Source organism: Boleophthalmus pectinirostris, unplaced genomic scaffold (genome assembly GCF_026225935.1).
Source record: "Boleophthalmus pectinirostris isolate CB_2022bp ecotype Guang Dong unplaced genomic scaffold, ASM2622593v1 HiC_scaffold_20, whole genome shotgun sequence".
Taxonomy (NCBI): Eukaryota; Metazoa; Chordata; class Actinopteri; order Gobiiformes; family Gobiidae; genus Boleophthalmus; species Boleophthalmus pectinirostris.
In genome coordinates this window covers 23,625,936-23,883,745 of record NW_026571153.1, presented here as the reverse complement: position 1 = coordinate 23,883,745, position 257,810 = coordinate 23,625,936, and the positions used below count along the sequence as shown (strand labels likewise).

Genomic DNA, 257,810 nt, shown 5'->3' with positions numbered 1-257,810 from the left:
TCACGCAGTCCACAGACGCAAGACGCACAGATGCTGTTTACGCCACCAACGTAACAGTTCTTAGCGGCTTTTTTTTTACCTATATCTTCCTCGGAGTTAGCACAAAGTTTGTTGCAATGGCAGACAAGAATCCAGGAGCAGTTAGCCGCAAAAGAAAGTCTGTTTTTGATATTGCTGAAAGAAGAAGGGGAAAAGCAGCGAAGCCAAACCAAGGTGATTCTTGAAGATTCATTCCAGCGATGGCGCAACTGAAGCAGACGCAGGGTCTAAAGACTGACGCACTGGTCCACAAATTACTCCTGGACAGGTCACTTCTGCTTATTATGAAAACGTACTTTATTTCCAAGAGCTAAACAAATGTTTTTCAGGACACGAAAGCGATTTCCTATGTCTGAAAACGTAATTTTCAAGGCAAAGAAAGAGCCCGCTTGCTGTTGCGTGTTGTAGCTAGTTCATTCGCACTGAACCTTCGCGCACCCCTCTCTGCACCCTTTCCTGCTCCTGTCCCCGCTGCCCGTTCCGCTCTTCTCCCTGCTCCTCACTTCTCGTCTGCGCACGAAATGTCCGCACACCCGCTCCCCCCTCCTCCACCTTGCCTAACCAACACTGTAGTTAGTTGTTTACAAGTCATGTGCAGCGCACCGGCTGTAAACAAACCTGTTTCTGGCGTAAGGAGGAGGCAGGAGGAGGCGTTTCTACGTAGGAGCTGTAGGGGAGGGGGGGGTGGTTTCACGCATGCGCAACATTTGAAGAAGCACAAATAGTCGCTGGATTTCTCGTTCCTTGGAAAATCCTCTATACAACTGTAACACCTGCTTAATAATATTAGGCTAGGGCTGTAGACTAGGTTCTGGAGGAGTAATATAAATGAGAGAAAATTTAAAGTTGAACAGCCGGCAGGTTTAATACAATTCAACAATGGCACAGTAAACCAGTGCAAATGACAAAGGTGTTGAGCTCTTTGAAAATAAAATAAAATAAAATAAAGTTAGGAATGCTAAATGTCTTTTGGTACTTGGTCCTGAGGTGCAAGACTTGGGATTGTTTGAAAGTGTCTTTTCCAAAATGTGATTGGTTGTTTCTTATCTGGGATCCAATGATTTAAGGGAGTGGTCAGGTCTGAAGATCTTTTCTTGAACCCAAAGCAGCTGGCCACTCTGCTCCAGGATTCTTAAGGAGTTCTCACTGGGTCTGGCTCGCCATCAACGTCAGCACCGTACTCCAAGATCAATTCCAGGACCACTAAAAAACCAGTCTGCACATACAGTACAGAACAATGAATAAAATTAATTTCAACAATAGTTTCTAAATAAAATGAGATCTCTAAAATGTTCTAAATCAATTACATCGTTGTGTTACATTGATCCCTTCAATGAATTCAAAATGAAATGCTATACAGCATTACGTAAAACCAAATTATCTGTTCATCCCTTTTTTAAGGCTTTTAAATTATTCCATGTGTTTCCTTTTATTATTATTTTTAACCTTAATTATTTCTAACAAAGGTTTACCTATGAATTTACCCATGAATTAAATGACAAAGTGCTTAATAAGCACTGCATAAAATGAAGTTTAAAATAAAAGTGCATATTCAAATTTGTATAGTGCATTTGTAAAAGTGCTTCACATATAAACCATGAATAAAAATAAAAACAGTCAGTTTAGTACTCAGTACCCTTTTTGATTCAACACTCCGACTGGTTTTAACTCGTCCAGTACATATAACACAGTAATCAACACGTGCAACTTAGCAAGAGAGAATCCTGCTATTTTGTCATAGTTTAGTAACTCACCGGAGTTTCCAAGAAAACAACCACTCTCCACTCAATCAGAATTGGGAGTAAGACACTCTAAATGCTCTGTAAAGTACACAACCTTAAATTAGAACTGGTTTAAAGTACATTTTTTACACTTTTCAGACTGTTTGACTCACTGTATATCTTGTTCACATGCTCTCTGTGTCTCACTGCCGTCTCTAGCTAGGTGCAAGCCGCATGTGCACATGATACATTCAAAGAGACTTAGGAAAAGAGTGGTGTGTTCAAGGAGCGTCCGAAATGAAAGTTTTACGCGATGAAATATTAGAAACCATATGTTTACATGGGTTACACCCTCCCCCTTTGAATAAACATGAGTCCCATCATGTACCTAAATGCTTAGTCTAAACATCATGGATCTGAGAGCTCTCATAGTCGCCAAAAGATTCAAGAGCTTGATTAAAATTGTCTAAGAATCTTTGGGCAAATGATATTAGGGGTTGGCCCAATTGTGGGTAATGAAAGCGCCCTGGGGCTCGCCTCAGTCTTTCAGACTTTCTCACAGTTGGTGTGTCAGGGATTGACTCAGTGGTTGGGTCAGTATGTTGGTCAGTGCTGTTTTGGCTCGGATCTTTATCTGCTATTGCAACATCAGGTTCACTTTGATCTTGGCTCAAATCATCTCCTCCAGTGACATTTGAATAAAACTCCTCATTATGCTGTTCATTTTGAATCCCTTGGCCATCATCAACCCCATCTGAGTTGGTTTCCACTATTTTCAACTGACTGTGGCAAGAGATCATTGAATGGGGGTGATGCATTTGAGACCTCTTTGTCTGTTGCTTCAATTTGCGCATTTGAAGTATTTTGTTCTGTGTCACATGTCTCAGTGAACGTTTGGGTTTGGATTGGAAGATATCCAGGAACGAAATCAAATTCCTCCTCAGAGTCTGACATTTCCATGTTTTGATTGTCTGGGCTTTGTCGGGTTTTAGGGCGACGTTGTGCCTGAGGTTTTATTTCATTCTCCTCTTCAATGTCTGAGAGATCCCCACAAACAAGCAAAAGGTCGCGATGGAGAGTTCTAGGGGGGCCATCACCTTTTTCTGGTTGGACAACATACACAGGTACATTTTCCATTTTCTTTGTGACATGGTACACATTGGACTCCCATTTGTCAGCGAGTTTATGCTTGTTGCGTAACCGGACATTTTTTACTAAAACTCTGTCTCCAACTTGAAGGGTGGACTCTCTGACTTTCTTATCAAATCTGCGTTTGTTTCTTTCTGCTACTTTTTTGGAGTTTTCAAGAGCTATCTGGTAGCTTTCTTCTAGCTTAGCTTTTAGATTTCGGACATACTGGGAATGGGAAGTCTGTGCATCACCTACAACTGGTAACCCAAATGCAAGGTCTATTGGTAACTTGGGTCTGCGACCAAACATTAACTCATAAGGACTAAAGCCAGTGACCTCATTTTTTGAACAGTTATAGGCATGTGTGAGAGGTTTTACGAAGTCACGCCAATGGACCTTTTGATCGTCTCTCAGGGTGCCTAGCATACTAAGTAGGGTGCGATTAAATCGCTCGACAGGGTTGCCCCGAGGGTGATATGGGCTAGTTCTAACTTTTTTGATCCCTGTCATAGCACATAGTTCCTTAATCACATGTGACTCAAAATCCCTTCCTTGGTCACTGTGGAGCCGTTCGGGGAACCCATAGTGAACCAAGAAGTTTTCCCATAGATTTTTCGCCACTGTGCTTGCCTTTTGATCTCGAGTGGGCAAGGAGACTGCATATCTTGTAAAATGGTCTGTGATGACCAACACATCTTTAGTGTTTTTACTGTCAGGCTCAATAGAAAGAAAGTCCATGCAGACCAATTCCATCGGCCGTGTAGTTTTGATATTAACTAAAGGAGCTGCCTTTTCAGGCATGGACTTTCTTCTAACACAACGGCCACAGTTTTTTATTTTGTTCTCAATAGCAATCCCCATTTTAGGCCAATAAAACCTAGAGCTCACTAGTTCATGGGTTCTCTCCCACCCCATATGACCCATATCATCATGGAGTAGCTTCAGGACAGTGGATCTGAGGGAGACAGGGAGTACAAGCTGATAAGTTAACTCTGAGTCACATTGTCTTTTCCTAAACAAGAGGCCATTCCTCATTTCCAAGCGTTTCCACTCTCTCAACATCAGTTTGATTTCCAACGTTTCTGCCCTGGAATCGCGTGGTGAATCGGTGCATGTTTCCAGTAGCTGAATGACTTGATTTATGTTTGGGTCTGCTCTTTGGTGCTCTTTGAGCTCCTGTTCAGAAAACAAGGGGGCAGCTACTTGACCAAATGTCTCTGCATCGCTGTATGCTTCAGGGATTGCATCGGCATTCATGGCCAAGGATTCAACTAGAATGACACAAGGTGAGTTTTCATTTTTATCATTTACGAGATGCTTCTGACAAACAGCTGCCACCGCATCAGGACACAAATTGTTTATGTTTCGAGGGGACCCGAGAAGACGTGAGGTGAGTTGTTGTATCCGGTTTTCCTCTTCCAGTGTCACATGATCTGCAGCCAGTGTTTGATGTGGCCTCCGTGATAAGCCATCAGCATCCTGGTTAGCCTTTCCAGCTCTGTATTTGATTTGGAAATTGAAGGTGGATAGTGCTGCTAGCCAGCGATAGCTTGCCGCATCAAGCTTTGCTGTGGTCAGAATATAGGTGAGCGGATTATTATCCGTTATAACCGTGAACTCGTTACCGTAAAGGTAATCATGAAATTTTTCAACGATGGACCATTTCAGAGCTAGGAATTCTAGCTTATGGGCTGGATATCTAGTCTCGCTTGGGGTCAGCCCTCTACTCGCATAGGCAATGACGCGCATTTTCCCATTTTGTTCCTGATACAGAGCAGCACCCAAGCCTGTAGTGCTAGCATCAGTGTGCAAAACATACTGGAGCTTAGGGTCTGCAAAACCCAGTACAGGAGAGGATGTTAGTTTCTCTTTGATGCATTCAAAGGCTGACTGACAGGACTGTGTCCATCTGTCGGCAAATGGTTCACGGGGGTTGAAATACTTGGAAGCGTCACCCTTTTTATGACCTTTCCTGAGAGGTGGATAGCCACATGTCAAATTATTTAGGGGCCGGACTATCTTTGAATAGTCTTTAACAAATCTTCGATAGTAGCCGGTGAAGCCTAAAAATGACTTCAGTTGCTTTAAGTTCTGAGGCACAGGCCAGGTCTTAATGGCTGCTACCTTTTCAGGGTCAGTTTCTACTCCATTTTTCGAGACAATATGGCCCAAATATTTTACTGACGTCTGGAAAAAGCGACATTTTGAGGGGGACAACTTTAAGCCATATTCGCGAAGACGCTCCAAAACATGTTTTAGTCTCTGTTCGTGTTGCTCTAGGGTACTTGAGAATACAATCAAATCGTCTAAGAAGACGAGCACCTCCTTGAGATTAATGTCTCCCATGCACCTCTCCATTAACCTTTGAAAGGTGCCAGGAGCATTGGTGATGCCCTGGGGCATCCGATTGAACTCATAAAACCCCAGAGGACAAACAAATGCGGTTTTGGGCTTGTCTTCCTCCTCCATCTCTATCTGGTAATAACCGGACTTTAAGTCCATGACAGAGAACCAGTTAGAACCAGATAGAGCGGAGAATGTCTCTTCTAGATTTGGTAATGCGTAAGCGTCTTTGATTGTTTGGACATTGATCTTACGATAGTCCACACAAAGGCGTACTTCGCCTGACTTTTTCTTGACTACAACAATGGGGGATGAAAAGGGAGATTCTGATGGCCTTATAACCCCAGCATCAAGAAGCATTTGGAGATGTTTTCTAACTGCTTCATAGTCATTGGGATGAATAGGTCTTGATTTTTGTTTTATTGGTGTCTCGTCCTTAAGCTTTATTTTGTGTTTTACTTTGGTGGCATGGCCAAAGTCAAGATTGTGACATGCAAAAACATCACTGTAGGCACTAAGACTTTGTGTGATCCGATTTTTCCATTCCTCAGGCAGGGGTGAGTCTCCAAAATCAAATGACAACTGCTCTTTAGTGGATGAACTGGGGGAATCTGCAGAGAGACTACAACAAGAGGCTGAGTTAGTATAGGACATGCTCTGTGTGTCATAAACTTGTTCTGCAATGTGTAGCTCAGCAAGGACGCAGTTGCCAGGGAGCATAATGTCATGATCTGTTTCATTTCTGATCCAAACAGGGTGTTTATAAGGACTTTGACTTGGTACTGTAATCAGGCAGCAATCGACAAAGATTCCACCTGGAAGGGCTGAGGTAGTTGGCTGCTCTAATACTGCCCATTTATCTGTGAGTGGGGAACTTAGGTGGGCATAGCTTTCGAGACACACCTTTTCATGAGCTGGAATAACGTGTGGTGTGTTGCCCCTCAGTGTCATTAAACCAAGCTTCCCTGTACCTTTTGTTTCGTATCTATGCTTAAGGACTCTCAAAATCTGGCTATAGCCATAAACAGTAGACAGAATAGGATTGTCTTTACAATGTTCTTCATATAGCACATCGAGGGCATTTGTACCAATTAAAACTGGCAAATCTGAACTGGATCGTAAATCTGGGACGATAAGAGCTAATGTAGAGATCTGAGGTTCTGTTTCAACAAACTCTTTAGGAAAACCAATTGAAACTTCTACATAGCCTAAATAAGGTACAGCTTGACCATTTGCACCCTCAACATCTAGGTTGCTGATAGGCTGAATAGGGAAATCAGACAGGTGTTTTTGGTAAAATGAATTTGAAATAGTTGTAACCTGTGACCCTGAGTCTAACAAGGAATTGCAACTCACACCAGCTATGTGTATATTAGCAGTGCATTTTCGGCCAATTAAACCTTTTGGAAAGCTAGAATTGCAACTACTGGCTAGTGTGTGCAAAGATGGCTTAGTTTTGGATTTCAATGTGGGACTGGTTTTACTATTGGTTCCAGTTTGTCCCTCAACTGGACCAGACACTAGTTTAAATCAGGGTTACATTGGTCCTCCCAAGCTTTTTGTCTGGCTTTAAGCTCTTTGCGCTTAGCTTCAACAGCACTAGGGTTTGGCTCACTTTCACAGGAGGGGGCTATATGGCCGTCCTCACCACAGTTGAAACAGTACCATGGGCGGGGCTTTTTGTTACTTTTGCCAAAGCCATCACTGTTTGATGAAGAGTTCTGTGTTCGTGTCTCTTTTGGCTGTTGTTTCTTTGGAGCTTTGGAGGGTTTTGCTTGGGGTTTCTTTTCACCTGATTTTTCCATTGAAGCCTTCAGGGAAGTTAACTGCTCCTGCAGTTGTGCTATTTGTTTCTGAAGTTTCTTTGTGGATGCTTGACCTGAATTATCAACAGCAGCTTGATGTTCTGTGTTTGGATAAACATTTAGGGGATTTGATAGCACCTTTATTTTTGTGAGTCCCAAGTGCTGCTTCATGCGAGTGGACTTAGCCGCCTGCTTGTCCTCCTCAGTTCTCAGTAACAGTAATAGTTCAGAGAAAGGGGGTGGGCTGGATTTCTTTTGCTCTAAATGAAGGCTTGTGATCAGCTTTTCATCCCAACAGCCCCTACAGAACTGCTTTAGAAGTTGCCGATCAAAATCACTCCCCGAAATCCCTCCCCCCTTTACAACTTTGCTTAAGGTAGCCTGGAGCCTATGTAGGTACGCAGAAGCTTTTTCGCCTGCATTCTGATTTGTACTCAGAAATTTTGCAAACAGCTCGTCAATATCGTCCACAGTTCCATAAGCTGAATCAAGAAGGCTCAAAAAATCCTTGGGGCTGGAAAGAGGGCTCAAGTGTTTGACAACATTGGCAGCTGGTGGTAAAAGGCTGTCAATGATTTTTCGTACCACTTGTCGTTCAGGGACAGAGGAATCTGCAAGATAAAAGTCCACGTGACTGCGCCAAGTCTCATAGTCTACTTCCATATTAGGGCATGGAGTTTTTCCAGAAAAGGGCCTAAACTTGGAAGAACTTGGATAGGCTTGGGACATGTCAGTACTTTTGACAATGTGCTCAACAATCACCCTTTGTACTTCGGGTGTGCTCAACAATTCAGGGCTCAAAGCAGGGGCTAGTCTATCAGTGGCAGTAGGGTGGGGAACATCTGGTCTCGGTGGGGGATTTTCACTGGGTTGTGTTACCACTGCATCAGGCACCGAAAGTGCAGCCCCATCTACAGAAACAGCCACCTCAGAGGGAGCTGTGCCCTCACTTTCAGCAGAGGTTTGAAGTTTGGTAAGTTCACTGAGTAACACTTTTTCATAATCTATCCCACTTAATCTAGCAATACCCCTTAAATCAGAGAGGTAGGCCTGGGTAAGATTACTAGTTCGTTTAGCGGAGTAAAGTGGGGATAGGAGCTGGATGTGGTGAACTATTTTTGGGTCAGTTGTACCCTTTTGACATGGTAGTTCGTCTTGTATTGCCTCAATAGCTGTACCATACGCAAACTCAACTATAGCTGTATCTTTAAAGTCTGGGTCAGAACTAGTTAGTTTGACTGTACGCGCAATAGAACCATACTGCTGTAAAAACTTAATGGCTTCTTCATCAATCTCAGTACCTGATAACCCACTGACCAATACAGCATTGGGTACTTTGATACCTTCATTTACAATGGTATCCATGTTACTAGAGTAAGAAGATTGTGCGAAATTGTATTAAAACTGCCAATGTGTATGCCAAAGAGATCATTTATATGGAAGATATAGCCAAACTCCTCCTGGCTGGCTCGCCAATTTTATGTAACACCTGCTTAATAATATTAGGCTAGGGCTGTAGACTAGGTTCTGGAGGAGTAATATAAATGAGAGAAAATTTAAAGTTGAACAGCCGGCAGGTTTAATACAATTCAACAATGGCACAGTAAACCAGTGCAAATGACAAAGGTGTTGAGCTCTTTGAAAATAAAATAAAATAAAATAAAGTTAGGAATGCTAAATGTCTTTTGGTACTTGGTCCTGAGGTGCAAGACTTGGGATTGTTTGAAAGTGTCTTTTCCAAAATGTGATTGGTTGTTTCTTATCTGGGATCCAATGATTTAAGGGAGTGGTCAGGTCTGAAGATCTTTTCTTGAACCCAAAGCAGCTGGCCACTCTGCTCCAGGATTCTTAAGGAGTTCTCACTGGGTCTGGCTCGCCATCAACGTCAGCACCGTACTCCAAGATCAATTCCAGGACCACTAAAAAAACCAGTCTGCACATACAGTACAGAACAATGAATAAAATTAATTTCAACAATAGTTTCTAAATAAAATGAGATCTCTAAAATGTTCTAAATCAATTACATCGTTGTGTTACATTGATCCCTTCAATGAATTCAAAATGAAATGCTATACAGCATTACGTAAAACCAAATTATCTGTTCATCCCTTTTTTAAGGCTTTTAAATTATTCCATGTGTTTCCTTTTATTATTATTTTTAACCTTAATTATTTCTAACAAAGGTTTACCTATGAATTTACCCATGAATTAAATGACAAAGTGCTTAATAAGCACTGCATAAAATGAAGTTTAAAATAAAAGTGCATATTCAAATTTGTATAGTGCATTTGTAAAAGTGCTTCACATATAAACCATGAATAAAAATAAAAACAGTCAGTTTAGTACTCAGTACCCTTTTTGATTCAACACTCCGACTGGTTTTAACTCGTCCAGTACATATAACACAGTAATCAACACGTGCAACTTAGCAAGAGAGAATCCTGCTATTTTGTCATAGTTTAGTAACTCACCGGAGTTTCCAAGAAAACAACCACTCTCCACTCAATCAGAATTGGGAGTAAGACACTCTAAATGCTCTGTAAAGTACACAACCTTAAATTAGAACTGGTTTAAAGTACATTTTTTACACTTTTCAGACTGTTTGACTCACTGTATATCTTGTTCACATGCTCTCTGTGTCTCACTGCCGTCTCTAGCTAGGTGCAAGCCGCATGTGCACATGATACATTCAAAGAGACTTAGGAAAAGAGTGGTGTGTTCAAGGAGCGTCCGAAATGAAAGTTTTACGCGATGAAATATTAGAAACCATATGTTTACATGGGTTACACAACCTTTAAAGCAGAACTGAACATTACCCTTGTTAACTTCTCCATTGAATGTGTGAAATAAAAGTCGAACTTATGGTTTGATATCGTGACAAAAACGAAAAGAGGAAGCCTCTTTATAGCATCAGAGGTTCGATTTTGTATTGTAAACTTACACTGGATCACCACTCCATCTTGGAATTCCTACTTAGGTGATGAACCCCCAGCTGAAAAGTTACATAGTCCACCTTTAAACATTGCTATTTTTGCATAAGAGTTTATACTTTTAAATACCTGAGTCAGTACTGATAAAACTATATTTTGGTATTGATCTGTCCATCACTAGATGGAGCTGTGTGTGTATATGCTTATTGTTGTTTTGTTTATTATTTCACTTCATGCATAAATGTAATCATCTTTAACATAGAGGCAAACCAGGGTGTGTGTGCTTTTCTCTTATGAAGTGAGTCACCAGCTCCATGTTACTGTCATCTTCTCACTTCTTCTTTCAGAGAAAAGTCTGCAACCATCCAGGAACCATACCCTCACTGGTCTTCCTGTAAGCACCATGTTATTGTACAAACCAGTGAGATATAATAAAGGGGACTAGAGGAACCGCAAAGATGGTAACTTATAGTAAAGAATGCATATCAAGTGGAAATAGTGTACTGCTACAAGTACCTTGGTGTCTATGTGAACTACAGGCTGGACTGGAGGGACAACTAATGCTGTGTACAAGAAGAGCATGAGTCTACTTTCTGATAAAGCTCAGGTCTTTCATTATGTGCAGGAAATTACTGGATATCTTTTGGTCAACAGACTAAACTCTGAAGTTTGTCCTTACCTGATGGTTTTACTCTATCTTAACAAACAGATTGGTGGCCAGTGTCGTGCACTTCGCTGTGGTGTGCTGGGGGAGCAGCACCAGTAAAAGGGACATTGGGCTAACTGACAAAGTGATCCTAAAAATGGACACATGATTGACTGTGAGCTGGAGAAATTTGTTACAGTGAGGGACAGGAGGACACTGGACAAACTGCTCTTTACCATGGACACAACTGCAGATGGACAACGACTCACCTTTATGTAACAAATAATACTCCCTATAACAGTGCAACAACTCACCCTTATGTAACAGATAATACTCCCTACAACTGTACAACAACTCACCCTTATGTAACAGATGCTATGCTAGCCCTTTGTTGACAGCGCTGCCAATCCATGGCCTTCTCTCAATGATCTTCATGATGAAGTCTTCTGAAATGGTTTTCTATTCGTCAGGGTTAAGTTCAAAGCAGTGATCAAAGCAAAGGGTGGCTATTTTCAACTAGTTTTTGAGTTTATTTTGGTTTACTATATATATATATATATACCAGTCATGAGTCTATGCTAGTGCAGCCTCTGCAGCTCAGGGAGGGAATTCTGGAGTCATGAGGCATGATGTGTTCATTTTGATACTTTGCAGTGACACCACGCTGGGGGTATTCTATAATGCAATTCTATTCTGCCCTACAAAGAACAAATAAAATTAACTACATATTTTGTCAAAAGTGAGTTAAAATACAGACTTGAAAATACAGACTCAGAAACTAAAACACTAATGATTTTGGCAGAGAAAGATTTCTCCAAATACATTACCTCAGACCACATAATTTCTGTATTTTAACTGTGTACTCAGAGGTCAAAGGTCAAATCAGTGGTGATGATTTTGAAGGATAAATACTGACTCATCATACTGTAACACAAACACATTATCATAGGTGTTCCTCTGACACACAAGAGGGACAGCGTCTAAACTTTAAAGCCATTCTTCTCGGTTTCACTGTCAGTGCAGATCTTGTGTTTTTCATTACTTTACATTAGGTTACTTTTAAAATGTATTCCCCTACAGATTACAGATTACATACCCCAAAATGTAGTTTGCAATGGAAACCATTAAGTTACTTAAAGTGAGTAACGTAATCTGAAAACTTTGGATTACTTGATTTGATGTAGAGAAGCAAAGACGAGAAAATCTTCACATAAGATGTTTTGTTTGCTAAAAGAAAATGAAAAGCCCAGACTTTACTTTATTGTATTAAAAATAGTATTGATAGAAGAGGAGACATGGTCCACGCTGCATGATTTAGTCCTGTTAAATCCTGTTTGAGACATAGTTTAGACCTGGTTTTAGTCCTGGTTTAGACCTGGTTTTAGTCCTGGTTTAGACCTGGTTTTAGTCTTGATTTAGTCTTGGTTTAGTCTTGGTTTAGTCCTGGTTTAGATCTGGTTTTAGTCCTGGTTTAGACCTGGTTTTAGACCTAGTTTAGACCTGGTTTAGTGTCGGGCAATGAGTGGAATTACTGAAGAAAAAAAAAAAGGGGATATAGCCCAAAATGTGAAAACAGGAAAATACCTCTGTGTAATCAATTTATTTCAACAAAGTAACTGTAATCTAATTACCACTCACTGAAACAGTAACTGTAACTGAATACAGTTACTCATAATTTGTACTCTGATTACGTAACTCCGGTACATGTAATCTGTTACTCCCCAACACTGTGTGCAGGGCAATATTTGTGGAATGTTCATCCGTTTCCATGGTGACAATGTAAAAAATTAGTAAAAAAAAAAAAAAAAAAGTTTTAAGATGGTCTAAAAACTCAAGAAAAAATACAAAATGGATTTAAACAACACATTTCCAGGAGCCAGGAGTGATTAAGACAGATGTTTAGATGTTTAGGATCTTGTTTAGGTGTTTGATTTTCAGCAGGAAAGTAAGTTAGGATAAGATAGCTTGAGACTGTAATTTTATGTGTGAGAGACTTGTTTAAACCCACAAATCATCTTGCCTTGCTGTAGTTCCAACGAAATCAGCTCTTTCTGGTCAGATTGTACTAAAATAAAGATCAGGTTAAGTCTATTTTGAATAACAGAACTTCTAACATTAGTGCTTTCAGTTAATATTACAGCCGCAGAGAATGTTGATGACATCAGCTGCAAAGTATCAATGCTGAGAATCTGTTGTTCCTTTTTGAAACCAGTACAAGCACAGCCATACATACCCCACCCTTAAAGGGCCCATATTACACTGTTTTTGGATCTATGCTATAATGTAGTTTCCTCATCAAAAACATACCTGGAGTTTTGTTTTGTTTCATTCACACATGTTTATTAACACACAAACCCTGCATATATATATATATATATATATATATATATATATATATATATATATATATATATATATATATATATATATATATATATATATATATATATATATACACACACAACTCTAGGTCTGTCTTTGAGGAGGTAACACATTCTGGGAAAATCAAGTACATCACCATGGAAACAATTACACCATCATTGACTTTATAAAAAATGCTTTCAGTAGAAACTGGTGACGTGAGCTGTGTGCATATAAGCAGACAGTGGTTTGGAGTTATTTACTGTTCGAGTTTGTGGGTTTTTTATTATTATTATATTATTATTATATTTGTGAAATTTTTGTTTTGTAAATTAAACCAGAGATGTTTTTAAGATCAGTAACAATAAAAAGGCATAACATAGAACTGGGTAAAGGAACTTGTTAAAGGTCCTATATTATCCAAAATTGACTCTTGTGAGATTTAAACAATGTTGTCACCTCATCAAAAACATACCCAGAGTTGTGTTTTGTTTCATTCACGCATGTTTGAGTAACTCTTTAATATTAGGCCAGTGATGTTCATTTTGTCTTCTTATCTACTTTAACTTCTTAGGTTCTTTTTAAAGACAATGCGGTAAAGTGTATTTACCTTGTTGACATGTTTCGGCTGCTAGCTGCAAGCCATCAGTTCTGAAGATGGCTTGCCGAAACATGTCAACAAGGTAAATACACTTTACTGCATTGTCTTTAAAAAGAACCTAAGAAGTTAAAGTCTTTAATATTAGTCTATCTACATCTCCAAAGCTCAAAATGCTCTGTTCCACCATGTGATGTCATGTAGTTATAGTTTTCAACCTTTTACCTTCAGTTCAGTAGAGACTGGCAATTCCAGGGCTGAAATGATCCAAATGATTCTAGTGAAGGTGTATGGAGTTTAAAAACACAACGGGGCACTTCATGTTTTATCATAAGACATCACAAGGTGGAATAGAGTGTTTTCTGTTTGAGAGAAGAACTCAGGCTAAATATGCTGGATTTGTGTGTTAAACAGGTGTGAATGAAACAAAACACAACTCCAGGTCTGTTTTTGATGAGAAAACAACATTATAACTCTATAAGAAAATAGTGTAATATGGTCCCTTTAATAGACCAGAATGCATATACTGTAACAGCGTTCACAGCCTCAGTGAAAAACTTGTCTTAGCTATGATCATGTAACAGGATGTGGCTGAATTATAGTTTGAGTTCAAGGGTTTCACATAAAGACTCTGGGCATAATTCTGAAATATTTAAGCCTATATAGGAACTCTAACCTAATCTCCTTAATATAAAGCGCTATCATGGGTTAGCAGGCGGTTTTGACACCTCCCATGTCGTATGTGGTTGATTTGCAAAGCTCTGGCTCACATAGAAGAGGAAACTGTACAGATGCAGACATGCTCGGAGTTAGGTCAGCTTATTTCATAGTTTTATTTTCCTGTAATGCTCTTCTGCTACTTGGAATCTACAGTCATGGTTAGTGCACTTTTTATGCAAATTAATATCCTTAAAAATTAATGATAAATAACGTAGTTTTTGTAGTTCTTATAGTTTGTGTAGTTTTTTCTTCTTCTTTACACCACAACAGTAGATGCAAATTGTGGTCTGAGTTGTTTTGCATGCAATTTATGCTTTTATAATGTTTAAAAAAATTAAAAATCATGTATTTAAAGTTCATTGCACTTGTATTTGTCAGCAAAAAAAGGAAAGTGTGTGTTCACTGTCTGCTCGTGCTTGCAGTTTTAGACTTCCTCTTTTGTTTAAAGGTGCACTGTGTAACTTTCCTGGAGAAAGGTCTTTCGCAAAAATGCTAAAAATACGTGTAATTTTGTAGAACTATCTAAACTAAACATGGACCTAAAAATTACTTAGTATAGCTTTAAACTGTGTCTAAATCTATTACTGTTTTACATTGACACTAGATCCTCCTAAAAACTATGCATATACTCCTCTGTCATGCAATTTTCACACTTTATTTATAAGTAGCTAAAGTGGATAGACAAAGATATAGATATAGATAAAGATAGACATAAATAGATAGAAAATTGAAAAAGAGGCACTTTAATGATATGTTCCTTATATAGATAGCGATCTTGTCAGTCACTCAGTAATATTTTTTCTTTTTGCGTTTTACTTAATGCACTATGTAACTTTTTTGTTCAAACGTCCACAGTCTGTATCTGTGGAGATGTTTCAGAGTATGGCATTAAATGTTCTGTACTACTCAAAATTGCCTATTGTGAGCTTTAAGCCTTGTTAGAATGTTGTTACATCTACAAAAACATATCTGGAGTTGTGTTTTGTTTCATTCGTTCACATTTTATGACGTTTGAGTAATCCTTTATTATTAGTCTGTCCACATCTCCAAAGATCAAAATGCTCTGTTCCACCTTGTGATGTCATGAAGCCGTAGTTAATAGCTACCCTTTACATTTTGTTCAGTAGAGATTGCCAATTCCAGAGCTGAAATCACCCAAATGATTCTAGTGAAGGTGTATGGCGTTTAAAAATATATTGGAGCTCTTCCTGTATTATCCCATGACATCACAAAGTGGAACAGAGTGTTTTCTGTTTGAGAGAAGAACTCAGCCTAAATATGCAGGGTTGTGTGTTAATTATGTGTGAATGAAACAAAACACAACTCCAGGTATGTTTGTGATGAGGAAACAACATTATAACATAGATCAAAATAGCGTACAGTAATATGGGCAATTTAAACTTGTCTATCTTCATGAAGACAAAAAGGCAGTGCCAGCAGGCTAAGGTACGGGTGAGATCTGTGGAGAGATGATCTTTGTCAGGGTATTTCCACACTGGTAGTGGTAACAATTGGAAAATATGTATGTTTAATGCCACACTGTGTAACATGTCTGACAAAGCAATAATGTCTCGATGGACCCCTTTCATCTTAACCAAGCCTATTTCAGTTTTGTAATGTTTAATGTATTTTTTGTTTCAGCTCTTGAGGTTTCCAGTTGTCAAACAGAGTATGGACGAGAGGGAGGAACTATTGTGCTGTCTCCAGAAACAATCAACGAAACAATCACTAAGGGGCAATGGAAATATAATGAAAAAAAAATTGCAGACTCAAAAGCAGATATTACTGGACATCAGTTTTCTGGCCGAGAGACAATGGACAAAACAAATTACAGTTTAACATTAAAAGAGCTGAAGACCACAGACTCTGGGGATTTTACTTTTATCTCACAGGGAACATCAAGACAAAGACCCACATACTGCATCAAACTAGTGGTACAAGGTGAGACTATAGCTTTTTATCTGCTGTACTTGAGTACTATAAACTATAATACATAAATATGCTGTTTCAGGTCTTTAGCATCAAACTATAACATATAATGGTTTAATGTTCATTGTAAACCACAATGTTGCTCTAAAACATGGCAGGAGAATCAAGTCAAAATTATTTACATGTGTGCAAAAGAGTTAGTGCATGGCTTAAAAGTAGTTAAAAGTATTGTAATAGTCACAAGTGTAATATTTTGATCTGTCTGTGTGGCCTAAATGGAGCTGCTCGTCCATATTTCCGGTTCTCTCAAAAAGTGCAGATCCAGTCCCTCTGCTCCATTCATCCTTTATGAGGATTTAGTTGAGTCTTTCTAAAATTAATGCATATTTAAATATCAGGCATGATGACAGCATGAGAAGGAAACTTGTGTGTTTAGAAAAGTACGTATTTGTGCCTTGAAGCTAATGCTAATGCTAATGCTAATCTGAATGAAGAGAAAACCTCACTGGAGGACTCTTCTGTGTTTAAAAAGGGAGTATTGATGCTAGTGCTAATGCTAATTGATGCTAGTGCTAATGCCTAATAAATACTTAAATAACAGCATATGCTGACATACTCTACACCAATAAATAATAAAGCCATGTTTTCTACAAATTTTATTTTGTTATGTTAGGTATAACATTTTAATTAAAGTTAGCATTAGCATTGAGACACAAAGTCACACATCTCTAAAACAAAAAAGGTCACGTAGCCATTTTTAACAGTAAAAATAAGTAACTGAAAAGCCACTGCATGCTATGGTGAGACTGAGATACCACTGGACAGGAAGACAATGAACCTGTTTTTTTTTTAAATTATTATTACGCTGTCTTAGATCAAGCTTGAGATTTATAAATAACTAAATGTAAAATCATTTTGAGCTCTGTTACAGTTTAATATTTAATTCATAGATAAAGCATGTCTGTTTTCTTTAAACTGGGCTGAGTCTACTGATTTATACTGATGATAAAGAGTATATTTAATCATATTGATTTTAAAGTAAAGAGCTACTTTTGCAGTTTGGTCTTAAATGAGCATTTGGATATTTTCTGTGGAGTTATGTTTTGTGGGTTTTCTGTCAGATATTGACAGAAAGGGTTGTCAGAGGTATTGAAAGTCAGACACTAATCAATAATAAATTTTGTATCAAAACTAGATATTTGAGCAGTTATTGATACTAAAAACAGTCACATTCACAGGACAGAAATGAACCTTTGCTAAACAGCTTTAGAATGATCTTGAGCTGTATCAGAACAGTATAAGGCTGCATAGACCAGTATATGCCCATGGACCATTATGAACCTACCTGGACGTCTGAAGGATTACACAGACACAGTACAAGACTGCAGAGTAGGCCTAATATAAAAGAAAGTACTATTATTTAATGCTGAAAATCACATTCTACTGTTTAAATAAAGACTCCATTCCTTAGTATTGAAACTGAGTTAGAGGTTTTAGTTTCCTAACAGCACTTTGGTCAGATAAGGACATGCAATTCTGTAGACGTGACAAAGATAAAAAGATAAAATCAAGATTGCTGTTTGAAACTAAGTAAGATCCATCTGATAAATAAACAAACATTAAAAAAAAAACATATGTAAGTTTTGAAGAGGCATGAGTGCATTTGTTATTGTCTTTGTGTGCATAATGTGTGGAACAGTGAACAGTCATCATTTCCTTTCTGTTCTTCTTTGTTTCATTTTAGGTCAGTTATTTCTGGGGGAGGTGTTTTCCATATTCTAACTTAGGGTTTATTTGTATAGCTCAGTCCATACAGAAAGTAATTCAAAGTGTTTTACAGAATAAGAAAAACATTAAAACTCAATTCAAACAAGTCAAAACCGCATACAATTTACATTAAAAGAGAAGGGCACAGAATAAAAATTTTACTGGGACTAAACTGGGACTAAACCACAACTAAACCAGGAATAAACCAGAACTAAACCTAGGACTAAACTAAAGACTAAATCAGGGACTAAACCAGGACCAAACCAGAACTAAACCTGGAGTAACCAAGGACTAAAATAAGGACTAATTCAGGACCAAATCCAGGACTAAACCAGGATTAAACCAGAACTAAACCAGGAGTAACCAAGGACTAAACCAGGAATAAACCAAGGACCAAATCAAGGACTAAACCAGGACCAAACCAGAACTAAACCAGGAGTAACCAAGGACTAAACGATGAATAAACAGCAACTAAACCAGAACTAAACCAAGGACTAAACCAAGGATTAATCCAGGATTAAACCAGAACTAAACCAGAAGTAACCAAGCACTAAACCAGGACTAAACTGGGAATAAACTAGAAGTAGCCCAGGAGTAGGTCAGTAGTAATCAAAAAACTAAATCAGGACTAAAAAAAAGACTAAACCAGAAGTAACCAAGGACTAAACCAGGACCAAACCAGGACTAAACCAAGACTATATCAGAAGCCTGGTCTCTGAGGTCCCTAGAGTGTGAGATGGTTCATATGTCACTAACATGGGGCTAGGCCATGGAGAGACTTGTACACAAAATTGAACCCCAACACAATACATACAATGCACACAATACATTTTAATACATTATTATTATCAGCCTATTATTAATGTTTTATGTATATGTATGTTGTGTGCTGCACTTTGGTTGGCTGGGTTGTTGTAGAACATGATACACCAAAAGGTCACAGAAGTTAAAACCCTGAATGTGTTTTTTTTTTTTTTTTGTCTCTGCAGAAGTCCTGACGTCGACACCCACTGTGGCTGTCATCAACACCACCCAAACCACAAACAGCTCCTGTGTAGTTCTGACACAGTGCAGCTCAGAATTTCACAAAGACGTGAGCTACAGGTGGACAGTGAACAACAGGAACTACAATGGACCCATGCTGGAGTACCCTCTTACATCACAAGATGGCACCATTACCGTTAAATGTATTGTTTCTAATAAGGTCAGTGAGGTGTCAGAGAGCAAGAGCATCAACTGCCAATCAACTAATGATAAGAAAGGTGCGTAGAGTAAAGGTCTTTTCTGTCATACAAATTATTATACTATATTTCTGTTAACAAAGATGTTCAAATAATGTTCAAAGGCCAAAGTGGGACATTCCTGGGTTGTACTTGAAACCAGACAGTTTTTGTGTCCTTAGGCAAGACACTTCACCCACCTTGCCAATATGAATGTGATATGTGTGTGAGTGTTAGTGGTGGTTTGAGTGACTGATGGTTCTTCTATCAGAGGAGCTGTGGCTACAACAGTATTTGACCAGCACTGAGTGTGGAGAGACTGCGTAATAGCACAGTGTAGCACTTTGAGAAGAGGTGGGGACTTGTAAGTAGTGATTGGACTTGAGTCAGATTCTATTCTGAGGACATGAGACTTCATAAAATAGACTCAGACTCAATTTAGATTTGAGACTTGTGATATCATCAAATGTCCTGCAGTAATATCAGGGGCTCTCGCAATTACATTCATTAGCCTAAATGCATTGTTGTGTTGCAGCAATAGTTAAAAAGCAGAGGGAATTTCCTAGACCATAGTCCTTTCATTTCAGTGCAGAGTAGACAAAACTTTTAAATCATAATTCTGACTGTAATGATTTGGACTAAGGTCTTGTCAAGACATTTAAAAAAAGAAAATGTGGATTTTCTACAACTCTCCAAAATATTGCATATATAAATGTAACAACAATATAGTTTAAAAATCATAAATTCCAAAAATACAAGCTGTATTTGGTACTTCAGTTTAAAGACTTGAAGCTCAAAGCAGAGGACTTGAACTTGACTCGGACTTGACGTCAAAGACTTGAGATTTGTTACACTACTCCTTGGTCTCACCTCTTTGAGAGGCTTTGAGAAGTTTGGCGTGGCATTATTCATATGTCTACTTAAGAGCAAAGGTGGGGATATTACTACATTATCACCAGTGAGTGAATGAATAATGTAAAATGCTTTGGGTGTCTGGGAAGGAAATATAAACCCAATAAATTATAAAGTTGGTGTGAAAATTTCCAAAGGCACAATCCAAGAATAACTATTATACTAGTACGAAACCAGGACAAAAAACAGTTAAAACAGACCTACTGAAATGCATCGTATTTGCAGGCTCACAGACATGGCAAAAGGCTGACACCCACAAATACAGGGATTATGACTATTACACTGCTCTGTTCAAAAATAGGTATTAACAGTAGGCCAGTGAGTTATTTTGGCAAACAACCAAAATTCTTTTTTATTTTTTTATTTTTTTACCATTCTACCATGATGTCTGCAATGCCTTTTAAATATTGACCTCCTTTTAAGGTTCTCCTCTTAAAGATTCATTACTGATCGTGGTGGCAGCAGGATTGGGCTGTGTTATACTTGTCAGCGCCATTGCTTCGGTGGTTTACTGTCGAAACAGGAAAAAACAAGCTGGTAAAAAAAATAATAATAGTAATAATAATTCGTTCTTCTTCTTGGCTTCCTGTGTAATTTGTCTCTCAATGTTTTTCAGAATTGGATGAAGTCACAGTATATGCAGAGATCGATGATGTTACAAGCAGTAAGGTGAGTGTTACAGTTTGCAACGATATTGTAATGATAAACAAGACCAGAATCAGTCTAAAAATCAGGACCAAAACCAGTACTAAACCAGGGCCATAACTAGTCTAAACTAGGACCAAAATCAGTAAAAAAAACTTTTAAATCTTTTTTAGATTGATTTTGGTATTAATGTAAACATGTTAAACATGTTAATGTAAAACAAAAGGGAGTAGAACACAATACATTTTTTAAACTTCAACCTACTCCTTTTGAGCACCAGCAACGATACCAACGAATGTACAAGTACATATACCTTTGTGATTTTAATGTACCTTATACAGGCATGTCATACAGGCAAACAAATAAAAATGAAATGGAATTTAAATGGTTGTGTGTAACTATTTTCTATCCCTGGTCAGGTTATGAAGCCCTGTTCACTTTATGACTCTGTGGATATGAAAATGAGCACTGCAAAACATAAAGTAAGATCTCTAATAAACCATTTATGCAACATTATAATATTTTATGACATTTAACATGTTTACTTTATTTTATTTTATTTACTCTAGCCGCAGACGGTATACGACCAGATTCAGTTCAATCGAATGCAGAAGTGAATCATTGGATCAACACAATTATAATGTTAAGTGATGATGTCACTTCCGGGTCTGACCAGAAACTTCATAGTTGATTTCTAGGTTTGTTTTTGTTTCTTATTCATCAAACAAAAGACACTTACCTTTCAAAAGTGTATGTTTAGCCACAAATTGTATCAACTGTGTAAATAATATAGTAATAATCTATACAGTATAGAAGATATTACATGTGCCCAGCCTATCTTTTTACCTCAACCTCCCTCGTACACTTTCTGTCACAGTTGTAAACAAGATCCATGCTTATAACATTGATAGCTTTAAATGACTGCAGTTTTTTTTTTTAACATGAGATGTGATGTTGCTTTAAAAAAAAAAAAAAAAAAAGTCAACATTTGTTTTCAATCTGCTGATGGACAGGAAACACACTAAACAACTCTATAGAAAATGAACTTCTTCATTCTGTTTATGGCCCAAAATGTGATGCCAAAAAGATAATTTAATATATGCATTAACACAGATGATTGTATATTATGTAAACAAGATTAAAATATTAAAAGTGTAAAGATATACTCTATGATATACTTTCAAGAACTGCATAAAATGGCTTAAAAATACTGTTTGCATTATCATATTGCACAGCAGTTTATTTTCACTGCACTCCTGTCAAAGTCATATTTTGTGCAAATTTTTGAACACCTTAGCATTGTTTTATGCAGTGATATATGATTGATACTTTGCAGAAACATCACGCAGGCGGTGTTGTACATGTGTATCTATGGTGGAATGTTTATCAGTTACTATGGTGACTCAATGCATACATTAGCAAACACAGCCAGAAAAATCTGAAGATAGTCTTAAAAATACAAGATGGATTTAAACAGCACATTTTCAGGAGCCTGTGATCAATACGAGTGTTCATGGTCATGTTAAGGAGTTTGATTTTCAACTAAAAGGTGTGAGTATCTGAGAAATTGTTGGCTAATGCAAGCTAGCTGATGTCTGTAATATTATTTGAGAGGGACTTGTTTAAGAGCACAGATCAGCTCTTCTGTTGCAGTTCCAGCAAAGTCAGCTCTTTCTGGTCAGATTGTGTTAAAATAAAGCACAGCAGTGGCTTCATTTACCACCACATGCTCAAGGGAATTTGATTACATCAGCTGTAGCAAAAGAAAAAATAAATTCTATCATCTGGACAAAAGTTTTTTATGCGAAGATGTTTTGCAGCTCATCCAAGAGGCCTCTTCAGTTCTGGTCAAATTGACAGTTTTATTTATTGTATATTTTGTATATTAAATTATGTATTTTACTGTATATTTTGTATTGTATATCAAATCAATCTATTTTTTTAACCTTATTTTAATGCATGCCTCCATTTTTATTATATCATAGTTTATAGTATTACTCTTTGCTTAATGTTGCACCTTAATGCTGCAGCAAGTTCCTAGTATGTGACTTTTTTCACTGATAAGGGCAATAAAACTTATTCTGATGTAAGGTAATCGGCCTCTATTTTACCCGTAAGTATTCACATATGCACTTTTATTCCCTTTGTGTAATTTAATACCTTATTACATTTACATTTCACTTTAACAGGAACACTTACAACATATGCTCATTTGCCCATGTTTGTATGGTTCTACAGTTGTTTATTAAAACTTTGTGTTTATTTTAAATTTGTGGTGCCTTGAATGTGTCCACGTGTGTGTATAGTTTATGTTTTTAAAGTGTGAATATGGCATGCGTGTGTATGTGGTGAATATTGTTGTGCTTTTACCATGAATCTATTAAATTAGTTTGGTTTTTACCCATATCTTTTGTCCAGGTGTCTGGCCAAAAGATTCCCAGGGCTCCGTATGAGTTCCAGTCCTGTTCTATGCATTGGACATCGGGGAGAGTAGCACTGGATTTTAACTGGGATTTAGGTTATATTTTCTTAGGTGGTTGGATTCAGATTTTATTTTTGTAATTGGTATTGGTTATTTTTGTTAGAGAAGTTTAACTAGCTAACAGCTAATGTTAATCTTGCATCCTTGGAGTTTTTAGTAGTTTTACCTAGTGGTATATATAGGGCATCATGCTTGTTCAGTGATGCACTGTTTGAAACCTCAGGAATCAGTACAGGATAGCTCTATCTGCTGGCTCTCTGCCATAACTGCATGTGATAGAAATACATTAGCACAGCCAAAACAAGGCTTCATTTGCAGAGGTCATGTGATCTGAAACAGTGCTTCTACATTTTGCAACTCTCTTAAACAATTCACTTCAAATCACTGAAGCCCATATCAAGCTGTGGATGAACTTAAGGGGCCCATATTATCTTCTTTTCTTCATCAAAAACATACCTGGAGTTGTGTTTTGTTTCATTCACACTTGTTTAACACATAAACCCTGCATATTTAGGCTGAGTCCTTCTCTCAGACTGGAAACACTCCACCTTGTGTTGTTATGCGGCAGTACAGGAAGTGCTCCACTGTGTTTTTAAACTCCACCTTCACTAAAATCATTTGAATGACTTCAGCCCTGGAGCTGCCAATCTCTGCTGAACGAAAGGTAAAAGGTAGCTGTTAACTTGAAAACTACTGCTTCATTAAATTAAAAGATCTAAGCATTTTGAGCTTTGGAGATGCAGAGAGCGATGTAGATATAAAGCGTGATTACTCAGACATGTGTGAATGAAACAAAACACAACTCCAGGCATGTTATTTGGACCGTTTAATCACCAAGCAAAACACCAGAGCGAGTAAGAGTAAGGCCTTCCTTTTGCGTTCACCTGGCGCCCCCTGGAGGCTGCTGTGATACTGCAGGACACAGAGGAGGGGCACTTCTGGCTCTTCCTCTCCTCAAACTGCCCTGACACAGATCTGCTGACCCTACCTGGCCAGTCCTCCTGTGAAACTGCACTGAGACCTTTGACTGAGAAAGGTAACTGAGATGTGCAGTGGAAATGTTGCAGTGTCTCTCTCTCTTTCTTTTCTCTCCATGCTGTTGACTTGTGGAACAAAGAGGCTGTAGCTCTGCACACAGGACATGCAGGATGTTGTGGTTTCCATAGTGACCTTTACAGCTTCCTGTTTTGCAGCTTGCAAACTGCTAACCACATAGACTAGTGAAATGTGAAAAAAATACTTAAATTGAACTTTACAATGAAATGGGGTTTCCAAAAATATCAAAAATCCGGAACTAATCAATCTTAAGACTAATATCAAAAATTTGAACCTACCTGGAAGATTGACATATTACACACATATAAGGCCACATAGTCATACAAAAAAAGTACTATTTTTAATGTTTAAAATTGCATTCTATTGTCTAATAAAGAGTGAAGGATCAGTATTGAGTGTATTCCTTAGTATCGAAATTGAGTTTTATTATCGTGACAACACTACAAAGCCCTTCACAAAGTAGGCCTATATATAGAATCAGGTTTACGCTACTTGCATCCACCCAATACTCGAAGTAAAATAAAGTTACTCAAGGAAACTTACTTTAAAATATATCTCTTCAGTAACTGTGCAGTGCAGTAGTAAAAATACAGTTCATTATAATAACATACTAGTAAATTGTTGAAAAAAAACAAAAAAAACAAAATGGATTTAAGCTACACATTTTCAGGAGGCTGTGATCAATAGCTAGCTTGTGACTGCAATGTTATGTGTGAGAGACTTGTTTAACCACACAATTCAGATCAAATGTTGTAGTTTCAAACAAGTGAGTTCAGATTGTGAATAAATGTCAGATTAAAGTCCAATCTGAGTAACAGACCTTCAGGCGGAGTAGTACATTCAGTTAGCATCACACCTCCAGGAAATTTTGATGACATTAGCTGCAAAATATCAGTTGTTGACTGTTAAAGAAAATAAGAGTTGTCCTAGCGAGAGTTGTAAAGAGTTGTACCATCAATCTGGGGCTAAAATACTCGACACTGTGCATTAGTATTGGCTGTTCAAGCCTCACTATGCTTCCACACAAGGAGGTTTAAACAGGGCAGGTTGGAGGACAGGTTGGAGACAGGCTGGAGACAGGCTGGCCGAGATAAAATGAGAAGTGCATAAGCATACTACTTTAGAGAGATGAGTTGACCAAGGAAACTGATAATTAATCGTTACATTTAAATAGCACCTTTCAAGACACCCAAATAATAATGTTAAAGACAAGACCAATTGTGTATTAGTTGGATGACACCAGAGCTAACCACAGAAAAATGTCAACAATGAGCAGGCAGTGTCCTTGCAGTGTACTATGCAGGGGATACAAAATTTCACAACATTGACCATATTGGAATCATCCAAAAATACATAAAGCAAAAACCAATATTTTATCCAACTGATCCACAAATGTGAAAAAATATAATATTTATTGATAATAAATAAACATTTCAATGTCACAGTGCTGTAAAACTTCCAATGTCTGTTGGAGAAAAAAAAATAAACATTTATATTTTCTAAATTTTTATTTTTATTTTTATTTTTTTTAGAAAAGTGGAAGTTTTTACCTTAAAGGTTACAACTTAGTATTGCTTCCTTCTGGTGAACAGGAACCCAAACGTCCTCTAAAAAGTGCACCTTGATTAGCATTGATTAGTTTGGTAACTTGATCTATGATGTGTTTAAATAGCTCATACACTATTTTGTTATAATGTTGTTCCTTCATCAGGACTTTGCATATTTAGGTCGTTTTTCTCTCAAACAGGAGACACTGTGATGCCATATGGTAATACAGAAAGCCATCAACTGTGTTTTTTTCTGTGTGTGTTGTTATGCCTTCACTAGGGGCATCATTTGATCCCTGGATTTGCCAATCTCTACTGAACAAAAAGGTAAAAGGTAGCTGCTAACTTGAAAACTACTGCTTCATGACTTCATAAAGTGAAACAGAGCATTTTGAGCTTTGGAGATATAAACAGATTAATCATAAAGATTTATTCAAACACATGTTTCTGATGAGGTAAGAACATTATAAGAGAGCTAAAAGCTCACAGAAATCAAGTTTGCACAGTACAGTCCCTTAAATATGAATGGTAAGAAGAAAGGTGTCAGTTTATACCATAGACTGTACAGGTATAACAGAACCGGATTGAGGGACGTAAGTAAGTAAGTTTTTATTTACATAGCGTTTTTCACAGACATATGTCACAAAGATGCTTTTTTACAGATCATTATTCATTCACTCTATACCCAGTGGTGGTAAGCTACTACTGTAGCCACAGCTGCCCTGGGGCAATCTCCCAATCTGTGCCATTTGCCCCTCTGACCAACACCATCACTCATGCACACAACACTTTCATACTAGGCAATGTGAGTGAAGTGCCTTGCCTAAGGACATAACAACAGTTTTTGTCACTGGCGCCCCATTGTGGCACTTGATTTTCCCAGTGATCCAAGTACTAACCAGACCCGGCCTTGCTTAGCTTCTAAGAGATCAGGCTTTGACAAGCTGGCATGGCCGCATGTGATGTCACCCAGAGCGTTCGGTTACAAAAAATGAAGCTCATTGAGGACAGCAGTTATAGCAGCTAATCTGCATGTTCTATCTTGATTAAGGACATAGGGAAAAAATTTGAAATAAAAACCCCAGGATCATGTAGGGCATGTATAAATGAACATTTTAAGACCAAAATGAGAAGTCTGACAGCGGCAGTTACAGGGAGAGAGGCCTCTATTTTTAAGTCAAGTGGAGCAGAGCTTGCTTACTTCCTATTTAGATTACCGTGTCTAGAATATTATTTACTTCCATTTTTATACAGTCTATGGTTTTGATTCACCAGATCAAGCGAACTGTATTGAAAAATTATGTCAAAGATGCACTATGTAACTTTTCTGGTGGAGGGTATGTCACCTGCATCACCTCCATGGATATTTTCTAGCTTTACCTGGAATGTTCCACAGTATGCCATTAAACCTACACATCCCCATGAAAAGAAGCAGGTGACTAACTGTTACAGGTCAGATCTGTGGAAAGGCTTTTCAAGGTATTTATAGCAACAAAATCACCAGTAACTGAATGAATGAAAGACAGAGACGTTTAAAGCCTTATATTGAAACATCCCAAGCAAAGCATTAACATCTACACATGAGCCAGAGGTGACCTCCACCAGAAATGTTACACAGTGCACCTTTAGTTCATGCAACAGTGAAAGAAACTCCTTCTCTTTCCCCAAATGCAAACCTATGTAGTATTTAGCACATCTTACCTTCGTTTAGTTACAAAAAAAAATAATGTGCACAAAATAACAAAAACTGCCACAGCATTAATTGCCAGTATATGATCTCTGATTCCTTGGGGTGTGAGAGTAGGGGAAGTAACAGTGGTGCATGGAGGAGGTGAGCCTGAAATCATAAAAAAAAACAGTTCAGTAAATGCAACAGAGAGGTGTGGAGCAGGAGCAGCTGTCTGTAGTTTTTGAATGTACAAACTGCACGTGTGTGTGTGTGGCATGTGCCCAGAGCCATTGTCCTACTTTCATTACTGCTGTAATCTTAAAATGAATCAACAGCTGAAAGACAAGTGGAACAGATCTTGTATAACTCAACTACACATCCATTATTATTATCACGCTAATATTTACTGTTTGAATTTGTTCCTGTGTTAGTTACTTTGTAACTTATTTAGTGGAGGGTCCACCACCTGCTTTCAAGATTCATAGATTAACTTTATTGTCCTTAGGCTATCCACCATGCTGCCATCAATGCTGTGCAAAAAGTATAGTTCATAAATGCAGAACATAGTAAAAGCACAAAGAGTTCATCAGTCCACAACAAAGTGCCGTGTGCAGGATCACATTCAGCAGCCTGATAGGCAATGGCACAAACAAGACTCACTTACAAGACTCGTACTCTCAGTACAGAGCAGAAGGTCAAACAGGATCAGAGTGGACTGCTTATAGATTTCATTTTATTTATTTATTTATTTATTTATTTATTTTTGTTTGTTTGTCTCCATGTAGAATGAATCTTCTTGAAAATAAGCAGGAGATGACACCAGGCCAAGTAACATGACAGATATATGGAGACATGTCCCTGCTCACAATAGCATTGTATGTTTTTCAAGGTATTCGAATTTTAATGAGTTTTAATTGAATAAATGCAAGATAAGCTTGTTTAATGCTCTACTGTGGAAAATTACAGGAAAAGTAATAACATCCATCTCCATGGAGACAAGCAGCTGGCAAACACTCCACCAGATACATTAATGTATTTACATTCATAAATATTCAGGGTGAGGGTTAGGATTTAAAATGATAAAATAAAATCCTGAAAATAAACGTGGACTAAAAGAGTACTAAACCAGGACCTTAGTCTATATCAGGACTAAATTGGGATCAAACCAGGACTACAGCAGGAAATGTGAACACAGACAAGACAAGACAAGGTCAGAGGTGGGTAGTATTAATTTACATTTACTTGAGCAACTCTTTAAAGAAATTGTACTTTTTAGGGTACTTTTCTAGCAGCAACTTTTACTCCTTCCCGAGTAATATTTTTTATTACAGTACAGTACTCTTACTTGAGTCAAAGTTTTTGTGACTCTTCCCACTGTGAGTAAGTCTACAAGTGACAAAAGCTTTATGTAACAATATGAAATGAACATTGAACATTTGTGTTTCTTGTAGCGCTCCTTCAGATATTATTTCGTTTTTTTTTCTCATTTTTGTGTGTATCCTTTAAAAAGATTTTGTACATTATTTAACCTTTTGTCTGTTAAATTACATTAATTTGAATTTATAAATCTCCTAAATACTCCTACTTGAATAGTTTTACCAAATACTTTTTTACTCTTACTGAAAGGTGCACTGAGTAACTTTTCTAGTAGAGGATCGGCTACTTGTTTGTCTCCATGGAGATGTTATTTCTTCAAATGGAATATTCCACAGTATAGCATTAAACATATCTACCTTGCATTTGTTCAACTGCAGGTGTTTTATAGCTCAAAAATACCTTAAAAAAACATGAATTTTAGCCATGTGCAGGCTTGCTTCTCCATAGATCTGACCATTAACCTGTCTCCTTTGTGATTCCCAAATTTATTTTGATATTATGGAATAATCAAGGCAAAATGGTAATATTTCCATGGATGCACCTTGAAGTAATGTCTTGGACCACTAGTTTGTACTTCTACTTGAGTAATATTATTTTGAAGTATTGCTTGTTAGCAAACTTTCTGGCTACTCTACCCACCTCTGGACAAGATTATATATACTGTAATATACCAACTTTTCTCACTGCATTTCACATGGATGGTGCGTGTATTGTTATCCATGTTTTTTGTGGCGATGCAAGTGATGTCTATGGTTCTCTGAGTATCGAGAATGGCCAGGAAAATGTTGCTATTGAATCCAGTGATCCACTCCATTTGGAGTCGAGGGTTCGATCTCCAGGACAGAGAGACCCCAGTGTTTGAAGAGGAGCAGTTCAGGGTCACTACACAGCTGTCTTTTATTGGCTTTTGAATTATTTCAATGACAGGCTCCAGCAGTTGCTCTAAGAGAGAAGAAATGACACAGAAAATTTTACTTTTACATTTCCAGACACAAGTGAAACGATAAGTTACCAAATAAGAAATCCATTTACAGTAATTCAGTGTGTTTCTTGCAGACTAAATTGTATAGAACATAATTTCTTTCTTCCTTTTTATTTTATTTTCATTTTCAAATAAGAGTAATGGATTTGATACATGTAATTTACAGTGATGCAAAATGAGTTAAAAGACACATAAAAGCAGTGTTTTGTGCGAAGCTTTTGATATCCGGAAAAAACAAAGCAGTCTTGGTTAAATGTATGCAATTTCAGCATTAAAGGAGCTCTATGTAGCCAGAGGAACTAAAGTCACAACTGAACCTGTGTTGCCAGTGCCTAAACCTGTAGATAAAGGATTAATTCTCAGTATTTAAACAGGCCTCATGTGAAAGCTCAAATGGTGTTCTCTGACTGGCTGTTGCCTCAGTGATATCGTTCTGCTTTGCCTATGTTGACTTCAGTTCAACTTCCAGCTTTATGGTGTGAGTACAGTGTCATGTGAGGCTCATTCTGCATTCTGACTGGATAAATATCTTGATGCTTGGTGTTATGGTTCTAATCATGCTATTATTATTAGACTTCCTGTTCTCATGGGGGTTATAAAAGTAACAATAATTTACAGTAAATGTGGTGAATACTTACGTTTTATGTTGAGTTTGATTTTGTTAACTTGATTACGTCCATCAGAGCTGTAGAAATCAACAGTGTATTCCAGCTCATCTGCACTGGTCACATTTTTTATCATCAAATCCCCTGAGAACAAAATTAAAAACTATTGTTGATGTCTTTATTACAACTGTGAATTTTGGTTTTAAAGCTACACTGTGTAACATTTTGGTTGGGGGTCCATCACTTGCTTGTCTCTATGGATATGTCATTGCTCTGCCTGGAATTTTCTACACCATGACATTACAGAGCTCTACCTTAAATTTGTTCACGTATGTAGTTTTAAAGCTCAAAAATACCTTGAAAAACAGGCATTCAGACTGTAAACGGGATTGCCTCCACAGATCTGACCTGTAACTTGATCTGGTTTGGTTTCCATGAGAAAGGTTAAATACCATACTGTGATTGTGACTAGGGATGGGCATTTGATTAAATTTTCTTAATCGATCGTCGGGAGAATTAACGATCAATTATCGATTAATCATTAACGTTTTTATATTAAAATGTATCATCATTATTATTACTATCTGCACTACTAATCTGCATAAATAAATTCAACTTTACGACATATAAACCGTAACCACTCTATCAGCCATTTTGAGATTATAAGATTTGCGCAATTTACGAAAACGAAACTTAACCGCATGGCTCATTTGCATAAACTAAGCGAAGGAAAAAAAAACTGCTCTTGTGCACTGATGCGGCATGACTCAGTGGAATACAGTAAAACCACAGATGTGCGGAGACACAATGCTGAGCCGCTTCTGTGTCCGCGCATGCGCAGTCTGCCAGATTCCGGCAAATCGGCTCGTGGAACAACTTCAACAGAGCGAAATCCTCACGAGAGGCGACTGGATTTCAAACAAGTTTGATTTTCTTGCGACCTACGAATGTCGATCGGGAGCTGGTCGTGAGTCATTAATCGGTTCTCTTTACCCCATGTAAACTACACGAAGCACGACACACGATGAAGCCAAAACTCGGCCCGATCCCCAAAACAATCGCACAAGCGAAAAATCGGCTCAAAAAGGGTCAAAAATCGCACAGTGTACGCCCGGCCTTTAGTGTGACCATATTTGCGTTTGTCAAAACCAGGACAGCGTACGGGGGTGGGAGGTGGAGACTCGTCATCTACATTGCGCTACTCTCACCTGGCAAAGATTTATCATGTTTTCGGTGTCCTAGTGCTTTTTCCCACTGGACACCAAAACTAATTTCTTGCTTTGTGCTCTATGCACATGGCCTCACACTTGTCCCGAACGCAACAGAAAGCATGGAATTCTTTTGTACAAATCATCGTTAAATACGCATTTGTACTTCAACACGTTGCAAACTGACCGACTGTTTGTGTCTCGCTCCTTCTGAGTGCAGAGAGCTCCATGTACGGACCCCTGTTTGGTCACCCTACGCTACACACAGCAACCTACATTCGGTTTGTCGATTAAAATGAACGTAATCAACGAAATTCTTAATGATCAATTATCGATTAATCGACTAATCAGGCCCATCCCTAATTGTGACATTCCAGACAAAGCAATTAGCAATTTTTAATCAATGGTGAGTGTAAAGACAATTTTAGACCTAACCTTTTGTCATTTCTGGATGCAGGGGATCCAGGCCTAACGCACTACCAGGTTGGCACATTACATTATAGAGCAGAAAGGAGTAGAATGGGTGGATAGATGTTCAATAATATTAAAGACCATTAATTAACCACTCTTTACCCACCAGCCAGAAAGAGAGCGGTAAAAAACATGTGACCTCCTGTCACCCATACACCCAGTACACTGGCACCTGTGTGATCATATAGGGCTTGACTCCACCCTGACCCTTTGTGGGCAAGGCAAATATAGGTCACCCTGTGCCCAGACATAAACAGTGACCCAAATTAACCCCAGGCTAAATGAAAGAAGAATGGCTTTATGGATTTATTTTAGCACAAATCAACTAATTCCCAATCACAGACTGTATATATAAATGGACATACGTAGCTATTGTGCTAGCCGCCTCTTTCGGCTCCTACTGATCCTGGCTCCCATTGACTTATATTGTTGCCCCTCTTTCTGTAACTACTGCAGTGATTCTTGTCATTTTGGTCTTAAAATGTTCATCAACATTCAAAAACATCATATTCACAATAAAGAACCTGGCTCCAAATTAGCTCCTATAACCACATGGATCCATCCATTAGCCTCGCTAGCATCATTTAAGTGGCGCTGAACGCTATGGGTGAAGTCACACTCGCTTTGTCCACTTCTTTATACAGTCTATGTTCCCAATACACAATAAACAGAACAGGAAGTGCAGTTTTTGACAGAAGTATAGTTTTCCAAGAAATTTCTCAACTAAGAGTCAAGAGCATTTGGAAAATTCCAACTCAAGTCAAGGATTAGGTAATATCTGGACGTAACTTCATCTATGACGTTAATGTAATTTGAAGCACAAAACATAAAATAATGGGCAAAATCTGATATTTTCAAAGGATAGACACAAAAAATAAAAAAAACTAAGAAGGGAGTGGTGAAAAAAAAAAAACATACACAGTGACAGTGTACCTTTAAAAAAAGTGTTGATTTATGTGTATAGTATTCTGGTTTAGTCCTGGTTTAGTTATCTGTGAGAGGGGTGAGGTGTGGGAAGAGTGTGTTTGTTTTTTGTCTATTTTTGTTAAAAAATAAAAATGTGTTGTTTTATAAGTACCTGTAGATGTGTTCAGATGAAGCCTCCCAATGTATTTATAAAATTGGTTCTGGTTAAGTCCATCGTTTGAATATGTGGCAATCCATGTGGTGTTGGGCCATATAGACCAGGTGATGTCTGTAAGTTCCCACTTTGGATCGGCACCTGAACGCAGCGTGACATTCTCCCCCACATATGCTGACACAGGGGTGAGGTCCTCAGCACGAGACACTGGAACACATGATAAAAAGTTAGAGACAGTTAGAAAAACACAGATCAGAGCTGATAGCCATTAGAAGGCGTAATGTTGTAGGGTGTTTCCACAGTTACTGTAACTGCTACTGATTTTAGTGCTGTGTAGTCTTGGAGTAGACTTTAGGTTATGTAGTCCTGGTTTAGTTCTGTTGTAGTTCTGGTTTAGGCCTGATTTAGTCCTGGTTTAATTCTGGTTTACCCCCTTTTAGTCTGGTTTAGGCCTAGTTTATTTCTTATCTAATTCTAGTTTAGTCCTGGTCTAATTCTGGTTTTGGCCTGCTTTTTAAACACAGAAGTGTCTGCTGAAGTTTTCATTTTATTTGTGTACTTTTTAACACATTGTCAGTGACATCCACCCACAGCTTAGTTTAAGTGTTTCTTTATTTTAGTAACTCTGCAGGATGTAGGACAAAACATGAAATAATGCCCCAAACCTGATCTTTTCAAAAGGATAGACACAAAATTTAGACAAAATCATATCTGATGGAGAGGAGCAAGAAACACAAATGTTCAAATCATTTCATTTTGTCGACATAAAGCTTTTGTCACTTTAGACTCTCTCACAGCGGTTACTTCAAGAGTTACTTCAATTAAAAAAATATTACTCAAAGCACGTTCATAGATGTCCCAACATGGTCAAAGTAAGAGGCAGACTAAAAACTAAAAATTGTCTTTGACCAGACAGTTTATTAAAAAAGACTTCCAGTGTAAGGTAAAGTAAATCAATAAAATGTTCTAACAAATAAATAAAAATAAATAAAATAAGTTACTTAAATTAAATCAACAGCAACAACACCCAACCCAACTGCACAGAAGTCTCTTCCTCTAATTGATGAAAATAGGCTGCTTATATACACACACTCCCCAACAGGAAGGACCTTCATCAGGTAAGTATAATTTCCTTAAACAGGTAACTTTCAAAACTCTAAAGCTAGCCTTTTCCATTTACATGGGCCTACATCCCTTTTTAAATCAATGTGTTCAACATAAACTAAACACTAAAATACTAAAATAATTTACCCAAATGCACGAAAACAATGAAACACAAAGAAACTGAAACCAATTCTCCCCTCCACATGGTCTGGCATAAAACCTCAACTAGAGGCTCCCCTAAATGTGGCTGTCCTTGGGCACACACCCTCTTTTGTCTCCACACCATGTGGAGTAATTAAATATATTTAAAGTTACAGTGTGTTATGTGATAATTTAACAAAACAAGAACCCAGAATTATGTATCAAACTGTTAGGTAGGATATGGTAACAAATAACTACTGTGAAATTAAACAAATTAATGTGAGTTTAAAATGGGACAAAGGCCCTATTTGTCATAATAGAAAAGTGAAATTTCCTGAGTACTACCCTACTATTCTGCATGTTTGTAAATCATATGATATCCTAATGACTAGTACTGGTTAAATAGTAGTATTACAGTAGTATAGCAATAGTTTAATAAAGGAGCATCTGAAAAATGAAACATGTGCTGTGAAACTAGTTTGCTTGTGACCACATCCTCACTTCTCCTTTACAGAGACACAGTGCATTTAGGTTAACAGGAGTCATCTCTTAGGGTTTTTTATTGTTTTTATGGACTTTACACCTTTTTTCTGTCATTTTTTCCTGATCAGTGAATTATTTCAGTTTGACATATCAATTCAATGTCCTTATCTATAATCGGACACAGTGGATCACCTAGTTTGTATTTTAAATGTGCACTATGTAATTTTTGAACGGGGTTCGCCTCCATCTTCTTATCGTTTCTATGGAGGTGTCATTGCTCTGCCTGTAATGTTCCATATTATGACATTAAACAGCTCTACCTTACATTTATTCAATTACAGGTGATTTTATAGTTCAAAAATACCTATAGAAAAACAGACATTCTGTTGCCTCTCCACAGATCAGTCCTGTAAATTGGTCTTGTTTGGTCTCCGTGAAGATAGAAAAGTTTAATGCTATACTGTGAAACATTCCAGACAAAGCAATAACATCACCATGGAGAAAAGCATTTGATGGAGCCTCCACCAGAAAAGTTATACAATTTACCTTTAAATAAAGTGAGACATTTCTCTTTAAATGCATTTAACTTTTAATATTTCTATGACCAGGACATTTGAAAATAAAGCTGGAGTTTTAGCGATATTTCTTATGGTTGATAGAGACAGAACTTAATAATAATAATAATAATACATTAGCCTTAAATAGCTTTTCCACTCAATGAGTTTGTCACATCCTTACTAGAAATGTGGGTGAAGTGCCTTTCCCTACTGTGACACCTGGTATTGCTGGGTTTCAAGTAACATTACAACATTCTAAAGGCCAGTTATATTTAATACAGACAGAGGAAGCCAACATTTATATTGTTAAAATGCAGGGTTTTGTGTTGTAATACAGTAATGAGTTCATTGTGAGTGAATAATTAATAGGATATTAATGACTCTTGCCCCCATACGTTTTGACAAAGATATTATAGTTCTGGAGAAAACTGGAGAAGGGAAAAGTAGCTTGTCCACTACAATCTACTTACTCAGTGACTGTAGTATTGTTCATCATATTTCTGTAGCTTTAGTTGTTTCTTTGGTAACGGACTGATTCAGAATAAGCGTTGACTGAATGCTACACAGTTACATCCTTTACTTTTCAAATTTTCAAACATTTCTATATCATTAGCTGATTAGTTCACTTATTCACCAGTGTAACAGCTACAGTTTGGACACTTTTGAACCCATCAAACTAGAAGTAACATTTGTTCTCATGTTTACACAGTTGCTATTCTATCTCAGTTTGTCAACCATGTAATCTCTCAGTTCCTCCTTTCCTTTGTTCTTGTATGCCATTGTTTACTTATTATTGATCTATCAGGATGTTTTCTAAGTTTGATGAAAATATGAAATTATTTCTTACCTTTAAACAACAGAAAACAGAGAGGCAGCAGGCGCATTGCTTTTGGCAGCTGAATAAACAGCAATATCGTTTTTCCGGGCTATGTCTACTTCCTCACTATACATTTGAATAAAGACAAGCTCGGCAAGTACAGTTAGTCACACTACTCCCACATGTAAGGTCTCACTTCAGCTTTAAACAGAAAAGAAGAACAACGAAAAAGACCTAACCATAAAAAACGCAAATGATGCGAAATGAGGGAGACTACTCCTTTTCAGAAAATACATTTCTTAGATTTAAATATTTATAAGGGATTTACATAGCACAATTTTCAGAAAAGTAACAGATCGAAATGCAATTTTAAAAGCAGACAGCTTTCACCCCCCATGGTTGCTTCAGAATATCCCTTATGGTCAGTTTCAAAGACTACGGCGGATTTGTGATACTGAGTCTAACTTTGAAAAAATGCCAAGATATGTGCTGTAGATTCAAAAACAGAGGCTACACAGACAGTACTTTGTCTTTAGCCTACAATCGAGCCAAAAGTCTTAATAGAGAAGAACTACTGACTCAGAAACCAAAGAAAAATGTGAGTACTAATCAAGTGTATTTTGTAACTGAATATGGCACTGAAGCAAACTGAATCAAACAAATAATCAAACAGAACTGGAGTATATTAAGAAGCGACAGCACCCTAAGAGACGCTCTCCCAGAGACCCCCACCATCACCTTTAGAAAAGCCCCTACGCTCAGTGATAGACTAGTGAACAGTTATCTCCCTCCTTTGAAACAAAAGACATGGTTGGACACTAAGGCTGGCTGCTACAGATGTGGTAACTGTACCTTTTGTGAACATGTACAACAGACGAACTTATTCATGGACATTAACTCAGGTCAAAGTTTTTATATTAGAACATTAATTAATTGTAACACTACCTATGTAGTATACAGACTTGACTGCCAATGTGGTCGTTTTTACGTAGGCCGAACAAAACGCAAATTGAAAAACAGACTGGCTGAGCATAAACAGGCTATAAGGACATATAACCCCCTCTATCCTATGGCCGTGCATTACAAAGAAGCCAACCATGGCAGCTGTAAAAGCCTAAAAGTTTGTGCAACTGAACATATTAAAGAAACAATAAGAGGAGGAGATAGACTGAAAAAACTATTACAAAGAGAGACCTTTTGGATCTACACTGTCAAGGCTACACAGTTTCCAGGACTCAATGGAGAGTTAGATTTCTCCCCCTTCCTTTAAAACTACAAGTTTTAAACGTGTAATCGATCCTTGTTCTATATCCCTGTCTTCTTGAAATTATTTAAGACTAGCCCTTAAATATATTATACAAACTATAGCTGAAGCACTTTTGAGTTATCGCACTATATATATCCTTACACTATGTATCTTTTTATACTATTTTATAATATTTTCATATAATGTATCTATCTATGTATTGGTTGTTGGGATTTGTACCTTGTATGTCTTGTATAATTGTATTTGAATTTGTTTAGCCTATAATTAAGGTTTGTTAGGCCTACATGTCCCATCATGTATCTAGGGGACTGTGGGCCAGCCCACTGTGAACATGTGACCTACACCTATTACTTTAAATCTGCACTGTGATAACCAACTCGAGTTTGCCCTGATGAAGGCCGAAGCGCCGAAACACGTTGGCGTATTTTAACTTTATCTGCCATGTGGTATTAAAGGCTTTTAATTATTTTGTACTTTTTGAGTGCCTCAGTTTTTTTTCCCACTTTGTATTTGAGACTGGTCCCTACACTGAAGAGCACCAAAAGGACAATTCTGCACATTTTTTGCATATCCAAGTAGCACTCCTGCTTCCAAAGCCTTGCACCAAAGTCCACTGTTTTCCTGGTCATATTGTTACTAAAGTCAGCATTATTTACCACGAAAGAAAAACCCATCTCCCTTTCCTAATGCTAACCATCACAGATAACTTGTGCCTAAGCTTAGCCAGACACAGCCAAACACATACATGGATAAAATGGCTATGGTTAAATGTATTATATTTGTGACAACATGTTTTAAACTGCTAATTTCCCTATGGAAGCAGAGAAGGGCAGAGACAATCCAAACATACTTTCAAATTAGGACAGTTTTAGAAGTGTATTGGAGATTAAGTGCAGTCTTTAAAGGGCAAATAATTGGAACTTTTTTAATAACATTTGCTGTGGAAAAAATTATATAGATCTTGAAAAAAACATTATAGATTTGCGAAGCCAATGAGTTTTTGAAATACATACAAAGAACAAGCGCAATCAGAGATAGCAACCTGGTCCCCCATGAGGCATTATGTGTGTGCCAACTTGTGTGATGATTGGGTGAATATTTTTGCCTGCAGATAGGCAGAAATTGCCTATCCTTTATAATGGTGTGACTTTTCAATTGACCCCTGTGACCTCAAATGACCTTGGATCATCATCAAGCTTTTTTTGCAGCGTCGGGCATGGGGGCTTGACCGACGTACCAAATTTGGTGACAATCGGTCCATAAATGGCAGAATTATCACGGGTGGACAGACATACAGACACAAACACACACACAGACACATAGGGTGAATACAAAACCTGGTCAACCCTTCGGGGACCAGATAATTATTCTTGTTACAGCAGATATGGACAAGGCCTAGGCCTGCACTGGTCAGACACCAGCAGTACCAGTATCAGATCAATATACTATCTCCAGTCACCCCTTCTCTCCATCTCCAGAGTATCTCCCCCAGAGATATTCAGGATTACATATATATCAATGAAGAGTGACTTTTGTTTCATAGACTTGTGATAACATTTGAGAACAACATACAGTTTCCTGAGGGTGGGGACAGTTGTGTCTGCTGAGCCTCTACACATTTTAATGACTGCTCTGGTCTCAGGTAGAAAATACATTAATTTACTCAAAGACAAATTGAAAGAAATCATTTCTTCACAATACAAATTTCCATCACAACATTTAATTGTGAACTAAGACAAAAAATGATTAATTAATTTGCTTATTAAGAGGAAACAAATGAAAATAGTGAGAGACATATGGGTGGAGGAGCATCTTGGTGGAGGTCTGCAGCCAAACTCTAAGAATGGAGAGGTTCTATATTATGTAAAATTGACTCTTGTGAGCTTTGAGCCATGTTATAATATTGTGACCTCCTCATAAACATACCTGGAGTTGAGTTTTGTTTTATTCACACACTTGAGTAATCATTTATAATTAGTCTGTCTACATCTCCAAAACTCAAAATGTTCTGTTACACCTTGTGATGTCACATGTGTGGTAGTTTTCTTGTTAACAGGTACCTTTTACCTTTAGTTCAGAAGAGATTGGCAATTCCAGGGCTGAACTCATTCAAATGAGTCCCGTGAAGGTGTATGGAGTTTAAAAACACAATAGAGCACTTCCTGTATTACCACATGACATCACAAGGTGGAACAGAGTGTTTAATACTCACTACATTTGGGAGCAGGTATCTGTGCTTTCTACTTCACTACTTTTTAGATCTGGACTGAAAAGTAAAAAGTACTTTTCTTTGACTTTTGAGATCTGCTGAAATGGCTATATTTTTTAGAACGTTTAATCTGAGTTAATGTCCCACTCTGAGCAAAACAACAAACTACTAGAAACTGCTAGAAAAAATAAGAAATCGCTTAAAATCAGCTAAATTCTTTATTAAAATCAATACATTTCATCTTTAAATTGTTCTAGAAATCTCTGAGAGCTACTTTTGTTTTTTACTGTTTAAGTACATTTTAAAACACGTACTTTAATACTTTAGTATCTAGATATCAGTCAGTTCACTATAAGTCATTCCTGTAGATACTGCCAGTTGGGTTTATTTTGGTCCTGTGACACTGAAGCACCAAGCAACCAGTCACATTTAAATGAGTCAAGAGGGTCACGTGTCTTGCTCAATGATGCATTTTGGAATGACTGTGGTAAAACCAACATGTCTGATACTGAATGAATTCTCTCAGAGATCTGAACTGAAATTTTGTCTTTAAAATGTCCAAAAAGCTGTGTTGAAATTTTAAAATATTTCTTCATAAGGGGTGGGTAGTGTAACCAAAAATAGTGTTTGAGTAACATTACTTCAGAATAGTATTACTCAAATATAAGTATAAAGCAGTGCTCAAGTAAGAGTAAAAAAAAAGTATTTGGGAAAACTACTACTCAAATAAGAGCAACTGTCAGAATGTAACATCTGATTTATAATTTGAAGTTAGTGCAATTTGAAGGACAAAACATGAAATAATGTCCCAAATTTGGTATTTTCAAAGGACAGACACAAAAATGAATATAAAAAAATATTTGCAGAATAAATATCTGAAGGAGAGGAGCTAAGAAAGGAAATGTTGACATAAAGCTTTTGTAGGAGTAAAAGTATGCTGCTAGAAAAGTAAGTAGAAAAGTAAAATAATGTACTGTGAGTATTTTAAGATGTAGCATAAGGTTTTCTGTCTGTAGTAATTTTCTTAGGCATTACAAATTTTTAAATCTGTCTAATTTTAAAAAGTATTGTATAAACCAACATAAAATAAGACCATGCATAATCCATAGGGCACAAACAGCATTTAATAAAAACAATTTCAGTGTAAATTGTATAAAACATTTCTTAAAAACAGCTTAAAAATCAGTGAACTAAATGAAAAAAAGACAACAACAGTGTAACATTCATCACGCTAAATATTACTTCTAACTGCACAATGGCAAACTGGGAGTCCAGTCTTGGCAATTTACAACCAAAATTATTCTCAAAATTTTAAACAATTAATGTACCGATGCCTTATTTTGTTTGAACATTTAAAGGTGCACTACGTAACTTTTTGGTTGAGGATCTGTCACCTGCTTGTTTCCATGAATATGCCTTTGCTCTACCTGGAATGCTTCACAGTATGACATACAGCTTTACTTTACATTTATTCAATTACAGGTGTTTTTTATAGCTCAAAGATACCTAGAAATACAGGCATTCTGACTGTGAGTGGGGTCGCCTCTCCACAGATCTGACCTGTACCTTGGTCTGGTTTGGTCTCCATGGTGATGGAAAGGTTTAATACCATACTGTAATTGTGAAACATTCCATACAAAGCTATAACATCTCCATGGAGAAAAGTATTTGACGGACCCTCCACCAGAAATGTTACAAAATGCACCTTTAAGTTATGTACAGTAAATACAATAAAACAAAGCTTATTGTGGCCGCTGTTGACCTTCATTGTCAGTTTAGCTACACAATCAAATACACTGCTGATAGTACAAGACCATAGATTTAGTGTTTCTTTGTACAGGAATTTGCTGAAACATATAAAGCCAGTAAGCAAAGTGACAAAAATGGCAAATTCTAGCCTTTAAAACTTAATGGTCTGGTGGTGGATTCTCCTCAAGAGAAGTTTTAATATTTTCATTCAGTTCATTACATGTTTCGTCATAATTTTCAAAATTCTGAAATGGTCGTGCAACTCAATATCTATGAAATCATAACAGTGAACAAAGTAGTGATTCAATAGTGGTTTGTAGTGTCCTAAACTACTGACATTTAGTAAAATAGTACAATTTTGAAACATTTTCTGTCACGTGTTCGTCTCCATGGAGATTTTATTGCTTTGCCTGTAATGTTCCACAGTATAACACTGAGCTTATCTGTCTTCATGGGGGCAAGGAGGTGACGCCATCAGACCAAGTTACAGGTCAGATCTGTGTAGAGGAGACCCTGTTCTTAGTAACAATGCATGTTTTCCAATGTACAAAAAAGATGGATAGGTTTGATATCATACTGTACAACATTCAAGGTAAAGCAATGACATTTCCATGAGACAAGGTGACAGATCTCCACTAGAAATGTGACACAGTGCAATCTTTAAGCATCAAAACATGTCTTGTGTACTGCATTGTGTTGTATTTCATTAGTAAGTTAGACTATTGATAACAAAATGGATGCAGCCCTTATAAAGTCATACAAAAGGCAGTTTAAAGTCTATTTTGTCAGTATTTTTTATATTTAGACACATTTTAAAAGGTCGTGTAGCTCAAAAAAAAAGGAACAAAAAAAATTACTGCAACATTGTACAAAAATAAGTTTGGACACCATGACTCCCCAATAGTTCTGCTTTTGGTTCATCCTACACAGATGTCTCAGACTGGAGCTTCATGACAAACTTGTGACTCTTCGGATCTACAAATTCTTCTCCCAAAGATAAAAAGGGAAGTGGAGTTACGTTCACGACCAGTGCGAAATCTGGGCGTTTTAAGGAGAAGACCAGCCCCTGACGAAGAGCGGAGGTCACCGGATCATCACTCACTAAGGTCCACTGGCGTCCTCTGCCGTGGTCCAGGTACTGCAGGGTGGGGCCCAGAGCCAGGTAGCGCTCCAAAAAGGCCTAAATTTAAACAAAATGAAGTTAGTCAAGCTGAAATTACTATTCACGATTTGATTTAAAACGTTTTGTTAAAGGTGCACTATGTAACTTTTTTGGTTGGGGGTCCGTCACCTGCTTGGTTCTATGGATATGTCATTGTTCTACCAGTATGACATTAAACAGCTCTAGCTTACTTGGTCTTGTTTGGTCTCCATGACGACAGAAAGTTTTAATGCCATACTGTGAAACATTCCAGGCAAAGCAATAACATTTCCATGGAGAAAACTATTTGATGAACTATCCACCAGGAACATTACACAATGCACCTTTAAGGGACATGTGACTTGTATAGTAGTCAATATATTTAAATTTAAAATATATCTGACACAAAAAACATGAAAAATATATTTAAAACAGGGACAGTTTTATAGTTTAAATTTTCACAAACTTGGCATCTCAATTGTAATGCTGATTAATTGTTAAAATGTGCACTGTGTAACTTTTTGGTTGGGGGTTTGTGCTTTGTGTTGCATTTTTTTTGTATGAAAAGTGCTCTATAACTAAAGTTTGATTGATTGATTGATTGATTTATGGAGGTTCTGTAGGCTAATTTTAAAGGTCCTATATTTCCCAAAATGACTCTTGTGAGCTATAAGCCATGTTATAATGCTGCTACCTCTCCAAAAAAACATACCTGAAGTTGAGTTTTGTTTAATTTACACACTTAAGTAAAACTGTTTTTTTTTAGTCTGGCTATATTTCCAAAGCTGAAAATGCTCTGTTCTTCCTTGTGATGTCATGTGGTGGCTGAAATTATCCAGAAGATTCTTATGAAGGTGTATGGAGTTTAAAAACACAGTGGAGCACTTTCTGTATTACCACATGGCATTACAAGGTGTAACAGAGTGTTTTCTGTTTGAGAGAAGAACTGTGTGTTAAACATGTGTGAATGGAGCAAAACACAACCCCAGGTGTGTTTGTGATGAGGAAACAGGCAATTCTAGTATTAAAGGGCCCTTATTACACTGTTCTCTGATCTCTGTCAGTACCTTGGGTGTCATGTTGTGGGTGATGCAGAACTGCAGGTGGTTGATGATGCTCTCCATGGTGTGGTAAGACTGCTGCCTAGTGGCTCGCAGGTACTTCTGCATGGCACGGGCCATTGGGGCGAAGATGGCTTGAGCCGCCTCTCTGGGGTCCATGACCTCACGCGGGTGTTTGGGCGAGGAGGGCGTCTGGTCGTCCTGGTGACGCTTGATGTGAGTGAACGCCTCCTCTACTGCCACCACCAGCCTGGGAGGAGGAATGACAAGGTTAGTAACAGTAAAGGAAAAATGGGCTCCAACATCTTTAAAATGGCAATCTCAATCTCAATAGATGGAAATATATTAGCTGGCAAGAACTACAAGACACATATAATCATATCATATAATTTGGGGTAATTATGGGTTGGCAAAAACATAATAAAATACATTTTAGATTTTTTCACCAGTAGATGAGATGTGAAACCTATTTTAGCATCATGACAATACTACCATAATCATTGCTGCTTTAAGCTGTAGGATCTGGCAGCATACACATTTGGAGCAGCTAATCATTTTTATTTGTTTTATTATAGAAGAATTCCAACTAAATATTTTGGTGTCTCTACAAAAAATAGCAATATTTATATCTCGTATGGCAAAATTGCACAAGCTACACTGAGGTGTTCTCTGCACATTCTAAAGACAAATACATGGATACATAAATACCTATATTACACAAAATGGGATTTCTGTCAGCTTTATGCCATGTTATCAGATCAGAAAATAGTGTAATATGGGCATTTTTAGAGCAGTTTTCCAGTAGTCCCTCACCTGGCCTTGCGTTTCCGGACCCTTCGCTCCATCTCAGCCTCTTCGTAATAATACTCATTGTGGGAATTGTCTCGTCTCCGAGCGGCAGCTGCGATCATGGCCCGAGACTGTCCTGTGGAGTTACCCGTGGTGTTTTCTGTGAATATAAAACAAAAAGTAAGTTTAGGTGAAAATGGCAAATTACAAGTGACTTTTTAGACAATTTAAAAGTAGAGTGTTCTTGTGCTTTTTTCTGCCATATACTTCTAATCTGCGACCCTCGTGGATCAATGTTTTGTAATTTGGAGATTTTAAATCACAATATAGATCTAAAATGATGGTGACTTGATGAATACAGTATGACTGTGTTTGGAATTAGTTTTATCCTTGTTTTTAGCTCAGAAAAACACTTTGTTGGTTAAAGGTAGGGCTGTAATCCCTTTGTCGTATTGTTAATTAATGGGCTGATGGAGTCTTTTATAACAGTGTTTTTTATATATATGTTATATGTTTTTTAAGTCTCAAATAAAGAGATGATGAATTTATGACTTATTTTACTTTGATTACAAGGGGAGCAGAAAGGATATGTTCATGTGGAAGCAGAAAGGAGAAGTTAGTGAGTTAGCTGAATAGTTGGTGTTTCATGGTATTTCTTTTTAAAAAGGCAGATTAAACTTTGTTTCCTAGTACTTTTTCTGCATAATTAGCTGTTTATTGCATGAGCTCTCCCTGCAGTTGTAGTGTTGTGAGTGCAGTTTGGGTCAGATGCACAGATGCATAATATTTTTGAGAGCTTTTGCCACATTCCCTTTTTAGTCTTTTAGTTTTTTTTTATGCATAGTCTCTGTGATATACCAATCTTCATCAATCAGACAGACATCAACACAACAAATTAAAATAATGGACACAACTACAGTATAAACAACAATTTCTTTAGTACTGAGTAAGTAAGCAGGATGATAGGACTATGCACATATCACAGGGACTCCACCTTCTCCGAGGCTGTAGATCTTGAAGGCAGAGGTCTTTTTGGAGAGGATGGACTTGGGCAGGTTTAACACAGCTGGATTGTGAACAGGGAAGTCACTGTAGTAATGATCCAGCACCCAGGCAGCAGCTCTCTGAATGCTGAGTCCACAGAGAGGGAACACATGGTTTGAGGTTAGACTTATCTGCACTGGCAAACACAGAGGAAGTGGTGAACGGAAGAAGTGCTGAAAGCAAAAACCCCATCTTCAACAGAAATGCAACTCAGTATTGCAATGTTTTCATGGGTTTCAAGCTATGAGTAGATCAGCATGGTTTTGTATAGTAGTAAGATAGAACTATGAAGCTGGTAATAACGAAACCACTGAATGACATTTGATAGTAACAATACAACTTCAAAATAATGTTTTTTTCTAGAGTAAAATGTGCAGTATTTTTAAATGGCACAAATAAGGAGTATTTTTAACCCTAGTAGGCCCATGTTTTCTGAACTATGTTATGTTTCCTCATCAAAAACATACCTGAAGTTAGCGCAAATCTGCAGCGCATAAGGACCTAATATAATATTATAATTTATTGATACCTAAATTTGTTTGCTCAGCACAAATGAATGTGTGGTTGTATTTTCAGTTTAATGCTATCACAATTTAAAACGAATAGTGTTTATAATGTTTCTTTTAACTGCTTGGGGAGATGGCGTTCGATTAGTTTTGTTCTGTTGTCACGTGACGCTCATAAGGGAGACCAAGACAAGATGGCAAGTCAGGCCGCAAGCGAGTTGGCCCCCCCAAAAAATACTAGTACTTCTGCAATTTGGCAGTATTTTGGCTTCAGGTGCACATTTGTTTACGTTTTACAGAAACCAAATTTAAAACCACATGGCTATTTGCATAAACTATAAAGCTCTGATAAAAACAGCTCTTCTTGTGCACTGATGCGGTTCCGCTTCTGTTGGACTAAAGGACACGGCTCTGTGGATTATATATGTTCTTTCTTCGACAGAGGATGTGTGGATGACTGAGTCTGTTTTGTGCTTCTATCACATTGGAGATGGCTCATGTGAAACTTTTCAGAGATTATAAGTCTGCAGGTCACACACATAGACCCTATAGTGGCTTCTTAGCTTACCAAAGTCGTATTAAAGCATTTTGGTAATACGGTAATACCATATACCCCAGTAAAATCCTGACAAGGTTTAACGGTATGAAAATTTGGAAACCGCCCAACCGTACCTGGAGTTGGGTTTCATTCACACATGTTTAAAAACCTGCATCCTTGTGATGTCTTGTGGTAATACAGGAAACGCTCCATTGTGTTTTTAAAGTCCATACACCTTCAATAGAATCATTTGACAACTCTGGATTCCCAATCTCTGCTGTACAAAATGTAAAAAGTAGCTGTTAACTTAACTAAAACTACACTTCATGACATCACAAGATGGAACCATGGATTTTGAGCTTTGGAGATGTAGACGGACTAATAATGAAGGGTTACTCAGACATGTGTGAATGGAACAAAACACAACTGTGGGTATGTTTCTGATGTGGTAACAATGTTGTGGTTGTGGTAACATGACCTACAGCTCAAAAGACTCAATTTTGCAGGGATTATCCTGCTTTATTATTATAGTATCAGTTTATTGTTACATTTCTCTGTGGAAATAGATTTGGTTTCAAAACTTGTTATGTGACAAGCCAATCAATATTATCATTTATTGTCTGATATTGTTGAACTAACCTGAGATGTCCCACATTGTAGAAGCGGCTGACCCCATCTGTGGACCGCACCACTTTCAGGCAGAAAGCGGCCCGTAGGTGGCGCACTTCCAGCAGCACCAACGCCAGATACTGAATAAACAGGAGTGCATCCACCAGAGAGGCAGCATATCCCACAATGCCCCTGTAGTCTGTCTCCCTGGGCTCCAATACACGCACTCCATAGAACAGCCAGTAGGAGGCGACAAAGAGAAAAACCAATGCCAGCAGCAGACATCGGTAGACGAAAAAACGTGGAAAAGAGGCACGGGGTGGTCTCAAAAACAAGGCCCAGGTCGAGATGAGGAGGATGAGGAGTTTAAAAGCCAGTGATATGTATAGCCCCTCACAAGGAGTTCCACAGGGGTCCAGGGAGTCCCGCCACAGAAGTTGGGGCAGAGCCAGGAAGGCCAGAGGGGTGACGAACGCGAACAAGCCCAAGATGGCAGCTAGCGTAAGCCCGAGGTAGCGTCGGCAATGCAGAGGAGTGGAGTCCTCTAGGTCTTTAGTGACTCGGGTCAAATCCTCCTGAGAAACACTGTCCACAGAGGTCCCCGTGACAACCGTGGTGGTCTCGCCCCAGTTATCGTCCTGAAGAGAGACAGGAAATGCATTAATAAAAAAGTATTTAAAATCAGACACTAATCAATAATAAGACTAATATATAGAAATTATATAGCAGGTATCAATACTAAAAAGTCACATTCACAAGACAGAAATGAATCTTTCCTGAATAGCTTTAGAATGATCTTGATCATCACATTCAGATGAGATTTAGATCAGAACAAGTATCAGAGCACATAAAGCTCTATACGCCCATGTACCACTATGGAACCTACCTGGGCCATAAACCCACAATTAAACCTTGATGAGACCAGGACTAGAACAGGACCAGACTACGTTCTACATCCAAATTAAACTGGGCTCAAATCACAAGTGTGAATATACCTAAAGTGAAGACTAAATGGGTGTAAACCAGTAAAAGATAATTTAAAAGCCCTGACTACACACTAAAGCACAAATACAATTGTGTGCTGACCAACACTGTGATAATTACTCATGTCAATCATACTCACAAATTAAAATAGCTTTTTAATATTTCTTCGAAAGTCTATCTGGACCCTGGTCTTTAAACAGGTTATGATCCTCAGACCCACCCTTTCATCTCCTCTGGTGGACTCCGCGTCCAACAGAGGCTCTCCTGGAGGCTGCAGACTTGACTTGTCTCGACTGCTTCCATCTCGACTTTTGGAGCTCCGATGTCTGTCCCTCCGCTCTCTGCAAAAACACAACATAAGTCTTATTATTCTGAGAGGAAAAATGGTCATAGAAGTTGATTTTTTTTTTTTTTACACAGGCAACAGGCAACAGTGGATGTGCCCCATGGAAATAGAAAGTTAAAACCATACATCAGAGTGTTCTCCATCAAGATAAATACATTATATGCCAGACTGTGGAAGATTATAGCCAAAGGAACAACATTTCCATGGAAACAAGCAGGAGATCTCCTCCAGGCCATGTAAGAGTCCGGTTTGTGGAGATGCAAGCCCGCTTATGGTAAGGACGGACATTTTGTTTGCATTTCAGTGCAATTAAAAACATGTGAACATGCTTTATTTTTAGCAAAGAAGTTAAGTGTTGGGGCTTTAAACATGTTTTAAATCCAGTCTGACCTGTGCTTCCTGGAGCTGCGTGAATGGGAGGACTTGTAGGAGTATCCGGAGTAGGTGGAGTCGTTGTCCATGTCGGAGGCAATGGGAGGGCGGGGTTTCCGGGCCCCTGATGCCCCGGAGCCCTTGTCCCAGGCCCCCACCAGCGCAGGCTTACACTGAGACAGGCTCTTGGGAGACAGGCCCAGAGGCAGCCGCAGCAACTCCACTCTGCTCCGGAGGGAATCTATCTTGGAGGCCTGAAAAACACAAAAATATCAAATGGGTACAGGATAATTTTCAATAATATTAATATTAAAAAGACCTAGATTACGCAAAATTTACTCTTGTGAGCTTTAAGCCATATTATAATGTTGTTACCTCATCAAAGACATACCTGGAGTTGTGTTTTGTTTCATTCACACGTTTGAGTAATCCTGCATTATTACACTCTCTACATCTCCAAAACTAAAAATGTTCTGTACCATCTTTTGATGTCATGAAGCTGGAATTAGGGTTCGGGTTCGATCCACTGTGTTTTAAACTCCATACGCTTCACTAGAATCATTTGGATAATTTCGGCCCTGGAATTCTACTAAGCAACACATAAAAGGTAGATGTTAACTTGAAAACTACCGCTTGAAGGCATCACAAGGTGGAACAGAGCATTTTGAGCTGTGGAGATGTAGATAAACTAATAATAAAGGATTACTCATGTGTGAATGAAACAAAACAACTCCAGGTATGTTTTTGAGGAGGTCACATTATATAACATGACTAAAAGCTCACAAGAGTCAGTTTTGTGCAATATAGGACCTTTAATGAAACAACTAATTTTAACAATTTAGTATTTTGCTTATAAATATGTCTTTAGGTATCTCCTCATTGACCTCATTGCATTCTACAATCTGAAAACAACAAGTCTTTATGTGAGAGGAGAAAAAATACAGTTTCAAAGAGCTGAAGGGGAGAATTTGGCATGAAGAAAAACGAACATCTCAGGAGGGAGCGAACTACGATGGCAGCCAGAGAAGAGAGGAGCATTGTAGAGACTTTGGCTCCAAGTGTCAGTGTGGGGGCTTAAAAAAAAAAAAAAAAAAAAAAAGATGCATTGTGTAATTTTTCTGGTGGAGGGTCCATCAAACGCTTTTCTTCATGTTGATGTTATTGCTTTGTCTGTAATGTTTCAGAGAATGTTTTTTATCTATCTTCATGGAGACCTAACCAGAACAACAAGCTACAGGTCAGATCTGTGGAGAGACGACCCTGCTCACAGTCAGAATGCACGTTTTTCTTGGTCCAATAAAGCACAATTATGGCTAGCTAACTACTATTTTGGTGCACAAGTCCCTGGAGTGTGCAGTTGTGTGGTCATGAATTACAGTACTAAGGAACAGACTTGATACTCAGTACAGATTCTGATACCACAATGATAATAAACACTCTTTAGACAATAGAATGTGATGTTCAGTATTAAATTATAACACTTTCTTTTATATTACCATGTGGTCTGTGTAATCCCTCAGTGGTCCAGGTAGGTTTCATAGTGGTCCATGGGCGTATACTAGTCTATGTACTCTTATGCTTGTTCCGATACAGCTCAAGATCATTCTAAAGCTATTCAGGAAAGGTTCATTTGACTTTTTACAGTATCAATACTTGCTCAAATGTATATATCTAGTTTAAATACAAGTTTTAGTATTGTTTTGAATCTGATTTTCAATTCTTTTGACAACCCTAATGTATAGTGGCATTTTTAAATTTTAGAAACAGTATGATACAAACATTGGATGAAGAATAGAGATGGGATGATTCACTTCAATTCAGTTTAATTAATAAAAAAAAAAATTCAGATTTTGAAAACTTTTACCATTATTTCTTAGCTTAAACAAAACAAAATCTACCATTAATATTGAGTATGTTTTACTATTGTATCTCTGACTTGTAGGGATGTAACAATAACCAAAATATTGTGATATTGTGTCATCAAAGTTCTAACAATAATATGGTGGGCCATCACAATATATCGAATTACAAGTCTCTTTGATTAAATTAAGATTTATGGGGCAGTAATAGCTAAAAAAAACAGAGGGAACTACATAGACCATGATCCTTTGCTCCATTTCAGTGCAGACTACATGAAGACATAACAGTTCTAAGCACTTTTAAGTCTTAGTTCTTTGGATTAAGTCTTGTCAAGGCATTTTAAGATGAAAAAGTAGCATATCAACAGTTTTGTTAGCTTCACAAAATATCACAATAAATATTGTACCATGAAATGTATATTGTGGAAATATTGTACCGAGAGATTTGGATATTGTTACATCCCTAATCGTGAGCCTCTCCATATGTCAATAGATATCGTACCGTGAGGTTCTTACCGTGAGTGACGTATCGTGAGACTTGATATCATTACACCCCTACTGACTTATAATAAAAATGTAAAAATTGCTTTCTGAATTAAATAAAAAATTGAACAGGTCATCAGTTCTGATAATTAAACCAAAATAAACCCAGAGCAATTGGCAACTATGAATAAATAAATATGAGAAGCTTTGCTGTGCTCCTATGTATCAACTGTAATGTAAACAAATTAAAACACAAAATATCCAGTCACTGCTAGCTTCTAAATGTTGGCATTGTAAAAAATAAAGCTATGCGGGAACATTATATTTGGAGCACTTATCGCCATACCAGGCCTGCATTCCCCAACTGTCCCCTGTCGTCTCCGGGGAAACGGGCTTTGCTGCTACAATGGTGATGAATGAGAGGCTCGGGGTGAGAAAAAAATACAGGGGAGGGGGTTGTTTCCATGGGCAACAACAAAGCTACCCCCACCGCTAACCACCCCCATCTCCTCCCCCTCTCTTCTGCTCAAGTCTTCCAACGAGTGCTTTGAATCCGGAGTTGCCAAGTCTGCTTCTTTACAGTAGGGTCAAGAGTATAAAAAATCAGTTTCTACTCTGAAACTGTATTACTGTATGACATCACAAGGTGTAACACAGTGTTTTCAGTTTGAGAGAAGAACTCAGCCTAAATATGCAGAGTTTGTGAGTGAACAGACCACAACTCCTGGTATGTTTTTAATGAAGTAACAACATTATAACAGATCAATAGCGTAATATGGAGCCTTTAATTAATTACACAATAGCTTTTTCCTATGGCCTGGTCACTTGTTGGCTTCTGAAAATCTGGCAGGCCGGTGCAAATCCTACAGAGTGGTTGAAAATCAAATACTACTCGATACTAAAACCTGTATTACCAATATACCAGATGACAGCACAAGGTTGAGCGGAGTGTTTTCGATTGTAGGGAAGAACTCAGCCTAAATATGCAGGGTTTGTGGGAAGAGATACACTGATATGATACTGGTATTGGATATCGGCGCAGATATTGAACATTTCTAATGATCTGATATTGGGTTCCAAGATATTGGTTCTGCCACGATCTTATTTTGGTTTAAAAACTGGTGTAATAAGATGATTTAATGGTCTATGCTGGTCCAAAATGCCTCGAAATATTAAACTTGTATTTTTACAAAGCTGTTCTGCAATTACTTTAAATAATAAATAAAAATTACAAAGCACTTGGGTCATTTTATCTTATGGCATTTGTGTTTGAAAATATGTATTTTCTTTATTCTGTTCTTTGGTATCGGTTGATATCTGGCACCAATATAATGATGTTTCCTCAAAAATATAACCTGGAGTTGGGTTTTGTTTAATTCACACATGTTTGAGTAATCCTTTATTATTAGTCTGTCTACATGTCCAAATCTCAAAATGCTCTGTTCCACCTTCTGATGTCACAAAGCGGTTTTCATGTTAACAACTCTTTTTTCCGTTTGCTCAGTAGAGATTGGCAATTCCAGGGCTGAAATCAAGCAGATGAATTTAGTGAAGGTGTATCAAGTTTACAAACAAAGTGGAGTACTTCCTATATTCCACATGACATCACAAGGTGGAACAGAGCGTTTTCTGTTTGAGAGAAGAACTCAGCCAAAATATGCAGGGTTTGTGTGTTAAACATGTGTGAATGAACCAAAACAACTCCAGGTTTGTTTGTGAGGAGGAAAAAACATTATAAGATAGATGAGAAAATAGTGTAATATGGGCCTTTTAATCAATTACTTATTTTTTGTTATTATTTGTGCATGTTCAGGGCTTTTTTCTATGGCTTAGTTGCTTGATGTGCACAGAAAATCTGGCATCCCCATTTGAATCCTACAGAGTGGTTCATGCCATGGTATGAAAAGGTACTTTCCACATAATGGCTCCTAATTGAATAAGTGTAGTCCGCGTGGTTTCCATTTTCCTCCATGTTTCTCTTCCACCTCCGACACTCTCCCTGACAAGATTCATGTGATTTTCTATTCAGTTGTAGTGAGGTGCAGCTAGCCTAGAGAAGAATGCTATAACTTACAATTGTATAGATTTATTTTAGTCATTTTTCAATCCCAAAACTATGGCCAGAATTGGGTAGTATTCAATTACATTTACTTGAGTAATTTTAAGGGATGTAACAATAATCGAAATATTGTGATGTCGTATCGTCAAAAGTCTCTCAATAATATCACTGGCCATCACAATATCTTTGTTCTTTCATTGTTATGGTGAAGCAATAGCTAAAAGAAACAAAGCAATTATTTTAGCAGAATTATTGTATAGTTCAATCTGTTTCAGTCCAATTGACAAGATTAAATAACTGTTATTAAGCACTTTTAAATGTTAACTCTGCTTTATGACAGAACCAAAAGCTGGTCCGGGCATTTTAAAGGAAAAAATAGTATATTCACAGTTTCTTTAGTCTCTACAAAATACCACAATAAATATTGTAGCATGAGATGCATATCATGAAAAAATTGTATAGAGAAAATTGGAAATCGTTACAGCCCCAGTAATTTTGTAAAGAAATTGTACTTTTTGAAGTAGATTTTGGATTGCATACTTTGACTCCTTCTTGAGTAATAGATTTATTGAACTAACAATAGTCTGACTCTTGAGTAAAAATTTGGGTGACTCTTCCCACTGTGACTTAGTGTACAAGTTTTATGTTACCAGTATGAAATGATTTCAACATTTGCGTTTCTTCATCGCTCCTTCAGAAAATTTTTGGTCCATCAACTGAAAATACCAGATTACCAAACAGTATATGTATTGTTCTTATTATTTGCATTAACTTAAATATTTTAAATAAGCTGTTAAATCCAGACTTAAAAAGGTGCACTGTGCAACTTTCCTGGTTGAGGTTACACTACTGTGTGTTATCACTTTGCCTGGGTTGGGCATTAAACTTTATATTAATTCAATTACATCTGTTTTAATTGCTCAAAAAACACTGAAAAATTGTGGGCTTGCCTCTTCACAGATCTGACCTATAACTTGGCCGGGTGGCATTCTTGTCTCCATGGAGATAGAAATGTTGAAGGCTGTAGAACATTCAGGCAATATAATAAAACACTTGAAGACAACCAGGTAGTGGACCCTTCGCCACACAATGCATCTTTTATTGCTTTTTACAAATGACTCAATTACTTGACTAGTGCTTTTCACAAATAAGTTTTACTCTATAGTGTAAATTCTTGGACCACTACTTTTTGTACTTCTACCTGAGTAATATTATTTTGAAGTAACATTACTCTTACTTGAGTACAATTTTTGGTTACTCTACCCACCTGAGAACACGGGTTATTTTGTTTGTCGAGTCAAAAGCATATTACAGGCTTATATAGTAGGTCCACTGTGTAAACTGACCATTCAAACAGCCAAATGGTAGGTTTTGGGGTCATTCAGACAGTATAAGGAATTGAAATTACAAATAAGAGTTTTTGCATATTTTGTAGTTTTAGAATTAATTAGATTAGAAAGAAAGAAAAAAAAAAAAGATACTGGATTAAACCATCTTTGAATCGAAGTTTGGGCCTTGGCAGATTGCATTTACATATTTCAATACAACAGTTATATGACTTTACAGTTTTACTTGTAAATAGATATACTTTTGCTTGGACAGATGATAATGTACATCTCTGTAAGTCTTGTTCCAGTAATATGGGCTAATTATTAAACGTTAAATAGGAGGCCTTGTTCTGGCTAAAAATAGACTTGAATTGACCCAAAGGCCTACATTCTCAAGTGGGATTAAAAAAATCTGGAAACTATTTTAACTCATGCTGTTTCGGACCTGCCTGAATACAGCCAGGCCAAAGCAGAATCACAATATAACAAAGCTCCCACTGTAATCAATACGCATTGATCCTTCACATGGGGGGGGGGGGGGTAGTCATTTGTGATGAGTCACACGCTGCATATGACCCAGAGACCACCAGAGCCAGTGTAAAAGCAACAGGGTCAGTGTGCTAGTAATGATGGTTTAGGAGTAGAGATAGGAGAGGTTGCACTGGTATTAGTTTGGCCTAGTTTTTGGGGAAGAGCCTCTTGGGAGATTGGCCAGCACACTTTTTAGACTGTGCTCCTTGAGTGTCTGATACAAACCAACAGTTCAAGGCTAAAGAGTTGAATGTAGCCTATGCAGACCTATAGTGAAGGAGAAGTTGAGGTCCAAATCACTCCTCGGCCATGTTGTAAATATCTACAAACACGTAAATGTTGTTTCTGTTGGCGTCGCGTCTCGTGCCTGTTCAAACAGATGTGGATTGGAGTGTGTGTGGCCCACGGTGGGGGCGGGGGGCCCGGGGGCCTCCAGGCCGGAGGGTGGCACTGGGCCAGTGAGGCGTGGCCGCTTCAGTGCGCCTGGATCTGGGCCTTTTACGATGCACAAACAAATCTCAGGTTTTACGTGCGCGCTGTAACTTCGGGTTCAGGAAAGCACTTGTATCCAAACACTTGTTCCCTGAAACAAGCGCGCTCAGTGGCGCAAACAAAGACAGGCGTGGTGCAAACAGAGTGTGACCGTGGCCAACTAAACTCACACGTGAGTGCGATCCACGGATCTATTAAAGTGTGACCTCAGAGAAACGAACAGACGCACAGCCGCGGACGGTTCCGTTTGGCACCGTGCGTAAAAGCGCAACAATTCATTCAGCTGGACTTTGACTCAACTCTGAACATGGCACAAAGAAAGCGGTCCTGAGATCACACCGCCAGTGAAATGATCACTAATCAATAACGCTGTGGCAACCGCGTGAATCCATCAAGAAAGGTTCTCACGTAAACAGACACAACACGAACCACAAAACGTAAAAGCGAAAGCAGGGAGCACAGTTCTCAAATACACACAAGTGTGTCTAAGTAACAAAGCCTGTTGCAGACGCATCTTACCTTTCTCCCCCAGTGGAAACACAACACAAAGAGCAAGCAACACTTCGCTTTCCGACCGCTGCCGCGGAGCTCAGACACTTTCCCACTTTCTCTACGCCCGTTGCGGCTCCACCCGTTTCCACCTCTCGGTCTGACTCAGCCGGGGTTGGGTCTCTTGTTTTCGGTTCAAGTTTTACACCGCTCCGGAGTCACACAAAGGACACGCGCCTGATCCGCGTCTGCTGCGCCTGAGTGAGTCGCGGTGTCCCGCAGAGGGTCGCTCTGAACCGGCTCCTGACCACACCACGGAAGAGGGGCACCCAGCTTCCGGTCTGTTGTTTCAACATAAACGCCTAACCAAGAGGTAGATTAATAAAAATCATAAACTATGCACATACAGTCTATGAGCAGAGGTGGGGAAATCACACAAGTAGGAGTAAAAAGTATTTGGGAAAACTACTTATTTAAAGAGTAAGAGAAAGAGAGTCTGGAAGTGTGGAAACATGAACTACAGCACAAAAACTGGAATTGTCAGATATCAAAGATAGACACAAAGTTAGAAAAACGAAATCATATCTGAAGGAGCGGTGCAACGGAGACACGCAGATGAAGCTATAGGCCAATTTACAAGTCCGATCTGTGGAGCGACGAGTTTTAAATTCGAATTTATGTTTTTCAAGGTAATTTTGATTAATAAAATAATGTATTGCATGCAAGACAGATATGTTTAATGCCACACTGAGGAACATTACATGCAAAGCAATAATGGAGACAAGCTGGCGGCAGAGTGGACCGTCCACCAGAAAAGTAGGCCTAAAAGCAGAATTAGGGTATGTGCCAAAGCAGAATTGAATGTGAAATGTGTAATATGTGAGTGTAGACCAAACAAACCTGTCACCTGAACCTGCCTAGTATGAATTCAGTAAGATGAACTGTAAATATGTAAATATTGTATGGATGTGGTGACTCAGACTGAATGAGACTGTAGTTTTACTTGCTGATTGACTGGATGAATTAATGCATTAATAGGCTATACATTGTATTTTAAAGGTACTACCTATCAGTGGGTTTCAGAACAATAAAGGATTAGACTATACAAATATAACACATTTGGACCGTCCATAGAAACTGAACAAAATGTGCTCTTTTTGGAATTAAGAAAAACAAACATTACAAAATATTAGGGAATGTATAAAAGCATCCTGGAGGAGATTAAAAGTTACAAACATTTGGATATGTTGTGTTTATATAGTTTAGTTCATTTCTGTGTATTTGTGACCCTGACAGCCTGTTGAATGTACTTACAGGTGTAATACCATATTCCTCCAGTAGGTGTCTGTAAAGGCGTAGTTGAGAGACACGGCCTCGGTTGAGTGAAGCCATTGCTCCTGAAGCTGTTTTACCTGTATTCACAGCCTGTGGGTTAAGCGCACGAGCATTAGACGCCAGTCTACATCATAAGAAACGCAGTTAACTGATTGATTGATTGATTGATTGGCATTATGTTTACAATATGTTTTTTTTTTTGCACTTATAAGCTGCATTATGTAACTTTTCTGATGGGGGTTCGCCACCTACCTAACCCGAGTTATGCTTAGTTTGGACTCCACAGTATATCCATCTCCATGGAAGAAAAACAAATGTTTAAATCATTTAATAGACTTGTGTTACTCACAATGCGAAGAGTAACCAAAACATTTACTTATATACTTCAATAAAATATTACTCAACTAAAAGTATGCTGCTAGAAAAGTAAATCGGAGTACTTCCCACCTCTATATACAGTCTGTGGTCCTAACTATATAAGTTTTGGCAATACCACATCTTGATAACACAAAAAGTACTTGCTTCATATCATATATGAAGTAAATATGTAAAAAATAAATGTTAGTTTTCTGATAAAAAGGGTAAATTGTGATGACATTAACATGTGTTTTGGTTCAGGAAACATCAGAACATTCCAACAGACTACAATCCTACAATTTAAAGAAATATGAACAAATAGGCGACTGTAAATTCTTCATAAAAAAGTTGAATTAAAACTTTGAAATTTCTTTAAAAACTTTAAACACTCATGAGCAAAAACAGCAATTCAATCATTTTATCCAGTTTTTTAATCTCACAAAACACACAAATTGCTGACATGAATCTTTTTCCACCTGTGTAGCTATCTCACCATTTTTAAAAACACAGGCAGAAGAAAATAATTTATACATCATTTTTTAATCATATCTACAAAAATAAAATCAAATATGAGGACTAAGGCTTTACAGAAACAAATAACATAATAAAAAAACATGTCCCATCTCTCTAAATTACACAAGTGAACAAGATTTTAAAAAGACAAAAATAAACAGTGAGATGAGTGAATGCATACAGTAGTTTGCACCGTGCAGGAAGGTTCATTTTGTGCAACATACATTTTTTTTTTTATAAAAGAAAGTAGCTTGTTTTTAGCCTTCTATGGCCACAGAGCTGATGTTTGTTAGTATAAAAAAGCTAAGGAAAAATGGTACAAACGTGTGTGAATGTAGAGGTAGGAAGTGGAAATGCAAAAAGTTTAATAATGAATGAGGAAAGATGGGAAGTGAATGTATGAAAAAATAAATTAGTTTAACCTTTAACTAATCTAAATTAGTTAAAGTTGTGAAACTTTTCAGGTTGGACAGTCGTGCTAATCATGTCTTGTTTCCATGGAGATGTTTCTTTACCTGGTATGTTGCACAGTGTAGAGTTGTTATGTCACTTTCGGGTCCATCAGCTGATTCAAAACAATGAACGTGTTCACAGTTTAATATTTAGTCACATGAAATCTCACATTAAAAATAAACGGCAGTTGCGTAAAGCTAATAATCTATGGCTATAACGGTGACAGAAAGAGATGTATGAGGGAGGCTGAGGTAAGTAATACTGCATTATGATAGATTATTACTATATTATTTATACATCTGATACAATTTCTGGTTAAATCATAGACTGTATATATAAATGGACATAGCTAACCCACTAGCTGCTCTAAATAGAGAGTGAACATGGGGGAACTTCCGGCTCCATTGACTCTGGCTCCAATTGACTTCACATAAAAAAAAAAAAAAAAAAAAAGTCATCCCTCTTTCTGTAGCTGCTGCTGTGAGCCTCGTCATTTTGGTCTTAAAATGTTCGTATTAACCCGCTCTACATGATCCTGGTGTTTTTATTTCGTTATTTTATCCATAAATAAATTCTTAATCCTAATATAAAACTCTGCTCCCAATTCCCTCCTATAACTGCAAGCCTCGTGAGCTTCATTTGACTGAAGCTGAACGTTATGGGTGACGTCACACTCGCTTAGTCCACTTCTTTATACAGTTTATGGATTAAACATACGCTTTTCAAAACAAGGCTAAAATTCAGATGTGAAGTTTCTGGTTGGACCCAGAAGTGACATCATCATATTAACAACTCCATGTCATTAAACACGCCTGTGTCCTGGAAAATCGGCCTGGTTGCATCAAAGTTCATGCCATACACTCCAGGTAAAGCAAAGACAGCTCCGTGGAAACAAGCAGGCGGCATACCCTCTACCAGAAAAGTCACACAATGTAACTTTAATCTTACACTGTAGTTTAGATGGACTTACTTATGAGACCTAGATTATTTGACTTGTTTCATATCTTTCTAATTTGAAGGGAAAAGGTGCAACATTTAGTACATTAGTTTAGTTTCTTTTTTTTGTTTCGTTTGACAAGTCAAATAATATAGGTACAACAAGTAACTTAACCATTCAAAACTACTTAAATCAACATACAATTATTTTATTGAGAAATGATTAAAAAAAAAAAGACCTTCATTTTTTGCTACATGGAAGTATTTGGATATGAGTTATGATAAAAGGCAATTCATTTTGAGTCGTGGACTGAGAAGCTTCGAAATTCTGCAGCCAAAAACAAAATAGAAAAAATAATTTTCCCTTCTGAAAATTTCACTGATAATGTTGACATTTTAGCTCATGTAACAAAGAGCAGCGCTAGTATTCAACTTCAAACCTTTTATCCTTCTTTGCCAAATACTGAAAATCTTCCAAAAAAGCAAAATAATTCCTGTAGTGGCATTTCGAATAGTGTTTACAATGTACATAGCTTCAATTTTGGTTTAGTCTTATCAGTTTTTGCTAAAGGGCCCATTTTACAGTATTTTCTGATTTATGTTATAATGTTGTTTCCTCATCACAAACACACTGCATATTTAGGCTGAGCTCTTCTCTTGAATAGAAAACTCTGTTCCATGTGATGTCACAGTCCACTGTGTTTTTAAACTCCATACACCTTCACTAAAATCATTTGGATGATTTCAGCTCTGGAATTGCCAATCTCTTCTGATATAAAGGCAAAAGGTAGCTGTCAACTTGAAAACTGTTTCATGATATCATAAGGTGGAACAGAGCATTTTGAGCTTTGGAGATGTAGACAGACTAATAATAAAGGATTACTCAAACATGTGTGAATGAAACAACTCCAGGTATGTTTTTGAGGAGGTAACATTATAACACAAGAATCCATTCTGTGTAATATAGGACCTTTAACACGTTAATTTGAAACCAGTTCACCTTGTGCAGCCCTAATCTAGAGCTAAAACTGTGGCAAAATGTGGCATTTTTTGTATTATGTATTTAAGTAAAAAGAAAAAAGTTACTTGGTTTAGAGCATTGATGCATGAAACAAGAAAGTATGCAGTCAGTTAGTGTCTATATGAACAAAATAAGTAGTATTTTCTTTGCAGTGCTAACTTATGTGCATACATTTAATGGAAAAAGCTACTTGGTTATGAATTATCCCTTCTTCTGGCCCCTTTAGGATCTTGGGGCCTGTTCACAGTACTACCATGGGTTCATCTATTTACATACAAAAACAGTGGGGTGGCTACAGGATACACAGTTGCCGATTTGTGGAAGGGTTTTGGCAGAGGTCAAATTCAAGTGTTTTTTATAATTCTTGCTGTCATAGTCAACATTTTCCCTTCAAAGTAAAGAGAAAAGTAGCAAAAGTTTGGACTCACAATCTCATTAAATGTTTTTCTATATCTTTCATACTTTTTTACATTTGATATACATATTAAAGACATAAAAAATATTAAAGGTGCACTGTGTAACTTTTCTGGTAAAGGGTCCATCAAATGCTTTTCTTCATGGCTTTGTCTGGAATGTTTCACAGTATGGCATTAAACCTTTGTGCTTACATGGAGACCAAACCAGAGCAAGTTACAGGCTAGATCTGTGAAGAGGTGACCCCGCTCACAGTCAGGATGGCTGTTTTTATAGGTATTTTTACTCTATAAAACCACCTGTAATTGAATAAATGTAAGGTAGAGCTGTTTAATGTCACACTGTGGAACATTCCAGGCAAAGCAATGACATCTCCATCAAAACAAGCAGGTGACAGACCTGCCACCAGAAAAGTTACACCTTTAAGTAAGATGTATGCAATTATGTAGTAAATAAAATAAAATTACTTATATATTTTATAATCAAATCCTCAAATTATACACATTTTGCTTTGTCAAAAAAGAGTTATTTCACATTTTTTAAATAATAATTCCATATATCTTTCTTCATATATCTGATGTCTTCTGTATGTAATTAAAATGTAGAAAGTCGTAAGAAAAACATTGAGTGTGTCCAGACTTTTGACTGGTCATGTATGTGTAAGTAGCACCAGCTGGGTAATTTGAGAAATAGGTAATAAACATATATATACAAAAACTGTTATTCGACTTTTTTTTCTTTGCTACATAATTCCGTACAGATAACTTCACATTTTTGATGTCTTCTGTGTGTATATCAAATGCTGAAAGTAGTAAAGTATAACATATAAAAAAAAATTGAAAGAGAGGGTGAGTCCAAACTTTTGAGTGGTAGTATAAATAGGTATTTGTGAATAAAACTTGTATTTCAGTAGTATTCAGCATGTAGTGTAGAATGAATGAAGGCCGTAACCGATTTTGTTCACTTATCTCCTTGACTTCTCAACTTTCAGAGGCCAGAGTGGAGTTTTGCTGTCATGGTAATGCTAACAACATCTAGCATGCTAATGGAACATCATTAAAAGTTTGAAAGCTCTGGGCCAGCTACATTCTAACTCAATGACCATAAGACCTATTATTTTATTTAAGAGTGCACTGTCTAACTTTTTGGTTGGTCCGTCACCTGTTTGTTTCTATAGATACGTCATTGCTCTGCCTGGAATGTTCCACAGTGTGAATTTAAACAGCTCTACTTTACATTTATTAAATTACAGGTAGTTTTATAGCTAAGAAAAACCTTGAAAAACAGGCATTCTGACTGTGAGCGGGGTTGTCTCTCCACAGATCTGACCTGTAAAGTGGTCTGGTTTGGTCTCGATGTAGAAGGTTTAATACCATACTGTAAAACATTCCAGACAAAGGAACAACATCTCCATGGACGGACCCTCCACCAGAAAAGTTACACAAATCTGAAACGTTAAAAAACACCAATTTATTAAACATTTTGCAGAATCTTGCGTTTTAAATGTGCCTTTTGGATGCAAAACATCAGCATTATGGATTTTAGTGAATGGAAGATGTTCTCCCACTGCAGACTTTGAACTCAAGGACTCAAGGAGGTAAGAAAACAGAAATAGGATGCAGCCAGTGTGTCAGTATGAAACTATTTTGTAGATTTCAAAATGGCCGATGTGAAGTGGTGTAGCTCTGATGACCACCCCTCATTATTATTTCCTCCCATGTTGAAAATAAAACAACTACTAAATAAGTGTTAACAAAAAACCCAGTGCAAGTAACCTGAATTTTCCAATCACAGTCCTTCGGCCGAGGGGGAACTTGGTTTGCAGTAGTGTCCAACTTGTCCCTGATGTTCGGAGGTTGCACGGTAGAGAGAGATGCATTGTGGGTAAAGTGCTGGGGTATTTATGGGTCCCTCGGATAATTCCTTTAAATTAACATTTTAACATCAGTCTGTTCCATTCATTCAACCAGCTCTTCAAAGCATACATTATCCTTCACTCTGTCCAACTTGGTCCGACTTTTTTGCACTTCGAATTGTTACATTTTAATAGTTTTCTCTTCATGACTTGTCTCGTGTTCCTTCATACTTTTCATGTATTGTCTTGACGCGCTAAAAGGTCAAAGTTCTCAGTTTATATGAGGCCCCAAAGCACCAGAGAAGGACATACGTAAGTCCTAGCAGGTATCACTCCGCGGTGTGTCATGAGGCTTCAGTCTGCTCCAAAATTTTAAAAACCTGTTGACTGGATCTTCAGTTCTGAACTTCTGTCTTTGCCTGTTCAACCAAAAGAAAAAAAATATTAGAAATTGAGTTGGGACAACCCAATTTTCAAATAATGGCAGTTTCTCAGATGGGTCACAACCATAGACTATATATACACATATAGCTAGCTCACTAACCTATATGTTCCAAACAGGAATTGAGCATGTGTGCCATTTGGTTCCTTCAAGCTCTGGTTGCTACTGACTTCACCCCTCTCTCTGTAACTGCTGCTGTCTGGCTTGTTAAAATGTTCGTATTAACCTGTTCTACCTGATCCTAGTGTTTTTATTTTGCTATTTTGTCCCTAAATTGAGATATGATCATTAATAACTTCATTAGAAATTCTGAACATTAAAAACTTAGAAATTCTTTCCTTGCCCTTTTCCCTTATTGCTAGGCACCTGCACCGTTGGTTTGGTAGAGGGCAGGCACCTTCCTCCAAAATCTGAACTTTGCCAATCTACATGCTTTTACTGACCAAGAATTTATTTAAAAAACCCAAACCATATCATATGATATCACTGACAATTAGACATGACTGATTCACAATTTTCAATAAAACGACCAGCCCTAGTCATAGCTGTCATACATGTCATATATCTGTATACTTTGCAGTTGGATGTCAAATGTTTCTTGTTACAGTTAGTGCACAGACCGTCTGCTGATCCGAGGGAGGGTGTCCGGGACACAGAGGCAGACGAGCCAGAGTCTGAGTCCTGAGTGGTGCTGGAGGTTTTGAGGGTCTGCAGCAGCTTCTGATGGGCCTCCTCCATCTCCTGCACAGACACAGCAACACTGGGTTATAACAAGCAGTTTTAAAAATAAAATAAAATTTTCTTTTCTCAATTTTGATACTAAGGAATGGACTAGATAATCAATACCATTTCTGATACCACAATGATCATAAAAACTCTCTAATTACACAATTGAATGATTGTCAATATTAAATCCTAGTACTTTCTTTTATAATGGACCATAGACTACATATAACTTGACATAGCACCACATTCCAAAGAGGAAGTGAGCATGGAGGCACTTCCAGCTCCATCGACTTAGTCTCCAATTCATTCTGTACTGAAAAATCATCACCCCTCTTTCCATAACTGCTGCTGTCAGGCTTCTCATTTTGGTTTTAAAATGTTTGTATTAACCCGCTTTACATGATCCTGGCATATTTATTTTGCTATTTGTCTGTAAATAAATTCCTGTTCCTAATGTGGAACCCGGCTCCAAAGTGGCTCCTATAACTGCTAGTCTCATGAGCTTTATTTGACTAGAGCCAAACACTATGGGTGACATCACACTCCCTTAGTCTACTTCTTTATTCTTTCTATGAGATATACACAGTATTAGGGGATTATACAGGTTTTATATCTGTGTAATCCCTCAGTAGTCCAAGTAGGTTCCATACTGATTTATAGGCATACACTAGTCTATGTGGTTGTATATTTGTTCTGATACAGCTCAAGATCATTGTAAAGTTATTCAGGAACTTTAGTACTGATACCTGCGTATCTAGTTTTGATACTAGTTTTAGGATCAATTAGTATCTGATTTTTGATCGAAGGAATAGCAGGTTGGTAGAGGAAAGACTTTGGACTTTTCACCTAAAAACTAAAAAAAAAAAATACACAGAGCCCTTTAAATATTTCATTGTAAATAAAGAAATCACCAACGCTAACCTATTCAAAATTAACTTCCAGTGGTGTGTATGGTTATTTTGTCATAGTTTCCTTTGCGTTCACTCACCCGCAGATGTCGTAGTTTACTCATTAACCCCTCGATCGTGTGGAAAATCTCATCTACATTTTTGATCACGTGATTCTGAGACGGCGCTTCTGATTGCCCAGTGTCATTTTCCTGCTCCAACGGCGGGTCTTCTGATTGGCAGCTCTCGGGGTCACATGCTGGTGCTTCCTGGTTCCTGGTTTGTGCGGTTGATGACATCACATCGTGGAGATGAGAGGGGAAGTTTGTGGCGACGGGTGTGGGCGGGTCGGTGAGGTCGTCTGTGGCGCTCTCACCATGATCAGATGGCATCACCAAATAGAAAGTGTTTCCTGAAGCAAAGATACAGAGTTAGACTTTTATAATACAGCAAATATATATTGTTAAAGAGGGGGCATTTTAGTTCTATGGGGTGTTAAAGGGCCCATATTATGCTATTTTCCGATCTATGTTATAATGTTGTTTTCAGATCAAAAACACACTTGAGCTGTGTTTTGTTTCACTCACATAAGTTTAATACACAAGCCCTGGATATTTAGGAACTCCATACACCTTCACTAGACTCATTTGGATAATTTCAGGCATGTCTTTGATGAGGAAACTTTGCAACATTGTAGTAAACTCCAGAAAGACAATTTTATTAATTATCCCCCCTTTAACAGTGAATAAAATAATCTAGAATCAAGTGTGTTTGACTGAATGTTTTCCATGGAATCTTGCAGCTGACTTTCCACCTCCAGAAAGTTACATACTATGACTATGTAGATTACTACAGCAAAGATAAAGTACATCAAACTTAGACAATTCGAATGAAAATTAATTAAGGATTTGACAACATTTTCAGTTAAGAATAAAATTGTACTTTGTTTTTGTAATAATAATGATAAGTTTAAGTTCACACTGTCCCTTTGGCTCATGAGATGGTGCAGATGTGTTGCAGAGGTCTCACCGTTCGGCTCGCTTGATTGGTCAGAGGAGAGCGTGACATCATCAGTGATGCCATCGGGGACAGAGGAAGAGAAAGAGCCCCCAACCACAGCTAGGCACAGGACAGAGCAAGTGACAAAGAAAAGGGTGATTCAAAGAGGTGTGGAAAAGGAGCATTTGGTGTAGTGAAGGACATGCAAAAAGAGGAGACATTTTAAGAAACTAATAAGACAAGGGTCAAGTAAACATGCAGACACAAGCAGCTAATTACAGCATTTTATATAGAAATCAATTGAACCTCTTCTTAAATTATAATCCAGTGATCTGCAATATTGATACTTTGCAGTGACATCTCACTGGGGGTGTTCTACATGTATGTCTTATTGTGGACAGTTTAGAAGTTACCATGGGGACACAAAGGAAACACATACGCAAACACAGCCAAAATGTTTTAAGAAAAAAATACAAAATAGATTTAAACACTACATTTTCAAGAGCCTGTGATTAATATTAACATTTTGTGTCCTGTTTAGAAGTTGACTTTCAGTTACTCTCACTCACAATTTTAGTTGGAAAAACTGTTGGGTAATGCTTGCTAGCTTATGACTGTAATGATATGTGAGCGAGATTTGTTTAGCAGCACAAATCATCTCAAAAACAGATTAAAGTCTATCTTGAGTAACAGAGCTTCATACAGAGCAGTGCCCACTGTTACCAACACACCCCCAGAGAATGTTGATGACATCAGCTGCAAAGTTCCAATAAGGAGCATTGCTTAGAGACAGTTAAAGTGGAAATAAACACTAAATCAGCCTTTTCTCACTATTAAACAGTGTATATGGTATTTCATTAGCATTATCTATTGTGCTCACACATTTTTGGCAATTTCAAGTAGTTGGTGACATAACACAAGACTGCCCTGAATACATCTGGTTACAAACATTTGGCTGCAGGGGCGAAGCTTGAAGTGTGGATACCTGTACAACCAATCACAGTGTTCCTTATACCTTCAGACCCCTTACTCCCCCGTTTAGTCCTCCAGGTACCGGGCATAATGTAGTTGTTTAGTCCCACTTTAATTTAGATGTAGCAATTACATTATAGAAAAGGCAGATGTATTGCTGTACCCATTTCCAACATCTGTCCATACAGGTATTTTAAGGGTGCAATATGTAACTTTTTGGTTGGGGGTCCGTCACCTGCTTGTTTCTATGTATATGTAATTGCTCTGCCCGGAATGTTCCACAGTATGACATTAAACAGCTCTACGTTACATTTATTCAATTTTATAGCTCAAAAATACCTAATACCTGTGCCTCTCCACAGATCTGACCTGTAACTTGGTCTGGTTTGACCTCAATGAAGATAGAAAAGGTTTAATGCCATACTGTGAAACATTCCAGACAAAGCAATCTCCATGGAAAAAAGCATCTGACAGACCCTCCACAATAAAAGTTGTGAAGAAAACAATTCACCTTTATAGGACTTCTCCAAAGTGAATTATCAATAGTAAAATGTTTTCCTCCTTCCAGCTAAGTTAAATATAACATACTGCTATTGTTGTGAGTTGCTTTTATGAATGAAAACATGCTAGCATCCAAAAGTCTCCTCCTGAAATTCTATACCTTTCCTCACAACTCTGGGCTGTTCCGTGGTTTCATTCACAGTTTCAGGTGGAGCTTCAGGTTCTTCTTGTTCTTCGTTGGTGGAGAAGTTGAGGACAGTCTCCAGGGACTCGGGCCGTTGTTTCTCGGTGAATGAACCCTCCGTGGCAGTTTCGTTTGTGGGTGTGTCATCTGAGTCCTGGCTCCACCTGTCCTCCTCCAGATCCCGTAATATGAGCTGCCTCAGTGTTTCAACTGTGACGCAAAAAGGGGTTCATTTCACTAGAAATTCTTCACAAGCTTCCTATGTAATAAACCGTTTTTTAAATGGACTTCTTGAGCCGATATGGATATCCAATACTAGCCAGTACTAGAGCAAGATTAAAATGCAGCTGAGAAGTTAGCAGGTCCTATATTACAAAAAATGCACTTGTGAGCTTTAAGCCATGTTATAAAGCTGCTACATCCTCAAAAACAAAACTGGAGTGATGTTTTGGTTCATTCACACATGTTTGAGTAACCCTTTATTATCAGTCTGTCTACATCTTAAAACTCAAAATGCTCAGTTCCACCTTGTGATGTAAGGTAGTGGTAATTTTCAAGTTAAAGGCTCCTTTTACCTTTAGTTCAGGAGAGATCGGCAATATCACGGGCTGAAATTATCCAAATGATTCTAGTGAAGGCTTAAAAACACAGTGGAGCACTTCCTGTATTACCACATGGCATCACAAAGTGGACCAGTGTGTTTTCACTTTGATAGAAGAGCTCACCCAAAATATGCAGAGTTTGTGTGTTAAACATGATAAAACACAACAGGTACAGTATGTTTGTGATGCTTGTGACATGAAAAAGAGAAAAGAAAAGAGAGTAATATAGGCCCTTTAAGACTACTTATTTCTCTAAAACAGTTAACATTTTTAAAAATGCCCAGTCTTCTCTAGTTTTGTAATTTTGGTGAAGATTATAATTTTATTTCCTGGCTGGACATGAGCAACAGATATGACATAATAATTTAGACAACACTTTTACATTTTGTTAAATCAATGCTGTCAGAAAAATGTCTTCCTTGTGGGTAAATTGTCTCATTTGGATGGAACTGATAACAAATGATGACAAAGATAGAGGGTTTCTAGTTTCTTGCTTGTTTGTTTGTTTGTTTTGATGCGTGTGTATTTACCGTCATGTAAAGCGGCCTCAGCTACGCCCCCTTCTGGTCTCTCGCTGCAGAAGAACTCATCTCGTTCTGAGTTGGTGTCAACTGAGAGCTCCGTGTGATTGGACGAGTGGTTTCCTCTGGAGTCCTGCCCTTCCAACAGAGAGATGTCTGAGGAGAAAATCAATATCTTAATATGAGTGGCCATGAAAATAATTACCTAAGATTTTATAATAACTACATTTAAAGGTGCACAGTGTAACTTTTCTGGATCCAGTTTGTCTGAATGGAGATGATAATAGGCCTTTAAGCTTTAGGACATGTTATAATGTTGCCTCATCAATAACATGCCTGGAATTGTGTTTTGTTTCACACATGTTAGTAACCCTTTATTATTGTGATGTCATGTAGTGGTAATTTTCAAGGTAATAACTACCTTTTATTTTTATTACAGTAAAGACTGGCAATCCCAGGGGGTTTGTGTGTTATACATGTGCAATTTGCAATGAAACAAAACACAACTCCAGGTATGTTTGTGATGAGGTAACAGCATTACAACATAGATCAGAACATAATACAGTATATGGTTTAAATTGTCCACAGTATGGCATTAAACAAATCAATATGAATGGTCATAATAATTATTATTTTACATAATAATAATTATTTAACATTTTTATAATTACACTTTAAAGGTCCATTTGTGTAACTTTTCTGGAACCAGTTTGTCTCCATGGAGATGTTAATGCTCTAGTTTAAATTGTACATAGTATAAATTATCTTCAAAAACATAAATTCTGACTGTGAGGGGGGTCGCTTCACACAAACCTAACCTGTAATTTGTAATATTTGACAGTTTATGGCAATATGGAACCCTCCAACAGACAAGTTACACAGTGCACCTTTAATAAAGACTTAATTCATAGTAGTTCATTAAAGAGAAGATATTACACTTCTCTGGGGTATTAACTGCTAACACATAACATATTTAGATCGCCAGGTTACCTTTTATTGTTTTGAAGACACTATATTCGCATAATAAGTTTCACATTTGTTTTGGATGGTCTGAGTCCCCCCTTCCTTTGTTCGCTGTGGTAAGTCACTCCCCCCCAGAGTGCTATCATAACACAGTGTGTATCCCGCTAATGAAAATACTGCACATCGAATCAAGTTTGTGAAACTGTAGAGTATTGTTTTGTATCATGATTTTTGTATACTTCTGGAGAACTGTCGATTCAGGCAGTACTCCAGTAACTACATAATTGGTTAAACACGATATATCTATAGACTATATATTATCTCTCATACTGACCTCCTGTTGTTGATACTGGAGAAGAACTGCCAACACTTTGAGACCTTTAAGAAGAAACAAAAAGTAAAAAAAAAAAAAAAAAAAAAAAAAAAACATGACATGGGAGAAAAAGCACACACAACAAACATGAACTACAGTTAAGACTGCAGCTAAGAGCTAAGCGAACAACTTACACAAATGCTGCAAAAAATGGGACAAACTAATCCTGGAACTAAACCTGGACTAGAACTGGACCAAACCAAGTCAGGATCAGTGTACTCACGATAATCGTATTGAGCTGTGGTTGATCTGAGGTGAGGATCCACCAGCTTCAGATATTGTCTTTTCAAGTAAATCTTTCCATCTGAAAAACACCATTAGATAATTAGGAGTCTCAAATCTTTTCATAACACAAAGATGTTTTCGTACATAAAACTACTGTATTGTAGAAAAATATCTAATGCTTACGTGTTTTTCTCAGACGACGTTCCTGCCACCAGTTCATAGATCTGCCTCTCTGTGGTGCTAATGATATAGAGCGCTTTGTTGTCTGAAAAATGAAATATGACTTTTGTAAATTAGATCCACTTGCTGCTTGTCTCAGAGGAAATTATATTGCTTTGCCAGGAATATTCCACAGTGTGGTATTAAACTTATCCGTTTAGCAAATACACTGAAAAACAAGCAATCTTATTGTCTGTGTTGCTAGAGCGTACAGCTAACTATAAGGACAGTTTGAATAAGGGCCCATGAGAGATCACCAAATTACTCAAACATACATGGATGACATCTAAAACCTCTTCAGGCATGTTTTTGATGAGGAAACAACATTATAAAATGGTAGAAATATATATATATATATATATATACACATATACATATACATACATATATACACACATACACACACACACCCTCTTTAAAATACTGTAGTATTATTTTCCTAAATGAATACATGGGACTCACCTGTTGCCACTGATCGAACGAGGAGTGAGTCCAGTTTGACCAGAGGACTCAAGGAGGTTTTCCCGTCTCCTGTAGGCCCCACTCCACCCCCCAGCCACCGGGATGGGTACCGGAGCTGAAGCCTCTCATCTGGACCCCTCTGCAGCAGTACCAGGCAGTCTGACAGCAGCAGGGCCTGGATCTCTGACGGGAATGAACAACATGTGTAGTGTGAATATAGAAGTTATAATAGCAGGAGTAGTAATTATAGCAGTCATAGTAGTAGTAGTAGTTATGATATTAGTAGTAGTAGTAGTAATTTCTCATTATTATTATTATTATTATTATTATTATTATTATTATTATTATTATTATTATTATTATTATTATTATTATTATTATTATTATTATTATTATTATTATTATTATTATTATTATTATGAGATACCTAGCTGCTTGTCTTTGCTGACTTTCCATGTGAGAGGACCCTCATGAATCATTCTTTTTGTGGTTAGATCAAGATTCTGAAAAACACATTAACACAGGAGTTGAAATAAAAAACTATGGATAACACTATATAAACATAGACATGCACATGCTCATGAGCACGTGTGTGGTTATGTGTATGGACGGGACACTCGCGCCTTTCAAAGACACCCAAAGTGCTTTACAGTGCATTATTCATTCATTCCACACTGGCTAATGGTAAATTACTATTGTAGCTGCAAACATTTAAGCAACATTCATTACATTTGTTATGGGCTTAATATTTGCTAAATGGGACATTTATTTACAGTGTACTAAACTTATATTTAAATTAAACCTTAAACTGTGGAGCGACGTCGAGTCTGCGCTGGTACTGCCCGAGTCGCAACCGCTGCTCCGTCTCCCCAACAACCACATTAACATACTGTAGTATCCCACGACAACAGGCTTGAGCACGTTGCAGTGTCGCCATGTCCGATGAGCCGGCTGGAGTTAGCAAAAACAGGCAAATGTTAAATGGAAGTCATACATTTTTATAATATAAATATATTATGGCCACACTCAGAATATAGAAAAACAGCAATAATTATATTTTAGTTTTTTTAATGGCCACCATTCATTTTAATTTCCTTTGGGATTAATAAAGTAAATAAAGTAAATATCTGTTTCAATCACTGTTTGCACTCTTGGCATTTCTTCACCGAGACAAGGCGCAGATGTGAAGTGAAAACCATTTCAGGAGACCTCACATGCATTGAGAGAAAAAGAAGAATGGTTTGTAGCACTGTCAACAAAGCAAAGGGCAGCTTCTTTGAAGATTTGAATATAAAATACAAAAAAATACTGGGTTGACTTATTTAACATTTTTCTTTACAACATAATTCCACATATCAAGCTTCATATATATTTCTGTATAGTTAAAATGCTGACAGTAGTAAACAAAAAAGAAAAGAAAGAAAAAACACTGAATGAGAAGGTGTATCAAAACTGGTAGCGCATATAGATGGCAAAAACAGTCTAAGTTCAGCTGAGTTTATTTTAGGACACATAACTGACCGTCTGTATGTTTGATGATATTGTCCAGGAGAAGAGGATATTTGGTAAGTCTCTGCATCTCACACACGAGCAGGTCTTTGAGCTGCAGCCGCCGACAGTGAGGGCTGGACTCACACTCCTAAAGACACAAAAGAGGACACCGAGCAGGTTTAGTATAGTGAATCAAATAACAGCGTTTCAACCCATATAAAATGCACATGTTTCCAGAACTCACATCAGAAAAGCACATCACAAATACAACTTTAACCCCTTTTTGCATCAGTGTTGAAGCTCATAACTGGCTGTTGCTTAGCTGGCTATGGGAGCTGCTGTCTTCTGAGTCATGACCCCGCTAATCCTGCAGAGGGTGCACTGTACATAGCCTATTTGGTTTGGATTTGATAGACATTTTAGGGATGTAACAATGTCCAAATCTCTCTGTATGACATTTTCACGATATGCATCTCATGGTATATTTATTGCGATATTTTGTGAATTTGCTGCTTTTTCCTCTAAAATACCTTAAAAAGACTAAGACAAAGAACTAAGATTTAAATGTGCTTAAACAGTTATTTTTTTAAGTGGTCGGCACTGAAACAGAGCTAAGGATCATGGTCTATGTAGTTCCCTCAGTTTTTTAGCTATTGTTGAGCATAACTATTCATTTATTAAGTGAAGGGACATGTAATTCGATATATTGTGATGGTCCACAAAAATATTGTCAGACAGTGACAATACATTATCATGATATTTTGGTTATTGTCACATCCCTAGTACATTTGAGTCGTGTCCAAAAATTAGCAAATTATTTAAACAGTAACGATGCTACAGAGTTTTAACACCAAGTAATAAGACTGAACCCACACAGAGCTGCAGCTGGACCGGATTCAGTCTGGGCAAGGTGTCAATCTTTGCTAAAATACTATTACTAAATAATAGTTGAAAAATAGTGATCGATGTTCACAATACAGCACTAGACAACCGTAAACTAATGAAGACAGGACAGTGCTTTCAGTTAGCATCACACCCCCAGGAAGTGTTGACGACATCAGTTATATAGTAAAGCTGTGAAGTATCAATAGTGTATTTTCCAATGTCACCAACCCCACATTACAATAATTATTCCAAAACAGACCTCCAACGGCAAAGGCATTTAAAGCAGGCCACTAAATACCATATACACAGCCATCCTTCCTTAGATTCCTAGACAAACGTTATTGATCCACAAAGGAAATTATCTGGACACAGTAGCTCACACATCACAATATATTATAATAACAAAGAGAAAAAATATAAATGTTAATAATAAATTCTAAATAAGTAGCAAAAATAGCAAGAGACCCAAAATCAAATAAGGCATAATTCTATAATGGTAAATGTACAAGTAAAAATAAAATACAGAAATAAAGTAATACAAATATGTCTATATCAGCTATATACAAGAGGCCGTAAGAAAAAACAAGGGAAAGATGATATAACCATATTTGGGGTAATGTAAAAGTGTAAACATGTATGTACCTGGATGATGTGAGCGAATCGTGGGTCTTTGCGTTGTTTATTTCGGATCAGCTCCAGTGCCTTTGACTGTTGACTGCACAACTGAGCAGCCTGCTCCTGGAACTCCTCCCCAGTGGGCCCCTCAAACTGAAATAAATGAAAAACAGATTTAGAAGTATAAGTACAAAGTAGTAGTCCTAGGACTAATATTTTTGGCTACACTACCACCTCTGCTTATAGGTGGGTATAGATACTTTTTGGTTTGGACACTGGTCATTGCTGAGTAGTGTGTAAAATATAGACGTACCTTAGACACGATTACATCACCAATGTCCTGTACAATGGGAGACTCTCTTCTCTTCTTCATTGCTTCACAAAGACTTGCTGAAAAAATAAAATACAAAAAAGAATGCAACAATTAAGGTCAATTTTAAGAAAAAAAAATGTACTTGACTGCAATCAGACACGCTATGATTTAATACTTTTAACTGATATAAACACACACAAAGAATGTCAAAACATCTGGACAAAAAGAATGGTCTGACAGACAATAGGAACCTAAATGTTATTATTTAAAGGTACAGGATGTAACTTTTTGGAGGTGGCATGCCACCTACATGATTGTACGAAAATTTTAAGTTAAAACCATATTTCGGACATTCTCCAAGGAGAAATTGTGGAAGACTATGGCTAAAGCAACATGGAAACAATCTGAATGAGGCGCTCCTCCAGGCCAAGTAAGAGTCAGGTTTGTGGAGATGCAAGCCGGCACATCGTAAGGACGCATTTTTTTCTAAAATTTTCAGTGCAATAAAAACAAGCTAAAATATTCTATTTCTTAGCTAAAAAGTTACATACTGTGGCTTTAACAACTAAGGCAAATAAGTCCTACACCAAGTCTTGAGGAAGTAATTTATTGAGAAAACAATCTGAAGCAAAAGGACTAATGCACAGTACCTATATCATGTAAAATCCAAAGTTATTTAGTGACAGTTGTATATTTGTCTAGTATAAAACCCACCGTGGAGTTCGTAGACCTGCTGCAGGTTGGGGAAGATACAGGCCAGCTCCTCAGAGTTCAGCACCGTCCTCATCTTCTGGTAGAACACCTGGTCCAGCACCCTCAGAGTTCTCAGATGGGACACCTCTGTCATGAACAGCTCTGAGAGAAAGAGGAGAACAATGTAAAGATCTATTATACTATACCATAAATTTATAAACAAACAATCCTGCAGAAAAACTAGAAGGTCAAAAGTCAAATTTAGAGGCTCTGTACACAATTTACGCTCATTCAAGTTTGTGGTCTTGTGCTCAACTTTTCAGAACTTTTAATCATGTTATAGTTGTTGTACCCTCTCAAAGTTGTGTTTAGATTAATACATGTTTGAGTAATCTTTATTCTCCGGTTTTCAAAACGTCATTGTTCTGATCTACCCGTTTTCATCACCACCTTTACACGCCCACTGCTCTGTGTTTAGTTCATTCTCACTTTTTTTTTAGTTAATCAGTGATACAAAATTTGGTACAAATGAGAAAAAAAACTGATACTCGCTAGCATGATCTGCAGCTATCCATCAGAGGTGCCGACAACTTTGTTGGCTCTTTGTTGTGATGACTTGGAAGTCAGCGGACGTGTTTTTTTTGTCAAGTTGTTAAGATTAATTTAATGTCCAAATTACAACATAATGATCCAGGGGTGTCATAAATTATAACTATAGCAGACACAAGAATAATAAGTCTTCTTTAAAATGCTTTGATGGAAAAAAAATCTATCTCAAGGCTTGTCAATCAGCTTTCAGTTAGAACATAATTAATTACCTTTTATAGTGATTTCATTTAGCTCTCATGACTAATCTGTATCTTAAAAGATGTATTTTGTAACCTATTTGTTGGAGGGTTCACCACCTGCTTGTTTCCATGGAGATGTGGAAATAAACTTGTCTATCTTGCGCTTTTCTCTAATTTAATTACAATTACAATTAGAGATATGTTCAATTACAATTAGAAAAAAGTTAGATGGTGCATCTTTAATGTTGGGTGATGTCCTACCGTAGATTACTGCTTGTCTGTCCACCTCTTTGGGGCTTAGCGTTGAGAGGAGCTGAGCCGAAACAGTCTCCTGCCAGTTCTGAGCTTCACAAACTTCATCTTCCAAAGTGGCAGCATCAGGCAGCAGAGCCAAAGGAGAGTCCACACTCCTAACCAAACAAAACAACAAAACACACACAAACTTTACATTTAAACTGCACAGCAACAGTCTGGGACAACAATGTTAGCACGGTATTGTGTTGAAATGAATGCTCTGTTGATAGGGCTGCACGATATGGGAAAAGTTGATGGTGTTTTGTTTTTCGATAAAGATATTATTGTGTTATTTTAATACATATTTTGGAACAATCTGTTAAAGTGATAGTATGTGACTTTCTGGATGTGAGAAGTCAACTGCATGCTTCCATGGAAATTGAAAGCAACACTTCGGAACATTCTCCGTGAAGATATAAGTTTTATGCCATAATGTGAAATATTATAGCCAAAGCCAGCTTGGTGGAGTTGCAAATCGGCTAAGAGTTAGGATGCATTTTTTATGCTTTTCAGAGTTTCACAATAAAACTAACGAAAACAAAAGACCTAATGAAAATAATGAGTAAAATCTGTACCTCTGGTCCATTTTAATTTCAAAAACAGCATGATTCTATAAAATGGGGAACCTTATGTTGTTCCAATACATTTATTTTTTTATGATATCATTTACTGCGTCAGCCAAAATTCTGACATAGATATTTTCATCTCTATTTTGGCAAAATTGATTTTTTTTTAGATATTGTGATAATATATTGTGCAGCCCTATTTGTTGTTGGTCATATGAATGTTATGGAGACTCACCTGCGCCTGGAGCGTGGAGTGTATGGGGGAGTGGGGTTCTCTAGAGACCTGAGAGACAGATGGGGTGGGGTGAATGGCCAATATATGCTCTTATGAAATCGCACTATCTAGGACTAAGTAAAATGTCTATACCAACTTCTACACTACAGTGAAAAAAGCACTATTTGTAATGAACATAAGATGTGTTGATACAGAGAAGTCTCGATTTCTGTAACAGTTCCTTATTTTAATCATATTTCTTTGAGAGGTTAAAGAGGTGATATTCCACTTCCATGGGGTATTATGATAACACATAATGTTTACATTAGCATGTTATCTTTTCTGTTTTGAAATGGTATATTTGCCAAAAACAACATATTAATACGCTTAATAACTTTCCACCTCCCACAGCACTATCAATATCATCTGGGAACTCCCATGTGATTTTTAAATTGTATTTATTTTTACTTGAGACAGGGACAGTGCACAATTTTTGCATTAAGGTTGTAGCATCAGTGCTAATTTCCACCTGTAGTCCCTGGCCAGGTTCACTGATTGATTGTGTTTCACTGACCTTGACTATCAACTGTTCTGGAGACCTATGTAGCATGTTTTGTGTTGATGGGGGAAACCGGAGCGCCCGGAGGAAACCCATCCAGACACGGGGAGAAACATGTAAACTCCACACAGAAAGTTTGCCACCTTGCCACCAAATCCCCAAGACAATGACATAACACTTGACTGACCTATATTATGCAATTTTCTGATCTATGTTCTAATGTTGTTTCCTCATCAAAAACATACCTGGAGTTGTGTTTTGTTTCATTCATATATGGTTAACACACAACCTTTGCCTATTTAGGCTGAGTTCTTATGCCAAACATAAAATGCTATGTTCCACCTTGTGATGTCATGTCGTACACCTCTGAATCATTTGGATAATTTCAGCACTAGAATTTCCAATCTTTGCTAAACAAAAAGATAAAATGTAGCTGTTAACTTGAAAACTACTGCTTCATGACATCACAAGGTAGGACAGAGCATTCTGAACCTTGGACATGTACACAGACTAATAATACAGGATTATTGTTAGTGTGAATGAAACAAAACACAACTCCAGGTATGTTTTTGAGGACAACATTAAAACATGGCCTAAAGCTCACAAGAGCCAATTTTATGTAATACAGGACTATAGAAAAGCAGTTTTGCATAATAAAGCACCATGAAATGTATTTTTCTTGTTTGGAGTATGAGAATTGTATCAATACATTTGTTCAATACTCAATCACTTACTATACTTAACAGACTTTTCAAGAAATCTGTGTAAAACTTTGCATTATTCCCATTGTAAATAGTATAATTTAATGAAAAATGACTGGTTTGAAATGATCCATGCTTTGGTGTGTTACGGTGTATTTACCGCCCAGAGCTGCTTGAAGCCGATGAGGAGGCACTCTGGTGCAGAGGTCTAAGTGCGCTGCTCTCTCTCTCCTCTCCACACTCCTCCATGTCCACGTCGCTACGGGAACGGGGCACTGACTCGGCCCCTGCCCCTGCCCCTCGCCGACGCCCCTCTCCCTGTGCCTTCAGAGACTCACTACGGGCTAAACGCACGGAGATGGTCGGGCTGTGGGAGAAATGTACAAGGAATTTTACAACAGTAACTGATGTACTGTAGCAGGGACACGTCAGATCTCATTCTGAATTTAATTCTGAACAAAAATGCAAAATTTAACAATAGACAATTTAATCTTCCTTTTATAAATTAGAATGAAATGACTTTTTTCATGCAGTCTTTTTATGTATGCATTTAACAGGGCTGTGCAATTAATATAACTAATCAGGATCAAGATTTCTAACTGTCCTTTACTTGTTTTCTGCAGCAATGAAACATAAGTATGCAAGGTTTATGTTCATGAAATTAACACTGAAATTTTTCAGTTTTATTTGTTTTTAATAACATAAAATAATAATATTCAATATGAAAAAAAATATCATGGGCAGAGCTCTAAGATCTACTGCCGATCCTACTTACATATTATATATGTGCTAGGGATGCATCAATACGATACTGGTATCAGATATCGGCATCGATACTGAAAAAATTGTTGGATATCGGCTTCCACATCCAACATATCAACTGATAACCTGGTTGGACATATAAACTTTTGTAATAAGATTATTTACTGGTCATACTCGGTCCAGAAAGTCTGTTTGAACTTACATTTACAAAAAAAATGTTCTGTAGTTACTTAAGAGATAAATAACAGCTACATTTGGATCAGTTTTGTCTTATTGTATTTTTGTTTTGAGGAAATAAATGTAATACTGTTTTCAGTCTCTGCACTGGTATCAGTTCATATTGGGTATCAGCAGATACCTAAAGCCACAATATCAAAATCGATATCGCAAATGATAAAAAATTCCAAATCGGAAAAATACGTTTTGTGCTGTACCTGTCCATGCTGTCCTCTCCCAGGCTGCTGGTGGACAGTCTCTGTGAATCTGAGCTGTCTCCTTCTTCTCCGGCCTCTGAGCTGCTCTCAAACTGTTGAATAATGTTCCTCACATTTCCAGGACGAACTGCACAAAATAAACCAAAAATAAAAGATAAAAAAATTATGACAAAAACACAGCTAGAACCAGAAAAATGTTTCAACACAAAACATACAAGAGGTGATAAAAAAAGTACAAAACAGCTATACCTTCTGAGGGGGACAACGGGGCATGGTACGCTATGAAAATAAAATTAAGCAAATGAGAAATCATTAAAAAAATAACTTCAAATAGACAATGGACAAAATAATGAACAAAATAAATAGATTAATAATGAATAAAAACACAAATGGCATTAATTAACAGTCAGTTTTACTTGGCTGAGAAGTGTTGCGTGGTTTTCCAATGTATTTTAAAATTGGATTCCTCTTCTTGTCCTCTCCATCTTTCTCCTTGTCTTTCTTTGTACTGCTCAGCTGCAATAAAGACATTTAGTTAAAGATAATAGAATGTTTTGTGTATTTTGTTATTATTTAAGGTGAACTTTTTTTTTCTGGTGGAGGGTTTGTCACCTGTTTAAGTTAAGGTTAAAGGTGCATTGTGTAACTTTTCTGGAGGAGGGTCTGTCAAATGCTTGACTTCATGGAGATGTTAGTGCTTTGTTTGGAATATTTCACAGTTTTCCATTAAACCTTTCTGTCTTCATGGAGACCAACCCAGATCTAGTTACTAGAGACTAGAGACTCTGTGAAGAGGCAACCAACCCTGTTCACTGTCAGAATGTCTGTTTTTCTAGGTATTTCTGAGCTATTAAATCACATGTAATTGAATAAATGTAAGGTAGAACTGTTTGATGTCATACTGTGGAACATTCCAAGCAAAGGCATATCCATAGAAACAAGCAGGTGACTAACCCCCCAACAAACGTTACATAGTGCACCTGTAACTTTAAATATTATTGTGATTTTTATTATTGATTAAAATGTAATATAATGTGAGGTGTGAGCTACTGTGTCCAAATAATTTCCCTTGTGGAGCAATAAAGTTTGTTCAAGTCTAAGATGGGCTTACACTTTGTGATTTTCAGGCTGATTTTTCCTAACCAGAAAAGTTACAGAGTGTACTTGTATCTCCACAAACCTTTTTGGTCTTTAAAAAGGTGAGCCACTTGTCCTTTTCGGTGCTCAGACCTGGAAAAACTTTGGAGTCCCTCAGTTTGATCCCAGAGTGTCGGAGATACAGGAGCACGGCTGAGGCGATGGGTGAACTGTAACATTTAAATAGAAAACAGAATTACAAATATGACCCAACTGACTTTAAAATAACAATATATGTTCGGCAGTTCCCATGGTGATGCAATGCACACATAAGCAACTTTGACAAAAAGTTTGTAAGATTGTCTGAAAACTCAAGAAAAAATGCTAAATGGATTCAAACAGCACATGTTCAGGAGCCTGTGATGACTATGATATGAAATGTTGATGGTCCTGATTTTTAACAACACAGTGACAGACTAACTGAAACTGTTGGGTTGTAGCTAGTTTATGACTATTTTTATGTGTGAGAGACTAAAACAGCACAAATCAGATCACTTGTTGTAGTTCCAGCCAAGTCAGTTCTTTATGGTCAACTAAAACTCAGATTAAAGTCTAACCCAAGTAACAGATCTTCAGCCAGAGCAGTACTTACAGTTAGCATCACACCCCCAGGCAATATTGATGACAGCAGCTGCGAAATCTCACTTTTGACATTCATAATTCAACTCTAATATGTGACATTAAAATTACTCACCTTCTATCCTCTTCGTGCTTTGATCTGCAATCAAAAAATATATTTTATTTTTATTAAAATTACTCCAAAACACTCAGAAGTACAGACTGAGTAAATCGAATAGTCTGTGTGTAGATTTCCTCAGTGCATTTGACACAGCTATAGTTCAATGATCATGTGTCTTTGTCATGTGGTTTTCAAAGCTTTGACTGCTGCATTGACCTTTGCTATGGTTGCTTGGCTGGGCTCCTTCTGTCACTTTGTAATAAGATTTTTATGGGGCTTTGTGCATCTGACTGTGTTCCTAAGCAAACACTCCCAAGCGTGTGTGCGGCCAGGCATTTGTTTTGGTTATTAAAAGTGTAATTAGAACAAGGGCTGTAGAGTTTTAGTCATTTAGTCAATTAATCAGTTGACGGCGTCTTGATTGACCAGTTTTATTCAAACTATATGGGTTTTTAGGGGACAACAACAGAGAGGAGAAGTCAGTGAGTGAGTTAGCTGAAAAATTTATGAATTAAGATTTTCTGCCCTTTTGTATTGTATTGCATTCTATATTTTAAGAGGTTTAGGCAAAATAATAGGGAATGTAATGATATCAAAATCCCTTGATACGATATTTTCACGATATACATCTCACGGTTCAATATTTACGTGATATTTTCTAGAGGCTTATAAAACTTTTAAAAGCCTCGAAATGGCTTTGGTACAGTAATAATATGAAGAATTAAGTTTTAAAAGTAAATAATAACAGCTATTTCTTCATGTAGTGACAACACCAAAGGATCACGGTGTATGTAGTTCCTTTTTTTTAAATTTTGCACCATGGCAAGGCAAGTTTATTTGCATAGCACAATTCATACACAAAGTAATTCAAAGTGCTTTACAAAATAAGACAGACATTTATTTTTATTTTTTTTTATTAAAATCACCATAACTATTAATTTAAGCAAAGAGACTTGTGTTTTGATATATTGTGATGGCTTCCGATATTATTGTGAGACTTCAGATGATACTGTATCACGATATTTCGGTTATTGTTACATACCTACAAAATTAGTGTTAAACTTCATCTTAAACCCATTTGGTCTGGATTTAGATTTTTGTGTTACTCATAAATCATTGTAATATGATTAATTGTGTCAATTGACTGGCGAAAAAAATAAACTAACTAAAGTTTTATTTTTTGGTATTCATCAATAAAAAGACAAATTAGACACATGATTCACAAGTTAAATCTGTATATAAATGCATTTGTGTCTGCTATTTAGTTATAATCTAGGACACCCGTGGGTTATTACGTTATAGTTTGCACATTTTAAAATCCCAATACTGATCTAAAATAATTTAATAAAAGAGACAAATCTGTTGATTTCCACGTTAGAAAACTGCAGTGTCCGATAGGAGCTTATGTTGCCACAAATATCATCACAACAAAGAACAGTGAAGTTGTCAGCACCTCCGATGGATAGCTGCATTTTCAGCTTTTCATTCTTTGCCCTGGTATTGGTTGATATCAGGTATCGGCAGATACTTGAAGCCAGAGTATTGACATTGGTATTGGGAGAGATAAAGCCAGATCAATGCATCACTAGTTAAAATGAAAAAGTTTATATTAACTTTTAAAATGTATACCGAATATCGTCACAGTGATAGTGATTTTTATTTTACAGCAGAAAAAGCTCTTGAACTGCTCACTTCTGTCTATTCTCACTTGAACTCCACCCTGACGTTGAACCCTGCGTTGATGGGAAAAGTGTTACGTAATATTTGTTTGACTCACAGAATCTCCCAGAGGGCTGTGAGCTGCCGGTCCACCACCTGCCTCTCTTTGGCAGGGTCTCCGTCCAGCTGCACCAGGTCCCCCTCCCCAAACAGAGAGCCCAGACCCATCAACTGCTTGTTCCTGTCAAACACACACATATGAGACACGCAAAAACAGAAGGCGTAGTCAGCACCAGAATCACCATAAGGGTTATGTGGTCCTATAAACTACCACTATAACAAGTAGCCCACAGTGGCACCTGACACTTCTAGCATTCAAGTACTAACCAGGCCTAGTCTTGCTTAGCTGTCAAAAGTATCAAAAATCAAACACTAATCAACACTAAAATCAATACTGAAACTAGATACTTAATTTGACAAGTATCGATACTGAAGAAATCCCAAAAGCATGACAAAATCTGACCTTTTCTGAACAGTTTTTGGTGTAATATTTATCACCAGCAGTACAGAACCACACTGCAACTTAAAGAAAGCACTATTGTATTTTGTTTTGTATTAGCTAGTCAGTGAGTACTGAATATCAAGCCTTTTCCATAGTATCAAATCGAGTTTTTGTACTCTTTTATGGATCATGGCAACACAAATTTTTGATCTGCACATTACTATATCACAGTGTAGGAGTCCTTGCTATATTATGACTACATGAATTATCTATCAAACTAGCATTTCTTTTACCTGGTTTAAAACATTTACCTGTAGTCTTGGATCTGGTCCTGTATGTCCGGTAACACCTGCTGCTGTAGCTCAGACAGAGGGCCTCTTATGTCCTCTTGTGCGTGGAGCCGGCTCTCTGGATACAGAAAAAATAAAATAAAATTATTGAAAGATTTTACTTGCCTGTAGGCAGAATAGCAGTTTAAAATGGCGATGAAGAGTAACAACAACAATCAGCAGCAGTTCATTATTAATTCAAAAATACACTTACCAATATCTGTAAGGTACTCTTCTCTTACTTTGATTTTCAATGGCTGCAAGAACAGTGACCAAAGTTGAATTGTCATCAAATTATTCCGATTTTAAACATTAGTATTATGGGTAATAAGATTGCATACAGCGTCAGGGTCCAGGAAATGAGAACAAATCTGAGGAGCGAGGGAGCGTGCATCTTTAGGACTGGAGCCAAGGTATGCCTCCACTGACAGGTAAAACAACTAAAAAGTTAAAAGTTAAAAAGTAAACAAGGCTGCACAGTGGGAAAAGAAAATGCAATATTCTTGTATGTGAGCAAAATGTAACATGCCTCAGTGCAGATATATTTTACAAGCAGCTCTAGAGGTTCAAGTGTGTTGAAACTTTTGTATTTTTTGCAGTGTGTTTAATGGGACTGACCAGGGGATTGGGGTCGAGGAGCTGGCTGAACACGTATCTCATGAACACAGTCATGTGAGCCGGGCGAGACTTCAGCAACTCAATGTCCTGAAATGGGCCGTCCATCTGAAAACAGGGAGAAAAGTCAAATATTTAACCAATATGCAATTTTTTTTTCAAGGTGGAGCTCAAAATCACAAAGGACAATATATGGACTAGATCACCTCAATAAACTCATAGCAGTCGTCTTCTTCGTCTTCATCTTCGGGGCTAATGATCTGTGCCTTTCCACTCTGGTGACACAAAACAATTTTAATAACAGTGATTTGGATGATTTCAGCCCTAGAATTGCCAATCTCAACTGAACTAAAGGTAAAAGGAGCTGTTAACATGAGAACTAACACTACAAGACTTTGGAGATGTAGACAGAAAAAAATAAGTATTATTCAAACATGTGTGAATGAAACAAAACACAACTCCAGGTATGTTTTTGATGAGGTAACTACATTATAATCTGGCTTAAAGCTCATATGAGTCAATTTTGTGTAATATAGGACATTAAGTGTAAAACTTCCAATGCGGTAAGCTGGGCAAAGTGTAATCTTTGTTAAGCAATTTTACAACAAAATGGAGTAATGGAGTAACTCATTCAAATGTGTTCATTTTAAACTAAATTTAATTAAAAATATATTATTTAAAAAATATATTATTTTAAAAATAAATACATTCTTAAATACACAAAGTGACTGTTTCTCATGTTTTTTTCATCCATGTTCATGTTTTTAATTTACAAATTATTTAAAATAATCTAAAAAGATTTTAAGAGAATTTGTTTATTCTCACCGAATTGGATAGGGGGTGTGTGTCGGAGTTCTGTCGTCTGTGTTGGGACGTCCTGAAGGAGGAAGAAGGGGAGGACTGGGGGCTGTCAAAGCCCTGAAGAGGAAGAGGTAGAAAGGAAGGAGGAGAGGAAGGAGGAGAGGGGGAGGAAGAGGAGGAGGAGAGAGGGGGAGGGGGAGGAAGAATAAAGAGGGAGGAAGAGGAGGAAAGAAAGAGGGGTAGGAAATGGAGGAGTTTGGGAGGAAGAGGAGGAGGGTGAGGAGAAAACAGAGGAAAAAGGGTGAGAGGAGCTACTATAGGCAGGGCAAACAAAATGTCAACCTTAAAATAACTGACGAGCTTCACTTCTTACCTCCATATCACCTTCACCAGAGTCCATAGACAACCGACCTGAAGAAACAATATAAAGTACATTAGAGTCCATACAAAGGCATAAGTATAGGATATCATTTTATATCATATTATAAGAATAAATATAAGAAAATATAAGAAAAGACTCAATACTCATATACTACTTAACAATAAAACTAGAATCAAAAGTGGACACAAATTTTTAGTGTGATATTCATCTGTGCTAGAACAAGTACACATGATTATAGTACATTAAAGGTGCAACTGTTCTGATGGGTTGGGGATCTGCCTTGTCTGTTATTGCTGGAATGCCACACAGTATGGTATTCATTTTATCTAATTTCCACGGAGTCAAGAAAGTGACACTAACAGGCTGAGTTTAGGGTCAGCTCTGTAGAGATGCAACCCCACATACAGTAAAACTGGATGGTTTTCAAGTTATTTTTGTGGCATAAAAAAGACTAATTGATAAAATGCACAATAAATAAGTTTAATGACATACTGCACCTTTAATGGATTTTTGTGTGTGTTATTATAATCACATTTTGTTCATTGTCCGTTACAGGAAACAACATCTTATATTAAAAACTTGAAAAAGGGACAAATGTCAGCTGTATTTACGCTACCTATGAAAAGTTTGGACACACCTTTTTGTTTTTGGTTCTTTATTTCCTTGATTATTGCATCGTAAATTCTCACTCTCTTCTCATCACAACTATTGAATGAATATGCAGCATTTCCAATAGATGTGGTTAGGATTATGGTGTCAAATAGTTATAGTTATTTGAATAATTTAATCTCATTCAATTTGAGGATTTACTACCTACATTTAATCTTGAACCTGTCATTTTTGACCAGTGTAGTCACTTTTATAACTTTATAATAATACAATGAGCAATAAAGTCTAATTTTGCTATGCCAATATATATGGGTCAGGTTATTTTTTAGACATTGGAGGAAACTTTTAGACTGGGGGTGGGCACCATAGTTTCCTGTATTAAAAGATGCATTGTACAACTTTTCTGGTCAAGGGTCCGTCAAATGCTTTTCAGCACAAATGTGTTATTGCCTTGTCATCATGGAGACCAAATCAGACCAAGTTACAAGGTCAGGTCAGTGGAAAGGCGACCCTGCTCTCAGTCACAATTTTTCTAGGTATTGATACCTAGTAATTGTAATGGAATAAATGTAAGGTAGAGCTGTTTAATATCTGTGGAACATTCCAGGCAGAGCAATGATGTTTCCATAGAAACAAGTGACGGACTCCCAACCAAAATGTACATAGTGTACCTTTAAGAGAAAACACTGAACATGTATGGAGTTAAGTAAAAGAAAAATTAATTCAAAATAACTCAAAAGCCAAGGGCTTGTAGTGCTGTCAACAAAGAAAATGGTGGATACTTTGAGGATTTGAAAATAAAATATAAAAATATTTAGTTGAGTTATTTCACTTTTTCTTTGCTCCATAATTCTATATATCTCACACTATATATTTGATGTCTTCCATGTGTATAAAAAAGAAAGTAGTGAACTAGTACTAGTAAAATTGAACATTAAAATCTGTTTGTCAAAATTTGGTATGAAATGGGAGATATATTCACAAACCTCCTGCTAAAATGTAGCTGGTGACTGATTCTGGTCGTGATCCCTCCTGAAGAAGAAAAAAATGGTACATATAAAAAAGGTTCATAATAATAGATTACTTTGCAGGGACATGATGCTGGGGGTGTTCTGCATGTATATCTATGGTGGAATGTTCAGCAGTTACCATAGACACATATTGCACACATTAGCAAATGCTGTTCAAAAAGTTTTTAAGATCATCTGAAAACTCAAGAAAAAAAAAACCCCAAAAATACGAACCTCGTGGTCCTGTTTAGGTGTTTGATTTTCAACAAAGACGTTAGAATGACTAACTGAAAAACTGTTGTTGTTTGTGACTGTAATTTTATGTGCACAAATCATCTCACCTGCTGTAGTTCAAACTAAGTCAGTTCTTGGCCAGACTGTGTAAAACTACAGCTCAGACTGAAGTTTAACAAAGCCTCAGATAGAGCAGTGCCTACAGGTAGCATCACACCCCAAGGAAATGTTGAAGGCATCAGCTGCAAAGTATCAATATAACACCTTTATGTTGGGACCGACTTTTCGTCCACTGCACCTGATCTTGCTGAATCTTGATCCGGACTTGCTGAGCTCTTCTCTTTGCACTTTCAATTCTTTCCTCCAGTGATGGTGACGGGTTCCTCAGTCGTTCCTCCAATAAAGCCTGCCCATATAACAACAAGTGATTAGGGATGGGACAATAGATAATATCGTTTATCATAATAAAAAAGGTGCACAATAATAGTTCGAGAGACTTTTTATATACCGGTAATCGTGATATTATACCAGTAATTTTGGTCATGATAATCTCTTCTGTGTCATTGCTCTGCCTGGAATGTTCCACAGCGTGACATTAAACAGCTTTACTTTACATTTATTCAATTACAGGCGGTGACCTGTACCTTGGTCTGGTTTGGTCTCCATGAAGATAAAAAGGTTTAATACTATGCAGTGAAACATTCTAGACAAAGCTATAACCCACAGAGGATAATCTCCACAGAGAAAAGCGTTTGCCAGATTCTTGAGTCTTGAGTGAAAATGGAACTAGAGGAGTTTTAGGCCAAAACATGACTATATGTTTACACAATCAGGCTACAAATTATTTTATATACTAGACAATAATGGATTTTGTTATAATTTTTAAAAAGTGAAACATTAATTTGTAAACTTTACTTCAACTTAAGATAAATGTGTGGGACTTACTGTAGATTTTAAAAGGTAGATACAGTAACATAAAAAAATAAAATAAAATATTTAAAATTCATAACAGACCATTAACCATAAAAACAAATAAATAGTGTAGCATAAGGAAGAGTGTGTACGTTCAGCTAACAACTACAATCTCCATTCATTCAGTGGTCCATATTTACATAATGCCAACTCTCACAACGGCTGCTGCTTTGCAAGTGATGACAAATAAATAATATTATAAAGATTCAATATATGAAACTAGGGGTAACATTACATAAATGAAATATGCTTCTTCCTACTTACATTTTCTTTTTTAACATTTTTTCTTTCTTTTTCTTAAATGCACATGTTTTAAAGTATGGAAACTATATATTTTGCTTTCTGAAAGGTATATTATGCAAATTTGACTCCTGTGAGCCATGTTAGAATGCCATTACCTAATCAAAAACATACCTGGAGTTCTGTTTTGTTTCATTCACACATGTCTGAGTAATCTTATTATTAATCTATCTACATTGTCCAAACCTCAAAATGCTTTGTTCCACCTTGTGATGACATTTAGTTAAAAGCTACATTTTATCTTTTGTCCAGTAGAGATGGGCAATTCCAGGGCCGAAATGATCCAAATGATTCTAGTGAAGGTGTATGGAGTTTAAAACACAGTGGAGCACTTGTATAACCACATGACATCACATGGTGGAACTGAGTCTTTTCTGTGTGAGAGAAGAACTCAGCCTAAATATGCAGTTTGTGTGTTAAACATGTGTGAATGAAACAAAACACAACTCCAGGTATGTTTGTGAAACAACATTATATTAAAACATAGATCAGAATATACCGTAATATGGGCCCTTTGAATTTTTTTTTAAAGTAACTAAGTCTAATGTGTCATACCTGCAGCTCAGCCTCTTCCTGTTCCAACATTTTCCTGAGAATTTCAGTGGCATGTTTTTGAACTTCAGGATCCTAAAACAAAAACAATGCAAATCACAAATTCATAAATTAATTAGACATGATCAGATCGTGCCATGATACAGCGCAAGGCAAAAAAGTGAAGATGTGAGATACACACTGAAAAACAATGATAAAACAGCCACATCCTGATGGTCTGTCCAGCACTAATGACACACGCACTGCTTTGACGGTGTGAAATGTCAAATTTGAGATCAGGTATTACAGATATTCCTCTAGCAGACTTCTACATTTGTATAAAAACTGTTTTAAAAATTTTTTTGAATAGGGATGGGATGCCGTGCCACAAGATCTCACAAGACAAATTGCCACAAGATTGTGCACTCAGTAAAAATTATCTTGTCAGATTTTTTTCCTCATGTTTTTACAGTAGGATTGAAAAACTAGTACTAGCGAATAAAATGTTTTGAGAATGAGCAGTCCCAAAAAGCAGCGCTACAGTAACAGCAGAAATATTAAATAAAGTAAATTAAAAAATGAGTCTAAAACTGGGGACTGAAATGCAAAATGTATATATTAGAGCCTAAATAATGTCAAATTCTTGTCTTTTCTCGTTCTCATAGAGAACATCTCGTCTTTCGTCTCGTCTTTATAGCGACTTAATCTGGAACCAGGGACCACACCGAAGAGCTGTTGAAGGTAACACCCCTGCCACTTGCACCATTGGTTTAGCAAGGACCGAGCGCTTAGCTATGCAGCGAGTCAAACCTGTTGCTAATGCTAGAAGGACTGACCTCAGATTTGTCGGCTATTCATGTTCATATCTTAATTTAGGTACAAAATATTGAAATAAAAAAAACAGGACCATGTAGAGCAAGCTAATACAAACATTTTAAGACCAACATGAAGAGGCTCACAACAGCAGTTACGGAGAGAGGGGCAACAGTTTTTCAGTAGAAATAGAATTGCAACCAGAGCTCAGAGGAACCATTTATATAAACAGGCTGTAGTCAGTTCTAGGGAATGTCCCGATCACATTTTTTTGCTCCCGAGTCAGAGTCCAAGTCCCTTGATTTTGAGTATTTTCCAATACCGGGTCCCGAGCCGATACTTCTATAAAACATTATGAAATGACTATGAGCAAAGAATAAGATCCAGGATGTTTGGGGGATCAGATTGTATTGATTTCAATGTGTAGTATTTGGGCTGAACTTAGTGTTAAAAATCAAATGTCCAAAACTTTTATTTTTTATTACCTTTTCTAACCATTCACCATCACTTTTGAAAATCTTGACTTTTCACAGTATGGTCTTCGAATGTGTAACTTAGTAAACTTAATGAACTGGACAAAACAGAAACCAGACCAGAATCAGACCTGAGACTAGACTCTGCACAATCTATAGTTTGTATATTTGATATTATATGGAAGCATGTGCATTACATTTGAAACATTTAGGCTCGTCTATGATATCCAAATAATACAAAATCTTACCAAATAAAAACGAGATGACAGAAGCCCCACAGCCTCTCTCCCCCGGCCGCCCCCACTCCCCCGCACTGCCACTACATCCACAAACCCACAGCTGAGCGCACACCACAACATCGGTCCCACTGCTCAATAGACACTCCACACCGCTCACAATAGCGCCAGCTGTGCTGAGCAACAGCCCTGTTTGTTTATTTTGCAACAAACAGCTCCGTGCGAGGTTATCGGCCATGCAGGTAAGAACACAGGCCACAGAACCCCAGACAACAGTGCCCGAGCACAGCACAGCCCAAAAGTCCCAGCGCAAGTGCTCCTCTAGTACAGCAGGTGGTGGGACAGATAGTCATGCTGATGGGACATCCCTGATCAAAACCTGCACCTCAGAAAAAGTGTTGTGTGCTGTGTGTCCTGTATGTTATATACGTATATTATTTATCCAATACCTGATCAGTACATAATGTCCGAGTCCAGATCGAGTCCGCAGTCACGTGTTGGGCACCAATTTCTGATCACGTGATCGGATCGGGACAACCCTAGTCAGTACTTTTCATTTGATTAGGTACATAAGGTCTTCACGTTATTATGACTGAAGACAGCAAAGTGCAGCTAAAACATGTCAAGGTCTGACTATAAGAGCCTTGTCAGAGTAGTCAGTACTTTTAGCATGTTTTACCTGCAGTGGTTTGGGTCCAGTGATTCTTTGGGAGGGGGTGCTGCTGAGTCCTGAGGGCAAAGGTGGCGGTGGAGGGGGCGGGACTTGCCCACCTAAAGACGTCCTTTGATTGGGTGAGACGTCAGTGGGGAGGGGCTCCAGTGGCACAGAGGCGGCGGAGGGGGGTGGGCCTTGTAGCGTGAGAGCGACGTATGTTCCGGCTGTGAGAAGAAAAAAGAAGAGAATATGACGCTTTTCTTTTCAAACGTCAAATCTTAAAAAGGCTGTGTTTTGTTTGACTTACATTTGATGAGTTTAACCACCTCCTGATGGGTCATGGAGGACACCAGAGAGCCGTTCACCTGACAAAATGTTTGTTTTAGAATCATTTCATTTAAAAATTCAGACCAAATTTATGAGCATTTACAAATAGAAAATACCTTTATGATTCGATCTCCTTCTTGAACTCCAGCCTTGACTGCAGCACCACCTACAAGAATGAATCACATTTTATTTATAGATAATTCGGACAACAATTTAACACCACATCAACAAATATGAGATTGGAATTACGAGAACGAGACAAAACGAGATTTTGACATTTTTTATATAAAATAGTGCAATCCAGTTCCCAATATCAGCCTCACCATTTTTAATTTACTTGATTTTATATTTTTGCTGTCATTGTACTAGTGTTTTTTGGGACTACATCTTCTCAAAACATGTACCGGTAATTCACCAGTATTTAACATTTTTGTATCCAATCCAAACATAAAAACACTGGAAAAAAGATGTAAGATGTATTTTGTCTTATATAAAACTATAAAATTAAATCAATCTAAAACTTTTTAAGCCAAAATTGTGAACTGAGTAGCATAATTTATTTATTAAAAATCTGATCAAAATCTAATCTTGTGTCGTTCTCGTGGATCGAATCTCATGACATGTCTCGTTTCATAGAAATTGTGCCTCGTCCCATCCCTAGTGGAAGACATTAAATATATCATGTGAGATATATGGAATTAAGTTGCAAAGGAAACTAAATGTTTTTTTTTTATATTTTAGATTAAAATCCTCAAACAAAATCCACTTTGCTTTGTTGACAGAACTGCAAACCCTTGGCCTTCCCCACTGTTCTTCTTGATTAAGTCTCCCGAAATGCTTGTCAGGGTCAAGAAATATCAAAAGTGCAAAGCGGTGGCCAAATCAAAGGGTGGCTATTTTCATAAAACAAGTTTGGAGTTACTTTTGAGTTAATTATTGGTTTAAATTCCACATATGTCTGTTCATAGTTTTCAAATTGTACAATGTAAATAACCATGGAAATAAAGAAAAAACTCATTAAAACTGCCCAAACTTTTGACTGGTAGTGCATGTATGTATGTCACAATCTAGTGGTCTAATATGTAGAATTGTACAGTTTCAAACCTGTTGAGAGATATTCAGGAAAGTTTAAAAACACTGATAAAGAAGTGTAATTTTAAAACATAATTATTAGTTTTCTCACCAGGGCGCACGTTCTGGACCAGCTTCACTCTCTCTCCACACACAGTGAAGCCGAAGCCCAATTGATCCTTCTGAACCACCACACATCTCTGCACCAGACCAGGACCTGAAGAAAAACACACATACATTATAATAATAAACTTAACTAGGATTCTCTAGGCATTTCAGATAGTAAATAGTTGATCATTTCAATAATCAACATCAACCAGAAGCTTGTATCCCTATGTATATGTATTAAGGGGCCTATATTAAGCTATTTTTTATCTATTATAATGTTGTTTTCCTGTTTTGTTTCATTCACACATTTAACACACAAACGCTGTATATTTAGGCTGAGTTCTTCTCTCAAACTGAAAACCCTCTATTCCACTTTGTGATGTCATGCAGTAATACAGGAAGTGCTCCACTGTGTTTTTAAACTACATATACCTTCACTATAATCATTTGGATGATTTTTCAGTTCTGGAATTGCCACTCTCTACTGAACAAAAGGTGTAGCTTTTAACTTGAAAACTAATGCTTCATGACTGAAACGGAGCATTTTGAGCTTTGGATATAGAGACAAACTAATAATAAAGGATTACTCAACATATGTGAATGAAACAAAACACAACTCATAGTAACATGACTTAAACCTAACAAGAGTAAATTTTGCATAGTATAAGACCTTTAAGTTTGGAGAGGCACATTTTAACTGTATTTGATTGAGTAGAAGATATTGACAAGATATTGACATGACCCAAGTGGCTCTTTCTGCATGCCACATGTGCAGTAGAGCAGGGATTGACAGTCTGATAATACCCCAGCACAAACCATTCCAGATTGATAAATGTGTAGAGTTCAATTCAGAGTGCTAAACATAACAATCTGGCATGAACCAGGTTAAATTACCTGCACTTTCTGTGGGAATTTCAATGCAGGGCTCCCTCTGTTGAGCAGCAGAAGACTTGCGCTCCGAGTCCCCGATGGTCAGACTGCTCAACCTGTTTAAAAAAAAAAAGAACAAATTAATCTTTTAAATTTAAACAAATTGTTATACATATATATATAATATATATTATTTTTATATATATTTTATATTTTTATAATATATATAAAAACAAAGGAAAACAAAGCAAATACCCATAAATACTGAATGGCATTATATAGGCTACATTAAAGATGCACAGAGGAAGAAGTGACAAGATACATGTCGACAAGAGAGGACTCACCAAGCAGCAAAGGGACTGAGAGCGAAGCGTGAAAGAGGGAAAAGACACAGAAAGAAGAGAGAAAGGAGAGATATTCTGAATGAAAAAACCTGCCTTAAAAGCGACAAAACACAAAACTGAGCAACAGGAAGATGCGCAAACCATGGCTGTATCTTCTCCTTTAAACAGACTGTATAAACACTGTGTGAACTGTGTATTTAAGTATGACGCTTAAGGACTTTGTGTTTTTGCTTTGAGATTACAGTGACCCTGAACAAACACACAAGGAAATCCACGAGGTAATACAGAGTTTTAAGTTCAATCAAAGAGCCATTCATTTTATAAAATAATCTGTTCGGGGATTAAAAGGCCCATATTACGCTATTTTCTGATCTATCTTATAATGTTGTTTCCTTATCAAAAACATAGCTGGAGTTCATTCACAAATGTTTAACACATAAACCATATAGGCTGAGTTCTTCTCTCAAACTGAAAACGCTCTATTCCATAGTCAAGTTCAACAAATTGTCAACTTTAAGTAATCACAAACAACTTCATGAGTAACTTAGTGAATAATGTGGCCTACTTCGTAGCTACAAGTTATTACCTGGTAATACATGGAGTTGTGTTTTGTTTCATTTACACAAGTAACTTTTTATTATTACTCCAAAACTCAAAATGCTTTTTCAAAGCTACCTTTTGCCTTTGATTTAGTAGAGATTGGCAATTTCAGGGGTGAAATTATCCAAATGATTCTAGTAAAGGTGTGCGGAGTTTAAAAACACAGTAGAGCACATTAGAGCCCGACCGATATATTGGTCCTCCGATATGGGCACCTGGAGGCATATCGGCTATCGGCCGATATGTTTGCTGATATGGGCCGATATTTCTCGTGGGCATGTTATACCTCGTTATAAAGCTTAGACTATCTACATTATGTTCATTTAATCTAAGTTACAGTCAGATAAATGTCCTAATATGTGGCTCTGCATCAGTATTTATCTGTGGAGTCATTTGTCTGTGTGTGTGTCCGTACTGTCCTTGAACACACCCCCAGAGTCGAGTCACTCACGTGTGTTTGTTTACACCCGCAGCCAATAGATCCAAACACTGAGATTATATTATTTTTACGGACAATTGGTTTGAGTCTGAATTAAAAGGACATTTACTAGTGCAGACTTGTGATGTGAGGAGGAGCCTGTGTGAGCGGTGAGTGTTGGAAATATGTCGACTTTGAAGCTAGTGTTGTTTTTTCTCATTAGTTAGCTATTAGCTGCTGTAGCTCCCACACATTAACAGGTTGTTTTCTATTGGCCTATTGTAAAGTGACTGTATTGGCCATATATTTGTTGCTGTACCTGCATTGATATGTAAATGAGCTGTGAATAGAGGTGTGAATAATGATACTTGCGCATATAATTAATTACCGCGGCGCACACGTATTTACGGCTAAAGGCTAATAGCGGTAGTTTCTTTACTAGCTAGTAGTGATGGGTCAGTCGCGAACGAAGCGGCTCTTAGATCCGGCTCTTTGATGCGAACGACGAGAGCCAGCTCCTTACTGGGAGCCGTGTTTTCTCTTTCTCTCACTTTTTTTTCTCTTCAAGTCGCGTGCAGACTTGTGGTACTTTGACAGCGGTAGCGGCTCAAAACGAAACTTTCAGAATTATGCCTATGCATAGGATAGAAAAAATGTGCATATTTGGGTGTAGTTCATCATAAAATAAATAAACCAGGACTAATCTTGGGCTCGAAAGAGGGAGCGAGATAGAGACCGAGTCCCGACACTCAGTCCTGGTTCAGTTCTGGTTTAGTCCTGCTTGCAACAAAACAATATGAAGAGCTGCTTGGGACCCAAAAGAGCCAGTTGCTTTTAGTGAACCGAGCCAAAAGAGCCGGTTCTCTAAAAAGAACTGGAATACCCATCACTAGTAGCTAGAATGTGATGCAAAAATGCCATTAGGCCGACCTACCCTCTGTAAATATGACATAAAGTGTCAGAATAACAATAAATGTTGCTTAAATAAACCCAATTTTAGTTTTTTAAACAATTCAAGATTTACAGTGAATTTTTACATCACTAAATATATCGGCCATTATATTGGCTACCGGCAGCTCCAACTCCCATTATATCGGTTTCATATCGGCCGCAACAAAATCCATATCGGTCGGGCTCTAGAGCACATGTTACCACATGACATCATAAGGAGGAACAGTGTTTTTTCTCTGTGAGAAAGGAACCCAAACTTTGTCTGTTAAATGTGTGAATGAAACAAAACACAACTCCAGGTATGTTTGTGATGAGCAAACAACATTATACCACAGATCAGAAAATAGCGTAACATGGGCCATTTCATGAATAATGTGTGTAAACATTTTAAGTAAACTAAGACACGCATTTCAGAACATGTTTGTTGACATCTAACCAGTTTGCAGATAATAATCTCCAAACTGACTGGGATCTGTTTCCCTATATTAATGCCTAAATAACAACTACCACTGTAGAAAATATGCCAAGAAAACATTTCAAAATGCAAATTTAAAATTTAGTTTCAATGTTAACTAATCTTGCATCCCTGCTATTGTCTGTATGCAGCTAAAATCCATGAATATAACAACCACAAGAATAGCCTCTTCCGCACAAATTATCTTTGATACTACAGGCATTTGATTCATGCTAAATCAATATGAAACACTCCAAAATGTTTGTCTCATGCGCTGTTTCTTTGTATAGGTTGCGTTCATGTGACTTACAATGTAAACATCCCTATAGTTTAAACTGAGCTGGAGGGCAGGTCAGAATTCTACAGTGGGATTTGTTGTTTAACTGTCAGACTGCAGATTTGTTGAAGTGGGATGCACAGATATTGTTATCGAATATCAGTGGCAGTCCAGGAAAAAAAAATGCCATTTTCAATTGCTACACTGGATTAATATCAGATATTGGCAAATACTTAAAGACATAGTATCAATAAGAGGATCCCATGATCAACAGTGCTGCTTTTGACACTGTCGATCATGGGATCCTCTTACAGAGACTAGAGGACTGGGTGGGCATCTCTGGTACTGTACTAAACTGGTTCAAGTCCTACCTAGAAGACAGGAAGTATTTAGTTGAAATTGGAAACTGTGTCTCAGATCACATGGCCCTGACCTGTGGGGTGCCTCAGGGGTCAATCCTGGGCCCCCTGTTGTTCAATCTCTACATGCTGCCATTAGGCCAGTTAATAAGCAGCAATAACGTGTCCTACCACAATTATGCAGATGACACTCAGATCTACGTCTCTCTGGCAGCAGGAGACTATGGACCAGTGGACTCACTTTGTCACTGCATCCAACAGATCAGTGTGTGGATGCAAAACAACTTTCTCCAGCTAAACTCTGACAAGACTGAAGTCACAGTGTTTGGTCCACAGAAACAAAGGGACAGTGTCAGCAGTCACCTCCAGTCTCTCTCTCTAAAACCTTCAAATCAGGCAAAAAATCTAGGGGTAATAATGGACTCAGACGAACTTCAACAGCCACATCAAATCAATAACATCTGCAGCCTTTTATCATCTAAAAAACATAGCAAAAATCAAAGGTTTACTGTCTAAAGCAGACTTAGAGAATCTTATCCATGTGTTTGTCTCCAGTAGGTTAGACTACTGTAATGGTCTGCTCACTGGTCTCTCCAAACGAGCTGTGAGACAGCTGCAGAACATCCAGAATGCTGCAGCTCGGGTCCTTACTCGAACTAGGAAGTACGAGCACATAAGTCCTGTGCTCAGGTCTCTGCACTGGCTTCCTGTGACTGAGAGAATAGACTTTAAAGCAGCTCTGCTTGTGTACAAGTCTCTCCATGGCCGAGCACCAAAGTCCATCTGTGACATTTTAGTGTCATATGAACCATCTCGCACTCTGAGGAGCTCAGGGACCAGCCTCCTGCTGGTGCCCAGAGTCAGGACTAAACAAGGGGAGTCAGCGTTTCAGGTTCATGCAGCTAAAACCTGGAACAGTCTTCCTGAACATGTGAGACAGGCCTCTTCTGTGACGCTGTTTAAATCCAGGCTCAAAACATTTCTGTTTAACTGTGCATATAACTGAAAGGTTTTCATTCCGCACTCTTGTCTTCAATTTATGTCTCTCTTTTTAAATTTTAATCTTCATGATTATTTATGTTTTGATTTGTTTTTATTATGATTTTAATGTATTTCTTATTTTGTAAAGCACTTTGAATTACTTTGTGTACGAATTGTGCTATACAAATAAACTTGCCTTGCCTTGCCTTGCCAATATCAGTATCGGATCTGGTTTATGGTATGATAATATAAACACTGAGCCTATCCACATGTAACAGAACCTGGCACAAAGTTTAGTCTCTTTGCTGTATAAATAAACAAAGGTAAAATTATGTTGTTTCAATGAGTGGTGCCATTATTCAACCTTAAAGACTAATAGATAGCAGTCAGTTGAATACTTTAAGCCATAAAATGAATATGACAAGTTTGTGGAGACGATCTTTAATGATAAGGTTCAACATTTGTGGATTTCCTGGTTTAGATATTTCTTAAAAAACAGTGAATCTACTATAGAGTTATAAAGGCCCCTGCCCTCCATCTGAAATTATAACATCATCAAATTCTATAATGTGAACGCAACCTATAGATCTATACCATGCCAACTGTCCTACCTTGTCAAATGGACGTTTTTCTTATTGGTTGCCCTGACGACACATACAGACAGTGGATGGAGGAATGAGGGAAAAATGAGCAGAAAAACAGATGAAGACAAAGAAAATGACATGTGACCAAGCAGAGACAAATGTTCATGAAGACATTCAGTGATAATGGACAAAACAAGCAGCTGCCAATGTTTACCAATTACTGCTGTCATGACACTAAAATTTCCAACTTGATTTCAATGCTAAGGAATAGACTCAATAAAGATTCTGATACCACGATGATGATAATAAGAAATGCTCTTTATTTAGACAATAGAATGTGCTTTTCAACATTAAGTCGTCGTACCATCTTTTATATCACCATGTGGTCTTATGTCTGTGTAATCTCTCAGTGGTCCAGGTAGGTTTCATTGAGTTCTATGGCTTTATAATAATCCATGTGCTCTTATACTTGTTCCGATATAGCACAAGATCATTCTAAATTTATCGAGAAAGAATAAATTTTGTGACTCCATGTTTATCGAGGATACCTTTTCTTTCTCTTTCTAGTGGGGAACTTTTTGTCATTTTTATGTACTACACAAATATTTGAGCTGTAGAGGGTCAAATACATAACCCTTACGACTCTTTATAAAACAATGCATACAAACTAAGCACTTAAGTATTCAACTCTGCTATTTGTTTATTGCAGTTTCTATTTTAACCATATTTTACATTTAGTAAAGTTTTCTGCGAATAATCCTACTTTAGGGTTATTGTGTAAGTGGCATATAATTTATCATCAATATTTTATTCCGCAATATACTATACTTCAAAATTTGCTATCATGACAGGCCTAGTAACATCCCTTCTTTGCATAATTTCTCTGTTGCCTCACTGGCTCCATAGGCCACATGTAAACAGCCCGTTTGACTTGCTATTTAGCAGGCCAGACTGGACTTCAGACAGATAAGGATATGATATGATTGCAACCACACAAGTGTTTAGTGGCAGCACAGAGGACAAAGCATGCATTATTCAGCCCCAATGGCATAGTAGTAGTGATAGTTTAAAGGTCCTATATTACACAGAATGGATTCTCATGAATTTTAACTCATGCTGCTACCAAAAACATACCTAGTGTTGTGTTTTGTTGCATTCTCACATGTTTGAGTAACCCTTTATTGTTAGTCTGTCTACATTCATTTCAAAAGCTCAAAATGCTCTGCTGCACCTTGTGGTGTCAGGAAGAGGTAGTTTTCAAGTTAACAACTACCTTTTACCTTTAATTCAAACTAGATATTGGAAGATCCAAAGCTGAAATGATCCAAACGATTCTAGTGAAGGTGTATGGATTTTAAATACACAGTGGAGCACTTCCTGTATCAGCGCATGCATCACAAGGTGGACCAGAGTGTTGCCATTTGAGAGAAGAACTCAGCCTAAATATGGGGGATTTGTGTGTTAAACAGGTGTGAATGAAATAAAATACAACTCCAGGTATGTTTTTTATACAGAAAAAGCATTATAAAAGAACAGAAAATAGCAAAACATGGGCCTTTTAACTTACCTGTCCAGGGTAGAGGAGGGTTGGCGTAGGCTCATTTCTACAGCCTGTGGGTCAGTCCTCTTTTTCCGGATGCAGGCTTTACTTTGTCACAGCACCGCGGCTATCATCACCATCTTCTCTTGCCTCTTGAGTTTTCATTCCACACAAAGAACTCCTCTGTCTGGCTCCGATTCAGATCTTAAAGTTTTCATGCACTAGCACCAAGGAAGACCTCATAGTGCTCCCAATCGCCTTCAATAATAAAGTGCTGCTAAAAACTACCCCTGAATGTCACATCTGTTTTGTTTTTTTGTTTTGTTTTTTTTGTATGTTTTTTGCAGACTGAGTGGTTAAAATTAGCTTTAAATACAGCTGCAAATGGGACGTGTAGGTGAAACTAGACCAGGGCAGTCAGTTTCAACACAGATCATCAATCATGGATGATATGTCCAGATATGCTCTCTGTGTCAACAACTCCCCTACTACAAACCTGTCTGCATAAAGCTACTGTAAACAATGTAATTCAATGCAAACTGTTTACCATGCAACACTGGGGACCTCACGTGCAATTTGACACTAAATAGCTCAATGTTCCTAACCTTTGAACTGCAATATTACTTGAGCCTGCATAGTTGGTTTACTGTAGTGTGCATTACAATCACTAAATAAAAACATAAAGAAAATAACAAGAAATAGTTAGTAGAATTAGTGCATCAGATGTCAAATGTCAGTCAGATTTCTCTAAAGAGGTCACAGGCTCGTATGCTCAGGCCAGCAAATTGTAAACAACTAAACCAGATTATACCCTTGGCTATCTATGACATGCTAACGACATAGCTAATTAGCAGGTTCACCGGTGTTAGCTTCGGCTGCATCTGCGGAAAGGGAGCAGCAATAGTGCCTTTAGTTTTGCGATCTTGCTCATTAAATTGCTAAATAATAATAAAGATCCGATCAAAGAGATATGTGACAGTTAACTGCTTGTTATTAAAAGATCCGCAAAAAGGCCGCAGTCAGTCCTCGGCATCGCGTACGTGGCGACTCGGAATGCAGCGAAGTTTGTGTGCTAGCAAGCTAGCAAGCTAACTAGCCACCTCTGCAATTGTAATAGCATTGCAAAAAAGCATATAACCAAGTGACAAAGGTGACAAAAAGGACCCGGTTATACGAACAAACTCAACGTTAATATATCCACAAAAGTCTTCAAATTTTGTAGAAAATCTTGCATTAGTCTGCTGCAGTTTTTAGCCCGGTTAGCTTGTATAGATTCCCAAAGGCGATCAGTGCAGCAGCAATCTCCAGTATGTTTTTGTGTACCAATCAAACGTACTCAAGCGTCTGGTTAATTCTTTGCATGGCCAGTTTCATGCTGTTTAATCCGATCCAAAATAATGATCTTTCCCCCCCGAGTTGTTATCGGTATGTTCTCCTCAAAGATCACCCAAACACAGCACCCCGGGTCCCGCTGTGGTGGATGTACAGTACTGCAGCAGACACGCAGAGGAGCAGCAATGGAGAAAGCAACGCCACGGGTTATGAAAACTAACTTACCCAAGACTAGCCGCTAAATCAACATCTGTAATGCAGTGTGTTTTGTGGTTGAGGTTTAAATTGAGTGTGCATAATAATTTACTTTATTAAAGGTGCACTGAGTAACTTCTCTGGTTGCTTGCATGGTAGGAAATTTACTTTCTCTTTCTATGGAATAGAAAGCAGATTGATGCAAAACAAGTGATTTGTCCCAGTTTTATACAAGAAATGTCCCGGGTGTCTCCCTATTTTTGACCAATTTGAACTAAACCGGGTCGAAACCAGGACTACATCAGCTCTAAAACAAGACTAAAACAAGACTATCGCAATTTTTGACTAATCTGATCCCCCCAACAGTAAAGAGAAGCATACATTTGTTAAATTTGTTTAGCCAAAATACATAAAAACGTGTTTGCAAATGACCATAAAGAAAAAGAAATGCAGCAGGTCTTGGCTGACTCAAGAATTTACGTTACGTTAAGTTACGTGCTCTTTTCACAGTTTTATTTATACCATTTATACAATTTTGAAAATCTGGTCACCCTATTCCAAAATGTTATTACCTTGCCTGAAATGTTCCTAAAACTGCATTAGACTAATATATTCTGGATTTGTTTAATTGCATGTGTTTTAATGCTTGGGGGGGGGGGGGGGGGGGGGGGGGGAAAACTGTGAATGGGTCCGGGTGTTTTCAGCTCTGGGCTCTAGCATCAACTCCTCATCTCCATGGAGACAGATAAGTTTATCATCACACTGGAAAGTCCCGCGTAAAGCATTAACATCTTCTAAGAAAAGGTAGATAATGTGTTTCAAATGGCATCACAACATTTTATTGGCCACATTTGATAATTAATGCAGATTGTCTTGTCAATAATAGAATTAATCAGGCCAACATTTGTGATTTTTATATTTCATAGCAAAGTATAATGTAATCAATAAAGAAAACTGTTTCTTGTCTTGAGGTGTTCCCAGGCCAACAGAGGGAATACCTTGTGGTCGCCCCGGAGGAGCTGGAGGAAATGTCCGGGGTGAAGGAAGTCCCTGCTTAGACTGGTGCCCCCACGACCCAGCCTCGGATAACCGGAAGAAAATTGATGGATGGGCTCTTGTTCCCATCTGGGAGTATGACATAATCACGTACTAGAAAACACCAATGGCAGGCTAAAAGCAAAATCACATTCTGTTACTCCTATGCGAACGGCAATGGCCTATAGTCTATTCTTTACACAAGCCTACAATAAAGTGTGTTCATCATATACAAAAAATAATCATTGTCATTCACTGATCACTGACATTCATTGGGCTGCTCCATTACAAGTCTTCAATCTTCTCAACAACTGAGCTAAAATATGTCTGGGAAAAGAGATCCGTCATGGGAGATGGAAGTGGAATTGCATTAGGCCCTTCTGTCTCTCTCCCTCGCTCTCTCTCTCTCCTTCATTGGCCTGATGTCCATTTGGAGACTATTAATCAACGAGAAGCCCCCGTCTCTCCCTCTCTATGTCTCCTGTCTCTCTCCCTCCCTGTCACCCCTTTCTCTCTCTGTCTCTCCCTCTCTCTCGTAACCCCTCTCTCCTTTTCTTTCCTTTCTCTCCCCTCTCTGTCTCTCACCCTCTCTTTCTCCCCTCTCTCTCCTTTTGTCTCCTTCCTCCTTCTCCCTCTGTTTCTCTTTCTTTCACCTTTCCCATCTCTCGCACACTCTTTCTCTCTCTCCCTCAATCCCCCCCTCACTTTGACCCCCTCGTTTCTCTCTCTCTCTCTCTCTCTCTCTCTCTCTCTCTCTCTCTCTCTCTCTCTCTCTCTCTCGGAGAGTTTCCACATTTTACCAAATATGGCCGGAGCGGGGCGTGGGGCTCTGAACTGTGGAGGAGGATGAGAGATGCGTCGCCAATTTAACTCACGTTTCAGGAACTTGTAGACGCACGCCTCTTGCGACAGAAGAGAAACTCGAATCGAAAAACATAACGCCGAGTTTAGGTAAATCTCATTTACTACTGTTTCTTCCCTCTCAGAATACAGTTCAATTACTCAGGATTGTCTGGCCTTTGTCATGGTTTATTTTGGGAACAAGAGGGAGAGAGGTGGGCGCGGTATGCCCGCTATGTGCACGGATGTCGAACTAATTGCGCATATTGTGACTTTACTAACGTTATGCGCGAACTGCTTTGTAATATTTTTGCATTTAGATTTACGGACAGTTTCTATTTTGAATGATTGAAAAGGGGTAGGCTATCCGCAGATGTGGGTAGTGCACATTAACTTTTAAAGGAATTGTACTTTTCTGAGTACTTTTCTAGCAACGTGCTTTTACTTCTACTTGTGTTATATTTTTATTGAAATAACAGTACTCTTACTTGAGTAAAAGTTTTGGTCACTTTGCTTTGACCATTACGCTAACGTCAAATTATATATAAGATGTTACGCCCTAACAGTTACTCTTACTTCACTAGTAGTTTTCCCAAATACTTTTTTACTCTTACTTGAGTTAATTCTTGTACCACTACTTCGTACTTTTACATGAGTAATATTATTTTGAAGTAACATTACTCTTACTTGAGTACAATTTTTGGCTACTCTACCAACCTCTGCTTGGCAATATTGGATGGCTATGTATAATTTAGCTTGAATTGTTGAAATGTATTATCGGATTCATGCACAAACTTATAACAATACATAGTTCAGTTAAATTTTGTTATGAGTACAAATGTTCAGCTTGTGTAGAGACTTGGTTTTTGGTTGTGTTAAAACCACAAGGGCTTACCAATCTGCTTCCTGTCATCACTGAATTCTAGATAAACTCCTACCACGTTCACCACACACTGTGTTTCATATAGATCTGTTTCAGTGGTATTGATTCAACTAGGTAACCTTATTACCTATAAAACATGAATAGCAGAGTATTACACCCAGTTATCTTGCCACATTGGGTTACTTTTTATACATTTCTATTTTGGCTCTCAATATGCATACTAAACATTGTTACCCCTGTTGCTTGGCAGAAACAGAAACTACAGAAATGTAATTTATAGCCAAAGGATGCTGAGTTTGATGAGTATGAGGTAGCCTATAGACAGGGGTGGATACAGTTGCCAAACTTGTACTCATTTAAGAGTACCGTTACTTCAAAATGATATTAGTCAAGTGGAAGTACAATGTAGTGGTCCAAGGAATTACACATAGTAGAGTAAAAAAATATTCTACTCAAGTAAGAGTAACTTGAAGAGCAACTGTTGGTACATAACATTTGATTTATAATTTGAAGTTAATGTAACTAAATGTAAAACGAAATCATATCTGAAGGAGCAGTGAAAGAAACACAAATGTTCACATCATTTCATATTGTTAACAAAAAGATACTGTCACTTGAAGACTTACTCACAGAAAGTGTAACTAAAACTTTTACTCAAGTAAGTGTATTGTTACTTCAGTAAAAATATGAATCAAGTAGGGGTAAAAGTATGCTGCAAGAAAAGTACTCTGAAAAGTACAATTTATTTAAAAAGTTACTCAAATAAATGGTAACTGAGTACTACGTACTTCTGTCTATACACCAAATACCAAAAAGGACATTTATGGATGTAGTGAAATAGAACATAAAGTAGATGCTGCAAATAATGTGATAGATTCTGGTACTCTATTTGCAGTCGACTGAACCTGTAATATTGTAGTAATGATTCTATGATTGCAGTTCCTGTGTGTGCATGCCATTAGCTGTGCATGTTTCCGGTTTCAATGCGTCTTCCTCTCCACAGCAGAGAGGGCCTCAAATCAAATCAGAGGTAATGAGAGACACAATGTCATTTACAAACCTTTGAGATGGGGTTGGTCATTTGCTGTAAAAACAATAGGGTAAAGACTATATATACTTTGAATTTTAAAGGTAACTTTCTGAAGATGGCATGTCACCTGCACGAACCAAAAAAACAAAACCTAAAACCAAACTTTGGAACATTCTCCATGGAGATAGATAAGTTTTACTCAATACTGTGGAATTATATTTGGAGGAAGAACATTTCCATGGTAAAAGCAGGAAGAGACCATCCTCCAGGCCAAATAAGAGTCAGGTTTGTGGACATGCTAGCCCACTCAGAGAAAGGACAGTTTTTCAGTGCAATAAAAAAAAATAAAAAATTCCAACCAAAATTCATGCTTTTAGTCTACTTTTAGTTAAAAATTACATGCTGTGGCTTTAATAAAAATGCATATACGACACATTAAAACTTTATCTTTTACTTATGTTGCTGACAAGTGTTTAAATGCAATTTGGTGTCAGTGAACTTTCAAGTGTTATGAAAGGCTTCTCTTTACTCTGATATGCAGCTCTATGACTTTTTTCGGGAGACTCTACAAGAGGCATATATTCACCACTAAGGGGCGTCATTGTGCTTCTTAAACCTGTGGACTTTCCAAGCCTCAAACATTATTTCCTTTGATGAACAGATCCACACCTCAGCGCAAACAATGCGAGATAATTTACTCTCTATATATGCATGGTTAACACCATAACACTTCCAAAAAGACGTAAGATGCCATCATGACATAAGTAATAGTATTTTATTCAGCTGCTAAAATTATAAGTAATTCTATAACATATAACAAATTGAAATAGATTTTTTTGTTAATCTGTGTCATCTTTTGTGTTTTTGTTGTTTTGTTGTAAAGAAAATACGTGAATGATTTTCCCCAATCTGTTTTAAATTTTAATTCTGGAAATCTGGACTAATCAATGTTACAATTAATATACTAGTTTATTGATAGTGTAGTAATTATATGATAAAATGGGGATGTAAGTGAAAAAGCAATTGGCTATTGTTTTTCAAAGTATCAATTCATGCCACAATCCTCGTTACAACTTTATAATAACTACACCTTATCCATCCACCCATTTTCTTCTGATTTATCCATGACTGAGCCACAGATAAAGATAGATAGAGATAGGGTGAGGATGTCAGTCACACAGGAGGAGCTCTGAGTAAAGCCGTTGTTCCTCCATGTCAAGAGGAGCCAGTTGAGGGTGCTCGGGCACTTGTTCTGGATCCCTCCCGGACACCTCCCCGGAGAGGTGTTCTGGGCATGTCCCACCGGGTCCCAGGCAAGACCCAAGACACACTGGAGGAACTATGTTTCTCTGCTAGCCTGGGAACACCCGGAGTTCCCCCGGAAGAGCTAGAGGAAGTGTGTGTGGAAAGGGAAATTTGGGCCTCCTTGCTCAGACTGCTGCCTCCGCGACTAAACCACACCTTAATTAGCCTTTATAAATTATGAACAAACACTGAGACATGGTGAATAGTTTATTAAAGAGGGGTAATTTTTACTTCTGCGGAGTATTAACAGCTAACACATTATTCTGAAATGCTCTATTGACCGAAAACAACGTATTAACGTATTTTCACTCTGAGACTCCCTTCCCTTTGCTCTCCACTCAAAGTCACTCCCCCTTCAGAGCACTATCACAACACAATAAACATGCATCCCACTATTGAAACTATTGCACTGTCACTGTTGAACTGAATTTATTTTTATATCTTTTGCAGAATGTGACAAAACTCTGGCCACATTCGAAACACATCCTTTGACTGACACCATTTGACTTTATTTTCGGACTTCCTCTCTCTATACCTGGTGGACCAAAGTATCCCATCATGCCTCTGGTGAACCTCCCCACCTCTCAGCTGCTGTGGTTCCGAGTGGCAGCGTTGCTCTTCACCTGCATTGCCTTCAGCGTGGCCGGCAGTGGGGCAGAGCTGTACCATGAGAGTATGGCTGACTGGTGCATCTTCTGTTGGGCCTTCAGCTTCGCCTGCACCCTCCTCGTCCTCCTCGTGGAACTTTTCGGTCTCCAGGCCCGTGTCCCTGTCTCCTGGACCAACTTCCCCATCACAGTTGCCTGCTATGCTGCGCTCCTCTGCCTCTGTGCGTCCATTGTTTTCCCTTTATACTTTTTAGGCAGAAATACCTACGGCAAAAAGAGAGACCATCGTATTGTTTCGACCGTCTTCTCTTGCCTGGCTGCGGTAGCGTACATGGGCGAGGTTAGCGTATCCAAAGCCAGACCAGGAGAGGTGACCGGCTACATGGCCACCGCTCCAGGACTGCTCAAAGTTTGCCAAACTTTTGTCGCTTGTGTAATTTTCGTTCTCGTCAGTCACCCTGTATCGTATAATCACCATGCCGGGCTGGAATGGTGCATGGCTGTATACTGCATCTGCTTCATCCTCTCCATGGGGATAGTTGTGCTATGCATTGGCGAGTGCACCGGGTGGCTTCCAATACCGTTTTCGAAGTTTCTGTCCATCTACGGGATGCTAGCTGTTGTCATGTATTTGTCAGCAACCATAATTTGGCCAGTGTTTCAGTTTGGTAAGGAGAACCAGAGGCAGTACTTTTTGGACAGGTCCAAGCTGATCACTGTGTCTGTGCTCACTGGTCTCAACTTCCTGCTTTATCTCGCTGACCTCGCCTACTCCGCCAGGCTGGTTTTTGTTAGAACCTGAAACCTGAAATAGTGCAATCAATTCAACCTGCACAAAAATCATTAAAAGTGCCTTGTTACGATAATGATATGATGTGGTCTCTTAAATGCAATTATCAAATAGCAAACACTGTATAATTATTTAAAGGTCCTATATGACACAAATTGACCTCAACAAAACATACCTGGAGTTGTGTTTTGTTTCATTTAAACGTATGTGTAATCTTGTATTATTAGTCTGTCTACATCTCAAAAGCTCAGAATGTTCTGTTCCACCTTGTGATGTCATGAAACGGTAGTTTATAAGTTAACGGCTCATTTTACCTTCTGTAGAGATTGGAAATTCCAAAACACAGTGAAGCTCTTCCTGTATTACCACATGACATCAGAACATGAAAAAGGGTGCTTTATGCTTTATGCTCAGCCTAAATATGCAGCGTTTGTGTGTTAAACATGTGAATGAAACAAAACACAACTCCAGGTATGATTGTGATAAGAAAACAACATAATATGAGCCTGGTGTTTTTTCCAGTGTATTTGTCCCAATACTGGTATACTGTATAAGCAGCTCTTAAGGTCAAAATAATAAGAGAAGTTGATAATCAGGAAGTGTGTGTTAGCATGTTAGTTGTTGTTTGCTTTACTGTGATGCCAAAACTACACTCAAGTCTCTTAGGGTTGTGAAAAGCACTTATAAACTCATTGTGGTGAATAATTAGCTCAGAATGCATAGGGTAAATGAGGAATAACTTTGGACCACTGCAAAACGTTTGCATGTGTGCGCTACTGGGCATGTGCAAAATGTTTAGTTTAGTGCTTCCCTCATTCTGCAGAAAGTCACAGTGTTTTTCAGTCCCCTGTGATGTTGTTTAAGCAGCTATATTTGTTTTGATAAAAGATTCTGATCTGATATGATTGGCCAACCCACCTGTCAATCACTCCCATTTGAAAACTGGGAGGTTTACTGGTGACCAGACTCACATCTTTGTAAACTATTGGAGAAGTGTGGATCCCAGGCAACAACCTTAAAGATGCACTATGTAACTTTTCTATGGAGGGTCCACCACCTGCTTGTCTCCATAGATATTATCGATATTATATGATTATTATCTTTGCTTTATCTGTAATATTCCACGGTATAGCATTAAAATGATCTACGTAGGAAACAGAAACAAGTGATCCCTCCAAGTTCTGATCTATGGAAAGGTGAGTCTGCAAGCTAAACAAATTCATTTTTAAGGTATTTTTTACAGAAATAAAAACAACTGTAATACTATAGCTCCTAAAAGATAAGTTTGGATACAGACTTTCACCAGAAAAGTTACATAGTGCATCTTTAAAGCACTTTTTTTTTTTAAAATAATGTTTGTCAAGTTAAAGTACACAGATTCTTTGTCATAAGGTGGCTTTAAAAAAATAAAAGGCTTCTGTACAGTTTAGTTCTTCCTTTATTTTGTATGCCAAACACAGTGATATTGTGCATGACAGGTTAGACTACTAGACTACTCAGCTAAAACAGTTAACACAACTGTATTTAAGATTTTTTTTAAAAAGTGCCAAGATTTGCTTAGCTTTTTAATTCCGAGGAATATTATTATTTTATTTCCTGACTGGACACTTGCAGCACATGTGACATAGAGGTAATTCCATAAATCAGGGGTTTTCACATTGGGTGAAAGTGAGCCTCCTCTCAGAGCAGGTAAAGACAGCCCATCCGCCTGCCCTACTCCACACATGCCTTTGAAGTAAAAGTATCTTTTGTGTTCCTGGCAATTATGATTTTCAATAACAACAATACTGTATCAATGTCGGCACGTGTCTGGGCCTTATATTAAGCGCATGGTCTCGAGCAAAATAGCAATGTAATAGAGTAGCAATGTTTCTCCAATGCTCTGGAGTTTAGATGCTGCCATTCTAATATACCGCCACTCCGACATTGCCATCTAATTGTGGGAGTGGCGACATTTCCATTTGTTTTTAAACGACCCTGTATTCCGATATTTTGTTTTCCTTGGTCGGAGTGGTGGCACTTTAGCTTTTTTTCCCCAGCATTCTGCCATTCCGACACACAAGGTGATTATTAAGTTGCGGCGGCGCTCTTTTTGGGACAATATTTTCACAAACTGGCGGTGCAGGAAACACGGTGCACGGAAGGAGGCACCGTGCGCGCCGGCGTATGGGAGGAGACACGGTCCTCGTCGCATGGTTTAGTCCTGGTTAAATCCTGGTTTAGACCAGGTTTAGACCTGGTTTTAGTCCTGAATTCAGTCCTGGTTTAGTCCGAGTTTTATTTCTGGTGTAGTCCTGATTTTAGTTGTGGTATAGAGGGGTGGCCCACGCAGCATACTGCGAGAATACACGGTCTAGAGTAGCCTTAGTTGACTTTAAAGTGTAGTCTTTTGTGTTTCTTTAAATCCACTCTCAGTGGATAAGTGTGTTTGTGTGTGTGTATATAATATATATTATATATAGATATAGATATATAGATAGATATGGCAAATCAAACACCATTTTGTATTGAAAAAATAATAATTAATTGAAGTAATGACCATTAACATGGGGCTCTCATAAGAGATGAGAAACCTGTTATATGCATTTCCTGAAAACAAGGTTTAATAGAACAGGAAACTGAAAGTAAACTGTCAGTGCACTGGTGCCACAGAGAGAGACAAGACTCAGCACCCCGAGAACCAAAGCTCCAATGGCAACTGCAGGTGAGTTACTTCAAGGAGTTTATGACATTTCCTCTATATACAAGTGATAAAACATACACTAAATATCTTCAAATTTAGCATGCTACATCCATTTTCAAAAACCCTAAAAAAGGAGCTTAAAGTGTGCTGTTTTGACACAGCTAATGTTGTGCTTAGTGTATTAAAATTATATCTAAATAGTCATTAAATTCAACATTTAAAGAATATTAATGTGCTTTTGTGTGCTGTAAGTAGGGGGAAGTCACTTTTTGGTAAATCACTTGGGACAATAGTTTTAGGTAATGTTTGGTATTGAATTGTGTTATATTAGTACTAAGGACTATTTAATTACTACTTGCTTATATTTGAAACTGAAGGAAGTAAAATGTAATTGTTGGGGTCATAGAGGTTTGGAGAAGAGCAGTGTTCAGGTAAAATGAGCCACTCCTCAGCTTCCCACTCCCTTTTGAGCTATGTTATGTTATTGTGTTGTGAATAAGGAGGCATGTGCATGTTTGCACTTTGTGTTGCATTTTTGGATGAAAAGCGTTCTATAAATAAAATTTGATTTGATTTGATTAATAACTATGTGAAAAAACAAAACAAACCTATTATGTTATATTTTGTAAATACTGTATACTTATAACTACTGTCATAAGTTTGAAATCAATCAATCAAAAAAGTGCATCAGAGAGATTTTAGTAAAATATAAAGTTACTTTTATTAACATTAATCTGGAATCTTAAGGTGTCTATTTCTGTTGTTACTCAATACTGATACAGCAAGGATTCAAGTCAAGTACCAAAATAATGTAATTTTCTATATTTTTCCCAACAGCAGCAGACAGGAGGATTGTGCTTCTGGGTAAGACTGGAGCTGGCAAGAGCAGCCTGGCCAACACTATACTTGAAGATGGTAGTTTGTTTAAAGTCTGTCACTCCTCCACATCTGGAACAGTGATGTGTCAGTCTGAGATCAAAACAGTGCATGGAAGAAATGTGCAGCTAATCGATACTCCTGGACTTTTTGATACCGATTCAAATGCCCCTGATTTAAAAAAGGAGACTCTTAATTGCATGATTGAGTGTGCAGAAGGAGTCCACGCCTTTCTGCTGGTGCTCAAAGTGGAGAGGTTCACCAAACAGGAGCTGTCTGTGGCTGAAGTTATCAGTAAAAACTTCTCAGAAGAGGCTCTCAAATACACCACCCTGGTCTTCACTCAAGGTGATCAGCTGGAAGAGGGGGTCACTATAATGGAATGGGCCATAGATAATGAAGCCCTGAGCACCCTGGTTCTGAAATGTGGAGGTCGCTGTCATGTGTTTGATAATAAATACTGGAACAACAGCAGTGATCTATACAGGAACAACCAGTACCAGGTCAGAGAGCTGCTCAAGACCATTGACCAAACTGTGCAAAAGAATGGAGGAAGATGCTACACCAATGAGAACCTTGAAAAAATGAAAGAAAAACTACAACAAGAGAAAATGATAATAAAATCAGCACCACAGAACGCCAGCCTGTCTGAGCAGCAGGTCGAGGAAATGGCCAGAGAAAACACCTTTTCATTTTTCTGGCCCTTAATGGTTGGTGGGGTGGGAGCACTCCTGGGAATTGTGGGATTTCTTAAGTTACGCTAGGGAAGACGTTTATGTTTGGGTAAAAAGAAAAAAAAAAGAAAAAAAAAGAAAAACTGGAGTATTGCTCAGATTTGTCTTTCAGATCATCATCATAGCTGTGTCTCCAAGACACAGAGAATAGTTTCTTCTCTTTTTCACTGTTCATTTGAAATGGTGTCACATTGTTTGGGATTTATGGTGCGAATGGTGTGGCCTATTTCACAGATCATTTTATACACTTTTAATACATTGCTTTGTATAGGACTTTGACTTGGTTTTGGATATGTTAGTGCACAGAAAATATTTGGTTCAGTTGTTACTGCTACAGCAACAAACAAATAAAGTCTGAGTGATTGAGGACACATTTTTCACATTTTAATATAATTATTGTTTCATGTAGATAAACAGGTCAACATACGGGTGAATGCATTTTTAGCACATCACCCTCGGCCTTAAATTTCCAGCAGGGGCCAACATTTTGTTTGCTGCACAGGAACTTCACAGCTCTCCTATAGGTTTGTAGTGTGGGTGAGTTTATAGTAAATTGAATTTACATAAGTTGGTTAAAATAATCTAAACTGATTTTAAACAAATGCTAATGCTAGGAAAAAACATATCAATCCATCTCTCATAGATTTACCGATTTGGTGCAATTATGAACCAGTTTAATTATTATAACAGGCTAATTTAAAATGCTTTTAAAGAATGTTATATTGAGGAAAAATGTGCTAGAAATGGTAGAATCATTAATCTTGGAGTCTTGTTCCAAGATTTGGAAGGATGCTACGCTGAGAAAGGAAAAGTCAAAAAGTTATTATGATGATGGACATTTCACCACTGTAAAAATACACTGTTGTATTTTCCATTTTGAGAAAAATAGAGAAATTTTAAGTCAGATCTAGGACCATTTATTAAAGACATGGGCATTTAGCAATTCACACTTTATATTAGAATGTTTACATAAAAGTGTAGTCTTACAATCAGCAAGCAGGTGACTCCAGTGCTGCATAGAAAATAAGATCATACGTGTAAATAGGTTGTATGAGAACCATAATTGATTTGAAATAAAAAAGTCTAATACTCAAAACCAAAGCAGAAGAATGGAGGGAGATGCTACACCAACAGACTGCTGAGAGGTGGTGGAGGTGAGACGTCTCCTACAGTCCTCTTCACAAAGAATCAGATTTATGGACATTATTATACTTAATTTACTCCTCATTACCTGAGACTCTAAACTAGCTATAAAGGCACCGCTAGGGGAAGCTATTACATTTCTTGAACCTCAGGACTTTACAAACTTTGATGAACAGGAAGAGACCTCAGCTCGAACAATGAGAGAAAATTTACTGTGCCGTTTTAATGTTATTATGTATATGTGATCAGGAATAATACCTCCAAAGATGTAATTGGTATTGATTGGTAAGTTGTAAGATATCATCATGCCATAAGTTTTTGTTGTAAAGAAAATACATACAAGATTTTCCCAAATGTGTCTTAATTTTAAACTCTGGAAATCTGTATTAATCAGTGTCATAAATTTGTTTTTTCACAATGTAATAATGATATGATAAAAGGGGAATGTAAGTGAAAAAGCTATTGGCCATTGTTTTTCAAAATATCAACTATCATGCTGCAAATCACAGTACCACTTTATAATAACTACACCTTAATTAGCCTTAATAAAGCATTGAAAAGGGCTTTTTTGAAGAAGATGAGTGTGGATGAATTTCTGATGTGTATTGATTTGGAGCAAAGGGTGGGATTAGCAGCAGAGAATTCCTTATCCCCCAAAGTCTTATTTTTAGTACTGGTGGGAGAAGAGGTTGGTGTTAGTTGATCGGAGGGCACGGGTGTGGTGGTGGAGGAGCTCACAGTGGTGAGCAGCATGAATTGGATGCTCTGAGGGATGGGGAACCAGTGGAGATCTCTGAGGACAGGGATGATGTGTTCACAGGAGGAAGTGCAGGTGAGGAGGTGGACAGCAGAGTTCTGAATGTACTCGAGTCTACTGAGGAGTTTGGAGGGTATTGAGCAAGCAATTGCAGTAGTCAAGGTGGGAGTTGATAAATGCATAGCATAGAGCATAAAGAGTGGATGAGAGTTTCTGCAGTTGGTGGGTAGCGAGATGGGAGGAGGCGAGCGATGTTCAGAATGTGATAGAAGGCAGAGTATAAAGAGGAGGGGGCAGAGAACTGAACCTTGGGGGACATCTTAAGTAAGAGGACCTGCAATGATGGATGTGGACCTCCTGGTGCTGAAAACAACACAAAATGTTTGGGGATCTCAAGTATGTCAGACTCAGTTCTTGCAAACAATAAGGGGTATGTCAGTGAAGTGCAAGCTATATTTATCCAATACAAAATTCTCACTATGTATTATCTTCTCTCTATCAGTACCAGGTATGCCTTTATTGTCATTGCACAACCTACACAATGACATTTTAGATATAATGGGTATTAGCAAAAATGATCTATGTTGGAAATGTCAAAATGCTACAGATACATTGATACCTGCTTTATGGGACTGTCTTTTGTTTTTGTTTTTATGCGAAATGTATACAAAAGTATTAACCTTCTGCTAGGCTGGTTACATTCTCTAGTCACTCAGATTGTGTCTTCTGGGGGACAGGTGCCTTATCTGAATAGATAAAAAACAAACAGCAAACATCAAAATACAGACATTTTATGATCTGTAATAATAAAGAGAAGTGTGCCCTGATAAACATAAAAAGGATTTCAAACTGCTCTTGTATCAAAGAAGGATTAACTGAGACAGTAAAAGGAGATCATCTTTTATACTGGGCACATTGAAAAAAATAAGAGCTACAATATTCTCTGCAGTTTGTGTACATAAAATATATATTTTTTAAATGCTGCACTGTGTTAACCTTGCATAACACAATGGATACTCACAATATTTGTGAAAAACTCATGAGAATCCATCTAGGCCCCCTGGCATGATGGTGGTGGGCGATCAATCACTGAAGTTTGTGTGGAAGTCAGAGGTGAAGTGCTCAAACAAACCAAAACAAACATGAAGACTTCAGCCTATTTTGGATTCAGTACGGACTATTGCAGGCAGGGGGAAGTGTCTGGTGCATTTTTGAACAGGGAAGACACTTAGACCAATCAGATTTACATAATCGCCATGAGGTTCTGCGTTTTCTGGTCGCTTTCAGCGAGAGTCATCCAGAATTGATCATGTGAAGAACTCAATTTAGATTGACACATATAGCAGTACATATAAATTAGGCTTGAGCCAGGTTAGCACTGTATAGCACTGTAAATATTCAGTTAGATGTTTAATTAGATTTTTGTCATGTGTTGCATTATGTGCTAGAAGTCTAATTACAGCACTAGACCATCAACTTTATCAAATCATTATACTCAACAAACAGTAGTGTGTAATGAATATCCTGGTTCAAATTGTGTTTCATTGTTCAATTCACTTTGATCATCATCAAAAAGTGTTGTGACTGGCAGCATCATAATAAAACCATCTCCTCCAGTCACTTCTTGGAAAAACACAAACATCATGCAATAGAAAGTAGTTCTGAGAAGGAATATATTGTCAGATTAAATCTGTCAATTGTAATTCATGAAAACTTTGACAACTGATGAAGAATGTAAAGAGAGTTTTCCTTGATAAATGTGAATAATGTGCTCAATGTTATACAATACAATGTCAGATTGCATTGTATAACATATAACTAATGCTTTGCAACTTTTACACTGATGTTTCTTTTAATGAAATGTTTTCACAAAACCTGTATCACATGTGACTCACACACACCACACAAAGAACAGGAAGACGTGCATGTTTGGTACCTATCTGTGTTACTGGTGTGTGTGCCTTTAAAAGTCTTGTGAGATACAAAAGAGAAAGTAAAATGTACTCATTGTCTTTCATGCCACAGACACGAAAGAGAAGTGCTCTACACAAAATGGAGGGTAAGTTTAAACAATATTTGAATCTGCTCTCTGATTTATCTGTGCTTCATGAGAGACAGGACATAAGTCCTCTCCCAAACACTTGGTTTAAATAGTGTTGACATACCCAAATCTAAAGGAAATGTATAGGTGTTTTTTTTCCCTTTTCTTTCTTTCTTTTTTACTAAATGATTGGTTTTGTCCTTCATTATAGGGTTTTTATTGTTCACTTACATACACAAAAAAATAATTTAAGATTATAATATAAATCTTTTTTTTTTTTTTAGAAATGAGGAGTATTGTGCTTTTGGGAAAAACTGGATCAGGAAAAAGCAGCCTGGGAAATACAATTTTGGGAGAAAAGAAATTTAAGGTTAACGTTTCTTCCAAATCTGGGACAAAATTCTGTGAGGAATTAACCAAAAATAGTGAAATAAAACTGATCGATACACCAGGTTTATTTGACACAGACCCACAAAGCAGTGATCTGAGCCCTGAGCTCCTCAGGTGTATAGAGCTGTGTGCCCCTGGACCTCACGCTTTTCTGCTGGTGCTTAAAGTGGAGGTGTACACCAAACAGGAGCAGGCTGTGGTGGATCTCATGCTCAAGTACTTCTCTGAGGAGGCACTCAAATACACCACACTGGTCTTCACTCATGGTGACCAGCTGGAAGAGGGGGTTACAATAAAGGAATGGGTCAAAGACAATGAAGCATTGAGCACCCTGGTTGAGAAATGTGGAGGTCGCTGTCATGTGTTTGATAATAAATACTGGAACACCGACCAGGATCCATACAGGAACAACCAGCACCAGGTCAAAGAGCTGCTCAAGACCATTGACCAAACTGTGCAGAAGAACGGAGGGACATACTACACCAATGAGGTGCTGAAAAATGTTGCAGCTGATAAAAGTTTCCTGGTCACACTGGCAGGTGTTTCCACAGGCATCTTGTTAGGAGCTTTACTGGGCATACCTGCCATGGTGCTGATGGTTCTTAAAGCAAGAAATGCACTTGGAACAAAGGCTGCATTAGCCACTGGTGCTGCCGTGGGGGGTGTTGTGGGTGCAGCATATGGAGGATACAGAGGATATAAAGCAGCTGAAGAAGCAGAAACCCCAAAAGAAGCAGCAGAGGCAGTGTGGCATGAAGCTAAAGATCTTCTTTCAAATATGATGTTCTGTAACAATAAATATCACAAATTAGACTGAGGGGTGTCAAATTATTGCGTTAATTGCGATTGATTAATTAATTACAATCATATTTAGTGCGTTATGTTTTTTAATCGCGTTAATCTCATTTTTAATCTCTAACTTTACTGTTTCTGTAGGTGAGTTGCCTTATTATAAAATCAGTTTTTTTGTGTTGTTGGGTTTTTTTGTGTTTTTTCTTTTCTCCACTTAGTTTATGAAAATTAGCCATGCAGTTTTAAACTTCGTTTCGGTAAGACTTGCGCAAAGCTGCATTAAACACATTATATGATCAAACTGGCTGATGTGGCTCTAGAGTGCTGATGGCTTTTATGTTATAAAGTTGAGTTTATTTATGCAGATTACTAATAGTAATAAGAATGACGAGACTTATTATATAAAAACGTTAATGATCGAAAATTGATCGTTAATTCTCCTGATGATCAATTAATAAAATTTCATTGAATGCCCATCCCTAATGGGGACGTTCTCTTTCTTAAACTCTATCAAACACAGAGAAACGGAAAGGAATTGTCTAAAATGTGTGCAAGGTTAGACTACATCTGCAAATTTAGGCTGCTTAAAAATGTTTTAATAATGCCAAAATAAAATATCCAGCACAAATGATGTATAATAGGCTCACATTAATCATTTGTATATTTTACTTTACTCTCATATTTAGTTTGCGGGACTGCAGTTTATCATCCCACCCGCCCACTCCTGTATCGTGCAATCTTGTTCCATCCGCGCCGCAATGAGCTTTCAAAATGTGTCCTGCACTGAACTGCTTTGTGTCGGGTCCCGCGGGTGCAGGGCTCCAACTTGATGTTTTATTTCATTTTATTTTCTAATTATTTAGAGTTTGACAAAAGAACACAGTGGAATGTAAATGACTGCATCTGTTAAAATTTGTTAAACAATAAATTACTTTATAAAGTCACTTTTTTGTTATATATCAGTCTTTTGATCTGCCATAATAATGTAACAATCAATTTAAATGAAAATACCTAAAGTTGAGGACTTTTCTCAGCAATTTTTAGGTGAGATTAAAAAAGAGATTAATTAGATCAATTAATTACAGATCATAATTAATTATTCTCTCCATTTTTTAAATCTCTTGACAGCACTAAATAATATATTATAATCATCACAGTTTTTGTATTTCCTATGTTGCTCATTTGGCGTTCTGCTGCACAATGTTATTTCAAAGTATGCAGTATATAATTTTAGAGGAGACAATAATGATGAAAAAATAAAAACATAGCTTTTTTAGGATGTATATTGTAACCACCTTATATCCTGGTTTTGTTTTTCTGTTCTTGTCATTTTATATATTCTGTTTTTGTTAGCTTACTTTTAGTTACATGCATTTTGCTACTGTTTAGAGCCGCTTTTTGTTAATTATTGTAAATATCACCTTTTATTAGTTTTACCTTAACAATTCTTCTAAATAAATTACAACTTTAGTTTTACCATTTTTACATCTTTGTTATTTTGTTACTTCCCCTGTCCCTAGCAGAACTGGGTCATAGCAGAAACTTATTGGGGCTTTGTACCCAATCTCTGGTTGAGGAGATGTGATAGCAGTTGCTATCATGTTTTGTAGATATTGTAAATATTGTATACCTGTAACTACTGTCATAAGTTATAAATCAATCAAATATGAGTCTAAGAGATTAAAAAATAAATAAATAAATAAAGTTTCAATCTGTCAATCGCTCCATCCTCCTCTCACTGGTGACACACATCACATCACATCACACGTAGCACATCACCCTCAGCCTTAAATTTCCAACATGGGCCAACAATATTTTGTTTGTTGCACAGGGACTTCACAGCTCTCCTATAGGTTTGTAGTGTGGGTGAGTTTATAGTAAATTTAATTTACATAATTTGGTTAAAATAATCTAAATTGATTCTAAACAAATGCCAATGGCTAGGGAAAAAACATATCAATCCATCTCTCATAGATTTACTGATTTGGTGTGATTATGAACCAGTTAAATTATTAAAACATAGGCTAGATATCGCAAAATACACATCTAACTTACAAATGCTTTTAAACATCATCATATTGAGGAAAAATGTGCAAGAAATGGCAGAATTATAAATCTTGGAGTCTTCAGCTCCTCTGAATGACGTTACAATGAGAAAGGAAAAGCTGAAAAGTTATTATGATGGACATTTCACCACTTTCACCACTTTAATAATAAATACTGGAACAACAGCCAGGATCCATACAGGAACAAGCTGCACCAGATCAGAGAACTGCTCAAGACCATTGACCAAACTGTGCAGAAGAATGAAGGGAGATTGCTACAAAAATGCAAACCTTGAAAAAGTGAATTGACAAAATAAATGAAATAAAACTGCTATAGAAAAAATCATGTATCTCTTGAAGATAAATAATTAATCCATTTGTGAAGCCCAATGAGTTTTTGGAATATAGACCAAGGTTTATTCTTGTTACAGCAGATATGCACAGATCCTAGGCCTGCCCTTGTCAGAGCCCAACAGCCTCTTTTAACCAGCAGTATGTCTACCACATCTTGCCCCATTTTCCCTGAATGCTACAAAGCACCAAGTTTATATAGCCTGAGATGACCAGAAGACATACATTTCAAAGTGAGAAGGTAATGACTCCTACTGAGGTGTGGCCAGATGTGCTTGATCTGATTTGCATCCATATTCACATGCATTTCTCACTTCCTGACAAGATTAGCAAGCAAAATGGAACAGAAGTAATTACATTAAAGGGTCTTTCTAACAAACCAAATGAGTTTTATTTACAAAACAAAATGTGTTTCTAAAAGATAAACTATTCACTATATTAATGTAATCAATCATAATCAATATTTTCCTGTGGGGGTCTGGTCTCAGGTAGAAATCACAGTAATTTCCACAAAGACAGATTGAGAGAAATCTTTCCACAATCTGAATTACTATCACAAAAACAAAACAAGAAAATCAAAGCAGCACCAGGGAAAGTCTAACTGTCAGACGAGGACATCTTCAAGAAGGTTAAAGAGAACACCTTTGATTTTTCTGGCCCATCTTATCAGGTCTGGGCACAGTGGTGCTTGGTGTCGCCGTTTTCATTGGAATGGTAGTTTTAAAAGCACACTAGGCTGGGGAAGAGTCTCAGATCAAGGCAATCTAAAGATCCCATGGTTCCAACCATAATAAATGTTCTATTCTAAAGATTATGCCATGTTTTTTCTCTTATATTTGCATATCTGATAATAATTAATAAGCAAAATTTAAAGTATAGTAAGTGTAACACATTTCTGTAAATATCAAATTCATTTGTTGCGTGGACAAACTTTGGGATTCCAGCTTGTATGTTTTTGTTGCTTTGTGCATTAGTCAGATAAATGACTTTTGTTGGAAATGAAAACAAACATCAAAGAAGTCATGAAAGTAGTTCTGCAAATCAAGGTTCTGGAGGAATTTTAGATATTGTTGTGTTTTATGCTTAAATAATAAAAATATTGTTGGAATAATATTTTTTTTGTATTATTTTTAATACACAAATGTTTGCAAGTATAGTCATATTCTTTTGTTGTATTTTATTTTATTTATTTTATTTTATTGGAATGCCCTTTGAGATGCAGGGTTACATTCATAAATAGATTCTTTAAAATGTCTTTGACAGAAATGCTTTAAAAATCCCTGTTTTGGACAAAGGTAGGCCTACAACTGGAGGATTTGGCTATCATTTTGAAAATTAGTAGCCTAAGTCCGTATTTTCCGTTATAATTGTTGACAAAAAATCTAAAACATAATTAGGATGTCACAGGAGATTACAATCACATATCACGCATACATATGATTGTTTTGCTATGTCTGATTATAGCTTCTTGGGAAGAGGAGGCGACAGAATATACAGGACCAGTACAACGTAGGCGTAGCCATGCGACGTGCTCTGACTATAACACGCCCACTTCCCGTAAAACAGAAGTGAAAGCAAAAAGAGCCCGATCTCAGAGCCAGGAGACGCCCGACGCACGACCACCTATCTGGGTACAGACACTTCCGTAAAGATTCTACAAACATGGAGGGTAAGTCCTCTGATCTATCCAAAACCGATTTATAGCTGCAGTGTTTTGTTCCTAACTTCAAGAATAGTTTACATACAGTAGCCTATCATATCTACCCACGTAGCTCGAGTCGATCCTCACTGCAAAGTTTAATTAATTGGAGTGGATTAATTAGTAGGCTAAGTAGCTGGTTCATTGCACAGAGCGTTTTTTAGGCCTGTATTTTAGCACGTTTTGCGGGCTTCTCGATGCGCTTTTTACAATCCTATCCCGTGTGGCTATAGCCTCTAGTGCACAACTGTTTTGTGTTGTTCGTACTCCCCCTAATGTTCATAATAATGACACATAATAACCTCATCTCTTATGTAATGCGCATTTACCAGAGGTGGTAGTCAAATCTTGTACTCAGTAAGAGTAACGCTACTTTCAAAATAATGTTACTAAAGAAGAAGTACAAAGTCGTGGTCCAAGAAATGACTCAGGTAAGAGTAAAATATATTTGGGATAACTTCTAGGCCTTCTCTTACCTACAACTGAAGGAGTAAGGAGTAACTGTAACATTGATTGATTTCTGATTTGAAGTTAATACATAACTACATTTTATCGAAGAAGTGGCGCAAGAAACTTTTGTCACTTGTAGACAAGAGTCACCAAAACCTTTACTCAAGTAGGAGTACTGTGACTTCAATGAAAATATTACTCAATTAGGAGTAAATGTATACTACCATAAGTGCTCTGAAAAGTAATTGAGTACTACCACTTTTGTGGCAGTAAAACCGCAGACTTCATATTTAGTGATTCAAATTGAGAAATCGTGTCTTGTGATTTTACTTTTACTAGATTATAGTGTAATATAAAGTACAGTCTTTGTATTGTTGCTTATTCCTTATTTTTATAGGTATAACATTTTCCATGTTTGGGGCTGTGCAATTTTGTACTTCAGTAAAAGTACGGTTAATTGGCTAATAATGTACTCAGTTACAAGTCGCCCATTGTTTCCGAAACTGTATTTAAGTAAAAGTTAAAAGTACGCATGAAAAATAGTCTACTTTATAATTCAATTTTAGATCAGGCTTTCAAACAAAACTTAATGCAGTCCTTTTAAAACAGAGTCTGCATATTCTCTGATCTCTGCCCTATCAGAGCAGGAGATCCACTGTGGTTGTGTGTGTTTGTGGGTACAGAAAGGAACAGAGACAGATGTGGCCTGGAAAATGTTACTAATTACAATTACTTGGCTATAATTATATACTCCTTTACAAGTACAGGTTTAAAGGTCCTATATTGCACAAAATTGACTCTTGTGAGCTTTAAGTCATGTTATAATGATGTTACCTCATCACAAACATACCTGGAGTTGTGTTTTGTTTCTTTCATTCATGTTTAACACACAAACCCTGCGTGTTTGTGCTTAGCTCTTCTTTCAAACAGAAAACTCTCTGTTCCTTCCACCTTGTGATGTCATGTGGCAATACAAGAAGTACTCCACTGTGTTTTTAAACCCCATACCCCCTCATTGGAATCATTTAGATGATTTCAGCCCTGGAATTGCCAATCTCGTTTAAGATAAAGTTAAAAGGTATATGTTAACCTGAAACTACCACTTCACGACATCACAAGATGGAACAGAGCATTTTGAACTTTGGAGATATAGACAGATTAATAATAAATATTACTCAGACATGTGTGAATGAAACAAAATACAACTCCAGGTATGTTTTTGAGAAGATAACGACATTATAACATGATTTAAAGCTCACAAGAGTCAATTTTGTGCAATATGGGAGACACGGCCTACATTAAACTAAAATCAGTTTGTTTTTCTGGTAGTCCTAATACACATTTTTAATATCTATTTTTTAGACTCAAATACTCGAAGAATTGTCCTGATTGGCAAAAGTGGCAGTGGAAAAAGCAGCCTGGCCAACACCATTTTCGGAGCTCAAACTTTCGACGTGAACCACAGCAGTGACTCTAGATCTAAATTCTCCCAGGCCCAAACTAGAACTGTGAACGGACTGAAGTTGACATTGATTGACACCCCTGGTATTTTCAACACCGACCGCTCCAGTGACGAAATTCAGTGTGAGATATTTAGCTGTTTGATCCAATGCTCGCCCGGACCCCACGCCTTTATTTTCGTACTTTTGGTGGAGAAGTTTACAGAGCAAGAACAAGCCATCGTCGATCAAATTCAGACGCATTTCGGTGATGAGGTTTTCAAATACACCACGGTAGTCTTCACTCACGGAGACCAGCTGCCCGAAACGATGAAAATTGGTGAGTTCGTGGCTCAGAGCAAAGGGCTGAGCGAATTGGTCCGGAAATGTGGTAAACGCTGCCATGTGATTGACAACAAGTACTGGAAAAACACCAAGCAAAATGAATATCGAAGCAACACGTTTCAAAGGAGAGAGATCCTCAGTTCAATCGATATGACGTGTCAACAAAACAACAATGGCTTCTTCATTAATTCGAAGTTACAGCAAGTGGAAGCCGATATTCGAAAAGAGCAAGAACGTATTCGCAAGTTGAGAGGCAATTTCTGCGGAGGAGAGCAGAGATGAAGCAAAGCAAATAGTCCTTCAAAAATTCATACAAACACAGCAACGAACGCGCTATCTGAAATATATATTAATTGGTGCTGGTTTTTCCGTTGTCTCGTATATTCTGATGGCTCAAATGGTAAGTTTTTTCAGAGGGGGTAAAGTGATGTCAGGGTCAGGCCCAGGTGCAAATGAGGCGCTGGTTCCTTCAGTGGTGGAGGTGGTACAGGAAGTAGTGACACCGATAAAAACTACTTTAGATTACATCATAGAAACCATAGAAGCAGTGCTCAAAAGTAGCATGTGGTCTAACTCCAACAAGACGCAGCCCATGTAAGACAGACAAGAGTTATCGTGATCAAAAATACAACTTAAAATTATTTAAAGGACCCATATTTTTCTGTGTACTGATATATGTTACCAAAAGCATACCCAGAGTTGTATTTTGTTTCATTCACACAGGTTTAACACACAAACCCTGTATATTTATGATGTCATGTGGTAATATAATAAGAGCTCCACTGTGTTTTTAAACTCCAGACTCCTTTACTTGAATCATCTGGATGATTTCAGGCCTGGAATTGCCAATCTCTACTGAGCTAAAGGTAAAAGGAGCTATTAACTTGAAAACTACCACTACATGACATCACAAGGTGGAACACAGCATCTTGAGCTCTGGAGATGTAGACAGACTAAATAATAAAGAGTTACTCAAACACATGTGAATGAAACAAAACACAACTCCAGGTATGTTTTTGAGGAGGTAAAAGCATTATAACATGTCTTAAACATCACAAGAGTCGATCTGTAGCTCTTCAAACAAATAAAATACAAAAAAAAAAAACAGCTAATCTTGTAGTTTAGACCTCTACAAACGTGTTCTGCAATGCACAAGAGTCATCTGTTAATTCACCAGTTCATATTTCAGTCTTATGTCATTGTTATTGCTTCCCAAAAAAGTATATAAATTACAAATGGAATCACAGTGTCATTTTTATCAAACCGACTGAGGGGATAAAACACCACATTGTAAAGAGATTCATTATGGTTTGTAAAATTCAGTTTTATTCTGTCTGTGTAATTGATATGTCTCAGATAAGTTGTCAATGTGATTATTTGATGTTCCATTAATCATTTAAGGTTTTTCAGTATGTTTTTTTTTTTTTTTTTTTTTTTTTAACCTGATCACAAAAAAAAAACAACAGTGATTTTATTTCCTCTGAATAAAATAAATGAATAAATGACCAAATAAAAGAACCAGTGAACTTTGCATGTGTTCTATGATTAATGTCTCACAAAAAACATTGGTGAAAATTAGCATGGGGGATCTGTCACCATAGAGACTTAATTGCTTTGCCTGTAATGTTTCTTAGTGTGGCATTAAACCTGTCTTGCATTTATTCAAATTTATGTTTTTTATTGCATGTGGTGCACCTAAGAAGCTTTATTACTTGATATAGCCTTCAGTTTAAAGGTGTAATGGGAAAATACCACTATTGCTACTACGTGCAGTTATTCACAGTTTTCATTGTGTGTTTTAAATCCTGTTTTAAAGAGAGCTGCTCTCCTCATATTAGGGAGTAACTGTCCTTGCGTATCCTTTGGGGCATCATAACCCAGCACAGATGTTTCCTTTTCTTTTGGTAATACTTGCTTAGATACTCCTATATATATGTTTTGTGAGTCTGACGCTGGTTCAGACAGAGTTACAACCCTGCATTGAACCGACTTGTCCTCTGCCTCTCTTTGCAAAGATATTAAATAAACTTTTATTTTTTTGCTTCAACGGATGTCTATTATTTAAAAAGAACATTTTCCACAACAAAGGGCCCTTATTATTGTATTTTCTGATGTATGTTATAATGTGTTGTTTCCTCATCACAAATATACCTGGAGTTTTGTGTGTGTGTGTGTGTGTGCGCGCGTGTATTTATTTATTTATTTTTTTAAATCTATACAGAAACAAAAGGTCAAATGTAGCTGTTAACTTGAGAACTACCTCTTTCACAAGCTGGAACTGAGTATTTTGGAGGTGTAGACAGACTGACAATAAAGGATTTACTCAACCATGTGTGAATGAAACAAAACACAACTCCAGATATAATTTGAAAAGGTAACAACATTCTAACATGGCTTAAAGCTCACAAGAGTGTGTAATATAGGGCCGGTAATGCCATACTGTGGAATTCAAATAGTTTTTTACCTTATATAATGGGGAAAACAACATTGAGACAACATTGGCATGGCACATTCAGTTCTATTTCACATGCACATAAATAAAGCTATACCAGAAAATCCGGTTTGAAGGGTAATTTTTCTTGTTAGACCAGTTTTCAAACGTTAACAAGACAACAGAGTATTTTAGAGCGACCTTATATTTCAGACTGTAGCTTATTTGGTTGTCTCATGGTTACTCAGACAAAGCAGTTGAAAAACAAACAAACAAACAAAAAAACAAACTTAAATTAACTTGAATCTTTTAGCAAACGTAACCGCAGCGTGCAGGAGGTGAAGAGAAAGAAAGAAAGAGAGAAAGAGAGAGAGAGAGTCATGGACGGTGAGTTTTCTTTCTTTTTTTTTCACTTTTTGCATATAAGATTCTTGTTTTTACTGTTACATTTATTTTACGTAGATTACATTCATCACATTACATGAATTAGCCTAATATGTCAACACTGTAAACAACACGCGAACGTAATCTTGCTGGCTTTTTTTACTTTCGATTTCTGCGTGGAGAGGATATAATAAAAAACAAACAAACAAACAAACAAATAAATAAATAAATAAATATACATGTAAAGTATACTCAAGAGTAACGTTACTTCAACATAATGAAAAATCAAATATATTTTTTACTTTTACTTGAGTCATTTCTTGGATCGCTGTTTTGTAGTTCTACTTGAGTTATTATTATTTTTTAAAGAACGTTACTCTTGGGTAAATTTTTTTTGGCTCCTCTGCACATCACTGGCAATTGCTAACTGCGAAACATTAATTTACAACTTTTTTCTCGTGAAAAATAGAACGTCTCCCGCATTCTGTCTAACTTATGAAAAGTGATGTTTATTTACAGTGGAGTATCAGGAAAATGGTTTGAATAATCAAATCTGGTTGAATAATCAAAATGGTTTGAATAATCAAATCTGAACTAGGTGTGGCTGGAATGAAATCCAACTGGAGCACCCAGAATGCATAGTGAAAAAAAATGCATAAGTTATACAAGATCTAATGAAGGCTGATCACATTACACACAAGCAGTTCGACCTACAGTAGTTGACTTCAGGCACACAGACATGTCATGAATGTAGCAGGTAAAAGGACAAACCTGCAGAGGTATATTCGAATAATATTTGTACCTGTGACATGTGAACGCAAGTAAAACAGGTCTAAAGGTGCGTTGTGTAACTTTTCTGGTGGAGGGTCAGACAAATGCTTTTCTGAGATGTTATTGCTTTGTCTGGAATGTTTCACAGTATGACATTAACCTTTCTATCTTCATGGAGACCAAACCAGACCAAGTTCCAGGGCAGATGGGTGTTTTTCTAAATATCTTTGAGCTATAAAACCACCTGTAATAGAGTAAATGTAAGGTAGAGCTGTATAATTATAATTATTGCATTTATACAGTTCCTTTCAACACCCCCAAAGCACTTTATAGAGCATTAGTCATTCACTTCACACTCACTGGTGGTAAGTTACTGATGTTACTTCTGTTAGTCTGTCCCAGCTGCCCTGGGGCAGACTAACAGAAGTGAGGCTGCCAATCTGCGCTATCAACCCCTCTGACCATCACCAACACTTACACACATACACTCCACTTTCATAGTAGGCAATGTGGGTGAAGTGTCTTGCCTAAGGATACAACAACAGTTTTTTGCTGAGATCTGATGAGATCAAGCTTTGACCTGGTTTTGCAGAAGACGTGGTTTAATGTCATACAGTGGAACATTCCAATTAGAACAGAGACATAGCCATAGAAATAAGCACGGACGGACCCCCAACCAAAAAGTTACATAGTGCACCTTTAAATTGAATTCATCTTGTTTTTTTTTTCTAGCGCAAACTTCCACTCGGATTGTGGTGCTTGGGAAAACTGGCAGTGGGAAGAGTAGTAGCCTGGCCAACACCATTCTGGGAGAAAAGCTTTTCCACATCGGCCACGCTGCAGTTTCAGACCAGAACTTCTGTCGTGCAGAATCCAGGATCATCAACGGAAAACCAGTGACTTTGATTGACACTCCAGGCTTCTTCGACACCTGCTCTTCCGAAGATCTATTTAAAAGAGAATTAGTCCGATGCTTCACGCAGACTGCGCCAGGACCCCACGCTTTTCTAATCGTGCTCAAAGTAGAGAGGTACACCACCCAGGAGCAGGAGCTGATCAGCAAAATCACCCAATATTTTTCAAAGGAGGCGTTTAAATTTGCCATAGTTGTATTCACGCACGGCGATCAGCTGGAGCCAGACCAAACCATTGAAGATTTTGTCCAACCGAATCTGGCGCTAAGAAATTTGGTTGAAAAATGTGGAGGAAGATGCCACGTAGTTGATAACAAACACTGGAACAACCCTGGTCAAGATAAGATGAGAAGTAACTGCTTTCAGGTTGCAAACATACTTAGTACAGTTGAGAGCGTTGTTAAAGAGAATAAAAATGGCTACTACACAAACAATTTATTTCAAAAAGTAATGCAAGAGGTAGAGAGAGAGGAGGAAAGGATCAGGCAAACTGCATCAAACAGCGAAATGTCCCCAATTGAAATCAGATCACGAGCCAGAACTAGCATCGCCAATGTGCTGATGATCAAATTAGCAGGAGTAGCAACAGGGGCACTAATAGGGGCCTTCTTGGGGCTAGTGGATATGGTGAGGACCACTCTGGAGAACCTGGATAGTAGTGCTGGTTCATCTGGGATTTCAAGGGATATAGTGGTGTCTACGGTCCAGGGAGGAGTACTGCAAGGGGGAATGGCGGGCTATCAGGCAGCCCGTGGAGCAACCAGCGTGAATGAAGCAGTGCAGCAGACTTTTGAAGAACTCACTAGAAATATCAGGCAGTAAGAGCAGGGTTAATGTTCGTTAGTAGGGTTCGGAAAGATGGAACGTATAGCTCTGGTTTTGACAGTTTATTTTTTATTTGTTTTTGTTTTTTTAACATTAGAAGGTGGCAAATCAGTTTTTAAAGTTACTGAAACATGTTAAAGGTCCAATATTATGTGAAATTTACTCTTGTGAGCTTTAAGCCATATTAAAATGTTGTCACCTCATCAAAAACATACCTGAAGTTGTATTTGGCTTCATTCACACATGTTTGAGTAACCCTTTATTATTTGTCTGTCTACATCTCCAAAGCTCAAAATGCTCTGCTCCACCTTGTGATGTCATCTAGCAGTAGTTTTCACATTAACAGCTACCTTTTATATGCAAGACTGGTGTGTTAAATATAAAACAAAACACAGCTCCAGGTATGTTTTTGATGAGGAAACGACATTACACAATATGGGCCCTTTAACTAACCTTAAAACATGATTCTTTTTTTTACCTGTTTCAAGTACTTTCTGTAGCCTTCCTCAGAGGGAGTGTTCACCTAATCACACACAGAATGGACTCTTGGAGAAGGCATGCAAAACTAAGCAGCCTACAAGACATGTTCCTACACCATCTGTCACTTATGAGGAACGCTACAAGAAGTAATGTAGATGACCTGTTTCTCTTTATCTTCAAATTCTAAATCATTGTGTTTTGTTGTTATTAAATTATAATTAAACTTACTTGGGATATGTCTCAGTGTGTCTCAGAACTGGATCTGCATGTTTTTGAATGGAAAACCTGGAACATTTTGAATAAGGAAAAAGCTGTTATTGCCATTGGCCTCACAAAATCAGCAAGATCAACATGCACATAGTATTAAGGTTTTCAAACATATTGAAAATAAGATATTAAGCCATACTAAAATAATAACTAAATAATTTCCCTTGTGGATCAATAAAGTTTGTCATTCCCATGCACAGACTTCATGTTTTACACATATGCAATGACTTTTATATGCAAACTATAGTGGGAGGACACCGTGGTTTAGACTTAGTGCCTCTTCGTTGGTGCTCTGGCCAGCCGGGCCTCTTGGCACATTGCACAGTTCAACCAGGGCTGTTATCTGGCTAACAAGTCATGACTTCATCCCTATCAGTAGTTCTTGTCCCATTGAGTTAGTTTGCTATTAGATAGATTGGTATATCATGCATTTGTCTTGACATATATCTATGAGTCTCACAGCTGTGATCAGAGTCCTTATCCTCAAATGACCTTGGTACAATAATTAACTATAGAAATGATTATAACAGCTAAGCTTAATTATTTATCCTAACATAACACTGAATTGCATAGACGCTGACAAAAGTCCAGACTGGAAGATGGTGAGTTTGCATGTTCTCACTATGTCTGGGTGGGCTCTTTAGGTGGGCATTCTGGTTTCCCCTATCAACCCAAAACATGCCCAATTGCACACTAGCCCAAGATCTGGAGACTGCTAACAAGTTGCCCCANCTTTTACTAGATTATAGTGTAATATAAAGTACAGTCTTTGTATTGTTGCTTATTCCTTATTTCCTTATAGGTATTAACATTTTCCATGTTTGGGGCTGTGCAATTTTGTACTTCAGTAAAAGTACGGTTAATTGGCTAATAATGTACTCAGTTACAAGTCGCCCATTGTTTCCGAAACTGTATTTAAGTAAAAGTTAAAAGTACGCATGAAAAATAGTCTACTTTATAATTCAATTTTAGATCAGGCTTTTCAAAGAAAACTTAATGCAGTCCTTTTAAAACAGAGTCTGCATATTCTCTGATCTCTGCCCTATCAGAGCAGGAGATCCACTGTGGTTGTGTGTGTTTGTGGGTACAGAAAGGAACAGAGACAGATGTGGCCTGGAAAATGTTACTAATTACAATTACTTTGGCTATAATTATACTCCTTTACAAGTACAGGTTTTAAAGGTCCTATATTGCACAAAATTGACTCTTGTGAGCTTTAAGTCATGTTATAATGATGTTACCTCATCACAAACATACCTGGAGTTGTGTTTGTTTCTTTCATTCATGTTTAACACACAAACCCTGCGTGTTTGTGCTTAGCTCTTCTTTCAAACAGAAAACTCTCTGTTCCTTCCACCTTGTGATGTCATGTGGCAATACAAGAAGTACTCCCACTGTGTTTTTAAACCCCATACCCCCTCATTGGAATCATTTAGATGATTTCAGCCCTGGAATTGCCAATCTCGTTTAAGATAAAGTTAAAAGGTATATGTTAACCTGAAACTACCACTTCACGACATCACAAGATGGAACAGAGCATTTTGAACTTTGGAGATATAGACAGATTAATAATAAATATTACTCAGACATGTGTGAATGAAACAAAATACAACTCCAGGTATGTTTTTGAGAAGATAACGACATTATAACATGATTTAAAGCTCACAAGAGTCAATTTTGTGCAATATGGGAGACACGGCCTACATTAAACTAAAATCAGTTTGTTTTCTGGTAGTCCTAATACACATTTTTAATATCTATTTTTTAGACTCAAATACTCGAAGAATTGTCCTGATTGGCAAAAGTGGCAGTGGAAAAAGCAGCCTGGCCAACACCATTTTTCGGAGCTCAAACTTTCGACGTGAACCACAGCAGTGACTCTAGATCTAAATTCTCCCAGGCCCAAACTAGAACTGTGAACGGACTGAAGTTGACATTGATTGACACCCCTGGTATTTTCAACACCGACCGCTCCAGTGACGAAATTCAGTGTGAGATATTTAGCTGTTTGATCCAATGCTCGCCCGGACCCCACGCCTTTATTTTCGTACTTTTGGTGGAGAAGTTTACAGAGCAAGAACAAGCCATCGTCGATCAAATTCAGACGCATTTCGGTGATGAGGTTTTCAAATACACCACGGTAGTCTTCACTCACGGAGACCAGCTGCCCGAAACGATGAAAATTGATGAGTTCGTGGCTCAGAGCAAAGGGCTGAGCGAATTGGTCCGGAAATGTGGTAAACGCTGCCATGTGATTGACAACAAGTACTGGAAAAACACCAAGCAAAATGAATATCGAAGCAACACGTTTCAAAGGAGAGAGATCCTCAGTTCAATCGATATGACGTGTCAACAAAACAACAATGGCTTCTTCATTAATTCGAAGTTACAGCAAGTGGAAGCTGATATTCGAAAAGAGCAAGAACGTATTCGCAAGTTGAGAGGCATTTCTGCAGAGGAGAGCAGAGATGAAGCAAAGCAAATAGTCCTTCAAAAATTCATACAAACACAGCAACGAAAGCGCTATCTGAAATATATATTAATTGGTGCTGGTTTTTCCGTTGTCTCGTATATTCTGATGGCTCAAATGGTAAGTTTTTTCAGAGGGGGTAAAGTGATGTCAGGGTCAGGCCCAGGTGCAAATGAGGCGCTGGTTCCTTCAGTGGTGGAGGTGGTACAGGAAGTAGTGACACCGATAAAAACTACTTTAGATTACATCATAGAAACCATAGAAGCAGTGTTCAAAAGTAGCATGTGGTCTAACTCCAACAAGACGCAGCCCATGTAAGACAGACAAGAGTTATCGTGATCAAAAATACAACTTAAAATTATTTAAAGGACCCATATTTTTCTGTGTACTGATATATGTTACCAAAAGCATACCCAGAGTTGTATTTTGTTTCATTCACACAGGTTTAACACACAAACCCTGTATATTTATGATGTCATGTGGTAATATAATAAGAGCTCCACTGTGTTTTTAAACTCCAGACTCCTTTACTTGAATCATCTGGATGATTTCAGGCCTGGAATTGCCAATCTCTACTGAGCTAAAGGTAAAAGGAGCTATTAACTTGAAAACTACCACTACATGACATCACAAGGTGGAACACAGCATCTTGAGCTCTGGAGATGTAGACAGACTAAATAATAAAGAGTTACTCAAACACATGTGAATGAAACAAAACACAACTCCAGGTATGTTTTTGAGGAGGTAAAAGCATTATAACATGTCTTAAACATCACAAGAGTCGATCTGTAGCTCTTCAAACAAAAAAACAAAACAAAAAAAACAGCTAATCTTGTAGTTTAGACCTCTACAAACGTGTTCTGCAATGCACAAGAGTCGTCTATTAATTCACCAGTTCATATTTCAGTCTTATGTCATTGTTATTGCTTCCAAAAAAAGTATATAAATTACAAATGGAATCACAGTGTCATTTTTAACAAACCGACTGAGGGGATAAAACAACACATTGTAAAGAGATTCATTATGGTTTTGTAAAATTCAGTTTTATTCTGTCTGTGTAATTGATATGTCTCAGATAAGTTGTCAATGTGATTATTTGATGTACCATTAATCATTTAAGGTTTTTCAGTATGTTTTTTTTTTTTTTTTTTTTTTTTAACCTGATCACAAAAAACAACAGTGATTTTATTTCCTCTGAATAAAATAAATGAATAAATGACCAAATAAAAGAACCAGTGAACTTTGCATGTGTTCTATGATTAATGTCTCACAAAAAACATTGGTGAAAATTAGCATGGGGGATCTGTCACCATAGAGACTTAATTGCTTTGCCTGTAATGTTTCTTAGTGTGGCATTAAACCTGTCTTGCATTTATTCAAATTTATGTTTTTTATTGCATGTGGTGCACCTAAGAAGCTTTATTACTTGATATAGCCTTCAGTTTAAAGGTGTAATGGGAAAATACCACTATTGCTACTACGTGCAGTTATTCACAGTTTTCATTGTGTGTTTTAAATCCTGTTTTAAAGAGAGCTGCTCTCCTCATATTAGGGAGTAACTGTCCTTGCGTATCCTTTGGGGCATCATAACCCAGCACAGATGTTTCCTTTTCTTTTTGGTAATACTTGCTTAGATACTCCTATATATGTTTTGTGAGTCTGACGCTGGTTCAGACAGAGTTACAACCCTGCATTGAACCGACTTGTCCTCTGCCTCTCTTTTGCAAAGATATTAAATAAACTTTTATTTTTATGCTTCAACGGATGTCTATTATTTAAAAAGAACATTTTCCACAACAAAGGGCCCTTATTATTGTATTTTCTGATGTATGTTATAGTGTTGTTTCCTCATCACAAATATACCTGGAGTTTTGTGTGTGTGTGCGCGCGTGTATTTATTTATTTATTTTTTTAAAATCTCTACAGAAACAAAAGGTCAAATGTAGCTGTTAACTTGAGAACTACCTCTTTCACAAGCTGGAACTGAGTATTTTGGAGGTGTAGACAGACTGACAATAAAGGATTTACTCAACCATGTGTGAATGAAACAAAACACAACTCCAGATATAATTTGAAAAGGTAACAACATTCTAACATGGCTTAAAGCTCACAAGAGTAATAAGAGTGTGTAATATAGGGCCGGTAATGCCATACTGTGGAATTCAAATAGTTTTATACCTTATATAATGGGGAAAACAACATTGAGACAACATTGGCATGGCACATTCAGTTCTATTTCACATGCACATAAATAAAGCTATACCAGAAAATTGAAGGGTAATTTTTCTTGTTAGACCGGTTTCAAACGTTAATAACAAGACAACAGAGTATTTTAGAGTGACCTTATTTCAGACTATAGCTTATTTGGTTGTCTCATGGTTACTCAGACAAAGCAGTTGAAAAACAAACAAACAAACAAAAAAACAAACTTAAATTAACTTGAATCTTTTAGCAAACGTAACCGCAGCGTGCAGGAGGTGAAGAGAAAGAAAGAAAGAGAGAGAAGAGAGAGAGTCATGGACGGTGAGTTTTCTTTCTTTTTTTTCACTTTTTGCATATAAGATTCTTGTTTTTACTGTTACATTTATTTTACGTAGATTACATTCATCACATTACATGAATTAGCCTAATATGTCAACACTGTAAACAACACGCGAACGTAATCTTGCTGGCTTTTTTTACTTTCGATTTCAAGTTTTTACTAGACTGCGTGGAGAGGATATAATAATAAAAAAAATAAAAAAAAAACAACCAAACAAACAAATAAATAAATAAATAAATAAATACATGTAAAGTATACTCAAGAGTAACGTTACTTCAACATAATGAAAAATCAAATATATTTTTAACTTTTACTTGAGTCATTTCTTGGATCGCTGTTTTGTAGTTCTACTTGAGTATTATTATTTTTTAAAGAACGTTACTCTTGGGTAAATTTTTTTTGGCTCCTCTGCACATCACTGGCAATTGCTAACTGCGAAACATTAATTTACAACTTTTTTCTCGTGAAAAATAGAACGCCTCCCGCATTCTGTCTAACTTGCGAAAAGTGATGTTTATTTACAGTGGAGTATCAGGAAAATGTTTGAATAATCAAATCTGGTTGAATAATCAAAATGGTTTGAATAATCAAATCTGAACTAGGTGTGGCTGGAATGAAATCCAACTGGAGCACCCAGAATGCATAGTGAAAAAAAAAAAATCCATAAGTTATACAAGATCTAATGATCTTGTATAACTGCTTGTGCACATTATACACAAGCAGTTCGACCTACAGTAGTTGACTTCAGGCACACAGACATGTCATGAATGTAGCAGGTAAAAGGACAAACCTGCAGAGGTATATTCAGAATAATATTTGTACCTGTGACATGTGGACGCAAGTAAAACAGGTCTAAAGGTGCGCTGTGTAACTTTTCTGGTGGAGGGTCAGACAAATACTTTTCTGAGATGTTATTGCTTTGTCTTGAATGTTTCACAGTATGACATTAACCTTTTTATCTTCATGGAGACCAAACCAGACCAAGTTCCAGGGCAGATGGGTGTTTTTCTAAATATCTTTGAGCTATAAAACCACCTGTAATAGAGTAAATGTAAGGTAGAGCTGTTTAATTATAATTATTGCATTTATATAGTTCCTTTCAACACCCCCAAAGCACTTTATAGAGCATTAGTCATTCACTTCACACTCACTGGTGGTAAGTTACTGATGTTACTTCTGTTAGTCTGTCCCAGCTGCCCTGGGGCAGACTAACAGAAGTGAGGCTGCCAATCTGCGCTATCAACCCCTCTGACCATCACCAACACTTACACACATACACTCCACTTTCATAGTAGGCAATGTGGGTAAAGTGTCTTGCCTAAGGATACAACAACAGTTTTTTGCTGAGATCTGATGAGATCAATTGAACTGGAAGTAAAATGCAATTGTTGGTGTCCTAGAGGTTTGGTGAAGAGCAGTGTGCAGGTAAAATGAGCCACCGTTCAGCTTCCCACTCCATTTTGAGCTATGTTATGTTATTATATTGTGAATAATGAGGCACATGTGCATGTATGAATAGCTATGTAAGAAAACGAAACAAACACCTATGTCATATTTTTTAAGCTCTGAATTTGAAATCAATGAAAAAATGCATCAGAGAGATTTGGGGGAAATGTAAAGTTACTTTTATAAAGACAACATTAATCTGGAATCTTAAGGTGTCTACTTTCTGTTGTACAGGCTACTCATACTGATACAGCAAGGATTCAAGTTCAAGTACCAAAATAATGTAATTTTCTGTATTTTTCCCAACAGCAGCAGACAGGAGGATTGTGCTTCTGGGTAAGACCGGAGCTGGCAAGAGCAGCCTGGCCAACACTATACTTGAAGATGGTAGTTTGTTTAAAGTCTGTCACTCCTCCACATCTGGAACAGTGGTCTGTCAGTCTGAGATCAAAACAGTGCATGGAAGAAATGTGCAGCTAATCGATACTCCTGGACTTTTTGATACCGATTCAAATGCCCCTGATTTTAAAAAAGGAGATCCTTAATTGCATGATTGAGTGTGCAGAAGGAGTCCACGCCTTTCTGCTGGTGCTCAAAGTGGAGAGGTTCACCAAACAGGAGCTGTCTGTGGCTGAAGTTATCAGTAAAAACTTCTCAGAAGAGGCTCTCAAATACACCACCCTGGTCTTCACTCAAGGTGATCAGCTGGAAGAGGGGGTCACTATAATGGAATGGGCCATAGATAATGAAGCCCTGAGCACCCTGGTTCTGAAATGTGGAGGTCGCTGTCATGTGTTTGATAATAAATACTGGAACAACAGCAGTGATCTATACAGGAACAACCAGTACCAGGTCAGAGAGCTGCTCAAGACCATTGACCAAACTGTGCAAAAGAATGGAGGAAGATGCTACACCAATGAGAACCTTGAAAAAATGAAAGAAAAACTACAACAAGAGAAAATGATAATAAAATCAGCACCACAGAACGCCAGCCTGTCTGAGCAGCAGGTCGAGGAAATGGCCAGAGAAAACACCTTTTCATTTTTCTGGCCCTTAATGGTTGGTGGGGTGGGAGCACTCCTGGGAATTGTGGGATTTCTTAAGTTGCGCTAGGAAAGAAATTTATGTTTGGGTAAAAGAAAAAAGAAAAAAAAAAAAAAAATTGAGTATTGCTCAGAATTGTCTTTCAGATCATCATCATAGCTGTGTCTCCAAGACACAGAGAATAGTTTCTTCTCTTTTTCACTGTTCATTTGAAATGGTGTCACATTGTTTGGGATTTATGGTGTGAATGGTGTGGCCTATTTGACAGATCATTTTATACAATTTTAATAAATTGCTTTGTATAGGACTTTGACTTGGTTTTGGATATGTTAGTGCACAGAAAATATTTGATTCAGTTGTTACTTCTACAGCAACAAACAAATAAAGTCTGAGTGATTGAGGACACATGTTTCCCATTTTAATGTAATTATTGTTTCATGTAGATAAACAGGTCAACATACGGGTGAATGCATTTTTAGCACATCACCCTCAGCCTTAAATTTCCAGCATGGGTCAACAATATTTTGTTTGCTGCACAGGGACTTCACAGCTCTCCTATAGGTTTGTAGTGTGGGTGAGTTTGTGGTAAATTTAATTTACATAAGTTGGTTAAAATAATCTAAACAATTGCCAATGGCTAGGAAAAAACATACCAATCCATCTCTCATAGATTTACCGATTTGGTGCAATTATGAACCAGTTCAATTATTATAATATAGGCTATATAATGATCGTGTGATGACACCATCTAATTTACAAATGCTTTTAAAGAACATTACATTGAGGAAAAAAGTTATTATGATGATCGACATTTCATGACTTTGTAAAAATACACTGTTGTATTTTCCATTTTGAGAAAAATAGTGGAAGAGCAGATTGGGAGAAATTTTAAGTCAGATCTAGGACCATTTATTAAAGACATGGGCATTTAGCAATTCTCACTATATTAGAATGTTTACATAAAGGTGTAGTCTTACAATCAGCCAGCAGGTGACTCCAGTGCTGCATAGAAAATAAGATCATACGTGTAAATAGGTTGTATGAGAACCATAATTGATTTGAAATTAAATAGTCTAACACTTAAAACCAAAGCAGAAGAATGGAATCAGATGCTACACCAACAGACTGCTGAGAGGTGGTGGAGGTGAGACGTCTCCTACAGTCCTCTTCACAAAGAATCACATTACTATGCTTAATTTACTCCTCATTACCCCAGACTCTAAACTAGCTATAAAGGCACCTCTAGGGGAAGATATTACATTTCTTGAACCTCAGGACTTCACAAACTTTAATGACCAGGAAGAGACCTCAACTTGAACAATGAGAGAAAATTTACTGTGCAGTTTTAATGTTATTATGTATATGTGATCAGGAATAATACCTCCAAAGATGTAATTGGTATTGATTGGTAAGATGTAAGATGCCATCATGCTATAAGTAAGTTTTAGTTGTAAAGAAAATACATACAATATTTTCCCAAATTTGTCTTAAATTTAAACTCTGGAAATCGGTATTAATCAGTGTCAAAATTTTGTTTATTTCAAAGTATCAACAATCATCATTTACAGCTTAATTAGCCTACAGCTTAGTGAGTGTAGATGAGTTTCTGATGTGTTTTTGTTTGGAGCAAAGGGTTTGATTAGCAACAGAGAAGGCAGCAGAGAAGGCCCTATCCCCCAAGGTCTTATTTTTAGTCCTGGTGGGGGAAGAGGGTGGCATCAGTTGATCGGAGGGCACGGGTGGGGGTGTGGAGGTGGAGGAGCTCAGAGAGGTAGTCGGGGGCCAGGTTAAGGAGCTACTTGCACACAATGGTGAGGAGCATGAATTGGATGAGGGATGAGGAACCAGTAGAGATCTCTGAGGACAGGGGTGATGTGTTCATACCGGCTTGTAAAAGCCTGATCCCGTCAGATCTCAGAACCTAAGGAAGGCCGGGCCTGATTAGTACTTGGATGGGAGACCGCTGGGAAAATCAGGTGCCATAGTCGGGCACAAGTGGGAATAACTGTCATTGTGTCCTTAGGCAAGACACTTCACCCACATTGTTTAGTATGAAAGTGGTGTGTGCGTGAGTGATGGTGGCAGCCACGCTTCTGTCAGTCTGCCCCAGGACAGCTGTGGCTATCATAGTAGCTTACCATCACCAGGTATAGAGTGAATTAATAATGCTGAATAATGCTCTGTAAAGCATCTTTGTGACAAAAATGTCTATGAAAAGTGTTACATAAATAAAGACTTGCTTACTTCACAGGAGGAGGTGCAGGTGAGGAGGCAGGCAGCAGAATTTTGAATGTACTGGAGTCTACTGAGGAGTTTGGAGGGTATAGAGCAAGCAATTGCAGTAGTCAAGGCAGGAGGTGATAAATGTGTAGCATAGAGCATAAAAAATGGTTGAGAGTTTCTGCAGTTGGTGTGTAGCGAGATGGGAGGAGGCAAGTATGTTAGACACAGTTCTTGCAAACATTAAGGGGTAATGAAGTGCAAGCTATATTTATCCAATGCAAAATTCTCACTATGTATTATCTTCTCTCTATCAGTATTAGATATGCCTGTATTGTCATTGCACAGCCTACACAATGACATTTTAAATACAATGGGTATTAGCAGAAATGATCTATGTTGGAAATGTCAAAATGCTACAGGTACATTGATACCTGCTTTATGGGACTGTCTTTTGTTTTTGTTTTTATCCAAAATGTATCCTAAAGTGTTCTGCAGGGCTGGTTACCTTCTTTAGTCACTCAGATTGTGTCTTCTGGGGGACAGGTGCCTTATCTGAAAAGATAAAAAACAAACAAACAAACAAGCATCAAAATACAGACATTTTATGATCTGTAATAATAATGAGAAGTGTGCCCTGGTAAACATAAAACATAAGATTTCAAACTGCTCTTGTATCAAAGAAGGATTTACTGAGACAATAAAAGGAGATCATCTTTTACACGGAGTACATTGAAAAAAATAAGAGCTACAATATCCTCTGCAGTTTGAGTAAATAAAATATTTTCTTTATGTGCTGCACTGTGTTAACCTTGCATAGCCAGATGGATACTCACGATATCTGTGAGAAACTCATGAGAATCCATCTTGGCCCCCCTGGCATGATAGGTTCTGACAGGTGGTGGGCAACCAATCACTGCAGTTTGTGTGTAAGTCTAGAGGTGAAGTGCCCAAACAAACCAAAACAAACATGACGACGCCAATAGACTTCAGCCTATGCTGGATTCAGTACGGACTATTTTGTGTGTAGGGGGAAGTGTTTGGTGCATTCTTGAACAGGGAAGACACTTCGACCAATCAGATTTAAGTAATTGCCATGAGGTTCAGCATTTTCTGATCACTTTCAGGGAGAGCCATCCAAGACTGATCATGTGCAGAACTCAGTTTAGATTGACACATATATCTGTATATATCAATTAGACTTGAGGTGGGTTAGCACTGTGTAGCACTGTAAATATTCAGTTAGATGTTTAAATAGATTTTTGTTGTGTTGCATTATGTGCTAGAAGTCTAATTATAGCACTAGACCATCAACTTTAACAAATCATTATAATCAATAAATAGCAGTGTGAAATGAATATCTTGGTTCAAATTGTGTTTCATTGTTCAGCTCACTTTGATCACCATCAAAAAGTGTTGTGACTGGCAACGTCACAACAAAATCATCCTCCAGTCACACATTGGAAAAACACAAATATCATGCAAAGGAAACTAGTTCTGAGAACGAATATATTGTCAGATTAAATCTGTCAAAGAAGATTTTTACTTAACGGTAATTCATGAAAACAACTGATGAAGAATTTAAAGAGAGTTGTTCTTGTTAAATGTGATGGATGTGTTGTGAATAAGATCCATGTGAATAATGTTTTCAATGTACCAGATTGTATTGTATAATGTATAAGGAATATTTTGCAACTTTTACACTGATGTTTGTTTTAATAAAATGTTTTCACAAAACCTGCTACAGACATTACATATTCATTCTTTACCATTATTTTTAAGAATTAATAATTATTGGCTATAATGACAAAACCTAAATACACATAAGACACACACACCACACAAAGAACAGGAAGGCGTGTCTGTTTGGTACCAATCTGTATCACTGGTGTGTGTGCCTTTAAAAGTCTTGTGCGATATAAAAGAAAAAGTAAAAAGTACACATTGTCATTCATGCCACAGACACAGAAAAGACCAAAAGTGCTCTACATAAAATGGAGGGTGACTTTAAAAAGTATTTCAATCTGCTTTCTGATTTATCCATGCTTCATGAATTGGGACAGAACAAGTCCTCTCTCAAACACTGGAATTTGTTTATAGTGTTGACATACCCAAATCTAAAGGAAATGTATAGATGTTTTTTTTTTTGTTGTTTTTTTTTTTTTCAAAGAACTGATTGGTTGGTTCACTATATGGTTCTTATTACTTACTCAAAAACTTTACAAAAATTATTCTGCCTGCCCTCCTTCAACGAGGAGAGTTATTATACATCTATGGGGTATTAATTGTTACTATATAACATAGATCACAATTTTACCTTTTATTGTTTTCACAGTGCTATAAACCACTGCATGTTTTTGATAAGGAATCAAAATTTAAAGCTCAAAAAAGTCTTCTGTTAGGCCATTGCACAGATGGAACAATAACAACAGTAAGAAACAGGCTGTGGGCTGATGGTGCAGATTGGCCACTGCCAATCTGTCCGAAAAAGCAATCTGGAAAATCAATATATAAGAAAATGCATTGTTATTATGGCAGTTGTGAGAAAGAATGTATTGTTGACTTTTAAAAAAAGCTTTAATAAATTAAATAAATATGTAAATATTTTCCCCTTTTTTAGAAACAAGGAGGATTGTGCTTTTGGGAAAAACTGGATTTGGAAAAAGCAGCCTGGGCAATACAATTTTGGGAGAAAATAAATTTAAGGTTAACTTTTCTTCCAAATCTGGGACAAAATCCTGTGAGGATATAACCAAAAATAATGAAATAATATTGATTGATACACCAGGTTTATTTGACACAGACCCAGAAAGCAGTGATCTGAGCCCTGAGCTCCTCAACTGTATAGAGCTGTGTGCCCCTGGACCTCACGCTTTTTTGCTGGTGTTCAAAGTGGAGGTGTACACCAAACAGGAGCAGGCTGTGGTGGATCTCATGCTCAAGTACTTCTCTGAGGAGGCACTCAAATACACCACACTGGTCTTCACTCATGGTGATCAGCTGGAAGAGGGGGTTACAATAAAGGAATGGGTCGAAGACAATAAAGCCCTGAGCACCCTGGTTCAGAAATGTGGAGGTCGCTGTCATGTGTTTGATAATAAATACTGGAACAACAGCCAAGATATGTACAGGAACAACCAGCACCAGGTCAAAGAGCTGCTCAAGACCATCGAGCAAACTGTGCAAAAGAACGGAGGAACATACTACACCAATGAGGCGCTGAAAAAGGTTGAAGGTGAAAAAAGTTTCCTGATCAAACTGGCAGGTGTTTCCATAGGCATCCTGTTAGGAGCTTTACTGGGCATACCTGGCAAGAAGATTTTCTTTCAAAGATGAAATTGTTCTAGAACAAAAAATATCACAAATGAGATTGTAAAAACATATTAATTCCACAAATCTCACCCTCTCCATGAAGCACTGACTAGTAAACAAGCTTTCCACATATATTTAATCATCAATATTTTTTGTATATGTTGCTCATTTGGTACTCTGCTGCACAATATTATTTCAAAGTATGCAGTATAATTTTAGACAATAATGATGAAAAAATAAGAATTAAACACATAACCTTTTTAGGATGTGTAATGTAACCACCTTGTATCCTGGCTATTATTATAGGCTGATTGTATATGATCTAACCTGTTTATACTTTCCTTTATTTTTATTAATTGAACGGATATTTGTTGTTCTGAAATATTTAATTATATATAATTATATAAGTATAATTTTTAATGACAAAAGTTGACAAAATTAAACTGTATTTCACAAATATATATCATATTCAGCTTAAAAAAATCTCTGAATGAAAATTAATGGTGACAAATAAAAAATATATAATTTGTCAAAGTTTAATTTATTGTCATTATTTGTCTGAAAGGATCATTATGCAATAACGCAAAATGGCACAAAGTTGTGAGAGAGAGAGAAAGAGAGAAGGTGAAAGAAAGAAAGAGAGATGGCAACTCAATAAATGAAAATTATATGTGTAGTTTTCAGTCAGCCAGCAGAAGATGACTATTGTTATTCCATTTGACTATGGGAGTCTTAATCACTCCTTAAAACAAATGAAGCTGCGTTACACTGCAAAAAGAGCTTAGCAGTGTGTAACAGAACAGGCTATAAGAGAGTATAAAAGTGAAGTGAAAATTGACTGCATGTGCTGGTGTTTTAGTAGTGACTTTTCAGATCAGAGTCATTTTAGGTTTAAACTAACTGGATTTCAGCATTGAAACCCAAATAAGAGACTCATGTGAGGCTAATTCTGCTTTTGGATTGGAAAATGATCTTGAGAACCAAAATTCCAAATCATAACGTATCTGAGTAACAAAGCTACCATGGCAACCACTGATGTTTTAACAACAAACAAAAAATACAGTCTTATCAACTTTTCTAGTCAACATCTGAAGTAGCGCAGGTTTAACACAAAAAAGAACAAACAAAAGAGTGAAAGTCATATAAATACTGTTCTTAAGGTGCCACCATGGCCAAATGTAGTGTAACTATATTAAATAGACAACTGCCTTCTTGGATTTACATACTTTCAAAGAATTTCTCAGGGATGATAGCAAAGTGAGAAAATTTCTTCTCTTTTAAAGGTGTTTTGTGTAACTTTTCTGGTGAAGAGTCTGCCACCTGCTCGTCTCCATGGAGATATTAATTTTGCCTTGATTATTCCACAGTATGGAAATGATCAGAATCACACCTGTAATCACACCTGTAACTGAACAGAAATAACATCTCCACAGAGGCAAGTGGGTGGACCCTCCACCTTAGAAGATACATAGTTCACCTTTAATGTTCATATTTATGATGATTTTTTATTTATAGTAATTTGTTTTGTATTGTGATTTTTAATGTCTTTGTCATTTTTGTAATAAATATAAAAAATACATTAGCTTTGCCCTGGTATTACCAAATTTATATTTGTGAATGAAAAATGTTGTCTAATGAAAACACTGTCTTCAATATACAATTCTGAGTAAAAAACTGCAGGTAAACACTATTTAACATTTTGAAACATACTTCTTTAGCATTTGGCAGGATATCTGAGATAATTACATCTAAACTTTCTTTTTTATTTAGTTTATTTATTAGAGACAATGTACATGATGCCATGGTATACATGTCAATAAAATACAGTGTATATTAAAGTAATCACTCTTCTTCTTCAGTCTTAAGTGTTGACTGGTGAAATCGTAATGTCTTCTTCAAGGCGTGGGGAAGCATTCTTTGGATGTATAGTGATTTTGGTGCATTATTCATTTACTACATGATAAGTGACTGACAGACCCAAGGCTGCCAATTTGCACCATAGGCCCCTCTGACCACCATCACTCACGCTCACACCACTTTCATGTTAGGCAATGTGGGGGAAGTGTCTTGCCTATGGACACAATGACAGTTTTTGCCATTGGCGCCCCACTGTGGCATCTGATTTTCCCAAAGGTCTCCCATCCAAGTACTAACCAGGCCCAACTCTGTTTAGCTGAGATCTGATAAGATCAGGCTTTTACAAGGCAGTTTGGCCATGAGAATTTGTACTTTTTTTGGTTATAATACTGTGTCAAATTTAAATGTGCCACATAATACAATATCACTTAACATATTAAGTGTGTTCCAGAGTGTAGAGCCCTGGACACAGATGGCTCTGTCTCCCATGGTTGGCAACCTTCAAAGGTGTGCAGGAGGAGGACTGGAGTGTTCAGGAGGGTGTGTAGCAGCCTAGGTGGGAGGTGGTGAATGAGTGTATAAGTGTTTGAGAAACTGAGTTCAGGAGAGATTGTTGCAGATGTGGTAAAAGGCAGATTTGTTTGCAGTGGTCAAATGAGAGGGTTGAGTTCAGGATGATGCCCAGGTTGTGGACTGTTGGGAAGGACCCTTCTGTGTTCAAACTCTGCTTTTTCAGGCACCCATCTTGAATGAAGGGGGGATAGAACCAGATGTTAGAGAGGTGTTATTGCTAATGGTGATGGAAGTCAGGCTTTGACCAAGGCTGTGGGGGATGGGTCGAGCATAAAGGGGGATGTTTTGGACAGGCACACTTGCTATGTTACCCGGGCTGAGTCAACAGGTGTGAACGTGGAAAGAGAACGGTCAGAGGGGAGGATCAGAGATTGAAGAGAGTGCTCTGAGGTATATAGGCTATTTTATTGTATATGGGTTGAATCTTATTGTGGAAGTAGTCATGGAATTTGGAGCAAAGGTCCAAGGTGTCAAAGCATGTAGGAATGTCAACCAGAGGTAGAAGTTGGTCAATGGTGGAAAAAAGTAGATTACTACTACTACTACTACTACTATTGCTGTGACAAGACTGGCTTTGAGGCTCTTTGCTCAAGGTGCTCTTACCTGTGGGCCAAATCAGTCCCTTGCTCCATGGAGCATCTATGGAGCCTGATTGTGGCTAAAAAACTGTAACAAGCAATCAAAACACTACTTCAAAATAATACCTTGTTTGAGCCAACCTCCTAAATTTCTCTCCACTTGTAGCGTTACTGCACAGCTGGCAGCTTGCAAACTCACTGTGTCCCAATTCAAGTCGTTCAGGCCATATCTTCAATAAACCAGCAGTGACCTGCATAAAGTTATCCTCTCTTTAATCCAGACTATCATCTCCAACAACAGCTTTTCTCCAGACTGGAAACTGGAGTAGTGTTGTTTAAATAAATTATAATAGATTAATCTGTAACGTTGGTGACTTCTTTTTTTGTGTGTGTTGTGTGTTGCAAAGTGTGTTGTAAAATGATCCAACAGAATTACCTCAAGTATCAAAATGTATGATTTATTGCATTCTAACTGTTATTTATATAATTACAGGTGTTTTTATTGCTTAAGGAGTACTAATGTCATTTATTATTTTCCCTAAAGCACTGACTGCTGATTCTTCTGCATGTAAGATATATAATAAGATTAAAGTATCAGTATCACTCAATAATTTATCTTTTTGTGATAAATTGTATTCTTTCATCTGTAGAAGATAAAATATTTTTAAGTAAAATATGACAGATTACTAAAATATTATGTTATTTCTTATGTTCCACAATTAACTTTTTAATCTTCATGGAGAGAAGCATGTGACTGTAACAGGCCAAGTTACATGTCAGATGAGAGGCGCCTTCTTTGTTATGCAAAGCTATGACGCTGCCAAATAAATATCGTGAGAGATTTGAATCACATACTAAAGGTCAAGTCCTCATTCTTGATATTATCAGACCATAACATCAGACAAAAGGTTGAATTTTGATGAATCGTAAAATGTGGGTGTGGCCATCCTGCAAGCAAAAAGGCATTTTTAAAAAGTATTAAATCTTGTGTAACTCTGACATGCAGTGTTCTTATGCTTGGCATTAATATAAATTTTGTGTACAATGATGAAGTGAACGCAATGATATGCAGCTGTGGTATTAAATTGTTCCACAGCGCCCCCTTTAACATTTGAATGGGGTCAAAAAATGTGCTTGTTGTAAAAATGTCATCTCCTCATCCATCCTTATCCTTTGTGATTTTAATATCCACGTTAACTGCCCATATTTGAAAGTTTCAAATATAGCAAATTTCCTGGACATTTTAAACTGTCTCAATCTCAGTCAACATTTCAACTCATTCACACACACCTGTGGACACATTCTTGATCTTATTTGTTCCTCTGTTCCTTAACCCAGCACTAACTGACCTCTCTATCTCTGACCACCTGGCCATCACCTTGGACATACTAATTCCCACCGCAAATCCCAAACAAACTTGTTCAATAACCTTCCACAGTCTCAAATAATTTTGCCCTACTCCTCTAACCTCCCCTATATCAATGTCTCTATCCACCTCCTCCCTCACCACAAACACATCTACTTCAGAACTTGTTGACTACTACAACCAATCCCTCTCCTCCTGCCTGGATCTGCTTGCTCCCTGTAAAACACAAACAGTTTTCTTCACTATCTCTGCCCCTTGGTACACCCCAAAAGTCCACCATCTGAAAAGGAAATGCAGACAACTTGAATGACTCCATAGCAAAATCAGTCTCATCATCCACAATGAAGCCTATAACACAGCTCTCAAAACCACCCAGTTCAACTATTACTCCCACATCATCCATTCCAACTCTTCTAACCCCCTCACCCTGTTGTACACATTTGCTCAGCTTACCAAACCCATGGACAATATAATCTCCTCATTCATTACAGACAAATGCAATACCTGCCTATTTTTCCACTCAGAAATCCAAACCATTCACTCCACACTTAAAGGGATAGTTCGGGATTTTTGACATAAATCTGTATGTCATCCCCGTGAGCAGCGTCGTGCATCCACACTGACTTACCCCCAACAGCGTCCGGTGAGCTGAGATACTGGCCGTTTTCAGTGCTGACGAAAGTAGTCCGGCAAGTTGGCTGGGAACAGAATCATAATGCGTTTTTCTTCTCAAAACAATATGTGTTCATAAGAGTGATACATTTGCATCACAAAACCATTGTCGCCAAAAAAGTCAGACCTCATTATCGCTTGGCACTATTTTCTTTCCATTCATATCACTGCTCGCTGCCGCCAGGTGACAGCCGCGCACGGATTCATCACTTTCTGCAGTTGTTCGGCAGTGTTTACATGCGCAGACCGCTGTGACGCGAGAGAGTTAACGTGAGAGCTAAAGCCATAAGTATATAAGTTTGTATAAGATACATAAGAATATATCTAAAAAATGGTGCGAACTCTTGATTATCCAGGCTGTAACAACAAAAATCTGGCTGAATCTCCACGCACATTTCACCATTTTCCTGTCACGGACTTTGTGCTGAGGAAACTTTGGCTTTTTGCCTTAGGCTTCAATGTGGAAACCAAACCAGGTAAGAACGAAGAGGTACGGCTATGTTTACAAGAGGACAGACTCAAGAATCAGCTGTAACGCTGTGTGCCGCAAATCACTCAGTGTCATATCACCAGTGAAGCTTCTATAAAACGTAACTTTATAAGTCGACTATTACTATTGTAAATGTCGCTTACACTATTGGCAGCAGCTACGTGGACGTGTGGATGATTCCATGTTTCTATTAGTAGTCCATGCTTCCAGTCACAGTATAGGCTCTATGTTCACTGTATACGAGTTTCTAAATGAATTGATGGTGATTGTCGCTCGGTCTCTCATGGCTCCAGCTGTGGTTCCAGCTTCAACTTGTACCCCTTCTCTGTCTCTCTCTCTGCCCATTCTAACTCCATCTGGCAAAATTCTGCATCAGTATATTCCGGTTCATAAAGATCTCCCCTTGGCTTTGTGGTAAAGGCAAAGTCTTTATTGTCGGTGTCGTAATCAGACATGTTGTCGCTAACATTCCGAGCAGTAAACAAAGTGAACCAGGCGCGGCTGTCACCTGGCGGCAGCGCGCAGTGATTCGAACGGAAAGAAAATAGTGCCAAGCGATTATGAGGTCTGACTTTTTAGGCGACGATGGTTTTGTGATGCAAATGCATCACTCTTTTGAACACATATTATATTGAGAAGAAAAACGCTTTATTATTCTGTCCCCAGCCAACTTGCCAGACTACTTTCTTCAGCACCGAAAACGGCCAGTATCTCAGCTCACCGGACGCTGTCAGGGGTAAGTCAGTGTGGTTGCACGACGCTGCTCACGGGGATGTCATACAGATTTATATCAAAAATCCCAAACTATCCCTTTAAGAACTCTCTCTCCACTCATCCCCCTCCAGAATCCAGCCTCAACCCAACCACAGACCAGAGACTGTCTTCCTTCTCCCACTTACCCTTCTCTGACCCTGCCAAACTCCTCACCACCATGAAACTCACAACCTGCCTCTCCCGTAACCTTGCATCCTCACCCCACTCATCAACTGCATCATAAATACCTCACTCAGCTCTGGCAGACTGTCCTTCCTGCAGTCAAATTACACAATTACAAATGTAATTACCTTGTGAAAAAACCCAACCTGGATCCTGACAACCTGGACAACTTCAGTCCTGTCTCCAATCTTCAACTCCTCTCCAAAATAATAGAACATGCTATCATCACTAAACTCCAACAATACCTCCTTAACTTCCAGCTCTTCAAAACATTTCAATCTGGTTTCTGCCACCATCACAGCACTGAAACAGCCCTCCTAAAAGTCACCAATAACATCCTACTCACTGCAGACTCTGGTTCCCCTCTCCATCCTCCTCCTCCTCGACCTCAACACAGAAGCGAAAGAAATTGGGCTGTGTATAAGAGGAGGCGCGGTGGGCGATCCGGCGGCATGGTTAGGCCCTGGCTAAATCCTGTTTTAGTCCTGGTTTTAGAACTGTTTTTAGACCTGCTTTAGTCCTGGTTTAGTGTTGGTTGAGTTCTGGTTTTGTTGCGCAGGCAGCACGATGAATGGAAGGAGGGACTGTTCACGCGGCGTAGGGGACACGGGGGACTGTTTGCGCGGCGTACTTGAAAGGAAGGACTGTCTGCACGGCGTACGGGACGGGGGGGGACTGTTTGCGCGCTGTACGGAAGGAAGGACTGTCCGCGCGGCATAAGGAACGTGGGCGGACTGTCCGCGTGGCGTACGGGACGGTGCTGCTTAAAATGTTTTTATTAATGCTATTAGGCGTGTTCTATCAAAAATTACTAGACTCAATCAATTTAAATTACAAAAATTTATTCCCCTGACAATACAATTCTAATACAGAGCTCTGGGTCAGATCGTTGGCCCTAACTGCCTACAAAGTTACAGAGGGCTTACATCAGGCAATCTGACTGCCTCTGAATACTTCAACACAGTTTTTATAAACATCCATATGAATATGCATATAATACATTGAGCAGGTTCACGCCTTTTATCGTCCTTGAAGTGTCAGCATTTCTTCTTTGGGGGAAGTGACAACCCCCTCCAAACCATTGTAAATCACACCAAGTCTGTTTTGATAAGCCAGCTGGTTATCTCCACAGTTCCAGTTCTGCAAAGGAATTTGCTTAGAAGCACATAGGAGAATAGAAGCATGTAGGAAACACAATGGTACTATTCAACAGATAAGATCTCAGTGTTAAGCTTCAACCCAATATGTAACTTCATTAAACAATATTCAAACCACCACTTGATACAGCCTTCAATGCGAAATAAAATCTCCAGCACAAATTATGCATGATATGCTTACATTAATCTTTTTTATATTTTACTTTATACTCATATTTAGTTTGCGGGACTGCAGTTTATCATCCCTCCCGCCCGCTCCCGCGTTGTTTAGCCCCACTCCCACCTGTGCCCGCAGCGAGCTTTCAAAATGTGTCCCGCGTCGCAGTGGTTTGCGTCGGTTCCTGCAGGTCCTGCAGGGACTGCAGGGCTCTAACCTGAACTCCTCCACTTGAGGCAGGGACTCTCCAGCCATCCGGAGAGGGCAAGCTTTTTTCTGGTAAACAGTGTTGGTGAAGTACTGCTTCCCCCTCCATAGGCATTGACTGTGTGCCAGAATTTCTTTCAGCCTGACTGATAGTCGTCTTCCATGGCCTCTCCAAACTCCTCCCAACCGCGAGTTTTTGCCTCTGTGACCACATGGGCTACAGTACATTTGCCCTGCTGCAGCTGACTCAGGAGTGCCATGAGCCAACAAGGCCCGATAGGACTCCTTCTTCAGCCTGATGGCATCCCTTACTTCCGTTGTCCACCACCGGGTTTGGGGATTGCTGCCGTGACAGGCATTATGACCACAGCTACAAGTGGCCGCATCGACAATAGAGCCCACTCCCCTCATCAAGACTAAGCACCGACCCTGGAACTTACTCCCACAGTACATTAGGAACTCAGACTCACTGCAGCACTTCAAATCACTACAGCGTCCTTGGGTGTCCAAAAACTGCTATATAAATCTATTGTATTATTATTTATTATAAACATTTGAAATTTGCTACAGACATCCTTGCAATAGTGAACAAAAAAGTCAATAAGGATGTAACGGCTTGTTGACCAACTTTAGAGCCGCTCGGGAAGATCAGAGTGGGTCCTAGGGTCGTAGTTTGTGACGCGCATGAAGGCTATTGCAAACTAATATGATCCAGCATGCATTTTGTATATTATTTAACGGACATACAGCTATCCGAGCGCAGAGAAGAAGATGGACAGAATAAAGGGTGAGTATAGTGAATATAGAAAAGGAGTGGCGGTCAACAAAAATTACGGCTACCCAGCCCTGACCCTCAGTCTAAACTGGGTAACAGGTAAGTGCACACTTAAATCCTTCCACAGGCACACATGCACACGCACCTGCCCGCGTGAGCCCTGCCCCTCTGCACCAGAGCAATACACCCAGACCCTGAACCACACCGTGCACCAGTCCTGTCTCCTACAAAGGACATGTCTTTATCTGCAACCGTTTTACAATGTCATTAAAACATATGCCATAGAAATACATGGGTTCTGTTTAACATTCTGTTTAACATAAATTGGGGGTGGAGGGGTGATGTAGGTGGGGATGAGAGGCAGGGTCTATGCAGTGGTATGTATTCTGTGGTCGCAAGGGAAGGCGAGGGTCTTTATCATTGCATGTGGCTTTAACTGATTTATTTTTTTATTATGATTTTGAATATAGAAATGTTTGCACAAAAGTAAAAACAGTAGTCTACGGATATTAGCCACCACCTGATGTTAGAGATGCTAAGAAAATTTAGTCTCCTTTATAGAATAGAGTCCTGGCAACTTAAAAACTTCTGGAACAAAATTTTCCATTCACAGACTTCCATAGACTTTTGGAATAAATCTAATACGAGTTCAAAGGCATTGCAGAGGCTAACCAGCTATAATTAAGAAGTCCAAGTTTCAGTTACAGATTTTAAATAAAATTACAGGTCTTGTGGTCATTAGTTGCCACAAGTTGATTATCCCTGACTTTTCACACTTTTAATATAATTTTTTTTTGGAAAGTCTATGAGGGAAATGAATGGCAGATTTACTTCCAGATCAAGGGCATGCGACATGGTTGAGCTCCATATGCTATTGTGCTTAAATTGATCCTGCTTTGAAAATCTTAAATACGTTAGGACCACCGTCTTTTATTGAAAAAAAAAAAAAAGAAATATTTATAATGAATTATGTTATTAGTCAATAACATACAGTCGAGCCCAAAATTATTCATACCCCTGACAAATTTGGACTTAAAGTTACTTTTATTCAATCAGCAAGTTTTTTCTTGATTGGAAATGAACAAAAAGTGGCATGTCCAAAATTATTCATACCTTTGTAAACTGTCAGAGTCTATGGAAAAATCCAAAGTTCTATACCATTCCAAACAGCACAAGCTGATTCATTGGGAAGAGCTGTTTTAAGCAACTGAACAGGTGAAAAACAGCAGGTCTTTGCAGTTGGTTTGTGAACAGTCATGGCTAAGACAAAGGAGCTCTCTGAGGATTTACGGCTGTGTATTGTGGCTACTCACAAGTCAGGTATGGGCTATAAGGCCATATCTAAATGTTTTCAGGTTCCAGTGGCTAAGTATTATTAAAAACATACAAGACGTTCCACACTGTGGAAAATCTCACAAGATGTGGTTGGAAGCCAAAAGTGACACTTGTGCTTGCCAGGAGGATAGTGAGAGAGGTGAAAAAGAATCCACAGATCACCCCCAAGGCCATCTAGGTGAATCTGGGCTATGCTGATGGCAACATCTCAAGGCAGACAATCCAACAGACACTACATACTGCTGAGTTCTACGGACGTAGGCCAAGGAGGACGTCACTTCTCCAGATAAGGCACACAAAAGCCCGTTTAGCAATTGCTCATCTAGACAAAGAAGAAGACTTTTGGTCTTTTGTTTTATGGTCAGACGAAACAAAAAATTGTTTGTCCACAGTGATGTATTGATGATTTGGCGTAAAAAAGGAGAAGCCTTCAACTGTAAGAACACTATCCCCACTGTCAAACATGATGGTGGGAACCCAATGGTTTGGAGATGTTTTTTCAGCCAATGGGCCAGGGAGTCTAATCACAGTAAACAGCACCATTAACAGAGAGCAATAGATCAAGATTCTCAAAAACAACATCAAGCAGCCTGCAGAGGAACTTGGACTTGGGCACCAGTGGACATTTCAGCATGACAATCACCCAAAGCACACTGCAAAAGTGGTGAAGAAATGGTTATTAGACAGCAACATTACCGTTTTGCAGTGGCCCAGCCAGAGTCCTGACTTAAATCCAACTGAGAAACTGTGGCGGGAGCTAAAGATCAGGGTGATGGCAAGGAGACCCTCCAATCTGAAAGCATTGGAGCTCACAGCTAAAGATGACTGGGCAAAAATCAGTGGAGTAATGCAAAAACTGGTCAGCAATTATAGGAAGCATTGGATTACTGTAATAGCCAATAAAGGATTTTCTACTGATTATCGAGAAGGGTATGAATAATTCTGGACATGCCACTTTTCGTTCAAATGTAAATAATAGCTGAAAAATATTTTTTTTCCACAATGATGCCTCTTGTACATCATCTTATTATCTTCTGGGAGACGCCTGTGTCATTTCCAATAAAGAAAAAAGTTGCTGGTTGAATAAAAGTAACTTTAAGTCAAAATTTGTCAGGGGTATGAATAATTTTGGGCTTGACTGTATATAAGAGATGAGAAACTCATGATATGCATAATTTCCTGGGCAGGCTGGTTTAAAAAGAACAGAAAACTGAGGGTAAACTGTCAGACACTCTATTAACAGGAAACACAAGCAAACAAAAAGGGTGGAGGAGTGTGTGCATTTTTTTAGAGATCATTTGGTTACACACAGGTTGTCATTTGGGGTGTTTTCATCATTTGAGTATGTTTCCTTCAAAATGGAGCTAAAACAATCACCCCCAGACTCTACATAGTCATATACAAACCTCCTCAGCACTGTCAAAGTTTTATTGATGATTTTACTGAGATGCTTTCAGTTGTTTGCACAGACTTTGATGGTTTAGTCATTACAGGTGATTTTAATGTACATGTGGATAATGTGTGTGACAAAAATGCCAAAGAGCTTAGTGTTGTCCTTGAAACTTTTGGTCTGACTCAGCATGTCAGTGAGCCCACTCACAACAGAGGGCACACTCTGGACCTGCTCATTACAAAGGGTGTAAATATTTCAAATGTCAGTGTGGTTGATGTTGCTCTGTCTGATCATTTCTGTGTCTTCTTTGACCTGTCTGTTATTCCCAAACCACCGGCTGCTCCTACAGTTGTTCGAAGAAGACACATAAATGATAACACAGGTGCACTGTTCATGGAAATGATAAATTCGAAATTGCCTCATGTTCTAATGTTGATGATGTGTTGAACTCTGTGACTTTGAGTGTTTTGAATGTTCTGGATGCCATCTCCCCGATAAAGGTTAAAATGGTTAAAGATAGGCAAAAAGCTCCGTGGAGGAATGATGACTCAGTCAAAGCATAGAAAAGGGAGTGCAGGAGGGCCGAGTGGAAATGGCACAAATCAAACCTCCAGGTTCATTATGAGATATGTACAACTACAGTTTGAGTAAAACAAGAGAGAAGTATTTTTCCGACATTATAGGAAATTGCAGTAACAACTCTTGTGTCCTGTTTGCAACAGTGAACAGATTAACAAACCCTCCAGCTCCACTGCGGTTAGATCTAATTTCCACATCTAAACGTAATGAGTTTGCAGTTTTCTTTACTGACAAAGTTTAGGGCATCAAAAATGCCATCAGTTCCACAACACAAATCACAAGCATGCAGCCACAGAGACACTTAGAGCTGAATCACTTTGCACCTGTAACTGACAAACTGTTTTAGAGATCATTACCAGTTTGAGTTCAGCTACATGCTGCCTGGACATCTTACCCACTAGATTTCTAAAGTCTGTCCTCAACAGTTTACTTTCACCATGTGCTCACATAGTTAACATGTCACTTCAATCTGGAACATTCCCAAACACGTTGAAAACTGCGGTCATTAAGCCTCTCCTAAAGAAGAGCAGTCTTGATACCACAGCACTGAATAATTTCCAACCCATCTCAAATCTGCCGTTTTTTAGCAAAGTCCTTGAAAAAGCTGTTTACCAACAGCTTACGAACTTTCTCCAAATGAACAACTCCTTTGATGTTTTCCAGTCAGCTTTTAGAGCCCACCACAGCACTGAGACTGCTCTTATCAAGGTGACAAATGACATCCGCCTGAACACTGATGCAGGTAAAGTCTCAGTCTTGATCCTGTTAGATCTCAGTGCTGCTTTTGACACTGTTGATCATGGGATCCTCTTACAGACTAGAGGATTGAGTGGACATCTCTCGTACTGCACTAAAATGTTTCAAGTCCTATCTAGAAGACAGGAAGTATTTTGTTGAAATTGGACGCTGCGTCTCAGATCACATGGCCCTGACCTGTGGGGTGCCTCAGGGCTCAATCCTGGGCCCCCTTTTGTTCAATCTCTACATGCTGCCATTAGGCCAGTTAATAAGCAGCAATAATGCGCCCTACCGCAATTATGCAGACGACACTCAGACCTACGCTCTCTGGCAGCAGGAGACTATGGACCAGTGGACTCACTTTGTCACTGCATCCAACAGATCAGTGTGTGGATGCAAAACAACTTTCTCCAGCTAAACTCTAACAAGACTGAAGTCACAGTGTTTGGTCCACAGAAACTAAGAGACAGTGTCAGCAGTCACCTCCAGTCTCTCTCTCTAAAACCTTCAAATCAGGCAAGAAATCTGGGGGTAATAACAGACTCAAACTTGAACTTTAACAGACACATCAAATCAATAACATCTGTAGCCTTCTACCATCTAAAAAACATAGCAAAAATCAAAGGCTTACTGTCTAAAGCACACCTGGAGAGACTTATCGATGCGTTTGTCTCCAGTAGGTTAGACTACTGTAATGGTCTGCTCACTGGCCTCTCCAAAGAGCTGTGAGACAGCTGCAGAACATCCAGAACGCTGCAGCTCGGGTCCTTACTCGAACAAGGAAGTACGAGCACATAAGTCCTGTGCTCAGGTCTTTGCACTGGCTTCCTGTGGCTCAGAGCATAGATTTTAAAGCAGCTCTGCTTGTGTATGTCTCTCCATGGCCGAGCACCAAAGTACATCTGTGACATGTTAGTGCCATATGAACATCTCACACTCTGAGGAGCTCAGGGACCGGCCTCCTGCTGGTGCCCAGAGTCAGGACTAAACACGGAGAGTCAGGTTCACGCAGCTAAAACCTGGAACAGTCTGAACATGTGAGACAGGCCTCTTCTTTGACTGTTCTGTTTAAATCCAGCCTCAAAACAGTTTTGTTTCACTGTGCATATGATTGAAAGGTTTTCATTCCGCACTCTTCTCCCTAATTTATGTAATTGATGTCTCTCTCTTTTAATTATAATCATTAATTTTGTGATAATTATTTATGTTTTGATTTGTTTTTATTGTGTTTATTGTATTACTTATTCTGTAAAGCACTTTGAATTACTTTGTGTACGAATTGTGCTATACAAATAAACTTGCCTTGCCTTGCCTATTATTATCGAGCCTCTAAACAGTAGTCATTAAATGTGTTGAATTCAGAACATTCTTTCTTTTTTGTTAGAAATGCTGAGCATACTAACTTGTTAGATTAGTTCTTAATGATGCACTAGTTAACTTTTTTTGATATAGTGTTTGCCTCTATGGAGTTGCTTGTGTGGAATGTTGAATGTTTCACAGTATGGCATTTACGGCATTCTGTCTATCCAGCAAATATCAATTTAAATTGCAGGTGTTTTTTTTTTTCCCTCAAAATATCTTGTTAAATGTGCTGTGTGTAGGGTACAATTTAGGGCATACTAATGTCATTTTTTTATCTACTGATAAAAAGCACTGACTGCTAATTCTAATGCATGTAAAATATAAAACAAGCTTAAAGCATCACTAAATAACTAACTTTTTAATCTTCAAGGAGACAAGCATGTGACTGTAACAGGCCAAGTTACATGTCAGATGAGAGGCGCCTTCTTTGTTATGCAAAGCTATGACACTGGCACATAAATATCGTGAGAGATTTGAATCAAATACTAAAGGTCAAGTCCTCATTCTTGATAGTATCAGACCATAACATCAGACAAAATGTTGATTATGAAACAATGAAGTTTAGTTAAAGAAGAACTCATGTGGCCTTTGAGTGTGGAGCTTGGACTAGAAAAGTAGTTTAGGGACAACCCAATTTAAATTGGGACAATAAATTGATTAATTTGTCTACGATTGGAGGGAAGAAAACAGGAAGTGACACTAGCCCTGCACCAGCAAGGCATGAGAGGGATAGGGGGGTTTAGTCCTTTTTGGCTTCTACAAGCACAACCAGCTTCTGGACTGGCTGCACCACCTCAAACATCCTTGCATTGGGAGCAGACACTGGGAAGATACTCTATGAGAGTAGAAAGACAGTTGGTCTCTGGCCAGGGCAGGCCTAGGCCTTGTCCTATCTGCTGTATTAAAAAATAAACCCTTTTTTCTATTTCATGAACTCACTGGGTTTCGCATATGGATTATTATTTAGTCTTCAAGAGATACATATTTTTTTCTACAACACATAATATTCTTTTTTGTTATAAAAGTTGACAATTATTGTATATACCCACTGACTAAATAACACTAACCCCAAGAAAATCTCTGTATTAATAATGCCAGATATCTCCATATTGTTGTGATGTAATTCAACCTGGTAATAGTATAATGCAATCAGTTCTAGACATCAAGTCGCTAAGTATTTGTCAAGACTGGTATCAAACTCTGGCTGGTATGAAGTATTTCCTTTGGGCAGGTTGTAGACAACTTTTATTTATTTAAAAGGAAAGATATTTCAAACCATCAGATTTTTTTCTTCTTTCTGAGTCAGTTTAAGTCACATAATTATCCTCCTTGGGTTTGTCTGTTAGAACTTAAACAGCAGGTCTGTTTTATACCTTATTTAGCCCAGTCTTACATTTTTAATAATCCTGTTTAGACCTGGTTTAGATCAGGTGGTACTCAAAAGATAAAATAGCTTCTCACATGGTACTCAGTGTAAAAAGCCTGAGCACCATTACTGCTATTCATTTCAGTTGATAAAAATTGACACAAATTCTCACACACAATCCATGGACAGGGGAAGTAACAAAAGCAAGATGGAAATGGTTATCATTTATTTAAAATGAATTGAAATGTAAATCTATCAATGAAAAAAGGTTCAAACAAAAAGGCTATTTAGAAGTGTTAACAAAGAGTAATAAAGCTTACAGACCTAATATAAGCTGAACTAAAATATACAAATTATAATAACAAAAACAAACCAGTCCCTGAACTAAGTCACAAAGGACTACAAGCCTCACTTTACAAAATAACAAAAATTACAGGGGAGACACAGCAAAAGTCAGAATCACCCGGAATTCACACCAGGAGAGTCAGCAGCACGTAACGTAGGCAGAGCTGCATACGTGCATACTTTTAAAATCTTCAAATTACACCAGAGGCAACAGAGCTGCTCCTGTGACGCCAGCCTCTGTGTATTCTCACGTTTAAACACTAAGTTTTTTACATTACTTATGTATTAATTGTTGATTGGATGAATTATGTTTTAAATCACAATACAAAAGTTGATGACAGAAAAGATGATGCTTTGCAGCGATAACAAGCTGTATCTGCGGTGCTCGCAATAATTAAGGTACTCACCACCAACTTCGGCTGTCTGCACCAAACGCCTTTCACTTCCTTCAGAAGATGTTCATGTAAAGCTGTTATGGTTTTAGTATTTTGATTCAGATTCAGATTCAGATTCAGAAAACTTTATTGATCCCACAGGGCAATTCATTATCAGCATCTCAGAGCAGTTCTCACTTCTCACACACACCAACAAACACAGTGTGTCATTACATGCCACAAGTGGAACTCATTGACAATCTACAAATTACAGTGCACAACATTAAGAAAACTGTACCCTTAGAATTTAGCAATTTAATAGCAGAGGTACGGCTATGTTTACAAGAGGACAGACTCAAGAATCAGCTGTAACGCTGTGTGCCGCAAATCACTCAGTGTCATATCACCAGTGAAGCTTCTATAAAACGTAACTTTATAAGTCGACTATTACTATTGTAAATGTCGCTTACACTATTGGCAGCAGCTACGTGGACGAGCCACCCCAGGCTATATACCAGTTCCTCCGGGGGACCCACAGACTTTAGCAATTTAATAGTAGAGGGCACAAAAGGATTTGAGAACCGGTTAGTCTTTCATACCGGAGTATAAAACCGACGCCCTGAAGGCATCAAGATAAAATCAGGAGACAGAGGATGGAGGGGCTGAGCCAGGAGACACTTGGCTTTGCTCAGCACTTGCTCCTCCCACAAAGAGTGCAGCTCCCTCAGTTTGAACCCTGTGATTTTTGAGCAGGTTTTAACAATGTTCTGCAGTTCGTTTTTATCCTTTAAGGACAAGGATTTAAACCAGCAAATAAAAGAAAAAGTAAGCAGACTTTTGATAAAAGAAAAATAAAAATTGTTGAAAATCATTTTGTTCATATTAAAAGAGTTCAGTTTTCTCAACAGAGAACTGTCTGGCCAGTTAAAATGGAAAATAATACCTGCACATATGCTGCTCGTATGCTGTGCTGCTGCGCTTAGGCAGTGTTACGCTTTGGTGTAAATTGGGGGTCAGGGTCCAATGTGTGGTAGCTGCAGTCTGAGACTCTAGGGCGCATACAGAAGACATTAATACACAGTTTTTGATATATATATTTTTAGGGATGCACCGAATATTCGGCAACTGAATATATTCGGCAGAATACTGAAAAAAAAAGACACATTCGGCTTTCGATGGAATGAGTTTGACCTGTTGGAGTATTTCCTCTGGAAGATCTTCTGCCACATTTGACATTTGCCGCCACATATGGTGTAAAAATCCTGTAGCATCTTAAATGTCTATAGCTCTTACACTGTCTCTATGGATATGGGAAAAACAAACATTTTACACAAACCAACAGTCCCTTACTTGTGTCGTTTTCACTGAACCTGCTACACTTCTTTGTTGGTTAAAATCTCATGATATGAGTTACTGTTGCAGTTACCATGGTGACACAAAGCACACATTAGCAAACACATTCCAAATAAGTTCCAAGATGGCCTGAAAACTCAAGAAAAAATAGAACATAATTTTCAGGAGCATGTGCTCAATTAAACTATTTATGGTCCTGTTTAAGTGAGAGTGACTAACTGAAAAACTGTGGAAAAAATCTCTTGATGATAAATAATTAATCCATTTGTGAAACCTGATGAGTTTTTGGAATAGAGACAAAGGTTTATTCTTGTTACAGCAGATATAGACAGGGCCTAGACCTGCCCTGGCCAGAGCCCAGCAGCCTCTCTTCACCAGCAGTATGTCCCTCCCATGCTAGCCCCCTCCATCTCCTCCAGAGCATCTAATCAAAGCAGAGTGACTTTTGTTTCACATACTGATCATCAAGAGATACATATCTTTTCCACAAGTTGGTGTCAGAAGTGGGATTTATAAGTGAGCATCCAAAATACAGCACAGATGAAATTTTATCTACTTTTGTTTTCTTTCCTGGTGCATGGAGCAAAGAAGGACATGGATGGACATTGACTTCTGTCCTGGATCATTATCGCTGAATTCGAACAAGATTTGCTTGGTGAGCTTTTGCAATATAAACTATACTTAATTTAAGTTAATTTTAAAGGAAACCTTCATCTACAAACACTTGGAAATGTTAAAGGACAGTATGCCTCCTATTGGAGTTAAATGGACTTTTCAAAACATGCCAAACTCTAGCTCTGTTCCTATACAATTCTTAATTAATCTCACAAAAGCTACAATTTCTATATTTCAGTTACTTGATTGACCTTCAATTTTTGGGCTCCAAAATTCATGGTGTACCACTATGCTGCTGTAACAACATGCTAAAATACAATGCCAACAACAAAAACCATCCCCCACTCTTAATTTCCTCACCTTTGGGACATTCTGAACCGCTCTTTGTTTAAGCCACTGAAATGTGTGCTTAGTACAGAGTGTAACACCAAAAGTCAACTGTATGTTTGTGTTTCCTTGGGACCTGATCAAACAGTATGTTGTAAATTGTGCAGTATCAGAAAATCTGTGTGTAACATTTGTGCACGTGTCAACAGTGTTAGCAAGAAAATGATAGGATGCAGTTAACAGATTCACTTGGTTTTAGAGTTTGTTTTTTCTTTATATTTTTATTTTTTTATTGATATTTATGTTGTGTTTTTGCCTATTGCTTTTAAAGATGCGCATGTCCTAACAGTGCAGCTGGAAATTCTGTAAATTTTGTGAGCTCTCTTAAAAACTAATGAAGGCCTTATCAAAGCCGGTTGTGATCACAAAAAAACTTGACTTGACTGACATGACCATCCTTGACGACTATGCACCTGTGAATTTCTTTAATTTTGTTTTGTTACAGGAGATATAATTTTCTCTTCTTCGGTGTCCTAGGAAATAATCCCACACTAACAACACTAACAATTAACCACTAACAGTTTTAATAAAATGTTTCTTTCAGAATTGCAATTTAACTAAAGCATTCTCTTTCTCTCTTTCGGCACTAGGCCTTCGTCAGGTTTTGCCTGACGAAGGCCTAGTGCCGAAACGTTGCACGGTTTTGTCCTAATAAATTTCACAGTTTGCAAGTAAGACGGTGTGCGGGATTTTTCTGTATGGTAAATCACTTACCAAATATTTTTAGGTAATGTTTGGCATTGAATTCTGTTATTATAGTACTAAGGACTACTTAATTACTACTTACTTATATTTTGGAATGAAACTGAGGAAGTAAAATGCAATTGTTGGTGCCCCAAAGGTTTGGAGAAGAGCAGTGTTCAGGTAAAACTATAGACTGTATAAACAAGTGGACAAAGCGAGTGTGACGTTACCCTTAGCCGCTCAAATGAGGCTCGCGATGCTAAGTTACAGGACCGAATCTGGAGCTAGGCTCTGTATTATGAATAGTATGTACTGTACTGTATTGTATTTTGATGGACAAAATAGTGAAAAAAAATTCAGAATCATGTAGAGCATATTAATACAAACATTTTAAGACCAAAATAACAAGGCTCACTACAACAGTTACAGAGAGAGGGGCCACAAGATCCTAATGTAAGTCAATTGGAGCCAGGGTCAGAAGGAGCGAGAAGAGCCTCCTGGCTAACTTTCTATGTGGCATGTGGTGACTAGTGCGTTTGCTATGTCTACTCATATATACAGTCTATGGGTAAAACGAGCTACCCCTCAGCTTCCCACTCCCTTCTGACCTATGTTATGTTATTGTGTTGTGAATAATGAGGCACGTGCATGTGAGAAAACTAAAACCTATTATGTCATCTTTTGTAGATGTAAATATTATACAGCTGAAACTACTGTCACAAGCTCTAAATCAATCAAAAAATATGTCAAAAAGATTTACATCTTTACAGCAAGGATTCAAGTCAAGTACCAAAATAATGTAATTTTCTGTATTTTTCCCAACAGCAGCAGACAGGAGGATTGTGCTTCTGGGTAAGACCGGAGCTGGCAAGAGCAGCCTGGCCAACACTATACTTGAAGATGGTAGTTTGTTTAAAGTCTGTCACTCCTCCAAATCTGGAACAGAGACGTGTCAGTCTGAGATCAAAACAGTGCACGGAAGAAATGTGCAGCTAATCGATACTCCTGGTCTTTTTGATACCGATCCAAATGCCCCTGATTTTACGAAGGAGATCCTGAATTGCATGATTGAGTGTGCAGAAGGAGTCCACGCCTTTCTGCTGGTGCTCAAAGTGGAGAGGATCACCAAACATGAGCTGTCTGTGGCTGAAGTTATCTGTAAAAACTTCTCAGAAGAGGCTCTCAAATACACCACACTGGTCTTCACTCAAGGTGATCAGCTGGAAGAGGGGGTCACTATAAAGGAATGGGTCAAAGATAATGAAGCCCTGACCACCCTGATTCAGAAATGTGGAGGTCGCTGTCATGTGTTTGATAATAAATACTGGAACAACAGCAGTGATCTATACAGGAACAACCAGCACCAGGTCAAAGAGCTGCTCAAGACCATCGACCAAACTGTGCAGAAAGAACGAAAGGGAGATGCTACACCAATGCAAACCTTGAAAAAGTGAATGAAAAAATAAACGAGCAAATCAGGATAATCAAAGCAGCACCAGAGAATGCCAAATTGTCAGACGTGGAGGTCCGGAAGAAGGCTAAAGAGAACACATTTGACTTTTTCTGGCCCATCTTATCAGGTCTAGGCACAGTGGTGCTTGGTGTCGCCGTTTTCATTGGAATGGTAGCTTTTAAAAGCACGTTAAGCTGGGGAAGAGTCTCAAACCAAATCAATTTCTATTCTTTCTATTCTTTCATTCTGCTCTAAAGATAATGTAATGTTTATCTCTTATATATGCATATATGTATAGAGATAGTAATGACTCTGCTAAAGTTACGTGCTGTAGTAAATGTAACACATTTCTGTAAAGATCAAATTCAGTTTTCTTTTATGTACGTGTTGTGTGGGCAAACTTTGGGAGTCCAGCTTGTATGTTCTTGCTGCTTTGCTGATCAGTCAGACCTTTCCTGGAGATTAATACAATATTTTTAAAAGTCCTAAAAGTTCTGCAAATCAAGTCTGGGAGAATTTAAAATTGTTATTCTGTATTCTTAAATAATAATAAAAAATATATTGTTGGAATCAATCTTTTATTTATTTATTTATTTATTATCTACTAAGGGTTGTGGTTTGGGTGTTAGTATAAATTTTATTGTTTAGCCATGTCTACTTGTAGTTTGTTTGAGAGGGGGCGGGGAAATAAAAGGAACCGTACAACGTAGCCGACGTGCTCTGACTATAACACGCCCACTTCCCATAAAACAGAAGTGAAAGCAAAAAAGCCCGATTTCAGAGCCAGGAGACGCCCGATGCACGACCACCTATCTGGGTACAGACACTTCCGTAAAGATTCTACAAACATGGAGGGTAAGTCCTCTGATCTATCCAAAACCGATTTATAGCTGCAGTGTTTTGTTCCTAACTTCAAGAATAGTTTACATACAGTATCATATCTACCCACGTAGCTCGAGTCGATCCTCACTGCAAAGTTTAATTAATTGGAGTGGATTAATTAGTAGGCTAAGTAGCTGGTTTACTGCAGAGAGCCCTATTTTAAACTTATATTTTAGCGCGTTTTGTGGGCTTCTCTTCTGAAATGTTATTGCGCATTTACCAGAGGTGGTAGCCAAAACTGCTCAGTAAGAGTAAAGCTACTTCAAAATAATATTACTCAAGTAGAAGTACAAAGTGTTGATCCAAGAAATGGCTCAGGTAAGAATAAAAAAAATTATTTTGGAAAACTTTTAAGCCTACTCATGTAAGGGTAACTGATGGAGTAACTTAATGCATAACTACCTTTTATCTAAGGAGTGATGCAAGAAACTTTTGTCACTTGTAAACTTACTCATAGTAGGAGGAGTAACCAAAACTTTTACTCAAATAAGAGTAAAAGTAAAACGAAAAATATTACTCAAGAGTAAAAGTATACTGTCATAAGTGCTCTGAAAAGTAATTGACTACCACCTCTGGCACTAAAACCACAGACTTCATATTTATTGATTCAAATAGAGAAACTGTGTCATTTTACTTTTACTAGGCTATAGTGTAATGTAAAGTACACTGTACTGGTGCCTGTTCCTTATTTCCTTATTTTTGTAGGTATAATATTTGTAATATTTTAGTTTTTCCATGTTTGGGACTGTGTAATTTTGTACTTAAGTAAAAGTACCATTACTTGTCTAATAATGTACTCAATTACAAGTACAGGTAACCTGTTGTTCCCAAAGTTGTATTTAAGTAAAACTTAAAAATATACCTGAAAAATAGTCTACTTTCTATGCTACTTATATAGTCTACCTACTATAATGCAATTTTAGACCAGGCTTTTTTTTTTCTTTTTTTTTTAAATAAAACTTAATTCAGCCATTTTAAACCACAGTCTGCACATTCTCTGAGCTCTGCCCTATCAGAGCAGGAGATCCACTGTGGTTATGTGTGCTTTTGGGTACAGAAAGGAACAGAGACAGTTGTGTTTTGTTTCATTCACACATGTTTAACACACAAACCCTGCATATTTACGCTTAGCTCTTCTCTCAAACAGAAAACACTCTGTTCCACCTTGTGATGCCAATCTGCGCTATCAACCCCTCTGACCATCACCAACACTTACACACATACACTCCACTTTCATAGTAGGCAATGTGGGTGAAGTGTCTTGCCTAAGGATACAACAACAGTTTTTTGCTGAGATCTGATGAGATCAATTGAACTGGAAGTAAAATGCAATTGTTGGTGTCCTAGAGGTTTGGAGAAGAGCAGTGTGCAGGTAAAATGAGCCACCGTTCAGCTTCCCACTCCATTTTGAGATATGTTATTATATTGTGAAGAATGAGGCACATGTGCATGTATGAATAGCTATGTAAGAAAACGAAACAAACACCTATGTCATATTTTTTAAGCTCTGAATAAATCAATGAAAAATGGGGATTTGGGGATTTGGGGGAAATGTAAAGTTACTTTTAAAAAGACAACATTGATCTGGAATCTTAAGGTGTCTACTTCTGTTGATACAGGCTACTCCATACTGATAAAGCAAGGATTCAGTTCAAGTACCAAAACAATGTAATTTTCTGTATTTTTCCCAACAGCAGCAGACAGGAGGATTGTGCTTCTGGGTAAGACCGGAGCTGGCAAGAGCAGCCTGGCCAACACTATACTTGAAGATGGTAGTTTGTTTAAAGTCTGTCACTCCTCCACATCTGGAACAGTGATGTGTCAGTCTGAGATCAAAACAGTGCATGGAAGAAATGTGCAGCTAATCGATACTCCTGGTCTTTTTGATACCGATTCAAATGCCCCTGATTTTACGAAGGAGATCCTGAATTGCATGATTGAGTGTGCAGAAGGAGTCCAAGCCTTTCTGCTGGTGCTCAAAGTGGAGAGGTTTACCAAACATGAGCTGTCTGTGGCTGAAGTTATCTGTAAACACTTCTCAGAAGAGGCTCTCAAATACACCACACTGGTCTTTACTCAAGGTGATCAGCTGAAAGAGGGGGTCACTATAAAGGAATGGGTCAAAGATAATGAAGCCCTGACCACCCTGATTCAGAAATGTGGAGGTCGCTGCCATGTGTTTGATAATAAATACTGGAACAACAGCAGTGATCTATACAGGAACAACCAGCACCAGGTCAAAGAGCTGCTCAAGACCATCGACCAAAGTGTGCAGAAGAACAAAGGGAGATGCTACACCAATGCAAACCTTGAAAAAGTGAATGAAAAAATAAACGACCAAATCAGGATAATCAAAGCAGCACCAGAGAATGCCAAATTGTCAGACGTGGAGGTCCGGAAGAAGGCTAAAGAGAACACATTTGACTTTTTCTGGCCCATCTTATCAGGTCTAGGCACAGTGGTGCTTGGTGTCGCCGTTTTCATTGGAATGGTAGTTTTAAAAGCACACTAGGCTGGGGAAGAGTCTCAGATCAAGGCAATCTAAAGATTATGGTTCCAACCATAATAAATGTTCTATTCTAAAGATTATGCCATGTTTTTTCTCTTATATTTGCATATCTGATAATAATTAATAAGCTAAATTTAAAGTATAGTAAGTGTAACACATTTCTGTAAATATCAAATTCAGTTTTCTTTTATGTGCGTGTTGCGTGGACAAACTTTGGGATTCCAGCTTGTATGTTTTTGTTGCTTTGTGCATTAGTCAGATAAATGACTTTTGTTGGAAATGAAAACAAACATCAAAGAAGTCATGAAAGTAGTTCTGCAAATCAAGGTTCTGGAGGAATTTTAATTATTGTTGTGTTTTATGCTTAAATAATAAAAATATTCTTGGATTAATATTTTTTTTGTATTATTTTTAATACACAAATGTTTGCAAGTATAGTCATATTCTTTTGTTGTATTTTATTGTATTTATTTTATTTTATTGGAATGCCCTTTGAGATGCAGGGTTACATTCATAAATAGATTCTTTAAAATGTCTTTGACAGAAATGCTTTAAAAATCCCTGTTTTGGACAAAGGTAGGCCTACAACTGGAGGATTTGGCTATCATTTTGAAAATTAGTAGCCTAAGTCCGTATTTTCCGTTATAATTGTTGACAAAAATCTAAACATAATTAGGATGTCACAGGAGATTACAATCACATATCACGCATACATATGATTGTTTTGCTATGTCTGATTATAGCTTCTTGGGAAGAGGAGGCGACAGAATATACAGGACCAGTACAACGTAGGCGTAGCCATGCGACGTGCTCTGACTATAACACGCCCACTTCCCGTAAAACAGAAGTGAAAGCAAAAAGAGCCCGATCTCAGAGCCAGGAGACGCCCGACGCACGACCACCTATCTGGGTACAGACACTTCCGTAAAGATTCTACAAACATGGAGGGTAAGTCCTCTGATCTATCCAAAACCGATTTATAGCTGCAGTGTTTTGTTCCTAACTTCAAGAATAGTTTACATACAGTAGCCTATCATATCTACCCACGTAGCTCGAGTCGATCCTCACTGCAAAGTTTAATTAATTGGAGTGGATTAATTAGTAGGCTAAGTAGCTGGTTCATTGCACAGAGCGTTTTTTAGGCCTGTATTTTAGCACGTTTTGCGGGCTTCTCGATGCGCTTTTTACAATCCTATCCCGTGTGGCTATAGCCTCTAGTGCACAACTGTTTTGTGTTGTTCGTACTCCCCCTAATGTTCATAATAATGACACATAATAACCTCATCTCTTATGTAATGCGCATTTACCAGAGGTGGTAGTCAAATCTTGTACTCAGTAAGAGTAACGCTACTTTCAAAATAATGTTACTAAAGAAGAAGTACAAAGTCGTGGTCCAAGAAATGACTCGGGTAAGAGTAAAATATATTTGGGATAACTTCTAGGCCTTCTCTTACCTACAACTGAAGGAGTAAGGAGTAACTGTAACATTGATTGATTTCTGATTTGATGTTAATACATAACTACATTTTATCGAAGAAGTGGCGCAAGAAACTTTTGTCACTTGTAGACAAGAGTCACCAAAACCTTTACTCAAGTAGGAGTACTGTGACTTCAATGAAAATATTACTCAATTAGGAGTAAATGTATACTACCATAAGTGCTCTGAAAAGTAATTGAGTACTACCACTTTTGTGGCAGTAAAACCGCAGACTTCATATTTAGTGATTCAAATTGAGAAATCGTGTCTTGTGATTTTACTTTTACTAGATTATAGTGTAATATAAAGTACAGTCTTTGTATTGTTGCTTATTCCTTATTTTTATAGGTATAACATTTTCCATGTTTGGGGCTGTGCAATTTTGTACTTCAGTAAAAGTACGGTTAATTGGCTAATAATGTACTCAGTTACAAGTCGCCCATTGTTTCCGAAAACTGTATTTAAGTAAAAGTTAAAAGTACGCATGAAAAATAGTCTACTTTATAATTCAATTTTAGATCAGGCTTTCAAACAAAACTTAATGCAGTCCTTTTAAAACAGAGTCTGCATATTCTCTGATCTCTGCCCTATCAGAGCAGGAGATCCACTGTGGTTGTGTGTGTTTGTGGGTACAGAAAGGAACAGAGACAGATGTGGCCTGGAAAATGTTACTAATTACAATTACTTGGCTATAATTATACTCCTTTACAAGTACAGGTTTAAAGGTCCTATATTGCACAAAATTGACTCTTGTGAGCTTTAAGTCATGTTATAATGATGTTACCTCATCACAAACATACCTGGAGTTGTGTTTTGTTTCTTTCATTCATGTTTAACACACAAACCCTGCGTGTTTGTGCTTAGCTCTTCTTTCAAACAGAAAACTCTCTGTTCCTTCCACCTTGTGATGTCATGTGGCAATACAAGAAGTACTCCACTGTGTTTTTAAACCCCATACCCCCTCATTGGAATCATTTAGATGATTTCAGCCCTGGAATTGCCAATCTCGTTTAAGATAAAGTTAAAAGGTATATGTTAACCTGAAACTACCACTTCACGACATCACAAGATGGAACAGAGCATTTTGAACTTTGGAGATATAGACAGATTAATAATAAATATTACTCAGACATGTGTGAATGAAACAAAAATACAACTCCAGGTATGTTTTTGAGAAGATAACGACATTATAACATGATTTAAAGCTCACAAGAGTCAATTTTGTGTGCAATATGGGAGACACGGCCTACATTAAAACTAAAATCAGTTTGTTTTCTGGTAGTCCTAATACACATTTTTAATATCTATTTTTTAGACTCAAATACTCGAAGAATTGTCCTGATTGGCAAAAGTGGCAGTGGAAAAAGCAGCCTGGCCAACACCATTTTCGGAGCTCAAACTTTCGACGTGAACCACAGCAGTGACTCTAGATCTAAATTCTCCCAGGCCCAAACTAGAACTGTGAACGGACTGAAGTTGACATTGATTGACACCCCTGGTATTTTCAACACCGACCGCTCCAGTGACGAAATTCAGTGTGAGATATTTAGCTGTTTGATCCAATGCTCGCCCGGACCCCACGCCTTTATTTTCGTACTTTTGGTGGAGAAGTTTACAGAGCAAGAACAAGCCATCGTCGATCAAATTCAGACGCATTTCGGTGATGAGGTTTTCAAATACACCACGGTAGTCTTCACTCACGGAGACCAGCTGCCCGAAACGATGAAAATTGGTGAGTTCGTGGCTCAGAGCAAAGGGCTGAGCGAATTGGTCCGGAAATGTGGTAAACGCTGCCATGTGATTGACAACAAGTACTGGAAAAACACCAAGCAAAATGAATATCGAAGCAACACGTTTCAAAGGAGAGAGATCCTCAGTTCAATCGATATGACATGTCAACAAAACAACAATGGCTTCTTCATTAATTCGAAGTTACAGCAAGTGGAAGCCGATATTCGAAAAGAGCAAGAACGTATTCGCAAGTTGAGAGGCAATTCTGCGGAGGAGAGCAGAGATGAAGCAAAGCAAATAGTCCTTCAAAAATTCATACAAACACAGCAACGAACGCGCTATCTGAAATATATATTTAATTGGTGCTGGTTTTTCCGTTGTCTCGTATATTCTGATGGCTCAAATGGTAAGTTTTTTCAGAGGGGGTAAAGTGATGTCAGGGTCAGGCCCAGGTGCAAATGAGGTGCTGGTTCCTTCAGTGGTGGAGGTGGTACAGGAAGTAGTGACACCGATAAAAACTACTTTAGATTACATCATAGAAACCATAGAAGCAGTGCTCAAAAGAAGCGTGTGGTCTAACTCCAACAAGACGCAGCCCATGTAAGACAGACAAGAGTTATCGTGATCAAAAATGCAACTTAAAATTATTTAAAGGACCCGTATTTTTCTGTGTACTGATATATGTTACCAAAAGCATACCCAGAGTTGTATTTTGTTTCATTCACACAGGTTTAACACACAAACCCTGTATATTTATGATGTCATGTGGTAATATAATAAGAGCTCCACTGTGTTTTTAAACTCCAGACTCCTTTACTTGAATCATCTGGATGATTTCAGGCCTGGAATTGCCAATCTCTACTGAGCTAAAGGTAAAAGGAGCTATTAACTTGAAAACTACCACTACATGACATCACAAGGTGGAACACAGCATCTTGAGCTCTGGAGATGTAGACAGACTAAATAATAAAGAGTTACTCAAACACATGTGAATGAAACAAAACACAACTCCAGGTATGTTTTTGAGGAGGTAAAAGCATTATAATAACATGTCTTAAACATCACAAGAGTCGATCTGTAGCTCTTCAAACAAAAAAAATAAAAAAAAAAAAAACAGCTAATCTTGTAGTTTAGACCTCTACAAACGTGTTCTGCAATGCACAAGAGTCGTCTCTGTTAATTCACCAGTTCATATTTCAGTCTTATGTCATTGTTATTGCTTCCAAAAAAAGTATATAAATTACAAATGGAATCACAGTGTCATTTTTAACAAACCGACTGAGGGGATAAAACACCACATTGTAAAGAGATTCATTATGGTTTGTAAAATTCAGTTTTATTCTGTCTGTGTAATTGATATGTCTCAGATAAGTTGTCAATGTGATTATTTGATGTTCCATTAATCATTTAAGGTTTTTCAGTATGTTTTTTTTTTTTTTTTTTTTTTTTAACCTGATCACAAAAAACAACAGTGATTTTATTTCCTCTGAATAAAATAAATGAATAAATGACCAAATAAAAGAACCAGTGAACTTTGCATGTGTTCTATGATTAATGTCTCACAAAAAACATTGGTGAAAATTAGCATGGGGGATCTGTCACCATAGAGACTTAATTGCTTTGCCTGTAATGTTTCTTAGTGTGGCATTAAACCTGTCTTGCATTTATTCAAATTTATGTTTTTTATTGCATGTGGTGCACCTAAGAAGCTTTATTACTTGATATAGCCTTCAGTTTAAAGGTGTAATGGGAAAATACCACTATTGCTACTACGTGCAGTTATTCACAGTTTTCATTGTGTGTTTTAAATCCTGTTTTAAAGAGAGCTGCTCTCCTCATATTAGGGAGTAACTGTCCTTGCGTATCCTTTGGGGCATCATAACCCAGCACAGATGTTTCCTTTTCTTTTGGTAATACTTGCTTAGATACTCCTATATATGTTTTGTGAGTCTGACGCTGGTTCAGACAGAGTTACAACCCTGCATTGAACCGACTTGTCCTCTGCCTCTCTTTGCAAAGATATTAAATAAACTTTTATTTTTATGCTTCAACGGATGTCTATTATTTAAAAAGAACATTTTCCACAACAAAGGGCCCTTATTATTGTATTTTCTGATGTATGTTATAGTGTTGTTTCCTCATCACAAATATACCTGGAGTTTTGTGTGTGTGTGTGTGTGTGTGCGTGCGTGTATTTATTTATTTTTTTAAATCTCTACAGAAACAAAAGGTCAAATGTAGCTGTTAACTTGAGAACTACCTCTTTCACAAGCTGGAACTGAGTATTTTGGAGGTGTAGACAGACTGACAATAAAGGATTTACTTAACCATGTGTGAATGAAACAAAACACAACTCCAGATATAATTTTGAAGAGGTAACAACATTCTAACATGGCTTAAAGCTCACAAGAGTAATAAGAGTGTGTAATATAGGGCCGGTAATGCCATACTGTGGAATTCAAATAGTTTTATACCTTATATAATGGGGAAAACAACATTGAGACAACATTGGCATGGCACATTCAGTTCTATTTCACATGCACATAAATAAAGCTATACCAGAAAATTGAAGGGTAATTTTTCTTGTTAGACCGGTTTCAAACGTTAATAACAAGACAACAGAGTATTTTAGAGTGACCTTATTTCAGACTATAGCTTATTTGGTTGTCTCATGGTTACTCAGACAAAGCAGTTGAAAAACAAACAAACAAACAAAAAAACAAACTTAAATTAACTTGAATCTTTTAGCAAACGTAACCGCAGCGTGCAGGAGGTGAAGAGAAAGAAAGAAAGAAAGAGGAGAGAGAGAGAGAGTCATGGACGGTGAGTTTTCTTTCTTTTTTTTTCACTTTTTGCATATAAGATTCTTGTTTTTACTGTTACATTTATTTTTACGTAGATTACATTCATCACATTACATGAATTAGCCTAATATGTCAACACTGTAAACAACACGCGAACGTAATCTTGCTGGCTTTTTTTACTTTCGATTTCAAGTTTTTACTAGACTGCGTGGAGAGGATATAATAAAAAAAAATAAACAAACAAATAAATAAATAAATAAATAAATACATGTAAAGTATACTCAAGAGTAACGTTACTTCAACATAATGAAAAATCAAATATATTTTTAACTTTTACTTGAGTCATTTCTTAGATCGCTGTTTTGTAGTTCTACTTGATTATTATTATTTTTTAAAGAACGTTACTCTTGGGTAAATTTTTTCGGCTCCTCTGCACACCACTGGCAATTGCTAACTGCGAAACATTAATTTACAACTTTTTTCTCGTGAAAAATAGAACGCCTCCCGCATTCTGTCTAACTTGCGAAAAGTGATGTTTATTTACAGTGGAGTATCAGGAAAATGGTTTGAATAATCAAATCTGGTTGAATAATCAAAATGGTTTGAATAATCAAATCTGAACTAGGTGTGGCTGGAATGAAATCCAACTGGAGCACCCAGAATGCATAGTGAAAAAAAATCCATAAGTTATACAAGATCTAATGATCTTGTATAACTGCTTGTGCACATTATACACAAGCAGTTCGACCTACAGTAGTTGACTTCAGGCACACAGACATGTCATGAATGTAGCAGGTAAAAGGACAAACCTGCAGAGGTATATTCAGAATAATATTTGTACCTGTGACATGTGAATGCAAGTAAAACAGGTCTAAAGGTGCGCTGTGTAACTTTTCTGGTGGAGGGTCAGACAAATGCTTTTCTGAGATGTTATTGCTTTGTCTGGAATGTTTCACAGTATGACATTAACCTTTTTATCTTCATGGAGACCAAACCAGACCAAGTTCCAGGGCAGATGGGTGTTTTTCTAAATATCTTTGAGCTATAAAACCACCTGTAATAGAGTAAATGTAAGGTAGAGCTGTATTAATTATAATTATTGCATTTATATAGTTCCTTTCAACACCCCCAAAGCACTTTATAGAGCATTAGTCATTCACTTCACACTCACTGGTGGTAAGTTACTGATGTTACTTCTGTTAGTCTGTCCCAGCTGCCCTGGGGCAGACTAACAGAAGTGAGGCTGCCAATCTGCGCTATCAACCCCTCTGACCATCACCAACACTTACACACATACACTCCACTTTCATAGTAGGCAATGTGGGTGAAGTGTCTTGCCTAAGGATACAACAACAGTTTTTTGCTGAGATCTGATGAGATCAATTGAACTGGAAGTAAAATGCAATTGTTGGTGTCCTAGAGGTTTGTGAGAAGAGCAGTGTGCAGGTAAAATGAGCCACCGTTCAGCTTCCCACTCCATTTTGAGCTATGTTATGTTATTATATTGTGAAGAATGAGGCACATGTGCATGTATGAATAGCTATGTAAGAAAACGAAACAAACACCTATGTCATATTTTTTAAGCTCTGAATAAATCAATGAAAAATGGGGATTTGGGGATTTGGGGGAAATGTAAAGTTACTTTTATAAAGACAACATTGATCTGGAATCTTAAGGTGTCTACTTCTGTTGATACAGGCTACTCCATACTGATAAAGCAAGGATTCAGTTCAAGTACCAAAACAATGTAATTTTCTGTATTTTTCCCAACAGCAGCAGACAGGAGGATTGTTCTTCTGGGTAAGACTGGAGCTGGCAAGAGCAGCCTGGCCAACACTATACTTGAAGATGGTAGTTTGTTTAAAGTCTGTCACTCCTCCAAATCTGGAACAGTGGTCTGTCAGTCTGAGATCAAAACAGTGCACGGAAGAAATGTGCAGCTAATCGATACTCCTGGTCTTTTTGATACCGATTCAAATGCCCCTGATTTTACGAAGGAGATCCTGAATTGCATGATTGAGTGTGCAGAAGGAGTCCACGCCTTTCTGCTGGTGCTCAAAGTGGAGAGGTTCACCAAACATGAGCTGTCTGTGGCTGAAGTTATCTGTAAACACTTCTCAGAAGAGGCTCTCAAATACACCACACTGGTCATTACTCAAGGTGATCAGCTGAAAGAGGGGGTCACTATAAAGGAATGGGTCAAAGATAATGAAGCCCTGACCACCCTGATTCAGAAATGTGGAGGTCGCTGTCATGTGTTTGATAATAAATACTGGAACAACAGCAGTGATCTATACAGGAACAACCAGCACCAGGTCAAAGAGCTGCTCAAGACCATCGACCAAACTGTGCAAAAGAACAAAGGGAGATGCTACACCAATGCAAACCTTGAAAAAGTGAATGAAAAAATAAACGAGCAAATCAGGATAATCAAAGCAGCACCAGAGAATGCCAAATTGTCAGACGTGGAGGTCCGGAAGAAGGCTAAAGAGAACACATTTGACTTTTTCTGGCCCATCTTATCAGGTCTAGTCACAGTGGTGCTTGGTGTCGCCGTTTTCATTGGAATGGTAGTTTTAAAAGCACGTTAAGCTGGGGAAGAGTCTCAAACCAAATCAATTTCTATTCTTTCTATTCTTTCATTCTGCTCTAAAGATAGTGTAATGTTTATCTCTTATATATGCATATATGTATAGAGATAGTAATGACTCTGCTAAAGTTACGTGCTGTAGTAAATGTAAAACATTTCTGTAAAGATCAAATTCAGTTTTCTTTTATGTACGTGTTGTGTGGACAAACTTTGGGAGTCCAGCTTGTATGTTCTTGCTGCTTTGCTGATCAGTCAGACCTTTCCTGGAGATTAATACAATATTTTTAAAAGTCCTAAAAGTTCTGCAAATCAAGTCTGGGAGAATTTTAAATTGTTATTCTGTATTCTTAAATAATAATAAAAATATATTGTTGGAATCAATCTTTTATTTATTTTATTTATTTATTATCTACTAAGGCTGGGGTCTCAGACTCGCGGCCCGGGGCCAACTGCGGCCCGCGGAAGGATTTTTTGCGGCCCTCCACTTGATTCCAAAGAATAATGTCAGTGCGGCCCGCGTAGATGTACGCACAATCCCACCCCCCTCCACCGCGGGCCGCACTGACAGATGAAGCTGCAATCGGTGCCCATGCAGATTCACAACAGATTATTAACGCAGTTTGCATCCCAAAACTCAATTTACAGCAGTTGTGAAGCAAAGAGTCTAAGTGGATCTGTTAATACAAGTACACGCGCACATACGGCGTCACCGAAGAACCAAAACAAACCACACATGGTGGTACACGTGTGCGCACTTCACTTTACGCTCCCACAACCACAGCATCAGAGCGCAGAGGAGGCGCTGACAGAATCCCCTGTTCATAAGTATGGGACCTTTATTGGAGGGCTAATAAGAAATAAAAAGACATTGACAGTCTGTTTACCTGCTCAATACTCGTGCGTAACTTGCTGGCAACCCGATGACCAAGCTCCACCTGTGCGTCGCCGAAATCCACGCGCACTCAGCGGCAAACACAGCTGTCCCATCAATATGCAAGCACCACAAAACTGCAGTGATCTATTCCAGAGGCTTGGCGACATGTTAATCAAAAAGTACGAGGCAAAAAATAAGCGTCTTCCATCCATGTTTGACATACGAGAAGCAGATACACTCCAGTGTGTCCGCTTTCACACCGGCAAACGAACCAAAACTGGTCCGATTAACGAGCCTCTGTATCCCGGTAGAACAGTGATATCTCCAGTAACCAATACTGATGTTCCCTGTTAATACCGCGGGCCGTCCTCATCTTATCACCATGAACTCATAAAACAGCAACGTAGAACTTTCTACAAACTCACCGCATCAGCCCAGAGTTCGGGTAACAGCAGCAGCCAACAGCGTTCACAGTAGCGCGCAGCTCCTCAGGACGGCGCTGGAGTCTGGTCCTTGGTCTTCTGTCGTCCTACAAGCGCGTTGGTCAGATGGTCCGGAGGCTCTGTCCTCCATGTGCTGGTTCCAGACGGTGGCGAGCAAGACCAGGGCGCAATGACTGGGTCTGAGCGGGTATGTTCCGCCGTCTGCGCGCTGGTTCAGTGTTCCGTGCGGGGAAAGTGAGAATGCGCTGTGGAATATACCTACAGGTCTGTGCTGCTCCTGTCCTCCGCCGCTCAAGACCGCGGCTGGTTCCGAAGGTGCAAAGCATCCGGACAGAACGTAATCCAGTTTAGTTGTGTCCGCATTTGGTTCTTCCCGGGGAAAAGCGCTTTTCACTCCCCGCTCCACGTCATCTGAGCCCGGACAGAACCGGAGCTGCTCCTGCTGGTTCGGGACTCCGGTTGGATCTAGTCCGACTGTATTCTCACACTAGGCTAAAAGCAGGACATTTTTTAATTAAAAGTGAATCAATTGAATGGGCGATTGCCTATTGCCATAAAATTATTTGGTTAATTAAAGCCTAAAATAACAATGCTGGTTCCTACATGATCACGGGAACACGGGACCTCTGTGCAGGTCCTGAACAGAAGTACACACCCCCATTTTTGACTCACTCTGGAGCCACATGTTCACACGTACTTGCTCTGATCTTCGTGTATTACATTCTCTGTATTGGCCATTGTTGGTAAAATATTTCGAAAATGAATCGCGGCTGCGTTGGACACAATTTGTTACTGCGCTGGGTCGTACAGTGCGTCATTACAGGCAGGGAGACGCGTTTCTCCCATGATGCATCTAGAATAGTTCGTTTGGACCTGCTGTCTGTGGTTTGGACCCCGGGTTCGCGTTCACACCAGAAGAACCGCACCAAGTTGGTCATTTGGTGCGGATTCAACGAACCAAGACCACCTCTTTTTTGAGGTCTCGGTCCACTTGAGTTGGTCCGGCTCAGAGTCCGATTGACGCTTTCACACCAACGCAAAACGAACCGAGCTAACCACTTCTGGTTCGAATGGATCGTTTGGTGCACACCAAATACTGTCGGTGTGAAAGCACCTAATACAGGTCAAGGCTCACTGATGAGCATCTTCAATCTATCCTGAGGATCTCATATGCTTCCTCCTGCAAGCCAAATATCTCTCAGCTGTACAAGATGAAGCGTAGCCTGGTTCAACCAGCAAGGAGTAGGCAAAAGAAGAAGAGTAGACGTATTAGTTTAAACTTACGTTCTGAATACATTTTCATGTTCTGAACTGTTATTAAAGATTAAGAAAGTGTGTTGCGTGTTGTTCTTTCTCTCTCCTTTTTCCCGTGCAGCTGCTTATCGAATACACAATGCGGCCCAGCCTCACTCAGACTTTATCTAATGTGCCCCCAGGTAATTTGAGTTTGAGACCCCTGTACTAAGGGTTGTGGTTTGGGTGTTAGTATAAATTTAATTGTTTAGCCATGCTACTTGTAGTTTGTTTAGGGGGCGGGAAATAAAAGGAACCGTACAAGTAGCCGACGTGCTCTGACTATAACACGCCACTTCCCATAAAATAGAAGTGAAAGCAAAAAGGCCCGATCTCAGAGCCAGGAGACGCCCGATGCACGACCACCTATCTGGGTACAGACACTTCCGTAGATTCTACAAACATGGAGGGTAAGTCCTCTGATCTATCCGAAACGATTTATAGCTGCAGTGTTTTGTTCCTACAAGAATAGTTACATACAGTATCATATCTACCCACGTAGCTCAGTCGATCCTCACTGCAAAGTTTAATTAATTGGAGTGGATTAATTAGTAGGGCTAAGTAGCTGGTTTACTGCAGAGAGCCCTATTTTAAACTTATATTTTTAGGCGTTTTGTGGGCTTCTCTTCTGAAATGTATTGCGCATTTACCAGAGGTGGTAGCCAAACTGCTCAGTAAGAGTAAGCTACTTCAAAATAATATTACTCAAGTAGAAGTACAAAGTGTTGACCAAGAAATGGCTCAGGTAAGAATAAAAAAAATATTTTGGAAAACTTCTAAGCCTACTCATGTAAGGGTAACTGATGGAGTAACTTAATGTATAACTACCTTTTATCTAAGGAGTGATGCAAGAAACTTTTGTCACTTGTAAACTTACTCATAGTAGGAGGAGTAACCAAAAAAATTTACTCAAATAAGAGTAAAGTAAAACGAAAAATATTACTCAAGAGTAAAAGTATACTGTCATAAGTGCTCTGAAAAGTAATTGACTACCACCTCTGCACTAAAACCACAGACTTCATATTTATTGATTCAAATAGAGAAACTGTGTCATTTTACTTTTACTAGGCTATAGTGTAATGTAAAGTACACTGTACTGGTGCCTATTCCTTATTTCCTTATTTTTGTAGGTATAATATTTGTAATATTTTAGTTTTTCCATGCTGTGTAATTTTGTACTTAAGTAAAAGTACCATTACTTGTCTAATAATGTACTCAATTACAAGTACAGGTAAGCCGTTGTTCCCAAAGTTTGTATTTAAGTAAAACTTAAAATACCTGAAAAATAGTCTACTTTCTATGCTACTTATATAGTCTACCTACTTAATGCAATTTTAGACCAGGCTTTTTTTTTTCTTTTTTTAAAATAAAACTTAATTCAGCCATTTTAAACCACAGTCTGCACATTCTCTGAGCTCTGCCCTATCAGAGCAGGAGATCCACTGTGGTTATGTGTGCTTTTGGGTACAGAAAGGAACAGAGACAGTTGTGTTTTGTTTCATTCACACATGGTTTAACACACAAACCCTGCATATTTACGCTTAGCTCTTCTCTCAAACAGAAAACACTCTGTTCCACCTTGTGATGCCAATCTGCGCTGACCATCACCAACACATTCACATAAGTATGTGGTGAAGTGTCTTGTTTTTTGCTGAATATGAATCACTGGAAGTTGCAATTGTTGGTGAGAGAGAAGAGCAATGTGCAGGTAAAATGAGCACCGTTCCTTCCCACTCCATTTTGAGATATGTACACTGTGATGTATGAATAGCTCGAAACAAACACTATGTCATATTTTTTAAGCTCTGAAAATCAATGAAAAATGGGGATTTGGGGATTTGGGGAAATGTAAAGTTACTTTTAAAAAGACAACATTGATCTGGAATCTTAAGGTCTACTTCTGTTATACAGGCTACTCCATACTGATAAAGCAAGGATTCAGTTCAAGTACCAAACAATGTATTTCTGTATTTTTTCCAACAGCAGCAGACAGAGGATGTGCTTCTGGGTAAACCGGAGCGGCAAGAGCAGCCTGGCCAACACTATACTGAAGATGGTAGTTTGTTTAAAGTCTGTCACTCCTCCCACATTGGACAGTGATGTGTCAGTCTGAGATCAAAACAAGTGCATGGAAGAAATGTGCAGCTAATCGATACTCCTGGTCTTTTTTGATACCAATTCAATGCCCTGATTTTACGAAGGAATCCTGAATTGCATGACTTACCAGTAAAAGACACATCTCACTTGTCTAATAATGTACAAAGCAGCACCAGGAAAGTCTAACTGTCAGACGAGGACATCTTCAAGAAGGTTAAAGAGAACACCTTTGATTTTTCTGGCCCATCTTATCAGGTCTGGGCACAGTGGTGCTTGGTGTCGCCGTTTTCATTGGAATGGTAGTTTTAAAAGCACACTAGGCTGGGGAAGAGTCTCAGATCAAGGCAATCTAAAGATCCCATGGTTCCAACCATAATAAATGTTCTATTCTAAAGATTATGCCATGTTTTTTCTCTTATATTTGCATATCTGATAATAATTAATAAGCAAAATTTAAAGTATAGTAAGTGTAACACATTTCTGTAAATATCAAATTCATTTTTCTTTTATGTGCGTGTTGCGTGGACAAACTTTGGGATTCCAGCTTGTATGTTTTTGTTGCTTTGTGCATTAGTCAGATAAATGACTTTTGTTGGAAATGAAAACAAACATCAAAGAAGTCATGAAAGTAGTTCTGCAAATCAAGGTTCTGGAGGAATTTTAGTTATTGTTGTGTTTTTATGCTTAAATAATAAAAATATTGTTGGAATAATATTTTTTTTGTATTATTTTTAATACACAAATGTTTGCAAGTATAGTCATATTCTTTTGTTGTATTTTATTTTATTTATTTTATTTTATTGGAATGCCCTTTGAGATGCAGGGTTACATTCATAAATAGATTCTTTAAAATGTCTTTGACAGAAATGCTTTAAAAAAATCCCTGTTTTGGACAAAGGTAGGCCTACAACTGGAGGATTTGGCTATCATTTTGAAAATTAGTAGCCTAAGTCCGTATTTTCCGTTATAATTGTTGACAAAAAATCTAAAACATAATTAGGATGTCACAGGAGATTACAATCACATATCACGCATACATATGATTGTTTTGCTATGTCTGATTATAGCTTCTTGGGAAGAGGAGGCGACAGAATATACAGGACCAGTACAACGTAGGCGTAGCCATGCGACGTGCTCTGACTATAACACGCCCACTTCCCGTAAAACAGAAGTGAAAGCAAAAAGAGCCCGATCTCAGAGCCAGGAGACGCCCGACGCACGACCACCTATCTGGGTACAGACACTTCCGTAAAGATTCTACAAACATGGAGGGTAAGTCCTCTGATCTATCCAAAACCGATTTATAGCTGCAGTGTTTTGTTCCTAACTTCAAGAATAGTTTACATACAGTAGCCTATCATATCTACCCACGTAGCTCGAGTCGATCCTCACTGCAAAGTTTAATTAATTGGAGTGGATTAATTAGTAGGCTAAGTAGCTGGTTCATTGCACAGAGCGTTTTTTTAGGCCTGTATTTTAGCACGTTTTGCGGGCTTCTCGATGCGCTTTTTACAATCCTATCCCGTGTGGCTATAGCCTCTAGTGCACAACTGTTTTGTGTTGTTCGTACTCCCCCTAATGTTCATAATAATGACACATAATAACCTCATCTCTTATGTAATGCGCATTTACCAGAGGTGGTAGTCAAATCTTGTACTCAGTAAGAGTAACGCTACTTTCAAAATAATGTTACTAAAGAAGAAGTACAAAGTCGTGGTCCAAGAAATGACTCAGGTAAGAGTAAAATATATTTGGGATAACTTCTAGGCCTTCTCTTACCTACAACTGAAGGAGTAAGGAGTAACTGTAACATTGATTGATTTCTGATTTGAAGTTAATACATAACTACATTTTATCGAAGAAGTGGCGCAAGAAACTTTTGTCACTTGTAGACAAGAGTCACCAAAACCTTTACTCAAGTAGGAGTACTGTGACTTCAATGAAAATATTACTCAATTAGGAGTAAATGTATACTACCATAAGTGCTCTGAAAAGTAATTGAGTACTACCACTTTTGTGGCAGTAAAACCGCAGACTTCATATTTAGTGATTCAAATTGAGAAATCGTGTCTTGTGATTTTACTTTTACTAGATTATAGTGTAATATAAAGTACAGTCTTTGTATTGTTGCTTATTCCTTATTTTTATAGGTATAACATTTTCCATGTTTGGGGCTGTGCAATTTTGTACTTCAGTAAAAGTACGGTTAATTGGCTAATAATGTACTCAGTTACAAGTCGCCCATTGTTTCCGAAAACTGTATTTAAGTAAAAGTTAAAAGTACGCATGAAAAATAGTCTACTTTATAATTCAATTTTAGATCAGGCTTTCAAACAAAACTTAATGCAGTCCTTTTAAAACAGAGTCTGCATATTCTCTGATCTCTGCCCTATCAGAGCAGGAGATCCACTGTGGTTGTGTGTGTTTGTGGGTACAGAAAGGAACAGAGACAGATGTGGCCTGGAAAATGTTACTAATTACAATTACTTGGCTATAATTATACTCCTTTACAAGTACAGGTTTAAAGGTCCTATATTGCACAAAATTGACTCTTGTGAGCTTTAAGTCATGTTATAATGATGTTACCTCATCACAAACATACCTGGAGTTGTGTTTTGTTTCTTTCATTCATGTTTAACACACAAACCCTGCGTGTTTGTGCTTAGCTCTTCTTTCAAACAGAAAACTCTCTGTTCCTTCCACCTTGTGATGTCATGTGGCAATACAAGAAGTACTCCACTGTGTTTTTAAACCCCATACCCCCTCATTGGAATCATTTAGATGATTTCAGCCCTGGAATTGCCAATCTCGTTTAAGATAAAGTTAAAAGGTATATGTTAACCTGAAACTACCACTTCACGACATCACAAGATGGAACAGAGCATTTTGAACTTTGGAGATATAGACAGATTAATAATAAATATTACTCAGACATGTGTGAATGAAACAAAATACAACTCCAGGTATGTTTTTGAGAAGATAACGACATTATAACATGATTTAAAGCTCACAAGAGTCAATTTTGTGCAATATGGGAGACACGGCCTACATTAAACTAAAATCAGTTTGTTTTCTGGTAGTCCTAATACACATTTTTAATATCTATTTTTTAGACTCAAATACTCGAAGAATTGTCCTGATTGGCAAAAGTGGCAGTGGAAAAAGCAGCCTGGCCAACACCATTTTCGGAGCTCAAACTTTCGACGTGAACCACAGCAGTGACTCTAGATCTAAATTCTCCCAGGCCCAAACTAGAACTGTGAACGGACTGAAGTTGACATTGATTGACACCCCTGGTATTTTCAACACCGACCGCTCCAGTGACGAAATTCAGTGTGAGATATTTAGCTGTTTGATCCAATGCTCGCCCGGACCCCACGCCTTTATTTTCGTACTTTTGGTGGAGAAGTTTACAGAGCAAGAACAAGCCATCGTCGATCAAATTCAGACGCATTTCGGTGATGAGGTTTTCAAATACACCACGGTAGTCTTCACTCACGGAGACCAGCTGCCCGAAACGATGAAAATTGGTGAGTTCGTGGCTCAGAGCAAAGGGCTGAGCGAATTGGTCCGGAAATGTGGTAAACGCTGCCATGTGATTGACAACAAGTACTGGAAAAACACCAAGCAAAATGAATATCGAAGCAACACGTTTCAAAGGAGAGAGATCCTCAGTTCAATCGATATGACGTGTCAACAAAACAACAATGGCTTCTTCATTAATTCGAAGTTACAGCAAGTGGAAGCCGATATTCGAAAAGAGCAAGAACGTATTCGCAAGTTGAGAGGCAATTCTGCGGAGGAGAGCAGAGATGAAGCAAAGCAAATAGTCCTTCAAAAATTCATACAAACACAGCAACGAAAGCGCTATCTGAAATATATATTAATTGGTGCTGGTTTTTCCGTTGTCTCGTATATTCTGATGGCTCAAATGGTAAGTTTTTTCAGAGGGGGTAAAGTGATGTCAGGGTCAGGCCCAGGTGCAAATGAGGCGCTGGTTCCTTCAGTGGTGGAGGTGGTACAGGAAGTAGTGACACCGATAAAAACTACTTTAGATTACATCATAGAAACCATAGAAGCAGTGCTCAAAAGTAGCATGTGGTCTAACTCCAACAAGACGCAGCCCATGTAAGACAGACAAGAGTTATCGTGATCAAAAATACAACTTAAAATTATTTAAAGGACCCATATTTTTTCTGTGTACTGATATATATGTTACCAAAAGCATACCCAGAGTTGTATTTTGTTTCATTCACACAGGTTTAACACACAAACCCTGTATATTTATGATGTCATGTGGTAATATAATAAGAGCTCCACTGTGTTTTTAAACTCCAGACTCCTTTACTTGAATCATCTGGATGATTTCAGGCCTGGAATTGCCAATCTCTACTGAGCTAAAGGTAAAAGGAGCTATTAACTTGAAAACTACCACTACATGACATCACAAGGTGGAACACAGCATCTTGAGCTCTGGAGATGTAGACAGACTAAATAATAAAGAGTTACTCAAACACATGTGAATGAAACAAAACACAACTCCAGGTATGTTTTTGAGGAGGTAAAAGCATTATAACATGTCTTAAACATCACAAGAGTCGATCTGTAGCTCTTCAAACAAATAAAATACAAAAAAAAAAACAGCTAATCTTGTAGTTTAGACCTCTACAAACGTGTTCTGCAATGCACAAGAGTCATCTGTTAATTCACCAGTTCATATTTCAGTCTTATGTCATTGTTATTGCTTCCCAAAAAAGTATATAAATTACAAATGGAATCACAGTGTCATTTTTATCAAAAACCGACTGAGGGGATAAAACACCACATTGTAAAGAGATTCATTATGGTTTGTAAAATTCAGTTTTATTCTGTCTGTGTAATTGATATGTCTCAGATAAGTTGTCAATGTGATTATTTGATGTACCATTAATCATTTAAGGTTTTTCAGTATGTTTTTTTTTTTTTTTTTTTTTTTTTAACCTGATCACAAAAAACAACAGTGATTTTATTTCCTCTGAATAAAATAAATGAATAAATTACCAAATAAAAGAACCAGTGAACTTTGCATGTGTTCTATGATTAATGTCTCACAAAAAACATTGGTGAAAATTAGCATGGGGGATCTGTCACCATAGAGACTTAATTGCTTTGCCTGTAATGTTTCTTAGTGTGGCATTAAACCTGTCTTGCATTTATTCAAATTTATGTTTTTTATTGCATGTGGTGCGCCTAAGAAGCTTTATTACTTGATATAGCCTTCAGTTTAAAAGTGTAATGGGAAAATACCACTATTGCTACTACGTGCAGTTATTCACAGTTTTCATTGTGTGTTTTAAATCCTGTTTTAAAGAGAGCTGCTCTCCTCATATTAGGGAGTAACTGTCCTTGCTTATCCTTTGGGGCATCATAACCCAGCACAGATGCAGATGTTTCCTTTTCTTTTGGTAATACTTGCTTAGATACTCCTATATATGTTTTGTGAGTCTGACGCTGGTTCAGACAGAGTTACAACCCTGCATTGAACAGACTTGTCCTCTGCCTCTCTTTGCAAAGATATTAAATAAACTTGTATTTTTTTGCTTCAACGGATGTCTATTATTTAAAAAGAAAATTTTCCACAACAAAGGGCCCTTATTATTGTATTTTCTGATGTATGTTATAATGTTGTTTCCTCATCACAAATATACCTGGAGTTTTGTGTGTGTGTGTGCATGTATTTTTTTTTTTTTTTTTTAAATCTCTACAGAAACAAAAGGTCAAAGGTAGCTGTTAACTTGAGAACTACCTCTTTCCCAAGCTGGAACTGAGTATTTTGGAGGTGTAGACAGACTGACAATAAAGGATTTACTCAACCATGTGTGAATGAAACAAAACACAACTCCAGATATAATTTGAAAAGGTAACAACATTCTAACATGGCTTAAAGCTCACAAGAGTGTGTAATATAGGGCCGGTAATGCCATACTGTGGAATTCAAATAGTTTTTTACCTTATATAATGGGGAAAACAACATTGAGACAACATTGGCATGGCACATTCAGTTCTATTTCACATGCACATAAATAAAGCTATACCAGAATCCGGTTTGAAGGGTAATTTTTCTTGTTAGACCAGTTTCAAACGTTAACAAGACAACAGAGTATTTTAGAGCGACCATATTTCAGACTGTAGCTTATTTGGTTGTCTCATGGTTACTCAGACAAAGCAGTTGAAAAAACAACAACAAAAAAAACAAACTTAAATTAACTTGAATCTTTTAGCAAACGTAACCGCAGTGTGCAGGAGGTGAAGAGAAAGAGAGAGAGAGAGAGAGAGAGAGAGAGAGAGAGAGAGTCATGGACGGTGAGTTTTCTTTCTTTTTTTTCACTTTTTGCATATAAGATTCTTGTTTTTACTGTTACATTTATTTTACGTAGATTACATTCATCACATTACATGAATTAGCCTAATATGTCAACACTGTAAACAACACGCGAACGTAATCTTGCTGGCTTTTTTTACTTTCGATTTCTGCGTGGAGAGGATATAATAAAAAAATAAACAAACAAATAAATAAATAAATAAATACATGTAAAGTATACTCAAGAGTAACGTTACTTCAACATAATGAAAAATCAAATATATTTTTTACTTTTACTTGAGTCATTTCTTGGATCGCTGTTTTGTAGTTCTACTTGAGTATTATTATTTTTTAAAGAACGTTACTCTTGGGTAAATTTTTTTTGGCTCCTCTGCACATCACTGGCAATTGCTAACTGCGAAACATTAATTTACAACTTTTTTCTCGTGAAAAATAGAACGTCTCCCGCATTCTGTCTAACTTATGAAAAGTGATGTTTATTTACAGTGGAGTATCAGGAAAATGGTTTGAATAATCAAATCTGGTTGAATAATCAAAATGGTTTGAATAATCAAATCTGAACTAGGTGTGGCTGGAATGAAATCCAACTGGAGCACCCAGAATGCATAGTGAAAAAAAATGCATAAGTTATACAAGATCTAATGAAGGCTGATCACATTACACACAAGCAGTTCGACCTACAGTAGTTGACTTCAGGCACACAGACATGTCATGAATGTAGCAGGTAAAAGGACAAACCTGCAGAGGTATATTCAGAATAATATTTGTACCTGTGACATGTGAACGCAAGTAAAACAGGTCTAAAGGTGCGTTGTGTAACTTTTCTGGTGGAGGGTCAGACAAATGCTTTTCTGAGATGTTATTGCTTTGTCTGGACTGTTTCACAGTATGACATTAACATTTCTATCTTCATGGAGACCAAACCAGACCAAGTTCCAGGGCAGATGGGTGTTTTTCTAAATATCTTTGAGCTATAAAACCACCTGTAATAGAGTAAATGTAAGGTAGAGCTGTTTAATTATAATTATTGCATTTATACAGTTCCTTTCAACACCCCCAAAGCACTTTATAGAGCATTAGTCATTCACTTCACACTCACTGGTGGTAAGTTACTGATGTTACTTCTGTTAGTCTGTCCCAGCTGCCCTGGGGTAGACTAACAGAAGTGAGGCTGCCAATCTGCGCTATCAACCCCTCTGACCATCACCAACACTTACACACATACACTCCACTTTCATAGTAGGCAATGTGGGTGAAGTGTCTTGCCTAAGGATACAACAACAGTTTTTTGCTGAGATCTGATGAGATCAAGCTTTGACCTGGTTTTGCAGAAGACGTGGTTTAATGTCATACAGTGGAACATTCCAATTAGAACAGAGACATAGCCATAGAAATAAGCACGGACGGACCCCCAACCAAAAAGTTACATAGTGCACCTTTAAATTGAATTCATCTTGTTTTTTTTTCTAGCGCAAACTTCCACTCGGATTGTGGTGCTTGGGAAAACTGGCAGTGGGAAGAGTAGCCTGGCCAACACCATTCTGGGAGAAAAGCTTTTCCACATCGGCCACGCTGCAGTTTCAGACCAGAACTTCTGTCGTGCAGAATCCAGGATCATCAACGGAAAACCAGTGACTTTGATTGACACTCCAGGCTTCTTCGACACCTGCTCTTCCGAAGATCTATTTAAAAGAGAATTAGTCCGATGCTTCACGCAGACTGCGCCAGGACCCCACGCTTTTCTAATCGTGCTCAAAGTAGAGAGGTACACCACCCAGGAGCAGGAGCTGATCAGCAAAATCACCCAATATTTTTCAAAGGAGGCGTTTAAATTTGCCATAGTTGTATTCACGCACGGCGATCAGCTGGAGCCAGACCAAACCATTGAAGATTTTGTCCAACCGAATCTGGCGCTAAGAAATTTGGTTGAAAAATGTGGAGGAAGATGCCACGTAGTTGATAACAAACACTGGAACAACCCTGGTCAAGATAAGATGAGAAGTAACTGCTTTCAGGTTGCAAACATACTTAGTACAGTTGAGAGCGTTGTTAAAGAGAATAAAAATGGCTACTACACAAACAATTTATTTCAAAAAGTAATGCAAGAGGTAGAGAGAGAGGAGGAAAGGATCAGGCAAACTGCATCAAACAGCGAAATGTCCCCAATTGAAATCAGATCACAAGCCAGAACTAGCATCGCCAATGTGCTGATGATCAAATTAGCAGGAGTAGCAACAGGGGCACTAATAGGGGCCTTCTTGGGGCTAGTGGATATGATGAGGACCACTCTGGAGAACCTGGAAAGTAGTGCTGGTTCATCTGGGATTTCAAGGGATATAGTGGTGTCTACGGTCCAGGGAGGAGTACTGCAAGGGGGAATGGCGGGCTATCAGGCAGCCCGTGGAGCAACCAGCGTGAATGAATGAAGCAGTGCAGCAGACTTTTGAAGAACTCACTAGAAATATCAGGCAGTAAGAGCAGGGTTAATGTTCGTTAGTAGGGTTCGGAAAGATGGAACGTATAGCTCTGGTTTTGACAGTTTATGTTTTTTATTTGTTTTTGTTTTTTTAACATTAGAAGGTGGCAAATCAGTTTTTAAAGTTACTGAAACATGTTAAAGGTCCAATATTATGTGAAATTTACTCTTGTGAGCTTTAAGCCATATTAAAATGTTGTCACCTCATCAAAAACATACCTGAAGTTGTATTTGGCTTCATTCACACATGTTTGAGTAACCCTTTATTATTTGTCTGTCTACATCTCCAAAGCTCAAAATGCTCTGCTCCACCTTGTGATGTCATCTAGCAGTAGTTTTCACATTAACAGCTACCTTTTATATGCAAGACTGGTGTGTTAAATATAAAACAAAACACAGCTCCAGGTATGTTTTTGATGAGGAAACGACATTACACAATATGGGCCCTTTAACTAACCTTAAAACATGATTCTTTTTTTTACCTGTTTCAAGTACTTTCTGTAGCCTTCCTCAGAGGGAGTGTTCACCTAATCACACACAGAATGGACTCTTGGAGAAGGCATGCAAAACTAAGCAGCCTACAAGACATGTTCCCTACACCATCTGTCACTTATGAGGAACGCTACAAGAAGTAATGTAGATGACCTGTTTCTCTTTATCTTCAAATTCTAAATCATTGTGTTTTGTTGTTATTAAATTATAATTAAACTTACTTGGGATATGTCTCAGTGTGTCTCAGAACTGGATCTGCATGTTTTTGAATGGAAAACCTGGAACATTTTGAATAAGGAAAAAGCTGTTATTGCCATTGGCCTCACAAAATCAGCAAGATCAACATGCACATAGTATTAAGGTTTTCAAACATATTGAAAATAAGATATTAAGCCATACTAAAATAATAACTAAATAATTTCCCTTGTGGATCAATAAAGTTTGTCATTCCCATGCACAGACTTCATGTTTTACACATATGCAATGACTTTTATATGCAAACTATAGTGGGAGGACACCGTGGTTTAGACTTAGTGCCTCTTCGTTGGTGCTCTGGCCAGCCGGGCCTCTTGGCACATTGCACAGTTCAACCAGGGCTGTTATCTGGCTAACAAGTCATGACTTCATCCCTATCAGTAGTTCTTGTCCCATTGAGTTAGTTTGCTATTAGATAGATTGGTATATCATGCATTTGTCTTGACATATATCTATGAGTCTCACAGCTGTGATCAGAGTCCTTATCCTCAAATGACCTTGGTACAATAATTAACTATAGAAATGATTATAACAGCTAAGCTTAATTATTTATCCTAACATAACACTGAATTGCATAGACGCTGACAAAAGTCCAGACTGGAAGATGGTGAGTTTGCATGTTCTCACTATGTCTGGGTGGGCTCTTTAGGTGGGCATTCTGGTTTCCCCTATCAACCCAAAACATGCCCAATTGCACACTAGCCCAAGATCTGGAGACTGCTAACAAGTTGCCCCAGTAATTTAAGGGTGCACTCCAAAAAGATAACTCAAACTTACTTAAATGATTTTTTACAGTGGATACTTTTTACTTTTACTTCATTACATTTGAGAGCAGGTATCTGTATGCTACTTTCTACTTCACTACATTTCAGATGGATTGAAAAGTAAAAAGTGCCCTTTTTTCTGTTGAAATGGCTAATACATTGAAATTTAGATATTTTTGTATCTTGACAAAACTGCGTTGTCTAGACCTTAATGAAAAAAGTGCGGATTCAACAAAACCCACAGAATGGATCTATTCCTGTAAATCACATTTCAAAGTTTCCCTGTCCACTAAACCTGCTTGGGGGCTGTTTACTCCTCCTCCTTGTCCTGCCTCAAAGGGAAATGAAGTGTTTCAGACAAACCCAAAGACAAAATGGACCTCGCAGTGGAGGAAGTGAACCGCAATATGGACGGTAAGATGAAAAACAAAAAATGATTTCATAACTGTGCGAGTAGTGTCTAACATTATTAGTTCTATCCAGAGGTGGGTTCTCACTTAAATTTACTTGATTTACCCCCGTACCGTTTTGAAAATGTTTGTGTATTTCATTTTTGAAATTGCCATAAAATCGTCAAAGAATAATATTATTATATATTTGTAATGGTATGAGAAATTCTATTTGTCAACTGGACAAAAGTTTTTTGGTCAAATACGTTTCGCAGCTCCTCCAAGCTGCTTCTTTCTATCTCTATTGTTTTCTTTGTTTTGATTTAGGTATGAGAATTGAAAAAATCTAAACAAAGAAAACAATAGCGATAGCCACGTCAGGTCCAGAGGTGTGAAAGCGGCCTGAACGATTATGCTAATATGACCCTAACAAACAGAAACTGTAAACAAGTAGGTGTGTTAGTTTCAGAGTAGTTTCGTTGTAGTTTGAACTTTAGATATAAAGCAGTGTCCTCTACCATTCTGACCAAGGGCCTCATTTATAAAGCTATAAAGCGTAGGCGCTCTTTACGGCAACCGCGGGATTTATGAAACTCGACCTAAGCTCCGCGCTTTATGGCAAGCCGATAATGCCATGTACTCATCAGGCAGTCGCGTTTCGATATAAATTCACACACAAAAAACGCCGTTTGTCAGATATGACGCCGCTTTTTTCGCCGAAAATTCACCAAAATGCGCCACTTTTTACGACGCAATGACGTTCTAGAACAATCCGCGTATTTTACGTGCGTTCTACTAATATAATAATAATGTCCATCCCTCTTTTCTGGCCACCAGTAAATCTGAAGTGTTTGCGCCCATTCGCTGATCAAGACAGGCAGACCAAGACAGTTCAATGTGGCCACTTTTTTACTTTGTTTCTTTTTTACTTTGTCCTTTTTCAAATGTTGCGCATACATTTGAAAAAGGACAAACAGTCGCTGGATTTCTCGTTCCTTGGAAAATCCTCTATACAACCTTTAAGTAAGGTCTTTATTTTCTCAGCTCTAAATCCCACACACTCCAAGGTCATTTTGGACTGAACATGTGGCCCATAGCCCAAACTGTCTATTTGATCACAAATTTCCCCTATAGTTTTTAAAAAAAATTGTCACTGTGGCCTGAAATCTACTTTTTTTTCGGGAATTTCTAAAGTTATAATTTTTTTCTATTTTTATGTTTTATTTTTTCCCACAAGGCATGTTTGGTTCCTTTTGTTACACTTTTCAGACTGCAGACTATTCAGACTATGGACTATGGGTTAGAATCTAAAATCTGAAGCCTTAACTTTAAAATGTATACTTAAATTCATGTTTTTTGGGAAATTTTCTTGTCTTTTTCAAGGAACCGCAAATTGCTTTGTTGACAAATAGGCTGTTTTTACATAGGGACATAGCACTTCAGATTTGAATAACCACAGAAATACTCCTTTAAAAAAAATTAAAAAATGAAATATATAATATATATCATTTGAAAATATGTTTTCTATTTTTTCATGAGTTTTCAGGCAAACATTTTTGGTAGTGTTTGCTAATGTGTGCATTGTGTCACCTTGGGAACTGCTGAACTGCTGAATTGAATATTCCACCATAGAGATAAATGTAGAACACTCCCAGTGTGATATAACTGCTAAGTATCAATACAACCAGGTTTTCTATATTAGTTCTCTACTATAAACAATACTGCCACTGCTATGTTTCTAGTGTAAATATGTTTTGTTCTTTTCCAGAGCCCAGAAGAATCGTGATTTTGGGGAAAACAGGCTCAGGGAAGAGCAGTTCATTAAATACTATACTTGGTCAAGAAGTATTTGAAGTTTGTCATTCGTCCGTCTCTGGTACGAGCCGGTGTCAGGCTCTCAGCAGACGGGCCCGAGGGAGGAACCTGCATCTCATCGACACTCCAGGTTTCTTTGACACAGACCCGAGAAGCACTGAGCTGAGTCCTGAGATCCTAAAATGTAGCGTACTATGTGCTCCCGGGCCCCATGCTTTCCTCATTCTGCTGAAGGTGGAGCGGTACACGCGTCTGGAGCAGGCCGTGGTCGACACCATTCTCACATATTTCACAGATGACGCGCTCCGATTTGCTACAGTGGTCTTCACTCATGGACAGGACCTCCCGGCGGGCAAACGTATTGAAGACTGGGCCAATGAGAACTCCAGTCTCAGGGTGCTGCTACAAAAGTGTGGAGGCCGCTGTTTCGTGTTGGACAACAGGTACTGCAAAAACACTATCGCTATTAGTCACTGTTATTGGTATTTGGCAAAGACCTCAAATTTACTTTTTGAACTCTTGGAACAGTTTTATTAAACATTATAAAACAGAGTAGAGTTGAATTAAGTCTGACTTCATAACTAAAGCAGCAAACTTTGACTATTGTGGTCAAATACAAACATATTTTAGTTTCTATTTCTATGAATAAACTCTGAAATAGTCAAGCTTTTATTTATATTAATTTAAGCTGAGCAATACGTGTGGCTACAGCAGACAGGACATATAATGAACAAGTTTGAAAGTGTTAAACTGTCCCAAACTGGGCAATGACGGGGATGTATGTCTATGGCAGAATGTTCAGTAGCCTAGTTACCATGGTGACCCAACACACACATTAACAAACACTACTAAATAAGTTTCTGACACATTTACAAGTACAATTCAACTTTAACACCAAAAAAAAAAACAAAAAAAACAACCAACCAAACAAACAAACAAAAAAGGCACCTTTTCAGAATCCCAGCCCAATAATATGCTATAAACACATTTGTAACATTTATTTTACAGATACTGGAACAACAGCCAGGACCCGTACAGAAACAACCAGGCCCAGGTGGAGGCACTGCTACAGAATATCGACTACACAATATTACTTAACGGAGGTCGATACTACACCAATGGCATGCTCGAACGCATCTGGTATTTCCTACAACAGGAGGCACAGGGCACCCGGCTGAATCCATCCAGAGGTGTCACATTTTGGGATGTCCTGAACAAAGCCAGAGATGAGGTGTATACAAAAATGCTGAACAACATGAGCGGTGTGGTGATCGGGGTCTTGCTGGGTGCTCTGTTAGGGGTGGGGTTCATGGTTGGGGTTGTGGCCGTAAAGACGACAGTGGGGATGGTGGCAGGAGCAGCGGTGGCAGGGTCAGCAGGGGGCATTACAGGGGCGTATGTCTCAGAATATGGCAGACAGTGGAGCAAATCACCCGAAGTCAAGGCATTCCTGGACGATCTTTCTAAAAAACTTCAATAGACTCTTCCTGTGTTTGAAAGCAGAACAACAACATTAGGGTATATTAACTCATACTGTTCCATACATTATTTTTTGAGTTTTCTACCACGTTATAAGGTTCTTCCTTCATCACAAACGTGTAAACAGGTTTAAATTTAGATGTAATCCATGCAAGTTATCTTAGTAAGTAATCTAGTGATCTTTCATGAGCTTTATTTGAACCCTCCTTATGGTTAGCTTTAAGATTCTGTCCAATGTCCCGCCCAGAATCCATGCTCCCACATGACAATTCTCCATAAATATACAAAAACATGAGACAAAACTACACCCAACAACTTGACAAACCAGATGCGATGTGCAGTGGTTTCATTAGCAGGTTGCACGCTGATTGTGTTGTGATTACGCTTTGAAGGAGAGGAACTTAGCACAGAGAGCAAAGGGAAGGAAGACTTAAAAATTATGTTAATATGTTGTTCTCGGCGAATGTGGCATTTTCAGAAGAAGGTAACATGTTGATTTAAGTATGTTATGTGTTAGCAGTTACCCCAGGGAAGTAAAATACACCCTCTTTCACAAAACTATCTCACCTCACCTGAGTAACACCAGAGATTCATTAGAAAACATCACGTGTAGCGCTGTTTCTGTTTTGTCTGTAGATTATGAATTTAACGATTAGTGCTGAAGTTAGCATACGTCTTAATCTAATGTTATGCTGGACAAATGTGCACGACAAATATAGCAGGTCACAGTAGTTTGACAGTAGTTTCATTTCATCAAACGCCACAAATCCTGCATACGAGTGAACTTTAGAAACTGGAGCTTGAAGTTAGATTTTGGCTTGTTTTACTCGTAGGCTAATGTAACAAACATATAGAGCAATCATTTATCTACACTGTCCACAAAGTCAAAATCATTTGTTATTTTACTCTTCTGTTAAAATGAATAAGACAGAGCGTTAAAATCAGTACTAGGCCATTCTAAACTCATCACTCCTATCCTAGTCTATAGATATACAGACAATAGGCCAGTCATGTTTAGCCTTGCCAGTTACAATCAGTGTAAAGAAAACTTTAAAGGTGCACTATGTAACTATTCTTGTAGATAGTCCTCTCTCATTTCGAGGTGATTGATTTGACTGGCATCTTCCTCAGAATGGTCTCAGTAACTTATCTTGTACTTTTTAAATTACAAGTATTTTTACAGCTCAAAAATACAATGAAAAACATACATTCTTACTGTGAGTGGGCTTGCTTCTCCACAAATCTGGCCTGTAATTTGGCCTGGTGGTGTCACCTGTCATATTCATGGAGATAGATATGTTTAACGCCATATTGTGGAACATTCCAGGTAAGGCAATGACATCAACATCAACACAGAAACAAAACTCCACCAGAAAAGACAACACAGTGCCCCTTTAAGTATACTTTCTCAAATGTTTCCTTAAAAGTGGATTAACAGTAACTAATAAGGCATAAAAAGTCTTTGTCTCTTTCTTCACCCCTAATCTATCCCCCTAATGGGACAATAAAAAAAGAAGTAAAAGCACCTTAATGTTATCATGTATGTGTTATTGTGTAATAAAATAAGTTTCTGTACCAATATATGTTTTATGAATTAATAAACACAATTTCCCAAAAATATCTTTGAGATGACCATTTGTTTGGCTCAAGTTATTTCTGAATAACACATTTCAAGTTGGCATGGCTATGTTGCTACTTGTCTTATAGATTTTGCCATGCTGTGGGCTTCATAGTAATATCATAATCATTTTATATAATATAATATAATATCATATCATATATCATATCATATATAATAATAATAATATAATAAACCCAATCATTTAAAATATTTGCGGACACACATCCATTTTGAAAAGCATGCTGTATATTTTATCCATTAATAGTTTATCTTTACAATTCAAATACTGAGAGTTTATTTGAGTTTACACATTTTAATCAGCACACATTTAAAAACACAATCTCTAATGTGTGTCCACACTACAGGCTTGTTGATTGGATTTAGTATAATGATAACTTACATAGACCTGTATCAAACAGAATGCCTAATAATAATTAACCTGGCATGTTGTCCACCTAAAAGATAGAGCATGGAGCAATGGAGAGAAATCTAAAGAACATCCAATGTCCTGCACGATGGACATGTCTGAAGAACATCTAGGGTCATTTAGTTACTATTGAGGAACCTCCAAAGTCTTCCACCTGCTATTAAAATGTTAAAATGTCATTAAAAATAAATGTGTATACTTTCTCAGTGATTAAAGTAAAAATAGAGAGTATTTTTTTTACCTTAAATTGATAAAAAATCTATTATGGCACCTTTAATTAACAATATAAGGTATTAGCCCACAGCTCACAATTGTGAATGACCATAAAGCAAACTTTTTCATGCACTTTTTAACAATGTTCATAGAAAATAATACTCAATAATGCCAAAGTACTACAAAGGGGACACGAATTTCATAATTTCATCTTTGGGAAAAATGTGGGCATTAACGGGTTAATCTTGTGGGCTTGTTCTTGTTGCTTCAGCTTTAAAAGTGAAACTAAAGTTGTCTGCTGACGCAATTTATTTTCTGACAGTTTTGCGGGTTTGAGAGCACAACAGCAGAGCGCGATGGAAGGTAAGCTCCAGTTTGTTTCTTTTAGAGTCACTGCTTGTACTTCGTCAACAGATAGGCCGCAGCTAAAACTGCACGAGACCCTGCACGAGACCCTGCACAAATGTTTCCTCATTCTCTTTTTCCGACCCACACCCTTTAACACCCTTTACCCTTGAAATTAAGAATGTTTAAACTTTGTGAAGCATTGGGTGGTTTATGTTTGTTTAATTGTTAACACTATGATTAGTTTTGCTTGGTTCAATAAATCTGTCACTCATGTTGATAGTGTAACTCGGTTCAAGTTTGAAAACAATAATAAAGTTCCCATATTTCGCTTTCTTTTAAAAAAATCTATGTTATAATGTTACTTCCTCCTGAAAAGCATATCCAAAGTTGTGTTTTGTTTTATTCACACATGTTTAACTCACATATCCTGCATATTTAGGCGGAGTTTTTCTCTCAGACTGAAAACACTCTGCTCCACCTTGTGTTGTCAAGTGGTAATACAGGAAGCACTTTACTGCGTAAACCCCATACACATTCACTAGAGTCATTTGAATGATTTCAGCCCTGGAATTGTCAGTCTCTACTGAACAAACCATTGTTGTATAATTTAATCTGATTTTATACATCAAATAACTAAATTGTTCATATTGACAACTACAACCTGCACTGTCCAAACAGCACATGTTCTCAACACTCCAATGAACATTATTCTGAAGAAAATATTCAAATGTCAAACTTGGACTTGCACTCTATCTTTCTTTTTGTAGGTGAGAGCAGGATTGTCCTTCTGGGAAAGACAGGAACAGGAAAAAGCAGTCTGGCCAACACAATTTTTGGGGTTCAAGACTTGTTCACGGTTTCACATAAATCAAACTCTGAGACACCGGTCTGTAAATCAGAAACAAGAAACATCAACAATAAAACCATCACACTGGTGGACACTCCTGGATTCTTTGACACCAACCCAAGAAGCATTGATCTGAGCCCTGAGCTACTGAGATGTACAGAGGAGTGTGCCCCTGGACCTCACGCTTTTCTGCTGGTGCTCAAAGTGGACAGGTACACCAAACAGGAGGAGGCTGTTGTGGATCTAATGCTCAAGTACTTCTCTGAGGAAACTCTCAAATACACTACACTGGTCTTCACTCATGGTGCCCAGCTGGAAGAGGGGGTTACAATAAAGGACTGGGCCATAGATAATAGAGCCCTGAGCACCCTGATTCAGAAATGTGGAGGTCGCTGTCATGTGTTTGATAATAAATACTGGAATAACAGCCAGGATCCATACAGGAACAACCATCACCAAGTCAGAGAGCTGCTCAAGACCATCGACCAAACTGTGCAGAGGAATGGAGGGACATACTACACCAATGAATTCCTGACAATGATTGATAATGAAATTCAACAAGAGATGAGTAATCTTTCCACTTCAAGCAACCTGACCTGGGCGGATATTCAACAAAAAGCCAAAGAGGTGGTGTACAGTAAACTCATGAGAAACATGGAGGGTGCGTTGGTTGGGGCCTTGCTGGGGGCTTTTCTGGGAGTGGGAGTGATGGTGGCTATTGTAAAAAGAAGCTCTCCAGGCCTATGGCAGTGTCTGGGTGCGGCAGTGATAGGTGCAGGGGTGGGAGGGGTCATAGGGGGCATGGTGGGGGCCTGGGGGTCTGACAGGTGGAGCTCACCCACAGAGATGGTCCAAGATGGTGTGGAGTTCATGACAGAAGTGGAGACACTAATGACACGGACCAACAGCACACTCACTGCTGCGCGTAACATAGCCAGTACACTCACTGGAGCCAGTGCAGCCACTGGAGCCAGTGCAGCCACTGGAGCCAGTGCAGCCACTGGAGCCAGTGCAGCCACTGGAGCCAGTGCAGCCACTGAAGCCAGTGCAGCCACTGATGTCAGTACACCCAATGGAGCCAGTGCACCCACTGGAGCCACTAATATATATCTATGTGCAGTTATGTAAGAAATAATACAATTGTATGTTATTTTTGTTTGTTTGTTTTTAGCATTATGTCTTACACTGATTAACCTTTATATTTGTTGTAACTTTTCAAATCTTATAATAAAAACTATTTTACTTTTTCAGTTCTGTACTTTGAGTAATGGTGCTTGAGAATGGGTGTGGTAAAAATGTTGTTATTAAAGGTTTGATAAAGTCTTGGTCAAAAGTTCATGTGCAGTAAACAGAACCTGTGCGTGACTGAAACTGCAAATTAAAGAGAAACTGTCATGACATAACTTAAAATTATAAATCAGGTGTTAATGTAATAAACATAATGAATGGCCTGTTTGTTACTGTAGGAATATTCACTTAAGAGTTCCAGGCCAGCTCAAGAAGTTGGACATCGAGGGGAAAATGGCACTTGTTTTTAATTGAGTTATTCATGTTGTATTTTATTAGGTGTTTGGTTTTAGGGTTTTATCTTTTTTGTATTTGTTTTTTATATGGTTTATTTGGAAATCATTATTTTATTGGAGGTTTTATCCAGAAGTATATAAGGCACATTCTGTATTCTGCTGAGAAGATCTGCTGTTCCCATCCTCCTTGCATCTTTTTGTTGTGCACCACACTTGCACCAGAGCCCTTTATTTTTGAGAATCAAACTAATAATAATAAAAAGAAGGACCACACTAAACCTGCCTCCATCATCTCTGTACTCACTGCTCACTGCAACCCAGCAGCTCTACCCATCCTGGTCACAACATGGAAAAAAACATGACAAATAGCTAAAAAATGTGGTAACTTCAAATTATAGACACACAAAAAAACATTATATCTAAAGATCAGTGCTAAATTACAGGTTAAAATCATTTCATATTGTCAACATAAAACTTATGTCACTTGTACACTTACTCACAGTGGGAAAGGAACCAAAACTTTTACTCAAGTAAGAATACTGTTATTTTAATTAAAAAAAAAATCTCAAGCAGGAGTACAAGCATACTGCTAGAAAATTACTCTGAAAACAACAATAATTAAACATAATTCATGTATCTAAGTACTACCCACATCTCTGTATGCTGGTCTGAGCTATCCCACCGATATGTTTTATTAATATTAGTGATTAAACTCTCATAGTACTACATTGTGACATTTTTTTCCACACTCGGTTGTCGCAGTTGCCCTGTGGCTACCTAACAAAATGGGAAGGCCAATCTGCACCAGTAACGTCTCCAATATCACCAACCACTCACTCAGCACATCTACAAGCAGTGTGGATGAAGTGTGTTGCCCAGGAACACAACTATATTTTTTTAGTCTGTGCCTGTATATTATATTATTGTGTACAGTCTTATCATTCATTTCCTAATTTTTAAAGGTGCTACATTATACAAAAAATACTCTTGTGAGCTTTTAGTCATGTCACCTCCTCATAACATGCCAGAAGTTGTGTTTTGTTTCATTTAACCCTGCATTATGAATCTCCCAAACTCAAAATGCTCTATTACACCTCGCAATGTCATGAAGGTGTGGTTTTAAAGTTAACAGCTACTTTTTACCTTTAGTTCAGTTGAGATGACAATTCTCAGGCTGAAATCATCCAAATGATTCAAGTGAAGACGTTTTGAGTTTAAAACACAGTGGGATAGAGTGTTTTTTGTTTGAGGGAAGAACTCACCTCAAACATGCAGGATTTATGTGTTAAACATGTGTGAAAGAATCAAAACAACAACTTCAACAACTATGTTTATAATGAGGAAACAACATCATAAAATAGATTAGAAAAGAGTGTAATATGGGCCCCTGTATTACACAAAATTGACTCTTGAGCTAATGTGTTTTGTTTCATTCACATGTTTGAGTAACCATTTATTATTACTGTGTCTTTATTAGCTTATATTACAACACAGATCAGAAAAGAGCGTAACATGGGCCCTTTAAACAGATCAAGTTCCGCCCTGCGGTGTGGCACTTTTCCTCCAAACGCGGAAGACGATCATAACAAACTTGCACATCCATGATTTAGCGCACACTCGTAATGGATGACCGCTGCGGGTACCCGGTGTTTTTCGAGTGCCCGGACCTGCTCCCGGGCCAGGAGAGGACGGTCGAGCGGTATTTTCGTAACCGTCGTAAGTCCGGCGGAGGAGACAGTAGTCCGCTGCGAAAAGACGACAAGGGGGTCTACAGCATTTTGTTCAAGCAGCAAAAAGGTACGATTTTTATACAAATGACTTTTATATACTGTCAATAAAGTGATTAAGATTGATAAAATTGCATGCCAGAAATGTATTATGAAACGAGAAAAAAAATCAACAAGCTGGTTTCGGATAACTTTCACTTTCGTTTTCGAGGAAGTGGAAACTAGGCGGACGCGGCATATTTGCATAATATGACTTAAATCAGCCAATAACTGAAATCAAGGCAAAGCTATGATTTTATTACATTGCATATAGTGATATTTTTGTGTGTGCCTACTGTAAAAAGATTATCTGTTCTAGATATGCTACCTTGTTGGCAGTGCGGGCTGGTACTGTGTCTAGGTCAAAGTGTGATTTTCGACCCCAGTATTGAAATAATAAAAGCATGATAAAGTAATCAAATTAAAGATAAGAAATAATACATTCATGAAAGTGGGAAGACACCAAACTTGCCTTCGCTGTCATTTTTATTTTTTTGTTGTTGAATATTTTAAGTGACTGAAAATCGCCTCCAACAATAACTTTAAAAGGCACGATAACATGAAAAGGTCTTTGCTCTTCTAAATGAGGAAACTACAAAGCACTGCTCTTGTTAGCTTCCCATGCATATCAAAAGGTCAAACTAATTTAACTATTAACTAACTGTTTTCAATCCTGGGTTGTATCTTTACACTATAATTTAAATGCGACTCAATGTAAATGTTTTCTAAATATTCAGAATACAGTACTCTGACTGGACCATGTACCAGAATACATTGCAAAATAAATTTAATGCAGGTATTCAGTATTTTGTAACTAAATACATTTTTTAAGAATTCTTTCCACATGCCTTACCCTGACTGGAATTGTACAGTGGAAAAAAAAAGACATTGAAAAAAAGAACGTAATAGATGTAAAATGTAGGCCTAATATCATGTCATTTCTACAGTGCACTTAATAATCTACTTACATACTGTAGATTTAGTATAATAATTAAAGGTGCACTATGTACCCTTTTGGTTGGGAGTCAGCCACCTGCGTGTTTCAGTGGTTATGTCACTGTGCTGGATATGTTACTGGAATGTATATTAAACAGCTTAACCTTACATTTATTAAGTTAGAAGTGGTTTTATAGCTCAAAAATACCTAGAAAAACGGCATCCTGACTATGAGAAGGGTTGCCTCTCCACAGATCTGACCTGTAACTTTACCTGGTTTGATCTCCATGAAGATTTAAAGGTTTAATTCCACACTGTCCAGACAAAGGGATAACATCTCCATGGAGAAAAGCGTCTCCACCAGAAAAGTTACACAATGTACTTTAAAATTGGGCATTTCTTAATGAGTAATATATTGTCATTTTAAAACAGGGGACTGACATATTTTCACATCACATTTGAATGTACCTGACTGTAATCTATTCAAAAGATGTTGTTGTGAATACTAGAAATATCCTTTTGTTTAGTGCCATGCCTTTTTAATCTAACACACCAAACAAATGAGCTTAGAGGGAAATTCCAACACAGTATTTTACTGTCTGAGGTAATATAAACTGTTGATATTATTTTAGTTTTGTCGCGATTATTAAATACACATAGAATCGAAGGAATTGTAATATTTTATTAAATGCATGTGCAATCAAATTCAGCTTTTACGCATAACAGTTTTAATGCTGATTTAACAAAAGCATTCAACGTGATGGTCAAGTTGTTTATGCTGTAGATAAGAATGTTTTGATTCAAACCGGTTATTCAATCATAAAGCAGAATGAGCTTCACATGACTCTTTCATTTGGGTTGTCAGTTTCAATGCTGAAATCCAGTCCAGCACCTGCAGAAAAACTTGTATGTGTCCTCTATCTATAGGTTACGACACTGGTAACCTGGGTTCACTTGTGATTGTAGTACATTTTTTAAACTATAAGAATGCAGGCTACTTACAGTTACATTAATAAATTGTTGTTGGTTCTAAGCACTAATAGAGATTAATTTGCTCTTTCACAGTTTAAAATTGTAATATGTGTGTTAATATCATTGTTACAGATCAACATGAAGTTCTCCGTAGGAAAGAACACACGGTGGAGACTGGAAATGCTTCACTCAAGTTTTCTGTCCGAGAAGCACAAGTGTCCCCCTCTTCCTCCCTCTCCTCCCCCTCCACCAGTGACAACCAGAGACCAGCTGAAGGACCAAATGAAGTACCACCTGAAGCCAGTGGATCCAAATGTGCAACTACTACAAAGGTATAAATGAGTTTAGGCCAGAATGAGTTTAAGAAAATATTCGTGGTAAGATTTTATACTTATTTGGTGTATTTTAATCAATATTTGTCCTTAGGAGAATTATTCCAGTATAGATAATCTAGATTAATATTGGTTTCTAATTATTACCAAAATCTGTCATCAGTAAGTGCCTATGATATGTTGAACTGCTCATTTTACAAAAACACAGTTAAATTCATAATACTTAAGAAAAAAAATGTATTCTAAAGAATTAAGATTTTTTTTAAAGTGCTTAATAACTGTTATTTCTTCATGTTTCTTCATGTCTGAAATGGAGCAACACATCATGGTCTATGTAGTTTCCTCTGTTTTTTTAAGCTATAGCTGCACCATAACAATGAATTTAAGCAAAGAGACTTGTAATTTGATATAGGCTATTGTAATGGTCCAGGATATTATTGTGAGACTGTTTTTATGTGTACTTTTTGATACAGACCTATACTGGCTCAAGTCTTCCTCCCAGTGGTGAAAATTATGAACTACAAGTGGACCGCTACCTCCTTCACTACCTAAAGGACTGCCTCAAAGCTCAGAAATGGCTCCATAAACAACTAGGACTTTTGAACTGCACTGCTGACCTGTACCCAGAAGATGAGAGAGCTGTGGTGAGGAGGGGTGATAGTCGCAGTTATAGCGATGACAACTGGAAAACAGAAATTTCCACACTTTTTGAGATGGTAAAAGATCATTACATGTGTCACTTTGAAATGGATCCTCATAAAATACAACAGTTGCTCAGATCAAGCAGCTCTCTAACCGAAGATGACGTAAAAGTTTATAGTGATGTTGGATTGGCTGTTGTAGTTGGAGAAATCCCTCAGGTTAACGCTGTTTTGAACTTGCTGCAAGAAGATTGCGATTCCAAGACAAAGCGCTTAGTTTGGACACTTGGTGAGGCAAAATTAAGGCTTTTGTGGAATCGGATTGAAAATAGTTTGCAGCAAGAATTCCCAAAGGTGGAAGTGTCTCGCGAAGAGGGAGGGCGGTTGGTTCTTACAGGCAATGCAACAGCCGTACTCCAAGCAGATGAGTTTATTGCAGATCTTGACAATGAAGTGATAGAAAAGACACTATCTGATTTCAATCCATATTTTCTAGCCTTTTGTAAGAAAGCATTGAGCAAAGCAGGAACTCTTGATGATTTTGTAGGATTGGGCGTTGAAGTGGAAATTGAAATTAGAGAAACAGATCTTCGACTTGTCTCCTTTTCCTCTTCAAGCTTGGATGAAACTGAACATGCGTTACACACAAAATTTAAGATAGAAGAGATTCCTTTTGCGAACCTGTCAGAAATATATTCATTACGACAGAAAATTAGACCAATTATAATGAGAATGAACCGTGACGCGTGCAGAGTGGAGGTGCTGGCTTCATCTCAAAATATTATTTGCCTAGTGGGTCACATCAAAGAAGTTAAAGAGTTGTTTGAAATTATTACTCAAATGATAGGCAGAATACAAGAAGAACAGGAGCCACCAGCATTAGTAGAAGCGTCTCATAGTATTGACTTGAGTGAGATTTCTCCATCACAACAAAAAATCTATTCTGCGCAACTCAGAGAACAAATGTCATCTTTACACTTAGCTGAAGAAGCTCAAGTTGTGGCTAGCTATGTTCTGAACGAAGAATTGGAAGTTATAGTTTGCCAGGGTGACATCACGAAACAGGAAGCAGATGCGGTGGTGAATGCAGCCAATGAGGACTTAGAACACAACGAGGGCGTTGCTTTGGCTCTGAGTAAAGCTGGCGGTCGTGAAGTGCAGGTCGAGAGCAGGTTTTTGGTTGAAAGTTATGGAAAAATCCAGATAGGAGAAGCAGTCGTGACAAGCGGAGGTGAGTTAAAATGCAAGAAGTTGATACATGCTGTTGGACCTAAGAATAGCAAAGGAGATGGAAGTGAGAAGGTATTGATAAAGAAAGCTGTGACCTCCGCTTTGGATCTATGTGAAATAATGGACTTCACTTCAATAGTGTTGCCCTGTATAAGTTCAGGCAGGTTTGGAATCCCCGTGAAATTGTGCGCCGAAGCTATAGCGAGCGCTGTCCGGGCGTTTGGCGGAGTGGAGGGGCGGAGTTTGAAGAAGATCACGCTGATAGACAACAAGAAGAAAGTAGTGAGGGCGATGAAGGAGGCGTGTGACAGGCTGATCCAGGACTTACCGGCAGGGGGGGACAGTTCAGATACAGATGAAGCAATGGATTTAAAGGAGGAGACAGCTGCCACGCCCCAAGGAGACACTGGGGGAAGTGTGAAAGTCAACATCCTCCAAGGCACCATCGAGACACAACAGGTGAGATATTAACACAGTGCTTTAAGAATTAGCTTTTGGCTATTGCATGCTCAAAGAATTTAAAGTTGAAATGAACACTAAATCTTCTCTCTTTGTTACTGTGTATATCACATTTTTTATAGCATTATCTACTGATCCTAGTGCTTTTTGGTCATTTTGCAGCAAACTAGTTAAATAAACTAGCCTGACTCATCAGCCGGTTTCACTTAGTGGAAATCATCTGACCTCGCAGCATTAGGATTCGTCCCCTTGACGGTGGGCGGGTACTTTTTTTAATGTAACCAATCGCTGCTATTTGGTCATGACGTATGTAATGCGCCGCTAAAGTGGCTAACTGGTATATTAAGCTTTTCCCAAATCCCGTAGGAAGAAGGGCAAGAACGTCTTTCCCCTTGATAAAATTCACCAAACATTCTCTTTGTTCCGGCTTTAAATCCTCGTTCTAAGGAATCGTTGCCAACATAGAATGTATGGCTCTTCGCTGATTGGCTGGTGCTTGAACTCACACTTCCGGGGTTTTTGCAAACAGTCTAGTGTATAAATAAGCAGCTTTCTGGTCAAAAACACCTTAATCTAAGTCTATGCTGCCTTCAGTGGCCATTGCAATTTTAAGTAGTTGGTGACATCACTCAAGACTGCCCTGATTACAGCCAGGCGGGGTCGAGTTTAAAGTGCGCATACCTGTTAGACCAATCACACTGTTCCTTATTTTAAACTTGATTTCAATATTAAGGAATAGGTGCGTACTCAATACCAATTCCAATACCACAATAGTAATAAAAACGCTCTTTATTTAGACAATAGAACGTGACCAAATAATAGTGGTATTTTATATCCATCACTTTTATCACTGTAATCCCTCAGGTTCCATAGTGGTCCATGGGTGTATGCTGGTCTATGTGCTCTTACATTTGTTCTGATACAGCTCAAGATCATTTTAAAGCTCTTCAGGAAAGATTCATTATTGTCCTGTGAATGCGACTTTTTTTAGTATCAACACCTACTCAAATGAATATCAAGTTTCAATACAAGTTTTTGTGTCAATTAGTACCTTATTTTTGATACTTATGACAACTCTACTATCTACCTACCCTTGTCTTAGGTGGATGCAGTGGTTTCTCCGATGTGTGGTGGTAGCCCTCTCTCCACTCGAGTTGGGAACTGTTTATATCAAGCAGTTGGATCACAGCTCACAGAGAGTTACTCCAAACAAGATGGCGGAGAAATGCCTGGGGACTCTGTGCTGGTGGAGGGTTTGAGAGGAGCCATGTTTAACGCTGTGTTTTTTGTCCATCTCCTCCAATGGGACAATGATCCTGATGGAACAGCAGAGCAGGTACATTATAGATTAGTGGGATATTTGTTATAGCAGGGATTTTCCATACTTTTGACAACCCTAGTATAAAGTGCATTATATTTCACCCATGTATATTTTCCTTCAGGTGATGAGGCTGGCTGTTGGTAATGTTCTATCCTCAAGTGAGAGCCAGGGGTTTTCTTCAGTGGCATTCCCAGTTCTTGGTGCCGGAGTGGTCCTTGGTTTTCCGGAGGAAGTCGTGGCGCAGGTCCTTCTGGAAGAAATCCACAACTTTGACCAAAGACGAACCAGCAGAACTCCATTTACAGTCAACATTGTCTGCCATCCAAATGACCACATGACAGAAAAGGTAAAGAAAGAACACCTATAAAAAAAAAAAACTAAAATAATAACAAACCAGGGATTTTAAATGCTTTTTCATTTCTAGACTTTCAACGTCACCCAGTCATCTTTGAAGCATCCTGTTGCCCAAGGTTAGTCAATAAAAAATCTTCTTTCATTAAAGGTTCCATAGATTTTAGTCATGTTATAATACTGTTACCTCCTCAAAAACATACCTGGAGTCGTGTTTTGTTTCATTTACACATGCTTGAATAATCCTGGTTTATTAGTGTCTACATCTCCAAAGCTCAAGATGCTCTGTTCCACCTTGTGATGTCATGCAGTGGTTGTTTTCAAGTTAACGGTTACCTTTTACTCTTAGTTTAGTAGAAATTGACAATTCCAGGACTGAAATCATCCAAATGATTCTATTGAAGGTGTGTGGAGTTTTGCAACACAGTGGAGCTCTTCCTGTATTACTACATGGCATCACAAGGTGAAATAGAATGTTTTCTGTTTGAAATGATTGTGACCGTTTCATTTTTATTTTTCAGACTCAGAGTCAAAGCGGATTATCCTTCTGGGAAAAACTGGATCGGGGAAGAGCAGTTTGGGGAACACCATTTTGGGAGAGGACTTTTTTAAAACTGACGACACACCCAACTCCGGGACGAAAAAATGCCAATCCAAAACCAAAACAGTCAACGGTAAAAACATCACCATCATTGACACACCTGGTTTGTTTGATTCGGAGCGTTCAGAGGAGGATCTTAGGCCAGAGATCCTAAGCTGTCTTACAGAAAGCACTCCAGGCCCCCATGCTTTTCTTATTGTATTAAAAGTTGAAAAATTCACAGTGCAAGAGCAAGCTATCATCACCAAAATTTGCCAATACTTTTCCGAAGAAGCCTTAAAGTACGCTACTGTTGTCTTCACCCATGGCAATCAACTTCCTCCAGGCATGAATATTGAAACATTTATCAAACAAAACAAAAGGCTGACGGAGCTAGTCCAAAAATGTGGAAATCGTTGCCAAGTTGTTGATAACATGTATTGGAATGCTAACCAGTCAGACCCGTACAGGAGCAACCAACTTCAAGTAGATGCGTTGCTCGAAACTATTGACCAAATGGTAAAATCAAACAACTGGGGATGTTACTCCAATAAGGCATTCAAAGCTTTGGAGAAAGATATTGAGAAGGAGATGGAAGTAGTTAGCAAAGAATCAGACGCATCTACTCCGCCAGAAGAGATCCGAAAACAAGCTAAAGATCGCGTTTCGAAACGGTGGTTGATCAGTCTCGCAGGTATCGGCACGGGAGCATTACTGGGAGCTGTTTTTGGTGTTGAAGCATTGGTTAGACTAGTTGTCACGGCTGTTCAAAATCCAGTGGTCGTGAAAAGAGTGCAGAGTCTAGCATCAAGAGTAGGGTTATCCATGGAGCTAAGTGCAGTGTTGGGTGCTGGAGGGGCAGGAGTAGGGCTGGTTGGGCTGGCTGGAGGTATTTACGGAGGGGTAATTGGAGGCAGAGCAGCAGATGAAGCCAATTCAGTGCAAGAGGCTTATGAGAGGGCTATGAAGGCAGTAACAAGCACAAGGGACGGGCATCTAAAATCTCTGGATGAGTACAGTAAAGGTCTTTAAAAGGCCTATATTACACAGAACTGACACTTGTGAGCTGTGTTACCTCATCAAAAACAGACCTGGAGTTGTGTTTTGTTTCATTCACAAATATTTGAGTAATTCTAGTCTGTCTACATCTCCAAAGCTCAAAATGCTCTGTTCCATCTAGTGATGTCATGTGGTGGTGGTTTTCAAGTTAACAGCTACCTTTTACTTTTAGTTTAGTAAGGCACTTCCTGTATTACCACATGACATCACAAGGTGGAGTTCAGTTTGTGAGAAGAGCTCAGTCTAAATATGCAGGGTTTGTGTGTTTAACATGTGTGAATGAAACAAAACACAACTCCAGGTTTGTGTTTGATGAAGAAACAACAACATTAAAACACAGAGCAGAAAATAGCGTAATATGGGCCTTTTAAAGGTACACTGCGTAACTTTTCTGGTGGAAAATGAGCATCACCTGCTTGTCTCCATGGAGATGTTATTAGCAGTCATAGGACTTTCAGCTCTTTTATCAGGATCAGAATCCTCCACCAGAAAAGTTACGCAGTTTAGTTCAGAATAAAGTGTAATCATGTTCTCATTTCTAATCAAAAACATATTATGAGTTCTGTTTGGTTTTATTGTATTCAGCTTCTGGGTTCTTAATATTTTTCTTTCATTCAAATGTTATTTTTACTAATGCATCGAAAATAAACATAAACTTAAGTATGTATTGCACAAAAAGTGTATAGGCTTTACAATTAAAGAGGGAGTATATAGAATGGGGGTTCTGTGGGGTATTAACTTATAAAACAAATATAGCATTTTCAAAACAATAAAAGGTAACATAGTGATCTAAATAGGTTATGTATTAGCAGTTAATACCTCACAGAAGTGTAATACTCCCTCTTAAATTTTTCTTTAAAATGCTTCTTTTGCACAGTAATTGTGTTTACTTTGACATTATTAGAACTGATTCAAGGGAGTGGGTTGTTTTGTTTTTAATGTTCCTACTCCACTTTTTAACTACATTCTTAAGAGGATATAATCAAAACTTAACGTATTGATACTTTGCAGTGACGTCTTGCTGGGGGTGTTCTCCACGTATCTCCAATGGTGAAATGTTTTGGAGTTACTGTGGTATCACAATGCACACACATTAGCAAACACACACAGACATTTTCAGGAGCCTGTGATCAATACAAGCGTTCATGGCCCTGTTTAGGTGTTTGATTTTCAACAAAAATTTTGAACATGAGTAACTGAAAAACTGGAGATTGAGATAGAGCTGTTTCACTAATGATCATATAATAGCAATGATTTCATGATGTAATGGTCACATATTATGCAAAACTGACTCTTTTGAGATTTAAGTTGTGTTATAATGTTGTTACCTCCTCAAAAACAGACCTGGAGTTGTGTTTTGTTTCAGTCATACGTTTGAGTAATCCTGCATTATTAGTCTGTCTACATATCCAAAGCTCAAAATGCTCTGTTCCATCTTGTGTAGTAGTAGTCAGAGGTGGGGACTCGCAAGTCGTGACTTGGACTTGAGTCAGACTTGAGTCACTATTTTTAAGATTTGAGACTTGACTTGATAAAATGGACTAAGACTTGGGACTCGACTTGGACTTGAAGGTCAATGACTTGAGACTTGACTCGGACTTGAGCTCTGTGACTTGAGAAGACTTGATGCTTCTCCTAAAAAAAAATATGTCTTTTAGAAAATATTTTCTCTTCACAGTTGATACAAGCAATGCTTAATTTTACAGGAACAAACTGGAACATGTCCCTCCCACTTTCTGTTTGTTACTTTGGATGTAATTGAAGTACTGTGAGATCCTCAAATGCACTACAGTAATATACAGTACAATGCAGTAAAACAGAGGGTACTACATAGAACATGATCCTTCCATTTCAGTGCAGACTACATGACAAAATAACTGTTATTAAACACTTTTTGATTTCTTTTTATTCTGACTAGTGATTCACACTAAGATCTGGTCAATACATTTAAAAAGGAAAATTTTGCATTTCTACAACTCTTATATAAATACTCCTAAATATACCATGACATTTTAAGTACAATTTAAGTCAGATAAATTGCAAAAATCTAAGCTATATTTGGTACTTTGGTGTAAAGACTTGAAATGACTTGAAGCTCAAAGCAGACGACTTGGACTTGACTTAGACTTATGGGCCTGTGACTCGAGAATCGACTTGGCTGTATTTGACTTGGGACTTGACTCGGACTTGAGGTCAAAGACTTACTTGAGATTTGCAAAACAAGGACTTGGTCCCATCTCTGATAGTAATGTTCAAGTTAACAGATACTCTTTACCTTTATTTTCAGTACATTGGCAATTCCAGATCTGAAATAATTCAAATGATTCTAGTGAAGGTGTATGAAGTTTAAAAATACAGTTGAGCACTTCCTGTAGTACCACATGACATCACAAGGTGGAACAGATTGTTTTCTGTTGGAGAACTGACAAAACAACAGATTAGAAAATAGCATAATATGGATCCTTTAAAGAATTATTGCGCTCTACCTCAAACTGTAGTGGTTCTAAGAATCATTGGAACATATTTTTGAATTGTCTGAAAAACATGGTGCAGAAATGGTTTTGTATCTCCTCTAAATGTTTTCAGTTGTATCAACTATGTATTATGACAATAAAGGTGATGGTGCTTCCTTATCTCTACTGTCCCATGTGATATTTTTTGTACATACCAACTCTGACCAGGAGGGGGCTCTCTGTCCCAAGAATGGAAACTCCTCAGTATTTTCTTCCATACAATTACAACATTTTTTCTTATTTTACAAAATAGTGTATTACATCTCTATTTTCTACTGCTGTTAATAACTGAAATCAATGCTAAGGCTTAAAGTACATTTGACAGATTCATATGTTTTTCTAATTATCTGTGATATTTATTTGTCATAGTTTTCCCTCAGTTAGGTGGCAGTTTGTGAAGAAATGGAGGCAGCAGTGAGCAGAATATCTCTACCTCCTTACCTTAACTAATAAACTCCATCCAAAATGAGGATAGAATTTACACACAATAAAGACATTTTTGATTGATTGATTTTAATAAGGTGTTGTCATTTATTTTTATTTGTCAAATCATAACTCTTGTGTAATTGTGTTGTGGCCCTTGGTAACATTATGGTTGCTAGGTTACACGCCTCTTAGTATCTCATAAATGCTGCCCATGTCCAACCAGGAAATCAAATTATAACCTTTACTCTAATTGCTCATAGTTCCTGATTATCTGTGTCTGTTGTTGATAATGTTGTTTCCTCGTCAGCATATCTGGAGTCTGCATATATAGGCTGAGTTCTTCAGGCAGAAAATACTCTGTTCCACCTTGTGATGTCATGTGGTAATACAGGAAGTGCTCCAATATGGTTTTAAACTTTACACATACAAACATATATTAACTGTAGCTGTTAACCTGAAAACTATTGCTTCATGACATCACAAGGTGGAGCAGAGCATTTTGAGCTTTGGACTAATAATAAAGGGCTGCTCTAACATGTGTGCAACAAAACACAACTCTAGGTATATTTTGATGAGTTAACAACATTATAATGGCTATAATTTTGTCTAAAACTCACAAGAGTCAGTTTTGTGTAATATAGGACCCTTAAATCTAACGAGTTAACTTTGTTTTATAGAATTTAGTAGTTAAACTTGTCACATTCAATTAGTCTTCTCCAGTGTTTTAGTAATAATTAGAAATCCATTTACTAGTAGACTATTATAGCTACAGAACTACTACTTCATAATATTTCAATCAGAAACAGGAACCAAAATGCACCACAAAGAGCGATTTTTATACGAATACTTTTCACTTCCTTATTTCTTTTAATAATGAAATCTTTTCGAGTATTTGACCTACGTATAACCTCAGACCAACAAAACATTAAACAGTGTGCTCCAGTAATTATACTCTGAAGTAGTCAAAGTTTGTCAATGCAGTAATGACAAAGGCACGCCTCTTTCTTTCCTTTACTCTCTCTCTACATTACTCTCTCTCTCCTTTACTCCCTCTCTCTCCTTTACTCTCCCTCTCCTTTACTCTCTCTCTCTCCTTTACTCTCTCTCTCTCCTTTACTCTCTCTCCTTTACTCTCCTCTCCTTTACTCTCTCTCTCTCTCCTTTACTCTCTCTCTCTCCTTTACTCCCTCTCTCTCCTTTACTCTCTCTCTCTCCTTTACTCCCTCTCTCTCCTTTACTCTCCCTCTCCTTTACTCTCTCTCCTTTACTCTCTCTCTCCCTTCGCGTTTTCAGGCAGTCAGAGAACCGCACCTCAAACCGACTGACGTGTTCACGCTCAAAATTGGGAACCGAAAAGTTGGTTCCCGACGGCAACCAAATAAAACGTTTTTTTTCCCAAGTGAATCGTGACGACACAGTCAGCAGGTTCATTCTGGTCACACGTGGACACGTGGTAAAATAAACAAACAAAGAAAACGTGTGTGTGGAATATGATGAAGAAATCAAGTGACAAGAAGACTGTGCAGTGATCAGTGGAGGAGACCAAATATATGATATAGGTAAAGTTATCTTTGGATTGGGCCTCGTTGCCTTCTTCTGCACAGCAGCAGAGCTTGGCGCATATAAATAATGATTTGTATGAGTACAAATCGGCACCGTTCTGGCCTGAAAACACCTTTTGTGTCTCTCTCGCTCTTTCTCCATCTCTCTTGTCCCTCTCCTTTACTCTCTCCTTGTTTCTCTCACAATGCCTCCTTCCTCTGTTTTACTCTCTCTCTCTCCCTTCTTCTGTCACACTTCCTCCCTTATTCTCTACCTCTCTCTGGCTCTTCTCCCCCCACCTCTCTCTTTTTCTTCTCTCTTCTCTCCCCCCTCCCCTTCCTCTCTCTCCCCCTGCCCTCTCTCTTCTGTCCCTCTCCTCCCTCCCTCCCTCTCTCTCTCTCCTTCCCTCTCTTTTATCTCTCTCCCTTCCTTCTCTTTTCTCTCCTCTCCCCCCTTTCTCTCCCTTCCCTCTTACCTTCCCTCTCTTTTCTCTCCCTCCCCTTCCTTCTTTCTCCTCTCCCTCTCTCTCTTCCCCCTCTCTCTCCCTCCCTCCCTCTCTCTCTTCCCTTCCCTCTCTCTCTCTTCCTTCCCTCCTTCTCTCTCCCCCTTCCCTCTCTTCTCTCGCTCTCTTCCCTTCCCTCTCTTTTCTCTCCCTCCCCTTCCTTCTCTCTTCTCTCCCTCTCTCTCTGCCGACTCTCTCTTCTCTCACTCCCTCCCCTGCTCTCCCTCTCTCTTTCTCTCCCCCTTTCCTCTCTCCTCTCCCTCTCTTCCCTCCATCCCTCTCTCTCTCCCCCTCCCCTTTCTCTTCTTTCCCTCCCCTCTCTCTCTCTCTCCCTCTCTTTCTCTTCTTTCCCTCCCATCTTGCCCTCGTTTCTCTCTCCCTCTCTCTCTCTCTCTCTCTCTCTCTCTCTCTCTCTCTCTCTCTCTCTCTCTCTCTCTCTCTCTCTCTCTCTCTCTGTCGCACGTGTTGGGGCAGGTATGACAGCTCAGGGCTGGTGTGGGTGGGGAAACAGGTTGAAAAGCTCATCCAAATACTCAGCGCTCCTCTATCATTCAACCTTTTCTATTTGGACTAACATCTCCAAAACTGGTAAGTCATACATATAATCCATACTTATTTTAGTTCAAATTTACAGAATCTGGTTTATAATTTAATGTTAATGTGGTAATGTGGTAATAGGTTAATTCAAAGAACAGATACAAAAATGATAAACACTAAGGAAGGAGCGGTCAAGAAACACAAATGTTCAAATCATTTCATATTTTTAGATAAAGCTTTTATCACTTATAGACTTACTCACAGTGGGAAGAGGAACCAAAACCAAAAAAAATACTTTTCAGAGTACTTATTAGCAGCATACTTTTACTCCTACTTGAGTAATATTTTCATAGAAGGAGTGGTACTTTTGCTTGATTAAAAGTTTTTGTGACTTTTCCCACTGTGAGTAAGTCTACAAAGGACAAAAGTTTTATGTTGACAATATGAAATGATTTCAACATTTGTGTTTCTTGCACCGCTCCTTCAAATACGATTTAATTTCTTGAACCACTACTTTGTACTTCTACTTCAGTAATAATATTTTAAAGTACTGTTATTCTTAATTGAGTAATTTGGGCTACTGTACCCACTCCTGCTGCAAAAACCACCACTGTTCTAACTCTTTCACTGCCATTTTTTAAAGGTGTTGCAATAGGTGAAGCACTGAGTCACTGTACTCACACACGCACACCTTCACTCATTATGAAGTAACTGCATATTTTACTACTACAACACTACTTCACTACTACAGAAAGGAAAAAAAAAAGGTCAGAAGTCCCCTCATCAAAGAGTCTGTAAGTGGAGCAGTTTAAAAGAGCCTTGTACTTATCTATGTTAGAGCGGCTACTGTGATGCCAGAGATACGCATTTTGTGGTTTTGTTTTTTGTGTAACATCTGACAAAACTACACATGTGCAAGAAGTTGTCAAGATCTTTAGATGTGTTGATTAAATGCACTTTATGACAGTCATGACATGTAATTAAAGGAGCACCATGTAATTTTTCTGGTGGTGGGTCCGTCAGCTGCTTGACTCCATGGAGATGTTATTGTTTTGTCCAAAATGTTCGACAGTAGAGATTAAACCGATCTATCCTCAGTGAGACAAATCTATAGGCTACATTGCAGGTCAGATCTGCGGAGAGTCGTCCATATTCACAGATAGATGTCTCCATGGAGATGTCATTGCTTTGTCTAGAATGCTCTACGTTAGAGATTAAACCTATCTGTCTCAATGGAAGCGAGAGATCAGATCTGTGGAAAGTCGCCCCTATTCACAGAGAGAATTTTTGTATTTTTGAGCAACAGAACCACCCACGATGAGTAAATGCTGCATAGATTGTTTACTGTCATACCATGGAACATTCCAGCAAAGCAATAAACGTCATCATGGAGAAAAGCATTTGACCGACCCTCCACCAGAAAAGTTGTGCAATGCATCTTTAAGCAATACACTTAAATAATGTACATAAATCTACCATATGTGATTAGATTGGCCCCTGTTGCAATCTCACATGTCACCACTAGAGGCTGTCTACATTGCTGTTGCCTGATAGTGTGCCAGCTTTGGTCTGACAGAAGAAGACCACACTGAAAAAACTGAAATCTACTTGAATTAAGAAAGTTTTGACATGTTTTGAGTACATTTCATTTCATTTCTACCAATGAAACATGACTTTTTGTACTTAAAATATGAAATACGTCTTGCTACACTTAAGATAAGAAAAAACTCTAAAAAATCATTTTACTTGTCAAGTTGAATCTACTCAAATAAAGTCAAATGTTTGTAATTTTGTAATGTAATTTAAGTCTTTTTAATTTGCCTATAGATATTGCTTTTTGCAGTGCAGAGTCCAGGGAAGGGGGAGGAGCAAGGTGAAGGGGTGGGGAATAAAATCTCTGTTACCTCTCCACAGACCTGACTTGTAACTTGGTCTATGTTTAATACAATGCTGTGAAACATTCCAGACAAAGCAATAGCATTTCCATGGAGAAAAGCATTTGACGCACCCTCCACCAGAAAAGTTACACAATGCACCTTTAAAGCTAATTTGGCACACTATCAGACAGCAGTAATGTAGACAGCATCTAGTGGTGGTATGTGAGAAGACAGCAGGGGTGGGTCCGCCAATCTAATTACAAATGGTAGCTTTAAAGATGCACTGTGTAACTTTTCTGGTGGAGGAATGTCTGCTCTCCAATACTATTGCTGAAATGTTCCATAGTATGGCATTAAACATACATTTCCAAGGAGGTGCTAGACGCTACTAGACCAAGTTACAGGTCAGATCTGTGGATAAGTGACCTTGCTCTCAGTAAGAATGCATGTTTATCAAGACAATAAAATCCCCTGTAACTCAATAAATGCAAGTAATAGAAAAATAAGTTTTATGCAATACTGTCGAACATTTCAGGCAAAGCAATAACATCTCCATGGATACAAGCAGGTGATGGACCGTTGAACAATACTAACTTGATCCAAACCAGGACCACAGTCTAGAAACCACTCAAATATGGAGACTTTTTTTTACTGACACAAACTTGAAAATAAATTTGAACTTTTCTGCAAATCTTTTATTTTTTTCAGCATTTAAATTTTTGCTTCACTAAATCCAAAATTGATTCTGAAAATTAAAACCAAACCCAATAATATGACTTTGTGGTAAACTGTAAAAGAGCATTTCATGGTTAAATAACTCAATACTGTTTGGTTTCGTTGATTGTTTTATTTAACTGGGACAATATGCAAACACATTAACCTCATAAAAGACCTTTCTCTGCCGCCGATGGACATCTGAATTATATAATACAAAATCTTCCATCCATTAACATTTACCACAGTTTATCAGTGATCCTCAGTCTGAAACCATCACAGTTTTCTCATTCAGGAGTAATACATAAATGCATAAGTTGTCCTGCATTACTCTTAAAGGTCCCATATTACGCAATTTTCTGATCTATGTTCTAGTGTTGTTTCCTCAGCAAAAACAAACCTGGAGTTGTGTTTTGTTTCATTCACATATTTAACACACAAACCCTGCATATTTAGGCTGTGTTCTTCTCTCAAACTGATAACACTGTTCCACCTTGTGATGTCATGTGGAAATACAGGAAGCGATCCACTGTGTTTTTAAACTCCATACACCTTCACTAGAATCATTTGGATATTTTCAGACCTGGAATTGCCAATCTCTATTAGAAAAGGTAAAAGGAGCTGTTAACTTGAAAACTACCACTTCATGACATCACAAGGTGGAATGGAGCATTTTGAGCTTTGGAGATGTACATAGACTAATGGGATTACTCAAATCTCAGACTCAAAAAAAAGAGGAAAAAATATCACAGGGGCCTGAAAAACATGCCAAGTTTCTGCAAACTTAATGAGCAAAGCGTTAAATTCTACTGTAAATGACAGATGACCAATAAGCTCACTGAAAAGACCTACTCTGATGCAGTGGTGGAACCAGAACTCAATTTTGTTACTTAAATAAAAGTAGACACTGGAACAGAAATATACTCAAGTAAAAGTATTAAGTATTGCATGCAGATTTTGAGGTCTTATAAGGCTTCAAAAGTATTGATTTTGATACAGATTTGTACTGAATTTTGATTTTACTTGTACTTAACTTTTATTTTTATATTTTATTAATTTTATTTGTATATTTTTGTTTGTTCAGATTATGAATGGGTTAAAAATAAACCACCTTTTCAGCAGGTCTGACACAACAATGAAAGATAATTTTACTTTTCAGTTCAGTTAAAAATGTAGTGCAGTAGAAAAAACAGATACATACATGCTTTCAAATGTAATGAAGTAAAAGCAAAAAGTATCCACTGTAAAATGTACCTAAGTAAAGTACAGATACATAAAAAGTTTACTTGAGTACAGTACTTTACCTTCCACCACTGATCTGATTGGACGATCATGTTTAGTCAGGCTGGAGACGCATTGGCGGGAGTGGGGACCAGACTGATACGAATCTGTATAAAATAAATAAAAAACACAGAGAGAAATCTGTCTGGATTTGGTGAACTGCCAGAGCATGTCCCTGGAAAATACTTTCGCTTACTGACAACTAAAAAAAACAACTCTAAAAAAAGCATTTCTCTGATTTTAGATAGAGATCTAGATAGAGGGCCCCTATTCACAAGTTTTAGCATATTGGCTATCAGTCTGAAATCTCTGAATGATACTTAAAAGTCAAAAAGTGTAAAAATACATCATGCTGGTGGATTTCTAAATTAGTTACCATGGAGACACATGTAGTGATATTAGCAAACACTGGCCATACCAGCTTGTCAAAGCCTGATTCCGTTAGATCTTAGAAGCTAAGCAGGCTGGGCCTGGTTAGTACTTGGATGGGAGACCACTAGGAATTCCAGGTGCCACATGGGGCCCCAGTGGCAAAAACTGTCATTGAGGCAAGACACTTCACCCACATTGCATAGTATGAAAGAGGTGTGTGTGAGTGGTGGTGGTGGTGGTGGTTGGAGGGGCTGATGGTGCAGATTAGCAGCCTCACTTCCGTCGGTCTGCCCCAGAGCAGCTGTGGCTACAATAGTATCTTGCCACCACTGAGTGTGGAGTGACTGAATAATGAACTGTAAAGCACTTTGGGTATCTTGAAAGGTGCTATATAAATTCAATCAATCACTGTGAACAGTTTTAAGATAATCAGAAAACGCACATGAAAAAATACAACATGGATTTCTGTTTAGGTTTTTGATTTTCAACTAAAAGCTGAGAGTGAGTAACTGAAAAAACTTCTAACTAAATCAGTTATTTTTTTTGTAGGATTGTGTTAAAAGAAAACTCAGATTAATGTCTAACTCGAGTAACAAAGACTCACACAGAGCAGTGCCTGCAGTTAGCATCACACCCCCAGAGAATGTTGATGACATCTGCAAAGTATCAGATGATTTCAGTCCTGTAATTTTCAATCTCTATTTAACTGAAAGTAAATGGTAGCTATTAACTTTGAAAACTACCGCTTCATGACATCACAAGGTGGAACAGAGCATTTTGAGCTTTTAGTGAATTTAAATACTAATTCAAATCTGTCAAAAAATATTGGCATATTCTGGATTCTATAACAATTTGTAACGACATCGGCCATGAAAAATACTGTATCTGTATCTGTTTCTATCTGTAATTCTAAATGTTAATATTCATCTCACAGAGCACAGTTTTACGATCTGATATTCTAGCTGTTCCATGGTTTGCCGTATTATGTTTTGATTCACATATTTACAACGTGTTACAGAGAAATCAGTGTCAAGAAGCTATGTGGTAATCACGAAACAGAGGTATTTAGAAATCCAACTAGTATTCAGTTACATTATGGATCACAGGGTTATTTAGAAGAAATGTTTTTTAATGAATGAGCATTGGTAGAAGAAGTACATGATTTTGATACTTAAAGGTGCACTGTGTAATTATTCCATGAAGCGAGCTAAAGTGAAAAGCCTGCCTTATTTGGGCAATCCAGGCTTGTCAAATCCTCATTTCCTTTCCATCAAATTGACTAACTAGAGGTGACCTGAGTTGCCGCAGTAACAAGCACCCAGAAACAAGCCGGGTTGGGACCAGACTAACCACCAAGATTATTTTAGCTCTGGCTCCAAGAACGTCTAATTCAGGGGTGTCCAAACTTTTTTCATCAAGGGCCACATATCTAAACACAGACGAAGCAGAGGGCCAATCGAGGGCCGTAGACTGGAGCACAGTACAGTGAATAATTGAAATATGTGCATTGAATGAACCATCAGTCTTTATTCATGCTTAGATCCTTAAAACCACACACTAAATATTAAATATTAGCTTTATCAAGGTAGATTTTCAGAAAACTTGCAGTAAAAAAATTATTTTTATTTGATGCAAGGTAATTTGGGCCATTTCACCTGGAAGCCTGAGGGCCAAGAAAAATGTGTCTGAGGGCCGCATTGGGCCCCCAGGCCATAGTTTGGACATGCCTGGTCTAAACAAACAGTTCAGTCAAAAGTTTCAGCCCGTGCACTCACACACCTGTGTTAGCACACCTGTTTCTGTCTGATTTGAAAAACTGACTTTTCTGGTCACTGTCATGTGAGACATTTACAGTCCATATGCTCCTACGCACGGGACATACGTCTGTGGTCACTGCTCTCATCAAAAAGGCACAAACCATATAAAAGCCTATGGCCATTATTTCATTTAAATGATCTTGTGCATGCGGCTGTTGTGAGGGGCAGTGCAGTTTTTACTTACAGACAGATGCTGGTTTGGACTCTGAAGATGAACTGGTTTTCAATGGGTTCTGCCTGTTCAGACCTCTATCACATCTGTCTCTCTCTCTCTCTCCATTTCCTTGTTTCTCTCTCCTTGTCAAACAACAGTCTATGGTCAAACACCTTGGTGCAGATTTGATCATTTCTTCTTATCATACATGTAGAGATCCAACTTCATTCCCTGAGAGTATTAACCAGGCTCTTGGCACTACACAGCCAGTCTCCTCTCTGCCCGCAGAGCCACCAGGAGAGGAGGGTGAGTGAGCAGGAGAGAAGGGGAGAGTCATATGTCTTTTCCCTTGCTCCTCAGATCAGAATGACCGGAAAAGTTCCGTGGCCCATATCAAACTCTGTGGGTGCGCTCTGGCTCCTCTCTCTGTTACTGCGACAGTGAACCTTGTCATTTTGGTCTTAAAATGTTCATATTAACCCACTCTACATGACCCTGCCGTTTTTATTTCGCTAATTTGTTCTTATAATATAAAACCTCCAAATTTGGTCATGTAACCTTTGAACCTTTGCACCATGAGCTTCATTTGAGTGGCGCTGAACACTCTGTACTCTATTACTCACTGTTTTTGTAAGAAATATCCAAACTTATGATCCACAAATGTTGAACCATATCATTATTTGTTAAATGCTGACTCCAAAAAGTTGCCATATTAATGTCCTTTCAACTGACAGCAATCATGTCGTTGGGGTTGAAAAAGGGTAACGCTGGAGGCTCTGTTCTGTATGAAGCATTGTTACTCAAGTTTGACTTTAATCTGAGCTTTATTTTAACACAATCTGAACATAAAGAACGGATTTAGCTGGAATTGAAACAGTTGAGCTGATTTGTGCTTTTAAACAAATCCCTTTTCACGTAACATCAAAGTCACAAGCGAGCTAGCATTAGTCAACAGGTTGTCAGTTAGTCACTCTCACCTCTTTGTTAAATCCATTTTGTATATTTTCTTGAGTTTTCAGACCATCTTAGAACCTTTTTGGGCAGTGTTTGCTAATGCATGCATTGCTTCACCATGGAAACACTGAACATTCCCGTCATAGAAATACATGAAGAACACCCCACCCCAGTCTGATGTCACTGCAAAGGAACAAATACATTTTTAAGAAGGCCTCAATAGTGTTGTTGTTGTTTTTATCTGTGCATTTACAGAACAAGTTTATAAAATTGTAGTTGTATTTTTGGCTAATTATATGTTATGTAATCTGAAACTGGTCCGTTAGGGTGTGTGGGGTAGTGATTGAAAAAACATACAGGAGCTACATAGTTTCACTGGCTTCTCCACAGGGCGTAAACTCAGACCATGCGTGCGGCTACATGTAAAGAACTTCATGGAACTTTTCAACGGTGCTGAACAACTAACGTACATTAAATCAATTATGATATAACCTGGAGGAGAGGAGGGAATAGAATTAACATAGTGATTTTAAGGTCCTATATTGCACAAAATAGACTCATGTGAGGTTTAAGTCATATTAGAATGCTGTTATTTTCTCCAAAACAGAACTGGAGTTGTGTTTTGTTTCATTCACACAGGTTTGAATAACGCTTTATTATTAATCTGTCTACATCTCCAAAGTTCAAATGCTGTGTTCCACTTTGTGATGTCATGAAGTGGTACGTTTGAAGTTAACAGTTATACCTTTTACATTTTGTTTAGTAGACTAAAAATGAAATTATTCAAATGATTCTAGTGAAGGTGTATGGAGTTTAAAAACACAGTAGAGAATTTCCTGTATTACCACATGACATCGTGACACGGAACAGAGTGTTTTCAGTCTAAGAGAAGAATTCGGCCTAAATATGCAGGTTTTGTGTTGCCAGGCTGGCGCCACCTAGTGTCTCCGCTCAATTTCATTTCTCTCCAGTGACTAGGTCAGGAATTGGAATATATTAGACAGTTTGCAAGAACCCTGGAAGTGCAAGTTCATGCACCAGTCATACATTCTGTGTTGGCAACGATTCCCGAGAACGAGGATTTAAAGTCGGAACAAAGAGAATGTTTGATGAATTTTACCAAGGGGAAAGACGTTACTGCCCTTCTTCCTACGGGATTTGGGAAAAGCTTAATATATCAGTTAGCCTCGTTAGCGGCGCATTACATACATCATGACCAAATAGCAGCGATTGGTTAAATTAAAAAAGTGCCTGATCAAACGAATTCTAATGCTGCGAGGTCAGACGGTTTCCACGAAGTGAAACCGGCTGATGAATCAGGCTAGGTTTTGTATGTTGTTTTGTGTGAATGAAACAAAACACAACTCTAGGTATGTTTGTTATGACAGCAAATCAGAAAATAGCATAATATTTAATATATTTAAAAAACAAACAAACAAAAAAAAACTTATTTGCAAGTGGAATGAGGTGCACAGATAGATATCATTTAGCCTGCTTTCACATTTAAAGGGCCCCTATTTTGCTATTTTTACCTCCGCCAAGGAGGTTATGTTTTTGCCGGCGTTTTGTCTGTTTGTTTGTTTGTCTGTTAGCAACATAACTCAAAAAGTTATGGACCGATTTTGATGAAATTTTCAGGATTTGTTGGAAATGTGAAAAGGAAGAACTGATTTCATTTTGGGGGTGATCCGGAAGAAATCCTGGATTCTGGATCACTTTGAAATTTTAGTTGACATTGTGGTAAATGGGGCCAAAAATTTAGTTTCTCAATATCTCGGTTAATTATTGACCAAACCCCATGAAATTTGACTCAGGGATGGACAATGGGATCCTCGTTCATATTCCAAAGGCTGATCCGGAACTGATCCAGAAGACTGATTTTATCGCAATTTATATAAAAAATGGGGGTAGTCCTTGGCGGAGGTCTGCGCTCTCTGAGTGCTTTTCTAGTCTTATCTGTGTTATAATACTGTTTCATCACTGTAACTTCAAAGCTACCACTTCATGACATCACAAGGTGGAACAGAGCATTTTGATCTTTGAAGATATAGATAGACTAATCATAAAGAGTTACTCAATTATGTATGAATGAAACAAAACACAACTCCAGGTATGTTTCTGATGAGGTAACAACATTCTAACATAGCTTAAAGCTCACAAAAGTCAGTTTAGAGTAATAGGACCTTTAAAGAAGCACTATTTAACTTTTCCTGGGATCCAGTATTCCTGCAAATACTGTTATTGTTTTAAAAATATACTATTTCAGTCAGATATTATTAATCTGATCTGAAATGTCTCCAAAACCCTTAGGACTTGTTAAACATCACTGTATTAATTGTCCACATTTGTTGTAGTCTAACATTACATGAGTCAGTGTGAGATGGAAATCCTTAATTGTTGGTGCAATAGGAAGCAGCTGGCTCGTGTCTGGTCCTGTGTGTGAGGAATTAGAGGTTCCAGGTTTAAACTTGTTATATTTGCTCCATGCTCCCTCACCTCTGCACAATCCATGGGCCTGGCAGGAAAATATGAATTCATCACTCCAAATACCCATCAGGAAGCTATGAAGTAACCACAACAGGGAGGAGTCAGAAACCACCAGTTTAAGAGTATTAAAGTATTAAAATGGACTTTTCGTAGCATTTTAAACTTGGCATAGTTGTTTCCTCTCACCATTCATTCACCCGAAGTTGTATTTGGAATGATTCATGCATGTTTGAGCATCTTTAATCGCTTATTTTCAAGATATTTTACCAATCAACCCGTTTTCGTACACCCACAGCTATGTACTAACCCTTATTTTATTTTCTTAGCCAGTGATACGTGTAGGATTTGGCAGTGTTGCGTAGTCAATTTGGTACAATTGAGACAAAATAAAAAATAAAATAATCCATGACTCTATCCATAGGTCAGCTTTGTTGTGACAGCTCCCATTGGGCTCCACAGTTTTCTAACACAGAATTCAGATGTTTCTTTTGCTAAGTCATTTGAGATTAATACTGAATTGGTGGTATTACTCTAATGCAAGGAGCAAACATTTACTTTTGTTAATCAAAAAACTTAAATTTTTGTTTTAATTTTGTTTGGAATGTTCAGCAGTTACCATGGAGACACCATGCACACATATGCAAACAATGTCAAAAAAGTTTTAAGAGTCTCAAGAAAAAAAAACAAAAAAAAACAGATTTAAACATACATTTTCAGGAGCGTGTGATCAGTACGAGTGTTCATGGTTCTGTTTAGGTGTAATTTTCAGCAAAAAAGATGGTAGCTTTTTACTTTTTTTCAATCTTGTTTCACAAACTTTCACTGGACTGATGCAAAACTACAATGAACGTTTTCTACATATATTATCCCGTTAAAAAAAGTTTTAAGCCAGACTCAAACACTGGGGTGATTGGGCTCTGTCACTGTCCCTAGACTCTGGAAAACCACTTGTCCTGTTTAAATGTAAGATCAAAACTAATCTATTTAGACATAATGTAGTGATACTTTGCACAATTTATTTTATTTCATTGTTACTGCGCAACTTTTCTGGTGGAGGGTCCGTCACCTGCTAGTCTTCATGGAGATGTCATTGCTTTGTCAGGAGTGTTTCACGGTATAGATTAAGGTAGACAACTATAGGTTACAGGTCAGATCTAAGGAGAGAGAGAATTATTGTATTTTTGAGCAGTAGAAACACCAGAAATGCATACATACTAACTAGACAGATGTGTTTAATGTCATACCATGGGACATTCCTGGCAAAGCAATGACATGTCCATCCATGGAGACAAGCAGGTGACGGATGCTCCACCTTTAATGTTTTGTATGTTCTCTATAAATAAAGTTTGATTGATTAAATATAAATACATAGACACCTGTCATACGCGACGTTACTATCAACCCAGGTTTCCTATTTTTGTTTCTCACAGGTTTCAAAATGCTCCCCAACTCCACCCGGCCCTTGAATTCAACCGAAGAATCTATAGTGGACAACACCCCAGCTACAGCGATGGGGGCTCTCATCTTGTCTTTCGTCTTCCTTTTGGGTTTCCCCGGCAACATCTTTATAATGTGGAGCATTTTGGCACGTGCCCGGAAACAGAACATTACCACTCTGCTCATTTTAAACCTGGCTATCGCTGATGGCTCCCTTATGGGTCTAACTCCATTTTTCATCATCTACTTAGTCTTAAAAAACTGGATATTTGGGGGAGTATTGTGTAAAGTCCTTTTTTACCTTTGTCTATTGAATATGTATGCGTCCATATATCTGATCACCATAATGAGCTTGTACCGGGTTTTGGCGATACGGTGGCCCCATAAGGTCAGAATTGTCACGGGGCAGAGGACGGTGATGAGAGTTTTGGGGGTGATGTGGGTTTTGGTGATACTGGCTTCGATCCCGGCGCTGATCTACAGAAAGATGAAAAGAGGTGACGTGGGAATGGTCTGCAATTCTTATCACGACACCAACAAAGATGTGAGTAGACTCTGGTTCTAGAAGTAAAATTTTCATTTGTTTTCCCATAAATATTAAAGGTGGGGGGGGGGATACCTGAAATGTACCAGTATGACATGACATAGCTCTACTTTATATTTATTCAGATAGATACAGATTTTATAACTCAAAAAAAGATCACAATCACCTCCCCACAGATCTGACTTGCAACTTAGTCTCGTTTGGTGTACATGAAGATAGAAAGGTTTAATGCCATATTGTGAAACATTACAGACAAAAGCAACAACATCATGGAGAAAGTATTTGATGGACCCTCCACCAGAAAAGTTACACAATGCACCTTTAAGAGTTCAAAACATTGCAGAGGCTAACTGGCTACGCGGTGACTACTATCCATAACGTGTTGTTTTAAGTCCAAAAAGCACATTTAAAATGCAAGATTTTGTGAAATGCTTTAATAACTATCTGATTTATAAAGTTCAGAAGCAGATTAGAAGTAAATGAAGTAAAAGTGCAGGTCTTGTGGTCATTAGCAGTGTTGGGAAGGTTACTTTTAAAATGTATTCCCCTACAGATTACAGATTAAATACCCCAAAATTTAGTTTGTAACGTAATCCATTAAATTACTTAAAGTGAGTAACGTAATCTGAATACTTTGGATTACTTGATTTGCTGTAGAGAAGCAAAGACTAGGATATCCTCACATAAGACGTTTTGTCTGCTAAGACAATGAAAAGCCCCGACTTTACTTAACCGTATTAAAAATATTATTGATAGAAGAGGAGGAGACACGGTCCACGCAGCATGGTTTAGTCCTGTTAAATCCTGTTTTAGTCCTGTTTTAGTCCTGTTTTAGACCTGGTTTTAGTTCTAGTTTAGTCCTGGTTTAGACCTGGTTTAGTCCTGGTTCAGCCCAAAATGTGAAAACAGGAAAATACCACCATGTAATTCATTTATTTTAACAAAGTAATCCAATTACCACTCACTGAAACAGTAACTGTAACCAAATACAGTTACTCATAATTTGTACTCTGATCACGTAACTCCGGTACATGTAATCTGTTACTCCTCAACACTGGTCATTAGCTACCACATCGCTGATTACCCCTGAACAAAAAATGTTTAAACTATATTTTTTTCTAGAGTTGTTAAAAGTATTGAAAAACAGATACTAATTGATACTATAACTAATATCAAAATATCAATCCTAAAAAAGTCCCATTTACAGGACAGAAATGAACCTTTCCTCAACAGCTTTAGAATGATCTTGAGCTGAATAAGAGCACATAGCTTAGTATATGCCCATGGACCACAGTGGAGCCTACCTGGATCACACACACAGATATAAGACCACATGGGAATATAAAAGAAAGTGCTATGATTTAATGCTGAAAACAACATTTTTGTGTTTTTTACTATCATTGTTGTATTGGAATCAGTAATGAGTATCAAGTCTATTCCTTAGTATCAAAATCAGGATTAAAATTTTAGGATTGAACACTAATATCTAGAGAATATGAAGTAGTTTTTCCATATTTTTCACATTTTATACCTCTTGTATCTTCAAAGGTGGTGACCCAGTACATGTTGGAGTTGGTGCTAGGTTTTTGTCTCCCGTACAGCATCATCGTGATCAGCTACATCCTCATCCTGAAGAGAATCAGACAGACCACATTCAAGAGGAGGATCCGCAGCGAGAAGCTCATTTTGGCTATCGTCGTGACTTTCTGTGTGTTCTGGCTGCCCTACCACGTCATCAACATGGTGCAGGTAAAGGGCGCTAGTGTTACATATTTACACTATACCAGTCAAAGGTTTGAACACACTTTTTCATCTTTGGTTCTACTTTATTTCCATGATTATTTACATTGTAAATTCTCACGGAAGGCACAAAAAATATGAATGTGGAATGTGTTCAAAGCTGAAAGTACCTCAAGGCTTAGTTTTAGATTTAAAATGATAATAATAAAAATAGCCACCCTTTGCTTTGATTACTGCTTTGCACTTTTGGCATTTCTTGATTCTGATGTGGCACAGCTGTGAAGTCAAAACCTTTTTATGAGACTTCATCATGAAGATCACAGAGAGAAGGCCAAGGGTTTGCAGTCAACAAAGTAAATGATGGATACTTTGAGAATTTTAATATAAAATATATGTGGAACTATAATGGCCCTTTAGCTATAACTGTGTATATGGTGTCTGAAGAGAAATGTTTCCTTGTCATTCTTTGGCAGTTTTAGTGCAAACTGGGTACATCTGCAGCTTTCTGCTCAAAACACCCAAATCTAAGTTTCCAGTACCTGGTGACATATCCAAATAAAGGTTCCAAACACCTGGTTCCAAATGCCTGGCTGTAGGAGCAGAGTTTGAAGTGTCACAATCACAGTGCTCCCTATACCTCCAAACCCAGCCCCTCCTCCCCTCACTCCCTCCTTTAATTTTTCAGACACTGTCCAGTTTAGCAGCTCTGTTTGAAATGTGGTTGTGGTTTGAGTGTACTTTAATTATGTTACTCATAAATGGTCAAAAACATTATCTCTCAGGTGAAACCTTAGTTCTCCATTCTTTTAAGAACAACCCCCCTGTTTTGGTGCTGTAAAATGTTAACCAGTAAAATCCAAATAATAATGAATTGTCTGTTCTATTTTAAACAGGTCACAAGTGCTTTATCTCCAGAAGGACCAGTAAAAGACAGGTAAATAACTTCAACATTAACACAACCCCATGTAAAATGCAGATGACAAGCCAAACTACTGATTTCACTAAAACACAGTAAACAAACCAAAAAGTACTAGTTTATTATTTTACTTCATGGTTGGACATGTGAATCTGACCTATGTACAGATAATTCCATAACTGTTACCTAGCAACCATACTGTAAACAAGGAACAAATACCTGCACAATAGTTATGATTAGATTAATGAAATGCAATGGCAGCATATTTATTTTGTTAAAGAAGTTTGTCCGCGAATTTTGTTCCTTGGGCAAAATGGTCTTATGTTTTAGAACTCAGCACTACTCAACTTTTTCCCCCCACAAGTTAAATAAATTATAAATATTTAGCACAGGTACTATTCCAACAAACTAAGTCATAATTAGAAAAACATGAAAACCTGTTATACAGGGGGTATTACGCAAAATCGACTTTTTGGAGCTTTATACCATGTTATAATTGTTGTTCCCTTATCAAAACCATTTCTGAAAAGATTTGAAATGTCATCCATGCATGTTTGAGTAATCTAGTGATCTCTCCTGGGCCCAGTTCAAACCCTCCTTACGGTTCGTTGTAAAATTCTGTCCAATGATCAGTCACAAACCTATATCACCCATGCTCCCACACAGCAATTTTCCATAAATATACAAAAGCATGTTATAATACACTACAACTTCACAAACCTCACGTGATGTGCAGTAGGTTCATTAGTGAACTACATGGCCATTTGGGTCTCCTTGGGCATGAATTACGGCATCAATGCTCCGTGGCATGGAAGAGATCTCCCTGTGGCACTGCTCAGGTGTAATGGAAGCTCAGGTTGCTTTGATAGTGGCCTTCAGCTCATCTGCATTGTTGGCTTTGGTGTCTCTCATCTTTCTCTTGACAATTTCCCAGAGATTTCCTATGGGGTTGAGGTCAGGTGAGTTTGCAGGCCAATTAAGCACAGAAACACCATGGTCAGTGGTTACCTTTGGCTGTGTGAGCAGGATCCTACAGGAAAATGAAATCTGCATCTCCATAAAGCTTGTCAGCAGAAGGAAGCATAAAGTGCTCTAAAATGTCATATAAGATGGCTGCGTTGACTGGACTTCAGAAAACACAGTGGACCAACACCAGCAGATTTGGCAGCCCAAATCATCACTGTGGACTTTGGAAACTTCACACTGGACTTCAAGAAACATGGATTCTGTGCCTCTGCACTCTTGATTTCTAAATGATTTCTAAAGGCTGCAGTCATCCCTTTTGCTGGTGCACCTTTTCCCGCCACCAGTATGCTTGGATATATCACTCTGTGAACAATCAGCTTCTGATTTTCTGAAAGCCATATTCATAAACACTTCATGAAATAAAGCTTTAAAGCTTCATTCTATGTGACTCTATATAATATATGGGTTTGATTTTCTGAAATAACTGACTGAAAAATATTTAATTTGTTCAAATTTTTTGAGATGTATCTGTATGTTATGTGTTGGCAATTAATACCCCACAGAAGTGTATTACCCCTTCTTGAAACCTTCTAACCACTATAATCTCTGCTTTTTTCATTAGGTTAGACCTGATTTGGCACAGGGGCAGAGCCGTGGCTGCATCCATCGCTTTCATCAGCAGCTGTGCAAACCCGGTGCTGTACTTCTTCGCTGGAAAGTCGTACATTCGGAGAGAGGGGATGTCATTTATGGCGAGACTCTTTGAACGCACCGGACTAGACTCTGCCACGAGGAAGAGTCGGCACAGCCATAACAGCAGAGATAGAGACAAGGATGCCAATGTGATGCTTAAACAGAAGGGGGAAGAATCAGTCACAGAAAAATCAAGTTCAGATCACCTGAAGCCAGTCAAGATCGAGAGGTAGTTGAACTTTTCTGCAGAACAAAAATTTCAATGTTCTGGAGGATTCTGCTGGTTCACCTTGAATCCTGATGTGAGTCTCCTGTGGTCTGCTGTTCATCTGGAGAAATGCGTCTGTCGTGAATTGAACACTGACACGTCTCTCAGTGATTGACATGTGGATATAACTTCTATCTCTCAGGAACAGAGGTTTTAATTTCTTTAAAACATGTATTGTGATGATGATAATAATGCTAAATTCTTATGCAGCTCAAAGTCATTTAACAATTCTGTGCATTGTTCATTCATGCAAAACCTTGTGACTTGTATTGTAGTCACAGCTGGGGCAGACTGATAGAAGTGAGGGCACTCTCTCTCTGCACCATCAGCCCCTCTGACCTGAGCTGGCTCACACCATATTGATCTGTGTTTCACTCTGAATTGAGTTCTACATATTTATCCATCTGGAATGGTTCTCGCTGCAAGTGATGCAGTGATGAACATTTGGAACATTCCAACATAACATAACATTCAAGCAGAGCAAGGCCAAAAGTCAAACTTTTGTTACATTCAGTTGAGAGGAAAGCACAGACATCTTCACAAATGTGCAAAGATAGTTTTTCACAAATTAAAGTATGTTTCGTGTTGCTAGTTTTGTTTTGGTTTGCTTGGGTGCTTTGCCTTCTGCACAAACCTTAATTCTGCTCTGTGATTGGTCCACCTGCTGCTTTGTGAATTTAAACTTTACAGCGGAGAATCCATCTTGCTGTGAAAAGTTACCTCTGACCACTACCAACACACACACACATACAGACACAGACCACACTCATGCAAGGCGACATTATGCATTAGCAGATACATGTCTTTAGATTGTGTGAGAAAAAAAATAAAAAACACTTTCACTATACATACTACCTACCTATACTGCACTATGAATGTAATGTAACTTGAGGCTCTCAGGGAAAGCAGCTTTTAGCCCAATCAGACTAAAAGTCTCCTGGCTCCTGCAACAGCTGCAAAGTCACCATGTGTACATTGTGAGTGAAAGAGAGAATGGGAGGACAGGGGGAGAGAGGGGCCTGAGAAAGAGTGAAATGTCAGTGTGTGCGTTTCTGCGTGTGTGATATTTTGGTATTTGATTCTCTTGACACATTCACTGTGTTTATTGTTTTGTTTTTTTTTTACAAATAAGCCTACATCTTTTTCGTGAACAGACTACAAGCCATTTTGGGGTTAAACACTGTGATACCTGCATCAGATTACAGAAGTGTTAATCCACAGGTGTCAAACATAAGGCCCAGGGGCCGGATCCGACCCTCCAAGACCTTTAATCCGGCCCTCGGCTGATTTTCGACTAAAATATTTTAATTATATTTTCTATTAAAATATTGGTAATTTTCTGTGCATCTTAGCAGAGCAGCATGTCCAGCGCCTCTGTGCATGTCTGCCTCCCACCAGAGCAGCACAAATGAAGAGTTGTCTCTTTCCAAACGCTCTTAAAGGACGATCTTTTTGACTGTTGACTGTGACACCCTTATCAGCAAAATGACAAAAATGCGAAAAGTGGACGTTGAGTGCTGGATTTTCCAAGAAAAATTTACTTATTCTTGTTTGCATACAAGTTCATGTTAAAACATTGTGTTGAAATAGCATTTTTTAAAAGTTTCAGGTTGTTCATAATATTATAATATTTTATAAAAGAAAGAGTTCATCAATTAAAAAAGATTTCTGTAATAGATTTGCATTTCTCTGCACAAATATTTGAACTTATTGCTATTTTTGGGGTTTATATGCCATGAGTTTTCTGATCCGGCCCCTTTGGGATCAAAGTAGGTTGGATACAGCTCCCGGACCAAAATGAGTTTGACACCCCTGTGTTAATCCATGTTTGTGTATGTGCCCCTATTCAAATAAACAACACATAAATAAATAATATGCACAATGTAAATACTAGAATTTGACACCATTTAGTGCTGATGTTTTCTTTTGACTGGACATTTCATTGAATTCATGTTAGGTCAAGCAACAATTCTCTGTAAAATTGTGTATATATGTACCTAAATGTAAATAAGATTTTTTTTTTTTATGGTTTGAAATTAGTTCTAATATATAAACAGTTTTGTTTTTGTTAATTTTTTTATTTCATAATTTTTATAGTGGATTTTTACTGTATTACAAATACACAGAGCTCATCAATAAACATGACTGGCTTTTGAAAAAGACTGTACCTTATCTTTTGATATAACCACACATCATGACAGAGCTTTTCAAAGGAACTATTAGGCAATTGCTTCTCAAACCTTCCACAAAAAGTACCACTAAAGATTTGGCTTTCTGATTACTACCAGATCTAAACAAGGCTTATAACAGGACTATTCCAGGTCTAAAAGTGGACTACATCATTTCCACTGTACTCAAACCCACAAACTGAAGAGCTGTCTGCATACCATCTGAAAAACCTGGCGTACTTCAGTTTGAGAAACATTGAGATACACAATGATGAAAAAGTCAAATTTCTTACATTTTTATTAATCCATGCTTTTTTTTGAGAAACTTTTAGCCACATCTGCCCTGGAGACTGACAGAAGCAAGATCTACCAACTACAGATAAAAAACGCATTGAAATTATAGGGACATAACAATAACCGAAATATTGTGATATTACATCGTCAAAGTTCTCACAATAATATTGTGGACCATCACAATATATATCGAATTACAAGTTTCTTTGCTTAAATTAAGAGTTATGATGCAGCATTAGCTAAATAAAAAGGCAGGGAACTACATAGACCATGATCCTTTGCTCCATTTCAGTGCAGAAGAAATAACAGTTCTAAGTAACTAGTCTAACTTTTAAGTCTTAGTTCTTTGGATTAAGTCTTGTCAAGGCATTTTAAGAGGAAAAAGAGGAGGAAATATTAAGTTTTGTTCACCTCCACAAAATATCACAATATCGTACCATCAGATGTATATCGTAAAAATATTGTACCGAGAGACTTGGATGTTGGATACATCCCTAATACATCCCTAATTGTGAACCTTCCCAACATATCGTGAGCTTCCCTGAGATATTGCAATCAATATCATACCAGGAGGTTCATACCGTGATGATATCGTATTGTGAGACTTGGATATCCTTGCACCCCTAAGAAATTATAAAATAAAACTCCACTTATCTCCACTTGTCCCTATTAAGACAATAAGTAAAAATATAAATATATTAGACACAATGGATTCTCGTGAGCTTCAGGCCATGTTATAATGCTTTTACCTCCTCAAAACATACCTGGAGTTCTGAAGTTTTTTGTTACATTCACACATGTTTGAGCAATCTTTTGTTATTAGTGTCTACATTTCCAAAACTCAAAATGCTCTGTTCCACCTTGTGATGTCATGAAGCAGCAGTTTTCTAGTTAACAGCTACATATTGTGTAGTAGAGATTGGCAGTTCTAAGGTTGAAATAATCTAAATGATTCTTGTGAAGGTGTATGAGTTTAAAAACACAGTGGACTGCTTCTTGTATTACCACATGACATCCCAAATTGGAAGTGTTTTCTGTTTGAGAGAAGAACTCAGCCTAAATATGCAGGTTTTGTGTGTTAAACATGTGTGACTGAAACAAAACACATATCAGGGTATATTTCGATGAGGAAACAACATTAAAACATAGATCAGATAACAGCAAGTGCTTTAGAAGTGCTACTGACAAAGCAGATTTTGAAAGCCCTCTCTGACTGGAAATATCTGTTCATTCCTGCTCAAGTTTCACAATGTTCATTTGAGCATAAATTGTGATGGTGTCAGATGAGCCTCGAGGCACCTCAGTTCACGGCCCAAATATGACACAATTCTTAGGTATCATTTTATGGCTGTTGCAATAAAAGAAGTCATATCTCATTGTAAAGGATTTGCAACATTTGAAAATTATGTAGACTTAGACAAACTTTATTGATCCACAAGAGAAATTACTTGGACACAGTAGCTCACACATCGCATTATATTAGAGTAACAAAGAGTAAAAAATATATAAATGGTAATAAAACTTCTAAATAAGTAGCAATAAAAAGAGCAAAAGACTGGTGTCAAATAAGGCATAATTAAAGTTACAACTGTGATATACTGTATTTATATTACAGCATTTCATTTTTTTTTTTTTCTTTACTTGTACAAAAGCAAACCTGGCAGCATACATGTAAAAAAAGAGGAAAAATACAACATAAAGGATTGAGAAACAGCGAGACTTTCTGCATACTCAGCAATCAAAGCACCAAACTCTTATCGGCAAAAGAAGTTATACATTTTGTTCTGAATGATACAAGAATTTTGGAGATGTCTTCCACATTTGAGAGACACATACTACATATTAAAGGATCATCATCATCTTAAGGTTTGGATGAAGGATTTTCACCCATTGTCTGGTCCAGAATGTAGAAGGGGCTGGCTGAGAAAGTAGTTTAATCCAACATCAGTGTGATTTTCAGTGTGAGAGTCTTAGTCATGGCAGGCTTATCTGTATTTACTTCAGTTAATTGCTTTCTTTCTTTCCTTAGACTTCGACAAACTTTCTTGATCCACAAGTCAAAATAACTGAAATCATGATTTGAAAGAAGATTGTCAATTGCTCTGCTTGTGAAGAAACTTTGTGGGTAGGTATTGCGATATTTTTTGAAGAGTCCTGATGATTCAAAATTTAAACAAGCTATTGTGCAAATTTGACTTTTTAGGTCGGTCAAAACTTGTTTCCCTGGAAGTTACATTTACATACAGCTCCTTGGTCTCCTCTTCTACCGGTATGACCCCCTTCGAAGCATCAGTTATCAGTTATCAACCCTCTCTCTAGTTCCAGAACAGGAGCTTGTGGTTCCTTCTGTCCAGCATCACCTCAAGCGCAGTAGGAACATCTGGAAGAAAACCTGAGATGCTCTCTTGAAAACATGTATATGAACTGAAGCATGGGATGACATTGCACTCCTTCTCCTCAGTACCATAAAGGTCGGTCAGTCGGTCATCTGGCAAAAATGCAAACATTCCCCTTAAAACAAACTCATACAAGCTCTCACCATGTTTCTTATGTCCATTTAAGATTACAAAGATCATTAGCCCCTCTACTGTCCATTTTAAGATACCTTTGATCCTTCGTAGTCATCTGATACTTCATGTTTCACTACTTGTTTCACTACTTGTATGTATGAATGAAATCTGGTGTAATATACATTTTTTTAAATCCCGTAAGTGTATATTTGGTGCTTTCATATGTGAAATTTTAAGGTTGTATAACTTATTTGAAATATTGTACCTTCCATAAAATTACTAAAATGTCTTTGCAGCAACTCAAACAGGAGTCCATCAGATGCATTTACAGCACGTACCAAAAACGCAGTGTTGTGGATGGGAACGATGAAGGACAATGAAGGACAAGAGCGTCATCACTGTTCCTTGTAAGGTTTTAGATACACAATTGTCTTCCACTTATGCTACACAGTCACTTTGCATTGGTAAAATAATGTTCAATTATAACAATACTTTATTCCTCAGTCAGGTTAAGGATTAGGAAAGGTCTCGGCATATTTCACATTTTCTTAAAAAAACAAACAAACAAACAAACAAACAAAAACAAAAAAACACTCTTCACTTCACACCTCCGTTTCTAATGAGGCATTTAGGCAGTGTGGCTCCCTCTGCTGTCAGCAACAGGAATGAACAATGGGAAAATAAATGAAGCCCTTATCCACTGTGAATGTTTTGCAAATAGAGCCCGCTTTTCTTGTGAATACAATTTTATAGACTGAGCAGGAGAAGAGGGATTTTTATTTGTGATGCAAAAATCCAGGCAGAATGCAAACGGTGCTGTTTCATGACATCACAAGGTGGAACAGAGCATTTTGAGCTTTGGAGATGCAGACAGACTAATAATAAAATGTTATTCAAATGTGTGAATGAAACAAATCACAACTCTTGGTATGTTTTTGATGTGGTAACAACATTACAATATGGCTTAAAGCTAAGTCAATTCTGCATAATATAGGACCTTTACTCCCCCAATCAGTCCAGGAATCAAACTCATAACCTTCATGCTATGAGAGCCAAGGCACCATGGCAGCCCACATTTTCTAATCATCTAAACATGAATACTGGAAGAAGTAAAAACGTACAAACAAAACAGAAAGTATTCAGACATGCTTTCTAAAAATAAAATTCAAAACAGAAGTGAAGACTGCTCGTTGTTCTTTCCATTAAAAGGGAAATCACATTTTTCATGAGAAAAAGGAAATTCATCAGTTCTGAAAATCTGTTTATCATGTCCATAAAGGCATGTGTTTTAGATTGAGTGAAAACTCAAGAAAAAATTGAAAATAGATTTAAGCAATACATTTTCAGGAGCCTGTAATTAACACAAGCATTCATGGTCATGAGTTTGGTTTTCAACAAAAAGGGGAGAGTGACTAACTTTAAAGACTAAAGATTTTTGGCTAATGCTAACTAGTTTGTGATTGTAATAAAATTTGAGAATGGCTTGTTCAGCAGCACAAATCTGCTCACTTGTTTTAATTTAAACCAGGGGTGTCCAAACTTTTTTCATCAAGGGCCACATATCTAAACACAGATGAAGCAGAGGGCCGATTGAGGGTTGTAGACTGATGCTCAATACAGGGAATAATTGAAATATGTGCATGTTTAACATGTTAGAATGAGCCATCAGTCTTTATTCATGCTAAGATCCTTAAAACCACACACTAAATATTAAATACTAGCTTTGTCAAGGTAGATTTAAAAAAAAAACTTGCAGTAAAAAAATTTTTTTTGATGCAAGGTAATTTGGGCTAATTCACCTGGAAGTCTGAGGGCCAAGAAAAAATTGTCTGATGGCCGCATTTGGACATAGTTTGGACATGCCTGGTTTAAACTAAAGTCAGTTCTTGTCAGATTGAGTTTTTGAAATAAGCAGCTCAGATTAATGCCTCAGATTTCCTCTCATAGATCATTAGTGCAGTTTATTCCCACTGATGTCATTGAAGGCTGTAGACCTTTTGTCATTTTGTCAATTAATTAATCAGTGCTGCCTTAGTCAACTAACCATTTTATTTGGATTGTATGGCAGAAAGAAAAGGTGGGTGTGTTACCTGAAGATTTGGTATTACTGTTGGTATTGAGACTACATTTAAAATTCCATAAAAACATTGTTTCCTGATACCATTTTTCTGCATAAACAGTTGTTTTTGGGTCAGACACACAGTGATACATCATCGTTTCGAGAGCTTTTGTCAGGCCCCCTTTTAGTCAACTATAAAACATTTACTGTTTCTGACAAAAACATAAAAGAATGTTAATACAGTGCTGTAGTGAAGAAAAGTATCTTAGGTGTTTCCTTGAATGTGTTCTGGTCAGGTTTTACACCCCACCACAGGACTAAGACTGTTCTTATGAAGGTGACAAATAACATCCACCTGAACATTGATGAAGGCAAAGCCTCAGGCTTGATCTGGGTGCTGCTTTTGACACTGTTGATTATGGGATACAGATACTAGAGAACTGGGTGGGCATCTCTAGTGCTGCACTAAATTGGTTCAAGTCCTATTTAGAAGACAGGCAGCACTTTGTTGAAATTGGAAACTGTGTCTCAGATCACATGGCCCTGAAATGTGGGGTGCCCCAGGGGTTGACCCTGGAACCCCTTTTGTTCAATCTCTACTGGCAGCAGGGGACTATGGACCAGTGGACTTACTCTGCCACTGCATCAGTGTGTGGATGAAAAACAACTTTCTACAGCTAAACTCAGACAAGACAAGTCATAGTCTTTGGCCCATAGAAACAAAGAGACAGTGTCAGCAGTCACCTCCAGTCTCTCTCTCTAAAACCTTTAAATCAGGCTAGAAATCTAAGGCTAATAATGAACTCAGACTTGAACTTTAACAGCTTCCTAAAAACACAGAAAAAATCAAAGTTATACTGTCTAAAGCAGGCTTGGAGAGACTTGCGTTTGTCTCTAGTAGGTTAGACTACTATAATGGCATGCTCAATGAACTCTGCAGCTCTGGTCCTGACTCGAACCAGGAAGTACGAGCACATAAGTCCTGTGCTCAGGTCTCTGCACTGAACTCTGTGGCCCAGAAACTAAAGTGGCTCTGCTTGTGTACAAGTTTGTTCATGGCCTAGCAACTAAGTACATCAGTGACACGTTAGTGCCATATGAACCATCTTGCACTCTGAGGAGCTCAGGGATCAGCCTCCTTCTGGTGCCCAGAGTCAGGACTAAACGCAGAAAGTCAGTGTTTTTAGTTTATGCAGCAAAAACCTGGAACAGTCTTCCTGAAGATGTGATACAGGCCTCTTCTTTGACAATATTTAAATAAACCAGGGTAAAACAGTTCTGTTTAGCAGTGCATATGACCGAAAGATTTTTATTCTGCACTCTTCTCTTTTAACATTAATTTTATAATAATTATTTATGCTTTGATTTGTTTGTATGGTGATTTTGATGTCTTTCTTATTCTGTAAATCACTTTGAATTGCTTTGCTTACAAATTGTGCTATAAATAAACTTGCGTTTCCTTTCATTGCCTTCTGTTGTTTGTAGACTTCCCATTACTAGAAAATAATTAACAAAATAATTTTTGGAATGTTCACTTCTGCAGTCTCAATTCTCTAAATCATGATTAGGACTGAAGCCCATTTGAGTTTTCGGAGAATAAACATGGGTCAACTTTGAAATGAAAATGTCTTGGTCAGCTTTTTTATGGAGGAACTAAACATTATTGCGCTCACAATTGTTTCTCTAAGTTGTCTTAATTTCTTACATCTGAAACCAACTAATCAACAGCATCCAGGCACTAGTAAGGGATTTATTTATTCTGTATAATTCTAACATATATATAATCATTCAATTGAATTTACTTACTTTCAGTTCTCTAAACACCTGCTTAAATTGACCTATGATTGCAAAATTACAATGAGAAAGGAGAAGTCAGAAAAGAAGAAGTCAGAAATGTGGAATCTGTGGAATCTGAAGTTTATAACCTTGTGTTCAATCAGTTTGTAACCATAAGCAGCACATTATTTTGGTTGGAGATGGACCTCAAGAGTCTGGTGCTCCTGTCTCTGCTCCTCTGGTCTCACTGTCAGGCTGAAGTGGTGCGCTCTGTCTCTAAGTGCACAGAGTTCTTCCTCCATGGGACTCCTCCACATATCCCTGGAGTGCTGGAGAATGGAGAGATAAAGGATCAGAACCGATACAAAGCAATCTGCCAAATTTATGCCAACCAGCGCAGGTTTTTCACTCTCTACGACACGAAAAACAAGATCCCAGTGTTTTCAGCGTACAAGTTCACAGGTGAAGGGACAATCAAAAGTCTTGATCTCACATGGATCATTGAGCCACAGGTATGTTTTTAATACTGGATACTGTTGTACTATGTAAATTAAAAGAGGATGTAAGGTCTTAAATCTTAAAGATCAGGTACCTACTTTTCAAAATGTGAAAAAGGAAAGCATTCATTAACATCTCTGACTTGTTCCTAGCTCTAAAAATTCCTTCGATAAATGACTAATATGCATGAATATTTTTTGATCAATAGCACAGCTTTAGCTTTAACAGCTTTCTCAGATGGAAAAGTAAATTAGGGTAAAAAGGGGGAACAGTGCAGATTAATGAACATTTAGATAAATGTAAACAAAAAATAAAACATACACACACTATTTCCAGAGACTATGTAGAGTTAGACAGGGCAGGTGAACAAAGCCAGTGCTTACAGTGTCACGTTAGTACAGACATTTAAAAATCCTATTCCACTGTATTGCACATACTCTTTTATTGCACTGCTTCTTACTGCATTTTAACAAGGTGCTTGAGTGAATATAATAAGAACAGTACATGTCCAGCTTTTAAACTTTTTAGAGTATACATGATCACATGATCTCTTACCCACAGATAAATGCTTTTTTTAAAAAGCAAAAGGAAACTGGTGCTTTGCTTCACTGAGAGGAAAGGAGCTTTCATCCAGATGTGACTCTGTTCTGCCTAAATGAGAGTCACCTCTGGCAATGGCTCCAATGTGCATGTACAGCCAATCTAGAGCTCATCCCAAAAAGTCATAGCACTTTCATACTGGTTTGAGTTCACAAAATGTTTCATAAAATGATTTCTGCTTTTATACATACTTTATAAAGGAAACACACTATTGTCATGTTTAATAATATTGGGTAATTCAGCTTAATATTGTATTAAGAAACACTTGTAATAAAATAAAAATATATAAATAAAATTAATTAGAATTAATGAAAGAAACAATAATTATTGTAGAATTTATTGGTCTATTTGTCTTTTTTCTTTCAGCTTGTATCAAATATGGTTCCAGACAAATGTCAGCTACATGCCACAGACAATAACTACAACAGAGGGCTTCTATTTCCCAGGTCTTATGGTTTCTCAGAAACCGACAAAATCTCCACTTTCACTGTGACTAACATTGTCCCACAAGAAGTAACGTTTAGCAAGGGGAGCTGGAATAAAATGGAGACGTGTGTAAAATGTGTCATGGAGAAATACTGCATGAACAGTAACAACAGAATTAAAGGGTATTTAGTGACTGGAGCCGAGCCTGGTAATAAGCTGCTCAACAATAAGACCAATATTCCTTCTGTGATGTGGTCGGCCTTCTGTTGTTACAGCAGCAGAGAACAAAGATGGATCGCGAGTGCACACTGGGGCAACAATGTCCCAGAGGAACCAACAGGCAAATACATGGAGACTGAGACTTTAACCCAACTGAAATTAAGAAAATCATCTGCTTTTGTGCTGTTTCCTGGAAGTCACTGTCCTTCAGACACCACAGTCACTGACTTTTATCCAGAGTTTAATGACCAGAAAGACTGTAACTGTCCACCAACTTCAACAACTACTGCATCTCCCAATACCACAACTGCAATAACTACCACACAACTGCCTACGACTACACAACCTGCTACAACTACGACTACTACTGCTACGACTACTACCACAACAACAACCACTACTACTACTACTACTACCACTACCACTACTACTACTACAAAAAAGAAAAATGAAAACAGAAATGATAAAAAGAAAAGCCAAGAAACTCGCAATGGCCCAAACCATCTGCGTGACTTTTTAAATGTTTTAAAAGAAATTGGTGAAAAAATTGCCAAAGCAGCAGCAGGGGCAGCAGTAGCCGGAGCAGGGGCAGCAGCAGCAGCAGTAGCCGGAGCAGGGGCGGCAGCAGCGGGGGAAGGGGCAGCAGTAGCCGGAGCAGGAGGAGGGGCAATAGGAGGAGGGGCAGGAGGAGGGGCTATAGGAGGAGGGGCAGGAGGAGGGGCTATAGGAGGAGGGGCAGGAGGAGGGGCTATAGGCGGAGGAGCAGGAGGAGGGGCTATAGGAGGAGGGGCAATAGGAGGAGGGATAGTAGGAGTGGGAATAGGAGTTGCTGTAGCGAATGGAGATGGAGCAAATTCAAAAACAGCTCCGCCACAAACCTTTCCAATACCAGCAACTGGCACTACAGGTCCTTTAGCTAATCAGAAAACAGCTTCAAATCTTCCATCTGAATCAGCTGTTGCAGTAACTAGATTGACAACATCTGAACATGATTCAGAATTACATAAAACCAATCCCTCAAAACCTCCTCGGCCTGTATCTGAGGCAAGCGTGACTGTTTTCACAGAGACTGAGCCCGTATTAAATAGAAATCCTTCAACTGAATCTGTCATAACCTCTACATTATCTGCATCTTTACCAAATCCAACCATAATAAGTCAAACCTCAAGTATCACCCAGGCCACCTCTCCTAATTCTGCTACAATTACTACAGTTTTGTCCACAGAAGTGACTCAGTTATCAGAGTTTACCCAAAGTAAAAATCCTTCAACTGAATCCGTCAGAAAGTCTACATTTCCTTCATCTTTACCAAACCCAAGCACAACCGGATTCTCAACCACAAGTCCATTCTCAAGTTTTACCAAGACAACTGAATCCTCTACAATTCCAACAGTTTTGTCCACAAAAGTAACTCAGTCATCAGAGTTTACCCAAAGTGAAAATCCTTCAACTGATCAAAGCAAAACTTCTACATTTTCTTCATCTTCACCAAACCCAGACACAACAGGGTCCTCAACCATCAGTCCATCCACAAGTTTTACCAAAACAACAGAGTCTTCTACAATTCTTAATGTTTTGTCCACAGATGAGACTCAATCATCTGCGTTTACCCAAAGTGAAAATCCTTTAACTGAATCCATCAAAAACTCTATATTCTCTTCATCTTCACCAAACTCAAGCACTGCAAGATTCTCAACCACAAGTCCATTGTCAAATCTTACTAAGACAACCAGATTATTTACAATACCTACTGTTTTGTCTACAGACAAAACTCAATCATCAGACTTTACCCAAAGTGAACATCCTTCAACCGATAATACCAAAACATCTACATTTCCTTCATCTTCACCAAAACCAAGCATAACAGGGCTCTCAACCACAAGTCCATTCTCAGGTTTTACCAATACACCTGAATATGCTGCTACAGTGACAACTGTTTTGTCCACAAAAGAGACTCAGTCATCAGAATTTACCCAAAGTGAAAATCCTTCAACTGATCAAAGCAGAACATCTACATTTTCTTCATCTTCACCAAACCCAGACACAACAGGGTCCTCAGCCATGAGTCCATCTGCAAGTTTTACCAAGACAACAGAGTCTTCTACAGTTCTTAATGATTTGTCCACAGATGAGACTCAATCATCTGCGTTTACCCAAAGTGAAAATCCTTTAACTGAATCCATCAAAAACTCTATATTCTCTTCATCTTCACCAAACTCAAGCACTGCAAGATTCTCAACCACAAGTCCATCCTCAAGTTTTACCAAGACAACTGAATCTTCTACAATTCCTACTGCTTTGTCCACAGACGAGACTCAATCATCGGATTCAACCTCATGTCCTGAAAATTGCTCCACACCTTCTTGTCAGGAAGCTTTATATCAACATTACCAAAACATATTAGCATATTACCAAATGTTGAATGTCTATCATAAAGATGACTAGACGATTTTTGGCTCTTTAAGGTATTACATGCAAAAATTACTCTGGTGAGCTTTGAGCCATGTTAGAATGTTTTTACCTCTTCAAAAACATATTCAAAGTTATGTTTTGTTTCATTCACATGTTTCAGTAACCGTTAATTATTAGTCTGTCTACATCTCCAAAGCTCAAAATACTTTGTTCTACCTTGTGACATCAACAACTGGTAGTTTTCAAGTTAGCACCTTTTACTTTTGTTTAGTAGAGATTGGCAATTTCAGGGTTGAAATTATTCAAATGATTCTAGTGAAGGTGTATGGAGTTTAAAAACACAGTGGGGCACTTCCTGTATTACCAGAGAAAGATTTTCTTTTATCTTGTGTGAAGACATTTTCTTATTCTTTTACAGAACTTTAGTAACTCTGTACTACTTAAACTTAATTTCAATCAGAAATCAAATCATGTTTAGCTTGGTGAATATGCTTATATGTAGCCTACTAGAGCCGACATGCATGTAATGTTATAGATAGCACAGAATTATAATTCAGGAAGCTGTGTTTATGGTTATATTTCTGGTTTAACGTCCATCTTAAGTCATCACCAGTGTCTGTGTACACTGCTGCATGTATGAAGGTCTCTTGAAGGTGGAAAAGAGCTATATAAAAATGTAACCATTTACCATCTGATCTTCCATAACTACTGACCCACAGCTCAAATGGAGATTTATTAGCCTACAGCTAATATGATCAGCTTGCTCAAATACACCTGCTCAGTAGGTATATTTAATGCATAGGGTTATGTGTTTTTATTACTGATTGTATGGTATGGTCCAGATTCTATACCTTAAAGTTTGTACTGATTAGATGTGTTGCATTACTGCATCAGGACTTGGGTTTGTAAAATTCATACATGTTTTGTTATGGCTCTGCAAAGTCTTATAACTGTAATACTTTCTGTAGGTCTACTGCTTTAAATGAGATTTAATCATAATTATGTTTACATGTAACCTAATAAACAGCATGAGAAGTATTGTGGCTCCTCGAGGTGCAGCCTGTCTGGTATTAGTAAACAAACTTGGGTCTTCGGGTTCCCTGGGTTTTGTGAATGAGGATCAGATGGGGAGGGGCGTTTGTGTGGGGCCAGCGGTGCGTAAAGAGCGCGGTGCGGAGACGTCACGGATCAGAGGTGAGCGCGACAACACAGAGGGGAAAAAAAGACAAGAAAGAAAGAGGGAAGAGGAGACGGAGGAGGGAGCGGACACAACAAGACACGCGCAGGTATTTAGCAGCAAACGACACGCAGGAAAGTGGCTCTCACCGCGTCGAAAATTTATCGCCTGTGTCAAATCGACCAACCTTGATTCCTGCATGATTCTGGGTTTGAGGTAAGATATAATTTTAAATAGATGTGCACGTGGATTAAAGTTCAGGTTATAAATTGGGGCTAGAAAATATTATTTAAATGTATCACTAACCAATAGTTGCATGTGACGTCATAATTTCAGACACAGAGCACATGCAAGATTAACTGTATTTAAAAGAAATATCCAAACAAAATCCACAAATGTTGAACCTTAACTTTATTTGTCATGTTTTAACTTTCCCATATTCACGTCCCCTCAACTGACAGCAATTATGTCATGTGAGTAGAATAATGGCACCACTTCCTGAAACTATTCTGAAAACTGTCATCATTTTACTTATTTATTTTTTAAATTTATGCTGACAGAAAAGACACTGAAATTTGAACGTTTTTTCATGTGGTTCAGTAAGTAAAGAGGTATAAGTTGTTAGGCGTGTTCTATCAAAAATCACAACTGGAATCGATCGATTAAAAGTAAAAAGAATTTATTCCCTGTCCAATACAATTCTAATACAGAGCTCTGGGTCAGACCACTATCCCTGATGGCCTATTCTACACAGGACTTAGTTTCAGGCAGTCTGAACACCTGCATCTGTCCCTTAACCCAGTATATATACATTCACAGAAATATGCATAATGATATGTTGATGAGGTTTACGCCTTGGATCCTCCCTGAAGCCTCTCCGTTTATGGGAATGACCGGATCTATTTAGGTTTGGTGCCAGCCAGAATGTCCCCTTGTCAGCTGCTCTGTACAGAATTTCCTTAAAAAGACACAACCTACACAGCTGTTTCTTTAAACACATATATCAGATTTCAATAGTTAAGCATTAATTGTGTGACTTCATTAACAACATTTAAACAAATATATGATTTCAGCATTTAATAATTGCATGTGGTATACTCACGACACTTTATTATTTGTTACAGCCTTCAAAATGTATCTACAAATATCATAACAATGAATAAATACAAAACCATTGCTACAAAAGTCTTGATTTTGGATTTTCTATTAACAGCACTAATAAGGTACACATTGCTGCACAAATGGAGAACATGGTGGCACAACTGGCCAATCCTCCAGCTTTTTACTGCAGCCTGATCAAGCAAAGCTCCAGAATTTAAAGGGTCCATATTACTCCATTTTGTGATCTATGTTGTAATGTTTCCTCATCATAAATATACATAGAGTTGTATTTTGTTTCATTCACACGTTTAACACACAAACCCTGTGTATTTAGGTCTCCATTCCACCTTGTGATGTCATGAGGTAATACAGGAAGTGGTCCAATGTGTTTTTAAGATCCAGCCACCCCCAGTAGAATCACTTGGATAATTTCAGCCCTGGAATTGTCAGCCTCTACTGAACAAAAGGTAAAAGGCACCTGTTCACTTGAAAACTACAGTCTGCTCCATGACATCACAAGGTGGAACAGAGCATGTTGGAGATGTAGACAGACTAATAATAAAGGGTTACTCAAATATGTGTGAATGAAACAAAACACAACTCCAGATATGTTTATGATGAGGTAACATTGTAGCACGACTTAAAGCTTTTGAGAGTAACAAACTGTGTGCAGTACTTCAGTTTACCCTTGCCATGCAGCAAATTGGCCCTGTGAAGGTTAAAGGCTGGCAGGACTTAGTAACAACAGGAAGAGTGTATGTAAACCATGAATAATTAAGGGGACAAGGAGGGATTTGTCAGCCTGAGCCCTGAGACTTACATAATCTTATAACAGTGTGAGATGGAAATTTAGCTGCTACTTTGTCCTGACTCATCAATAATGCAATCACCTATCATTATTGGCTTTATAATCTTATGAATTATGGATCCTCAATAACTTTTTAATCAAGTTTCCAGACTACTTTGCATGCATGCCTACAGGCGTTGGGAATTTTTTTTATCTATGATCTGATAAAAGGGAACTGTGAAGCTCATGGACATGTAAAACGCTAATGCAAAGATGTGTAACCCACTTATTTTCAGTTAAATCAACCATTATAGGAAGAATCTGGACCAGTTAGTATTCCAAACCCACAAACAAATCTTTTATGATTAATCTGTCTACATCTCCAAACTCAAAATGCTCTGTTCCACCTTGTGATGTCATAAAGTGGTAGTTTTTATGTTAACAGCTACCTTTTATATTGTGTTCAGTAGAGATTGGCAATTCCAGGGCTGAACTGTTCCAAATGAGTCTAGTGAAGGTGTGTGGAGTTTAGAAAGACCTGTATTACCACATGACATCACAAGGTGGAACACAAAACGCAACTCCAGGTATGTTTGTGATGAGGAAACAACATTATAACATAGATCAGAAAATAATGTAATATGGGCCCTTTAAGTTACAGCTCTATTTAGAAATCTGACCTATCTCCAGATGTCAGCACGCTCCTCTTTCCGGGGCTCAAAGTTTCGTCATGTTTTTGCGAAGCCAGCGTCTCGAGAGCACAGTTTTGATGGACTGCCAATCACCCGCGGCGTCCATGACACCCACTGCTGCGCCGTAAACCCCGCCTTCATCGCCGTGGTGACAGAGTGCTCGGGCGGGGGGGCCTTCCTTGTGCTGCCCGTCACTCATGTAAGTGATATCTGTACAATATCAGAAAAACAAAACATATACAGACCATCTCAAAAAATTTGAATATAATGAAAAAGTTCTATATTTTTGGTCACTCATTTCAGAAAGTTTTGAAAGCTTCACTCTGTGTGTCATGATGTGTGGTTTGTACTGCATAATTGAAAGTGATTCAGTTTAGTTGATGTTTTTCTGAAAAAGCTCTTACATGTGACTCTACAAAACAATTACTCTGAAAGAATTCCTTGATACAAGTGGGAAAATAAGTGTCCTTTGAACTGCCTATGACAGGTTAGACCACAAATTTTACTAAAACACACTTAAGATCATTATATTTATGATTTTTGGAAAAGCATTTACACTTGTTAGCCCAAGCTGGCAATTTTTTTAGGTTTCAAATTTGACTTCCTGTTTGGAAATTGTGGCATCACACTATCAGAACTCCTCTAATGTACACAGAAATTATTACCTGATAAATAAAACACCTTTATTTTGTTTACTTAATGTTTAAAGTATAAGAATAAATGTGTAAATTGTGTGGACAGAATTCTACCTAGTGTGATTGTGACTGTTAAAAATATGAGCTGCAATAAATAAATAACAGAATGCAACACATAAGTAGCTAGTTTGTATCTATAAGGAGTCATAGACATTCATAATTCAACCATGTACAGCTGAAATCTGATTGTAGTACAAAGAAATAGCCAAAATTTTCCCACTAATACACAGAAAACGTCCTTGCAATAAATATTGACCCCCCCAAAAATTATTGTTGATATAGTATTTCTCATGATAGGCCTGGTAGCAGAGGGTGGTATCTCTTGATGAGTTGTGTGCCCTGCAGACCGGCCGGGTGGACCCCCTGCACCCTCGGGTGTGTGGGCACAGGGCACAGGTGTTGGACGTGAAGTGGAACCCGTTTGACGACCACTGCATCGCCTCCTGCTCTGAAGACTGCACGGTACCTCACTAATAACACCTAAGAATCATATAAAACAGTAACACAACATATGGTTTTGTAGTGGTAGATTCAGGTTTTCTGAATAGGACTATTTTGAATAAGTAAGTGCAGAGCAGTGGGCGGAGGCAGGGGGCGGAGACAGGGGGTAGTAGCCAACAGAACTTTTCTGAGCCTCAAATGCAGGACAATCAAACATGCATGAATCTAACAAAACTATGGGGAACATATTATAAAGTTGTTTCCTCATCAAAAACTCTACATACGTACCTTCACTAGAATCATTTGGATAATTTCAGCCCTGGAAGTGCCATTCTCTACAAACATAAGTAGTTCTTAACTTGAAGACCACTTGATGACATCACAAGGTGGAACAGAGCATTTTGAGCTTTGGAAATGTAGACGGACTAAAAATAAAGGATTACTCAAACACTCTGTGTTTGTGTAGGTGAAGGTTTGGGACATACCAGTGAGTGGGGTGCAGAAGGACCTGACCTGGGCCACCAAGACTCTGATGGGTCACTCCAGACGTGTGGCCATCATCGAGTGGCACCCTACAGCTGAAAACCTGTTGCTGAGCTCTGCCTATGACTACAAGGTGAGTCCAGGATCGCATCAGAGGTGGGTAATAGTCAGTTACATTTACTTGAGTAACTTTTTAAAGGTGCACTGTGTAACTTTTTGGTTGGAGGTCAGTATGTTTGTTTCTATGGATATGTCATTGCTCTTCCTGGAATGCTCCACAGTGTGGACATTAAACAGCTCTACCTTACATGTATTCAGTTACAGGTTTTATAGCTCAAAAATACAGAGAAAAACATGCATTCTGACTGTGAGCATGGTCCCCTCTCCACAGATCTATAACTTGGTCTGGTTTGGTCTCCATGAAGGTGGAAAGGTTTAATACCATACTGTGAAACATTTCAGACAAAGAAATAACATTATATGGAAACAAGCATTTGACAGACCCTCCACCAGAAAAGTTAAACAATGTCCCTTTAAAGAAATATTTTTTTTCTTCTTCTTTTCTAGCATATACTTTAAGTCCTACTTGAGTAATATTTCTACTAAAGTAACACAACTCTTACTTGAGTAAAAGTTTTGGTTCCTCTTCCCATTGTGAGTAAGTTTTCAAATGACAAAAGCTTTATGTGACAAAATGAAATGATTTCAACATTTGTATTTCTTGCACCGCTCCTTCAGATATGATTGTCTCATCTTTGTGTCTATCCTTTAGAAAATACCAGATTACGTGCATTTTTGTATGTTTTGTCATGGTTTCTATGATACTCGAAATTCCAAATATTTGATTTGGCTCCAAATACACCCCTATAACTGCAAGCCTCGATGAGTTTCTTTTGACTGGAGCCGAGTGCTCTGGGTGATATCAAAATCACTTCGTCCACTTCTTTTTACATGATAATACTAATAATAATTACTATAACACCCCTTCTTTAAAAAAAATCACTGGATGGCTGGCTGGCTGTTTTTGACATTTTACTGTATTTATTTCATTGAACTAAACCTAACACGCTGCTTTCATGTTGTGTGTGTGCAGGTGCTGTTGTGGGACCTGTCACAGCCTGGGTCCGTGCTCAGGTCCCCAGTGCGTGTGGTCATGATGCCCTTTCTGTACCGCTGTCCCTCCGAGGCCCTGCTCCTGTCAGTCTCCTTCAGCAGAGACGGGAGCTCTCTGGCCGTAACCTCCAAGGACAGACGCATCCGAATCCTGGACCCACGCATGGGGAAGATACTGCAGGTGTCCAGCAGGGGGCCACACAGAGCCAGTAAAGTGCTGTTCATCAATGACAAGATGCTCCTCTCCACTGGCTGTTCTCCGTGGAACCAGAGGCAGATTGTGCTGTGGGACCCGGTCAGAACTCCAGTACATTATAGGCCTGTAGTGTGAAGTAGTGTTATCATGATAGTAATTAAATCATAGTACTTTCTTTTCTATTACCATGTGGTCTTATATCTGTGTAATTCCTCAGTGGTCCAGGTAGGTTTCATAGTGGTCCATGGGCATATTTTCTAGTCTATGTGCTCTTACACTTGTTCTGATACAGCTCATTCTAAAGCTATTCAGGAAAGGTTCATTTCTGTCCTGTCAATATCGTAACTTGCTTGAATGAGTATCTAGTTTTGATACTAGTTTTAGTATTTCGGAATCTGATTTTTGATACCTAGTAAACAGCACTATGAAAATTTATAGGCATTTGTGTATTCATTGCATTCACTATATACAGTCTCATAACCTTTGGAGGGCAGGGGCCTATATAACTTTATGGGCAATGTACAGAAAATCTAATATTTAGTCTTATCGTCTTATGGTCTCATCATGGTCAATGTGTCTAAGTTGACCAAAATGTAATTATTCTATTTGCTTGTACGATTTTTGGTATTTATATGCAAAAAGGCTCATAAACTCACAAGTTTAATTACTGTAAAAAACATTTTACAGTTTACATACAATTTTTCTGCACAGTTAGTCCTTTTGCATGAATCCCCATGCCAGTGTAGTCTTATGGGTGAAGTTTGGGTAAGATACACAAAGATATGTAATTTAGTCGACTACAGCCCTATCGATTACTTTGAAAAGTTGTTTAAGTATTATAATTAAATGTAGCAAAATTGGCATTGTGTATCAAGCAACCTTATCCTTAGTGTTGAAGTCAAGTGTAAAGGTGCACTGTGTAACTTTACTGGTAGAAGGACTGCTACTGGCTTGTCTCTATGGAGATGTTATTGCTTTGCCAGGAATGTTCCACAGTGTTGCATAAAACTTTTCACTTTAGTATTTATGTCATAACATTTTTTTATTGCTCAAAAATACCTTGCAACATGCAATTTTACTGTAACTGGGGTTGTCATTCCACTGGCCTGTTGGTGTTATCTTCTTGTCTCCATGGAGATATTATTAGTTACAAGCCATACTGTGAGACTTTCTAAGCAATGCACTAACAATTCCACTGATACAAAAGGTGATGGACTCCCTACCATAAAAGTTACTCAGTGCATCTTTAAATGTTACCATCATGACAACACTCACATGAGCCTTTTCCATAACTGTCTGTAATGATGCAGGGTTCCTATGTTGTTTCAGGAGGACCTGTCTGAGCCTCTGTATGAGGAGGACCTGGACGGAGCAGCTGGAGTCCTGTTTCCTTTCTATGACCCCGACACAAACATGCTGTACCTGGCTGGGAAGGTTGGACCCTCTGTGTGTGAAGCAGTGTCTCCTGTTAACAGAGGAGATACTTTATATACTTTATGCCTGCAGTATTATTATAGAAACTTACAGTAGTGACTCGACGTACAAAGATGTGGTCTAAGAAATTAAGTAAGATTAAAAAGTATTTGTGAAAACTACTACTCAAGTAACTAAAAGAGTAACTGTTGGGACATTGATTGACAATTTGAAACTAATGCAATTTGAAGGACAAAACATTAATTAAGGAACAAAATGTCTTTATGTCTGAAGAAGCAGTGCAAGAAACACACATGTTCGAATCATTTCATATTTCCACATAAAACTTTTGTCACTTGTAGACTTACTCACAGTGGGAAGTGTCACCAAAACATTTACTCAAGTAAGAGCACTGTTACTTCAACAAAAATATTACTCAAGTAGGAGTAAAAGTATGCTGCTAGAAAAGTATTCCGAAAAGTACAATTTCTTTAAAAAGTTACACAAGTAAATGTAACTGAGTACTACCCTCTTTGGCCTGTGATATAGTTAAATGCCATACAGTGTAACATTCTAGGCAAAGCAATAATATCTGCATACAGACAAGCAGTGGTGGACCATCCAGCAAAAAAGTTACACAGTGGAGCTTTAATTGTACAGAGTCTGCACTTATTTTTACTTATAATTTATCCTCTTATATTTTCAACTAATATTTACATAATGTGTGTAGACTGTGATGCATTTGTTTGTCGTAGGGTGATGGGAATATTCGGTACTACGAGCTGAGCGGCGAAAAGCCTTTCCTCAGGTTTCTCACTGAGTTCAGGTCCTTGCTGCCACAGAGAGGCCTGGGTGAGACTCTATTTGAATTAAAGGGCCCATATTACACTATTTTCTGATCTATGTTATAAAGTTGTTTCCTCATCACAAACAGACCTGGAGTTGTGCTTTATTTCATTTACCTTACAAACCCTACATATTTAGGCAGAGTTCTTCTCTTAAACTGAAAATACTCTGTTCCACCTTGTGATGTCAAGTGGTAATACAGGAAGTGCTCCATTGTGGTTTTAAACTCCTTACACTTTCACGTAAATAATTTGGATGATTTCAGCCCTGGAATTTCCAATCTCTACTGAACAAAAGGTAAAAGGTACTATTGACTTGAAAACTACCACTACATGACATCACAATGTGGAACAGAGAATTTTAAGCTTTGTAGATATAATTAATTAATAATAATAAAGGGTTACTCAAACATGTGTGAATGAAACAAAACACAACTCCAGGTATGTCTGTGATGAGGTAACAACGTTATAACAGTTTACAGCTCACAAAAGTCAGTTTCGTGTAATATTGGAGCTTTAATATTTGACTTTGTTTATGTTTTGTGTTTTTAGGAGTGATGCCAAAACGTGGGTTGAACATAAAAACGTGTGAAGTTTACAGGTTTTATCGCCTCATTTGTGTCAAAGATTTGGTGGAGCCGGTTTCGATGATCGTCCCCAGGAAAGAGGTAGATGGTTCTATTTTAAAAGTGCACCAAGTAACTTTCCTGGTAGACTGTCTGCTCTGTCTCCATGGAGATCATTGTTTTGTCCAAAATGTTCCACAGAATAGCATTAAAGGTGCCCTATAACTGATCAGTATATAGGATCAGAAAAGTTACACCAATAAACGTATCCATTTCCATGGAGACAAGCAAGTGACACCACCAAGCCTCTTTACAGGTCAGACCCATGGAGAGGAGGCCATAGTAATGCCAAAGGAATATTTTAATTTAGCAATAGCAAATCTGTAATTCAATACACGCAAAGTAGATAGCCATACTGTGGAACATACAAGGCTGGGAATATTACACATGTAGAAGTGGCTCAAATGGAAACTATTGTTGTGTCCTTAGGCAAAACACTTCACCCACATTGCCTAATATGAATGTTGTGTGTTTGTTAGAGGGGCCGATGACACAGATTGGCAGTCTTGCTCCCATCATTCGGCTCCAGGGTAGCTGTGGATACTATTGTAGCCACAGCTGCCCTGGGCTGACCACTAAAGCACTGAGCACCTTTGGGTGTCTTGAAAGGCAATATATCCTATTACATTATTTATTATCTCATTAGATGATTCTGATTCTGATGGATTTGCAAAAGAACTTTTTGTCTCATATGCAGCCTGGTATTTTCCATGAAGACTTGTATCCACCGACAGCAGGAAACCAGGCGGCCATGACGGCTCAAGAGTGGCTCGCAGGGGTCAACAGAGGTCAGTGTGTCAATGGTTCTAGTCCTAGTTTAGTCCTGATTTTAGTTCTAATTTACTGGTTTAGTCCTGGTTTAGTCATTACTTTATACTAGTATTAAACATATTTTACCCATGTGTTTTTGATTTTCAGGACCTATACTCATGTCTCTGAAGCCTGGGACTCGAGTGACCAACCCATACCCAGAATCGGCTCCTGAGAGAGGGCTAAACCGACTGCCCAGCTCCCACTGGATCCACTTAGAGCCAGACCTCAATGCACTGACACGAGACATGGACTTTATGGAGGAGGTACCACAATCATGTTTTAAATGATGAAAAAAGAACTGAAAAAGTTTGCTCAAGTAAAAGTACTCTTATATGCCTAAAAATGTAGTGTAATGTAAAGTAGTGTCACAATACAAAAATGTAAAATTCAAATTCAATACCAAGAAATAGACTAAACTCCTATACCATGATGATAATAAAAAAAAAAAAAAACACCGTCATTGGTAAGGCAGGTAATTTAGACAACAGAATGTGATTTTTAACATTAAGTCATAGTACTTTCTTTTCTATTCCCATGTGGTCTTGTGTTTCCATATCGGCCCATGGGTGTATACTAGTCTATGTGCTCTTATACTTGTTGTTCTGATACAGCTCAAGATCATTCTAAAGCTATTCAGGAAAGGTTCATTTCTTTCCTGTGAACATGACTTTTTAAATATTGATATCATGGACTGTATACAGAAGTGGACTAAGTGAGTGTGACATCAGTCATAGCATTCGGCTCCAGCCAAATGAAGCTCACAGATGTTTGCAGTTACAGGAGCAAAGTTGGAGCCGAGTTTTATATTTGGAATTGAAATTTATTTACGGACAAAATAGCGGACTAAAAACACCAGTATTATGTACAGCAAGTTAGTACGGACTTTTTAAGACCAAAATTACAAGGATCACAGCAGCAGTTACATGAAGAGAAGGGTGACAATATTCCAATATAAGTCAGTTGGAGTCAGGGTCAGAAGGAGCTGGAAATGCCCACCCCCATGAACACTTCGGATTTGGAACACGGTGGCTGGCAGTTAGCTATGTCCATTTATACCTATGATCTATATCTACTTAAATTACTATCTAGTTTCGACATTACTTTTAGTATCAATCTGATTTTCGATACTTTTGACAGCCCTACTTTTGTTTTCAGGCGTTCTATGAGGAGCAGTTGTCTTACCAGGATCTGAAGTTCTCCCATGAGGTGAATGATCTCTCAGGCTGGACCGTGGATGAGACGTTTCTGCCTCTGTGGCCGTACTGCTGCACACCGCACTGCTGTGAGCCCACTGAGAGACCACCTCCAAACACTGAGTCAGAGGTACACAAAATCATTCAACAAAATCAAACATCACAGCACTAAATAGATGTATTTCATTTATTTTCATGTTATATGCATTCATTTGATCATCTTCAAAATACATTTATTTAAGATCAAAAACATTTTTGAGTCTTAAAATCACTATTGTTAAAGTGGAACTAAACTCTACACTATTTTGTTTAGACTATTGATAATTACATCTCTGAATGAAATTAATGATTTTCTGTATTCAAATATCAGCTTTTACAGGCATTTTACAAACAGCAAGAAGAGATAAGAGAACTACGGGAGCAACTGAATCAGAAAGAGGTTAAAAAAAGAAAAATAAATAAAATAAAATTGGTGTAAAACCGATGGTAGTAAAATCTGCAAATTATTTTCTCTTATTTTGTTGCAGGAGAGAATTTCCCAACTTGAAATAGAGATTAAAGTAACAAGAAACAGCATGAGGGCTTCGTTCTGAATGTGTCTTTTATTTTTAGTTCAATCATTTTGTTTTTGTAAAATTCTTTGTAAGCACTGAAAGATTTTGATAAATTTATGTTGACTGCAATGCACCTTTTCCCCACCAGATGTCACTAAAGATCAGATGCTGTAGAAATATTGGTATCTGTTCTTTTTAAATAGAGTTAAGAACAATAAAATTACTTTGATGTGAAGTCAAATTTGCACTTCTGAATAAAAAGACTAAAAGAATGTACAATTGCAAATTTGTAGGAACTTTTTGTCTTTATGCATGACAATAAAATTTCAAACTCAAATTCGATACTAAGGAATAGAATTGACGCTATATACTGATTCTGCAACCATAATGATATTAAAAAACCCTCTTTATTTTCAGATACGGCTTAAGATCATTCAAAAGCTATTCAGGAAAGATTTATTTCTAATGTGTGACTTTTTTAGTATTGATACGTGTTCAAATTTAGTTTCTATCAATTAGTACTTGATTGTCTTTTGATAACCCTATATGCCTATTACATACACTTAAAGCCCATATGACAGGTTAAACTATTAATTTCACTGAAACATAGTAAAAGCTTATATAAAACAATGTTTAACTAAGAACCTATTCTGGTGAAGATTATAATTTTACTTTCTGGTTGGACAGGAGCAGCAGGTAATTCCACAATTGTTACCTACCTACCTAACCCAACCATGTTGACAATGCCTCGTCTGAATTGTAACTACAGCAGAGTCCCAATTCCAGGGCTGCAGCTTTCGAAGACAAATTGGGACACGGCTTATGTTTAGACTAATTAAAAACATGGCAGCACCTTTTTCTTAAATGAAGGTTTAAACTGTCAGAAAAACACCTTCCTCGTAAACTGTCTCTGAATTTTGGATGAAGTTTACCGTGTTGATGACAGGTTTAAGAACTCAGCACCACTTCCTTCCACAAAAATACTATCTCACCAAACTAAAGTCATTAGAAAAACATTAAAACCTGTCTCATGAACTTCAAAGATATCTTCACTCAAAATCTTTTCTGAATCTCAAAAAATTCTAATTCTAAATAAAGAAACCTCAAAACAGCAAGAAAATGTCACAAAATGTTAAGATTTTATTTACAAAGTCCTTTGAGTATTTATTTTTGGATTTTCCTTTAAGTTACAGAAAAGTAAAAAAAAAAAAAAAGAAAATCAACAACAAAAAGAACAAAAGCCAGTCAGTGTATGAACGGATCTACAACCACACAAAAGCATATTTCAACAAAATTGTAATTTTCTGCAAAAATATTTATTTTAAAAAGCTTTTGTTTGGCGAAAGACAGAAGAGAAGACATTTGCCCTGAGCGCGACCGGCCGCAACAAAATTATGGATTATGAATTTTGTTTAATTTAGTATATTTGTAGTCTTTTAATTTAGTTTTCTACACAAACCTATTGCCTTCATTAGATAGGAGTTTGCATGCGTTACTTTGGGATGGCAGATCTGAGCTATGACAATGAATACTGCTTATAATTAGGTCAATGTTTAATAAATCATGTGCGTAATATAACTAGGATCACATAGCTGCTGTCAAAAGATTTCCCCAGGTTTTTAGGTGGTATTGTAGCACAGAAATGTCGCCAGTTCAAGGACTAAAGCGCTTAAAGATTCACTATGTAACTTTTCTGGTTGGG

The 257,810-nt window shown here is 37.9% G+C and overlaps 17 protein-coding genes, 2 long non-coding RNA genes and 4 pseudogenes across 29 annotated transcripts in view; 18 read left to right on the top strand and 5 right to left on the bottom strand.

Annotated features, from left to right (window-relative positions):
* Nucleotides 1-14,292: 14,292 nt before the first annotated feature.
* Nucleotides 14,293-22,955, top strand: LOC110158310 (uncharacterized). Its single transcript, XM_020922764.2, has 7 exons — nucleotides 14,293-14,452; nucleotides 15,936-16,235; nucleotides 18,980-19,252; nucleotides 20,546-20,659; nucleotides 20,739-20,791; nucleotides 21,187-21,249; nucleotides 21,337-22,955. Exons 1-7 carry the CDS (start codon nucleotides 14,308-14,310, stop codon nucleotides 21,382-21,384), a joined length of 996 nt encoding a protein of 331 aa, XP_020778423.2. The 5' UTR covers nucleotides 14,293-14,307; the 3' UTR covers nucleotides 21,385-22,955.
* A 2,743-nt stretch (nucleotides 22,956-25,698) lies between these two features.
* si:cabz01074946.1 (carcinoembryonic antigen-related cell adhesion molecule 1) lies at nucleotides 25,699-36,701 on the bottom strand. 2 transcript variants are annotated; one of them, XM_020922734.2, is made up of 7 exons: nucleotides 36,378-36,701; nucleotides 33,243-33,452; nucleotides 30,519-30,629; nucleotides 29,583-29,840; nucleotides 27,554-27,689; nucleotides 25,856-25,912; nucleotides 25,699-25,770 (listed from the first exon to the last, which is right to left on the bottom strand). In XM_020922734.2, the coding sequence occupies exons 1-6, from the start codon at nucleotides 36,412-36,414 to the stop codon at nucleotides 25,864-25,866; spliced, it is 801 nt and encodes a 266-aa protein (XP_020778393.2). In that variant the 5' UTR covers nucleotides 36,415-36,701; the 3' UTR covers nucleotides 25,699-25,770; nucleotides 25,856-25,863. The 2 variants fall into 2 exon arrangements, with proteins under 2 accessions (XP_020778393.2, XP_020778392.2); XM_020922733.2 differs by having other exon boundaries at nucleotides 29,574-29,840; nucleotides 36,378-36,684.
* Nucleotides 36,702-40,927: 4,226 nt separating this feature from the next.
* On the bottom strand, nucleotides 40,928-49,114 carry LOC110158287 (vang-like protein 2). Its single transcript, XM_020922741.2, has 7 exons — nucleotides 48,981-49,114; nucleotides 48,465-48,585; nucleotides 47,291-47,898; nucleotides 45,558-45,694; nucleotides 44,588-44,723; nucleotides 43,781-44,024; nucleotides 40,928-42,752 (listed from the first exon to the last, which is right to left on the bottom strand). The coding sequence occupies exons 1-7, from the start codon at nucleotides 49,049-49,051 to the stop codon at nucleotides 42,495-42,497; spliced, it is 1,575 nt and encodes a 524-aa protein (XP_020778400.1). The 5' UTR covers nucleotides 49,052-49,114; the 3' UTR covers nucleotides 40,928-42,494.
* Nucleotides 42,591-52,517, top strand: LOC129409667 (uncharacterized). The gene is made up of 5 exons (XR_008632512.1): nucleotides 42,591-42,707; nucleotides 47,312-48,568; nucleotides 48,665-48,864; nucleotides 48,931-49,242; nucleotides 49,831-52,517. It is a non-coding gene; the product is annotated as an uncharacterized LOC129409667 (long non-coding RNA).
* A 6,470-nt stretch (nucleotides 52,518-58,987) lies between these two features.
* Nucleotides 58,988-101,757, bottom strand: arhgef11 (Rho guanine nucleotide exchange factor (GEF) 11). 2 transcript variants are annotated; one of them, XM_055156086.1, is made up of 41 exons: nucleotides 100,327-101,757; nucleotides 93,816-93,907; nucleotides 92,926-93,030; nucleotides 91,859-91,908; nucleotides 91,723-91,780; nucleotides 91,440-91,639; nucleotides 89,263-89,334; nucleotides 87,734-87,841; nucleotides 87,178-87,223; nucleotides 85,574-85,611; nucleotides 85,225-85,317; nucleotides 84,606-84,674; nucleotides 84,403-84,507; nucleotides 84,126-84,224; nucleotides 83,999-84,041; nucleotides 83,767-83,863; nucleotides 83,072-83,194; nucleotides 81,310-81,333; nucleotides 80,659-80,785; nucleotides 79,895-79,994; nucleotides 79,728-79,757; nucleotides 79,479-79,605; nucleotides 78,443-78,649; nucleotides 77,044-77,091; nucleotides 76,210-76,358; nucleotides 75,182-75,322; nucleotides 74,468-74,544; nucleotides 74,182-74,307; nucleotides 72,685-72,802; nucleotides 71,966-72,114; nucleotides 71,591-71,666; nucleotides 71,164-71,346; nucleotides 70,666-70,747; nucleotides 70,481-70,561; nucleotides 70,219-70,262; nucleotides 68,931-69,077; nucleotides 67,775-68,008; nucleotides 66,172-66,261; nucleotides 65,244-65,554; nucleotides 64,150-64,270; nucleotides 58,988-63,506 (listed from the first exon to the last, which is right to left on the bottom strand). In XM_055156086.1, exons 1-41 carry the CDS (start codon nucleotides 100,359-100,361, stop codon nucleotides 63,460-63,462), a joined length of 4,272 nt encoding a protein of 1,423 aa, XP_055012061.1. In that variant the 5' UTR covers nucleotides 100,362-101,757; the 3' UTR covers nucleotides 58,988-63,459. The 2 variants fall into 2 exon arrangements, with proteins under 2 accessions (XP_055012061.1, XP_055012062.1); XM_055156087.1 differs by lacking the exon at nucleotides 66,172-66,261.
* A 1,927-nt stretch (nucleotides 101,758-103,684) lies between these two features.
* On the top strand, nucleotides 103,685-109,741 carry LOC110158290 (myeloid-associated differentiation marker homolog). 2 transcript variants are annotated; one of them, XM_055156090.1, is made up of 3 exons: nucleotides 103,705-103,812; nucleotides 105,524-105,614; nucleotides 107,370-109,741. In XM_055156090.1, exon 3 carries the CDS (start codon nucleotides 107,478-107,480, stop codon nucleotides 108,327-108,329), a length of 852 nt encoding a protein of 283 aa, XP_055012065.1. In that variant the 5' UTR covers nucleotides 103,705-103,812; nucleotides 105,524-105,614; nucleotides 107,370-107,477; the 3' UTR covers nucleotides 108,330-109,741. The 2 variants fall into 2 exon arrangements, with proteins under 2 accessions (XP_020778404.1, XP_055012065.1); XM_020922745.2 differs by lacking the exon at nucleotides 105,524-105,614 and having other exon boundaries at nucleotides 103,685-103,812.
* Nucleotides 109,742-110,395: 654 nt separating this feature from the next.
* LOC110158311 (GTPase IMAP family member 7-like) lies at nucleotides 110,396-112,981 on the top strand. 2 transcript variants are annotated; one of them, XM_055156091.1, is made up of 2 exons: nucleotides 110,396-111,021; nucleotides 111,841-112,981. In XM_055156091.1, exons 1-2 carry the CDS (start codon nucleotides 111,009-111,011, stop codon nucleotides 112,638-112,640), a joined length of 813 nt encoding a protein of 270 aa, XP_055012066.1. In that variant the 5' UTR covers nucleotides 110,396-111,008; the 3' UTR covers nucleotides 112,641-112,981. The 2 variants fall into 2 exon arrangements, with proteins under 2 accessions (XP_055012066.1, XP_020778424.1); XM_020922765.2 differs by having other exon boundaries at nucleotides 110,702-111,021; nucleotides 111,838-112,981.
* Nucleotides 112,982-116,431: 3,450 nt separating this feature from the next.
* On the top strand, nucleotides 116,432-118,677 carry LOC110158298 (GTPase IMAP family member 9-like). Its single transcript, XM_020922752.2, has 2 exons — nucleotides 116,432-116,569; nucleotides 116,836-118,677. The coding sequence occupies exons 1-2, from the start codon at nucleotides 116,509-116,511 to the stop codon at nucleotides 117,756-117,758; spliced, it is 984 nt and encodes a 327-aa protein (XP_020778411.2). The 5' UTR covers nucleotides 116,432-116,508; the 3' UTR covers nucleotides 117,759-118,677.
* A 2,964-nt stretch (nucleotides 118,678-121,641) lies between these two features.
* LOC110158305 (GTPase IMAP family member 7-like) lies at nucleotides 121,642-125,723 on the top strand. Its single transcript, XM_020922760.2, has 2 exons — nucleotides 121,642-121,798; nucleotides 123,641-125,723. The coding sequence occupies exons 1-2, from the start codon at nucleotides 121,792-121,794 to the stop codon at nucleotides 124,342-124,344; spliced, it is 711 nt and encodes a 236-aa protein (XP_020778419.2). The 5' UTR covers nucleotides 121,642-121,791; the 3' UTR covers nucleotides 124,345-125,723.
* Nucleotides 125,724-126,873: 1,150 nt separating this feature from the next.
* On the top strand, nucleotides 126,874-130,107 carry LOC129409697 (GTPase IMAP family member 7-like). The gene is made up of 2 exons (XM_055156196.1): nucleotides 126,874-126,880; nucleotides 128,381-130,107. Exons 1-2 carry the CDS (start codon nucleotides 126,874-126,876, stop codon nucleotides 129,382-129,384), a joined length of 1,011 nt encoding a protein of 336 aa, XP_055012171.1. The 3' UTR covers nucleotides 129,385-130,107.
* On the top strand, nucleotides 129,421-133,979 carry LOC129409696 (GTPase IMAP family member 7-like; annotated as a pseudogene).
* Nucleotides 133,980-135,120: 1,141 nt separating this feature from the next.
* Nucleotides 135,121-143,192, top strand: LOC110175829 (GTPase IMAP family member 8-like; annotated as a pseudogene).
* On the top strand, nucleotides 139,507-139,624 carry LOC129409920 (5S ribosomal RNA; annotated as a pseudogene).
* A 10,000-nt stretch (nucleotides 143,193-153,192) lies between the features above and the next one.
* Nucleotides 153,193-164,425, top strand: LOC129409695 (GTPase IMAP family member 7-like; annotated as a pseudogene).
* Nucleotides 164,426-164,689: 264 nt separating this feature from the next.
* Nucleotides 164,690-172,570, top strand: LOC129409694 (uncharacterized). The gene is made up of 3 exons (XM_055156194.1): nucleotides 164,690-164,775; nucleotides 166,497-167,312; nucleotides 170,104-172,570. Exons 1-3 carry the CDS (start codon nucleotides 164,718-164,720, stop codon nucleotides 170,946-170,948), a joined length of 1,719 nt encoding a protein of 572 aa, XP_055012169.1. The 5' UTR covers nucleotides 164,690-164,717; the 3' UTR covers nucleotides 170,949-172,570.
* Nucleotides 172,571-173,335: 765 nt separating this feature from the next.
* On the top strand, nucleotides 173,336-184,803 carry LOC110175828 (GTPase IMAP family member 8-like). The gene is made up of 3 exons (XM_055156193.1): nucleotides 173,336-173,342; nucleotides 175,097-175,909; nucleotides 183,734-184,803. The coding sequence occupies exons 1-3, from the start codon at nucleotides 173,336-173,338 to the stop codon at nucleotides 184,750-184,752; spliced, it is 1,839 nt and encodes a 612-aa protein (XP_055012168.1). The 3' UTR covers nucleotides 184,753-184,803.
* Nucleotides 184,804-186,747: 1,944 nt separating this feature from the next.
* LOC129409744 (GTPase IMAP family member 7-like) lies at nucleotides 186,748-190,045 on the top strand. The gene is made up of 2 exons (XM_055156291.1): nucleotides 186,748-186,962; nucleotides 188,452-190,045. Exons 1-2 carry the CDS (start codon nucleotides 186,956-186,958, stop codon nucleotides 189,405-189,407), a joined length of 963 nt encoding a protein of 320 aa, XP_055012266.1. The 5' UTR covers nucleotides 186,748-186,955; the 3' UTR covers nucleotides 189,408-190,045.
* A 608-nt stretch (nucleotides 190,046-190,653) lies between these two features.
* LOC110158281 (uncharacterized) lies at nucleotides 190,654-211,910 on the top strand. The gene is made up of 12 exons (XM_055156192.1): nucleotides 190,654-191,382; nucleotides 193,126-193,615; nucleotides 194,181-194,640; nucleotides 197,901-199,231; nucleotides 199,574-199,631; nucleotides 201,241-201,427; nucleotides 203,437-203,636; nucleotides 204,110-205,966; nucleotides 207,069-207,302; nucleotides 207,409-207,633; nucleotides 207,712-207,757; nucleotides 208,160-211,910. The coding sequence occupies exons 1-12, from the start codon at nucleotides 191,343-191,345 to the stop codon at nucleotides 209,248-209,250; spliced, it is 6,219 nt and encodes a 2,072-aa protein (XP_055012167.1). The 5' UTR covers nucleotides 190,654-191,342; the 3' UTR covers nucleotides 209,251-211,910.
* Nucleotides 211,911-214,784: 2,874 nt separating this feature from the next.
* LOC110158286 (leukotriene B4 receptor 1-like) lies at nucleotides 214,785-233,177 on the top strand. Its single transcript, XM_020922740.2, has 5 exons — nucleotides 214,785-214,848; nucleotides 225,884-226,434; nucleotides 227,983-228,183; nucleotides 229,068-229,108; nucleotides 230,679-233,177. The coding sequence occupies exons 2-5, from the start codon at nucleotides 225,892-225,894 to the stop codon at nucleotides 230,980-230,982; spliced, it is 1,089 nt and encodes a 362-aa protein (XP_020778399.1). The 5' UTR covers nucleotides 214,785-214,848; nucleotides 225,884-225,891; the 3' UTR covers nucleotides 230,983-233,177.
* Nucleotides 233,178-239,945: 6,768 nt separating this feature from the next.
* LOC110158313 (uncharacterized) lies at nucleotides 239,946-242,940 on the top strand. The gene is made up of 3 exons (XM_020922768.2): nucleotides 239,946-240,336; nucleotides 241,289-242,233; nucleotides 242,851-242,940. The coding sequence occupies exons 1-3, from the start codon at nucleotides 240,025-240,027 to the stop codon at nucleotides 242,938-242,940; spliced, it is 1,347 nt and encodes a 448-aa protein (XP_020778427.2). The 5' UTR covers nucleotides 239,946-240,024.
* Nucleotides 242,941-245,186: 2,246 nt separating this feature from the next.
* On the top strand, nucleotides 245,187-256,394 carry LOC110158301 (coronin-2B-like). 6 transcript variants are annotated; one of them, XM_055156133.1, is made up of 13 exons: nucleotides 245,187-245,372; nucleotides 247,735-247,935; nucleotides 248,777-248,893; nucleotides 249,339-249,488; nucleotides 250,449-250,763; nucleotides 251,994-252,110; nucleotides 252,833-252,929; nucleotides 253,475-253,590; nucleotides 254,246-254,336; nucleotides 254,467-254,624; nucleotides 255,517-255,684; nucleotides 255,925-255,993; nucleotides 256,082-256,394. In XM_055156133.1, exons 2-13 carry the CDS (start codon nucleotides 247,735-247,737, stop codon nucleotides 256,145-256,147), a joined length of 1,665 nt encoding a protein of 554 aa, XP_055012108.1. In that variant the 5' UTR covers nucleotides 245,187-245,372; the 3' UTR covers nucleotides 256,148-256,394. The 6 variants fall into 6 exon arrangements, with proteins under 6 accessions (XP_055012108.1, XP_055012109.1, XP_020778415.1 ...); XM_055156134.1 differs by lacking the exon at nucleotides 245,187-245,372 and adding an exon at nucleotides 247,311-247,631; XM_020922756.2 differs by lacking the exon at nucleotides 245,187-245,372 and having other exon boundaries at nucleotides 247,726-247,935; nucleotides 251,994-252,098.
* LOC129409677 (uncharacterized) lies at nucleotides 246,191-255,726 on the bottom strand. Its single transcript, XR_008632520.1, has 3 exons — nucleotides 255,544-255,726; nucleotides 247,725-252,129; nucleotides 246,191-246,294 (listed from the first exon to the last, which is right to left on the bottom strand). It is a non-coding gene; the product is annotated as an uncharacterized LOC129409677 (long non-coding RNA).
* An 834-nt stretch (nucleotides 256,395-257,228) lies between the features above and the next one.
* Nucleotides 257,229-257,810, bottom strand: part of LOC110158279 (acidic leucine-rich nuclear phosphoprotein 32 family member D-like) — an 8,068-nt gene continuing 7,486 nt past the window's right edge. For both annotated transcript variants that reach the window (XM_020922729.2, XM_020922730.2), the window contains exon 7: nucleotides 257,229-257,810. This exon is cut by the window's right edge and continues 1,295 nt beyond it. The gene's annotated coding sequence lies outside the window, so the exon portion shown is untranslated.

Excerpts from the sequence above, each read along its gene's own strand:
- arhgef11 (XM_055156086.1), bottom strand. The coding sequence starts at position 100,361 with ATGAGCCTACGCCAACCCTCCTCTACCCTGGACAG. Across the intron at positions 91,781-91,858 it reads AAGGAGATCGAATCATAAAG|GTGAACGGCTCTCTGGTGTC; the intron begins GTATTTTCTATT and ends ACATTTTGTCAG. Across the intron at positions 81,334-83,071 it reads ACAGCCCTCTGGGAGATTCT|ATCAAAGCACGAAGAGGATA; the intron begins GTGAGTCAAACA and ends TTTTGATTGCAG.
- LOC110158286 (XM_020922740.2), top strand. The coding sequence starts at position 225,892 with ATGCTCCCCAACTCCACCCGGCCCTTGAATTCAACCGAAGAATCTATA. Across the intron at positions 226,435-227,982 it reads ATCACGACACCAACAAAGAT|GTGGTGACCCAGTACATGTT; the intron begins GTGAGTAGACTC and ends GTATCTTCAAAG. Across the intron at positions 228,184-229,067 it reads ACGTCATCAACATGGTGCAG|GTCACAAGTGCTTTATCTCC; the intron begins GTAAAGGGCGCT and ends TATTTTAAACAG.
- si:cabz01074946.1 (XM_020922733.2), bottom strand. The coding sequence starts at position 36,414 with ATGCGCCTGCTGCCTCTCTGTTTTCTGTTGTTTAAAG. Across the intron at positions 33,453-36,377 it reads CTGTTTTCTGTTGTTTAAAG|TGTCTCGTGCTGAGGACCTC; the intron begins GTAAGAAATAAT and ends CATGTGTTCCAG. Across the intron at positions 29,841-30,518 it reads AATCAAACTCAACATAAAAC|AGCAACTGCTGGAGCCTGTC; the intron begins GTAAGTATTCAC and ends CTTCTCTCTTAG.
- LOC129409694 (XM_055156194.1), top strand. The coding sequence starts at position 164,718 with ATGCACGACCACCTATCTGGGTACAGACACTTCCGTAAAGATTCTACA. Across the intron at positions 164,776-166,496 it reads AGATTCTACAAACATGGAGG|CAGCAGACAGGAGGATTGTG; the intron begins GTAAGTCCTCTG and ends TTTTCCCAACAG. Across the intron at positions 167,313-170,103 it reads GGTAGTTTTAAAAGCACACT|ACTCAAATACTCGAAGAATT; the intron begins AGGCTGGGGAAG and ends TCTATTTTTTAG.
- LOC110158313 (XM_020922768.2), top strand. The coding sequence starts at position 240,025 with ATGGACCTCAAGAGTCTGGTGCTCCTGTCTCTGCTCCTCTGGTCTCAC. Across the intron at positions 240,337-241,288 it reads CATGGATCATTGAGCCACAG|CTTGTATCAAATATGGTTCC; the intron begins GTATGTTTTTAA and ends TTTTTCTTTCAG. Across the intron at positions 242,234-242,850 it reads TAGCCGGAGCAGGAGGAGGG|AAAGTCTACATTTCCTTCAT; the intron begins GCAATAGGAGGA and ends TGAATCCGTCAG.
- LOC110158298 (XM_020922752.2), top strand. The coding sequence starts at position 116,509 with ATGTACTCATTGTCTTTCATGCCACAGACACGAAAGAGAAGTGCTCTA. Across the intron at positions 116,570-116,835 it reads TGCTCTACACAAAATGGAGG|AAATGAGGAGTATTGTGCTT; the intron begins GTAAGTTTAAAC and ends TTTTTTTTTTAG.
- LOC110158301 (XM_055156133.1), top strand. The coding sequence starts at position 247,735 with ATGTCAGCACGCTCCTCTTTCCGGGGCTCAAAGTTTCGTCATGTTTTT. Across the intron at positions 250,764-251,993 it reads AGATTGTGCTGTGGGACCCG|GAGGACCTGTCTGAGCCTCT; the intron begins GTCAGAACTCCA and ends ATGTTGTTTCAG. Across the intron at positions 255,994-256,081 it reads AGCAACTGAATCAGAAAGAG|GAGAGAATTTCCCAACTTGA; the intron begins GTTAAAAAAAGA and ends ATTTTGTTGCAG.
- LOC110158287 (XM_020922741.2), bottom strand. The coding sequence starts at position 49,051 with ATGGACAACGACTCCACCTACTCCGGATACTCCTACAAGTCCTCCCAT. Across the intron at positions 44,025-44,587 it reads GTCCGGAAACGCAAGGCCAG|GCTGGTGGTGGCAGTAGAGG; the intron begins GTGAGGGACTAC and ends TCCTCCTCCCAG. Across the intron at positions 42,753-43,780 it reads CCCACAACATGACACCCAAG|GCCTTTTTGGAGCGCTACCT; the intron begins GTACTGACAGAG and ends GTTTAAATTTAG.
- LOC110158281 (XM_055156192.1), top strand. The coding sequence starts at position 191,343 with ATGGACCTCGCAGTGGAGGAAGTGAACCGCAATATGGACG. Across the intron at positions 201,428-203,436 it reads TTTGTTCAAGCAGCAAAAAG|ATCAACATGAAGTTCTCCGT; the intron begins GTACGATTTTTA and ends TCATTGTTACAG. Across the intron at positions 207,634-207,711 it reads ATGACCACATGACAGAAAAG|ACTTTCAACGTCACCCAGTC; the intron begins GTAAAGAAAGAA and ends TTTCATTTCTAG.
- LOC110175828 (XM_055156193.1), top strand. Across the intron at positions 175,910-183,733 it reads AATGGTAGTTTTAAAAGCAC|ACTCAAATACTCGAAGAATT; the intron begins GTTAAGCTGGGG and ends TCTATTTTTTAG.
- LOC110158290 (XM_020922745.2), top strand. The coding sequence starts at position 107,478 with ATGCCTCTGGTGAACCTCCCCACCTCTCAGCTGCTGTGGTTCCGAGTG.
- LOC110158310 (XM_020922764.2), top strand. The coding sequence starts at position 14,308 with ATGTCGTATGTGGTTGATTTGCAAAGCTCTGGCTCACATAGAAGAGGA. Across the intron at positions 20,660-20,738 it reads AAACAGGAAAAAACAAGCTG|AATTGGATGAAGTCACAGTA; the intron begins GTAAAAAAAATA and ends AATGTTTTTCAG. Across the intron at positions 21,250-21,336 it reads TGAGCACTGCAAAACATAAA|CCGCAGACGGTATACGACCA; the intron begins GTAAGATCTCTA and ends TATTTACTCTAG.